The sequence below is a fragment of the Polypterus senegalus genome, chromosome 8, assembly GCF_016835505.1.
Source record: "Polypterus senegalus isolate Bchr_013 chromosome 8, ASM1683550v1, whole genome shotgun sequence".
In the NCBI taxonomy this organism is placed as follows: domain Eukaryota; kingdom Metazoa; phylum Chordata; class Cladistia; order Polypteriformes; family Polypteridae; genus Polypterus; species Polypterus senegalus.
This window is the reverse complement of record NC_053161.1, coordinates 8,008,928-8,250,191: the sequence shown is the minus strand read 5'-3', so window position 1 is coordinate 8,250,191 and position 241,264 is coordinate 8,008,928. Positions and strand designations below refer to the sequence as shown.

Sequence of the window (241,264 nt, the reverse complement as noted above, 5' to 3'; positions counted from 1 at the left end):
ATGAGCCTCTCTCTTGTGTGATCTTGCGATTTCCACGGCTTTATTTAATGTTAGCTAAGACCCGGGACTTAAAAGATTCGCACTTTCGCTGAGTTTGTGCCAAACACTAGTCTATCCCTGACCATCTGATCTTCGTTTGCATAAGCACAGTCCTTCACCTGTGAATATTTACCTTATATGGGCAGGCAATCAATTACGTGGGAGGCGTGATGATGCGGGACGTAACTCCGCCTCACATGGCGATCAAGCTAGAGGCTATGGCCGTATATATGGTCGAAAGTAGGTTCCATTTATGACCGTTACACATAGAATTTTGAAATGAAACCTGCCTAACTTTTGTAAGTAAGCTGTAAGGAATGAGCCTGCCAAATTTCAGCCTTCCACCTTCCATGGGAATTTGGAGAATTAGTGATGAGTCAGTTAGTCAGTCAATCAGTGAGGGCTTTGCGTTTTATTAGTATAGATGTATATATGTATATATATGTGGATGTATGTGTATATATATATATATGTATGTATATATGTATGTGTATATGTTGTGACAGATAGGGGGCACTATCGCTCCCTTGAACCCCTGTCCACGACTCCAGACACCAGGTAAAAGTCCAATACTTGACTTTATTTAATCGCCACAGTGCACAAAGCACCCTCTTCTCCACTATTCTCATATAAATCACAATAACAATCACAAATAAACAATCCTCAAACTCCCAGACCGTTGCCACCCTTCCACCCACCTCAGCTCGCCGTCTGGGAGCTCCCACAGTCTTTTTATATACCCTAACCCGGAAGTGTTCCCAATCCCCAGTCCATGTGATCCTGTATCACTTCCGGGTCTGGTAAAATGTTCTTTTCTTCACCCCGGAAACACATCAGTCCCCTTGTCTATGTGTGCTTCCGGGGCGTAGGGAAAACATCCGTTGTTCCTCCCTGCAGCATCTCCTAGTGGTCCCCACGGTATCCAGCAGGGCTGCGTACAAAAACTACAATGTCCATGATGCCTTGCTGGTCTTCGGGGGACCTCCATACTGCAAGGAGGGCTCCATTTGGCGGGTTGGGGGTATTGGCCGGGATAAAGGGCTGACCATTCACCGCAATGTATATGTGTATATGTATATATGTAGATATGTGTGTATATATATATATGTGTGTATGTATATACGTAGATATGTATGTATATGTATATATGTATATGTATATGTGTATATGTATATACAGTATATGTTTATATGTGTGTGTGTTTCTCTCTCTCTCTATATATATATATATACTGTATATATATATATATATATATATATATATGCCAGCAACACTCATGACAATGACAAAACAATTATATTGACAATCATGTTACGTTATTTTTAAAATGTTTCCTTTTCTTTTTCATTACTTCTTTAACACACTACTTCACCGCCGCGAAGCGCGGGTATTTTGCTAGTATAATATATATATTAGTATATATAGCGGGTTTGATAATGGATGGATGGATATATTATATACTATTATATATACTATCTATTTTTATATACTATCACTCTAATTTAATATTTCTTTTTATCAGTATGCTGCTGTTGGAGTATGTGAATTTCACCTTGGGATTAATAAAGTATCTATCTATCTATCTATCTATCTATCTATCTATCTATCTATCTATCTATCTATCTATCTATCTATCTATCTATCTATCTATCTATCTATCTATCTATCTATCTATCTATCTATCTATCTATTGTCCCAGATGACAGGGGACCTAACCCAGCCGGGATGCCTGGACGGTCCCCGAGATAGACGATACCTCCCCTGGGCCATGAGAGGGCAGCTGCCCGGGTCTGCTTGGGGGCAATGGGAACGGAGCTGGGACGCTCACCCCTATGGGAGGATGTGGCCACCGCCAGGGGGCGCCGAAACGGTTAGGGAATCCTGGATGGCAGCACTTCCGCCACACCAGGTTTTGCTGCCGGAAGCAATCCCAGGGGCACCCAGAGTGCTTCTAGGTGCTCTCCTGACACTTCCACCACACCAGGATGTGACGTCAGGTGGAGCATCTGGCACTCATCCGGGTCATGATAAAAGGGGCTGCCTCCCTCCAGTAGACGAGCCGGAGTTGGGAGGAAGAAGATGGAGCTTGAGAGGAGAGGAGTAGAGGTCGAAAGAGAAAGAAGAAAAGAAAGGAAGGAAGAGAGTTGTTGGAAGGCATTGTGATGTAAAAGGAAAATAAAGAACTGTATTTTGGACATTCTGCAGTCTGTCTGTCTGTCTGTGTCTGGGGTATGCTTTCCACACTATTAAACACGTAGAAAAAATATTATGAAAGCAAGATGGAGCCCCAAGCTTAAATTGAAGGACTTCTTTGCATTAAATGTTCCACAATTTTAAAGTACTGTATACAGCATTTTACTTCATGCATTATTTGTAATCAGTAATACTATAGGTAATGATTTGGATGAAGATGGAAAAAAGATATCTTTCTGCATATAATATTTTACAGTAAAATTTACTATCAAAAGAAATTGCATTAAAAAATTAAACTGAAACTCAGCTGACGATGAATATTATCAGAAATACTGGAAGTTATGAAACAGAATGTCAGATGTGGAGAGCAGGCGCTCTTTGGGAGATAGCTTTGTATTATAGCTCGGCAATCCCCCTCCCCCAAAACACCCCCCATAAACAGCCTTTCCCTCAGACACACACTTTCCTGTCTGGCTGGCCATACTGCTTGTGTATGTTATGCAATCAGGCTGCTCGAGAGCCACTGTCCAGAGTGCTGGCCTGCCGGAGCACTAAATCTCTCTAAGTGGGGGGCTGCAGGAAGTGTGTGTGTTTGTGTGTGTGTGTGGTGTGGGGGAGGTTCATGGGGGGCTGGCCAAAGTTTAGAATTACAAGGGCCCATGCCCTCCCTCTGCCTTCTCTTTAAATAGTCAAACTGGCAGTGTGTGAATTAATATTTTGGAAAAAATTTCATCAAGTAGACTGCTCTTCATTGTAAAGTGATAGCAATAGATGACAAGGTAATCTTAACTTTATAATGCTTTTCTTTTGTGAATCATTCTAAGAATGGGGAGTTTGCAGTGTTTAATGTTGTTGTCAGAAGTGTGCAGCTGGCTTTGGACGTCCTTCTGTGAGGATATGCAGGTGTGCATTGCCTGTTGTGGATTTAGACTTTGCGTAAAGAGGAATCATTTTGTGAGTCTTCTTGGTGCGTTGCTGCATGGAAATTGTGCTGTCCAGTTGATTGATGCAAAGGTTGCTTAATCTATTATAAATTTTATTGCACAATTATAGGTTTTATTGCATAAGCAACAGCAAAAAACAGTGGTGAAATAGGGGTCCTCATTTTGTTAGTCAAAGGTGACACTGGTAAAAACAGTTGCAAGTGACATTTTGCCAAAATGTGGACTTCTTATAGAATTTTGTTCAGGATCCAAAAGATTTGCCTTATTGTAGGTCTTATTTCATGCGAATGAATGAAAATGAGTGTGACCATCACTAGTCTCTGTGGGAAAAATACCCAAAAAAGGAAATCTGCAACATAAATAGGAAAGAAAGCACAATGAAATGGAAGAGCATAACAGAATGTACTTTCAGGCCCAATTAAAGTGTGCCAACATTATCTTATGAATGGGCCCGACAGGCATCATGCCATGCGGCTCTCAGCTCTAAATATACAGAGAAGAAGATTTCTCCACTGTGCGTTGCATGTCAATGTTTTGGTTTAGTTCTCTTTCCAGCCATACTTTTGATCGGATAGCCGACTTAGAGACTGTAAGCAATAGTCAGCGCCTGGTTTGAGGTTCAAGATTTTTTTTATTTAGTCATGTTTACACAAGAAAAACAAGAAATTTGCTTTCTCAGTTGCATCCAATAAAAAAATTTTAAATAAAACAAACAAGTAGAGATAAGAGAAGTTAAAAATTACTCAGAAATGACAAAAAAAATTTACTTTTGCTGACTCTTTAGGAATCTGATTGGGTGTATTTACCTAAATGGTTACGCGGTACAAAGGAAAACTCTACTCTTTTTATTATCTCTTATATTCCTTATTAAAAAGATGTACGGCACTGGCAGGAAAAGAATTTCTAGAGCTTTGTGTGTGTGTGTGTGTGTGTGTGTGTGTGTGTGTTTAAAGCAAATATCCTCCCTGATTTATTGAAGTTAAGCTCTGCATGTAATGGGTGTCTGTCATCAGTTGAGATAATTTCCAGTTTTTTCAGTATTCCCCTCTGACACACACTTACCAGATAATCTATGTCAGCCCCAATAATTTTAACTGAATGTTTGGTAATCCGCTGGAGCTTTTATAAAGTTTGGTTTGTCAGACCACTAAACCAGGCAATGAAGATAAACTGGATCACACTGCGATAAAATGACAGTCCACTTTATATAGTCTGAGTTTACAGGGGAAAAATAAGTGCCAATTGCATTAACAGTATAAGTTTTTTTTGTATTTATATTCTAATTAAGATTGTTAAATAGGATAGTTTCTAAGTATTCATATTCAGTAACTATTTCTACCTCCTCTCCAAGAACAATGAGGGATGAACATGCAGATTTCTGCATCTTAAAGTCAAAGAGTGGTGGTTGGGTTACAAAATATGATAGGAATAATTTTCAAAAAAGATAGGAAAGCATTAATTGAAATGTCCAGAGACTTTAGCCTTCTCAAAGTTCAATTCTTCTAGAATTCTGGATGACATTAATTTGACAAAACTCTAATGATGAAAAGTGAATTTTTGCTAAGGAGATGCACCATTACTAGTATATGTTGACACATACGTCTTAAAACAAATTGCACATAAATAATTGAATAAGGTAGCCTGAGGGATAATTATGGAAGAGGATATTATTATTATTATTATTATTATTATTATTATTATTATTATTATAGGTTCTTTGGCGATTCTAAATTGTCCCTAGTGTGAGCTTGGTGTGTGGGTGTATATGTGTGCCATGTGGCTGGCGCCCTGCCCGTGGTTTGTTTCCTGCCTTGTGCCCTGTGTTGGCTGGGATTGGCTCCAGCAGACTCCCGTGACCCTGTAGTTAGGATATAGCGGGTTGGATAATGGATGGATTATTATTATTATTTGAGCATCACCATGGCTCTCCAGCACACTGGCTTTGTTTCCTACACTAGTCACTGTCCTTATCGGGTTTGCATGTTCTCCCAATGTGCCAGTGTGATTTTCTTCCCATTTTCCAAAGAAATGACTGAATTTAACCTGGCTGAGGGAGGGCAGTTGTATGTGACAGAAGCCAAGGTTGGTTCCTGCCTTACACCTGATTTTGCCAAGATGGCCTCCCACGACTTTTGAAAATGTTGTACTGTATATGTTTTTATTAATGTTATATGTTTGCTCAACACCTTTACCAAAGGTGACTTATAAGATTCAGATCCATTATTATTTTAACAATTTAGAGAAAAGCCAAGCAAAATGACACCTTTTATTGGCTAACTAAAAAGATTACAATATGCAAGCTTTCGAGGTAACTCAGGCCCCGTTCTTCAGGCAAGATGTAATACAGAAACTGAAGTTCCCCGAGTTTATATCCAAACACTAGGACAAGAAACATTAGTAAATCTTTAAATGAAAAATCTTAAATGTAAAAAATTAATAGGTTCATTCAGGCTAAGATTAATTTAACAAGAGATAGAAGAACAATGTATGGTCAAGATCTTTGGATAAGATAAACTGTCCAGCAAAGTTTGTGATGAGTTTTTCAAAACAATATGGGTCTGTAGACAGGTTATCTGTGTCTGTCTAAGAGATGCAAACAGTCCTCATACCTGGCTATAAAACTCTTGTCTCTATTCAAGCCATGTTGTAATGTATTAAATTTTAACATGAGTTTAACTTCCCATTCTTTTCTCTCTTGATGTGTTCTGAAGTTGTCCATAAGCACTGTGACTTTAAAGTCCCTCTCACAGTGTCCATGGCTGTTGAAGTGAGCCGCTACAGGAACATCTGTGTTGCCATGTTTAATGTGGAATCTGTGTAAATTCATTCTCTGGCGGAGTGTTTGTCCAGTTTCTCCCACATAGAGTGCAGTGTCGGGACATTTCATGCAGAGAATTAGGTAGACAACATTAGATGATCTGCAGGAAACTGATCCCTTTATGTGATGTTCAAGTCGGCAGTGTGGTATAACTATACAGTCTGTATTGTAGATGTGGGCACACGTTTTACATCTTTTCTGTAGCGAGAGAGATGTGCCATTTTCTGTCGGTTCATTTAGGGAGCTTCGGGCAATTAGTTGCTGAAGGTTTGGTGGTTGTCTGTATGCCGGGAGGGGAGGTCCAGGAAATACATTTTTCAGTGTTTGGTCGTTGTTTAGCATTGGCTGAAGTTCTTTTATAATTTTTCGAAGTGTTTCAAGATGTGAGTTGTAGGTGATAACAAGGGGGGTGCGATTCTTGTTGTCTTTGCTTTTATATTCCAGAAGGTTGTCTCTGGGTATGGCAGTAGCTCTTCTTATTTGAGTGTCTGTTGTTTTGTGGGGTATAACCTTGTCTGATGAAATCTTGTCTGAACTCCTGCAGTTGTAGATATTTTAACAATTGGAATGCAAGTAGTTTGACCCAGAGAGTCAGATGTAGGGGTTGAACTGGCAACCTCATGCTTAAAGTGCAATGCCCTAATCACTAGGCTCATGTAAAGGAGGAAGCAAAATGACTCGGCGCTTCCTTTACTTGCTGGTCAGAGTATTTATTCATCCATGAACATCCAGAAGGCTAATGTGAGGTTTTGAAACCAGAATGATTCCATAGTCATTGTCCATTTTCATGAGTGAGTTTTTATAACCCGAGGGTGAGAATGTACAGTACATAAATGTGCTCTGGTGATGAGCTGGCATCGCCTCCAGGGTTGATTCCTGCCTTTTGCTTAATGTTATCTTCAAGGTTTCTAGAATGAATGAGTGAATAGAAGCTACTTATTCCATTACAGGCTACTCTGAAAAAGGCTATGTTTGCCAAATTTAGAGCCTCCATTTAATCTGCCTGGAAGGAACTCAAAGGTCCTGGAAAACAAAATGTGTAGACAAAAGAAGTAATTGATCCAGGATTTGAACCAAGGTCTTTACAGATAAGGCCATAATTAAAAACCACTTGTTGAAATATTTTAAGAAAATCCCCAAGGTGAAAAAAAAAATCAATACTTTTGTAGACGCTTGGCAAAAAGAACCCTTTTCTTTAGATGTTCAGTTCTGATCAAAGCCCCCTCAGGCTCACACCCCCTAACCTCTCAGGCTTTGTATTACTTAATAAGCTTTCCTCTGAAGTTTGCTTGTTGTCAGCAGTCTTTGCCTTGCTCTGTACAGGAGTGCACATCAAAACATTGTACAGGAGCCTGCTGTTTCTTTAGAAAACACTCTTACAAATTTACAGCTTGGTTCTCCTAGGATCTGAAAGCATTTGTATCGTCTAATATGATGCAGCCATGGATTATGACTGATGCAATGCCAACAATTCACTTACCCATGTCTAGAAAGTGCAAGAAGTGAACTGGACAACAAGACTCAGGCCTCCATATAAATAAAGAGAACAGCCCACATCTCCATTATTAGACAGGCTCCAGATTATGGGTGGCCACAGACAGGCAGCAACAGACACCAAGGGGTAACCCGACCTGGGCTGAGTGCCAGTCCATGCCCACTGGGCCATTTTAGAATCACCAATCAATGTAAGCTGCACATCTTTTGGATGTGGGGGAAAATTTACAAGGACAGAGAGAGAATGTGCAATGTCCACGCTGACAGCAACTGAAGGACTTTGAGACACCAGCCCACAGCATTTCTCTCTTATTTATATATCATATTTATATATAGATTTATCTCTATTATATAAAAAAATCCTGGTACGAGACGAGACTTTTTCAGAGAGATAATTTCAAGTCCTGGCTACATTGAATCGAAAGAGTTAAACGATCGGATGTATTAGAAATTCTACAGCCAATAATGGATACAATTCCATACGTCTAAAAGTATCGCACTTTTAATTTATCTGAAAAACAAGGACAAAAAAGTTTTCTTGGATTTCGGTATGAGATAATTTCAAGTCACGGGAGACGAGACTTTGTGGCAAGAGATTTAACCACGTCCATGGCATAAATGACAAAGAGTAGAAGACAAAATGGAACATCGTAAAGAGGATCAAAAACGTTGCCACAATACACATGCAGAGACGGTTAGAGATAATTAAACTACTAAAATTTGAAAGTCCCAAAAAACTGATAGTAAAGATTGCATTAGCGCAAACAAACGGAAATTATTACTCGTTGAAATAAAGGAACGTAGAAAAGAGGTTGAATATACAGACATAGGTCATATAACAGAAGTATGTAGATATTGTTCGGCTTTAAAGTTTAAGTTAGAGACTTGTAGATCGTCTTATTCGTGTTGCCATCAGGAAAAAGTAGTGTTTCTTCCCAATGAGGAGGCCTATCCGCAAGAATTAAAAGATTTGTTGTTTGATGAAAGTGAAATCCACATACACGAGTGGCAGAGCAGGAGGCGAAGCCCCCTAGTATACATATATATAAATCCTCTTGGCTTAACAGCGCCTTTACATGTGCCATTTGTTGACTAGGCTTTAGGATTTGCAGATGACTGCACTATAAACTGAACAGAATGTGAATGTAACACTACAGAGAACGTCGCCGACTTACACCACAGATAGGGTGCTTGGGAGTTGTGCGGACTCAGATCTGGTAGATTTTTCAGTTTCGGTCTTGCCAATGTACTGACCTGCAATGCAAATGTGCACAATCTCAGATGAAGTCAGATTATTTGCCATGAAGCAGGAGAACTGGGCAGTCCTCAGACAAGAAAAGATCAAAGAGCTCAGAACTGGGCCAGGTAAAACATTAGAGTGTGTTTTTGAAAGCCCCCTGGTTATGTAAGGTGAGTGAGAGAAGTAGGGTCAAATTCCCAAGCCACTCTGTTTGATTAAGCTAAATAATCAACTTTTCTTGGAACTGAGAGGTTCATCCTCTTCTGTTGTGCAGTGTCATCATTCGGGGGTGTTTAAGATTTGTCGCTTCTGAAATCTGATGTCCTCTCTTCATACACTTTAAGGAAACCCAAGTTAACAGCTGCAACAACTGCTTATTCTCCTACACTGCAATATATTTGGTTAGCGCTGTTGCTGCCTCCCAGCTACAGAGTCTTGGGTCAAATCCTGGCCTGTCAGTATTCATATTCTCCCATTTCTTATATGAGTGTTCTCCAATTTTCCTTCCACAAACTAAGGATGAGCATTAGGTTGAAGTGTTAGTCAGTATGCCTTGTGATGGCCAGGCATTCTATCCAGTGGTCCCTCCCAGTGCTGATTTACAATACGTTGACATTAATGGCAGCACCAAATTCCTCCAGAGAACTCTGACCTCACCATTCAATATTTGTACATCATACCTATTACTGCAGGTTCATGCCCATGAAGGCCACATTGTAAGGATGGTCAATAGCAAGTTGGACTTTCTGTACCATTACATGTATTGTCTCATAATTTGATTAAATGTTTTTGAATACTTAAAATGATTGTGCTGGTCAGTCTACTGCTCTCATGCTGCACAGGCCTCATTCCAATTCACATATGATATGTAATAAATGATACCAGCACAAAGTATGACAAAATTGAAAAAAAAATCCAACTCTATCCTGCCCAGTTTCTATCCTTTATTACTTTTAAAGCACAGTGCAGTATGGTGATGAAACAAGTAACCCTGCTGCCTCAGACTTTGTATGTTCTCTGTGTCTCTGGAGGTCCTCTGTTTATTCTCCCTCATTCCCGGGAGGTTAATTGGTGACTCAAAGTTTGGATATGTGCATAGGTGGCCATGCAATGGAATACTCAGAATACTCGATCAACTATTTTTTACGTCAACAGTGCCAAGGAAAATTTTTAAAAAGGGAGAATTCATACCTGAATACAAAAAGACAACTGCCACACAGGGGCCTTTCCTCCTGAGTAACTTGCCTTCTTTGACTGCACCTCCTATCACTTAGCGTTCATTCTTTTTCTGATCATGCACCATATTTCTGTTCCAAGGTTAATGTACGAATATGTCAATCATTATTTTAAAAAGTGTCATTAACAGCTCGAACCATTACAAGTTGCTTTTCATAGCAAGGAAGATTATACAAGTGTGTCAAACTAAACATTTGAGTGCAATAAAAATGTAAAAAACAGGGTGACAAGGTGGCACAGCAATTAGTGCTGTGGCCTCACTTTGGAAAACTGGGCTTGAATCACAGCCTGGTCACTGCCCCTGTGCAGTTTGAATGCTCTCCTATGTTCAGGTGGCTTTTTTCCATGTACTCCAGTTTTTTTCTCCCCACATCTTGAAGATATACTTGTTAGGATACTTGGAAACTGATTTTTCACCATGTGAGTGAGTGTGTTCTACAGAAGACTGGCACACTATTCAGTGCTGGTTGCTGTCTCAAACCCAGTGTGGACAGGATTGATTCTGTCTAGATCCCCCATGATCCTGAGCAGTTTGAAAAATAGATTGAAAAGTAGCACAAAAAGACTTAGTATCTATTGACCCTAAAGACACAGTAGCACAGTCTGATATGAAAGTCTAGTTAAGTACTGTATATGAGAGAGTTGGCAAGAAAAATGTTCTTTCTAACTTTAGGCATCCTGCATCTGAACACACCATGTGTGAAGCTCTTCTCATGTTTCAAATCCTGAGATTTGGGGTTCAAATCCCACCACTCACATTATGTGACCCTAAGCAAGTCACTTGACCTGCCTGTGCTCCAACTAGAAAAAGAAATGAAATGGAACCAATTGCATCACAAATGTTGTGAGTGGCTTTGAATAAAGGTGTAGGCCAAATAAATAAATGTAAATGAACCTTGATCTTCTCCTGGATTACAATTTTAGCATGATTTTTATGTCTGCCTTATTGTGTTTTGATCTGTGCATGTTCTTTGGACTATTAACATATCTTCATCATTTTAACTGTTTTTCATGGCTCCTTTTGCTCCTGCTCATTCTGTGCTGCACCTTGACTTCAATACACACTGCTTTACTGCTCTGCTATCTTGCTGTTCAAACGTCAAGCAGATAGGCCAGTGCTGAGGGGCTGTACTAAGTATATCCGTCCAGTGCATACGTGACACAATGACTTGGTGTGGAAAGTCATTCAGAGGACGTGACAGGTGGAGTCACATATGTTTAGAATGTCATAATGCTGGGTTCATTTCCATTTCACCTACTGTAGGTGTCGCTCACAAATGTTTACGTTCTGCATTGCAGAGATTTACTCCACTATGTGTATTCATTTTAGTCAGTAGGCCTCACTGTGAGTGAAACTAAGCCTACAATTACAATTATTTTCTGTTTTGTTTACTTTTGTTTGCATTATAAATGGCCTGTCAGTGTCTGGTTTTCTCAGAGGATTCGGTATACATTACGGGCATACATTCTATTGCTGAAAAGTAAATCATTTGGCACAATTTATCTTAATTAGTGCAAAATAGTTTCAAAAAATCAATAGTGTCTTGAGAAAAGAGACTAACTATATCTTTTTGCATATCTTAAACAGCTTCTTTATATGGAACTGCCTAATTTAAACAAATCATCGTAAACCTTTGCAAATCAGGCTGAGGTCAGAAATCCAAAAGATGAAAAAACAAATCACAAAGCCAGAATCAAAATTAGAAATGCCAAAGCAAAAAGGTCCTTACACTAATTTTGTTTTTATTCCTAACTCACAGTTCTTTTTGCTTTTTTTTTAATGTCCAGGGAGTGGTTCACATGAAAGTTTGCACAACCATCTTGTATAGACATATCATCCATCTATCCATTATCCAACCTGTTATATCTTAACTACGGGGTCTGCTGGAGCCAATCCCAGCCAACACAGGGCGCAAGGCAGGAAACAAACCCTGGGCAGAGCGCCAGCGCACCGCAGTATAGACATATCACAAAGACACATTGCTCTCATGAAACTGTACCACAAAATGGAGGGCCTTGGAAAAGGAAAGTACTGACAAAATGGCAGTGTGCCGCTGTCATCATCACAGCAATAATTTCATTAGATTAGATTAGAATAGATTAGATAAACTTTCTTATTCCCATGGGTAAATTCAAATGCATACAGCAGCAGAAATAAAAAAAAAACATGGATACAGACTCTTAGGACAGATAATACAGCTAATCAATCAATCAATCAATCAATAAGTAAATAAATACATATAAATAAATGTTAAATCCCCTGAGGGGTCATTGTTTAATTTTAATTTTAATTAAGATACTTTCAAGTGCACACCAGATAGTGGGCTCCATAACTAACAATAAGAAAGATATAAAAAAAAAATTCAGAAATTATAGTATTAATATGAAGGTGAGAACTTCATTTTAAGTCCCTTCCAGGAACTGCTTCTGGGAAAACCCAGGTACTATTATCAGGGTCAGGAGATGACAAGGGGTCTCCTGGAATCATCTTATAAGAAGTCCTGGCCAACAGCTCCAAGTATCTCTGCTATCTTCAACTCAGTTTCTGTTATGGAGGCAGACAATCCCTCTGACACTTAGCCATCATAATGGAGAGAAGCAAGAGGTATCCCTGCTGGTACCTAGTGGTACAGTGGATATAATCATAGTTTTTATCAACTCCCAATGTCCTAAAAGTAGTTATTGTTGAGGCTCTATACTCTCTATATAATATTTTAGTGGAAGATCCATGGTATTATACTTAATGAAAACTAAAATCAAAACTGAAACTATTAATAAAAAAAGATTTGTGTTAACTGAAATAAAATAATTAGCAAAACTGAAACTTAAACTAAATGAAACTATTAAAGTAAATGAATAGACTAACTGGGCTACAGGGGTCCCGAAATTAGTCAAAATATATAAAAAGAATTTCATATTTGGTTTTTGAATAAATGCTCCTGCCATTACTCTTTAAACCTTGTAATGCTTAACTCTAAAGCAGAAAAAAGTCATCCACCACAAGCTGCCCGCATATATTCATCCAGCAATCACCGGCTGGTGAAGGAGGGCAGGTGTTCACACAGTATTTGCACGGACAGAGCAAGCTGAATACAGGCATGTAAAGCATGTGAGGAAGAAAGCAATTTACTATGTGAGAATACTGACAGTTCTTCAGGTGGTGTTAGTGACAGTATGATAAATTCAGGTCCAAGTGTTAATGAAGCATACCAAAGTGATGATTTTGCCTTGAATGTGCTCTACAACTCAAAGATGCCATACACTGGATTTCTGGGGCTCAAGAGAGAAGTATTAGATACAGATAATCCGTTACAGAATTTCAGTCAGTTTATAAATGGCAGCATGTTAGCTGTAATTCTGACTGAGCCCAAGATACAGTATGTACAAATCAATTAACACAGCAGCACACAAACTAAATTCCAAGCTTCACAAGTCTGACATCTGTTAAGATGAGCTGCTACATTTCTTTGTGCTGGTCGTATATCAAGGTGCAATTCAAAAGCCTAGAGTTGGAATGTGATGGTCAACAAAACCTTTACTGTATGGATAGAAAAATCAAAAGTGCACAACATTTCAGTTCATTTCTTAGGTATCTGCGTTTTGCTAAGAACAGGAGAAATCCTGTTTGAAAAATAAAACATTGCTGATCTGAGACAACATACAAGATCAGCATATTGTTGCTGACCAATCACTTCTGCTTTAAAAAGGCCATTTAACGAAAATTCAAAATCAAATGTACACAGGAGTCACAAAAAATAAGAATCACAAAATTGCTATTTGAAATACTCTCAGATAAGATGGGAATACATGTGGTAACCTTTTTATGATCAGGTCAATGATGTCACTTGCTGCACACTCCTGGTGCATCATGGGAAAGACTCCCACAGCACAGGCCACTCAACTATCCCTAAAATTGCAGTGAAAACTGCAGTAAATAATATTAAACTTTTCAAAGAAACCTCTGATTGTAAAATAAGTTGCACCACTGAATTCATGGTGTCCAAAGACTTCTAACCAGAAGTCAAACTGAACTGTATCAAGGTAGGAGATGCAAAAAAAATATATAAATTGTGCCTTCATAACACACACGAAAACTACAAAAGTCACAATAAAATACAAAAGATACAAAAGGAAAAGAAAATACAAAACAAATAATACATTCCAAAACAAATAAAATTCCAAGTGGGGTAAAAAAATACAAGGAAATAAACTGGAAAAAGAATAGGAAAGGTATCAAGTAACTACAAAGGCAATACTAAATATCAAAAAAGGCCAAAAATTAAAAAAGGCAAAAAATTAATTGTGGACTATGGCCGGCCATTCATCCCGGCCAATACCCCTAGGCCGCCAGAGGGAGCCCTCCCTGTGACATGGAGATGCCCCGAATTCCAGCAGGACATCATGGACTATGTAGTTTTAATACCCAACCATGCTGGATAATGTCGGGGCTGCCAGGAGATGCTGCAGGGAGGCTCAGAGATGTTTATTTTCCCTATAACCCGGAAGTATATCTTAGGCACATCGGCAGAGAAAATGACGTACTTCCGGGATGAAAAAGAAGAGTTTAGATCTGACCCGAAAGTGCTAGGAAGTCACATGGACTTAGGGTTCAGAAGCACTTCCAGGTCAAGAACTATAAGAGACTGTGAGAGATCCCAGAGTTGGGAGGAAGGGTGGCAATGTGTCTGGGAGAGTGGAGGATTGTTTATTATTGGTTATTATTGGAGTACTGTATGAGTATTGTGGAGTGGAGGGTGCTTTGTGCGCATTATAGTTCAAATAAATATTATTATTCAACTTGTATATGGTGTCTGGCATCTGAACTGAGGGTTCAAGTGGAAGAAAGAGCCCCCTATCTGTCACATAATAAATACAGAAACAAATATTACATTTCAGAAAGGTTAAACATACAATAATGAAACACAAGAATCCAATAATAACTAAGCCAGTCCAAAATGCAACCTGAAAAAATAAACAAAGCAAAAAGCCTAAATCGAGAAATTTGATTGTAAAAGTATGCAATTGTAAGACCGCATCTGGAGTATTGCGTGCAGTTCTGGATCCCAACAGTATAAGAAAGACATAGTAGCACTATGAGCAGCCAAGTGCATCCCAGGAGTTAAGGACATGTCCTACACTGACAGACTCAGAGAATTAAATCTGTTTAGTCTTGAGCAGAGGAGGCTGTGTGGGGACCTAATCCAGGTCTTTAAAATCCTCAAAGGAATTAATGAAGTTGATCGAGCAACATTCTTTCAGCTTAAGGGTGAATCACATAGTCAAGGACATCGGTGGAAATTAAGGGGAAGTGCATTTAAAACTGAAGCCAGGAAATACTTCTTTATGCATAAAGTTGTGGGATTCTGGTACAAATGACTGAGCCATGTAGTTGAAGCAGACACCTTGACAACCTTTATGAGGAATCTGGATGAGATATTGGGGCAGCTTGGTTATTAACTAAATAGGCAGGCTTGATGGACTAAATGGTCTCCTCTTGTATGTCAAATTTCATATGTTCTTATGTTTTTAAATGTTAAGGGCAGGTACAGAGAGGACAGAAAGAAAAGATCTAGTGCTTACCATGACTTATAATGGAAGCAGTGGACATTTTGCCATTGTTTTCTTGTGTGCACATAAATGACGTTTTTAACTGATAATTGCTGGAAAGTTTTTTCCACCAAGGTCTCTACCAGTTGTGTTATGACTTTTTGTTCAATGAAGCAAACGGTGCCATACTGTGATATCTCAAGATGTCATTTGCCTGTAATTAATCAATCAGATGAAACTCAGAAATCTCATTCCAAGAACAGGCCTGGTGAGCAGAATCAAACCTTTAGACAATGACTGCATTAGAAGGATGAAGACCTTATTATTTTGTATGGTGTTTCCTTTGGTTAACATTGATTCCTCACATCTCAGGGATACTTGAATCCTGGCTTGGCTACTTGTATGTTAGCATGGGGTTTTCTCAGGAGTACTGATTTTCCTCCCACCTCACAAAGATGTGTGTTGTGTTGGATGGTAGCTAGAATGCAAATGAATGATGAACTGATTCCCTATCTAGGTTTGGTTCCTGACTTCAACCAATGCTATGCTCGAGCTTCCCATTAGCCTGAATTGGATTAAATAGATGGGTCTAGTAAATATTTCTTGGACAGAATGTTTCACCGATCAAGCAGTGTGTTACTTTGCTTAATTTGTCGGGTTTAGACAGAAAGGGTACATTCTGAAGTTATATAAAATCTAATATTATAAGTCAAATAGCACATTCTTCATTTGCTTTCATTTCAGTTTTGGAGGGGACATGTCATGCAGACCACCATCAGACACTGTCACTGGGACCAACTGGGCTCTGGAGGTGAAACCTCAGAAGGAACTGAAAATGAAAGAAAGAGGCCAGTGGAACAACAAGCTGGAGTTTGTGCTCTCAGTAGCGGGAGAGATTATTGGTTTAGGAAACGTGTGGCGCTTTCCCTACTTGTGTTATAAAAATGGAGGAGGTAAGTGTCTGAAATTATATATCAGGCCTAAGATGGCTTTCTGGTTACTTCAATTTTGATATAAAGAATTGATTGAGAATTATCTCTTTGTAAGACAAATAATCTGTAAAGATCTTGCCACTCTGTGATTTGTTGTTTTATATTACTTGCATGGTGAGCAGATTTTTCCTGCAAGCAAGGATGGGCAGTCAGTTGTGAGGAAACATAATGTTCTTATTTGAAACGCCAAGTGAGGCTTGTTTATAAGACATGAGTAGCATTAAGGTAAAGGCAATATCACTGCCATCTCAGAATGAGGCAACTCAGGTTCACCTTCTAAGCTGGGGGACCTTCTGGGTTTCCTTTTCATGTATTCTCTTTGTATTTGTTTAGATTTACCCCCAGGGGACTCTGGTTTCCAGTCACAGTCCCAAGTGAATTGCTCAGGTTCCTTGAATTTGGATATTGTAATAACAGATAGATTCCCAAAACCAGCTTCCATTGCCAGGGTCTACTTTGTCTAGGCCTTTCAATGCCTATGCTTGCCCTTAAACTGGTAATCTGTCGCTGGGGACAGGGAAGTGTGGACTGACCAGCTTGGCCTGCTAGCACTGCAACCCTGGTTTCAGATAATGAAAGATGAGAACAAAAGAGTGTGATGTACTTGTCAAATAGTTGAAGTGCTAATGTGATATACCATTTAATGGAAGACATTCTGTTTTTTTTTTTGGAAAATCGTCATAAGTATGGAAGGACTGTCGATACAGTGAACAGAGGTTCCTCTTTATGGGAGGATCCATCCTCGGAGAAGTCAGGATCTAAAATGAGTCCTGACTTCCAGTTGTCTTGATCTTTATGTAGCCAATGGACCAGAATGGTCAGTGCTTCTGGTTGCACAGTGGAAGCAACATCACCATTTGGCATCATTTTTTTCCTCCATTCTAAAGGAAAACAGGGAAGTGTCACCTCTTTGTCAGTCCTCGTCATTCTTATCTTAACAGAGATGGTGAGGTTCCCCCTAGACACGTACTGTATTATGTGTGGCAATATGAACAACTGAAGGATGAGTCAAAGGAGAAGGAGACTTACTCATATATGTGCTCATTTGCATGTACTGCTTCAGATGATTTTCAGATGCTCCAGTCCACAAAGAAAAAGACCAACTAAACAGGTTATTTAAAAAGATCAATCTTTCTTGTAGATCAAATAGATAGAAGGTAACTGTTCTCTTAAAGTGCAGCCAAACACTATGAACCTTACAGAGACTTTTAAAGCATCCTGCTTTGGAAGAATTTGATTACTAAAATCTGTAATCATTTATTTTCTGCACCATGTTCTGTTACAATTCGTGGGCAATCATGAATTGAATGGCTCCTTCATATCTACACTCATGGACATGCACACCTTGACAAGGTCAGTTTAGAGTAGCTAGTTGAACTCTGATTTGGGAGATGGATTATTTGGATAAATAAAAAAAGTTTCCCTATGGCCATCAAACTATTGTTAATCCCTTTTCTAAACAAGCCCATTGCCATTTCCAGCTCCATTTAGATTGGTGTGGAGCTCAAGCCTCCTAGACTGATGGGTTCTGATGTTAGGTTATCTTCAGCAGCAAGTCTTGCTTAGAGATGATGATCACTGGCTATGCACATTCAAACAACTTCAAGAATGGTGGATTTTGGTCAACATTTCCAGATATCACTTTACCACAGGAGCCATGGTGTCATGGTGTGGGACCTATGCTGCTGCAAGCTAGTGTCAGTTGTTTTTACAGTTGTAGGAGTGCTTTTCACTGTTTTTTGGTATATTTTTTCATTTGGTTTTCATTTTGCTTTTCTAGCTGTATATCTCACATTGTGTTAATGTTTGAGTCAAGTGCCAAAATGGATGGCTTTAAAGGTGAAAAAGGTAAAAAGGAAAAGTTAGAGTCATGATGAGAAGGATACCATAAGTTTGGTATACAGAGAAATAATGAGGAAGGCCAATCATCAAAGACAAAAACGCAAAACAGACTGGAACTGAAGTAAAAAGAAACAAAAACCAAAATTCTTTGATTTAATTTGCCTTAACACATATCACACATCTATTAGATTTGTTTCTTTTTTAGGACACTGATCCTTCTCCGACAGCATTGTTTATAGTCTACACCTGAAGGTGTCATCATGTAATATGTGACTGGTAACATTGTTTACAAAAAAACATAGCTCTGCCCATGACCCCATGACCCACATCACAAATGGCAGCATGCCCCATGCATAAAATAGAAAACAGGATGATATGCCCGTCATAATGTAATTTATTAATGCACAAAAAATAATAGTAAGACATATCAAAACTGAAAGATGAGATCCTGAAATCAAAAACCATGAAGGATTCATGACAAAATGCATCTGGGATGGCATAAATGACATTATTTGGAATGGATTCATGCATTGGAGTGTCATCAAAATGGCTAAGTCATCCCTTTCCTATTAAATCAGGCCTAGAAATACAGAAATATGTCAGCTTTTCTGTAAATATTGGCAAGCACTACATTCAATCTTTTTACATTTTTATTGCTACTTTTTTGCTTGTTTCTTGATTGTGCCTTTGCATGCAGGATTACATTTTTTCAGGCATGTCTATTTGTGTGCCTTATTTCTTGTTTTTATATTGATTTAGCCTGTGGTGGTGGCGCCCTTCCCGTGGTTTGTTTCCTGCTTTGCCCCCTGTGTTGGCTGGGATTGGCTCCAGTAGACCCCTGTGACCCTGTAGTTAGGATATAGTGGGTTGAATAATGGATGGATGGATACTGATTTAGCACTGTGCTGGTTTGTACCTATTAGAGGCTAATTTTAGTGTTTAAAATTATGAAGGGAATTAGTACAGTGGATCGAGACTTGTATTTTAAAATGAGTTCATCAAGAACACGGGGACACAGTTGGAAACGTGTTAAGGGTAAATTTCGCACAAACATTAGGAAGTTTTTCTTTACACAAAGAACGATAGACACTTTGGAATAAGCTACCAAGTAATGTGGTAGACAGTAAGACATTAGGGACTTTCAAAACTCGACTTGATGTTTTCTTGGAGGAAATAAGTGGATAGGACTGGCGAGCTTTGTTGGGCTGAATGGCCTGTTCTCGTCTAGACTGTTCTAATGTTCTAAAGCAGGCAGGCACTCACATTAACTTGTGAGTTCCACTGAAAGGTTTTTTGTTTTAATTTGATCTTTCAGGCCAGTGTTACTACTTTTTTTTATTGTTTTCTTGTGTTTCCCTGTCAGTGGTGCCATATTAATATTTTAAATTTAATGCCTCCACTGGTTGTAGCTAGAAAGTCCTCCTTATATATGCAACGATGCATTGATTCGATTGTACTCTTGGCAGGTCTGATTGATATAATTTTCTAATTGGACAATGTCTGACCACACACCAGGTCTGCTATGATCTGTATTTATTATACATTTTCCACTTTAACAAATTTATTCTAAAACAGAATTTGTTCATGGCAGTGTTTTTAGTTTAGAAATAATTTTCTAATGCTTAATTATTTTTTACATCTTCCTTCAATGGCATCTTGGTTTTCCTGTGGGCTTCCATTTTGAGCAGCTATTCAATGCCTCTCAGAGGTGTGGAGTGCTAATGTCATCACCAAGATGGAATAAAAGGTGATGACATCTCTTGGTCATCTGAGTTTGTAAATAAAAAGAAAGAAATCTGCACATATGTTTTTTAGGATTTATGTTTAGTATTCAGACCTTTGAATTTGATTTTTGGTTAGCATTTAAGATTGATGAAAGGTTTGGCTTTGTTTTCGATGTTTCTTCTCCTGGTCACGTGCATATCATAAAGTTTGTGTTTTTTCACAGCAGATATTGCAGTGTCATGCTGTAACATCAACATGCTTCTCTGACCAGCTCCATCCATTGATTTTTCTCCTGCAGATCATTTATGGTTTATTCTGGGACACCGCTGCCTATCTCACACTCTTCAAAGGCCATCATCTTCATGGAGCAGAAATGGCAAAATGCTTGATTCAGTACTCTACAGGTCCCCCTTTAACTACTGCTTGACCATGCACAGCATGCTATATCATCGGCCATGGGGGTTTTAATCAAATAATACTGACTCCCACGTGTAGCCTTATTCAAGATCACTAAGTTATTCCATTTCCCTGGTTTTGAGATCTTATTATCCCTTGGAGGTCCCTTCCATTTCCAGTGACTTCATTAGGACTTCTATAATCTCTTTCCTTGTCCTCTGCCATCATCATGCCCCTTTTCACTTGGCAATACATTTCCATCTGAGCAACCACCTGCACCATGTTCTGCAGCTTTGGTAATTTATGGTGACATGCTTTGAAGTACAGGCCTGTGGGCTTCCTCTTGAGCCTGGTTAGCAGACACACTGCCATCACAACAGGGTTAGTTCTGAGTTGGGCATCATCTGCTTGTTGAGGGTTTTTGCTGCTTCTTCTACAAACCGTTAAGATGAGGAGTGCAGTACTTGGGCTACCTTTCACAGGTTACACTTCTATATCTAAGTTTTATTCCCAGGTGGGAATCCATTTGCTATTGCGATCACTCTTGCTATTTTCCACATTTTGATCTGAGGGGAAAATTTAGTGCCATGCCTTCTTGTACAACCTGAAAGGACTAAAGTTTTGAGATTCATTTTGCTCATACCTCTTTCCCAGTTTACCAAGAGAGTAGTGCTCTGCAAAGACAGGAACTGCAGATTACAAAACAAAAAAAGACCAGGTAATGAGAGGAAAACAAAGTTTTAAATGGACAAAGGTGAGAACCAGAAAATCAAGCATCCCAAAAAAGGAAGTCCAAAGTGCAAAACAAATTAAAAAGTGCTTACAATTCAGGAACCCCTTTAAATAATGAATCTTTTAAAGAATGTACATCATGTAAGAGCATTTTAGCTACAGTCCAGAAACTTGGACATAGCCATGTTTTATATGCTAGAGGAGATGTTTCATACCGCACTTCTGGGAACCATGGCAGATTGTGGGCTAGAATAGAAAGAAGGCAGATACTGACGAGAGAACATGAGATGAACTGGGGGTTATTAAAAAAGCAAATGTAATTTTAAAATTTTGTTTAATGATTTCAAGATTTAATTAAATATTTTTGAAACCAAACTGTACATAAAACTGTTAGAATACACACTCTTTGAATAGAAAATACACACTTGGATTTTGTAACAAGTAAATAGTGGATTCACTAACTAAATAGTTGAAAGAATGAATAAATGTATTATGCACCAAAATCCTATTTCATATATATATACATATCTTGTGATGTTTGTGTCACCAGCTTGCACAAGAGAGAAGGAAGTGAGTCCGGGTTTCCAAAAAAAAAATCAGCCTTATTGCAGTGAAAATAGGAACAGGTTTGTATTCACATTGGAGCTGCAACTTCAATATACCCAAACACAGCAATCAGGCAGTGACGTTTTTGCTCAAGGCTGCATTAACTCCCTTCTTCAGTTTAAAAGAACGAATAGCCTCCATTGTCAGGGAGGTTCAGTGGCTTGAGCCAGCTTGTTCTGGAGGAGAAAAGACAGGACAAAGAGGGCAAGGCCAGGTCAGCAGCCATTTTGAAATGTTCCTCACATCACCCATCAGGCGACAGAGCCACGAACTTGCAGTTGCACTAGTGGCGGAGAAGCAATCCCTCACTGCGTTAACAGAGTTTCAGTGCACAGTGCAGTTGTGAAGTTGATGGGGTCTCAAAAACCCCATTATATATAATTTTCATTAAAAATGAAATGTTATTGTTTTCAACTATGCATGTTAATATAAATGTCTTATGTGCACCCCAGTAAATTACTGAACAAAACATTTCAATGTCCATGGAGTATGTACCGTATTCTAATGCAATGTGTGCCACTGTACCACTAGCAATTGAAGAGTTCAGGCACGTGATGGTGAACCCCTTATAACTGTTAGATGTTGGCCAAGAAATCCAAAGGCAAAACAAAGAAGAAATGGAGGTTTAGGCTGAAGAGTGTCGTCTTTTCAGAAGTGAATCATCTGACTTTTTACATTGGTCCAGGAGGAAGAAATGATGTCAGAGGTCCTGAGGCCATTGATCTTCTGCTCTGAAGAGAAGAAAAGGGAAAGGTGGTGAATGACAGTACCAACTCCTTACTTAGGGTGGAATTAGCAGTAGCGAATACGTCCTGAAGTTATTCCCTATTCATGCATGTGCGACACACTATGTAGCATAACATAAAATAATCCAATTCATAACATAACAAAAATATCCAGTTCAGAGTCATATGGAGTCACAGTCTTTTCTGGTAGTTTCAGACTCAAGGCATGAATCAGCTCCAGATAAGGCACAGGTCCATCACAGACCCAGTACAACCAATCAGTTTGCCAGTCTTGACAGTATCCCATGTAACTGTAACAAGGAAAAATATAAAAGACTTTCATGATATACTACAGAACGTATTATTATTTTCCACATTTTATCTTTGATAATCATTGCACCTTCTCATGAGATGTTGACAGAAATATGTTTCTTTTCACCTAGAATCTTTTAATAGCAGAATGATGCTCTGATGTACTCTGGCAGCCTTGTTTATAATAAGACCACTGCCCATATTTATTAAGCCTCTCAGAAAGTACAGCTTTGCAATAGCAATGATTTGGATATGTCACAACCAATCATTTTGCACCAAAATTTGAACAAACGCCCTTGCAGCACTTGAGGTAATAGGCAGATTTATACATTTCCCTGCCACTCCATATGAAGGAATGTTAAAGCGAGCTGCATTCATGCAAATCCTTGTTTTTCCTGGAGTGTGTCTCGTTTTTTCCATCTTTATACTTGTCACAGTATTATTCTTGATGTTTTTAAAAAGTGGAAACATCTACGTGCCACTAAGTACAATACCCTACCATATAACGTTTTTCTTCTTGCTCTTCTTCTTCTACTGCTGCTACTACTAATTATTATTATTATTATTTAGTGTTTGTTTCCCTCTCTAGGGTGGCTTAGTGGTAGCATTGCTGCCTCGCAGTTAGGAGACCTGGGTTCGCTGCGTGGAGTTTACATGTTCTCCCCGTGTCTGCATGGGTTTCCTCCCACAGTCCAAAGTCATGCAGGTTAGGTGCATTGGCGATCCTAAATTGTCCCTGGTGGGGGTGTGTGCCCTGCGGTGGGCAGGAGCCCTGCCTGGGATTTGTTCCTGTATTGGCTGGGATTGGCTCCAGCAAACCCCCATGATCCTGTGTTAGGATATAGCAGGTTGGAAAATGAGTGACTGACTGTTTCCTCTCTCATGATGTCTTTGCAGTTTTAGCTGGTAAATCCAGGCTACAACAAGAAGCCAAAGTGATTTACCCTAACACCTTTCAAAGGATCCATCCATGTACAGTTCCCATAATTGCGATCTTACAATAGCTGATGAATGGCCTGGGAGAATCTTCAAGTTTTCATCATGGTCCTTCTTTAATGTACCTAATGTTCCAACTATAACTGGCACAGTTCTAGTTTTACAGTTCCACATACTGCTAATCTCGATTTCCAAATCCTTGTATTGACTAATCTTCTCAGTTTCTTTTAACATGATGTTCAAGTCGTCAGGAACTGCTATATCAATCAACAGGCAGGTTCTCTCTTTCTTGTTATGCAGCACAATATCAGGATGATTTGCTAGGATTATTCTATCTTCTTCCTCTTCTAATTATTATTATTATTATTATTATTATTATTATCTTTGTGGTGAAGCTTTAGCATTAGTATCAGAAAAGTACAAAACATCGACATGAGTGCCATTTTGGTGCCATAAAATTGCGACATTCATTTTCAAATGTGGACACCTATTCCTTGTTGGGAGTGAGTGTAGGATGCTTGATAATTACTTCTCGTGTCCCACTCTAACAAATTTTTATCCTAGTCAAAATTTTAGTCAGTGGTTTGTAATGTAGGGTGCTGGGGTGCCATCCCGCCTCCAAATATTTAAAAAACTCTATATAGGCGTTAGGTTTTTGGATAAACGAACTTGCTCTGAACGTCCTAGACCAGGGCTATTCAATTACAAATTCAGTTGGGCCAGATTGTCAAACCAAGAAGGTTAGCTGGGCCAGTCATTTTAGCGGCAAAGCAGCTCGTAATGACACATTTTAAAACCAACACAAACAAATTTATTGAAAAACATAAGGTTTATTCGATTGTTTCTCTTTTAACTTTGGTCAGTTTGCAGAGCAAAAGGTGCATACAAAAAGAGCTGAATTAACAGAATCTGAGGTAGCTCCTATTTTTTCCACTTACAAAAGAAAAAAAACTGACCTAGGCTACATATCTGACCTATCTGATCACAAAGTGCATAAAACAAAATAGTGCACAGTAGTAGGCTATTAGAAATAACATTTTTTCCTTTTGAAACAAAACAAACAACTTGCACACATTTGACCCAGGAACATCTCAAAGTGCATAAAATAAAAAGTGCACAGTATTCACAACTATAACAACACTGAGGGAACATATTTTAAATCACCATGTGTGATTAGGCATGCCTCTGTTACGCATCCCACATTATATTGATGTATTGTAGGCTACAGTTACTCTGCTGACTTAGTGGGAGAAGTGACACTTTTTGTTTTGAACGAGAGCAGTGACTTTAGGCTCGTAAATTGTCAATGCAAATCGAAGGCATTGGTGGAGAGTATGGTCAGTCAGGGAGCAACAAGAGTTGCTTTTTATGGAGTTCATGTGTGAAAAACTTGACTCACATGTATATGTTGATCCAAACATACTGAGCATGACGATCGCTACTTTCTTAATGTTAGGGAACTGATGTGCGTTGACATCAGTCCAAAACATTGCAGTCCCGTTAGTGGAAGGCTCCTGTGCCATGGTTACAGATGACTGCATGTCAACAAGTTCGAGTGTGAATTTCCCCTCGTCAATGGAAGGGACCAGTTTCTTAGCTCTGGAGGATAAGTCCCCTTCTATTGCAACAGTGAACGGGTTTCTGACAAAAACGGCCAACTCTGTGGGCAGATCAAGTCCATCCAATCGACCAGCAAAGTTATTTTTCAACATCGCAATGAAATCTGTCATCACATCCATGATTTGAGAAGGTTGTGGTGCTCAGCAGACATTTCTGACAGCAGCATGCGGAATAAGCGGTGTTGGAGGCTTGATGTAGAGCGAATAAAATGAATTATAGCCATAACGCTGTCCATTGCTGTTTTGAGCACCCCGCTTAGTTTTGCGCACAACACCGCCTGATGCACAATGCAGTGGAAGGAGATCAACTGAGGTGCAACAGTTCAACCATTCACTTTCCCTGTCATGGACGGAGCCCCATCTGTCACAAGCATGCACACACGCTTCATATCCAGACCACTGTCTTTAAAAAAGGCGGAAATTTTCCCAAAGACTATATCGCCAGTTGTGTGTCCTTCTAATGGCAGTAGGCCAGCAGCTCCTCTCGGAAGCATTTGCCATCAAAAAAACGGACATATATGCACAACTGAGCAGTATCAGTTTTGTCTGTGGACTCATCTACTGCTATAGACATAGTATCAGCTTTCATCAGGTCTCCTAACAGCGTTTCATACACATCTGCAGCAAGAATTTTAACCCTACGAATGGTTGAAGTATCTGACAGGGGTACGTTTTTTATAGCAGATACCACGCTCATTTTAATTTTATCGTCATTTATCACCTCATCCACGACAGCCAGCATACAGTCCTTCACGGTTTCAGAGTATGTGAATGGCCTTTTCTTTTTTGCCAGTATCCAGGAAACACGAAGGGATGCTGCAGTTAGGGTTACCACTTTTAATACAAAAAAATAAGGGACGCATACTGCAGCGGGGGCCACATCCCTTGGGGGCCAAGCGCAATTTCATTCTCAAATACGGGATGATTCCATTATTTTAAAGGACGGGTGGCAACCCTAGCTGCAGTAGCTCTCTCTTGGGCTGTGAAGGACCACACAATGGTAGTTCTGCTCCGTTTGTAAGATGCAATCATACTCTGCACTTTTGCAGCCCTCTCTTGAGATCCTTCTGGAAAATTGGTGCGAAAAGTGTGGTGTTTCTCAACATGATGCATCCGCACATTGTAATCTTTAAATACTCCAACGCAATCATTACAAATTAAACACATCGGTTTGGCGTTTGGATGTGGCGGTAAAATAAACAAGTATTTGTCAGTCCAGGCAGGGTTAAACTTACGGTTTTCATTGGCAATTTTACATTTCAGTGTTGAGAAAGACATATTGATAGTAATCTAAGCTACTATCGGCACGCTCTGCATTGTTTGCGTGTTGCAGGCTACGTAATTTACGTAGGAATGCACGTTTTTGGCGGGACCATAGACATAATAAATACTTTATATTTATATTAATATACTATATATTTATATTAATATAATATATATATTAAATTATATTATAATATATATTATATTATAACAATTTATGAATAATATATATTAATTTATTATCTATGGGAACCACGGGCTGGGCCACTCGGAGGTTGATTCTGGGCCGCATGTGGCCCGCGGGCCAATTGAATAGCCCTGTCCTAGACGTTTATGTTGCATTTTGTGGTGGTGATCGATTGACTTCTACACCGGCGTTCGTTTGTCTCTGTCTAACGCCAGCCTGCAGCCCAAATTGTAGTTTGTGTGTTAACCTGTGGAGGCAGTGTCGGGAACTGGATATGAAAGCCCTTGTCGTTTTATTTGAGGTGCCTCCTTTCAATATGGACCATTTTGCTATATTAGATATTAATCTTCTTGTTTTAACAATACTCGTAATACGCAGCGTAGGGAGAGAAAAAATCGCCGCTACTGGGTTCATCCTCTGACTGCACAACGCCGGGTTAAAGGAAGTTTTTGTGCTTTATGAAGAAATGCAAAAATTTCCGCGCAAGTTTTTTAATTACTGTCGGATGTCGGTTTCCACTTTTGATTGTCTGCTGCAGCTGGTGCAATGCCACATTGCACGCCGATCAACCAATATGCGACTTGGTGTTAGCCCAAAGAGACTACTTGTCACTTTGAGGTAAGGAAACAGTAGTCGAGTGCGCTTACACGGTGTTATGCACTGAAATGCCCCCGCCATGGATTGCCCCCCTACATAATCGTTATCAAATATTATATTAGAACATAAATTAATAGGTTCATGGTTTACAAATTACATGAGACAATAAAATAAAATAAGCAATATGAAAATATATATGTTGTATATGAAAATATAAAAATATCCGGTCCTCCGAAACGTAAAATAAACACGCAGAAAACGAACTAGAAGCGGTTTCCTTGCTTCGTTGGGTTTTGAACGCCAAGAAAAGCTGCATGCAACGTTTTTGATGCGTATAAGCGCGCTGCGGACAAGCGCCGTCACCAAAGCCCGTGTGAACACTCTCATTAACTCCTACGTGTAGAAAACACTCGGCGCTTGATCCGCGCTCACCAGACACTACGAACGCAAAAAAACCGCTCGATTTTAACGCCCGTGTGAACAAGACCTATGCTATACTTGTCCTGTGGGTGAAGTACAAGACAGGTTGAGGGTGAGTTATGTTTTAAGGTGTGGGTTTCTGGGGATTCTACAATGTGAATCTGTGCCCATTTGAATTAAGCCTAGCAAACTTGCATAGAACTGACTGGGCAGACTGGCAGCAAGTGCAGAATAAAATTAGGGTGGGAATGATACTGTGGGTGTGGTAAATGATAAATTGGGATGAAAGACTTGAGAAAAATCAGATTGTATGATGTGGATCTATGGAATACAGTGGAAATGGCCAACAACTGGGCACTTCATTAGCAGAGGCAGAATAAGATTTGGATTGGACTTATGCTATGTATATTTTATAGGACAGACGGAAGTCCAAGTTATTGGACGATTATGGAGGGGGAACATTATGATTTGGGTTTTGGCAGAATTGGGAACTGGGCAAGTTGGCACAGAACTTTGAGAAAGGTGTAGTATAAAGTTTGTGTGGCAGGTGCAGCTGTTCCTTTCCACATCTATAGGGCAAGTTATGGAAAAAATAAGGGGACTGGGGATGTCATGGACTGAAGCTTTGGAGCACAGTAGAAATGGGAAAGCTGGCATCAGATTGGGCCCCATGGTGGAAAGGGTATAATACATATTAAACTGGATTTGTCCAATGGGTCTGGTACTGGACATTGGCACTATCATGAGGACCATGAGAACAAGTGGAATGACCAGATAGATAAATAGATATGACAGGTACAATATGATAGATAGATGTGAAAGGCACTATATAACATAGATATATGTGGGAGGCACTGTATAATAAATAGATGTGAAAAGTACCATATAATAGATAAGTGCTGCTTTAGTTTGACTCCTCAAAATACTACACCCCTGTCCTCATTTTTTTCACCAGCCGTCACTGCTTTTATTGCAATTCCTAGGAGTAATTCTGAGCCACTTGATAAATACAGGCACAGGTCTGGAATACTGTTGAATACGTAGTTCTGGTACTCAGTCTACATTAAAGACATAGCAGATCTAGAAGGCGTACAGAAAAGAGCAATCATGTGCATCCATAAACTAAAAGGTATAAAGAAATTAAAGGTTATTTCCCAACTCCTGCACACTGCCTGTGCGGAGTCAGCAATTTCCTCATGTGTGTGTGGATTTTCATTTTGTTTTCTCCACTTTTAATCCCAAAGACATGCATATTAGGTTAACAGACACATGTAAGCTGGCCTTGTAATATTAATTTGGGTGTGTGTTTATATGTGAGTGTATCCTGTGATCTCAGGAGCTCTGCAACATCTTTAGAAAGACCTAGACCTAGATCTCTTACAAAATCATTAATTTCATCCTAAATGAATGGCTTTGGCTCATTGCTTGAACATGTTGGTACAAATTCTTCATCATCACCTGAAGGGCTTCCTGCCTTATACTGAGTTTCTGCAGAATTCAGACTGTCAGATGGAGTAAGGAGGTATATCAGGTCTTATTACTGACTACCATAGCAGATACCCTGTGGGGGTAAACTAGCTCTGTTCCAGGGTTGTTTACAGTTGGTGCTCACAAGGCTTTAGAGATAAGCACAGGCCTTCCATCAAACAATGGATAGATCAAGGCATAGGCTCAAGGAAAGGCAGTTTTATGATTTAGATTCTCATCACGGAATCAAAAAGGTGATCTTTATTCATAAATGTTATAAAGTTTCTTAAAAACTGAACAACATACCCAAGAAAAGTGAAGATGAAGTTGTAGTAATAGTAATAGTAGGTGGAGCAGTAGTAATAATAATACAAGATGGAAAGCAGGAAGTACAAACTATAGAGTGATTAAGTTAAAACATTCTAGTACTAATGTCCTGTACTCAAATTTTTGTTTTGCAACCTATGTATTCCTTTCTTCAGTGTGAAAGCCATGTACTTTATTAGGGTTTCGTGGCCTTTTTGGTGTTGCAACCTACTTTTTCCTCATATAAGTGCCTTCATGACCCACCAGTCACAATCGTAGTAAATCGACTACAATGGTCAGAATGGGGGGAATCATTAGAGCGCGACCCACTCACTACTATTTTCGCAAACCACTTCAACAGACTCCCAATAAAAACGATAGCAACTCGAAACCCACCGGCAACAGCTGAGAAACACTCTATTATATTATCCACTAGAGTAACTTATTTAAATGGTTGCACATTTTTATTTCAGAAACATATAATTTAACTATATACTCTCTTTTTTTTAAATGATGTTGCCCATTCTGCAGCAAACTTAAATAAAAGGCTTTACAAGGCAATAACCTCTGATAACAAGTAAACTCCATGAAGTTATAAATTTGTTTTTCAGTTGAGGACCTAGCTGGAAACCTTTCCACCTGCTTGGCTACTTTGAAGCTGTTTTTTGTGGTGGTGGCTGTGTGTTTGTATGTCTTGGCCAAGAGAAGCCGGTCTTGCAGATCAATCCGCCACAGCGTGAAGTGAAGTATGCTGTTGGCGTATGCTGTTGCCGTTCAAAGCTAACTGGACTTTGACCCTTTTCATTTGCGGAAAACAGCTGTTTAAACTTGTTTAAAGCTGACTTTTAAGAATTTTAAAAATCACAGATTTTTTTAAGCTTAGATCTACAAAAGCATTCATGGAACCCCAATAAGTTAGAAACCACGTTGCAGTGGCATACTTTTAATAGAGGAATCGTACAATAATAAGGAGGGGATACTTTTTAAGTCAAATTAAATTCTTTCTTCAAGGAGTTACAAATGTTTAACTAACTTATTTAACTTTATAAGGTTTATAATAGGACATGCTTTCATTGTGAGCAGTGGACATGGTGATACACTGGCTAGGACTGCCGCCTCATTGCTCAAAACACTTTGGTTTTACAATACAGTTTACAATACAATACAGTTTATTTTTGTATAGCCCAAAATCACACAGGAAGTGCCGCAATGGGCTTTAACAGGCCCTGCCTTTGACAGCCCCCAGCCTTGACTCTCTGAGAAGACAAGGAAAAACTCCCAAAAAAACCTTGTAGGGAAAAATGGAAGAAACCTCGGGAAAGGCAGTTCAAAGAGAGACCCCTTTCCAGGTAGGTTGGGTGTGCAGTGGGTGTCAAAAGTAGGGGGTCAATACAATACAATACACAGAACAGAACAAATCCTTAATACAGCATAATAATAAAAATTTTAGAAGTACGGTTTAACAGTAGATGATATGACATAATTAGGTTTGGATATTTTTAGAGTCCTGGAGACCTCATCCATCTAGCTGCCTCCCCATTTGGCCATGCCACGGCTGAAACGTTGCTCCGATGAAAGGACCCTCTTTCCCATGATTCCTGTGATCCTCCATCAGGGATGACTTTACCATAGGCAGGCAAACAACTTGGCAGGTGGGCCGTGGCACCAATTGCCACATTTGGGTACCGAGAAAAGAAACAGAATAGGTGAGGGTTAGTATTCAAATATAATTATCATGTTACTTATGTTATAGTGCTAATGACTAACAACAGAGATGCAGTCTGTACAGTTAATCAGCAGCTCTAGTCAGGATATGCTAAACTGAAGTAGTGAGTCTTCAGCCGGGATTTAAAGGCTGAGACCGAAGGGCATCTCTTATGGAAGCAGGAAGACCATTCCACAGTTTAGGGGCCCTGTAACTAAAAGCTCGACCTCCCACTGTTATTTTATTAATCCTTGGAATCCTAAGCAGACCGGCATCTTGAGATCTTAATGTGCGCTCAGGTTTGTAAGTCATGATAAGTTCAGACAAGTAAGCTGGACCTTGGCCATTTAATGCTTTATATGTTAAAAGGAGGATTTTGAAATCTGCCCTAAACTTAACTGGGAGCCAGTGTAAAGATTTAAGAACTGGGGTTATGTGTTCATATTTTCTTGTTCTTGTAATAATTCTTGCAGCGCATTTTGGATTAACTGGAGGCTGTATAGAGAACAGTTTGAACAGCCAGTGAACACCGCATTGCAGTAGTCAATCCTACTAGAGATAAATGCATGAATTAATTTCTCACAATCCTGTTTATTTAGAAAGCACCTTAATTTCCTAACATTTTTAAGATGGAAAAACATGTTTTGGACGACTTTGTAATATGCTTTAAATGACATGCTAGAGTCAAAGATAACTCCTAGATTGCTGGCTGATTCAGTAAAATTAATTGGGATTCCAACTGAGTTAAATGACGACAAAATATTGCTGTGATCAGCGTCATTCCCTCCAACAATTAACATCTCTGTTTTATCTGTATTTAAAGACAAGTAGTTCTCATTCATCCATTCCTTTAATTCACTAACACAACTAATTAAAGACAACATCGGAGAAACTTCATTTGATTTAAATGAAAGGTATAACTGGGTGTCATCTGCATACGAGTGAAAATTAACATTATGTTTCCTAATGAGAGATCCCAGTGGAAGCATGTAAAGTGAAAACAGTAAAGGTCCCAGTACTGAGCCCTGCGGGACACCATATTGAACTTCTGTGTATAATGATGGAGTACTGTCTGCACATTTCTGTACATACTGGAATCGATTTGATAAATAAGAACTGAACCAAGCGAGCACGGGGCCTGTAAGCCCAACATCGTTTTCTAGCCTGTGCAGTAAAATAGAATGGTCAATGGTGTCAAATGCTGCACTTAAGTCCAACAACATAATTACAGTGGAATTTCCTTCATCGGAGGATATCAGAATGTCATTTACAACCCGTGTTAGTGCCGTTTCTGTACTATGACCAGTGCGAAAGCCAGACTGGAATTTCTCAAATAAATTGTAACGCGTAAGGTGTGACTGAAGCTGACTGGCGACTACTTTCTCTAGTATTTTAGAGAGAAATGGTAAATTTGAAATAGGCCTATAGTTATTTAGTATGTGTGGGTCTAGGTCTGACTTTTTAGCCACTCTCTTTGGGGTTTATTTCTGTGGAGTGTAAAATACCCCTGGTAATCAGCATGTCCTCTTAGGATTCCAGTGCTGAATGAATACTGAAATGTCGTCAGCCATTCCCTACAAGAGTGCTCTTTTCTAAATTAGGGCACTAAGAACTTCTTTTTCATTTGTTTGACCAATTTCCAAAGCATTTTTTTTGAACAATGCTACTTGTGTTTTTAAATATTTTTTCCTTGCTTCCCTGCATTTATACTTCTGATACATGCTATCGATTTGTCAATAACATGAACTGCCAAACTCTTTACTAAAGGCTTTTCAGTGCTTTGCAAACACAATCTTAACTTTCTTTCCTTTACATCCAGACAACAGTAGTGTACTTTCCATTTTGCCTTTTTACTGTCACACTGTCTGAATTACGACAAATCCAAACTGCTACCAAATGCCGTCTCCACTTCTCCACTAGCATCAACAGCAGCAATACCTCTGGTGCAAATTTCTTTCATTTAGACTAATTGTCTCTGTTGCCCTTTGTCTTTTGGTAAACAGCAGCAATTGCGATGTGGTTACTTTAATTTGCAGGTTTTACAGTGCAGTACACTACAGGAACTCTTGTTATGTGACTCTGCCATTGTAAATGTTTAGCTGGAATAAGCGCCTTGAGAATGGGAAATGTGCTATATAGATTAAATATATTATTAGTTTATTATTAATGTAATTCACCAGTTGTCACTTACCTCTGGAGAGGACAAAATGGAAAGGAAATGCTTCATTTTAACCTGTATCCTTATGTTGGCATAAGTTGTTGTTACACAGATTTATTATGCTGTAATAGATTAATTAATAAAAATAGCTAAAAAGTGACGTTTATCAGAACAATAGCTATGCAAAAACTGTTACAGAAATTATTTTTGCTTGTTTCAAAACAGGAGCTTTCTTCATTCCATACCTCATCTTCCTCTTCAGCTGTGGAATTCCAGTTTTTTTCCTGGAGACTTCCCTGGGGCAGTACACCAATGAAGGGGGAATTACATGCTGGAGAAAAATCAGCCCTCTTTTTGAAGGTAATCTTTTAGTGAATCATATCAATCTAATGAAACCAACTGACAGTATAGCCCACACAGTTAACTTAAATGCGTTACTAGCAAGTATGGATGCTCCAGCAGACCCCACTCAGGATTAAGAGGGCTACAAAATGACTGACTCATTTCTTAATAAGTCAATACTTTTTACGTCTGCTTCAAACATTACCTATAAAAGAAAATAAAGAAGCAGGAAATATGCAAGACATTAGCACTTATACTTTTATTCTACGATGTTAAAAAGAAATAAAGCATTTCAAAGCGTTTAAAAGATGAGAGAAAGTAAGAAATAAGATAAGTTATCTGGTATACTGAAACACACTCCATTCTGACCACACATCTGCTAAACATTCTGAAATATTTCTTCTACTCACTACTATATTATTGGAGTTTGATTCATTTAACCAGATTCATTTATTTAAACTGCTTTAAGAAAAATGCAAAAAGAAGTGAAGTGGAAATGACAAGACTGATCACCAAAAATCTGCGTCTGCTTCACACACAAATTTCTCCTTCTTTCTCAGGTATCAAAATTATCTACAACAGCTCCGCAATTACAAATCACTTTTGATTAACTTCATTGTTTACTGTTTTACTCCTTCTGGCGTTCTCTTTTTTGCTTTATAAAAATAAGTAAGGGTACCACTTTCTTTTTTACGCAGGCATTGGTTACGCTACCCAAGTGATTGTTGCCTTGCTAAATTTCTATTACATCATCGTCCTGGCTTGGGCTCTTTACTTTTTGTACAACTCTTTTACCTGGAACTTGCCTTGGGCCACCTGTAACAATGATTGGAACACCGGTAAGTTGGCATTGCATTTTATTTGTAAACCTAAATTTTGTAAGCAGGAGGAGGCTGCAATTCTGTGCAGTATGTTGGTTTCAATTAAGCCATCACTCTCCCTGCTACAAACACAGGAGTCTGAAGATCTTGTAAAGTCACAAGTGCAATGGCTGTATACAAGAATCAGTGGATGTGTTCTCTGTTTGACCTGCCTGATTCAATGCAGCCACATAATTGTAAACATTACTGTGAATAGTTATGTCTAACAATTCATTCATTTATTCATTACAAAGGTATACATTTTGATTATTTCATGTAATTTTATATTTTTCATGACTAATCCATTTTCACCATCTCATAATGTTTTTTCACAAAACACATTTATTAGCTGTCAGTTATCTTTTTTTTTTTAATTTTCTCACTGTAATGAATTAAATATCAATATTCTATTTTAATTATAATTTGCTTGAATTTAATATTGTCTAATATTTAAATCTATGGGCGGCACGGTGGCGCAGTGGTAGCGCTGCTGCCTACTTGAGTTAGGAGACCGGGTTCGCTTCCGGGTCCTCCCTGCGTGGAGTTTGCATGTTCTCCCCGTGTCTGCGTGGGTTTCCTCCGGGCGCTCCGGTTTCCTCCCACAGTCCAAAGACATGCTGGTTAGGTGGATTGGTGATTCTAAATTGGCCCTAGTGTGTGCTTGGTGTGTTTGTGTGTGTCCTGCGGTGGGTTGGCACCCTGCCCAGGATTGGTTCCTGCCCTGTGTTGGCTGGGATTGGCTCCAGCAGACCCCCGTGACCCTGTGTTCGGATTCAGCGGGTTAGAAAATGGATGGATGGATTTAAATCTATGCTTGAAACAAAGCAGTTATTAAATTAGATAATAATGAATGATATAGCTTCAATTGAACAAGATGATGAATCCTATCAGCAGGTAGCAGCACGTCTCGGCTGTCCGGTCATTTCATCTTCACTGGAATGTAACCAACACACCTCAGCGTGATGCAGGCAGTCTATCGGTGCACTTGTAAATGATCAGTGGGGAGTTCAAATAATTTATATGATGGCCTTTAGAGGTTGTACGAACAGTTCTGATGTTTTTTGCTATGTTTGTGGAAAGCTAAAAAAATAGAGACTGGACCTAACAGATATTGTAAAAGCTGATTATGCTTACTTTGGAATAAAACTTGGTGACCAGGAAAGTGCCTGTTCTGTCTGTCGCAAGGAACTAAAGCAATGGACAAAAGGTAAGAAGAAGGTGCTTGTTTTTGGTACTCTGGTGATATGGAGGGATCATCATATAGATGATTGCTATTTATGGTCCTTGAAAATTCAAATATCTAACAAAAGAAATCAGAAAGAAATTATTTATCCTCCACCTGTATATATACATTCACTGGCCACTTTATTAGGTATACCTTACTAGTACCGGGTTGGATGCCTTTTTGCTTTCAGATCTGCTGTAATTCTTCATAGCATAGATTCATTCAAAAGAGTGCTGAAACAGTCCTCAACGATTTTGGTCCATATTAACATGATAGCATCATGCAGGTGCTACAGATTTGTCTGCTGTACATCCATATTGTGAATCTCCTGTTCCACCATATTCCAAAGATGCTCTACTGCATTGAGATCTGATGACTGTGGAGGCCATTTGAGTACAGTGAGCTCATTGTCATGTTCAAGAAACCAGTTTGAGATGATATGAGCTTTGTGACATGGCGTGTTATCTTGCTGGAAGTAGCAATCAGAAGATGGGACACTGCTGTCATAAAATGATGGACATGGCCAACAACAATACTCAGGAAGGCTTTGGCATTGTGCCAAGATATCCCCCACTCCATTACACCACCACCTGCAGTCTCAACCATTCATACGAGGCAGGATGAATCCATGCTTTTGTGTTGTTGATGACAAATTCTGATCCTACCATCTGAATGTTGCAGCAGAAATTGAGACTCATCAGACCAGGCGATGATTTGGAATCTTCTATTGTCCAATTCTGGTGACCCCATGTGAATTATAGCCACAGTTTCCTGTTCTTAGCTGACAGGAGTGGCACCCGGTGTTACCTCCTGCTGCTGTAGCCCATCTGTTTCAAGGTTTGAAATAAGTTGCTCTTCTGTATGCTTCGGTAGTAATGTGTGGTTGATTAAGTTACTGTTGCCTTTCTATCATCTCAAACCATTCTGGTCATTCTCCTCTGACCTCTGGTATCAACAAGGCATTTTCACCCGGACAACTCCACTCACTGGATGTTTTACCTTTTTCTGACCATTATCTGTAAACCCTACAGATGGTTGTGCGTGAAAATCCCAGTAGATCATCAGTTTCGGAAATACTCAGACCAGCGTCTCTGGCACCAACAACCATGTCACATTTAAAGTCACTTAAATTACCTTTCTTCCCCATTCTGATGCTTGGCCTAAACTTCAGCAGGTCATCTTGACACTGTCTACATGTCTAAATGTATTGAGTTGCTGCCATGTGATTGGCTGTTTGGTAATCTCCATTAACAAGCAGTTGTAACTAATAAAGTAGCCAGTGAGTGTATATATAAAGTAATAAGACGTCCATCTGTCCAGTTTCTGTACCTTTGCTGAGCGTAATGTTGTCCAGCCTCCACAAGAGGACAGGAATATCTGATGAACAAAGGCAAGTAACTGGCATAGCATAGTAAACTGTCTGGCATACATTCACACATGCAGGTATCACAGTATCCACAACAGGGATGGAATGTCTGACGAAGAAAGGTAATAAGGAGCACAAAGACAGAGAGTTGTAAGGGTTGGCATATCCAGTGAACAGAAGTTTATTATAAATTGACTTTTCATTTCACCATCATCATTATCATTTCATAGCTTTTTGCTATGCTAGTCAGCAGTACCAATCCTTACTCCACCAGACAGTCTCAATTCTGTAGAAAGTAAAAAGTACTTCAGATGATAAAATTTTTTTCCCATGTTTAAGCAATGAACACGGCCATTCATTTTGGATGAACTTAATGAAACTTGACAAAGATCACAATGCAGATCAATGGAGACTGCTTATAGATTTATCTAAAAGAAGCCTAAAAGGAATACTTCTTCATAGCAATAATAAATATGCATCAACACCTATTGCTCATTCTGTGCATTTAAAAAAATCTATAAGAGCTTTAAATATTTTCTCGAGAAAATGAATTACAATGAGAACTGTTGGTTCATACATGAGGACCTTAAAGCTCAGTGTATCTTACTAGGCCAATAGTCAGGGCATACACAATTTTCTTTCTGAGTGGGACAGCCAAGCAAAAAATTTACAATTTCTAGACCATCTAAAAATAAAAAAGTTACAGCTTGGTGCCAAAACATCATCAGACCTAGCTTGGTGGGGCCAGATAAAGTGCTAAAATTGAGCCTGTTTGATATGGTTGTGCTGAAAGCTTCTACTTTTGTCGGAGGTGAAATTGAAAATATTACAAAAGTGGTTTTTGAAGAAGAATTTGATGATGTGACGAACAACCTGGAACAAGAACCTTGAGTATCATTCAAAGAAGAGATTTCTAAGTTTTTCGGTAACAATAAATACCGAAATTATACAGAAACTGTGAAAAATGTATTAGTTAAGTTTAAGGAATTGAGTTGCAACGTGAAATTGAAAGTTCAACTTTTGGATTTGCATTTCGAAATTTCCCCTGAAAATCCTGGAATAGTGAGCAAAGAGCAGGATAGAAGATTCCATCAACATAGCCATGATTGGAATGAAGGTATCAGGAACGTTGGGATGTCAGTATGATGGAGGAACAGGAATGCATCCTGAAACAGCACAGAAACAATGGGCCACAAAACGAAAAAACTAAGAAGTGACAAAAACTACAGATGTTTATATGGATGTTAATGAATATGAATTGTTTTTTTTCTTTGTGTATATGATTAAAATATTAGATTGACTAAATATTTTCATGTTAAATTGATTTAGAACAATATTATATAAATGAATAAATTGTATAATTTGTTACATTTTAATGTGGTAAGGTAGAAATGTTCTAATTGTATTTTTTCATTGTGTTCATGAATGCCAATAAAAATAACTATTCAAAATTAAATTATGAGCTTTTTTTTGCAGACCTGTGTTATCAGTACACTCTCTGTCCAGTTCAGGGTAGTGTTGGTAAGTTACTTTTAAATGATAGTATATTAAATAGTACATATTACTTAAAAAAATAATACAAAGTATTCAAAAATATTGCTTTTTATTTAGTAGTTGTAGTTATAAGTAGTTGTTAAATTTCAGCCAAGGGTTCATACTCTTTTCATGTCATTTTTGTTCATTTTTGTGCCATTTGTTTAAGTTAATGTTGCATTTGTTAATTATGTGCATTATTGTGTGTTTTTGATCTTGTCTACTGTATATGTTATACAGTATTACCCCGACACAAAAAAGTAATATTATTACATAACTTGTTATATTAGTAGCTCATAACATTCAAGTCTGGTTCAGGGTCATGGGGGCACCATTGGCACACTTTGCCAAGTACAGGGGGTCCTCGGGTAACAACACAGTTCCGTTCCTACAACAGTGATGTAACCCGAATCTTGGTGTAAGTTGAAACACACCCTAGCGTAAGTCACTTACCTATCCTAACACATTTGCAAAATCATAATCTAGAACATAAAAACACAACTAAGCCACAGAAAAAGGAAAAGGGCATAAATGTACTGTACTGTACACTGTACTGTAGTAACAGAAATAAATAACAAAAAATGAGTGTAAAAAAATTCCTTACTTTCATTCCTTCTGATCTCTTTATAATGTCTAATTTTACTTCCATCATGATGGCTTTCCTCTTCTGCAAAGCACTACCACCTGAACACTCTGACATTTGTTTAGGAGCCATGATAAGGGCCAAAAAGTCACCAAGCAAAGCAACACAAACAGAACACTTTCTCCGCGCAAAACCAAACTAGTTCACCAACTCCCTCACTCATACGCCGCATTACTGCGCATTCTTCCTCTGTGCGCAACCAAACTAGTTCGCCCACTTAGTCTGTAAGTATGATGCTAACGGCATCAATTTTTTAAGTTTTTATGGGAGTGAGCGTTGTAAACTCAAAACGTCGTATGTCGAGACGTTGTAACCCGAGGACCCCCTGTATATATCTCTGTAGCTCAAAGCCTCCACCCTGAAGCTCCAAGTAAGTGGCGTTGATTCCAATTGGCAGTCCAAGTAGGTGGAGCTGACCCCAGTGGACACCAATAGAATCTAGGGGAGTTGGTCTCGTCCGATGCGAGAGATGAACGTCTGAAGTGGAGCTCCGCTAGCATCGGTGTTATTTTTCATATTCTTTGCTTATTATCCTGAGATATCCTGCATTTATTCAACCCAAGGACACTGCTACAGTATATATGTAAGCATATATAAACATGGCCAGCAAGAAAGGGGGTCTGAAAGAAAAGAAAACTAAAGCTGCTTCCAAGCCAAGATCAGCAAGCCCTAGCTCAAGATACGGCCTTTCAGAGAGAGACCTGGAACAGCTGGCCGAAAGTACAGACTCTTCAGGACCAAGGTCCGTTACATCGTCACCGGCTGAGAGTGAAAAGGGGAGCGAATGTACGATCGGGAGTGCAGATCTCGATAGCTCGCTGATCGGAGAACACCTGAAACTGGAAAGGGCCTTACAGTCCGCAATCTCAATTACTCCACGCGAGCCGGGAATAGCGGGGGAACTGGCTACAGTAGAGCCTGACGCTTCAGCAACAGTACAAGAAAGCACAATTAAAATGTCTAAACTGGAGGTGATGCTCGCTGAGATCGTACAAGATATAAAGAAAACCGAGAAGGCAAATGAGAAAGCAAGGGCAAAGGCACATGAGAGGCTGAAACAAGAGTTGCTGGAATTGAAACAGGAATGGCAGCAAGCAAACGAAATGCAACGGCTGATGCTGCAACAGGCAAATGAAAGGCTACGACAAGAAATGCAAGTGGAAATGCGACAGGTGCTGGGTAAAATTGAAACGCTTACTGATCAATTGGAGGATCTCAAGGAGACATTCATGACTAGGATTGAATTAGCCGAAAATTTAGCTACCAGTGCTGAAGAAAAAGCAGAAAATGTCAGCTCCGAATGCAAAAAACTCGGAGACAGACTGGCTGTTTTGGAAGATGGAAGTAGAAGGTATAACGTCAGAATTGAAGGTCTGCCTGAGAATCGAGAAAGTTCAAACCCGGTGAAAATTCGCTGCTGAACTTTTTTCTAAAATAATCGGGGACGACTTTAAAGCAGAATCTGAGATAGCAGCAGCTTACGCGTACGCGGATCAAACACCGTTAGACCCAGACCAAGGTCTTTTATAGTTCGTTTTGAACGATTATCATTTAAGCTAGAGGTGATGGCACTCCTCAGAAACAAGGAAGATATTACATTTGAAAATAACCACATTCGTATTTTTCCTGACTTCTCTCCAGCAACAGCTACTAAACGCGCAGCCTTCTACAACATCAAACAGCGGTTACGGCAAGCCAGCGTCAAATACAGCCTCTTGTATCCGGCACAACTTAAAGTGGAATGGCAGGGTCAATTCTATGTCTTCGCTAGTAAGGAATAAGCAGAAAAGGAACTAACAAAGCTGATCCCGGGACTATTCTGATACATAATAGTGAGTCATGCCGGTAAATTATAAAGCTAGGATTAATAATCTACTGTCTGATCTATTCGTTTTAAAATACGGGTTTTTTATCAGCATATATTCTCATATATTCTCATATATTCTTATTATTACTTAGTATTACTAGGGCACTATCTGTTTATGTTTTATTGTGCTTAATTACTTTTTCTTTTTTTTTTCTTTTTTAAAGACTATATTGGTAACAGATATCTCTATCTTTTAACCCTAAAGCGCCGCTGCATGGGGGCTTGTTGTGCTTTGGACATGCTCTATCTCTGGGTATGTCAGAGGACTGGGACTGCGTGAAGTGGGTTTTAGCCTCACTTGGGGAGGCAAAAAGGAAGGGTGGGGGGTTAAGGGGGGGAGATAAAGAGAGCAGGCTTGATCTATACCTAATCTATCCTCTCAATCTTTATAATTATAACTATCAACGTAATAATAAGCTGCATGGCAACAACTCTTGGGGAAATAGGAAATTAAGACCTAAACTATCTCACTTCCAGTTAAGACTATAAAATGACATCAAAAACTCAGTGTCTCCATGATGGGACAGTTAACTTTGTAAGCTGGAATGTTAAAGGCCTGAATCACGAATTAAAGAGAAAGAAAGTACTTTCTCACCTAACAGGTCTAAATGCTAAAATAGTATTTTTACAGGAAACCCACTTACTAAGCAAGGATCAGTTCCAGCTGCAAAAAGACTGGACTGGTCAAATGTTCCATTCTAGTTTCTGAAGAAAACTAGAGGTGTGGGAATTCTCATACATAGAACAGTACCATTTGTAGCATCAGATGTAGTATTGGATCCTGAAGGGAGATATGTAATGGTCATGGGAAACTTATCTAACTGTAAAATGATTTTGATAAATGTTTATGCACCTAATGTTGACGATAAGGAATTTATACAAAATTTATTTGCATCCATTCCCAATCTGAACACTCATAAAGATATAATGGCTGGGGACTTTAATTGTGTTTTAAATCCACTTTTAGATAGGACTTCCTCCACAGGGGGAACGGCATCTAACACTGCAAAGATAATTACAAAGTTTATAACTGATCACAACTTATCAGATCCCTGGAGGTTTTTAAACCCAAATTCAAGAACATATTCTTTCTACTCACTAGTACATCATTGCTACTCAAGGATTGATTACTTCTTTATAGACAATAACTTCTTGCCTAAGATTAAATCTTGCAAATATGATGCTATTGTTATTTCGGACCATGCACCTATGATCTTGGAGCTGAAATTACTAAGCCCCATACACTCACCTCGCAGATTGCGCCTCAACCTGCTTCTATTAGCTGACGAGAATTGTAGAAGACAATATACAATCTAATGCAGTTCTGGATACATTACAGATACCACAAATAGACGTTTTTAGTGTGGAGGAACTTGATAAACCTCTTGCGTTATCATTATTACTAGATGCTATAAAGTCACTCCAAGGTGGAAAAGCAACAGGCCCTGATGGCTACCCTGCAGAGTTTTACAAGAAATTCTCCGCTCAGCTAGCTCCCCTCCTATTAGCAACATTTACAGGAGCCAGAGATAACCAATCTCTCCCGCAAACCTTTCGCCAAGCACTAATCACTGTCTTTCCAAAAAATAAGGACTTATTACAATGTGCATCATACAGACCAATTTCACTTCTGAATAACGATGTTAAAATACTCTCTAAAATCATAGCTAGAAGGATGGAGAAAGTGCTCCCTCGTAATATCACAAGACCAAACTGGATTTATTAGGGGCCGACACTTATCTTCAAATCTTCGACGCCTGTTTAATGTAATATACTCACCAACTAAATCAAACACCCCAGAAATATTATTATCATTGGATGCAGAAAAAGCATTCGACATGATTGAATGGAAATACCTTTTTACTACATTGGAGAAGTTTGGGTTTGGCCCGAACATTTGTGCATGGATTAAATTACTGTATACTAACCCAGAAGCTTCAGTTTGCATCAATAACATTTGCTCAGACTACTTTAAACTAGAACGTGGCACTAGACAAGGATGCTCCTTGTCACCACTGCTGTTTGATTGCCATTGAACCACTGGCAATACATTGTCAAAATACTGATCAGATAAAGGGGATTAGCAGAGAAGGACTGGAACAGAAAATCTCATTATATGCAGATGATATGGTACTGTATATATCGGACCCAGAAAATTCTGTGCCTGCAGTCTTAGCAGCACTCACAGAATTTCAAAAGATCTCTGGTCTCAGAATTAATCTGAATAAAAGTGTACTCTTTCCAGTGAATTCTCAAGCATATAATATTAGATTAGACACCCTACCTTTTATCATTGCAGAACAGTTTAAATACCTAGGGTAAACATCACAAGTAAACATAAAGCTCTATATCAACAAAATTTCACGTCTGCATGGAAAAAATTAAACAAGACTTGCATAGATGGTCAACCCTTCTCTCACACTAGCTGGAAGAATTAACACTGTTAAGATGAATATTCTTCCTAAGCTCCTTTTTTTATTTCAAAACATACCAATATACATTAATAAATCATTCTTTAAGCAATTAGATTCAACAATAACCTCATTTATTTGGAATTCAAAACATCCACGCATCAAAAGAGCGACCCTACAAAGACAAAAGGCAGAAGGCGGCATGGCTCTACCTAACTTCCAGTTTTATTACTGGGCAGCAAATATACAGTCGATAAGAACCTGGACACAAATAGAAGAACATACACAGGCTTGGACCGCAATAGAAGTAAAATCCTGCAGTACTTCTTTGTATTCCTTGCTCTGTGCTCCAATAAACACACGTTATCGGCAATACACTAATAACCCAATTGTGCTCCACTCACTTAGAATCTGGAACCAATGTAGAAAGCATTTTAAAGAGAGAAGCTTCTATCTGTGGCACCTCTGCAAGAGAACCACCTCTTTCAACCTTCGCAAACATATGCAGTTTTAATATCTGGAAAAATTTGGAATTAACTTGCTTAGAGATCTTTATATAGACAACGTCTTTGCATCCTATGAACAATTACATTCCAAATTTAACATTCCAGCTACACATTTCTTTCACTATCTTCAAATCAGGAACTTTGTTAAACAGAACCTTCCAGATTTTCCTCATCTTGCACCCTCATCCACGCTGGAAAAAATTGCTCAATCTCAAGGACTTAGACTCCATCTCTACAATATATAAAATCATTTTACAATCCCTTCCTTTCAAAGATCCAAGAGGACACTGGGAAAAGACTCTCAATTAATATATCAGAAAAGGAGTGGAAAGTAGCAATGCAGAGAATTCACTCGAGCTCCATATGCAAAGCATACAATTATACAACTCAAAATTATATATCAGCACATCTGTCTCGACTAAAACTCTCCAAAATGTTTCCAGGACATGATCCAACCTGCGAACGTTGCAACCAAGTCCCAGCCTCACTAGGTCACATGTTCTGGGCCTGCTCCAAATTAACATTATTCTGGACAAAAATTTTTAATTACCTCTCATACAGCCTTGGACTCACAATCCCTCCTAACCCATTAACAGCTGTGTTTGGGGTTCTTCCAGAGGGTCTTAAAGTGGAGAAAGACTAACAAATTGTGATTGCATTCACTACACTTTTGGCACGCAGACTTATTCTGATAAACTGGAAGAACCCAAACTCTCCTCTTTTAAGTCAGTGGGAAACCGATGTGTTATATTATTTGAAATTGGAAAAAATTAAATACTCAGTTAGAGGATCCGTACAGACTTTTTTTTATGCAAAATACCATGAAATTCTTTGTTATCATCTGGGTTTATTCCAATGGAGCAAGCACAGCAAAGGTTTTCCTGTAGAGTTCTATATTAAGTGGTCCGTGGCAAAATGTGATCTTTAAATAAGTAATTTTATCCTGGATCGTGCAGTTTCCAAATGGTGATTGGGCTGCTTGGCTGATCAAGCATTCACGTGCAAATGTGAGCGTGTCAGTCAGGTGCCTCATTTACACTTCAGAGTAGGTGGAGGACAACACCTGCACCCAGTGTGGCAGTAAATTGGAAGCCTGCATGTCAGAGAGGGGATCAGATCAGAAAAGTAGGACAAAGATAGATGAAATGAAAAGAAAAATCAGATCCAAGAGAGAATGGAGGTTACGAGTAAGGGAGGGTGCAGGATGGTGAGGAGCCCATGTCATCAGGAAAGGAGTCAGGAGTAAGTAGCAGGCCTGTGCTTGAGTGTGGAGCTGGAGAGGAGCACTCCGACTGAGCAACTACAGAGAGGAATAGTAGCGGCCCTGTTGTACCGCGTCTACCTCTTGATACCAACAGACTGGCTGAGGGAGACATTTGTGGGGTTTGGAGGAGAGTCCTATAGACGCCGACGGACTGGTGGCAGGACCCCTAATTAATGCATTAATTAATGGAAGACTGCAACTGTCAGCAGGCATCTCTTCATGCTGCAAGGTTCTGACGGAATAAGCTGAGGAGATGCCAGATTTTAGAAAGAGGCACTGGGGCTCAGGTCTGTTTTTAAAAGAAGAACCAGCCTTTTATTTTAACCAAATTTTTATTGGAGTATTTATTTGGATTTTAACTTCCACTGGACACTTGGATTTTATGAATCATTTATTTATTGACTGTTTTTTGAAGAACTTGCATTGCACTTTTTGAACATTAAAACACTGAACACTTCGCACCAACCACTTGCTGACTGCGTGTGTCCTCCTTTGCTTTGGCTCATCTTAGTTCATGACTATTGACGGTCATAAGGCTCCATATTGTTTTTATGAATGTTTTACTGTGATGCCTCCAACATACAACTTTTGAGATAAATGGAACACATAAGATTAGAATTGTGAGGGTTGTCTGACTCAAAATTTGCTAAGTACTGTCAAGTAAGCCCCAGGGCTGCAGAGATACCAGAGTTCCATTTGCTTCAAAGTGAGAATTCACCTTTGGTATGAGTTCCTCAGGGCTCAAGGGACATGCATGCATTCATCCTTGGAAATCTCATATGTCTTTGAAGTGTGGGAGTAAAAACAAAGTGGCTGGTGAAAACCAGTCCTTACATGGGGAGATTTTGCAAAGCCTGTGAGGCAGTTGTGCTAAACACTGTGCCATAAATTAAGGCATCAAAAAATATTATGCTTTTAATACAGTGCTTATTTGATTCCAAGATGCTATCAGTTCCCTAATGCCCTCTAGATACTGCATATGGATACTTCTTTATGACACAATAAAAACACCAATAACAGTGTGCATTTCTGGCAAACCCCCTGGCCCTGCCATTAAAGATGTACAGAGCCATTCTGCTAGTCCTTTCTATTAAACTTCATACAGAGTTGATGCCTAGAAATTCTTTTCTGTAAAGCAGATCAGAGTACCTAGAGAAGTGCTTTCCAGACGTTTTACATGGCTACCCCCCCATGCCCCAGGGTTTTTGAAATTTCTGCTTGACATCTCATCTTAATAGACCTGTGCATTTACATATAAGGCATGTTTTAAATGGGGAGTAGGAAAAAAGACGTGTTTACATTTACAAATACATTTTAATGAAAGGTTTTCTACAGTTAGTAACTCACATATGGGTCATGAGTTTTATAAATGTCTTTGATGTTGTAGGGACATCAGACATAATGCCTGTGGGCCAGATCTTTAAAGCAGCCCACTTCATCAGTATTCAAAACATTACATGCAGCCTTCAATAACTGTTAGATTTCTCCAAGATCCTCTTCAATTTGTGTTTCATATATAGATCATGTCTGTATATAATTTAGCTGAATGGCATTAAAATGCATCTCTAGTGCCTGCTTGCATTTCTGTGCACTGCACAGCACATTGCAACTACAAACCTGGACTGAGAATGGTAACTGGAAACTCGTAATGACCCAACAAGAAAAACTGAAAAGAATTTAATATTCCATACTGCCATAAAGAACTTAGCTTGAACTTGGCTTAAGAGTGTCATTTGGCAATCAGTATATCAACCATATTTGCTGAGCCAGACAAATTCTGCTCAATACACTGGATGCAGAAATGGTGAAGCAGCAATGTTCTGCACCAAATCTGTCTGATAGAATCCAGGAAATCTTATACTGCAGGAATCATGGCTGGCTAGTTGAACTAGAGGGAGGTTTTTCTAGTTAGTGCTTGTTGCTGCACCAGTGTAGTGATGGTAAGGGAAGCCATGGGAAGATATAAGGATGGCTAGAGGAGAAATAGAAAAAGAGAAGAGAAGAGAGTCTAGTGCAAGTCCTTTAGGAACTTCTGTAAAGAGATGAAACAGGAATTATAACAATGGCAGAGTTACTGTAGTTGCCATTGCAGGAAGCTGAGGTCTGTGCTAATTTATGGGAGATATATGTTGTTATGTGGCCACTTGTTTGTAATCTGTAATTCCCTGCATTTGTGTAGTTAGTGTTAAGTTCGCAAACAGGTTGAAATTGTTTTATATGAATTCACTTTGTATGCAGGGGCCAGTGTTTCAAATTATGCCACCTAAGGCAAGGTAGATATTTTTCCACCCCCTTTTTCCTTCCCATACAGAATACCCTTATTACACTGTATGAAATGATACACTTAATCCACATACAATGCATATTGCGATTCAGGCATCATTGTAACAACACACAAAATAATAAATAAAAGTATATCTTATTATTTGAAAATATTAAACAGATTGCTTTCAAACAATAAAACACACAAAACAGGCATAAAAAAACATTTAAAATATTTACATTTGCCATTGCTTCTGTTTCACCCTTCAAAAATATTTTTATTTAGTTTTGCAGTTGCTCACTTGACTGTGACATGAAGCTCATGAAGTGTTTCACTCATCCTGCACGGTCCTCTTTGTCAGCAATTCCAGACGTCAATCTGCATGTTAAAAAGGCACCTGCTCTTTGTAACTAAACTTGTGTATTTCAAACTAAAGAGGCTTTTAACAAACATTGTACACAATACTAACATGTTAATAATACTCCAGAAATTAACAAAATGTTACAAAAAGACATAATCAATTATAAAAGATAAGACACAGCAGAAATGAACAGTTGGGGCACCAGCCAACGATGCCTCTATATTATGAAAAATAATTTGGTGAAACACAAGCAAATAGAATTTGTCTTTCCAGATGGGAGTCCATGTATTAGATTACTTTTTTCAGTAGGTGGTGGCCTTTATATGTGCTCTGTCCCAGAAGGGGTGGTGCTTGGTTGGAAGTGGGTGTGTCCTCCCTCAGTTGTCCTTGACCTTTGGATCCTCTTGTCTGCACATAAAAGTGAAGAATGTGTACAAGTAAATGACAATGCGCTCTCACATCCCAGGGTGGTATCACATTCGATGTACAAGCTCTGAGACTCCCTACTACTCACACGTGTGTGACACAGTATGATATGTGACAATCAGGAACATGCCAATATGATGCATTGACATGACTGTAGGTTCAAAATGCACATGCACTGTTTTGATTATCCAAAGTTTGTGCTTGTGTTAGCTAAATTTGAAACTTAGAAATAAAAATAATATACCTCACAATTTTTAAAGGCAATATATAAATAAGGATCTGGATGTTTATGCTGTAGCATACACATGACACCCTTACCAAAGTGCCGCCTGAGATGATTGCCTTGTCACCTCAGCCCATGCTCCATCCTTGGTGTATCCAGTTCAGTAAAGTGAATGAACTGAACAGTCATCCTATCCAAGGTGTGTCCTGTCTTGAGTCCAGATCAACAGGGATAGGCTCCAACATCCTGCAAACTTAAGCTGGAGAAAAGTGTGGATGGATAAGTAGAACTAAATCTCAAGCTGCAGAAGGGTGGAAGTCATATTACAATACCAAACTCTGAAAAGCTCAAATGCTGTTTACCAACAATTTGCTAGGTTACATTAAGTTTGACAGCTTTGGGGCACAGTTACCATTCAAAACCTGTGACTAAGTGTGAAGATTTTCAAAACAAATAAAACAATATGATTTATTGTCTCATATAAGTGCAAACATGAAACCCTTATTTGTGGAATAATATGCTGTTCACACATCTTTTGTTGAGTTAAAAGAATCAATGTAAATAAAATGTAATACATGTTCCATAGGGATCTGATGGCAGAGTCTTCACAATTGCAATTAGCGCTCAGTTCTGCGGGGCACACAACTGTGCACACTGCTGTCACTTCATTTATAACCATTCTTGCATTTCTTACTTATTAAATTGATGGAATAGACTGAAATATTCATGCTTAGTGTCTCAGAACCTAATTATGAACAAAAGCAGAACTTTAAACAGGATATGTTGGAAAACAAGCCATTATCAAAGATGTACATAAAACAATGTCAGCAGGAGCTCAAGCCTTGTGCAAAGTCACTCAAGTAAATAATTTATATTGACAGGGTCTTATAATTTGGTCTCATTATTACTAAGGTATTAGATTATAAGCCATACAATTTTTTATTATTGCAGAGAAAACAGGGTGGACCATACTGCTGTAATATATACTGGAAGCTTACGAGAGGATAATATGAACTGATAGCAGGAAAGAACATAATTTCCAAAATAGTTTAAATAAGGTATCACAGGGGGAATAATCATTTGGTATTTAGGACATGGAGTGCAGGATTGTCCTAAAAACACAGAAAACAAAAGGTTATGCTACTGTGGCAGTGGAGCCCTATGGTGCTCAGTTTGCACCACTAGCGCTGAGAGTCACCATGTGTCTCGCTGGGTGTATTATGATGTACAGAAAAGATCACATGCAAATTTCTGTAACCACTAAGGGATGTTCTTGTAATGTCTGCAAATGCCACACCATACAAAAGGGAAGGTGTTTAATATAAGGAATAACTAAAAGAGTATCACAATAACTAGTGTTGCAGCTTCTCTAGGCTTTTCTGCTTTTATTCCAGCGCATAACTATCAATTGGGTTGCTTTGTCCACTTACACATTAATTTTCTACTCAAAATGTCCCTTCAACCTCCAGTCTTTCTCTCTCTGTCTCCCAAATTTATCCTTTCTTTCTTCTTCCTCTTGATGGCTTGCCAGATCCTCGCTCCAGACTCTCAAGTAAGAAGGTCCCTACACTTGATCCAGGGACACTAGGCTAGAGATCTTTTTACTAGCACTTGATATCCCTGCACCATGAACCTCCCGCTATCTTAACATTGTGTATTAGGCATAGCAAGGTCTAATAAATTCCTTTTGAGAGTGTGTGACTTCTAGTGTCCCAGGAAAGTATTTTGTACTTCCTTGTCACTATTGGTGCCCCTTTCTTCTATTTAGGCAGGGTAACATAGAATTAACATAGAAAGGGCCCAGTTTCCTCTGTAATGTGTCTCAGTTTTGTTCCTGACATGTAGTATCCTGCTATTATCCTGTGCATTACACCACTTTTTAAATTGTAGAACACATTTTTGGGACCACATCTTCACAGTACTGCGGTGGGCTGGCACCCTGCCCGGGCTTTGTTTCCTGCCTTGCGCCCTGTGTTGGCTCCAGCAGACCCCCGTGACCCTGTAGTTAGGATATAGCAGGTTGGATGATGCGTGGATGGATGGATCTTCACAGCAGTATAGTGCTTTTGGTTTTCATATTGAGAGAAGTAATGTCTGTCTTCAATCTTTAGGGTTATCTTTGAATCTCCATCAGTATTCAGGCATAAATCATGCTTAAAAACACACCCATTCTTTCTTGTTGCTGTTTATTCTCAATTCTGAATCTTCTGCAGTGTCAACTCTTACCGTATTCTCCCTAAATTTATGTTGACTAGTGCAAGTTCAAATGTTTCTTTCCTTGTAATCTATCAGTTATTGAATTGTCATGAATTTTGCTTTATTATGTCCAATATGGATGTGGGGGTAAGTATTCTATAAACAAAGAAAAACCGTAATTCACTGCTACAAATGAATCTTATAATTGACATATTTATTTCAACAAGCTTGATGAAACTGGCTTTACCAGTTTTCTTCAGCCAAGTAAAATGATAAAGCAGACATTGAAAATGCAGGAAGTTAGTTTACACATAATTTCAATATACAGTATACCAATCAGTACACAGATAAATGGTAAGTCCTAATGTCATACCTATATATTTGATACAATCTAAAGGACCCAAAATACTCAATATGTTAAAAGTCTTTGACATGCCCAATTTATCTCCAAAGAAAAGCTTCTTATCTGTAAAGTCTTAAAAAAATAAAATATATTCAATTACAATTGTCTCATCGTTCCTTTTATTAATTGTTTAGAACACGAGAAAGACACACCCAGAATATTTCACACAGAAATATTAAAACACACAAGGATACATTTTTGTCTTCTGCTATAATGGACTGGTGCCCTTTCCAAAGCTATTTCTTGCTATAACTTCTATACTGCAGAGAGCTCCATCATCCCAAGCCAACTTTAGAATGTTCTTTTATATCTAGTTTATTGTATTTCTTGAAATGGCACTCTAAATTACTTTGTGATGGTCAGCTGTTGGGAGCATCTACTGTAAACTAAGCAAGGATCGCTTGATTTATTGATTGATTTCAGAACAAGGAAAAATCATAGACAGTACTACTAGTAGATATCTACTAAGAAAACAGGGAACAGACTATGAGCAATAGATAGATAGATAGATAGATAGATAGATACTTTATTAATCCCAAGGCGAAATTCAGTACAGCAGAGCAAAATAGAAATAAATAGAAAGCAAATGTGTCCTAATGGTTGAATATAAAATAATGAAGAGATAATGCTGAACCCAGCTGTAGAAGACATCATAAAAACTAAAAAAATATTTTTACATATATGCAGGTGGAAATCTATCATTCCCTGTGTGTACTCAGGGACCCATTACAGTACAGGGACCTTTTTACCAAATCTCCTCTCCCGCTTGATGACAGGACGGAATAATAAAAGGCCAACGAAGAACACCCAACCTGCTTAATGAAACAATGGAGTATCCGTGCACTAAAATGATCAAGGGGGACTCCCCCACTGCTCGATGAAGTGATCAACTATCTGCTAGCCTAAATGACTGGTTGACAGGGTGATGAAGAATCAATTGTTGAAGCAAAATCAAAAGTGAGAAATATTGTACTTCATTAAAAGAACGGCCATCCACGTGCTGTGCTGTTAAATGTAAAATTAAATTTCTGTTAAAGAGCTAAGTCTTTGTTTTCAATTTTTTGTAAAAATGGATCTATCTGTATGGAATGATTATAATCAGTAAAATTTAAAATAAAAGGAAGGAATAAAAAGAGATAAGTCAATCTGGCCTTGTGTATATATAACACATTGTATATAAAATATATATATTGTACATAAAATATTACAACATTAATATTAAAGGTGATTTTGTTTTGCCAAGCCACATATATGCAAAAGAAAAGTTAGGAAGAGTGTGGCACTATACTGTAGTTAGGTTGCCTCTCATTTCCAGGTCTCTGGCTTTATTTCATAGCCTCATCACTGTCTACGTTCAAAACTGAATGTTCTGCCCATGTTCAAGGGGGTGTTCACACAAATTCCCATTTCTTCTTATTTTCGGAAGAGTTTAAGTTAATTTGTGAGTCTAAACTTACTAAATATGTGTGTTTGCACGGGGGGTGTGGCCCATGGTGGATTTTCATCATATTCTGGACCCTGTAGGCTGGGATAGGCCCTAGCCTCCTGTGCCCCTGTAATATGTTGGTTCAAAAGTGGGATGGAGTGACGTTTGAAAATTGTACCTCCATAGAAACAGTTACCTTTTTGTTGTTGAATGAGTTTTTGCAAGTTGGAGATCTGTTTTATCATTCTTCTGGATCAAGAAATTGTTCTGTGACAAAATCCATCAAGTTGTTTCCTGTAAAAATATTTTTTAATTAACAGAATAACAGCTTCTTATTTTATTCTTTATTTATTACAGAATATTTTTATTTCTTTTCTTTTTCCTCATTAAAAAGCACTTCTTGAAGTCCCAATGCTTTGCTCCATTGTATCTGGCACCTTAACATCCAAAACATTTTTTTGGTTTTAAATAAAAATTGTAAAACTGAACCATGCATATCAAACATTTCTTTCTGTTCACATTGACTAGGTGCTTGTGTGGAATTCAGCACAAAAAACAAAACCTCAAACTGGACAATTCCTGCCAATGCCACTTCACCTGAGATTGAATTCTGGGAGTAAGTACTGATCATCGGCTTTCATTTTTATTTTAGTCTTTCTGATACCAAAAATCAGCAATTAAACTAGCTGGACTGCTGCCCGCTGACAACTGTACAACCATGAAAATGTGCAAAATGATGTAAAGGAAGAAATTCTTTCTTACAAGTCTAAACTACATGCAGGACATCACCACTCTGTGGTGCCAAGATAAACAAGAATGTATTAAAATAGAGAACTTCATTTTATTTAATAGAAAACACAGATTAGTTTACCTGCTGCACCCCTTACCCATGTTTCCACTAACCTACACATTGCCCAGTTTTTGCTAACATTCAAGTGTGAGTTTCCTGGGCAGGGTGGGCAAAGCTGGGCAAAAAAACAACACATCTATTACAGTATGTTGTGTTCCATGAAATGAGGGAATGGAAGCAGGTTAACAATATGAATTCTGGTCAAGTCGGCAACTGGAGGAGTATTCTGCAGCATTTTAAAATCATGAGGCAGTAGTGTTCTTGACCTGTTTCTCTTAAAAATCAGTAAAAGGCAAACAAACTTCAAGCATTTGCATTATGTCTTCAAAATGAAACCTGGCAAACATATGCCCCATATAGTTAATGTTTGTTTGCTGACATGAAGGACTTATAATACTAGTTAACACTTGTCACATCAAACTCATGTGTCATCAAATATATGAATATGAATATGTGTAAATGTTTATATTATTCGGCCTATTTTACCAATGTGTCTGTGCTTGTCAGAGAATTAATAACACCTTCAATTTTCTTTGTCCTTTAGAAATCGTGTGCTGCGGATTTCTTCTGGCATTGAACACATTGGCAAGTTACAGTGGGACCTGACACTTTGCTTGTTTCTGGCCTGGGTTGTCTGCTATTTCTGTATCTGGAAAGGAGTCAAATCAACAGGGAAGGTGAGACTCGGTATCCAAACTATTGAACACACCAGGTGCTTTCTAGATCACAAGACTAGAGAATAAATCATTAACATGTTTTGTAATATTTAGAAGAAAACTCTAATCATTGTCTTCCGACACCAATACTGACCCATACTGCTATAGGCACTAGGCCACAGAATGGTTTAATCTATGGTCTCTGATTTATAGTATAGCACTGGGAGCAGTTCTCCTAAATTATATCTGAGAAAAGAAGGATGAGGAAGGCTTGTTGAAATCATGCTAAAGCTTTCATCTTTATGGAGGATTTCAGCTGGTGTTATAAAAAGAGGGACGGATGCTGAAGGGCAATTGAGCCAGCTACTAGAAAGGTGACTTGAAGTTCTCCTTGTAAAGAGAGAAATAGCAAAAAGAAACATTAAGGAGGGGACACTAAAGGTGTCATCACCTGCAGACCACTAGGGAACACATTTAAGTGAATGCACATGACACAACATAACTGGGGAGTATGCATGTCACAGCTTTAAAAAAGCCAGCATATGATTAATGCACAATAGGAAGAAAAAGTTATGTGAAGCCTTTTGGAATGACCTAGTATTCAACATTAACAGCTCACAACATGTGGTTTGACCTTCATCTGTATTGCAAGTGTAGACAAAAACAACATGCTTATACCAATAACACAAAGTATTACAATCTTTCATGTCTTTATTGGACACACCTATCAAACATTCACATTTTGCTGTGGAAAAGCAAGTGAACCCTTGGATTTGATAACTGGTTGAACCTCCTTTGGTAGCAATAGCCTATAACAAGTACTTCTTGTAGCTGTAGATGAGACCTGTGCAACGTTCTGGAGGAATTTACAGACCTGTTGTAGCTCAGTCATATTCTTAGGATGACTGGTGTGAATGGTTTTCTTGAGGTCATTCCACAATACCTCACTAGGTTAAGGTCTGGTTTTTGAAGACATTCTGTAGTAGATTTACTTCAGTGTTTATAGTCATTGTCTTGTTGCATCATCAGACTTCTACTGACTTTCAGCCAGCCTAACATTGTCCTGTTGGAACTCTTGATAAAATTTGAAATTCATTTTCGACTTGATAATGGCAAGTTGTCAAAGTCTTGGGTTATCAAAGTAGCTCCAAATGATGTTGTTGTCGCCACTGTACTTCACTGTTGGGATGATGTTTTTATGTTGGTATAATGTGTTCTTTTTATGCCATATGTGCTGATGTATATTCTTTCTTAGAAGCTTCTTCAGTCCATAAAACATTTCTTCAGTAGTATAGTGGAGTATCAAGATGGTCTTTGGTAAACTTCATCCTTGGATTGAGGTGTTTTTGGAGACCAGTGACTTCTTCCTCTGTGTTTCTTGGGTATGTTATACTTACAAACAGAGATGTTAATCTGTTTTAATGATTGTTCAAGACTTTTGTTGTTGCCCTTGGGTTCTTTTTTACGTCACTGAGGATTCTATGTTGTGCCTTTTGAGGTACCCACTTCTAGGAAAAGCAGCCACAGTACTAACTTGTCTCCATTTATACACAATTTGTCTAAATGTGGACTAATGAATATGTAACCTCTTTGAAATGGCTTTATAATACGTTGTAATCTTTAATTCTGTGCAAGCCCTGATCGTGAAATTTTACTGATTTTGAGATTTGATTGATATTTATGCCAAGTGGGATGGGGGACTGAATTGGAAACAACAGCTGCAGCAAACCGGCAAAAAAGCCATACTTTTAGGAAGTTTAATAAGTCATGGAGTAAACTATGTGTGTTCTTGTTTGGAGGTGGGGAAGGAAGTGCACCTCGTGATAGGATGGTTAACGTTGACTTCTCCATTGGTTAGAAGAACAAAGTCCCACCCTTGCCTTGCTGCTTTTACTCTCAAATAATTTTGGCGGTAATACCATGCAGAACATTGCCTAGAATCACATGACCACAAAACACTTGCCAAGTGCATCACTCATGCTCATATTGGAACTCACACTTGTAAAATGCTCTCCAAATGTAATTCACGTTTACAAAATGTGTGCTACTCGGATATGGACTTTTGGCAGTAACTAACTCTATATCACCGTGCAATGGGCTGTCACTGTGTCCAGTGATCCTTCCTGCCTACACATTGTGTTTACTAAGATAGACCCCAGCTGCCTCCTGCTCTGGATAAGCAGATGTAGAGGATGCCTTGAGCAATATTGTAATTTAACCAGCCCATAACTCTCACTTACATGTTATCAATCCTTAAAAGAGTTAGAGAATTACTCTGTTCAATTTCAGTAACAGGTTAGTTAACTGTTTCAGATTTAGCTTGAAAGAAATTATTTGAGCTTCTTTTACACGCCTGAAAGACACTCCTGTCGGCAAAACAGATTGTTAGGATAGTCAGTACAATAGTAATTGAAATAGTAGTGTGCATGGCTTCAGCTTATGCTCGCTTGTACAAACAACAGTATGTAAGTCTGAGCAAATATCCATCACACATGACATGCAGACCTGTTGCAAAAAAAAAAAAATGTGATCTGTCTCTTTGATGAAGCAAATCAATGACAGAATTCACTCAAACCTTCAAGTCAGTAAATTAAGCTACACTTGAAAATTATCCTATTCGTGCTTTTTCTAACTTCTCAAAATAAGTGTTTATTTTTGCCACAATTAAAATATGGAGTCAAACAAACTTCAAAACACAATGTTTTCTGTCATTTAAATGTCATTAATAGTACTTGTGTCCTTTTGCATAATGATTACTGGCTTATAAGTCACCTTAGATCTCCTAGAGCTGTCCTATTGGAGTTGTGGGCTGAATTGGAGCCAACAGTGCAGAGATCATAACACAGAAATCACGTGATCCTTGTTCTATTACGGGTTTAGAACATGGATGTATGGATGGATTTACAGCTGGATGTACATATGGATGGATAGTTGGATGCACCGACAGTAGAATGTGACTGACATGTCACTGAAATTCTGAATGAAACAAGATTTTTCTGTTTGCTTCATCGTGCTGCTGCCTGGAGTCACTAAAATGCTATAATAAAAGACAAAAAAAAGACTATAAATAGTTGGGGCACCAGCCAGTGATTCCAGTGTAATTGTTGACAAAATAACAAAAGCAATTTGAATGTGAGACCAAGGCCAGACTAAAGAAAGATGGTGGTGGAGGTGGCTATAAAGCAGGAGGGGAGGAAGAGGTGGGCCAGTGTGACCAAAAACGAAGTGATATCACAGGTCTTTGGGCTGTCAGTCTTCTGGTCTGTTGGTAGAGGAAGAGGAGGCATTAAAAGACAGCACTGACTATTTCGATGACCTCAGAAGGTTTCTCCCACAACACCAAAAATGTATGAATAAAACCTGAAAAGTCATAACTTTATGCCAATTTCCACAGCAAGTTTATGCTTTATAAATGCCAACTTTTGCATAAGAAATGGCTTATGTATGTTTCCGAGTGTATGCAAGTTTGTACGTGAGGCCTCAGATTTGCCATTTGTCTTGCTCTTGGCCTAGGGATTCACATACCTTTTTCAACCTGCAATGTGAATGTTTGAATGATATATTCATTATGTACAAGAACAATACAATAATCTGTTCATCAATAACTAAATCAGACTGTATTTGTACATTACTGATTCTTAGATGAAGTTCAGACCAAATTTCAAGACAAATGTATATATAAATATGTTTTTTTTCCAAAGGCTGGCTCCATTTGTCAAGATAGACCACTGGAATCCTCCAAACCTCACTAAGACTAGCAGCTCTTCTCTACTGCATTTCAATACTGACTTTCCCTGAAATTCTCTGTGCACTGTATTCGTCTCACCCACTCTCTAAAGTTTATTCATATTATATACTCCTACATTTGTATTGTGTAACTTTATCATGTATTGAAAGTTCTTTCATGTTATGTTTTTATGTTGTAATATTCTCTTTATTGTAAAACAACTTATGATGAAGTCCATGAAGAGTGCTGAAGAGGTTAAGATGTTTATTGGAATCATAGTGACTTGATAAGGTTTCATATTAGCCAGCAGCCATACAATATGCACTTCAGGAGTGGTCATCCACCTGCAGCTAAGCATGTTTGGGCCCAGCCAGTACTCGGATAGGATACCAACCAGGAAGAACCTTGGGTTGCTGCTGAAAGAGGTGTTGGTGAGGCCAGCAGGGAGTGCTTACCCTATTTTCTGTGTGTGGATCCCAGTGTAGTTCCAGGGACCCTGTTCTGTGAAAATGGTGCCATCCTTTGGATGAGACATGAAACTGGTGTACTGAATCTCTGTGGTCACTGAAGTTCCCTTCCCTAGGTATCTTTTGAAAAGAGTAGGGTATATCCTGAAGTCCTTCCTAAATTGCCCATCATGGCCTGCTCTTTCTGACCCCTAATAATCCCCTGTCTCTAATTGTCTGACTGTTTCTCACCCCTTCACCACCAAATAGCTAATGGTGGTGAGTGAATTGGTGCAAAATGGCTGCCGTCTCATCTCGCAGGTGAATGTTGTACATTAGCGTGTGGTTGAACTAGTTCCCCACTCACTATGTAAAGCACTTTGAGTAGTGAAAAAAGCACATTATAAATGTAAACAATTATTATTATTTTTTTTACTATACATAAATCAAAGAATCAGAATGTATTGAAAACTCCTTCATACCTTTCTCATTCTATAGGTAGTTTATTTCACTGCTACATTTCCTTACATTATGCTTCTGGTGCTGTTGATCCGAGGCGTGACTCTACCCGGTGCAGCAGAAGGAATCAAGTTTTACCTTTATCCAGACATAAGTCGACTCGCAGATCCCCAGGTAAGAAGATACCACATCACTTTAACAAGATAAGAGATAAAACAGTACACTACTGTGCAGCTAAATCATTTGTTTTCTGTGCATAGACGCATTAAACCAATCCTGAAATATTTATCTAGCTAAATATTCTGGGCCAAATCGTCAGACGCATTGTTTTGCAGTTGTTCACTATGCTGATTTAGTATTAAATCACAGGCATACAGCAATAAAATGCACATCCCTGGTTTTTACTTCGTGTACCATCATTTGAGGCTGAATCCATTCACTGCTCCATTGCAGCAATGGGACAAGAAGCTAGCTGGTAATGTTGATGTTAATAATGTTTATTCACGTGGGACTGATAAACACTTTGTACTCAAAAATGGGAACTGATCTTTTTGATAACGGCATCCATCGGAGCTACAGCTTGCAAATAGGATCTATCAATGCTGTGTGTGGGTTCAAAAGAGTCAAATTAAATGTGAAATTGTGTAAATGAATACAGGGTTATCGATTCATGGCTAGAATCGCCTATAGAAATGGCAAACCCCATGGGTAAATTAACCTTCCTCATTAAAATTTTTTTTTTTTCCTATCTGAGCTATACCCTGATTTAAACCAGAAAAGACATTTCATGGGCAAAGATTACCTAAAACTGATTTTCATCACCTTTTCACATAATAACAGTAAAAAGATGACATAGATTCATATGCATCACCAGTGAGGTGCACAGTAGCTCAGTAAGTAGAAATAATCACATCTACACAAATGCAAACCAAATGTGTTTTCATTAGCTAGCATTCAAGATGTTAGATTCATATTCACATATCAACATATAATTAATGGTTAGGTGGACTTCATTTTAATTAAACTGTCAGTGTCAAATTGTGTGTCTTAAATAACAACAAAGTTCAAATCATCTTTGTATCTTTCATATCAACTGTGACAGATAGGGGGCGCTATCGCTCCCTTGAACCCCTGTCCACGACTCCAGACACCAGGTAAAAGTCCAATAAGTGACTTTATTAATCTTCCACAGCACCCTCTCCTCCACAATACTCATAAACAATACAATAATAAACAATAATCACAATAATCCAATCCTCCACTCCCAGACGAGTTGCCCTCCTACCACCCAGCTCAGCTCACTGTCTGGGAGCTCCCATAGTCCTTTTATAGTACCCGACCCGGAAATGTTTCCCAATCCCCAGTCCACGTGACTCTTCCACTTCCGGGTCAGGTACAAGTAATTTTCTTTTCACCCCGGAAGCTCGTCGCTCTTCCTCTGACGCACTTCCGGGTTATAGGGCATAAATACATTTTCGGTCCTCCTTGCAGCTTCCTCTTGCGGCCCCTGTGGTATCCAGCAGGGTCTTGTATAAAAACTACATAGTCTATGACTCCCAGCTGGTCTTCGGGGCACCTCCATACTGTAGGGAGGGCTCCATCTGGCGGCCTGTGGGTATTGGCCGGGATGACAAGCCAGCCAAAGATCACACAACAAACATGGATTACACAGGGTGGTGCACAGAAAAATAGCCTTGTACATTGAGAGACCCGGCCTGGTTTTAGAAGTAGCAAACATAGTCAGATGAAGCTACCATTTGGTAGGCACTATTACAGTATTTATGTATGTGCTGGAGGGAAGACATGTCATATTCTTTGGAACAGCATAATTCAGTTGTGGGCCTCTATGTTTGTATGGACTCTTTCAGGTTGATACATGAGGGATCCATGGAAAAATATCCCATTGCAAGAGCTCCTGTGAAATGCACAACTCAGCAATAAGTGAAAAGGTGGCATACTACTGATTCTGTGAACAATGTACTATAAACAAGTGACTCTTCCATCTGTACTTCAGAAGTTGTTGCCAACATTGTGGATGATATGGAAAGAAGCTTTCATAGGTTGATATGGCAATTATCACAACAGATAGCTTTGTTGTGAAGGCAATGTCAGTGATTATTCCATGATTTGTGGGCTACTATTTCATACACTAGCTATTTGATAGACAGATAGTGTGACAGATGTAATGGATGGACTGGCATACAGACTGCTCCGGATGAGTTCTCTTAGTTGGCCGGGTAGCCATCTTGGACATACAACATAGGTGGATGGTGCATCCCAGCCACTATCCTATTCCCTTTCCTGGTCAGGAGGAAGATATAATATAAGTACAGCAGGACAGTTCTGACAACTGCTGTTCCCATCCCCAGTATGATTGGTGGCAGTGCTAATCTGGCATGTCACCAATTTGGACACTTGTAAAGCTACATGGGAATTGTATGTCTGATGGACATCCCTTTTGTGTTCTTCGGGTGCTGCTCGGGGGCACTTCTGTGAAATGACTCCCTTGTTTTATGGCAGTTATGCCTGAACCAGAAAGTGCTTTCTGGGTGCAATTTAGCACCAGAAGTACTTTCAGGTCCAGCATTAAAAAATAGCCACTCTACCTTACTCAGGGCATTTGGGGTTGGAAGAGAAAGAGAGGAGAAAAGAAAAGAAAGAGGATTGTTTATTGTTAAATCAGGAGGAAATCTGAAGGTATTTTGTTAAATAATAGTATTCAAACTGGGAACTCATGTCTGTGCAGTTATGTCTGGGTTTGGGACCCTGAGATGCCCCCTACAGGCCACAAAAGATAGACAAGACAGAATAGACAGATAAAAAGCTAGAGAGATATATGGTGGCCACGCACACAGCAAGAGGCATCGTCTTAGTTTTAACAGCAACAGCAGAAAATGTAGTCAGGTGAAGCTTTTCAAGTTTAGTTTAGTTTTGTTAGTTCTGGTATCTGTGTGCATGCTTGACAGAAGACATGCTGAGTTCACTAGAAGAACACATTTCAATTCTGGAGCAGAATACAGTATTTGAACAGGTTCCGTCAAGCTGGCACTGAGAAATTCTTGGAACAATATCTCATTGTGAGCGCTTCTGTGAAATGCACAATTCAGCAAGTGGTGTATTGCTGGGTTTGTGAATAATACAATGAAACCAAAAAGTCCCTCTATGGGTACCACAGAAACAGAGCATGGAACAAGTCCTAACAAGTGGACAAGGTGGCTATTACAGGTGTGTCACATAGGTCATTTTAGCTTGTACTCTATGATTGGCAGGCTACATTTTCTGGCACCACCCAGTATTGAAAGCAATGGAGCAGATGTAATGTTTTATTTACAGGTAAGAAATGTATCAAGGTTTACATTACTAACGCAATATCATAATATGGCTTCAAGTCTCTTTATTAGCTTGACTCGCAAATAACTTCCTAGGAGCCAGACAGTAGTTGAGAACTGTGAATATATAGGCCTCGGATTCTCAAGCAGCTGTTTAACTTTATTTTCTGCTGAAATTCTGGTGATTGGTAAACTTGCTGCAAAATTAATGCTGAGTTTTTTGACACCTAATTCCGTATGTTGTCAGACAAACGTTGACTTACAACAGCCTACTTACAAATTTAAATAAAACAAAAAGAAAGCTACCTAAACAAATTTAAGAATCTATTTTTAGTTAAAAAAAGTTAAAAAAATCACAGAACAGTGTTCAAATGCCCATCACTCACACCAACATAGGGAAGAATTGTAACAAGAAGGAACAAATTAGCTGTCAAAAACTTACTTTAAAATGCTTGAAAATGAAATGTACTCAGAAAGAATGGTTGATTGCTGAAATTCAGGAGATGGCTGTGCATACTGGGATTGTACTGAGAGGGTGCAGTTCAATTAGCTACTGACAAACTCCTTCAAAACATCCCTGAGCTGTGTTTATTGCAAAAGAAAATTGTATTCTGAAAAGCAGATTTATATTCAGTATCCATAGGTATTAAAACAGGCACAGCCCCGGTGAGCAGGCTTTGTGCTTTGCCTGAAAGTTCCAGTTTGGGTCCCTCCTCAGCAGAGTTCCTTTATGTATTACAACCAGACATAAATTTATCTGGGCTGCATTATAAAAAATTCATTATGATGAGTACTGCATCATATCGAATTAACAAGCTGAAAAAGAAGGCAGGCTCAGCAATTGAATGCACTCTCAAACTGCTGGAAGTAGTAGCAAAGGAAAGAATGAAGACACAACTGATGGCCATTATAAACAATGCTGCACAGCCCCTCTTTGACATGCTAAGTACCTCCAGTGTATTATTTGACAGAAGTGTTTCAAGAGAAGCTGCTAGGGCTCCTTCATACCTACAGCATTACACCTGCATAATGCCTCACTGTGATGGGGACTGCCCTTTTTATCTTAGAAGTTTTTTTAAAATTTAATTTTTATTTTTTTTCTTCAAGTCATTCCAGAGTGTATTTGAGAGGAGTGTGATGCTTATTATGATAATATTAATTATATATTGATATTCTGTAAAAAGCAAAATTTCACTCATGATCAAATAAAGTACTATCTATCTATCTATCTATCTATCTATCTATCTATCTATCTATCTATCTATCTATCTATCTATCTATCTATCTATCTATAATTAGGTCCATAAATATTTGGACAGAGGCAACTTTTTTTTAATTTTGGTTCTGTACATTACCACAATGAATTTTAAATGAAACAACTCAGATGCAAACATTCAGCTTCAATTCAGTTGGTTGAACAAAAAGATTGCATAAAAATGTGAGGCAACTAAAGCATTTTTTTAACACAATCCCTTCATTTCAGGGGCTCAAAAGTAATTGGACAATTGACCCAAAGGCTATTTCATGGGCAGGTGTAGGCAAGTCTGTCATTATGTCATTATCAATTAAGCAGATAAAAGGCCTGGAGTTGATTTGAGGTGTGGTGCTTGCATGTCAAAGATTTTGCTGTGAACAGACAACATGCGGTCAAAGGAGCTCTCCATGCAGGTGAAAGAAGCCATCCTTAAGCTGCGAAAACAGAAAATACAATATGCTACATTGCTACAATATTATAAGTGGCAAAATCTACAGTTTGGTACATCCAGAGAAAGAAAGCAAGCACTGGTGAACTTAGCAACGCAAAAAGACCTGAACGTCCATAGAAGACAACAGTGGTGGATGATCGCAGAATCATTTCAATGGTGAAGAGAAACCCCTTTACAACAGCCAACCAAGTGAACACCACTCTCCAGGGGGTAGGCGTATCGATATCCAAGTCTACCATAAAGAGAAGACTGCATGAAAGTAAACACAGAGGGTGCACTGCAAGGTGCAAGCCACTTATAAGCCTCAAGAACAGAAAGGCTAGATTGGACTTTGCTAAAGAACATCTAAAAAAGCCAGCACAGTTCTGGAAAAACATTCTTTGGACAGATGAAACCAAGATCAACCTCTACCAGAATGATGGCAAGAAAAAAGTATGGAGAAGGCGTGGAACAGCTCATTATCCAAAACATACCACATCATCTGTAAAACATGCTGGAGGCAGTGTGATGGCTTGGGCATGCATGGCTACCAGTGGCACTGGGACACTAGTGTTTATTGATGATGTGACACAGGACAGAAGCAGCTGCATGAATTCTGAGGTGTTCAGAGACATACTGTCTGCTCAAATCCAGCTAAATGCAATCAAATTGATTGGGCAGCATTTCATGATATAGATGAGCAATGACACAAAACATACAGCCAAAGCAACCCAGGAGTTTATTAAAGCAAAGAAGTGGAAAATTCTTAAATGGCCAAGTCCGTCACCTGATCTTAACCCAATTGAGCATGCATTTCACTTGTTGAAGACTAAACTTCAGACAGAAAGGCCCACAAACAAACAGCAACTGAAAGCCGCTGCAGTAAAGGCCTGGCAGAGCATTAAAAAGGAGGAAACCCAGCATCTGGTGATGTCCATGAGTTCAAGACTTCAGGCTGTCATTGGCAGCAAAGGGTTTTCAACCAAGTATTAGAAATTAACATTTTATTTCCAGTTATTTAATTTGTCCAATTACTTTTGAGCCCCTGAAATAAAGGGATTGTGTTAAAAAATACTTTAGTTGCCTCACATTTGTATGCTTTTTGTTCAACCCACTGAATTAAAGCTGAAAGTTTGCACTTCAACTGCACCTGAGTTGTTTCCTTTAAAATTCATTGTGGTAATGTACAGAACCAAAATTAGAAAAAAGTTGTCTCTGTCCAAATATTTATGGACCTAACTGTATCTGTTATACAGAGCCTGATCTATATATCTATACCCTCTAATTTTTGCTTTTTTTTGCTAAGTTCTAAATCAAAGCTGAAGCGTTCTCTAGCACATGGTGCAGTAGTGCTTCTCTTCCATCTGGGCTGGTGGGGAGATGGGGAACAGGTGGGGGGTTACAGCCATCTGCTTGTTTGAAAGGACTGGACTCTGGCCAAGTGGACAGCTCCAATTGCACCAGATTAGAAAATCATGAAACTTGCTAGCACCCCCACTAGTAGAACAGATTAGTTTTATATATAGTTTATTCCTTTAAAGAACTTGCTACAAATGTCCCCAGAAGAGACTGAATTGGCTTGCTACATCATACTCCTTTCAGCTAATAATAATATTTCAATAGATGATGTGAGAATATATGAGAGATAGTGAACTGTAGGCAGGTAGTGTGAGGTATAAAAGTAAAAGTGTAAGTCATATTATAGGAGCGAATGCCAATTTTAAAATTTCAGATTTCATCATTAATGCATTGGCCAATGAATGGCAGAGCTACATAGAAAAAGCTTGAGTAAGTAACCATCCAGTTTATGAAGCCATTCCAAGTTTGGAGATTCTATCAGTGTTAGGTTCAAAGACAGAAATCGCAATGGCCGTGGCACCAGTATGTTGAAGCACACAGCCACATTTTCCCATTAGAGTCTCTGATTAACTTAATGCGTCTTAAGTCTTTGGGATGTAAGAGGAAATCAAAGTTTCCAAAGAAAGCAACTCAGACATGCGGAAAATGTGCAAACATTACAAAAGCTGTGTAGAAACTGGCCTGCTAATTTAGTACAGGTCCATGGAATCTGAAACAGTAATGCCAACCTCTATGCCTTGGTGTGGCCCTGGTAACAAATATTAATAACAGAATCTTGTGTTTTTTGTCTGATGTCTTTAGATGGAAGTGAATAAGAAAATTATGACCTAATCTAAAAAGCAGGTAGCCTGAATCTTCAAGCAGAATAATTCCCGTGGCATTCAATACTGTTTTCATAAACTGCTCAAAAAAGATGAAAGGAACACAGGAAAACACATCAGATCTCAACAGGAAAAAAAATCCTGCTTGATATCTATAGTGATATGGACTGGGTAATGTGTTAGAAACAAAAGGATGCCACATTGTTTGATGGAAATGAAAATGATCAACCTACAGAGGGCTGAATTCAAAGACACCCCGAAAATCAAAGTGAAAAAATGATGCGGCAGGCTAGTCCATTTTGCTGAAATTTCATTGCAGCAACTCCAAATCATACTCGGTAGTTTGTATGGCCCCTACGTGCTTGTATGTATAAATCAATCAACAGAATTAACAGAAGAATTTGTAACCATCATATACTAATAGTCCTGCTGTGGGCTGGCGCCCTGCCTGGGATTGGCTCCAGCAGACCCCCGTGACCCTGTAGTTAGGATATAGCGGGATGGAAAATGACTGACTGACTGAATATACTAATAAGAATAATCACTACATTTTTTAAAGACAATTTTTGTTGAATACAGTTTTCAGGCAATCAGGGGAATACACATGCTGACCTTTATACAGTCCCATTGATGACGTATTGTGTCACCCACTTCCCTTCCTACTTAGTCAAAATGGTGGCACCCATAAGAAAATAATATTGTGCCAGAGGAGAATGTAATTAAATTTCAGCATTTTTAAAAACACTTAAAAAAAGATATAACCAATGGATTCCTTGATCTTCAAAACCTTGAGGAAAGAAGAAGGAACAGAAAGCATAAATTAAAATTGGCAGAAAAATTATGACAGATATGTCCAGCTTATGGCCATGTCAGATTTGACAATTCTGAAATAACAATCCAGAAAACAGAATCTTTAAGACAGAGCAAGGAAGTCAGCAGAACAAGAAAAATCCAAAGAAAAACATCAATACTGCAAAACTCATTACAAACGGAATGATCTCCTGAGCTGAACTTTCTCTTCCCCTGATCTAAATAGCCAGAGGGAGGGCCCAGGAGTGGTGATGTCAGAGTGGCTCCACCTTCTGGGATCTTCACCCACAAAGTGCAATGAGCTGAAGTGCAAGTAAAGTAACAGGACATCATTTCCAGTTCTAGGCCATTCATTAATTGTATACACCGCTATGGTATCCTCTCTACTAATAGTTTGCTTAAGATCTCTATAATCTGTATCACAGAGTAAGCTCAGCACTAATTTTACATTTTCTCTACCTCTATTAAGTCATTTTATGTAATACTAGTTGAAACACCCGCTGTTGCCAAGGAGGAAAATACAGGTTTTTTTTTAATTGAGAAAAACATAATTTAATAAAACACAAGTTGACATATTAATTTTTGTTTTGTGGTGTAGTAATAAGTTTTTACATGCAGAATTTCCATCCATCCATCCATTATCCAACCCGCTATATCCTAACTACAGGGTCACGGGGGTCTGCTGGAGCCAATCCCAGCCAACACAGGGCGCAAAGCAGAAACAAATCCCGGACAGGGCGCCAGGCAACCGCAGGGCACACACACCAAGCACTAGGGACAATTTAGGATCCCAATTCACCTAACCTGCACCTCTTTGACTGTGGGAGGAAACCGGAGGACCCGGAGGAAGCCCACGCAGAAATGGGGAGAACATGCAAGCTCCACACAAGGAGGACCTGGGAAGCAAACACGGGTCTCCTAACTGCGAGGCAGCAGCGCTACCCACTGTGCCACCATGACGCCCTGCAGAATTTTTAATGACAAAAAAAAAAAAAGTCAATTAAATTAATATTATTCGGTTGATTTAATTTTATTACCACTACAACATTGTTACAATAAGAATAATGCAAGATGAAAATACTGTTAACAAAAACAAATATTAAATGACAGTCAGATAATACTACGGATTTTTCATGATAAAACTGTTGGTTGCTTTTACGGAGCACACCAGAAACGTTCCGAGTGTCAACTGGATGATGAAAAATATATTTAAAAAAAACACAACTTGACAGATTAATTTCTGTTTTGTGATGTAGTAATAAATTTTTACATGCACAATTTTTGACGACGAAAAAAGTCAATTAAATTAATATTATTATTAGGTTGATTTAATATATTACCACTACAACATTGTTACAATAAGAATAGTGCAAGATGAAAATATAGTTAACAAAAACAAATATTAAATGACAAACAAATAATACTATGGATTTTTCATAATTAAACTGTTGGTTGCTTTTACAGAGTACACCAGAAACATTCCAAGCACCAACTGGATGATAACATACATGCAAGACAGCAAGATTGTTACAGTCTGTGTAGCTGCGTTTTTCCAAAGTTACCAAAGTTCAGCAGCTCTAACTCAAAAAATGGGATTCAATAAAAGCCTGACACGCAAAAATGATTCCACAGACAAAATATCTTCGTTTTTAAAAGTTTAGTTAAGTTTTAAAGTAAAACAGTTCACACAAAAAAAGGAAATTAAGGTAGCAAAAAAGAGAAAAAAATTAATGTTAAGAAAAGTTCAGTTCTAAGCTTAATCTTGTTACATCTCAAATCGTTAATATTTACTTCTCATTCTGAACCATTTCAAAACAGTCAGAAAACTGTATGCTTATCCCATCTCTGAGTAGAAGATGGGTCTTTCAAGACCCTCTTTACTGGGACTTGTTTGAAACACAACAGAATCTATTATCACACTGTTTCTCAGTTATAGCAAGAAGGTTCTGTATCTTACTAACTTATAGGGAGAAAAGATCATACCATAAGCTATGACTATGAAAGAAATTTATATTCTATTCAAATTAAGCAAACATTAATATGAGTTTAACTCAAAACTTTAACCTTCTAAAATTGGGTCTTACAGTCTGCTTTATATATAAGATTGTGGCTAATTGTTGGAGAGGTATTCATTGGAAGGTGCTTTGTGGAATAAAAACTCTTTATTGTATTTATATTCTTATATGTCTGGGGCTCTCTGGCACTCCCTTGTGGTTACTAAGCATCAACTGGATGATAACATGCATACCTGTACAAGACTGTGATTGTTACAATCTGTTTTATATATAAGATGAAGGTCAAACTCCAAAAGTATCCTCACAAATGCACTGCTCAGCTCAAGTGTAACCACTCCTGACTTGTATTATACATGACATGCTTCAGAACACAACATTCTGGTAAAAGCTCATTGTGAACAACAAAAAATCAGGTGTATAACTTGTATACTTCATTTATTTATTTATTCCTCTCAAAAAAAAAATAAAATGTTAAAAGCGTTACATTTTTGGCTTGAAAAATTACATTTTTATTAAATCTAATCCTTCTACTTTAAAAATGTAAAAAACACTATAAGTACAAAGTCAGAAGTGTAAAAACTATAATAATGACACAAATAATAATAATTAGAAATAATAATTAATATGAAATGAAAAATAACACTGGTCAACAAGGATTATGCTACTGGGATTCTTTCACCAAATTTCACTTGCTGACTCCAAATCTGAAAACCATTTTCGTCCAGCACGTCCCATTTTTTAGTTATGATGTTCCAGCTCTTGGAAAACTCGGGTGACTGGACAGTAAAGGCGATGTGCTTCAGCATTTAAGAAATAAGAATAAGAAAAGTGAAACCAAAATTAAGGAAGGTGTTTTTGTTGTCCCTGAAATTCGTGAACTGATGCTTGAAGATCAAACGGAAACTGAAGCCAACTGAATCAGCACCCTCATTCATGCAGGTTGTCCAGAATTTTCTTGACAAGTCATAGGGCAGAGAATTATGCTGAGCTTGTGGAGTATATGCTGAAAGTTTATTAGCTTATGGGAGCCAGAATTTCATTGAAGATGCATTTTTGACATTCTCATCTCGACTTTTTTCCACCAAATCTAAGCAGCGTCAGAGATGAGCATGAGGAAAGATTTCACCAAGATACAAACGTGATGGAAAACCAATATCAGGGAAAAATTTTCCCCGAGCATGATGAATGACTACTGTTGGTTCATGCAAAGAGAGACAGATGTGCAGTATAAGTGCAAAAGCGAATGCCTCAGACAATTTTGAGCACACTGACCTCGCTTTTATATTGAGGTAAATTGACATAAATATGTTTTAAAGTGTCTCTGATATCGTCTTCTGATTTGTTTTCAGAATAAACACTCAAACAATTTTGATGGGACATAGTTCAAACTCTAGATATTGTGTTGATATATTATATTGATATTCAAAAGTGTCAAAACGGCAATGATGTGTATCTCAAAAATCTGACGTGCCAGCTAGCTTAATTTGATTTCATATATGAAATCAGTGTAAAAAACATAATAGAAAGCTGGTCTGAAGTTCCCAGTAGCAAACAAAAAATATTTTTTTGTAGACCAGTATAATAATTGTAATAATGCTAATACTGTATATACTGTCAAAATATGCCTTTTGTGTGGTATATCTTTGAACAGGAAAACTGCTTAGGTGTATGGTCATTTACTCAACACTGTTCAGCATAGTGGTTCATCTCAACAATAATTCTTTTGATCACGTCATCATCAAGAAATAACTTCACATACAGTGCATCCGGAAAGTATTCACAGCGCATCACTTTTTCCACATTTTGTTATGTTACAGCCTTATTCCAAAATGGATTAAATTATTTTTTTTCCTCAGAATTCTACACACAACACCCCATAATGACAACGTGAAAAAAGTTTACTTGAGGTTTTTGCAAATTTATTAAAAATAAAAAACTGAGAAATCACATGTACATAAGTATTCACAGCCTTTGCCATGAAGCTCCAAATTGAGCTCAGGTGCATCCTGTTCCCCCCGATCATCCTTGAGATGTTTCTGCAGCTTAATTGGAGTCCACCTGTGGTAAATTCAGTTGATTGGACATAATTTGGAATGGCACACACCTGTCTATATAAGGTCCAATAGTTGCCAATTCATGTCAGAGCACAAACCAAGCATGAAGTCTAAGGAATTGTCTGTAGACCTCCGAGACAGGATTGTTTCGAGGCACAAATGTGGTGGAAGGTTAAAGGTCCCAATGAGCACAGTGGCTTCCATCATCCGTAAGTGGAAGAAGTTCAAAACCACCAGGACTCTTCCTAGAGCTGGCTGGCCATCCAAACTGAGCGATCGGGGGAGAAGGGTCTTAGTCATGGAGGTGACCAAGAACCCCATGGTCACTCTTGCAGAGCCCCAGAGGTCCTCTGTGGAGAGAGGAGAACATTCCAGAAGGACAACCATTTCTGCAGCAATCCACCAATCAGGCCTGTTTGGTAGAGTGGCCAGACGGAAGCCACCTCTTAGTAAAAGGCACATGGCAGCCCACCTGGTGTTTGCCAAAAGGCACCTGAAGGACTCTCAGACCATGAGAAACAAAATTCTCTGGTCTGATGAGGCAAAGATTGAACTCTTTGGTGTGAATGCCAGGCATCACGTTTGGAGGAAACCAGGCACCGCTCATCACCAGGCCAATACCATCCCTACAGTGAAGCATGGTGGTGGCAGCATCATACTGTGGGGATGTTTTTCAGCGACAGGAACTGGGAGACTAGTCAGGATAAAGGGAAAGACGACTGCAGCAATGTACAGAGACATCCTGGATGAAAACCTGCTCCAGAGCGCTCTTGACCTCAGACCGGGGCGACGATTCATTTCAGCAGGACAACGACCCTAAGGACACAGCCAAGATATCAAAGGAGTGGCTTCTGGACAACTCTGTGAATGTCCTTGAGTGGCCCAGCCACAGCCCAGACTTGAATCCGATTGAACATCTCTGGAGAGATCTTAAAATGGCTGTGCACCGACGCTTCCCATTCAACCTGATGGAGCTTGAGAGGTGCTGCAAAGAGGAATGGGTGAAACTGGCCAAGGATAGATGTGCCAAGCTTGTGGCATCGTATTCAAAAAGACTTGAGGCTGTAATTGCTGCCAAAGGTGCATCGACAAAGTATTGAGCAAAGGCTGTGAATACTTATGTACATGTGATTTCTCAGTTTTTATTTTAATAAATTTGCAAAACCTCAAGTAAACTTTTTTCATGTTGTCATTATGGGGTGTTGTGTGTAGAATTCTGAGGAAAAAAATGAATTGAATCCATTTTGGAATAAGGCTGTAACATAACAAAATGTGGAAAAAGTGATGCGCTGTGAATACTTTCCAGATGCACTGTAAGTAAGTGGATCTTGGTTGTCAACATTCTCTTTTATTCCTGACTACCACATAAAATCAAAATGAGGTGGTTCTGGTTTATATAAAGCAGGATCAACTGAAATCCAAACGCGAGCATCCCATTAGGATTCATTAGAATCACTTTCGGGTTACTGTCCATTTCAATTTCACTGACTGAAGACAGATTCACTTTGTCATCCCTGTTGATGAGCGGCTCCTCAACATCACTGTTCATATCACTGTCAAGAGTGTGCAACACCTGGGCTGCTGAAAAACGTTTCATATAAAACGCCATTATGAGGGTAGGAGAAGATGCGTCTACACTGTAGCATGCCGGCCTGACTGTTACATAAGACATGCCTTTACTTTAGCCCATGTAACGCTCACGGTTAACGCTGCTACCACTTTTACAGCCTGAATAATCCTCTGGTCCAACACTTTGTGCGTCTATACAGTTGCTCGAGTGACACTCAAAAGTAACGCTTTTAGCATTGTTTTCCCAGCCCAAGTGATGCTCCGGTCTAATGCTAGGGAAGTTCATTTAATTTCACTAATCCTGCATAAACAAAACGATACAACAGTGATATTTGGAATCCTTTCTACATTATTTAATAAGCCATTTTCAACTCAGGATCATGCAGAACAAGACATTGTGAAATGGCAAAGGTCACAAAAGCAGAAACCAGTCAAAGTAGAAAAAGATAAATACAAAGCATCACACTATAATGAACATAAACACACCCATGCAACTTGAACTGGGATAGAAAGATTATTGGTTCTTTTCATAAAAGCATTTATCTTGATTAGAACAAAACTACCCAGGCTAGATCAAAACTGAATGGAAAACATGTATGTTGCACTGTGGGTGAAAATCAAAGTATTTAAAGTATATATGAACCCAAGTGTAATTAGGTGGCAATCTTATCTCTTGCTTTACCATCCTGAAAGGGAGGCAACATTCCTAGTACAATATCAGATTTATGGCAGCTTCTCATTACATGCCAGTATTTATAGTATAATATTTACAGTTCCCAACATTCCAGACAGTCAATTGCATCTCCCTTATCAACTTTCCCTTACAAAGTGATTACATACCATGACCTAAATAGCTGAGCATTAAATCAAACCATTTCAGTTACAACACGACTCCTATTACAGCATAGTGACTTATTACATGCAAGTAGATTTAAACCTATGAAATGCTTTTTTTCAAACATTAGATTGTTTTTAATAATTGCTAAATGTTTTGATAAGAAAAATATTTTTTCAGTTATTGTTTTAACAAAGACAAATAGGATGAGAAGCAGATAAGATTACCCTAGTGATATGTGTCAAGTAGTCAGTCCTTTTCTCTAAAATTTTATAAAAAGCATCGCTTTAAAGACAAAGCTCAAAGAAATGTATGAAAACAACATAATCAGTGAACATGACTAATGTGATGTGCTCCTGACAAGCCAGTGAATCTACAAAGAAGTGCCAGTCACTTATATGAATGGCTAGGTTATATCATTTTTTATTTGTTGTTTTTAAATGTGGGAGAAAATTTAGGAGCAACATAGTTATTGTGCGTGAAGAGTTTTGTTTGTAGCGCACATAAAAAATATGCAGCATTTATCTACAAAGTAGCTTGAAGAGAAGGAAGAAATGGCTAGATGAAGAATGTTCTATATGGTGGTTTAAGAAATTGACTGATGCCATGTACACAGTAAGACTTGACAATTGTCACATACACTGAGATTCCATGAAAGAGTAAGAGCTGACCTTAAGAAGTATTGAGAAGAACGAAAATATAGTGGAATGAGACTTTTATTTGGGTATGTAAGCTGGCTATGCCCTTTGCTGCAGACATTTCATATATTTTGAACCAATCAGAGTAAATATCTGGTGGTAGATGTGATAAGAATGAGTCTCCAGACATCTTAAAGGTTTGGGGCAACCACCCGTATATTATTTCCCAGCTGCAAAAAGTTTTTAGATATTGAACAGAGATGTTCACAAGACTGATTCCAAAACAGAAATAATCATTTGGAGGTAAGATGGCGGTTTTAAGGGCTTGGGAAGGAAATGATGTCATCTAGTCCGTAACTGGAAGTAACATCATCAGAGGTGCCGGAGCTGGAAGTGATGTCATCAGAGGCGCCGGAATCTGGTGAAATTTCCCAGGAATGGTCTGCAAGAAACTTAGAGAGACAGTCAGCACACCCTGCCACCCCCTGGTCTGGTGTAGTATTACAGATCCCCAGGCCCTTTAGCTGTCTCCTAAACGCACATGTGTGACATAGGTAAGCATTAATTTAACACTGTTATGTAAACACATTTCTTTATAAATATGGATCTTTGTCTTTGCTCTGGAACCATTCTCTTATCATGTCTGCTTAGGGTATTATGCTTTAACAGACTGCTGCAAAGGGGTGATCCCTCTCCATGAAGAGAAATTAAAGACATATGAACAAGCTTCCTCTTGTCTGATTTCTGACTGAAAGAGGTCCTAGGGGAACAAATGTCTTCTACATAGATCTTATAGTTTAATTTCAAAACTCATACCTCTAAGTGTTATTATTTATGGAGGTAAAATATTTTATGGTCACAGTTTGAAGTGACATTTGAAATTTATTCCAGACCAAAACTAAACAGTTCCTTTCCAAATCTCACCTATGCTGTGGGTAGTGACAGAAAGAATGTATGTATTTTTAAAATTTGTTGTGTCTGTAATTTTGTGCTCATATGGTTTCATTATAATTATTTATGACAAGGAAGACATAGGTTAAAAGGTAAGAAAGATAATTTGTACAGTAAGGTTGTTATACTCACTAGTTACATCAACATGTTGCATTTTGATTAACACATGGAAGGAAGAATTTGACTGTACTCTGCACTGGTCAGGCTGGGGAGCATGCACTGGTACAGTGCGTTGCTGTACTCACCCCTTGTTGAAACAGCTCGGGATCCCGGTTGGCAACCCCCCAGGGAGACACCTACCCTGCAGAAATGACCCTCCATCTGCTGCAGCCAGGTGTTAATGTGGGCGCCCCCTTGGCCTGATGCAGCCACCAGGGTCCTCAACAATGACGATCCTGCACGGGGAATTGCACCACATGGCTGTAGTGCTGTATCTGACGCTCCCTCACAATGCTGGTAATGTGCCTCATTCAGGACTCCATGAACAACCGCTCATTCGACACAAAGTCAAACCAATGGAACCCAAGGTTTCTCCGAACAGACACAGTACCAAAGGAGTCCAGTACTGTACAATAATGATGACCCCATAAACCTATATTTGGCGCTATTTGTCTTATACAGCAGGTGGCATAAAAATATAATATCCAGTGTCACATTATACAACTCTCCCTATTATTTCCCACACTCTGGGATGGAGAATTTTGCTGCCAAAATTGTACTCCATTATTTATCCAGATATTTTGAAAAGAGAAGCTAAATAAAGATAGCACTGCACATGGTTTAGCTAGCTGGATAGCTGGCTTACTCGTATAAGCCACATATTAAATGTATTTTAGTTTTCTTAGTAGCTTGATATTTAACATATGGAACTGAACTAAATTTGCCTATTCAATATTGAGACACATCTGTTAGTGTTGTTTGATCACAGCTCCAAAGAATGGATTGTGCATTGTATAGTTGTATTCAGCCATGCTTAGGTTTTCTCTGGATTTTTCGGATTCCTCCAACATCCTAAAGACATGTAAGCTAGGTCAAAGCGCAATTCTAAATTTTGCCATTGAGTGTGTTGCTAAACTAGTGTTCTGTCCATAGCTGAAATTCATTTATGCCCAGGGTTGCAGGGATAGAGTCTGGCTCCCTGTAGTCCTAAAATGGAGCAAGCTAGTTTGTAGCGGGGCAACATAATAGTAGGTATTTTTTGTGTTTGTGCTGAGTCGAGTTTTGTTCACATTGTCCTGTTTACTATCGAGTGTGTGTAAGTAAATGTTGTCCCTGGAAAACGAATGGGGAAGGATGATGCTGGGAGACCGTGACCCCGAAACTGGAATTTCCTGTTTCCACAACACTACATCTAGAACATTTGTTACTTAAACAAGAGGAGTGAAAAAGAAAGGGAGGTAGGAGAGAGAAGGAGCAAGGAGTTCGAGAGGAGAAAGGAGCCACTTTACGCATCCATTTTACAAATCATCACTTACGTTAATTGTGCAATTTCACTGTTTGCTTTTTCATTATCCGGAACATCATCATGACAGCCAGTGTGGAGTAACTCTAGGGTTTGGATTTCAATCAGCCATTGCAGAGGACTTGCACAGTAAGATCAGGAAGGAGCAAAATATCATTTCAGCCAGTATTCAATTATTGTAGGACTTTGGACTCCTATATCACATACATTTCATACTACCATTTGTTATATTTTTTTTCATTTTTATTACTATTTAATTTAATATTGTTTCTTTGTATCAGAATACTGCTGCTGTGAATTTCCTCTTGGGATTAATAAAGTATCTATCTATCTATCTATCTATCTATCTATCTATCTATCTATCTATCTATCTATCTATCTATCTATCTATCTATCTATCTATCTGTCTATCTATCTATCTATCTATCTATCTATCTATCTATCTATCTATCTATCTATCTATCTATTAATCTGTGTTTGTGTTTCATGTTCTATGTGTATTCATTAATTTTATATATATTGTTTGAGATGGCTGGGGTGGCGACCCAGCCGAGATGCCTAGGAAGACTGGAGGAGGGATTACGCCTTCCCCAGACCATGTGGGGGCAACTGGCCTGGTTCCTTTGGGGGCCACGGGTATAGAGCTTAGAAGCTCAACCCTGTAGGGGCCCATGGTCACCGCCAGGGGGCGACCCTATGCCTTTGGAGCCCTGGACCTCGGCACTTCCGCCACACCCGGAAGGGCCAGGGAGAAAGAGGAAGAAGAACAACAACAACATTTATTTTTATAGCACATTTTCATACAAAAAGTACCTCAAAGTGCTTTACATAATGAAGAATAGAAAAATAAAAGACACAGTAAGAAAATAAAATAAGTCAACATTAATTAACATAGAATAAGAGTAAGGTCCAATGGCCAGGGTGGACAGAAAAAAAAAAAAACTCCAGACGGCTGGAGAAAAAAATAAAATCTGTAGGGATTCCAGACCATTAGACTGCTCAGTCCCCTCTGGGCATTCTACCTAACATAAATGAAACAGTCCTCTTTGGATTTAGGGTTCTCACGGAAGGACTTGATGATGATGGTCACGTAGACTTCTGCCTTTTAATCCATCTATCATTGTTGGAGCATCATGATGCTTTGAGTAGGTGGTGGTGGCGGCGCAGGCCACCACCAAAAAGAAACCGGAAAAAGAAACAGACGAGAGAGTAGGGGTCAGTACGGAAGAAGTCTGGGGACAACCGGAGTGCTTCCGGGTATGCAGCCGGCACTTCTGCCACACGGGGGTGTGTTGGTGGGAGATTGCCGGGAAGCACCTGGAGCACATCCAGGTGTGTATAAAATGGGCTGTCTCCCTTCATACGATGGCGAGAATCGTGAGTGGAGTCAGACAGAGCTTGGTGGAGGAGGCAAGGAGGCGGTCTGAAGAGAGTGAGGCATTGGGAAGAGGCCAGGACTTTGGGAACTTGTGGGGTTTGTGAGCACTTGAACTGTGTATATAATGTATAATAAATGTGTGTTGGGTGACATTGGCATGTCTGCCTGTATATGCTTCCACAATATATATATATATATACTGTATATATATAATTATATACTGTATATATATACTGTATATATTCATTCAGTTTCACTATATCTGCACTTGATTTTACATCTCTGATCTGCATTGCTTGTTATTTCATCGCTTGGGAAAAAAAGGATTGTTTGTAAGGATTATGGCTTGTTATTATCTGGAGAATCCTCAGGTTAGCCAAGTCAATAGTCTTGGTTGTGTACTTGCCGGTCTGGATAAAGGGGTCAGCCGTTACAAGTTCAGAACAGTAAAAAATGATTGGATGTTCAGTATTATAGGAAACTAATAGAAAGAAGTGCCACCCATGACATAGTGGTTAGAACTGCTCCTCAAGGTATCAGTTTTGGAAAGTTTATACACACCCATTCAACCATTGTGTTTGTTTGAATTTTTCAGGATCTTCCAGTTTCCACAAACATCCAATAGATACGTGTTCATGAACTGGTGATTGTGAACTTGTCCTGTATGAGTGAAGGCCAGGGCTCCAGACTAACAAAAATGCTTGGGAGCAGATGGCTCCATAAATTAAAATGTTCTGTGAACTGGCAGCTAAACGTTTTGAACAAAAAACCAGGAGATGGAAGTAAAAGTTAAAACAAAACAAAAAGGGTGGAAAGAGAAATGAAACCAAAGCCCAATATGAGAGACAATACTCGTGGTTGAAGAACAAGTGGGTCAAAACAGAAAATACGCATGAAAAAAGAGCACAATGATAAACTTTTGAATTCGTTAGAGATTTAGCATCCATAGATCGGATAAGGATTTAAACTCATCACTTGGTTCAGTCACCTCTACACCCTGAATTCTATCCTGATTTTTACAAAACACTAAATCCAGGTAGGCTACACCACGTGTTGGTGCATTAACATACTGTTTTAAAAAACAGTCACTGATTACTTCTCTAAACTGTAAAACTCTTGTGCTCCATTATTTGCAAGGTTATTTAATATTCAGGTAGCTGAAGTCCCCCAAGACTATAATATCCCCCTGTAAACGTGTCTTTATAATATTACTAAAAAGATGTGCATTGAAATTATTGTCTGCATTGAGGGGTCTTTAACACACTGCTAAAATAAGACCTCTTTACCTCTTTTAAATACAGGACAAAAAGGAAACTCTTCACTCACTGTCATCTGCCATATATATGTCAAAGAGTTTAAACTGCAAATGGAATGAGGCCTTTAATGGACTTCATCAAAGATTTCCTAAAAGAAATACAGTAGATTAGGAGAGACAAGAAATGCTAATGAGAGAGCAAGAACTATTCAAAAACATCTGTTAATTCCTATAACAAACCAAACATTTGAAAAATGCACTTTAAAGTGCTACAGGAAAGTAAAATAAACTTTAAACATAAAACAAGATGGGATGACCTTCAGTTGGTAACGCTGATGCTCCTTGTATAGGTAATACACAAAAGGTGAATAAAATGTTATGTTATTATGAGAGTCAGCCTTTTCACATCAGTGATATTATGCTCAGACTCATTAATGTGTAAATGAGACTATAACAGGATATATATGTGGTTTTGGTCAACAAACTTCAAAAAAGCAGAGCACATGAAGTGCATAGCTGGACTTAAGGGCATGTCCTAATCTGAAAGACAAAATGAATTAAACCTCTTTAGTCCTGAGGCTACATGAACACCTAATTCAGATTTTTTTATTGTGGAATTGCGTCCTGTCCACGGCTGTTCTCCACTAGTACCTAGTCTTGCTGGCACTGATCCTGGTTTATTATGATTCAAAAGTTGCCTTAAACCATTAAAGTATATATTGTAAGACCTCGTTAATATCTTTTCTCTCTTTTTATTACCATGTCTGTGATAGAAGTTTTATTTGGAGTGAAAGAGATGCTAATAGGTAATGCTGGTCATGTAATTGGCGGCATCATTATATGGGGCATTATCTTCTGCTGACTATTTAAGTGGGCACCACGATGCAATCAACATTCAACATCTGGATAAAACTCAATTAAAAAAAAGTCAGAAGATACTTGATAATTTAGGGTAAATAATATAGGGTAGACAGTATTTTTGTCTGTGATTTTTGCTTAGCTTTTCAGTTTTAATGAAAGATTCTTGCTTTTGACTTCAGCCTGCCTCTGATTATTTGGGGCTTTTCCTTGCTTCATTAGCTGGTAAATTAAAAATCTAATGTTTTCATTGCTTATTGATAGAGGGTTTCTGATGCTGTTAAAATGAAATAAGCAAGGATCGTTAATAACAATCATAAAAACCATAAAACAACAAAGGCAAAACAAAATTCCAAAATACAAAACAAATAACAAAGCCGTGACAGGTCATTTTTTCCCTGGCTGGTGTTCAACTTTGTTTCTCTTATTTGTGTCTCTTGACTGGCCTTTGTTATGTCCCAAGTGTGTTCAATGAATTGTGAGAAACCCTGGATGGTTCTCTTATAAATAGGGTGGAGGGCCATTCCCTGTGGTGATTGGCAGGTGGCCCTACCCCTTGGGGAACCACTCACAAAGCACAATGGAACATAATAAAGGCCATTCCCCTTTACCAACACACACATAGGAAAACATATATAATAAATAAACATTAATATGAAAAATGTATAAAATTAGAGAAAACTAGCAAGAAATACAGCTTTGAACACCAGCCAGGGGGAAAATGCTGGCCAAACCCTGACAGTCACAGTACTGTCAATGTCTGACATATTGGTGAGGTTATATGTTCACTTACGTACTTAGTAAGAGAAGGGTTGGTGCAAGTTGTGCCACATTAGGCATCCCAAATGCTGGGGTGTTTGAGCCGGGAGATGTTGGTACTAATGGAAAGTCTTTCATACTGGCGGGGGGATCTTGTGCTGTTAATGGAGAAGGCTCCCAAATGAGCTACGGATGGTTGTGCAATCACCTAGAAGCAGTATTTAATATCTGTGAGTGACACCACAGAGAAGTCATAAAAGCACTAAAGAGTCAAACTGATGGCAGAGTTGTCTGAAGTATAATCAGTGTCTGCTGGAGTGTTTGGTGTCTACACTGTTCTTGGGTTTTAAAGATTGGAGTCTGACCTGCTCAGGGAAGAAAGATTTGTGAGTTGAGTTACGATTATAACACAAAGTGGAATCAGTGTTGTGCAAATGATTTGCGGATTGAGTGGACAGGAAAGTACTTTAACACTGGGCCTTCACATCAGCAGAGAAAATTAAGGTGTGGAACTAGTCACAGGCAAAGCACTTGTACAGCAAAAAGTGTTGCAAAATAAAAAAAATAACAAACACCATTAAGTGTGGGGGGCGGCCTCTGCATGTCCTTATGAAGTGGGACGTGGAATTAATCACTGGAGTCGGGATGAAATACTGGGTTATTTGGACTTAAAATTCAGTAGCTGTACTGGAGTGAGTGTGAGAAGATTGGTTTCATGTTCATCTTACATGGGGTTGTCCTTCAGACTTTTAAAAGTATTTCAGTTTTTTGCTCTCTTTACTTTGGGTGCAAGCTGATACTATTGTGGACTGAATTGATAATTGTTGGACATTTTAAAGCACCTACTGCAATAAAGATCTATTTTCTTTGCACTATTATAAACAGTGTTTGGGGTGTCTGTGTCTCTCTGTCTCTCACTTGGACCTCATTTATGAACTACAAGATGCCCATGGTAAGAAATGTGCTGGGTCCAAGAGTCAAGGATTCACAAACGCAAGTTAAAATGCAAATCCAACATAATGCATTTCCTTTTAGCTTCCATTACTCTACCTCTTTCTTTTCTGGGATAGTCAAAATTTAGACTAAGAGCTGCTATTGCTATAAAAAAAATATGGCTGCATTCCTCAAAAACAAAATATCAAAGTGATAAGATCCTGAAAAAAAACTCCTAAAGAATGGGTTGTGATTTCAAATGTTGTTAGGAGCTTTGGTTTTGCATGAGATCAGATAGAAACTACAGCTTTTATCATTGTGGCCACAGAATATAAAGTCAGAAAACTGGTTAGAGAGAAGGTTTTAAATTCTTGGAAAGTCCGAGGTTATTACATTTTTTCAAAATACTCGCTTCAGTTTATAATAGCAACTGCCAACAAAGCCCTGAGCAAAATTTCCTCTTTGCAGCAATTCATTCCATCATCCAGTAGGAGTTCTAATTGGACTAATTGACAAGACGACGTTGCAATATAATGAACTCACCAGGACACAAGTGGAGCAGAGGGTAGATTATTCTGGGAACTGACACCTCTCAGACTGCATTAAAGTTTGTTTTTTCATTTTAAGCAAATTGATGTAATTGTGAATATCAGAAATGAAAATGCCTTTGTAAGTAAGAACTAATTTGGTGGATTCTTTTCCTGGTAGCATGGAAACTTTTTCAAAATGAGTTTTTGTTTTTGTTTTTAGACTTATATAGTCTAATATATTTTGACTGTGTAATTTATTTTTTCCAATTCATTTCTCGGGTAATTTAGAAATTAAGATTTGGTTCACTTAAAAGCTTAACATTAGCACTTTCTTGAAGCCAGTGATGTTTATAAATAGACTTTTATACTCTAAGGGTTGTACAGCATTTTTCCTTTAACCTTTTAGGTGTATAAAGTGCTTTGCAATTGACAGTAAATGATGAATAAAAAGTAGAGTAGACAGACTACCATTCTAATCTGCTCGATGTTTTGAGGTCAGGGGAAAGCATATGCTGGTGGATCTCTCTAGAATGCCATCTTCCCAATTTATACATGGTCTTAACATGATGATCCATTTTATAAAGCGAGTCCTGGGAAGGACACCAGTTTGTTTCAGGGCATGTTCACTCTCAACATAACTGCTCTAAAACACTCAGCACAGAAATTCAAAATTTTGCTGGAGTAAAGATTAAAAATGTATTTTTGAATCTCTAATTATAAGCTACTGTCTCTTACCTTACTGAGAAATTAGAAGCTAAGAGAAATAGTACCATGTGATGGTTCTCATGTTCAGCACAGCACTACCCACAACGTTTTTTCCTCACTTCATATACATAGAGTGTCTTTGGAAAATATTCTAACCCTTTCATTTTTTTCACATTTTGTTATGTTGCAACCTTGTGCTAGAATCATTTAAATTCATTTTAGGGAGAATACAAAGTAAAAAAGAAGAAGGAAAACAAAGCAAAGCGTGCTTCCCCATTGATTTGCTTTACAGGGTTATTTTATGACCTGACGGAAATTTTAAGGATTTTTGGGTTATTTATTTCATTTCTGGAATTGTTCTTTTCACTTTTTTTTCATACTGAGTGGGATTATTACTTAAATGTGGTTTGAGGTTTTATCACTTGTGATGATTGTCCAGGTATCTTGCCTGGTCAGGACACCCTTTTGAGGAGAAGACCTGGGAGTGGACATATCACCAGCAGTTCCTCCCCCAGGACACGAGAGGGTAGCTCCCCTTGATTTGCATCGGGGCCACGGAACTGGAGCTTAGAAGCTCAACCCAGTTGGGGTCCGTGGCCACCACCAGGGGGTGCCTGAACAACTCTGGAGCCTTGGCATGCAGCACCCGGAGGTGCTGCCAGAAGAGCAACTGAGTTCACATGCAGCACTTCCGCCACATTCCGGGTGCAGTATAAAGGAGGCTGCCTCACTCTACTCGAGGAGCCAGAGTCGGGTAGAAGAGGACAGAGCTTGCGAGTGAGGAGTGGAGGAGGCCGAAGAAAAGGAACTGAGAGCTTTATTGGTGGTGATTTGTGCACTGTGTTGTGTCTGTAGGAAGAAGAGTAAAATAAAACGTGTGTTTTGGGACATTTGGCGTCTGTATCTGTCTGTGTTCGGGTTCAAGTTCACAACCCCCCACATCAAGCAACACTGAATACCCTATGATGACAAAAAAAACTGAATTTTTGAAATCTTGACAAATTTATTAAAAATAAGAAAAACTATAAAATCACATTGACACAAGTATTCAGACCCTTTGCTATAACACTTGAAATGTTTTGCTCACGCGCATCCTGTTCTACTGATCATAGTAGAGGTATTTCTATACCTTGTTTGGAGCCACTGGTGGTCCATTCAATTGATTGGACATGGCTGGGAAAGGCACACACCTCTCACTAGAAGGTGCCTCAGCTGACAATGTGAGAGAGAAAACCAAGAAATGAGGTTGAAGGAGTTTAGAGACTGGATTTTGTTGAGCCACAGGTCTGGAGAAGCCTAGAATACAACCTTCAGCCTTGAAAGCTCCCAAGAGTACTGTGACCTTCTTAATTCTTAATTTGAAGATGTTTGAAACAACCACATTTCTTCTTAGAGATGGCCACCCAGCTAAACCAAGCAATCATGGGAGAAGGGCCAGGGTAAGTGTAGCTGTATTTGTGAAGGGTTTCCAAAGAGTTTAAAATAGTTCAAATGCAACTACCAGAAAAGAATTCCAGCAGTAGTATGACTCTCCATAACAGAGGTGAACAAGAACCTGATGATTACTCTGAAAGAGCTCCAGAAAACCTGTGTAGATATGGAAGAAACTTGCAGAGAGCCATCCACCATTGCAACACTCCATCAATCTTGGCTTTACGACAGAATGACCAGACAGGAGCCTCTTGCAAATCCACTTGGAGTTTTCAAAAAGGCACTTAAAGGACTCTCAGGTTGTGGGGAAACAAGATTCTCTGGTCTGATAAAAAAAGACTAGCATTGGGTCTGCAGGAAACCACTACTTATAACCTGCTTATTTCAGTACTAAATACTATGTGGGCAAAGTGGTGGCTCTGAGCCTAGAGATTTGCACTAGCAATCAGAAGGTTGCTAGTTCAAATCCCGTAAACACCAAAAGTGACTCTACTTCATTGGGCCCTTGCGCAAGGTCCTTAACCTGCAACTGCTATGTCCTGGGTATGACATTAATCTTAATCCAGCCCTGCGTGTAGGCCCTCCAACTTGCAGGGAAAAACCTGGGGGTTGGTGTCAGAATTGGCACTCCAGCCACCATAAAAAACCTCACACTGTTCCACTCCATCTGAACTAGTGTGGTGCTGAGGTGTCGTCTGCCACATGGCTGCACTTGGGTCCTAATCTGGGATCATGAGTTGGTTTGTTATGTGGAGGGTGCAGCAATGCGCTGTAGCAGCGCATGATTCTAACCCCTCTCTTTCAGTTTATTCTATGTTCAGTGCCATTATCGACTAGCTATTAAACTTACCTTTTCTTCTATTAATGTACAACCCACTGACTCTGGAATATCAAATTCTCTGAGAAAATTCCATAAATTCATTCTTGCAACTTCTCCGGCATTTGAAACTCGCTTCAGGACTCCTCAGGGGTCTTCCAACTAGATCCTCTTCTGGTTCACTGGTTTTAACACACACCTCACAGTTCACTTACTGTTCACTGAAATGTATGCCAGGAAAACCGTATGGGGCTCTGTAATAAGAACAATAATCTGATCAAACAAATTAATATGGAATGGGTCTCTGTACTACTGAAATAAGAGTCAGGAAAAAAATGAAAATAATCCATTCAAACAAGTTATATAATTCATTTGAACGAGTTAATAATTTGCTCAAATGGATTTTTTTTTTGGCTTGACACCTACAGAGCTCTGTACTAAAGTCCTGTTTTCACTCTGTCATTCTGGTGGGAAAATATGAATTTCAATGATTTTTAAAAAAAGACAGCAACATTACAAAGTGTGTAAAAAGTGAGTGGCATCAGAATACTTTCTGAATCTACGGTAGATTTGCTCTTAAACAGTGTCATGTTTCAGCCAGCATTTCACCCTGGCTGATGTTCACAGTGGTGTTTTTTGTTTGTATTGTCTAATTTTATGCTATTTATTAGTATTTATGTTTCTTTTATTTATTATGTATATTTTTCTTTGCGTTCAATTGTAAATAGTAATGACCCAGGTTATGTCCCTTTTGTTTTTTTGAGTGGTTCCCCAAGGGGCAGGGCCACCTTCCAGTCACCCTTGGAATGGCCCTCCATCCTGTTTATGGGAGGGCCTCCCGTTGTTCTTGGCAGTTCATTTCAAACGCACTAGGGAGTGTAGAGTTTCATGTATTACTGTGCCTTTGCTATTGTCTTTGTGTTTTCTGAATTTTTTTAACCTGTACTCCATTTTCAACTACGATTTTGGATTCTGTATTGAAACTGTGTTTACTGTAGATTGCCTTGACTATTCAGGCAATTCCTTTGTGCTCATAGGAGCTTTGGCCATTGCAAAACCTTTTGTGGAAATAAACCTTTGACTTTTATAAAGATTTTTCTTTGCCCTTTAAGTTTCTACAGTAGTTCAGGTTAATGATGGTGTTTTCCCCCCTCTAGTGGGCAATGAAAGTGTTTTGGAACTTGTGTGGTCACGACACACTGGTGCTTAGTGTGTAGCACCATTTGAATATACTACCTGTTAACTTTTGTTTTTTCTATTATCCAAAGTGCTTTACATGTTCAGTAAGCTAAATAGACATTAATTTTTTTATAGATGACTGACTTGTATGGGTTCACTCTGTGTGTAAAAGTTAAACCTTCAAAGTGTGGCATTGTGTCTTCAGTTCCACTAGACTACAACCCAGCAGGCGCATATAAAGGGGTCTTTTTACCTTATCAACATATGAGTAATTCCATGTAGAAAAAACTATGAAATTTGCTGCCCACTTGGTTTATTTTCTAAATAGGCTAAGCCAATTAATCACAAATCTGTAAAATTAGCATATTCAAAACACTTAAGTGTGCCAAGCAGTGAAAATTCATTCCTTGTTCCCTATGACAGTAAATTAAGCCACCTAGTACTAGAAAAAGTGCATTCAGAAAATGGTTGGATAGTGGACGGATTTGTATTTATGTTATGAGCAGAATACATAAATATATGTTAAAGAATACCTGCTATATTTTCCAATACTTATTATGTTTTATATTAACAAATTTATGTCTTTTCTTGTCGTGGATCAGCATATGATCCTAAATAGTAGCTAAAGCGAATTTTGCATGCTCAGTGTGAAATTCTCTCTGAAGTGGGACTGTACAATACACTTGTTTCATGTTTGATAGTTGCCAGTGAACCAAAAATGTCAAAGTCAAATTCACAAAACCAGTTCAGGATTGAAAGAATTCCTTTATTTGACACGTGTGCAGAGTTACTCAGTAGGACGGAGATGTCTGAATTACAACTTTTGATCACACTTCTTAATTATACAGTTAATTACAGACATAGGTGATCAGTAGGTATTTCTCATGTTCTTGCAAGTTAATGATAAAAGGACCCTCGGAGTCAGAACATCTGCTGCTCTGGCTTGTACTGGTTTTCTGATTGATACTGTGACAGATAGGGGGTGCTATTGCTCCCTTGAACCCTCAAACTTGACTCCAGACAGCAGGTAAAAGTCCAAATATATGACTTTTTATTATTAAACAGTGCACAAAGCACCCTCCTCTCCACAATACTCATTATATTAAACAATGCACTAATCAATAAACTCTCCACCACTCCCAGACACATTGCCACCCTTCCACCCAGCTCAGCTCAATGTCTGGGGCTTTCCCACAATCCTTTATAGTCCCTGACCTGGAAGTGTTTCCAATCCCCCAGTCCATGTGATCTCCTATCACTTCTGGGTCAGATAAAAAGTTTTCTTATTCATCCCGGAAGTACATCATTCCTCTTGTCCATGTGACTCGGACATACTTCCGGGGTGTAGGGCAAATACGACTCTCTGGGCCTCCCTGCAGCGTCCTCTGTTGGCCCCTCTGGTATCCAGCAGGGCTGTTAGGGAAAACTCCATCATCCATGATTCCCTGCTGGTATCCGGGGCACCTCCATACTGCAGGGAGAGCTCCATCTGGCGGCCTGGGGGTATTGGCTGGGATGACAAGCCGGCCATAGACCACAATACTTAATCTTGTACAGGAGTAACAGTGAGACTGGGTCACAGATCAAGAGGCTTTACTTAAAATGCATTTTAATACTGCTAAAGGTAAAAGCTAACAGTTAACAAGAATAGACGTCATTTAATATAATCAATATATAATTGAATACTGAAAATCATATGTAATAATAAAAATCAGCTCTGACACTATCTCACACTGTGGGTAACACCGGAAAAATGCTTCAACCTTAGAAAATGGGGGATGAGCTTCAACGCTTTGGAACAATAACAGTGATGCTTTGGCCTGATAAAGCTATGCATATAGCCTATTCTATTAAATTGTTTTTAACTTCCAGGTATGGATGGATGCAGGCACTCAGATATTTTTTTCTTATGCCATTTGCTTGGGATGTCTGACAGCTCTGGGCAGCTACAACAAGTACAACAACAACTGTTACAGGTGGGTTTCTGTTTCTTAACCCTGCACAGGATTGTCTGCTGTCTGTTCATTGATTTGAGTTACATACAATTTAGAGTTACATTTGGAGTATTGCTTTTGGTACTGAATTGGCTTAATGTTTTATCTTATTTTCTATAATTTTTCTGTCATTATAAATAGTTAAATAATAGTAGAGTGAAAAAAGTTGTTTTGTTAAAAAAAAATCTGATATCTAATTTCATAGTCACAATGTGATAAACCAAAAATGTCACCGATATGTTATATATGACAGTATCTGTGTCTTTAGTTATAAATATTTGACAATTGTTTTGCTGCATTAAATCATTATCAAGTTCAAAGCCTTATGAACATAGAAATGTTTCTTTGCTCTGTCTTACTATGAATTTCTATTTTTTAAATGTATTCTTACTTTTTATATCGTATGCAAGGCTATTTTTTAACAAAAGAATAATAATTGAATATAATTTGCATAACAAAGTCTAAAATACTTGGAATTGTTGATGCATAATAGCAACCAAGTACTGTAAGATTAAAAGCATTTATTATAAAGTGAGTACGTAGGTAAGTAAAGCTTGTTAATTTTAATTTGAAATATTCTGCACCATTCATTTTAAGGTGTTTTTTAGAATGCAGTAATAAAAAGGTAACTGACAAAAATAGCAATGTTACTTACTGTATGACCCTGCCCGGGGTTTGTTTCCTTCCTTGTGCCCTGTGTTGGCTGGGATTGGCTCCAGCAGACCCCCGCGACCCTATATTTAGGATATAGCAGGTTGGATAATGGATAATGGATGGATGGCTTACTGTATGTGTTCAATAAGAACATACCATACCATTTTCTAAGCCTGCTTAGTCCTGAGCAGGGTCACGGGGGCCCTGGAGCCTATCCCAGCTAGCATAGGGTGCAAGGCAGGATCAATCCTTGGTCAGGGCACCAGTCCGTCCCATGATGATCACACACCCATACACACGCACAGATTCTAGGGCCCAGTTTAACATCACCAATTCACCTAACCAATATGTCTTTGCACTGTGAGAGGAAACCCAAACAGACACAGGGAGAACACGCAGAGTCCACACAATTAGGACCCGGGACGAAAACTCTAGTTTCCTCACTGCAAGGCAGTGGCACCTCCACTGCACCACCAAGCTGCCCTCTATGAGAACAATCATAATTTGTTAACAAAAAAAAACCCCAAATGCACGCTACAATGTGATCTTCCTGTTATTCTGCTTCTCCTGGTCAGTTTTGCCCACTGCTTCCCAACTCTGACTCTCCAAAGTTGAGCTCCTCTTTAAGACACACCTGGGAATACTTCTGGTGTCAGCATAATGGATGTTGGGAGCACTGGAAACCAGTGGTGTTCTTCAACCATAGTGTGCTCTGGCTGCACCTAAGAATCCCAACAGGGTTGCACTCCCACATTCCTATTTCAATTTATGTGTCCTAACTGAGATCAAGCAAGAGGAACACAAACCTTTTCTGTGTGGGGGAATGAGCTGCTCCCAGTATTCTCCTTTGCCCTGTCCATCCATTATTCCTTGTTCCCAGCTGAGATAAACATTGCAAATCCTTCTGGCTGGGTTGTGTCTCTATTCCTGCAGTCCCTTCATTATGGCATCTGGGTTGGCAAGGTAAGATCCTCCTTTCTGGCTAGGAACCCCATCCATCCTCCATGGCACCTACAGGAGATTTTATTAATTTCCATTTTATATTACCCTAACATATATACATATATGCGTGCTGAGGGTGGGTAGTAGCTTCTTGCTATGTTAAGTGTGTTTTGATTTTGTTAAATCTTTTGGTTATTTCTATCAGTTATTTCGTAAATGCAGTAATCCCTCGCTATATCGCGCTTCGACTTTCGCGGCTTCACTCTATTGTGGATTTTATATGTAAGCACATCTAAATATATAACACGGATTTTCACTGCTTCGCAGGTTTCTGTGGACAATGGGTCTTTTTACTTCTGGTACACGCTTCCCCTAGTTGATTTCATACAAAGGACGCTATTGGCAGATGGCTGAGAAGCTACCCAGTCAGAGCATGCAGTTAAGTTCCTGTGTGCTGATTGGCTCAGCGACGGAGCGCCGAATTCGATTGCGCTGCCTTAACCAGGAAGTGTTGTCCCGCTCATTCAGCATCAACGTGTTTCGCTGTGTAAAGAGTTCATTTTTGTGCTCTTTTGTGTTTGCCTTTGTGCATAGTCAAGCCCTTTGTTATGGCTCCAAAACGATCTGTCTATCGTAATGGCTGTAACATATGTGATATCGGAGACGCTCGATATCTTTAAAATAATATTTAGGATTTACTGTATATAAACAGTGTGTTTACATACATAATTTCAACAAATCTTACCTAATATCTAAGAGAATACAAAGGGTTTATGCCGTATAACTGTGTGGGAAATGTTTTTAAGAGTGTGGGAAAGTTTATAACGGCTTAAAATATATAAAAATAACCATATGAACATATGGGTTTTACTTCGTGGATTTTCACCTTTCACGGGGGGTTCTGGAACGCAACCCCGGTGATAAAGGAGGGATTACTGTATTTCATTTATTGAATGTTTTTTTGTTTTCTTTCTTATGTTGTATGTAGAGTTGTCAAATGAATTAAACGTTTAAGCGCGAATAATTGCAATATGGCATTCATTTAATTGCATATTCAGTCAAGGTAGTTGAGCGATGTCCTGTTGTTCCCTGTGAAGGTGACTGCTGTACAACTTCCTAGCTGCTCAAACTGAACAGAATTGTGCCTTTCAGATAAATCCTTGATACGTAACACAATAGTCCTATATGAAGGTAATGTGTATCAGCTACTATATATATAGAGGTCTTTAGTCTGATGCAGTCTATTTTGCAAAAAACAATTAGTGATTGCTTTAGATTTTGTTTCATTTATGAACATACAGTAAGTTGAGTTGTACATTCATGGATTGTAGTCTGCTACAGATTTTGCAGCCTAACATTGGAGTTTTTAGCTGTGGCATCATGTATGCTTGCTCCGAAGTAAAAAAACAAGGACATTGTACTTCTATGATATTTAAATTTGCAGGCACTTAGTTTAGAGGTATCTACAACTTTGGCCTTTGGATCCTCTGAGAGCATTTTAAATCAAAAGCAACCATCATAAATTTGGTCTTTCTCAGCCATCGTTAATGGAATGGCTTAAATCAAGGATTCCTAAGTTTTAAGTCAATGCCCCCCAAAATTTTGTACCACCTGGACAGAGCCACCAACTATTTTAAACCCATCTTGATGAAATGGAGCATGAATTTGGATCTCGATTACTGCTATGGTAGTCATACTACTTGATTTTGTATACAGTAATAGTAGACCTGCTAATCAAAGTAAATAATTAACTACAGCAGTTTTCAATCTCTTTTCAGTCTTAAATTACTAAGTGATGAACTATTACTAGGCACAACTGCAAGTGAGATTTCTTAATACCCACTGCTCCCCGTAATGTTTCATTTTGAGATTTTAAGAAGTAATTACAGAGTTGTTTGTGTGGTTTTGTATCTCTTTTTCTTATGCACATCAAATGGTTTTTAAATCAATTATTATTTAATGTAAGATTAGTAGCATGGTTTAATAAGGAATAACAATTAGAAAGCATTAAAGTGACATATTTTTCATTTATAAAAAGTATACAGTTACATATGAATCAAAAAATAAAATTAAATATAATTCCAGGACACAAAATGAGGAAAACAACTTAAAGTTATTGTTATTGTCGAAGTCAGGTTCCAACTTTGATAACGTCAAGCCCAGTTCTGCTTCTAACTTCATCCTCTCCCTGTATTTATTTTTAAAGAATAGATGAAGGTGACCAAACAAGGACAACTTGCTGATGACTAATATTAATAATGATAAAATGAAATGTTAGATATGTATATTATTAATAATTGTTAAAAGTTTGTCTTTGTCCTTCATTACATCTTATTCTGTCTGCCAATTTCTAAAACTGTTCTAAAAATGAGGTTACAATAACAAGTTCACTAAAACTAAAGTAGTACTGGTGGACCAGACCTCAGAGAGAGAAAGAGAGACACGCTGTGTAGTCCGCTCGTGCATGTGCAAGAGGTGAAAAAGAGAGAGGGGCATCTCACCTGAGACCCCCCGTCCCAAAAATCCATTGGTCTTACAGTGGGGGTCTTCTTTGGAGATCTGAGAGTGCTAATATACAGAAACTATTTTGGAGACCTGAGGGAACTGGAGCCACCTGGGTGATCTGCGTACACTGAAGTAACTAAGCTTGTTGAAAGTGTAATGTCCAGTGTGCACAGAGTGTGCACACCAGCTCCCTTCTAGCAATAATTAATTTAATATCCAAGCAATTTAAAGACAATTTTTAAAACTGGAATTGACTTTTTTTAATAATGTCAATGTCACCTGGGCCATGGCACCTAGTTTGGATTGCTGTTTAAGAAAAAATAACACATTATACCCTTTAAAATTAATCGCATGTGTTAATGTGTTGACTTTGATAGCACTGGTTATTTGATTGCCTTGATTAATATTTTGCTTATGAATTGTTATGTGGTTATACATGAGGTTAATGTTGTGTCTTACCCTTTATGTTATGTTCTGTAGTGTTGAGCCTACAGGGGGTCCACTTGATGCTGTAGTTGAAGCACCACCCCAAGTGCTATTTAAGAATGAACAGCTTGTGCTTTCACTTTTGCATTGGTGCTTGGATTGTCTGGTTATTGACTTCTGGGTTTTGTTTCAAGGCACTGTTTTTGTTGCTATGTTGGATTTATTCACCCTTTTGGTCCCTGTTTATTAATTCCTTATCATGATCTCTTTTATATAATTTTTGCATGAGTGATAATGCAAGAAAAAGACAAGTGAGGGAACCCACCAAACAATCTGTGAGAACTATGAAGGAGTTACAAGTTACAGCTATTCAGACTGAAGAGATTGGGCAGACAACTGTTGCCCAGTTGCCTCATCATTTGCTAATTTATGGGAGAGTAATTCAGAAAAAGTCACTGCTAAAAAACACACATGACATCTTGCTTAGAATTTGGCAGACGGCACATGGAAGACTGAAATCGGGTGAACGAAGATTTTATGGACTGATGAAACTGAAATTGAGCTTTTTGACTATTGGAATAAACCCAAGCCAAACGCTGCGTATTATTAAACACATCATCCCTGCTGTGAAGCATGGTGGTGGAAGCATTATGCTGTGGGGCTACTTCTCTGCATCGGTCCCTGGAAGGCTAGAGAGGATAAAATGAATGTGGTAAATTGAAAGGAAAACCAGATGGAGTATGCAAGAAACATGAGCCTTAGGAGATGATTTGTTTTCCAGAAGGACAATGGCACCAAGCATCACACCAAAGCTACACGGGAATGGCATAAAACCAAAAATGTTACTGTCATAGAGTGGCCGAGTCAGACTCAGGATCTCAGTTCAAAGTTCATGGCAGGACTTGAGAAAGGCTTTTCACTCACGATCCTCATGCAGTCTGACAGCTTGAGCAGAAACAAAATATTACAATGGCAAACAACAACAACATTATCTGTACAGCAGATTTTAATCCAAAGAATGTAGCTCACAGTGCTTTTCAAGATGTCAAAGAAGTAGCTACATATTTAACAATAACAAAAAAGAAGAAAAAAAAAAACAAACCTTAGAAAGCTCACAAATAAATTAAAACCAACATGAAGGCAATATTGGGAAAGTCAAAAAAGAAGAAGAAAAGCTTGCAGATATCTTCAACAATTTTAATTCTTCTTCAAAAATCAATATATCTTATAGACAGTTTTTACTGTAAAAGACATCAAAGTTTTTGCTTCAGGATGTGATGTGCATTTCGTAAGTAATTCAAGTAATTATAGAAATTTAAATGGGACAAACAAATATAATAGTAGTCTAAATACTATGTGGGTGGAGTGGTGGCTCTGAGGCTAGCGATCTGCACTGGCAACAGAACAGCAGAAGTGACTCTACTTCGTTGGGCCCTAGAGCAAGACCCTTAACCTGTAACTGCTCCGTCCTGGGTATAACGTTAATCTGCATCCAGCCCTGCATGTAGGCCCTCCAACCTGCAGGGGGTTGGTGGCAGAATTGGCACTCCAGCCTCCATAAAAAAACCTCACACTGTTCCACTCCATCTGAAATAGTGTGGTGCTGAGGTGTCACCTGTCACATGGCTGCACTCGGGTCCTAATCTGGGGTCATGAGTTGGTTTGTCATATGGTGGGTGGGCAATGCACTGTACCAGTATGTGCTCCTATCCCCTCTCTCTCTAAATACTATGGTTGTTCTGTTCACGTGAAAGTTCTCTTTGTACCCAGGTTTATAAAATTAATATACACGTAAATATATGCAAATCCAATGTGTTTTTATCTGAGGCCAGTATGTGATTTCAGACAACAAGGTTGATATAAGGATGAGGAAATTGCCTTTGCGAGTACAAATGTCTAAACAACCCATTTCTGCTGCTTTTGGGAATACTGGCTTAGATAGCTGATTAAGGGAAAGTAACACGTTCTATCTTTGGAAATTAATTGCATTCTATTTACTAACATAGAAGTGTAATATGGCTGTTGTCTCTGCCGCTAAAGAATAGAGAGGTGTTTTTGTCCATCAATAGCACTGTGAGAAAACAGGAATAAGTTAGACTAACACTAAAGCATAGTGGCCTCTAGAGGGCATCTTAGATCCTCAAACATAACTGCACCACAACACTGCCAGATTCAAATTAAAATGTTTTTATTAAACAAAAATAGCTTCACCAATAATCATTATAAATATGGCACAATAATCATTATAAATATATAAATATTGGCTCCTCTCTCCTCCTTCACCTCCACTCAAGTTGCATGTTGTGCGACTCAGGTCCCAACTCCGATTTGCCTGTGTGAAGTGGAGCGGCCTTTGCTATTGTAATGATAATGTTTTGGTAATCACATGTTTCTGCTACACGTAATAACATTTTTTCTTGTGGAGGAACATTCAGTGTTTTCGCCTTGTTTTTCCTGGAGTAAACATAACACTAAGGAGGCTACTGCATTAACTTGTGTACTGATCTTTTGGTTCTAATATATGACCACTCTTAACATTTCCCCTAAAACTTAATGTTCATCAATCTCTTCCACTCACACTATAATCTAAAAAAAGCAAGGGTTATGATCCTAATTCATGTCAACCGGAGTGCCAACAGAAATACACACTAACAGCTAAAAATGGCATTTTTGGATCATTACAGCTAATTCCTATGAGTAAGCATGATCACTTTTTAAATGTAATTGCCCACCCAGTTTAAGTGGTCTGAAAGCAATCACTCACAAGATGTTAATAGAGCAAGCAGGAGAAACATTTAAAAAGAACATTTTGGTACCAGTAGGGTCCATGTGCAGGGAGCACGGCCAATAATAATAAGAACTGCAAGCTCCACAGTGAAATGCTGATTTAAAAGACAGGGTGCAAATTCAGCTCTGGATCATTCAGTCCTGTTCACAATGTTCTGCCGCTCTCGCATTTTATCCAATTCATGTAATAATAATTTCAAGTCTGATCCCGTAGTACTTTTTAATTAGTGTTCTTAAGAAAAAATATTTTTAGAATAAATACTCAAGGAAACTACTAGTGTATTCATGCGGAGATCATATGAATTTATCTTATTTTGACCTGTGAATACTACTTCATTGCTTTACGATTAATGTGAGCTCATGCTTCTAAAAGTCTTAAAGCTTTGTGCCAATAAAGTGACCGTTTAAAGACTCTTCTGAATACATAGAAATGTCTGGTAAGAGAAAAGCAAGTTTGTTCTTGTAAGCTGTCAAAATAACACACTTGCAGAATGTATGTATGTATATGTGTTATTTAAAGCTTTACCAATTTAGTCTGTTTAGGGTTTTAGACTTTGAAAAATAAATTTAATTCTTCCCTCAGTCCACTGTGAAACATCAAAGGACATCTCCCATTGTGAAACCTCCAGCATTCCTGAGTTCACAGATGGCCAATTTGCAGTCCCCTCCTGTGGTAAAGAAGTTGGATTTGCTGTGCTGATTTTTCTGTATTTGTATATTTAACCAACAGAGGGAACCATTTACCATCATCAGAACAATTAAAAGTTCAGTTCCATCTCCTTGAATTAGTTTCATACAGCAGATAATAATAACGATAAAGTTGTAGTCCAAATGTTTTCCACTTCCTTTAAAAAGATTTGCAGGTTGCTGACTTCCTTAACTTTGTATTTGATGGACCCTTCTAATGCTGCCAGAACAGGAAAGGAGAAATTAGAGTTGTGAATGTAAATCTCATTTTAGGGGTAGTCTTCAAACTTTCCTTTTGTTTGTGATTTGTGTGAAACAAATTTTGAGGCATCATGAAATAAGCTAACCTAAAGCCTGTCCTGATCTGATGGGAATTAATCAATGTGTGGGGTACCTTATTTAATCAATTGACAAAAATTGTGTATTGTCTCACTGCCATCATATTTTCCCCATAGTGGATTAACTGCCTCTACCTATTGCATACCTTATTTATGACTATTATGAAGTAGTTTTTTTATTATCTACAAGGAACAATTTTAATAGGCAACATAAAAAAATGCATGGTACACTATACAAAAAAAGGGCAGCACGGTGGTGCAGTAATGGGGTTGCTGCCATGCAGTAAAGAGACCTGGCTTTGCATTCCAGATCCTCCTTGTGTAGAGTTTTGTATGTTCTTCCTGTGTCTGTGTTGGTTTCTTCCAGATGGTCTGGTTTTCTCCCACAGTCCAGAGACATGCAGGTTAGTTGAATTGGTGCTATTTAAATTATCCCTAATGTGTTTGGTGTGAGAGTGTGTGTGTGTATGTGCATGCACTGAAATGGACTGGCACCCTGTCCAGGGTTTGTTTCTGCCTTCTGCCTATGCTAGTGGGATAGACTCCAGCACCACCCGCAAACCTGTTCAGGACTAAGTAGATTAGAAAATGACAGACTAACTTTACTCAAAAAAAAATTTCAGTCTCTGAGAAACAAAACTGACAATTTGTTAAACAGCCTACGATAACTTACATCCAAACCGGTGAAAGTGAAAACTGCACCAGCAGGAAGATGTTGTCCAGTTTACGCAAATGATAAATGATGAAGCAAATACATTAAATGCCTTAATTTGCAGGACAGGTTTTCAAAGTTTTGCTCCTAATAAACACAGTAAATTGGATGGTCACCATTAGGCTAGAAGCACATCTGAATACAACGTGGCATTGAGGAATTTAAGGTTTGGGCAATTTGTAAAATCTTGTAAATTTTTTTCAGTAAATCATATGAATTGATTGACAAGCACAAACAAACTGATTCAGTGGAGCTCAACAGGAGTGCCAAAGTGCATATGTGTCTTGCGTGATGTTTTGAGTGCCCTTCGTTTTGTTGACTCTGGTAGATGTTTACTGGTCTTGGGTAAAAACCGCCTGAATCATGAACTTGTTCACATCATTTATGATAGGTTTGAATTCAAACTATATCAAATTTAAACAATTCATACAAATACAATGCAGTAACAACATATTTATGTTAGAATGTATTCATTATTTTGTTTTGTACAATTTTAATTGTTTTAAGCTGAATATATAAGAAATATAAAACAAATATATTTTATGACCCTTTTTACATTCTACAAATTAGTCACAAGAAACTGAGCATTATGAAAATATTAAACTAATTTCTTACAATTATTTACTTTCAACTGCATTTTAGTGCACAGTTTTTTTTTACAGCTCATTGATTTCAATGTATTTACTGATTCTGTGGAATTCAAACAAAATCATTACCCAAGAAAGGGCACATAATTCTTGTTCATTTGATTTGCAAATGAATCATCACCTAAGAATGATTTGAATAATTCTCATTCACTTGTGATTCTATAATGTATCATCTTATTTTATTTTTGCTTTTTAACTGTGTTGTCATGCTCTGTGTATTGACATAGGACAATGTCATGTAGTTTTTTTAAGTATTGTCCTACTCCACTCCTAACTCTGACTCCCTGAGCAAAATGGAGGACTCCCTTTTAAACTCAAGCCAGGAGTGATGCCCTTCCAGGTCCGGTGGAACAATCCTAGAATCTGATTATTCATCTCCAAACACGCTTCCCTTGGTGGCCCCCATGGAACCCAACAGGGCAGTCCTGTGGAAGCACAACTCCCATGCTGCCCTATGTGCCCCCCAATAAGGGATGCTGCCATCCAGTGTAAGGGGAGCAACCTGAGCTTGGCAGTGAGCCTCCAACTGTCACTCATTTCGCCTGGCCCCCCAACTGGGAAAGGAACTGTTGACCATCTAGGTCAGGTTGCCTCTCCATTCCAGTCATTCATTCATTATTCTGGCCTCATGGGAACGTAACAGCTCCCTTCATGGCCATCTGTTATACTGGCCTCCTGGCTAGGTAAGGGAATGGAGTCCATCCTGGCTGGGATGCCAGTCTGACCATTACAATACACCTACAAAGTAAAGCATAAATTCATAAATTATATATTTGTGATACAATCACAGGAGACAACCCCCTCCCACCCTCAACCTTCCCATGTGAGCTGACCTTGAATCTTTTTAACAATTCAAATGAATCAGACGAATCAAATCACTTAATCAAGTAGTTTGAAACAACTGAACTAGCATAGTGAGAAGAAATGCCAATCACTAATTTACTTACCTGCCTCTGCTCAATGCTTCTGGTCATCTGAGCTGTGGTTGTGGCTGGGTGATGGAAAAAATGCAGGATTATTATAAAAATGTTCTATCTATACCTGATTGGATTTAGGTTGAGGGAACATTAGAACATTAGAACAATCTCGACAAGAACAGGGCATTCAGCTCAACAAAGCTTGCTAGTCCTATCCACTTAGTCCTTCTAAAAAAACAACAAGTCGAGGTTTGAAAGTCCCTAAACTCTTTCTGTCCACCACATTACTTGGTAGCTTATTTGAAGTGTCTATCGTTCTTTGTGTAAAGAAAAACTTCATAATGTTTGTGTGAAATACATACTTAACAAGTTTCCAACTATGTCCCCGTGTTCTTGATGAACTCATTTTAAAATAACAGTCTCGATCCACTGTACTAATTCCCTTCATAATTTTAAACACTTCAATCATGTCACCTCTTAATCTTCTTTTGCTCAAACTAAAAAGGCTCAGCTCTTTTAATCTTTCTTCATAATTCATCCCCTGTAGCCCTTGAATCAGCCTAGTCGCTCTTCTCTGGACCTTCTTTGTAGCCTGAAGACCAAAACTGCACACAGTACTCCAGATAAGGCCACACCATTATAAAGGTTGAGCAGAACCTCCTTGGACTTGTACTCCACACATTGTGCTTTATAACGTAACATTCTGTTTGCCTTCTTAATGGCTTGTGAATACTGTCTGGCAGTCAATAGCGTGGAGTCCACTATGACTCCTAAATCCTTCTTATAAGGTATACTCTCAATTTTCACACCATCCATTGTATATTCAAGCCTAACATTTTTATTTCCTATGTGTAATATTTCACATTTACTGACATTAAACGTTGTCAGCCATAAATCTGCACAAGCCTGTATGCTGTCCAAGTCCTTCTGTAATGATTTAATGGATTCCAAATTATCTGCTAATCCACCTGTATTGGTATCATCTGAAAACTTAACCAGCTTGTTACTTATATTAATATCCAAATCATTTATATATATTAAAAATAACAGCGGCCCTAGCACTGAGCCTTGTGGAACACCACTCTTAACACTGGCCAGTTCTGATGAAGTTCCTCGCACCATCACCCTCTGCTTCCTGTGTCTGAGCCAATTCTGTAACCATCTAAAAACCCTGAAATCCAAGTTCTTTTAGTTTGATGCCCAACCTCTCTTGCAGCACCTTATCAAATGCTTTCTGAAAGTCTACATAAATATAATATGCTCCACTTTGAACATATCCTTTTTTTTTCCACACAGAATTCCAGCATGATAATACTTGCCATTTTCCAGTACTTCGGAATTTCCCCAGTGTGGGGTGACTTCCTATACTTCCTAAAATATGTGTCAAAGGTTTATATATTGTGAAAGAGTCTTCGTGAATAAAAAATATCACACAGTCAATCATAAAGTTTTGGGAACTGTCCCTGTATATTGTCGTCCAGACAATAAAGAAATAAATCGATTCAATGTAGTTGAATTACAGTGAACAGTTTTACTGAATGAAAATGGTGTTTAAATACACAAAGAATCATGGGGACAGGAAATGGTTGGAGGAAATGACTGGAGTGAGGTGATCTGAGAAACCAGAAGTGACATCATCGGTTCCACCGGAAGTGATGTTGTTTCAGCCATTTTGGAAGCCGTAAGTTGAGGCTTTATTTGTCTTCCATTTTTTTTTTGATAAAAGAGATTTGGGTAAGTACCACGTGATGACCCTTTGTCTCATGATATTTCACTCACCTCTGGGCTCTTTGACTGCCTCCTAATCGCACGTGTGTGACATGACCTCCCCTCAGCCCAGACCTATTTGATCGGGTGACCTGCACCGAGAGGTCGTGAACACGGGAGAGAGCATCTGCGTTGGCCTGCAAGGAACCTTTACGATAAATGACACTAAAACGATAAGGCTGAAGATCTAAAAACCACTTAGTGATGCGATGATTAGACTCCTGATGAAGGGACATCCACTGTAAAGTGGCATGATCCGTCACCAGAGTAAGTTCACGCCCCAATAGGTAGTACCTTAATGACGTGATAGCCAACTTAATCGCTAATGCTTCTCGCTCCACCGCAGCATACTTGGTCTCCCGGTCCAGCAGTTTCCAGCTAAGGTACATAAAGGGGTGTTCAGCACCATCGACGTATTGTCTCAGCACGGCACCCAATCCTGTGGCCGATGCGTTGGTCTGGAGGATAAAAGGAATAGAAAAATCAGGAGTTTTTAAAACAGGTGCTGACGTAAGGGCCAATTTCAAGTCACTGAAAGCATTATCTACCGCACTATCCCATACCACTTTTAAAGGTGATCGTTTCCTTGTTAACTTAGATAAGGGTATAGCAATTTCGGAGAAATGCGGTACAAAACATTGATAGTAACCAACCAATCCCAAAAATGCTTGTACCTGCCGCTTATTCATCGGACGGGGCCAATTCATGATGGCAACAATTTTAGTACATTGTGGTTTAACAACACCCCCGCCCACTAGGTAATCTAAATATTTGACTTCTCTTAATCCAAAAAAAAAATTCTTCAGATTAATATGAAGCTCTGCTGACGCTAGCGTGGAGAGTGCTGTTTTAACCTGCCATACATGGTCATTTTATGTAGTGTTATACTGTTATGTAGTGTGGCTTCTGAATTTCTGTGTATCACCGACTCTTTTAATTTTGTACAACATGTTGTTGGCCCTACTCATAGTGGGGGACATACATTGGATTTGTTTTTTTCTTATGGAGTTGACTTGAATGATGTTACAATTTGAAATGTAACCTTTAGTGATCATAAGTATGTTTTGTTTGACTTGTCTTCAAATTTAGAGCTGTCACCCTTTGTTAACTCTAGGCGTACTCGTTTTATTAATGAGTCAGTGATCAATCAGTTTGTTGATTTATTTGTGGCATCTGATGCCGGCAGTCATATTAATAATGTTGAGTTAGCAGTTCAATGTTTTAATGACCATTGTACTGATATTTTGAATAAGATTGCTCCTCTTAAGATCAGGCAGCATTCTGTTGCCCACTCAGTTCCTTGGATGAATGACTCCATTCGTAATCTTAGGCGTTCCTGCTGAAAAGCGGAGCGCCTATGGAAGTCTACTAATCTGGGACATCATCATTCATACTTAAAGGATTTACTTGCTTCTTTTAATTCTTTGGTTAGGGATGCTAGAACATCTTATTTTTCTAATCTTATTCAGACTCACAAGCGTAATCCCAAAGTGCTATTTGATACTATTCACAATATTATTTCTCCATCTCAATCTGTTACTCAGGTTTTTTCTGATAGTGACTGTAATAATTTTCTTAGACTTTTTATTGGCAAGGTTAATATTGTTCGGGCTAGTTTTGTTCCAGCTGTCTTACCTAGTGCTCTCATTCACTCATGTTCTGAGACTTTTGTGTTGTCAGAAGTTTCACTTTCGGATCTTTCTGACTTGCTCAGGAAGATGAAATCTTCATCATGTCCTACTGACCTGTTGCCAACATCATTAATGTTAAAATCTTTGAGTTTTATAGGTCCACGCCTTTTGAATATCATAAACTGCTCCTTGAGATCTGGTGTGGTCCCATCATATTTTAAACATGCTGTAATTCAACCGTTGTTGAAAAAATCTAATTCTGATCCCTCTATTTTGAGTAATTACAGGCCAATTTCAAAACTGCCTTTTATTGCCAAAGTTTTGAAAAAGGTGGTTGAACAGCAACTTTGTGCCTTCTTAGAAAAGCAGGGGTTCTTTGATTTTTTTCAGTCTGGTTTTCGGAGGTGATATTCTACAGAAACAGCTCTTCTAAAAGTTTTTAATGATCTTTTAATTGCTGCTGATGCAGGCAGGTGCTCTGTGCTTGTACTGTTAGAACTTAACGCAGCTTTTGATACGGTGGACCATCGGATCTTAATTAATAGATTAGGGCTGTTAGGTGTCTCTGGCTCTGCTTTGGACTGGTTCTCCTCTTATTTGTCAAATAGGAGTTTCTCAGTCGGTGTGGCTGGCTTTTCATCTGACTCTGCTCCTTTGACATATGGAGTGCCACAGGGATCGGTTCTTGGACCTGTACTCTTCTCTTTATATATTCTTCCCCTATTACAGATTCTTAACTCTTTCAAGGACATCTTGTATCATCTGTATGCAGATGATATACAGCTTTATTTTCCATTTAAGCCTAACTAAATTAATATTTTGGTCACTTTAGTTGATTGTCTGTCTCAGGTTAACGACTGGCTCAGTAGAAATTACCTGCAGTTGAATTTAGGAAAAACTGATGTACTAATTGTTGCTCCTCCTTTTCTTCATTCTGAGATCAGTTTAAAATTATCTTCTGTCTCTCCTGCTCCTGAGTCTACGTAACCTTGGGGTTATTTTTGACCAGTCCCTGACACTTGATGAATATGTAAGGTCAGTCAGCCGCTCATGTTTATTTCATTTAAGAAATCTTTCAAAACTAAGAAATGTTGTTTCAAAATTTAGAATTGGAGATGCTTGTTCATTCTGTTATTTCCTCACGGCTTGATTACTGTAAAGCTGTCTTTACAGGTTTGAGCAAGTCCTCTCTCTCACGCCTTCAGTTAGTTCAAAATGCAGCTGCCAGGCTCCTAACTAGCTAGCTGGAATGATCATATCACTCCCATTTTGTACATACTGCACTGGCTCCCAGTGTTTTATAGAATTCAGTTTAAAGTTTTGGTACTTACTTTCAGAGCTTTGTATGGACAAGCTCCTGAGTACCTAACTAGCCTGCTCCAATGCCATACAGCTTGCCGGACTCTAAGATCTGGGCAACAGGGTCTTCTCGTTGTCCCACGCACTCGGCTAAAAACCCGTGGGGATCGTGCCTTTCAGTCTGTGGCACCAAAACTATGGAATAGCCTGCCTTGTGGTCTGCTTGGAGTCAAGTCTGTTGATTCTTTTAAAAAACAACTAAAAACATTTCTTTTTAAGCAAGCTTTTAATCAGTGCTGAATAGTTCCTGTTTGTTTATTTATTGTTTCAACTGTTTGTATTTGTTCTGTATTTGCTGTTCAGTGCCCTGTGACCTTTTGTCTGTGAAGGGCGCTATATAAATAAACTACTACTACTACTACTACTAATACTACTTCCATGTGCCGGAATAAATGACAACGTCATCCAGGTAGGCAGCACTGTATGAATTGTGGGACCGTAGCAGTGTGTCTACCAGACTTTGGAAGGTAGCTGGTGCCCCGTGCAAGCCAAAAGTAAGGACTCTGTATTGCCAATGTCCACTAGGTGTACAAAAGCAGTCTGCTCTTTAGTGGATTAAAACGTTCTACCAACCCATCAGTTTGGGGAGTAATTTAGCTACTTCCCTGAACGTCTCCGAAGTGAAGGGAATCCCTTGGTCTGTTGAAACCTCTTTGGGGATCCCAACACGAGCAAATATCCCTACTGATTCCCATGTGATGTTTTTTTGTATTAGCTGAGCGCAACGGAACAGCTTCATAAGCGAGTGGCATAATCAACCAGGACTGAAATATATTTAAAGCCTTTTAACGAGGGTTAGAGGGGTCCAACGAGATCAATACCAACTCGTTCAAAAGGGATATCAATAAGGGGAAGGGGAACGAGAGGAGCTCGGGTCCGTCTTGGAATCTGGTGAAGTTGACACTCTGGATAAGACGTGCAAAATCGCCAGACCTCCTCATTAACTCAGGGCCAATAAAATCGGAATTTTATTCTCTCCAATGTTTTATCGGAGCCTAAATGGGCTCCTAGAAGGTGAGCATGCAGCAACTCACACACCTGTCGCTGAAAGGTGTGTGGAATTAACAGCAATGCTTGCACTTCACCCCTGTGTTCTGCCACTCTATATAATAATTTGTTTTTAATTACAAAGAACGGCATCGGTGGCATGGGATTCAGGGTTGTATAACCCTTGGTAGATACTACTGCATTCCGTGCAAATTTTAAGGAATCATCGTTCCATTGTTCTCTTTTAAAAGATGAAAGTGTTAACAGGAATTGAGTAGATAAGTCTTGTATAGGGTGTCGTTCGACCTCAATGGGAGGAGTTTCAGCCCCCACATCCTCTACGTTAACTGTACTAGCTCACGCAGAAGATGATGTGACATCAATTTCTTCGCATTGGGTACCCGTACAAAGCCCAAATATTTCATAGGTACAGTTACGTTATTACAACTGGTAATTTTATTCCAATCTCTTCCAAATATGACTGGAAAAGGGGGATCCAGCAACAGCCATGGCCATACCTGTTAGGTTATAATTAACAGATGCCACACATCTAGTGGTCTTATAAAACCGGATATCCCCATGAATACATTTTAGACTAGTTTTGATTTTAGTCCGTTGTTGCGGTACAACGTATCGGGCAGCAACAATATAAATGTTACTCCCGGAATTAAACATTTCCCTTACCTTCCTGCCATTTATTACAACTGCACCTGTGTATGGAAGAGACAAAGGGTTAGTCACTGTGGCACAATACCTTTCTCCCCTTACCAACGAGCAATCCATGGGCTCAAATGTACAGTTTGGGGACAGATGTCCAATCTCCCCACACTTGAAACAGCGGGGAAGACTGACTGGTCTGTCCCTCTTTCGGGCAGCAGGCTCGGGAGCTAGTCGGGTGGGCTCAGGAGCTGCCCCACGTACCTGTTGGGTACGTTGAGAGAACTGTTCGGACCGCCCTGATTTACATGCCGCCCAGTGATGCTCAGCTATTTGGATAAGGGTATCCATGTTGTCGAAATTATGCTTCTGGACTTGCTGGGCGATATGGTCAGGGAGGGCATGAACGAATGTCTCACACACTAATAGCTCGGCCATCTTTTGAGAGGCTGTAGCCAATGACAAACTTTTCCCAAAGCTTCAAAGCCTTGGGTTCTTAATGGCCTCTCAGGATCAAATTGCCACTCCCTCCATTCTCTCACCTGCTGTTCTGGGGATATGCCATAGCGCTTGAACAACTCCCGTTTCAGAGCGTCATAATCAGCAGCCTGCTCCTCAGTTAAGTCGTAATAAGCCCTCTCCGCTGTCCCCTTCAGATTGGGAGCCAGTTGGTACGCCCATTCTGACCTCGGCCATGCGTTCTGCTTAGCGGTATGCTCAAAAATCCAAAAATATGTTTCAATGTCATCTGTCTCTGTGAGTGTAATCAATTGAATAGGTTGTGACCGAGCTGCCTCCATCTGAACTCCGGCGGCGGCATGAGCCTCGGCTTCCGCTAGTTGGGTCCTCGTTTCGCCCATCTGTATCTTTAATGTGCGTAGATCGCCCATGATGGTACCAAGCACTGTATTGAGGTCCTGTTCTTCCGACATCTTGAAAAACAATCCTGCCGACTACGCCAATTGTGAAAGCGTCTTCGTGAATAAAAAATATCGCACTGTCAATCATAAAGTTTTGGGAACCGTCCCCGTATATTGTCGTGCAGACAATAAAGAAATAAATCGATTCAATGTAGTTGAATTACAGTGAACAATTTTACTGATTGAAAATGGCGTTTATATACACAAAGGATTGTGGGGACAAGAAATGGTTTGCAGGAAATGACTGGAGTGAGGTGACCTGGGAAACCGGAAGTGACATCATCAGGTCCATAGGAAGTTACGTCGTTGCGGGCATTTTGGAAGCCGGAAGTTGAGGTTTTATTTGTCTTCCATTTTTCTGTTGATAAAAGAGATTTTGATAAGTACCACGTGATGACCCTCTGTCTCCTAATCGCACGTGTGTGACAATATGTACTTGCTAACCTCCTTAAGAACCTGAGGGTAAACTTTATCTGGTCCTGGAGTACTGTCTGATTTTAGCCTATTTAATCTGAGCAGTACATCTAAATCTACAATTTCACTCAGTACCTCCTTAACAGACCCGTTTACTCCTGTAAGGTTATCCATTTCCTCATTTGTGACCTCAGAAAAATGCTTATTTAGAGCATCAGCTATATCACTGTCTGTGTTTTTTAATTCTCTTTTTAGTATTCTTGATGCATTTCACGTCCTCCTTGACTGTTCTTTTACTTCTAAATTACTCAAAGAATCTCTTTGTGTCATTTTTTGCCTTGCCTGCTATATTCCTCTCCAACTGTCTTTTAGCCTCCCTAATATCCTTCTTAATGGTTGCCCTCATGTTCTCATATTCTCATATGCCCTACAATACACTTTGAAGTTATTAGTCTTATACACCTTACAAAAAAGCTGTTTTTCCTTCGCATCTACTTTTTTTTAACTCTTTATTAATCCACTGGAGTGTTTTTTTTTAATAGCCAAATTCCAAATTAAGGTATGTGCCTGTCCTACATTATATGTAAAAGATTTTTAAACCTCTTCCACTACTCTTCAACTGTTTTCCACACTCCTTTGGAAATGCCAAAAGCAGCACTCGCTCTCAGGGTACTGCACATACCATCCTCAAGTTCAAACTAGGGTCCAGCACAATGCAAAACCTGCTGGCCAACCCTTAAAAAGTAAAAGTCCAAATCCTCCCATTTGGTCCCAATTTGGCACACATGACACAGGCTATATTAGATTGTCCAAAGTGATGGTGATGAACGTCATTCCAGAGAGAATACAAAACCCACACAAAAAAAAAAACCCACCCAAATACTGGTGATAAAACCTCAAACCACATTTAAGTAATAATCCCACTCAGCATGAAAAAAAGTGAAAAGATTCCAGAAACGAAATAAATAACCCAAAAATCCCTAAAATTTCCGCCAGGTCACAAAATAACTCTATAAAGCAAATCAATTGGGAAGCATGCTTTGCTTTGTTTTTCTTCTTCTTTCTTACTTTGTATTCTCCCTCTACAATACCTTCCTTTGTGCATTTTGCTTAATAATAATTGTTTGCTGATTGATCCATGCTCTATACTATGCCACTATTTCTGCATTTATATATAAACCAGATTGTTGCTATAATTTAGGCAGATGTAGTCAGTTTAGCAGAAAAGCTGAAAGTACCTGCAAGCTTAACATAGGATTTGTTCCATGCCTCAAGAAACATCCTTTGCTCTACCCTTTTTATTTAGTCTATTCTGACCTGTAGACTGGGTTGCTGATGAGAAGCTTGAGAAAGAACAATTCAAGTACAAATAACTTTAGCATCTAAAATTCTCAGACCCCCTGCATCATAAAGGACAGAACATCTGTCTGCAGTACAAACCCTGAGGCATAAATGGTTATTGTTTGGTTTGGAATTTCAGCCACATTTCAAATGACTTCTTGTAATAAACATGTGGTATAAGACTTTGCTGCAAAATAATAGAAGGTTAAATTAAGTTTGTTATTGTCATGTGCATATAGCACCATTAGAGTCTTACTTGTGACGCTGATATAATACAAACAAAAGACAATATTACAACAGCTGTACATTAAGTATAACATATGAGACAAGGTATATACAGTACATAATCATATATACAGTATATATACTGTATTAGATTAGATTACGTTGGAATAAATACAGTTTATTAATCCCATGGGGAAATTCAGATGCATAGAATAGCAGAGGATAACAAAAGGATACAGACTCACAGGACAAATAATACAGCCAATCAGTCTATCGGTATATAAATAAACGTATATTGTGCAGATATTTCAAAATGAACTTAACAAGTACATCAAGTGGAAGTATTGAATTAGCAGTATAGCAGTGGGCAGAAAAGACCTCCAGAGGTGCTTCTTAGCACACCATGGAGGGATGAACCTGTGGCTAAAAGTGCTCCAAGAGTGTGCCTCCTCGTGGGATAAAGGGGATTTTTCAAATGGCATTCAATTTTGCCACCATCCTCTTTTCCACAACAGCTTTCAGTGTTTCCAGAGTTTGCCCTGTGATGGAGCAGGCATTCCTTATATGTTTGTTCAGGAATTGTACTTCTTTTGAGCTCAGGTTGCTTCCCCTGGTGACTGTAGCATACAATATCACACTGTTTACCTTGAACCGATAAAACATTTCTTAGCAGCTTGCTGCACACACCAAAAGACCGGAGTCTCCTTAGTAAGTTCAGTCTGCTCTGACCCTTCTTGTACAGTCCCAATATGTTGTCAGACCAGTCCAGTTTGTTATTTATGTGAATCTCCAGATACTTGTAGGTCTGCATCACTTCCATGTCCTCCCCCTGGATGGTGACTGGTCTCAGTGTCTTCTTGGCATGTCAGAAGTCCACCACCAGCTCTTCTGTCTTGTTGATGTTGAGTTGCAAGTTGTTGTTGCTGCACTACAAGATCAAGTCCTCCAGAAACTTCCTGTACTCTGGCTCATCTCCATTAGAAATGCAGCCTATGATAGAGTCATCTGAAAATTTCTGTTGATGTCAAGCTCTGATATTGTGCTGGAAGTCTGTTGTATACAGGGTAAACAGGAGGGAGACAGGACAGTTCCCTGAGGTGTTTCAGTATTACACACTACCCTTTATGACACACAGTCCCTCAGACTTACAAACTGCAGTCTTTTGGTCAGGTAGTCCATGATCCAGGAGGTTGTCGGAGCTTTAAGATTCAAAGTCTTGAGCTTTTTCCCCAGGTAGAACAGTGGTAAAAGCACTGGAAAAGTCAAAGAACATTATCCTGCCTGTGGCCCCAGTTTTGTCAAAGTGGGAGTGGGCTCTATGGAGCATGTACTGTAGATGAAAGCATCCTACACACCTATACTGGAGAGGATCCAGATGTTCTGAACCCAAGGTTCATAGTAGTTTTAGGATGCCCCTTTCAAAAGTCTTCTAGTCCTTGGGATTATTGGAAAGCCCTTTCTTAGGTACTGGGACCACACATGATGTTTTTCACAGCTGGAAACCTTCTGCAAATTCAGGGAAAGGGAGAACAAGTTCTGAAAAACCCTGCAGAGCTAACTGGCACATTTTTTCAGCACCGTGGGGATGATTCCATCGTGCTCTGAAGCCTTGTCTATGCTGAGTTTTCCCAGCTCTCTCCTCATTTGATCAGCAGAGACAAACAGTACATGGTGTGGAGGGGAGGCTGGAGACAACAAGTGTGATGTCATTTTAGTGTAAGTTCGTGCAGGGTGCAGATGGCAGTTGGGATTCTGGAACCTCCTCAGCTTGCATACAGAGGCTAGCAGTGTTGGGGGAGTGCTGGACTGACAAGAATGAGTCAAACCTCTTGAAGAACTTCATTAGCTCTCTTTCTGTTCCCTTCCTCTGCATATTTAACAGCTTGCTTGTAGCCCATGATGGTCCTCATCCTGTTCCACAGTTCTTGTTCTTTTGTTGTAACTTGTGCTGAAGTTTGTCTCCATAGTGGACTTTACACTGATTCTTCAGTTCTGACTGCAACTGCTTGATTTCATAGTTATCTCCAGACCTGCTTCATATTCAGTAGGGCTTTCAGTTCCTTTGTGACCCATGGCTTGTTGTTGGGAAAACAGTGCACTGTCTTTGTGAAGACTTTGTGGTCCACACAAAACTTGAAGTAGTCTGTGATACATTGGCTTATTCTGTCAATGTCCTGGACGTGTGACTCACAAAGCATATCCCAGTCAGTGTTTTTAAAGGCATCCTTCAGAGCCTACTCAGCCTCCATTGTCCATTCCTGCATGGTCTTGATGGTGGCTGGCAGCCGCTGGGCAATGGATTTATATGCTGTTTGACGAAATTATGGTCCGATTGGCCTAAAGGTTTGTGCCTCTCTAACATTTACATGCAACAACTCCAGGGTCCTGTTTTCTTTACTGGTGAAATCACAAACTGGAAAAAAATGGTAAGGTTTGTGGAAAGTAAAACATGGTTAAAGTCCTCAGAAATTATGATGAAAGCACTGGAATAGTCAGTGATGAGTTTGCTTATTACAAAATATAATGTGTATGTTGTAATTGTTGTGTTTGCTGTGTAGGGGATGTAAACTAACAGCACGTGTGAAAACTCTCACAGAATATAATAATGTTGTAATCCCACTGTGAGTAGCTTGCATAATTGTGCTTTAATAGTAATGCGTCTGGGGTTGCACCATTTTTTATTCATAAAAACAGCAAGTGCACCACCTTTTTTCTTGCTGAGCTTGCATCTGCTTCTAAACACCCGCACAATGTTAAATCCATCCAACACAACTGCACAGTCTGGTGTTTCAACTCTAACCCATGTCTCAGTGAAGCACTGAGTCTGTATTCCCTTTGGCTCCTGATCAGCGTTAAGAGCTCATCCATTTTATTCACCAATCATCTTCCATTTCCTATGATAATCAAAGGAAGATAAGATCTGTACCTTATTCTCTTATTGCAAGTTCGGGCACCTACTCTTTTTACCTGTTGTATCTGTGCTGCTAACCATCTCCATAGTGTGCCTACCAATGTGCTAGCTGTGACCAGCTTTTTGGTTTCGCTGATTTAAAGATTGTCCACTGTGTCAGAAGGCAAACTTCTCCTCTGTGAGTCATCATAATATTTTAGTAGCCAGGCCAACAGTGGTGATGTGATCAGCAAATCTGGAACTGTCATAAGTAAACAAGAAGTATAACAGTAGTGGAGCACACTACCCTGTGAGGCCCAGTGTTGACGATTAGTGTGTATGAAATGATGCTGCCAATGCACAAGGTTAAGTCAGCTTGTTAGAAGTTAAAATCCTTTTGTAGAGGGTGGCAGTAAATCCCATAAATAGGAAATTGGTGATTAGTTTTGATGGATCACCAGCGTTAAATGCTCACTGTACCCTAGAATTCCTGTTTCCATTATCCAGATGTGTCAAAATGGTATGAAGAGCAAGGGATAAACATCTTTGTGTATTGGTTGTGGAGACAAGCAGACTGGAGATGGTCCAAAGTATTTGGAATATTTCATGTAAGGTGTCATAGCACCAGTTTCCCAGAGTATTTCACCTCAATGAGAGTGAGAGCCACCAGTCAGTAATGAATCTTTAGCACAAAGATATCTTGTTCTTGTCCGGAAGGAGGAAATCATAGATTCTATGAATGAGGTATTAAAAATGTCTATAGAAACATCAGCTTATTAGCTGGTACATTTTAAAATATGTCCTGACAACTCATCATTCACAGTAACGGAGAATACTGAATCATGTGGTGTTGCAGAAGTTCATACAATTAAAGCCAGCATAGAAAAAACCTAAAACTCATCTGTTACAGAAAACTTGGATGTAAATTGATAAGACTTAACTTTGTATGCCAAGGCATCTTTAAGTTCTTCAACATTGTATTTGCACACTGAATCTTGACACAACTGCAATTGCTTTCCTGAGCTTATTCCTGCATTTCTAGTATTATTCAATTTCAAAGATCTGAAATGTGTTTGTGCAAGTCTCTATTAGGTTATGGATAACCCAGCTTCTGATCAGCAAATGAATGGCTTATTTTTTAGGCACAAAGTCATCTACTCTGTTTTTTTTTTAATCTTGGGATACTGCATACTCTTCTAGATTGGATAAATGGTTTAACATGTTACTGTACATCTACAGATTCAAAACAATCCTGCAATTTTTCCCCCACCTCCAGCATTATATCTACTTATCATGCTCCATTGCTTTTAAGCAGAATTGCTATGAAATGATCTCACTGTCCAAGGTAAGGGTTAGGGTAGCAGCTGATAAGCATTTTTTATTGGAGTGTAACGATGATATCAATTGTTAGGACCTATGCTAGCACAGGTGACATTCAAATGATATTTGGGGTATGCAATATATTTCCTAATATAATGTATGTTTCATTTTTGTTTAGCAGACAACCTAATGCTTGATAAGACCTTTTTAATTTCATTTATTTCCACTGAGTTAAAAGAGCCATTTTGATTATTAATATCTGTGATATCTGTGTGCATATCAGAAAATGAATGCTAGAAAGTCTGTTACCAACTTGGCACATTTATTGCTGTGTTTCCCCAGGGACTGCCTTGCCCTTTGTTTCCTGAACAGTGGGACAAGTTTTGTGGCAGGGTTTGCCATCTTTTCCATCTTGGGTTTCATGGCCAATGAACAGAATGTGCCCATTTCAGATGTGGCAGAATCAGGTAAGTTGTAGCAATTTGCAAGAATATTTACAGAGACTCAAACCTTAATGGAACTAAAATATGTTGAAGACTACCATTTAAATGGCAACAATACCTTTTAAATAACACTTCATGATGAGGCCAAAAACACTACAACCAAGGGGGATTTACCTTGTTTGCTTTCACTATTATTGGTAGCTTATAAAATGGGAATTCATATCAGCATGGACATTTAAGAATTTCCCTTTCAACCTCTTAACCAAAGTTGGTTTAAAGTTAGGAATCAAAGTTATTATTATTTTTTAACGGCATTACTTCCAGGCACATGTGCAAGCAGCAGCCTTTTTACAGAAGCTCAGTATTTCTCACTGTTTTTCTTTTTTTACAAAATGTATTTCCTAGTTACTAGTCTTATTTAACTGTGGTGGGCTGGCGCCCTGCCAGGGGTTTGTTTCCTGCCTTGCACCCTGTGTTGGCTGGGATTGGCTCCAGCAGACCCCCGTGACCCTGTAGTTAGGATATAGTAGGTTGGATAATGGATGGATGGATAGTCTTATTTAAAATTAGAATTGATCTTGAAGCTTCTGGCTTGTCAATGATAGTAGCCACTAGAAATTGGATAAACGGACTTTAAATGGATTTTAAATTTAAGGTTGTGCTGAAGTGCACACAATCCCAGGTGCCAGCTTGCCTTAACAGCTCTTCAGACAGATTGAGTTGGATGGAGTCACAAAGAGGACACAAACATTGTCTTACGTCTGCAACACCTGAAACAGTATACGACACTGATAAAATAAAATTGGGGTGTATTAAATACTCCCGTAATTAGCTACACTTTACTGCAGGAGCTGTTTGTCCTCAGATAGAGAGGGTGACATTCTGGTGCAAGAGTAAAAGAAAGGAGAAAGGTTTTAGAACTCGTCTACCATCTATCTGTAATGCAAAATGTTCAATTGCAATCAAATGAGATGTATGAACTGTCTGCACTTATAGGAGGCCATGGAGCATACAAGTACAGTGGCATTTTGTGCTTTATGGAGAGCTGGCTTAAACCTGATAATCTTGTTTTAATGCCGGATGGATTTCATCTTATTGGAGTAGACAGAGACCTAGTGCAGTGTGAAAAAAAGACAGGAGGGGGACTAATCATCTATGTGAGCATTTTACAGATAAAACTACAGTGTATAATTCAGACATTGAAATTCTGGCTGTCAGAATTCATCCATGTTATTTGCTCAGGGAGATAAGTTACATCATCTTTAATGCTGTTTATATTCTTCCATCTACAAATGGGGACTCAGCAGTGGAAATGATTCAACCTGTCACCAACACTTTAATAATGACTCACCCTGACCCTGCAGTTATAACATGTGGTGACTTCAACCATGTGACTTTGGAACAAACAATTTTCTATCAGTTTGTTCTGGTTCCAAGCTGGACCAGCTTTATTCAATATTAAAATGCCTTTAAGTGTACTCTACTTGCTCGTTTAGGCAAATATGACCACAACCTGATTCATCTGATTCCCAGCTATGAGGCTGTTATTATGTAGACAGGAACCTGTTACCACCAGAATAGTGAGGAAGTGGAGCCTGGAGGTTCAAATGTCTCTGAATGACTGCTTTCAAATGACAGACTGGGAAACGATGTGCAAGTCAAATGGGCACAATATTGAGGGACCCTGTCACTTATATTATACTTCTGTATATTATAAGTATATTAACTTCTGTGTCGCCACAGTGATACCCACAAAGACAGTGTGTTGCATTCTAAACAACAAGCCCTGGATTACTAATGGGCTAAGATCTCTCCTGAATGAGAAAAACAGCAATGAAATCTGGGTGACAAAGAGGCTCTGAAGGATGTACAGCATATGCTAAAGAAAAAACTTAGTGACGGAAAGGATGCATACAAAACTAAAATAGAAAACAAACTCACTTAGAATATGAAGGATGTCTGAAATGGACTGGGTATAATTACTGAACTCAAGCAATCCAGGGCTCAGGTGCTAGAAGAGCATGTGGACAAAGCTAACGCCATGAACCAATATTTTAATGGATTTTCTCTTCCACTGCCACCTACCTCCAATCACCAGTCTCCCCAATCTCCCCTATGACTATTTCTACTACATCAACAACTCCTACCAACTGGAATCAATTGGAATGAGCATTTACATGTCCACCGTTTATCATCTGTGTGGACTGTCCATACCTGAAGACTAAATACGGAGACAACTAAGAATGTTACACACAGGGAAAACTGCTGGACCAGATATTAATAATAATAATAATAATAATAATAAGAAGAAGACATTGATGGAGTCAGTCCTTGAGTTCTTAAGGCCTGTGTTGACCAACTTTGTGGTGACCTCTGTCACCTGTTCAGTTTGTACCTATGGCTTCAGAAAGTGTGACTATTTTGGAAAACATCCTGCATTGTTCCTGTTCCAAAGAAGGCAGGTACCTCTTCCATAATGACTACAGATCTGCGGCACTTACATCTCATATCATGAAGACCATTGAGAGACTAGTCCTGAACTACAGTGGGTATAGAAAGGAATCACCCCCTTCGAAATATTTCCTTTTTTTTTTGCTTTACAGCCTTAAATGAAAACACACACAAAAATATTTCTACCCAGCTTTACTTACTCAATGCAATCTATAACATCCAAGTGAAAGATATCACAGCTACAGTTCAGAAGAATTATAAAAAATCTGTATATAAGTCCTATTGCGGTAGACCACCTGAACTCACTGCAGTTGCAAAGATTGGAGTGGAGGATACAATTATCTATCTGCTCCACAAGACTTATTCTCACCTGGACAAAGCAGGCAGCACTATAAGGATTATGTTTTATGATTTCTCCAGCGCCTTCAATACCATCCAGCCATCTCTGTGCAGGTGGATGAGTCTATGGTGTCCTGGATAATGAACAGACCATAGTTTATGAGACTCAAGGACCGTGTTTCTGATATGGAAATGTGAGCAACACTGGAGCACCACAAGGAACAGTCCAGTGTCCTTTTCTCTACACTTGTACACCTCCGACAATAAATATAAAACCAGGTCATGTCACTTGCAGAAATTCTGTGATGATTCTACATTTATGGGGTGTATTGATAAAAGGGATGAGACAGAGGAGAGGAGGCAGATGGAGAAGTTTGTTTCTTCATGCAAAGAGAAATGTCTGCATCTTTAAAAAGCAAGGAAGTAATTATTGGATTTTGCCATATCAAAGAGTCCTCTTATGTCTGGTCACTATTTAGGCAGTGGATGTAGAGGTGGTCCACTCCTATAAGTACCTGGAGGTCCACCTCAATGACCGGTTAGACTGGTCTTGTAACACTGAGGAACTAAATAAGAAAGGGTAGAGCAGGCTGTTTTTCTTAGGAGACTGCGTTCCTTTAAAATGCGAAGTGTGACATCCTTCATGTCTTCTATAATTCTGTGATGGTCTGTGTGATTTTCTATCCTGCGGTGAGCTGGGCTGGTAACATCATTTCAAGAGAGGCCCACTGAATCAACCAACTAATTAAAAGGGCAAACTCAATTATTGGACACACTCTGGATCCCCTGGAGGACGTAGAGAAGGAGAGAATTAAAACAGAACTGAATACCATTATGAACCAAGCTGCACATCATCTCTCTGACACACAAACACTGAAGACTTTCACTCAACAAATTATTCAGCAGAAGTGTATCAAGAAACGCTAATAGGTTTTTTTATACCAACAGCACTATGTCTGCCTAATTCCTCACTATGACTGTGACCATTTTTATTTTTGAATTTTCTTGCTTTACATTCATTCTAGTGTGTGTTCAAACCAAAGTGTGTGTGTATATTTATTTATTTACTTACTTAGCTTTATATTTATGTATTTATTTATTTAAAGAGCTTCTGTGAAAAGCCAAATTTCTCTTCAAATAAAGTTCTATCTATCTATCTATCTATCTATCTATCTATCTATCTATCTATCTATCTATCTATCTATCTATCTATCTATCATTATACCACTTAAGCTGAACAACATTTTAATTATAGTGAAACAGAAAATGGTATATTTTCACTTTGGAAATATATATTGTTGCAGCATAAGAATTTACATTAAAAATACAGAATCAATAAATATGTGTACAAATCTTTTGTCATGCAGAAAATTATAATGACTTTCATGGGAATTGAATACTTTTTGTGCCACTGTAGACATCCCAATTTGCCAGCCTTCAGAGGCATTGCTTTCTGAATGCCCACTCATTCTCCAATAATCAATGATATATTCGGTTTATGTGTTTCAAGGTCACCCAGTTTGAACGAGTATGGCATGCTGCAGAATGCCTCCATTCCCTTTTTTCTTCCAGGCCAGCCAGTTTGTTTCTGTATGAAGTATGCCCAGGTTTATGATGGATTAATAATTTAATAAAGTAACTTTAATAAAGTAAAAGTAAAGTCACTTTAATAAAGTAACATTGAAGAAAGAATGGTGATACAAACTGTTTAAACTCAAAAACCCATATTGTCACAGCTTTTCATTTTTTCTTTGCTTGTGTAATTTCAGCAGTTTAGCTGCATCTGTTCTTTGGATTTGGGAAGAGAAGGAAGACTGATGATGTTAATTAGACAACTCAACAAAGTTCAGGATTTCTTTCACCAATTCACAATCTTGAAAGCCAAGATCCTTACAATAATAAATATTAACTTGGCTTTGATGGTTGTATGAAAGAAGCCAGTGAATTAAGTCAGAAAGCAGCTCTTATTGTATGTAGAAGATAAACCAATGGTTAAAATGTGAGGTGATAAACTGTGTGGTTAAAAGAACTGTAAAAACTGTTGTCAGAAGCCTTGCTCAAATCCATTAACGTCTCCTTTTTGCCTTCGTTCAAGGTCCTGGTCTGGCCTTTATTGCATACCCAAGAGCTGTCACCATGATGCCTTTCTCACCACTTTGGGCCTGCTTCTTTTTTATCATGATTACCCTTCTGGGTCTAGATAGTCAGGTAGGAGTTTCTTTTTCTTCCTCTAAGATTAGGAGTAGTGAAAGTGACAACTAACGGTGGAGAACCACACGTTGCTCACTTAGCACTTATATAATATGCTCACTATGCATGATTTGAACGTTTGTATTGCATCCACAGAGTCTGCCCTAGAGGTTTTCATTACCAGCATGTTTTTGATCAAAGTGAAATGCTAGGATGTAATCCAAACTCCTTGTTAGTTTTGAAGTGTCTGTTCTTTCAACTTGTACTCACTTTGTGTATAATCATCTTGTGCAACATGAAACATTCAGTTATTGTTGAGACCTTTGATCCACATGACAGCATTCAGTGCTTAGTTAGTTTGGGGATGTTTTGATTTTGCTTTTTTATTTTCTTTTAAATTGCTTCAGCAGCAGGCTCAAGTGTAAAAATAAATAACACATTGGCTATTCCTCTCAAAAAACCATAACTGTACAGAAAAACACAAGTACACATTGAAGTGGACATAAAGGCAATCAGTGAAGTAATCTCATAAACTTTACTTGGCTTTAGTAAACATTTTAAAGTATTATAATTATGTGCTGTAAATTTCATAAAGGAGAAATAGTTGAAACCAAAGAATGCACATCATATTGAGACACAAATTAAATTAATTGTTTTATCTTTCGTTTGATATCACATATCGTGTTTGTTAATGAGAGTCCAACCTCAAGTCTTGGTTGTTTCTTCCACCTAGTTTGTCTGTGTGGAGAGCCTGGTAACAGCCATTGTTGACATGTTTCCATCAGTATTCCGCCGCAGTATGAGGAGAGAGATGCTCATCTTGATGGTTTCTATAATCTCCTTCCTTGTTGGACTAATTATGCTTACAGAGGTAAGTTATTCTGCTTTACACAAATTTAGTTTTTTTTGTAAATCCAAAAAATTGGGAATACTTGTTGTTTGCAGGGCTGAAACAGTCGCATTCTTATTCTTTTAGACCTTAAAGTTCTCCAAGCTTATGAACCTTGTTGTCCTCACCTGAATACAATTGATCAAAGGAAGACTTCATTCCAGCTCAGATCTTGACTCTTTTTTACTTTTAGCTTTCTCTGTCATACTTATTGTTCCATTCTGAAAGCCGAACCTTGTTGGTAGAGCATACTTTATCTGCATCTGCACAAAGCTTGAAATAAGAATTCTGACATCAACACCTGATGCCTTAAGAAGATATATCACTTAGTGTAGTCACACCAAACATGTTGGAAATGTATAGGCTGCTTTGACCAGATTTTGATTAGTTATGTGATTTTTATATCTTAATGACAAAGGAATGAAATATAAACAGCTATGAGCTGGTGAACCTAGCCAGATTAAGACTGGGACAGGAGACGTATCATGACATGTCCAGTTTATCAGTAAAAAAATTATGCAGAACATTTGAAATCTAACACAATAGTCTAATCTGACATAGACAAACACAGACACAAATTCCAGTACAACACACTTTTATTCTGTTGTGGGAACCTCTTCCCAATCGTTTCTCACTTGCAAGCACAGTACAAAGCACCAAGCAAAATAAAACCACAGTACATTGTCTCTGTCTTTGTGACTTTCAGTCTTCTGCCTCCACTCCTACTCCAGCAAGCGTTATGTTCTCCATCCTGGCTCTGGCTCCCGGAGCAGTGGCAACTGGCTCCTTTTATGTAATCTCTAAAAGTACTTACTCTATCCTGCAGCACTTCTGGGTAAGGGAAAAGTTCCTTGTCAGTCTACCTGTAACAAAACTAAGCCTACAAACTCCTATTCCCAACGTGCCTTGCGGGAATCTGTGGAGCTGTAGCAACGCAGGGGGGCTATCGCCTTGCGATCTGGGGCAGATAATATCTTGAACATACACTCCACTCTCCCCCGGTCCTTCCACTACATTGTGACGATTGAAAATGTTTTTGCAAAACAAAACAATTTTCCAGATGGGAGTCCCTGATCAGATTGGAGAAATACAGCACAGTTGCTGGTTATGAGGTTGGTGAGACGGAAGGGGCAGGATCACGTGTCCAAAAACTGGAAGTTACATCATGTGTCATTGGCCCACCATTTACCGGATCTGCAGAGAGTCAGAGAAGAGAGGCATTAGGAGGTAGTGACAACCCCTGACTCGGGTTAGAATTGCAAGTTGACAAGCCTTGAAGTTGTCTCCCAAGTCTACGTGTGTGACATTATATTCATATTAAAATGGCTACCCACCTATAAAAACAAGTGTAGAAATTACAATACATTCAAGATCTATCAGTAATAAAAGTATTAAATGAAAAAAGCGAAATGAAGTTGTACTTACCTTAACTTTCCCCATCAGATGTGGATAAGCATAATATATTAAGAATAATCATTACCAGAAAAGAAAAATTGGAGTGATCGTCATTAATGTAGTGCTCAAATCTACTATATAATAAAATACTAAAGTCTGTGTGTTCAGCCGCTGAGAGCAACCTGATTGGTCAGTTTGTTTGTTTTTATGATGCGACAAAAGAGGAAGTGCGAATGTGAGACACATGAGGAGGAGTAAAGGTATAGGAGACATGAAGAGAGTCACCTTTAAAAACGGGAAGTATAAAACTGGACAGAAAGCGAGAAAAACCTGAGAAACAAGTTTAAGAGCACATGCTCAAGAAAAGAAGCACCAGTGAATACGCTTTCAGACACACACAAATACAGAGGAACTTTTGGATTAAATTATCATTGTTTTTATGATGTTCCCACAATACATTTTTTTCCTGTTTTTTCATACAAACGGTATAGCTCAAAGTGCTTCACAAGATGAAGAATGAAAAGTTTTTTAAAAATAACAATAGAAAAATAATAAAATAATAAAAAAAAATAAAATAGGCAATGCTAAATAACAAAGAATAAAGTAAGGTCTGATGGCCAGGAGGACAGATAAAACAAACAGAGGGCTGGAGAAAAAAAAACAACAAACCTGCAGGAACTCCAAGACCACAAGGCCACCCAACTCCCAATACCTAATATCAATGATCTCAATCAGTCCTCATGGTTTTCAGGTTTCACATGGAAGAACTTGATGATGATGGTCATGTGAACATCTGGCTTTCACTCCATCAATGTAGGGACAACATGGAGCATAGATCAGGTTGTGATGGCGCAGATCGCTACCACTGAAGAAAAAGAATAGCAGAGAAAGCTGGAAAAGTAGGGGTTAGTACGGAGTGAGTAGCTAGGTAAGAAGAACTTTTGGCTTCAGCAATTTTGTTATTTTAAGACATTTTACTTTCTCATTTCCTGGTTACTTGTACCCATTTGACAGTGCAACAAACTTTTATGAACATAACCGAATTCAAAGTAGAAACAAAAAAAATGTAAACAACATCCTCTTTTATGTTGCATGTTAGTTTTGCTTGAGAATTAATCTCTCACAAGGACTTTACTCTTCTACTTAACATTCAAACTCACCTTAATGAGAACAGACATCTTTTATAGCATGGCTGCCATGATGTTATTTGTCACACGGCACAGACATCATATACTTTGCAACCAAATACTGTAGATTCATACTGACCAGTGACAAAATTGCTCTACCACTGAAAACAAATACTGTACACAAAATTCTGGTACCCTAAAAAATTAATATACAAAATGATGACACCGGAATAACAATAAAAATATAAACATCTGTTAAGAAAAATGACCAGGAATGATGCCATGTCCTGAATGATGAAGTGTTATTGTTAAGTTAACAACTGGGGAAAATGCATGTATAAATATTATGAGTCTCAGCAACCATGCAACTTCAGTCTATATTCACATGTTAAAAGCCAAAATATTAAACTAAAACACGCATGTGTCACAGTATAGGCAAATAGCTGAAATGGGCATTTGTGATGCCCCTGGTACAGATCTTGGCATCTTCTGTCTCACGGGACATCAACAACAACAACAAAAAAAATGCATTTATTTATACTGCACATTTTCATACAAATGGTATAGCTCAAAGTGCTTTTCAAGTTGAAGAAAGAAAAGTTTATATCAAACAAAAATAAGATTTGGCAATGCTAAATAACACAGAATAAAGTAAGGTCCGATGGCCAGGATGACAGAAAAAAAAACAAAAAACTCCAGGGGTTCCAATGCCCACTGGGCATTTCTACCCAACATTAATGATCTCAATCAGTCCTTATGGCTTTTAGGCTTCACGTGGAAGAATTAGATGATGATGGTCATGTGGACATCTGGTCTTCAATCCATCAGTGCACGGTGCTTTGATCAGGTGGTGGTGGTGCAGAGCAGAGCACCACCACAGCAAATTGGAATAAGAGCCGCAGGGAATAGTAGGGATTAGTACGGATTGCGGAGCCATGATAAAAATGATAATTAAATGCATATGCAGAATATCATGGTTACTCTAAAATGAAGCTATAAGAAAGCCATATTAAAATAATGAGTTTTTAGCAGTTTTTTTAAAATGCTCCACCATATTAGCCTGGCAAATTCTTATTGGCAGGCTATTCCAGATTTTAGGTGCATAACAGCAGAAGGCTGTCTCACCACTTCTTTTAAGTTTAGCTCTTGGAATTATAAGCAGACACTCATTTGAAGATCTAAGGTTACGATTTGGAATATAAGATGTCAGACATTCCGATATATAAGATGGAGTGAGATTATTTAAGGCTTTGTAAACCATAAGCAGTATTTTAAAGTCAATTCCGAATGGCACAAGGTAACCAATGTAATGACATCAAAACTGGAGAGATGTGCTCAGGTTTTATTTTGCTTTTCTAGCAGCTGCATTCTGCACTCGTTGCAAATGATTTGTCTTTTTTGGATAGTCCTGAGAGGAGTGCGTTACAGTAATCTAGTCGACTAAAAACAAAAGTGTAAACTAACTTTATATAAGGGATAAGTTATAAAGGATCTAACTTTTGCTATATTTCTTAAGTGAAAAAAGCTATCCTAGTAATCTGATTAATATGTGATTTAAAATTCAGGTCAGACTCAATACAGTAATTACCCCTAAATTCTTCATCTCCGTCTTGACTTTAAACCTAATGGATCAAGTTTATTTCTAATACCTTCACTATATCCATTTTTTTACAATAACTAAGATTTCTGATTTCTTCTTATTTAGTTTGAGAAAATGACTTCTTGAGCAGGGGTTTGACAACTGCAGTCTTAAGGCTGTTTGGGAAGACCCTCATATCTAATAATTAGTTTAATATGTCAAGCACTCTACCAGTTAGCACATCGGATCTTCTTCCTTAAAAAAAGCTTGTGGGTATTGGGTACAGGATACAGGCGGAGGGTTTCAGTTGAGAAAATATTCTACACAGATCAGGTAAATCTATCCTGATGAAAGAATTTCCATCCATCCATCCATTATCCTAACGCAGGATCACGGGGGTCAGCTGGAGCCAATCCCAGCTAACACAGAGAGCAAGGTAGGAACAAATCCCAGGCAGGGTGCCAGCCCACTGCAGGATGAAAGAATTTAATTTGCTTTAAATAGAATACCAGGATCTAATAGGATCAGCTTTGGGGGGATGTACTATATTATTTCTAATACTGTTAATTTTGTGTTTAAAAAATATAACAAAAATATAGCAAGTCATGAACAGAAATGGACTAGGATAATGAGGGCACAAACAAATCATGTTCCATAAGTGCATGGCGCATTTTATTTACAGCAATCCTAAAACAGTGTGCAAAATGTGTGGCGCATATAAAAGAAGCTATATAGGTGCCTGACCCGACACAGACTTACACCGGAGGCACTTGTAAAAACAAAGAACTTTTATTTTTCTTCACCTGTGGGGCATGTCTTCCTCATGATCCCCACAGACACAACACAGTCCCAAAACATACAAAATAAAGCACACCACACTCCTCTTTTGCACCACTACTCTTCCTCCTCCCGACTCTGGCCCTTGAGTGGTGGCTGCTGGCCCCTTTTATAGTTCACCCAGAAGTGCTCCAGGTGTGGCAAATACACTGCCCATACGGGCTCAGGTGTTCCAGCTGTAGCACCTATGGGACCCAACAGGGCTGCACCCAACTCCAATTCCCATGGAGCTCTGCGGGAAACCGAGGCACCGCTCAAACCCAGGTGGTCGGCCATCTAGCATCCGGGGTTGGGGGGATGTATATTCCAGTCCATGGCTACTCCCCCTGAACATATAGCGAAGGAGTGTCCTGGCTGGGCACAGACCCCAGCTGTCCGCCACACGCAGTTCTTTATCAATCAACACAGACATAAAAATCAGTGCATGTGAGGTTTAAAATTGACTCATAAATAAATTCCAATAAATAAGTTAAAAATTCAAGAACAGTAAAAATTGGTTTCCCTTTCTTCTTTACTCTCGATCTCCAGTTTGTCTCTCTCACTTTCGCCTCCACTGCTTACCTTCTGGGTTTCCTCAGCAAGGTTAAGATGCTAGTGAATGTGTTCAACTCTTTTTGGCCCTTATTCAAGCCACCTCAGCCAGTACCCCCAGGGGTATTCAGAGCCTGAATCCATTGTCCCACCACCATCCATTGACATCCATAGGACAACCCTTGGAGCCATGTACTGCTTTTGCTACTAGGGCTCAACAGGAACAGCCTTCTTCTGGAGCAGCATTCCTCTAGCTCCTGCACAGGGTAACCCAACTGCTTCATCTCCTCTCCCATGCACTGAATCAATCACCCAAATCTCTGTCTATTCCTCTTTTTTCACTCTGCTCTTGATCGCTATCCTTCCTTTTCTCTCTCTCCTACTCAGACCATTTTTGTCCTTGTGAGTGTTGATACTTTCATTAGTGACCCATGGAGTGTCAACAGTAGTCCTGACAGCAGTCAAGCCCTGAGACTTTTTTTTTCAGAGATATTCCTCCCGTTGTATATACTATCAAGACTGAAACGTTTAAAAAGGCTAAAACCCTAGAAAGCTCAGTAGATCCTGTAAATGTGGAATTCGTTTACTATCCTTCTTTGATGACTGTGGTTGAACAGTAGATGTTTCAAACTCTCCGCTGTGCACTATTCATTGTTATGAACATTTCCCGATGCGACCAGCTTCCAGACTGACCATTCCTGGGGTGGTTGTTCTCCGTAATTTACAGACCTCATCTCAGCTGCTTGGAGTTGGTTCAATGTGGCCATAACATAATAATAACAAACAATAAAGAGAAACAAACAGAAAAGCATTCCCACATTGACACAATTTCAAAAATGGTATCTTTATTAAATGAAGGGAAGAATAATTACAAGCATGACAGAAATACGAAAAATAATACAACCATTGCTTCTTTTGGCCTATTAGTCTGCTTAGGTGGGTGGCATGCTAACTTGTCCAACTTTAAGTATCACATGAAGTGTTCCTTTCATCTCCAGTCTGCCTTTACATTCTATTACCAAATAAGCACTCATGTTCTCTCCTCTCATAATTCCATACTCAAAAAGCTGCAGGTTGAAACTCCTGAAATTATTTTTTAGGTTCAGAGGTAGATCCATAAACTTTCAGGGCACAAATCCACAGTGCCCTCTGGTGTCGCAAGAGACCACTGCAACCCTTTACTTACATAGCCTTTAAATATCTTGGTCTCTTTGGCAGAATCCATGTTGCTGGTCATAAAAGGGTGATAGGATGCCCCTTTCCTACTCTGAGATTATTTGCTGTCACCAAACAAACTAAAGGAAATAGGATTCAGGAGCCTTGTGTTGTTTGCTGTTGGCCAGGTGTTTCGTCTTTTTCTTAACCCTCTCAACATTCTATTTCATTTGCAGAAGACTGAACATTTCTGCAGTAATAATGTTGTTTCTGCCTGGTTGCACCTTTCTCTTTCTATATGGGCATTACTGTGTAATCCTTAATTGTGCCACCAGTTTCTCATTTGCAACCTTTTGCCAGCTAGGCAACCTTTGACAACATTTTAGGATAAATGACTTGCTTTTTGAACCAAAATTATTAATTATTCTCTATTTTGATGCTGTCCTTCACAGGGTGGGATGTATGTGTTCCAGTTGTTTGATTACTACGCAGCCAGTGGGATGTGTCTGCTGTTTGTAGCGATCTTTGAAACAGTATGTATCGCTTGGGTTTATGGTAAGTATGGATGTTCATTTTCAGATATCTCTATCTATTCGCTTAGCTTGACATTTCAAATATATAATGACTGAGTTGATGTATTAAAGTAACATCTTGTTGTTCTTTTTGTTGGTGAATAACACAATGCTCTAGCAATTAAAATCAATGAGATTTGATAAGTTTTAAAATTGCTCATCTGAATGTTTAATATGGCAGGCACCAATAATTTATGTTTTCATTTTATACAATGCACTATTACTTGGAACTTTCACTATTTCCTTCAGTAAAGAATTGTTTACTAGAAGTTCATACTTAATAAAATAAACAGCCTTTATATAAAACTATCTGTTTTTCCCAGCTTTGATTGATAACAATGTACCATACACATGTGAAATAAATAAAAAGCAGATATGACACTAATATCCACCACATTCTGGCCTAAAGATATGTATTACTTTTAGTTTTATTTAACTTCTAGTGCTTCTGGGCTTATTAACACCTGGTGAAATTTTACTGTAAAATTAACTCTTTGAGGGCTGAATAGTTTTCCAAAACACTCACACAAAGCAATGGTTCCCCACATAAATCGACATAAATGTCTATTGCTGCCAACACCTCTCTGGCATCTCTTGCTGCAGCAGCTGCACGTGGGCGGCTCGATGGCCAGTAGGAATGCACAGCAGACCGGCTGTCTGGCTGTCCTAGTGTGGTGGTGGCAGTCGTAATGCACCTCAATCTGGGTTATACCTCTTGTCATCGTAAGTGGCAGTCCTCCCAGGTGAGCGATGCTGCAGTCACGTCAGAAACATGAATGTGTTCAACACCACCATCAGGTGATGTTGCTGCCTCACTTTTATTTTTGATCTCCACCTCCAGACCACTTGCACGAAAATCAGAGTCCAACAAGTCAGAGTCCGATTCAGCGATAATATGCCAAATGCTGTCCGTTGAGTATTTTGCTTTGCGCTTTCACTTTAGTCTTTCGCCAGATACAATTTGTTGAACAGTAATAATAATTATCTCAATAGCTCATTAATAATATTGAAGTGATGTAGATCATGTAAAAGAGTATTAAAGTTACAATGTACAACTTGATCAAAGAGAGACAAATGAGATTTGAGCGGTACACATAACCTCCTCCTCCTGGGGCAGCATTCCTGGTGGGTGTCTAGACAGTGTCCCTCACTTCTCACTCCCGCTCAAAAGACTTTTCCTACTGAAGCTTAAGTATGGATCTTATCAAAAACAGTTCATTTGCTCACTTATTATTTGCCTCATACAAAAATTGAATATTGTTGTGTTAGACATGCCAACAAAATAGAGAGAATGCGATAAGGAGAAAAGGCATAGACAAATTTAAAAGCAATTGGTTGAAAACGGGAAATCAAGCCATACTAGTGTCAAAACCGATACATGAGAAAATTGCTCATTTTTAAAAACTACAGGCAGAGGTCTGTACTAAAAAGACCAAATACAAGCTTTTAATAAAGAGTGTAAGACAAAAAGGGTTTAGGAAGTGAACTTGAATCAAGATGTTAATAACAGATTTGAATTTTAGGGCTAGAAAAACTGAAAAATCAAGTCGTAAATCAACAGAAATTGATAACAAAAAGACCACAAAAAACCTTTTCCAAACAAATGTATTTTTTATGATCAGTAAATCAGCATTTATAAAAGAGGGAATGGATTTTTGATAGGCTCAACCATTAAAGAGTTATTGAGCAGTAAACGTAAAAATCTTGTTTGTCTGCAACACTCTTAGATTTTTAAAAATTCACAATTATTGTGGTTAATATAAATACTTTAAATTGATGTTGTTTTGTTATGCAATCATTTTTAATATCTTTGGAAGTAAAAATCTTGTTAATTTCATGTTGAGCCCTGAAGATATTGAGGTTAAATAGCAAAAAGATAAATTAAATCTTATAGTACTTCTTCTTTATATGCTCGGCCCTGTACCCTAGTAAATACTAATTGTCATCAATATACTAATAATCCAGCCTTCCAACAATCACTCAGAATGTGGAGCCAATGCAGGAAGCACTTCAAGGCAGAGAAGCTTTAATCTGTGAATCCCCACCCACCTTTCATAACCCACTTAATAAAAAAAAAATTAGAATAAGCAGAGAGAAATTTATTTTTTCTGCCTTTGACTTTCCCCTCTTTCTTTTTCTTTCAGTTAGGAGTGGAATTCTTGCTTTGTTACAATGTATTTTTTCTCTGTTTCCCTTTTTAACTCTGTGGTGTTTTCTTCAATATTGATTTTGAAGTAATTTGTTGTATAGGTTCTGCAGATTTTATCTGCTTCTTTGCTGTACTAAGTATACTACGTTACTTTCTTTCTTAAATTCATAAATAAAAAAAAGGAAAGGCTAAAAAGGTTATTCAGAAATGTCAACTTTTCACAAGGTTGTATCAGTTTATATTTTAATTATTCATTGAAAATCTAAAATTTCATTAGCCTATATTCAAAGATAGACTATTCCAGAAATAACTGCAAAGTTTTGAAAACATAAGTGCAGTGGTTTTCATATAATGCTCAAACAGACAGACATAATTACAGTTCTATCTATCTATCTATCTATCTATCTATCTATCTATCTATCTATCTATCTATCTATCTATCTATCTATCTATCAACAGCAAAGCTGACTCATTCACTCACTCTCCCACTCATCAACAAAAACACTATTTCTCATTTAGCTAACAAGCTGAAATTTGGCAGGATGGTCCATTTAAGGCAGTAGGTATCCACTAAGAAAAGACACTATATTAATATTTGGAGGTAAACCTTCCACCAAGAGTAAAAAGATGAAATAACCCATAACTTCAAAAATGCTTTGACAGGTTTGATTGAAATTTGGTAACATTATCGAAAAACGAAAATTAACCATCATGTGTTTTTTTATTTGTTGATAAATATTTTACTTTTCAATATTTATTAATATAATGTTAATAGAAATTCTTTGTGCGGTGTTGACAGAGGGCTTTATGCAGACAAAGGACACAGCAGAAGAGATTGACAGAAGCACTAGCCAATAGGGTGGACAGATGACTGAAGAAGTGGTGGAGTCCTGGACAGGAAAAACCAGACGTAATCAAGTTTGCTGTGTACAGTGAGATTTGAAATGAAAAATAGAAAGTTTGGCAAAGCTCGGTAGTTAGCAAGTCCTATAAACCTAGAATGTCAGAGCCGGAAACTGGGATTGTGAGCTTTGGTGCTATATCGCCAGAAACAAAAAGCAGGGAGAAAGAAGTAGAAACAAGGTGGACAAACGTTTATAGCTACTCCATTGTATTATACATTCACATCTATGGACTTTGAAAGCAACATATCCAAAAATCGTTTACATTTACATGCATGTCTGTAACTTTGAATGGAGATGCATCACTCCCCTCTCTCCACTGCTCCCCAAAATTCTTTACTTATACATTTGTATCTGCAAACTTTAAACATGAACCCTTGATCGCTTAAGAAGCCTCCAAAACATAGCACCAACAGTTATTTTCTTCAACTAAAAGCTCTAGAGAAAACAACCCCAAAAGTAAAAACATTCAGTTCATTACATGAGTTGTCTAAATGTGCAGCCTGTAAATATCATTGCTGTTTGTAATAAGTTAAAATGAAAATGTGATGTGTTAGAACTTTATTGTCTGCCTTTGGCTGTGGCAAAAGAATAAAAATTCATTCAAGGTTGAACATAGAACTGATGAAAAACACAAAAAAAATACTTGAGTGAATACCATAAACAAGTGAAAATTGTAAACATCCAATAATAATAATTTATACTCAAATAAAACCATAAACATCCACTAATAATGATAATAATATATACTCAAATTTACCATTATTGTTACTGATTACCCATTTCAATTTAAAAGAATACACTTTCCTGTAAAACTGTGTCACTAGCAGGATTTGAAGTCCTCAGTCTAGAGCCTGAACCACCACTCCACACTGCCTGCCAATAACATTAGCCTTTGGTACTTCTGGTTCATCTGATTAACTGATAGCTCTATAACTGAGGCCCATTGTCTTATGAAATTTCCTGGGCAAAGCTGGGCAACATAGCTAGAAGACATTTTCAAGGCACACTACTGACCTCTTGCTGTCATCCCAGTAGATATGTAGTGTTATTAATTTAATAATATTTCAGTTGATAATAGCAACTTTTAGTGAGGTTTTTTGTTTTTTCTAAATATATTTATACATACACAATCTAAAATTGTATTTGTCTATATTGTATGTTAGACTATACCCGAAATAACTCTAAACTTTTGTAGAAATAGGTGCGGTGGTTTTTGTGTGCTATCCTAACAGACAGATGAAATGTAACTTAATATAAATATATGTATGTGTAATATGTGCACATATATGAATAATACACATATATAAATATGTGTAACTTTATATAAGTATATATATATATATAAATGTATATGAATGTGGAATTGCATGAGATTGCATGTTGTGCTTATTGTATTAAAAAAAAAATAAACAGTAGATTTAATGGATAAAGCTTCAGCAAAAAATATGAAAAATCAGTCTTTTATAAGGTTTTATGCACCATAGTTTTCATATAAACTTTAAAACAAAGATTGAAATTATTCTGTTTCAGTGTTACATAATTTTTGTGTTTTCATAAACAGTCTTGCAAAAAATTCACCAAACGCTACTTTTGTATCTGTATTGTCATTTATTTCAGGGGCTGATCGGTTTTATGACAACATTGAGGATATGATCGGCTACAGACCGGGTCCAATTATTAAGTATTGCTGGCTGTTCTTCACTCCAGCTGTCTGTATTGTAAGTGACACCTTGAGTTCCCTGTGTACGTCTGATGTGACAAAGGTGATCTTATCTGAAAGGTCCATTTCCATAAGACCATCCATCCATCCATCCATTATCCAACCCACTATATCCTAACTACATGGTCACGGGGGTCTGCTGAAGCCAATCCCAGCCAACACAGGGCACAAGGCAGGAAACAAACCCTGGGCAGGGCAGCAGCCCACCACAGTTTCCATAAGATAGTATGGGTAATTCTTCTCAAAGAAATTAATCTTTAGTTTGATTTGCTGACATCATGTCCAGAGTGTGTTTCTGTCTTGGACTTGCTTCTACTATCTATCAGGTTAAGATTTTGCTTCTGGCTTCAAAATGGATATGTGGGAGACAGTGTTGCTTAAATTCAGAAGCCATCTGTTCATTGTATTTCTGACATTTTTACAGGGGATTCCCTTTAGCCACATGTTGAAGCAGCCCATTAAAGCCATATTGTTGGAAAACTCAAAGCAAAGGTTGCTGACATCATCAGGATGGAAAACTACAAAACAAAGAAAGAAATTCAAAGTAGTATTGTTTTTGAAGATGTCTATTACAGTGCATACATGTACAGTAACTTTAAAAATATTTGAATGCTACAAGTTTTTTCTGAAGAAAATGTAAAAATTAAGCAGAGACTGTGGTCAGAAAATTGGTGGGATTGCAGACCTCAAGGTTGTGTCTTCCCATAGTAAAACAAACACACCCACTTCAAACTCAATTCTCTTGTTTTAATGACAATACCCGCTGCCCTCTTTAGTCCACATCCCTATTTAAATCCTCTCTATGTGGCATGTTGGGATTTCTAATCTAGTGTTTTTATGGTTGCACCAGTGGCACAAGAGAGAGACTGGCAAGTGTAACTTTTTATTTTGTATCTTCTCTCCTTGTCAGCTGTTTCAGCCTAGCAACATGCTGTCATTCATGATTTATGGTAATGGACCCACAAAATTTGATACAGCTCATCATTTTTTTCATAACTTTATTTATTTACTGGGACAGCAACCTGCACTTACTGCAGTCCTCACAAGCCACAGATGTAGGAATGAATGTTCAAATTGTTGGTAAGCCTCTCACTAGTACTGATTCAGAAACAGGGGTAGATTACGGCAAGTAAGGACAATACAGATGTGGACTTTATATATTTATCGACAGCAGTCATCTAGGCAGGCAGAGAGAAAAAACATACAAATTCCTAATGCTTGCTTTTCTGGTCAAACCCTAAGAATGCAAAAAAGGAAGATGAATTAAAACATGTTAAAAAAAATCAAAGTCAGGGGTCTCACTGTCCACTTAAATAGATAACCAATCAACTTAATAGTATACACAACTCCAGGTCTAACAAATCCATAGTGAATAATTACACAAATATTAACAGAACTAAAACTTAAACAGAAAAGCATAGACAAAATGGAGAAAAACAAAAATACAAAAGTAGCAAAAAAAAAAGCCACAGCAAGGTCACAACACTGCAATAAAACATGATGGAGTCCTCAAGGACACATTCAAATATTAAAGCAATCAAAACAGAAGACACTTCCAATAGTTTTCTCAGCATATTAATACAAATAAAAGTCATTATTTAGGATTTACTGAATACTGTTTTTGGGTAACAACTTTCAGATGTTGTTTTTGTTTTGTGTGGTAGCATTGTATTTAGATATTTGCCTATTACTAGACTTAGTACTATATACTTATACTTTGCCAGATTATTCTGCCCACTGTTTAAAGAGAAAAGCTCATTTGAACTTCCTTTCTTCCTGTCTAAAACTAATGAAAAAAAAACTCTGGCGCTTCTGAAATGATCAAAAGAACTGACAGTCCTACCCTTGTGAAGACTTTCTCTTTTACAGGGGGTAAAAATGGGTGCAAAGACCACATTACAACTTTCTAGCGATGTCATCCATTTTATCTTGAATCAGTGGAGCAATGTAAGATCACCAGCAAGGTGTTGACTAGTTTTATTTCTGTTAAGGCATCTGGTTATTTGATTAATCTACTCCATATTAAAGAATGCCTTTCTTTATCAGCTTCATTATATAATTCAGCTCTTGGCAGACTCCTTTCCCAGAACTCTCTTGCCATACTCCTTCTGCATTAGGAGCTTAGTGTTATATAAGACATAGCCTTTCTTTAGATGGAGGCTATATAAAATGCAATGATGTAACTTTGTGGCCTCTACTTGACGTTAAGACTGACATCATACTAAATGGTCAAGTTTATATACCATAAAATGACATCTCTTCATTCCTTAGTATTCTAGGAAGACTAAACACCTCTTTTTATTGCTGTGTTTGATACTAATTAACAATTTTCTTTCAGGGTACATTTGCATTCTCTCTGATCAAATACACACCACTGAAGTACAACAAGAAGTATGTGTATCCTTGGTGGGGATACGGCTTGGGCTGGTTGCTTGCACTCTCCTCCATGTTGTGTATCCCTTTCTGGATCATCTACAAGCTTTCTACCACAGAAGGACTCTTCAGTGAGGTATAAAGCAGTCTCTAAATTTTTGTATCCTTTACAGAGCCTATAAAAAGTATTCACCTCCTTGGTTGTTTTCACATTTAATTAATACTTTTTATTGGCTCTTTATAATGCAAGTATTATCTGTTACAGACTGAAGAATGCTTTATAGTAAGATAAATGCTTTAATACCTTTCGGGGCATGGTCCAATTTTCATTTTTCCTCTGAATATGGAATTTATGAGGCATAAATCTGAAAGTTGTTATGTGTGGGCTTCTCTTTTATCTAGCAAATGATAAGGATTGTGAATAATAATTAGACTACATTAGTTGTAAGCTTCCTGGGAGGCTACAAATATTTTTAGGACATTTTATTATATGTAGACGTTTTAATCCTTTGAACGTAATATGGAGTCAGAGAATTGAAAGTCATATTCAGAATGTAAATGTCACTTTTTACACCCAGCAGACACTGTATAAAATAAACTTAAGTTGCTGTATTTTATATACATGATAAACAAAAACAATTCAGCATGTCATGTTTTGACAGACATTCTGGGAACATTAATGTAGATATTATAATATTAAGGTTAATTTATTTGAATATACATCTGTATATATAATTTACTAAGGGCACGCAAGACGCACGCGAGACAGAGAGCGCACGTAAGACAGACAGCCACGCCCGCCAACTCTAACAGAGCCTTGCCCGCCAACTGTAAAACCATAGGATACTATGGGATACGCACGACAGGGCCAGGCCCACCAACTCACAGAGCCCCACCTGCCAACTCTAAGACCATGGGATACGCTCGACACAGCCCCGCCTGCCAACTCTAACCCTCCTCCCGCATCTACCATTGACTTTTCATTGTTCATTTCGGTTCCGGGTGCTTTTCTATATAGATAATCGACCAAGTCGCCTGACCATGGGGTACGCACGACAGAGCCCCGACTGCCTACTCTAACCTTCCTCCCGTGCCATGTGGAATGCACGACAGAGCCCCGCCTGCCTTTCACTAAGGGCATGCAAGACGCATGCAAGACAGAGAGCCACGCCCGCCAACTCACCTCATATGACTTGAGTCAATAGAAATCTCGTTACTACGAAGTACATTCAGCAGATACTTTCATTATAACGAAGTGCACAAAAGACCTTGAAATGCCTGAATGAATCATCCGCAGAGCAGCTAGTTCTGTGGCCGCAGCTCAGTTGTGCACAATGATCCCTAAACAGAAACATTGTAATTTTTTTTTCTTTCTTCGAACTTTCCTCGTACTGTTTTTTTTTTTTTTTGCCCTTTTTGTTTCCTGCAGTTTTCAGTAATACCTTTTGCATATTGCTTGTCAACATTTAAAAAACATCCATTGGAATTCATTGTCTCATTGTCACCCTCCTATAGAAACGGCAGACACAAGAAAACAATAACTTGAACTATTAGAAAAAAAACTTTACATTTTTGCAGCTCTCGATTGCGGCAAAAAAAAAAAAGACGTTGCCAGTGACTTCGGAATTTCGCCATCGACGCTGTCAAGTTTCTTAAAAGACTGAGCACTTTGTCACTTCACTGCAGCACTATGGGCCTGTTTTTTCCCTGCCCCGGCAATAGACAAACAATCTTCCATAGACGCTGCAATCACACTTCGGGAAAGTGTATTATCTCAAGGAAATGCTGAGAAAAAATCTTGTCAGCATAACTTGTAGGCAGAAGGAGATTAAAATTAACACAAAAGAATCAATTGAAATGATTGCAAACGCCTGGGCACAAGTTAAAGAAAGCACTATAGTAACAAATACAGAATCTCATTACAATGAAATTTTCGTTATAACGAAATATTTTTTAGGTCCATGGGAGTTTGTTTTAATGGATTTTTGCCTGTATATGAAACAACTGGCTTGCTATTGTGGTCACAGTTAGTCGTTATTGAATTTGAAATTGAATAATTATGCTAGACAGATTTAAAATAGAATATTTTATGAATTGTCATTGATATCATTCAGGGCATATGTAAATTGTTTAAAACACCGGAAGCAAAGGCTTATGGTGTGAGAAACCTGATCAGAATTGAGTGATGGTGATGGTAAGATTGGTGTCCCTGAAGGGTCAGTGCTGACAATACATATGGATGGCTTTGATAGGAATATAAATGACAAGCTGGTTATATTTGCAGATGATATCAAACTAGGTGAAATGACAAATAATTTAAAATAAGCTAAACTGTTATAGAGGGACTTGGATAGCATACAGACTTGGTCAGATTTGTGTCAGATGAAATTTAATTTATGTAAATGTAAAGTATTACACATAGGATGCACAGATGTTGGGTTTGAATACACAATGGGAGATTTTAAACTTGAAAGTACTCTATATGAAAAAGACCTGGGAGTCATAATAGACTTATCACTATCTCATCCAGCTTGTACAGGAATTTTGAGAAGGCTAGCAGAATGATCAGTCCTACAGTACAATTTGTAAAGTTGAAGTCCAAGGAGGTTCTGCTCAAGCTTTATAACACACTGGTGACGCCTCATCTGGAGTACCGTGTGCAGTTCTGGTCTCCAGACTACAAAAAGGACATAGCAGCAATGGAAGAGAAGAGCGACTAGGTTGATTCCAGGGCTACAGGGGATGAATTATGAAGAAAGATTAAAAGAGCTGAGCCTTTTCAGTTTAAGCAATGGAAGATTAAGAGGTGACATAAATGACGTTTAAATTTATAAATGGAATTAGTATAGTGGATACCAGATGTTATTTTAAAATTACTTCAACTACAACAAGGGGATAAAGTTGGAAATTTGTTAGGGGTAAATGTTGCACATACGATACAAGTTTTTTCTTCACATACAGAACCCTAGACATTTAGAATAAATAAACAATAGGACTTTAGAGACCTTCAGATCTTGCCTTGATGATATTTTGCAAAATTTAGGTTGATTTGCTCAGAAAGCTTTGCTGGATTGAATGGCCTGTTCTTCTCAAAATGTTTCTAATGTTCTAAAATAATAGTAGTAACTGGGAATAATGACAATGGTTATTCTGTATATCTTAACAGCGATTAAAACAGCTGACAAAGCCATCAGAAGAGCTGCCCAAGACAAGAAAAGAACAGGAGAAGCTATTAGCCATCTTTGTTCCAGATACTAGTTTCCATCAACAAGGGGATCCCATCAGGGAGGGATATCTCCTTGTGGCTGACATGGAGACCAATTGCTAGAGCTGGAAGAGCCTCAAGGAAGAAGTGAAAGTAACTCAGTGGTTTCATAATGCTGGGCCCAGATTTTTCCACTTTGCAATATACTCTAGAAGGATATACATAAATATATTCTTCTATATCAGTGACAAAGGACATTTGAATGCATATACTGTATATACATATACGTAGCTAAAATAGGCAAGGCACTATATTTTATATAGACAGATCATAACTTAATCTATACATTTCTACAATCAATTACAACTATCAGAACCAATGTTAAGTGCTTTTCTTTGTTGCATTATTTTATCATTTTTGTATTAGGAACAGGTACAACAGTGTAAAAAAATGGCTGTTCGCCAAGGATTTTAAAAAAAAAGTACCCTGATGTCATTTTAAATGGAATTCTGTTTCTATGGATATACAGTATATCAAAATGCAAGAATTTTACAAGTAGATGATTTACATCATTTGCAAGTATAATCTTCCACAACATTTAAAGAGTGTGAGGAAAGAATTTGTTTGAATTTAAATAAGTGCAATTAATGATTTTTGTATTACTATTACAAAACAAATGCATGATGGTCCTTCACAACCACATTTTATTTTAAATTATATGCTTGTAAAGTGGAGGTTGACATTTTGATGACTTTGATGACTGTTATTCAGAGTGGCAGGTTGTGTCATCTGAAACTTACGGTATGACATCTGATGACATTAATAGCTTATCTCAATACTAAAGATTTTACATGTTATTGAGTGAGCTATGTTTTCACTATATTATGTAAACTTTATGCAACTCTACTTATAAGGAAAGATTGATCGAGGACCTAGGCAGATATTACAAAAATAATATTTGGTATTTTATTAAAATGAAAAGTATGCTCAAAGAAATGAAAGGCCTTTTTAAAAAGTAAGAAAATGTTTAAGAAACTGAATTGGAATATTTATAAGCATAACTGCCACGCCTGAACCTGATAAACTTTCATGGTCATTTAATGGACTCCTGTAGAAATAGTGACTTGGTCGAATATTTTACTGAACTGTTGCATGGTACCAGCCTTGTGCCTGACGCTGCCAGGAAAGGTGACTGCTCTCTGCAAACCAGAAGGTTTAATGATGGGTGGATGGATTGTTTGAAAGTTTCATCTCTGTTCCCACTGTTTACAACAATTCTTTTTAATGCTAAAAACATTATTATATATTTTTTAATATAAAATGTTAGGTTTTGTATAATATATATGGTTATACAGTATATATATTTATGAAAACTGTATATACAGTATGCAATATTTGCTTTATTATAGCTAATTCTAATGTTCAATTAAATGTTGTCTTATTTTGTTCCAAATAATACTTTCCACAGGGCAGTATGGTGGCATAGTACTTAACACATACTGTCCCCTCTTGGGTTCAGGAGAAAAAGAAAATTTAATTAGCAGACTTGCTGTCAGTCTGTGGTGTCTGTTCTTCTGATACTGTATGGTTCTCCCTGAGTACTCTGCTGTCCTCCCACATTTTAGGTCTGGTATGATTCATTATGGATGTGCATATGACTCTGCCTTGATAACCTCTCTATGGTTGGTCCCTGCCTGGTGCAATACAATACAATACAGTTTATTTTTGTATAGCCCAAAATCACACAGGAAGTGCCGCAATGGGCTTTAACAGGCCCTGCCTTTTGACAGCCCCCCAGCCTTGACTCTCTGAGAAGACAAGGAAAAACTCCCAATGAAAACCTTGTAGGGTAAAATGGAAGAAACCTCGGGAAAGGCAGTTCAAAGAGAGACCCCTTTCCAGGTAGGTTGGGCATGCAGTGGGTGTCAAAAGTAGGGGGTCAATACAATACAATACACAGAACAGAACAAATCCTTAATACAGCATAAAAATAAAAATTTTAGAAGTACGGTTTAACAGTAGATGATATGACATAATTAGGTTTGGATATTTTTTTTTTTTAGTCTTCTGCTGGTAGGAAAGACTTTACCTCCTGGGAACTCTAGAATGGTGAAAGCAGGATCAGAAAATAAACATACGAATGAGGCTCTCGATGCTCCTAAAACACACCAAAGTTGCATTCTGACTCTATGCACTAACAGGTGTTATGGACTTGTGGAATTGTCTAATATTCAGAGTGCTTGCCTTGCACTTTTTATTATCACGTTATAACTAGATGGTTTCATTTTTAAGATAAGGAATAAGATAAACAGCAGGACAACCCGTAATGTCCATTTGTCTGAGAATCCTATTCTTGTTCCACCGGTTACACTCAGAGTGTCACCTGAAGCAACTATATTATATGAAATACATCTTTGAAAATTCATTGTTTTTAAACTAATATCAAGTTCCATTAAGATAGAATAATCATTGGTGTGTACTGTTTTTGTACAAACTTAAATTTAAGTACTGTTTTCCGTGCTCTTCCAACGCATTCTTTGTTAAGTAAAAAATTTTATCACATATTCCAATAAGTTTAGCAAGAATGCAGTTTTGAAATATGTGCATTCATGTTACAACATAGCAATCCCTACTCTTAGAAGCCTAACTGTGCTGACTATACAATTCAATTTACTTTTTCCAGTTATTGATTTCCAATATGTGAATTAAATATACTTCATCACCAAAAATGCTTTTATTTATATTTATGATAAAGTGCAGGCATATAAAACATTGCATAACATATGTATAGTGTACAACAAAATACTGTTTTTATGTGATACGGTTTTGTGAAAAAATGAAAATAGAAGAATGACTGTCACAAAACAATACTTATATTGCAATGCCTTACTTAGTTATAAGATTTCCTTGAGTCACAATTACATTTGACAAGACTAAAATATACTTTTTAGAATCAGAATTTGAAAGTAAGATATCTACAATATTTGTACAACTAGATAAAATGAACAATAAAGATGAAGATAAAATGTAAAATGGTGTTAGAAGAAATGACATTTTACAACTAAATAATGATATACTGTAAATAACTATAGGTTTTATTAGTCAAAATGTATTTACTGATTTGCTTAATATGAATTTAGAGTAAATGCAAAAAGCAGCTTAATTTGCATGAATCAAGATATAATTCTAAATATCTTAAAAAAGAATTAGCATGAGACATTTAAAATATGAAATGGCCTGCCATTAATTATTATAAATAGAAATCTGACATTTCATATGTAACTTCTTGTTGGAAGATAAATTTTGTTTTTATTTGTTTTTGCTTAATATTTTTCCCTTACCTTCATTAAATCCGAGTATACAGTGCATTGACTAAATGTTAAATATCTGTTATGAACTTAAAATACCTATTGTATGCAGTTAAAAATATAGGTTGTACTGTAATAATTTAGAAACACCTGCACTGTAAATTTAAAGTATTGTTTTGCATTTTAACAACATAAGTCATTTTATACAGAATTACTCTTCCTGATTGAGGAATGTTTTTGGAAAATGTTCCTTTTATCTTTTTCCAGGAATAGTTCTTTATTTATGGCTGGACAGAAATAAATTGCGTCCAAGGAAAAAAGGCTGGTATGAGCTGTGTGTTTGTTTGGATTTCAGACAAGCAAATCTTCTTCTGTTGAATTTGAAAGTGCTGACGAAGTTACAGTACAATTACAACAGAGAACAAGCAAAAAAGACAGATGACTTTTATGGAGAAAAAACACTGTCTTTCTCGTTTTTAGATAGATAGATAGATACAGTAGATTATGCAGATGTATTACTGTTGGCATAAAGGAGCCCCAGTAGTGTTTCTTGACTCACTTCTGCTGAATGATTCATTGACTGAAAGTTCACAATGTTAGCGTGTCAGAGAGAGTCAGTGTCAGTTTTGCTTTCATTTTTTCCTTCAGTATCACCTCCAGGGGGTCTGGACTGTGTGCCATAACTAAGCCTGTCTTTTTTTAGTTTGATGATTCAGTGGTCTTCTCTTGAAGTGATGTTACCAGCCCAGCACACCACAGCTCTTAAGAAAAAAAAAGAGTCTGCTCTGTCCTTTCTTATATAGTTCCTCTGTGTTATGAGACCAGTCATTGATGTAGACTCCCGAGTACTTGTAGCAGTGCACCACCTCCACATCCACCCCCTGAATACTGACCTGCTGTAGATGTTCTTTTGTAAGTCAGTAACCAGTTCCTTATTTTTGTTGATGAAGATTTGCAGGAAAGTCTCTTTGCACAACGTTCTCAAAATATAACTCTATTATACAAAGAATCCCGAGTAACCTCAGGTATCTAGCTGTCAATGCTTATTTGATACAACACAACTGTGTAAATACCTTAGCTGACTTCTACACTCCTTGGCCTGAGGCCTAAAATAAGCTTGAACTAGGCCAAGACAACCCTGTACTCTGCTTACAACAAGTTTCCCACTAATTTCCCAAAGTAGGCTGTGTTAAGACAGTAAATCACAAAACATAAAACTGAAAGGTGAATATACTGCAAAGGAAGGTAAATATATAAATAATAATAATAATATTGCAGCATCCTGACTAGGGTGAAGCCTGGAGGAAAAGGGACCATTGAGTCTAGCTTATAGGCTGGAGAGTGATGCGGAGGACTGCCGTCTGGGGTATAATTGACAATAAAAGGAAGAGAAGGGGTGGTATCATGGATGGAAAGACTGGGAATAGAGGCAGGGATTTCTGGATGGTTTGGGAGACAATGGGAAGGTGTGGGATATAAGGGCAGAAGATGAGCATGGTGGAGTTGGATTCTGAGTAAGGAACCAGAGTTTTCTGTTATGGAGTTTCAGTGCCATAACAATGAAAGTTTTATGGATAACTGTAAATAGTTCTAGTTTAATCTTGCTCATTTTTGTTTTACATTTGTGTATTCTTCTAAGACTGTTACAAGTAAATTGTTCTTCAATCACTTCTTTGTCTTATGTGTCTTCCTTTTTAAACCTGTTACAGGAAGGTTGCTGCTATATAAAATAGATAATAGGAAGGTAAATATATTGTAAAGGAAGGTGAATGTATATAAATAATAATAGTATTGCAGTATCCTGGGTGGGCTGAACAGAACAGAAGACTTTATGAGCACTGCAGAATGACAACAGCATTGTTATTACACCACCTGCAAAAAGGAGGCACAACAGCCTTAGTGGGCAAAGAGCAACATGACACTGCAGTAGAGGAAATGCTCTCTGAGTCCACTAATGAGCAATAAAGCAGGGACTCCAAAAAAAACCACCTCAAATAGAATGAACAGAACTCTTGAGTAAACTCCATAATAATAACCATTTAAACTTACAAGATTATTATACAATGAAACTGAATGATGCGATCTGCCCAGAATTCCACAGCCTCCCAATATCCACAAAAGACCCTTTTGAAATTCAGACCTGTGGTCTGACTAACTTGTGCGAGCATATAACATAACTAAAAGACTTTTTCAAATGCTCAAACATTTAACATAAGATTTGGATTATTCTGTTAAAAGCACCGAAATGGCCTTGCAGCGCCTGAAGAACGTATCCATCGCTGATGATGAAATCGTGGTCTTGTCTGATGATCATGTTGCAGTGATTTATGCTGGTTATGCAGCAATTTGAAAGCATGGTTCTAACTCAGTTCACACCTAAACTTTGAATCCGGCATGTCAATGACACATCCGTCATGTTAAAAAGTGGCCAGCTGAGTGAAATCCTCAGCCACATCAACTCAGTATTTGTTGCAATTCATGAACCAAAGCATTCATTTCCTGGACATATCCATTGAAAGAGGTAATGACTCGTGTTATGAGTGTTTATTGCAAGGAATGTTATACGGAAAAAATATTGCACTTTTCTAGCAATCACTCATAATCACATAAACCCCAGCAAATATGAAGTATTTTCCAGATAGATGCCAGAGAAAATGTCTTTCGGTAGATCTGCTGTGAAGTAGAATCTGGAAGTCCCTTGGCACTGGTAGCAAGTGAAATCAAGAGTTTAGGGTTTGTAGAATGAGATCAAGATGGAGCAAGTAAAAGGAGGTCCGAAGCCCTCTATATAGAGTAATAATGTGTACAGCTTTTTCACCAAAGATAGGATGTCCCACCTGAAAGGATCATACTAAACACATGACATAAATAAAATCATGTAGCAGTGCTACAACTGTCTGCCCCGTGCCTATTGGTCATAATACAATGGGGTATGTAGTAGGCTAAGGTCCATTAAATATAAACTGGTCTATCATAGGTAATATATCCAGTTCACTCTGGCTTCATTTCAAAAGTCAAGGAAGAATATTTGGATCAAAGTCCCAATTACACTTGCACCCACCACAGGAAATAGAAAAAAGAGAAAAGAATTAGTTACAGTTATCACAATGATTGCAACAAGTTTAAAAAAATATGAACAGCTTCAACAAGTGCTCTAACTAGACTACTCAATGCTAAAATAATAAAAGATAATATATCTCTAATAATGGTAGGCATCTGATCAATCCATATTTCTCCAATTCTCATATTAAAGACCCTGTCTACCTTTGAAATTTTAACAAGGCCCACATATTTTGATTGCCATTGTATTAAAAATCTTAACCTGGCTGATTGTTGAGGACAGTTTGTTTGTTTAGCACATAACCACAAAGTTAGCCTCATTATTTTGGAAGCTGAGCCTGAAATGTTTATAGATCATCACACAAATCATCACACCAGACAAGCTACCAAAGACAAGATGAACACGAGGAGTTTCGAAACTGCTGATGAGTGACCCATGCTGAAAAGGTTAGAATAAACAGTAGGTTTATTAATATCCTTGACCTAAAACTTAAAAAGCAAAAACTCAAAAGAAACAAAATGTAGCTATATGTCTAATGTGGAGAAAACGGTTATTGTGCCAAAACTGAGAATTGGCAAACTCAGATGACCTGAAAGATGATCACAAGAGCAGAAAATGAAGAGCCTTTGAGAAAATGCAAGGGTGGACATTAATAAGTGTCAGTTACCAAAAGCAGAATAAGAAAAAGAGATTAATACCAGAACAAAACTTAAAAATCTAAGTCAAAAGAAGTGGTCCTAGCATCAACTAATAATTGTTTCTCTAACTACAACAGACATAGTTTATTTCTTTTAAAGTTTTATCTAGATCTTGGACAGCATTAATGCAATGATATCACACATCATGTCATTGGCCGATCATGTGCCCAACGGTTGTGGCGAGCACCCTCTTCTATGTGGTGGTGTGCTGGGGAGGCAGCATAAAAGAAGGACACCTCACGCCTGGACAAACTGGTGAGGAAGGAAGGCTCTATTGTAGGCACAGAGCTGGACAGTTTGACATCAGTGGCAGAGCGGCGGGTGCTGAGCAGGCTCCTGTCAATCATGAAGAATCCACTGCATCCACTGAACAGGATCATCTCCAGACAGAGGAGCAGCTTCAGCGACAGACTTGTTACTGTCCTGCTCCACTGACAGACTGTGGAGATCGTTCCTCCCCTACACTATGTGACTCTTCAATTCCACCCGGAGGGGTAAACGTTAATATTATACAAAATTATTGTCTGTCTGTTATGCCTTCATTGTTATCACTCTTTAATTTAATATTGTTCTTTATCAGTATGCTGCTGCTGGAATTTCCCCTTGGGATTAATAAAGTATAAAAGAATTGACTTTATCAATCAGTAAAGCTTTGAGATCCAATAGAAAGTACACGGCATATTCATTTCAATTGAAATGGCTTAGTCATATGTTTGTTTTGACTTTTAAATGCTGTTTTATGTTACGGTTTTATGGAGGATGAAACTCATTATGTTTTCTGCTGTGTGTGATATAAAAGCAGGATATATCTTGCAGACAAAATTGATCTATGATGCAGACAGGAGGCCCGGGGGCCACAGTTGACTTTTAGACCTGTTCATCTAGAAATGTAAACTAGTCTTTTAAACATGTGGCAGCTTTTTCAGTGAAGCTAATAAGAGTGTATATGTCTGTCCACAATATATAACAGATTTTTTGGGTTTTATCTAGACTGAAAGAGATTTGCACTGCTGACAATAAGGCAACATGTACAGGCGGTGGAATGTGTGTCTTTCTTCAAGGTCTCTCTCTCTCTCAAAATGTCACCACTCCAGTTTAGGAACTTCTAATTTAGAAAATAAACAAACATATGCCTACTTAAACACAAGATTGAATTGTTTCCTGCTGTCAATGTGTTACACATGTGCCTTTAATTGACTTTATATAAATACTACAAAATGTTGCCTTAGTCTCAAAATAGAGTCTGATTTTAAGTCAGCAGGGGAAATACATTTAACATTCCCAGACCACCCAGTGAGAGGCCTTTCTCACAGCTTTGGTTATTCATGTTATCCAGAAAAAAAGTAGCAAATTATAGCAAATAACAATGAATACAAACAATCATTGGAGCTGCTGTTGCAGGAGGCTGCTCATGGCAGTGCCGAAGAGGCTCTGTTTGGAGAGGCTGCAAGGCCACAATTACATGCAGGGCCCTACCACTTGCACCCTGCCAGTTTAGAGTGACCAGTTTACATGACATAGAAGTCTCTGTGATATGAGTTTGTCTTGTGAAGCACGATTGTTGCATTTGAAAAAAAGAGGATTCTAAGAATGGATTGAAAATACTGATGCATTTGACAAGGTTTCAGCAAATTTACTATATAAGGTAAAGATGTGAATGTCTTTACTTGTATTGATTAAAGTGATCTTAAAATTACAACACCACCTAGCTTTTGAAGTTTACGTCAAGGTGAAGTTGAGGCCGTTTTAAAGGGAAGAATCAGTTCAGTCATTGCAACTTTTACATACTGTACTTTTGATCTACAGAGATTTAGGCGATAGAGCTGGGATGTTTATAAAGTGAAAAATTACACTCACATTGAATTATTGGCTGACTGGGACATGTTACTTATTACCTAATGAGAAAAGCAGATTGTCGCCTCAGATTTGTAAACCTTTTCATGATTGTTGTATTCTTAATAAATGTTTTTGTACACAGTTGTGTTTCTCTGATTTTCGTAGGTCCGGGTGTGTGCCTGTGTTACTCAAAACACAAAGCAGGTGTTCTGTCTCAGTAATAGACAGTGAAAATTATTATAATTAAGGATCAGGGGATGAAACAAAATTAAAAAAAAAAAAAATGAGCAAAAAGACAAACTGATCTTTCGCCAAACCAGAAACGCACTGCAAGAATCAGATACACTCCTTTCAGTTTCCAAACCTGCTTTGTTCAGGGCAAGGTTGTGGGAAAGCTGGAGCCTTTACCAGCAGTCATAGGGCACAAGGCAAGAACAATCCTATTGAACAAATAGAAAGTCAGAATATCAGGACAAGAAAGATGTAGAGAATTGCACATGAAGCCATTTCATCCAAACATGGATAAATGAGAATGGCAAGAGCCAGAACTTATAGGCTGCACTCCTGTTGGACTCTGTGAACATTGCCGTGGCTGCTGCTCCTACCACAAAATAGTGGAACACGTAAAGTGCTATTACAGGAAAACAATAAACATTAATAATTTTAAAGAAGTCAGAGAGAGAAAAACTATCAAAACTTGATTCCCTGCGTATAAAAACCCCAGTTTGGCCACATAGACTACTAAAAAAATACCAAGTAAAGGCACAAAAAAATGAATACAATGTACCAGCTGCACTTTTTGTTTTCTCATTTGTATCCATTAAAAAGGACAACTGGGTTGGTGCCCCAACATTTCACCTTGTAAGCCTGCAGTTCCTTCCATTGACCACAATATAGTGTACTTTGGGCTTTTGTATTTGTTGCCATTTTCAGATCTAATTGGGAATCCACTGAAGTTCTGTGAAATGTGGAAACTAGCCTAGAGCTTTTATGTATAGCAATGTCTCGGCAAAACTTTCATAATATCCATCCATCCATTATTCAACCCGCTATATCATAACTACAGGGTCACGAGGGTCTGCTGGAGCCAATCCTAGCCAACACAGGCAGCAAGGCAGGAAACAAACCCCGGCCAGCGTGCCAGCCCACCACAGACTTTCATAATATTTCCAGGAGTATCTGCTTTGATAACCGAGATGCCAGACCAGCTTGATGACAGAGAGATAAGCTAGTGGCAATCCGGTAAATGTGGAACAAGTGGGCTGATAATTTCAGGCAGTACAAGCCTGACACAACAGTAATTTCAGGAAAAGCAACGGTAACTTCTATTACACCAGACAATGATACAAAACATTAAAAAGATAAATGAACATAAACAAAATCTAACAGTATCAGGAAGAAAATTAATTTTTTAGAAAGGAAAGCATACAGTCCACACTCTAAAAGTCTATTAAAAACAAGAATTGGAGGATATAACCTTTAGTGGTTCAGAGTCCAGTTTGTTCTCTGTGTTACCCAACACTTAATTGTTCAACAGTTCACGGATGCACTCTGTTCACCGGACACTCGTTTCCAAACATAAGTTTTGTCAAAAACGTGGAATCCCTGTCAGCGTCTCTTTGTCGTTCCTTTTTTCCGCTCTGGGCTCCTTGTGTTGCTGTGACCTTATTTCTCGTCTGCCAGCTTTGCTCGGTCCTTTCATGCGGCTTCCCTCTCTTGCTGGACCCACAACTGGCGTCTCCTTGTGGAGCTGTCTCTTCCTCCCTGGAAGTAAGTGTTGCTGTCCTTGTGCCTCACGTCATGCCAGCCAGATAACCTCATCTGCCTATGAGCCCCTGTGCTCTGTCCGACTGTTTTGGCAGCGTTCTCAGTGGACCGTCCCTCCCTTTGCCTTCTCCTGGCCAGAGCTTAAATCTCCTTCAGTCCCTACAATTATCAGATTAAACAATGGCACATCTAAATTTCCTGGGTTTAACAAATAATAAAAACACAAGTTAACAAAATGTATTGTTACCAACCATTAATGAGTACAGATCTGCTGTTTAGAAACCAATATTGTCAAACATGTTAATTGCCAAGTCAGGTAAATACAGACATCCTCCAAGGAAGGAGCAATTCTGTTATCACAACTTTGTATTCTTTGTAATATCAACCAGCCAAAAACTTCAACGTGGTGACTCTTTTGCAAGACAGTAAATACTGATATCCTGTAGACAGCCATCACAATAATCAGTTACAGGATAACCCAGGAAATTTGCCTTTAACTTGTCACCTCAGTCCAAACAATGGGTGCCTATTGCCTGTTCATCTGTTGGGCTTTAAATGTAATATTTGCATGTTTCTTTTCTTAAGAGAGAAATGGAATGACCCAGTGTACAAAAATGTCCCCCTCTGACAATTGTTCCATCAATGAAGACAAGCCGTCCTGGCCCAGATGCAGCAAAACAGGCCCAAACCATGATACTACCACCACCATGTTTCACAGATGGGATAAGGTTCTTATGCTGGAATGCAGTGTTTTCCTTTCTCCAAACATAACGCTTTTTTCATTTAAACCAAAAAGTTCTATTTTGGTCTCATCCGTCCACAAAACATTCTTCCAATAGCCTTTTGTTTTGTTCACGTGATCTTTAGCAAACTGCAGACGAGCAGCAATGGTTTTTTTTGGAGAACAGTGGCTTTCTCCTTGCAACCCTGCCATCCAGGCAACAACTATACAATACATGCAAAAAATAACAGGAAAATACTGTATATTATCAGCCTCAACGGGATAGCACATCTGTCTCATTGTCAAAACACACTGCACAAAATATCGAGGCCAAACCCCTTCAGCAAGGAAGTGTACATTGCAGTTCATTGAACTCTGGTTTGGTTTTTGACTCTGAAATGTTTTGAGTGTGTGTGTGTGTGTGTGAATGGGCTCCTCAGTGGACTTGTGCCCTGTCTTGTGCCCAGTGCTGCCAAGATGGGCTCTGAGTAGCAAAACCTGAACAGGATTTATTAGGTTTGAGAAGGTTATGTTATCTAGCAAACTTGCTGATTATTATAAAATAACCTTAGTGTGAAAACAATAAAGGGAGGAAGAACCAAGAGAGACATTAATTTTACTGAGGTGTTGTGTGACATAGCATGAAATGTTCAGATTAGAATCAGTGTGTTATCTATCTTTTACTTATTATTGTAATTATTCTGTGTACAGTTGGATATTAAAAAAAACTAAAACAACTTGACTTTCATTTGGTTATGTTGTATTGGCAGCGTTGAAATAAGATGTCAATATCATATTCAACATTTGCAATGAGTTACTTCAGTTGATGTCATTCTACTAGGAGTGCATTATGGTTTACTTTCTTGTTTTGGCTCTGAGTATCTTCCATTATTTTATTTTATTAATAAAAATAAGACCCTTATACTAGGCCAGCTTGTAAGGTATGTTGCATGGCTGAGTAGCATTTATTGTGTATCTAACCAAGGTACCACTTTTCAGATTCCATTTATAATATGTTACGGTTGTGACATGATTTGTATAATATACTAAGCAGGTTTAGGAAATGAGTCACAAACTGCACTGTTGTGCTAAAAAAATGATTCTTACTGCATTATGCCATACCTAGGAGATCAAACATAAACAGGACATATCAATAAAATGTTTTCAAAAATTGTAAGTTCAATATATTTTTTAATTCTCTATACTTATGTCCTGTCATTTGCTAATGTTGAATCCAAAGATTTAATGAATTCTGGGACACTTGGCAGAAATATGGAGCTCCCTGCAGCTGTCTGATAATTGCTTAGTTGGGCACAGAGTTGTGTAATAGAGTCTCAATAGTTAGCATTTTTCTAACATTCTTTACAAGGGACTAAGTTCATTTGTAATGGTTTTTTTATTTCCAATAAGGAAGCGGCCAATTCAATGTGTGGTAGAGTACCTTGTCTGGAATTTGTCCTTATGTATTGTTGCAGCTATTTATGGGGAAGTCGAAAGCTAATGCACTTTTCCTGTCATTAATTAACATAATATACCATTCTCAATCCCATATAATCCAATTTAAGGTAGCAGGGAAGCAGAGCCTATCTCAGCAGCAATGAGGACAAGGCAGGAAACACCCTTGTCCATTTTACATTGACTTTCAGAAAGCATTTGATGGAAACTGGCATGCCACAACAATTTACTCAGATAAGGCGGCAGTATTGGCAATGGTACAACCGTGCAGCCTGCTTCATTACCTTTCATCTATGCACTGGGGGAAACAAAGATGAAAATCAACCAGTGAAACATGGAAAGAATTTTAGAAGCGCAATGTTTTGTCTAATGAGCCTTCGTCAAATGTATATTTCTTAGTACTTTTAGGCTCAGTTTGAAGTATGGAGGCTCACTTTGTGAAAAGATACAGAACCTTGAGAAGTTTTTCTTCTTCTTGGGCAGTTTTCCGTTACTGAGTTAAAAAACTTTAAACAAAAGAGACTCACATAAGATACCAATCCCTTTTTTCACATGACTCTGCTTGTGTTTGAATAAGTCTTAAAGCCATGTAACAAAAATCCCAAAAAACAGGGCAAATAAATGAACAGAAACGTAAAACAACAACTTAGATATTAAATGAAAAATATTCCCCAGGGCCTTTAGTGCACTTGCGTGGACTTGTCTTTTTTATTGAAAACCTGTAATATAATAATGATTTACCACATGGGAAGAATTTAAAACCAACCATGGAAAAATTCTCTATCTCTCCTTCCTGACTCAAAGGCATGGAAGGTACAGCAAAGTCGCAGGTCGTGTAATTGAGATTCATCATTCTGTTATTTGAAAATCCATCTCTAGATCCAGGAGGCGCTCTGTTGCAACACTTTTAGCCACAGACTCAAGATGTGTTTCTGCCCGCTGGTACCAAGCCGTTCAATTCCACCTCTCAACTTCCCAAATTAAATAATTATACTCTTTAAGTTCATTTTGCAATTTCTCTATAATATATGTTGATTGATTGATTGTATTATTTGCCCTATAAGTCCATATCTTTGTTTTTTATGTTTCTGCTGCTGTATGCATCTACATTTCTCCTTGGAATTAAAAAAAGGTTTATCTTATTTAATCTAACTTATTATCCAATGTCAAATGTGCTTTCTCCTCATTAGAGACAATAGGAACTGAACGTCTGTCTCAGTGTAAAGAAAAGGTAATAGGGTCAGTGGAAAGGGACTGTAAATATTAAATTAGATGGCGAAGGTGGGTGGTTAGAAACAGTATTGTTTTGCATTTGTATGTAATGTCTTTGTCTTTGTTGGTAAAATATAAATAACAACACATGTTAGACTTCATAAGCAGAATATCAACAGAAAGACATTATAATTCTTTTAAAATATTCTATTAATTTCATCTTTTCTTTGCAGGCATGTTTGGGTAGAGCATTAGAGTGGTGGTCTCAAAATGATAAAACCCTGGATGGAACACCAGCTGTTACTCTCGCAGTTTGTGTGTTTTTCGGCTATGGGAGCAAACTGGAATGCAATACTTGTATTATATTAGTTTATTTTCTAATTAATATTTAGACTCATGGATGAATAATTCTAATAGCAGTAAGCTCAAATCTAAGATGTGTACTCTTCTATATACTAAAATGCTAAGAGGTGTAATTTTTAACACTGAGTTTGTTTAATTGCCCTCAATCAGAGATCAATCTGCTATGTTATTTGAACATGTTACTAAACGAAACTGCGCAAAACTGCTTTAAAATTATTAAGTTAATTCATGAAATTTAAACATGCTGCAAACAGGACTTGTGACATCCCCACTCTATCTACCGGTGGTTCTGAAACTTAAAATATGTAAATAATTCGACTGTGAAGCAAAGTTGACAACAGGGCAGATTTAGCAGGGGGCAGTGGATTTTTTGGGGGGTTTGGGCTGATGTGCTATCACAATACAGAAAAAGCTCATATTATTTTCGATTTAGAACCAGTATGTCTGACAGTACAGAGCCATGCTTTGAGCAGCTAGAAAACTGGTACATAAATGTAATCAATATATTACTATTATTATCTATCCATCCATCCATTATGCAACCCGCAATATCCTAACTACAGGGTCACGGGGGTCTGCTGGAGCCAATCCCAGCCAACACAGGGCACAAGGCAGGAAACAAACCCCAGGCAGGGCGCCAGACCACCGCGGGACACTATTATTATTATTATTATTATTATTATTATTATTATTATTATTATTACACTGATCAGAACTTCATCCTGCACAAAACACAATGCCACAAGCCACAGGTTGTATCGATCAAATACACGACAAATAGTTTTTTATTAATTCATAATTTCATTTCTTTTTTCAATATTTGTTGCAAATTGTTGCAAATTCATTTGTATTTCCACTTCCTCTGTTAAATGAATCCTTAACTGGCAAAACCAGTTTCCAAGCATCACACTTTGAGTTGCCTTCTCTGCCTGTATTTTTGACATTGTTGAGTGAAACTCACAGGATTTTTATAAAAATGCAGAGATTGTTCACATTAGATATTTCATAAGAAAAAGTGTTCTAGAGTGTCAGCAGGCAAACTCCACTGCACGGTAATGGCTGGCATCAGTATTTGATTTGTGTGTAATCACCTTACAATGACCCAGATAACATCCTTACTCCTACAGCACAGTACCTTTCTTCTAAGTTCATGTGTGACTTTAACTTTGATCTGTGTAAATATATTCTATGATAAACTGATCTCCTGATCAATATGAGGTTGTAACTATAGGTGTTACTCCACAATAAAATAAGATAAGCAGGTCAATTTATGTTAATGTGTTTGTAATGAAAAAAACTTCAAAATGGATGATATTTTTAAAGGAGTTCTGCTTTTTTCCCAATTTACCTTATTACAGGTATGTTGTACTTGGCTTTGATAAATGAAACAAAAGCAGCATGACTTGTGCAAAAAAATCATTAGAGGTCTTAGTCTTCATTATTTATCAGTTTCCTGTAAAAATCGATACACACCATCAGCCCTGCTATCCAGATAATAAAGTAGGGTTCTTCTTTTATTGTACTGAGTGTGGTTGGACTTTTATGTACTTATTCTCCCTTCTGTTGATGCGGATGAAATGTTCTGTTACCTCTCACTTTCTTCTCACTTCCTTACAGTAATAATAATAATACATTTTATTTATATAGCACTTTACCCATGCTTAAAGTACTTCACAAATATTCAAACAAATACAATAGGAGTAAAAGCAAATATGACATTTATAACACATAATGCAAACTAATATTCAACATTAAACACCAAATAAATGATAAATACATGACAGTTAAAGTTCAGAATAGAAACTATAAAAGGAAAAAAAGAAGAAAGTCATGAACGCATAACACAATCTGTGTACTCTTACATGCATTGAATAGAAATGTTGAAGTTACAATCACCCACAACGGACAAGTGAGTAATGCAACAATAATAAGGGAAATAGCAAATTTTATTATCAGTTTTAGAGCCAGATGCTACACGTTCATCAGCAATTCAATGGCTATTCATTTGATTTTCAATTTAGACGTAACAATTCCAGCAAACCGCCACCCTGACCTGAAGTGGACAGACCAGACACAATCACCTCATTTAGGGATTAAACTTCTCAAGTTTTCAGAGTTCTACGATTTATCCCTGACTTGCAAAATACCCACGCTTCGCAGTGGCAAAGTACTGCCTTAAAATTTTTATTAAGAAGAAAAGTAAACCTTTTTAAACTGAGGGAAAATATACCAATAATTTTTTTAAGGATCTCTTTGTATACCACGTTGTCAGTTCGGCCCTCCAAGCTTGTTGCACACAGGGCCATTGCCAGAGTCTATTTCAATAAAGAGCAGATTTGGTACATTACTGTTGAGATCATAAACCCTTAACAGGATGGCATAATTCAGAAAAAAATGAAGCACCCAAGCACACCCTATTGAAGTCACAACCCCCTATTAAAAACTTTGACATATTAAAGGCATTCAAAGTATATTAAGATTATTACAGTCTGACCACTTGCTATACTCTTCATTCCTCTAAGGGAATGCAGAGCTCTCAGTATTCCCATTTTATAAGTCTGTCCTGTCACTCATCTTTGACAGATGTGTTTCCACGATTGGTAAATGAAGATGTCCTTCTCCCAATGCCATCCATTAAAGAACCTTCTTTTTCTGACTCCCTATAGTCCTTTAACAGCAGCTAAAATATCACAATACCTATGGACTAATAGATGAGACCTGCAGAAAATCATACATTAAATCCTATAATTGAATAACACTTCTATGGAAACGTATGGTGTAAACCATTCTGATTTAACATTGCATGGACTCTGAACATCAGTAATTTGTTAAATTGCTGTTTAATTAAACAAATTTGAATACATTTGCAATGTAATTAAAGGGGATGGAAAAATGTAATCAAGACAAGGAAAAGGAGTGAGCCTTTTTATACTTCAGCGGCCCAGTTCTGTTATAACACAGGAAGGAGCCATGTGGCTCTCTTTGTGGCCTCTCATTCGGCTTCAGGACACTCTGACAGAAGTGCATGCTGCAAAGTTCTTTCAGGCTGGCCCTGTGCCTATAATGCCAGGAGCAGTTCAGGATTTTGAAATCATTCATGAAAAGTTAAATGCTGGCATTCTCCAGGGAAGATATTGCATTCTCTTGCATTCCACACATTTGCTGTAAGATTGGAAAAGCAAAGGGATTGGATGTTCACAGTTAGGGAGTTCCTCCCCCCTGATAAACACTGCCTATCCATTCCCTTCTAACACTCAACAGCATAAGGAACAAAAGCAAGGGTCAAAGCAAGAGCTGAATGAGGGCCATCTGTTTTCTCTATGCAGTGTATGGTAAGATTCAGACAAGTTTTAATTGCAAGGCTTAGTTAACATGCTAATATTTCCTTTCATAATGCCATCTTCTCTTTTCTTACATAGTTTTTAATAAATGTGAAAAAAATACTTCTTTTGCGATTTGTGCATGAAGATATTATTTTAATATTAATGCTGGTTGATTTATTCCTTGAAATGTCTCTTTCTGCAACAATCATTAACTAGAAAGATCTGAGCAATGTTATAATGTTCAAACAGATTTGCTTTTAATGTTAATAAGTGAATATTTATATTAACAACTAATGTTAAGATCAGTAAGACATCCTGAAACAGCTGGCAGTGCTGCATTAATTATATTGTCACAAGAACCGATTAGGCAAACGAAGACACATTGTGAGATTTTATTTATTTTATTTATCGTTGTCCCTAGTGTGCGCTTGGTGTGTGTGTGTGGGTGTGTGCCCTGTGGTGGGCTGGAGCCCTGCCCGGGATTTGTTCCTGCCTTGCGCCCTGTGCTGGCTGGGATTGGCTCCAGCTGACCCCCGTGACCTAGTGTTAGGATATAGTGGGTTTGTAAAATGACTGACTGACTGATGACTATACATATTGCTTACATGCACAGTTACCCAGCTTTGCCCAGTCAGTGGGCCTCAGTTACAGTGTGTGGTTAATTGGTTTTATCAGAAGCATTCTGTAACTAATATTGTACTTTCTCTGTACAATATATTTGTATCTTTTTTTCTACTGGAGCTACAATTGCTAGTTCACCTGAGCTGTTTACTGTTAAACATGCTGCCTACAGCCCTTTCTAGTGTTCATGTGAAAAAAATTGCAGTAGAACTCTGTATTAAAGCAGTATTGGGCAATGTTACAAATGTGATTTAAAGTTGATTAATTCATAAGTAAAACTGCTAAAAATCTCAACTCTCTATTAGCATCAAAACCTATGGTTAGTACTGCCTCAGTCTGAGTAAATTACTACCTAGAAAATACTTTCTAATTACTTTTACTCTCTCAAAAGCACCATCCTGTTCTCTTCGTTTCACATTCTGAAAAACAAAATCTCCATCAGTTGTAGAATAAACCGTGCTTCATTCAGTTCAGTTGTGGTTTGGCTCCATCAGTTTTTTTTTCTTTCACTTTTTTTTTTGCATGATAGTTTTCCATGTTTTTGTTCTCAATTCACAAACTGGGAAATCCCTCTCCCATAGCATCCCCTCTCTGCTCTTCAGATGTTGTCAGTGGATAATCAAGAATCTTGTAAACTGCGTCCCAGGGCCACAAAGATTGAGAAACACTACTTTAAGACGAATGCATCACCCAGCAAGAAAATGAAATTGTTATTCCAAAATGGTTGTGGAAAAGAAAAAAAAACGCAGCAGTTGCAACCTTTGATGACATGCCAATTGTCAAAGCTCTTCTGATGAAATCTTCTAGAGCAGAGCACTGGTTGGTGGAATTGTAGTCCACATTTCGGCATTTGCACAAGGTTTCAGATAAGATAAAGATGAAGATGATAAGGTAATAGGTATTGAATGCTTGCATACTGGTTCAGTTGTGCAACACTGACTATGCTCATTGACACAGTGCCAGGCAAGCACTTGCCAAACGCATCTTCTTTGAGCTTTGCCATACTTTGCTCCTTTCAGTTCACTACTACAGATGCCTTTTACCTTCATAAGCTGACATGACCCATTATTCCATGCAGCCACTGTCAGTACTTGTGTAAAATGGGGGACACAGTGTGTAAGAATGTTCCACTTGCTAGGGAATTATTAATGAGAAATATCTAAAAAATGTTCTTTATACAACATCACCAAATTTCATTTAAATCTGTCAAGGCATTTTTGAGACTTTGGGGTAATTAGTATTCTATTGTAGTTTTTTTTACTCCTACATATTGATATATTGAAATGTCCTTTTGTAGCAGTTACCTACTGCCCTAGATCCTAACATCCTGACATATTTCAGCTTTTTAGCTAAACAGGAAATAGTGCTTTTGTTGATGAGTGAAAGAATGATTGAATGAGTCAACTTTGCATGATAGATAGATAGATAGATAGATAGATAGATAGATAGATAGATAGATAGATAGATAGTGTTGTGGCAAAAAATTGCCACCAGAAGGTTTTTCACCTGAAAATGAAGGCTATTAGGACTCACGATAGGCAAACAGAGTTTTAAAGCTTTATTGCAATAAAACAACACAAATAATAACACAGACTCAACCCAATATGGCCAAATTGAGCTGAGCCCTGAACAGCAATCGAGATTTATATAACAATTTCTTATCACTCTGACCTCGCTCAATTAGCTCATTTGCTGTGTTCTTCTGACTCCCTTCTGCACCTGTCCGGCCAATTTCTCGTGTTCTCATGGGAACCATCATTATCTCCTGACTTTCCCTGCAGCTGGCTTCTGTTATTTCACTGTCTATTGTCCATTTTTTAGTTTCTGTTTTTGCTTATTTCTTTCACTGGCCAGGGCCAGTACATGCATTCTTTTTCCATTTATGGGCTTCCCTCTTGTCACTTCCTCTTTCTCGGACTTGAGCCGGTTTGTCTGATGCCCAAAACTAAGCTTTAATTAAAAAAGAAATACGGCGTGTGCCATTATTTTATCATTTGTTTGGCATGCTTGATTTGGCTTAGTTTCTGTGCTAAAGTTAATTTCTAATATATTATTCTATATTTATTTATGCTCATGCTTGAATATGCTAATTTTGTTATTTTCCATACATTACATCATCTCTGACCTTGGCAGCAAAGCCTTTTGCTGTTTCTGCTGATTTACTATTCTATCTGGCTTCTCACGTGCCTTCCAGGACCATTTTTCCTGCATTTGGTTACTGGCATTGACTCCTTGTTTTTCTGGCCTCCATGAGAACAGGTGTTCTCATTCCTCCTTAAACTGTCCTCGGTTAGTTTCTGTACGTAATTCTTGTCCTGTTCTGTTCTACCTTTCCCACACTAGCAATTCTGCTTCAAGCTTAAAAAATAATGTGATATGACTGATTTTTTTAGTTAACTATTTGCTTGACCTATCTTATTTGCTTATCATTCTAATTTATGCTTAATCTAATGTTTCAGAAGCTTTTAATTACTTTTTATGGCTAATTATGCTAATATGCTATTTATGCTAATATATAAATTTTTCTCTTCTATAATAGATAGATAGATAGACACATACATACATACATACATAGACAGTGTGACAGTGACGCTATACCAGTGCTTGACCTGACGCACACAGACTCGGGAGGCACACTGATAAACAAAAAAATGTGTTTATTTTCTTTCTTCACCTGTGGGTAACATCTTCCCTGTTCCCACAAGCCACAACACAATCCAAAGCACAACACTGCACATTGCCTCCTCAGCAAGCTTTGTCTTCCTCCTCCGGACTCTGGATCACCGAGCAGTTACTGCTGGCTCCTTTTATTATGCCCCTGGAAGTGCTCCAGGTGCTTGTTGACCTACTACCGGCAGCACTTCCAGGTGTGGCAGAAAGCCCGCCCAAGAGGGCTCAGCAGCTGTTGCAGCACCCCCTGGCGGCACCCCTGGATCCCAACAGGGCTGTAGATAACTCCAACTCCCATGAAGCCCATCAGGAATCCGAGGCACCACTGCAGCCCATGGGGGCTGTCATCTAACGTCCCAGGGGAGGTACTGTTCTGCCCATGCTTGCTCAGTGAAGATGCGTTCTGGCTGGACAAGGACCCTGGCTGTCTGTGACAATAGATAGATAGATAGATAGATAGATAGATAGATAGATAGATAGATAGATAGATAGATAGATAGATAGATAGATAGATAGATAGATAGAAGCAATATTGTTTATCCATGTATTTTCTAACTGACTTTTTTATGATCAAGTGCAAGGTGGGCAGCAAACCTTGACATAATGCAAAGCATTGCACACTGGAGCCATTTTAGAGTTTGTCCTTCATTCCATTCATCTATTGATCCATCCAGCCATTAATCCATTCATTTCCTAACCCAAACCAAATAATTTAATATGCACATCTTTGGAATGTGGTGGGAAAAGCTATGGAGACACAAGAAGAACAGGCAAAGTCCACACAAATGGTGACTGCGCTGGGGGTACAAAGCCAGAATTCTAGAGCTGTGAGGCAGCAGCAATAACCAGGGCATGACCATTCAGCCAATTTTATTTTTCTTTCTTAAAATGTAATACAGTGTATTTTCTGACCATTCAAGGGCAATTTAAGGTAATAACAATATACTAAAGAAATGGTTTAAAAATGTGACACAAAGCAAAGATGAAAAGAATCTGAATTTATGCAATTACTTTTTGGAAAAAAGCTGAACACTTTTGGCTTTGGGTGAGAGTGCAACTGTGATGGTTCTGTTTAAATAAGCATTGACATTTGTTTGCCTATGATGAGGTCTGAGCTCTTAGCTAGCAGATGAGCCAGTATTAAGATATATTTTCCTTCTTTTATTGTTCCACATCCTTATCAGGGACTAGCTGTTTTTTGGATTAAATATTTTTCAAATTGCCTCAAAAAAGCTCTGAATTTAACTAAAGCATGTACGTAGTTATATTCTACCAAAGGTGACTTTGTGCACTCTGTGCAGTAATGCTATGCTTCTCCTTGACAAGCGTTTTAACTTTGGCTTTTACTTAAGCTCTCCATCAGAATTTTTAGACCCTTATATTCATTCATCTCCTGATTTTAAATTAATGCAACATGGGACAAGTAGCAGTTGATTATTATGATTTTCTGTCTTTGTATAATAAAATATTAATACTACTGTCTCATTATGTAAATTGGTATATTAAGAGCGAGCAGATACCTAGACTGAACAGCTTCATTTGCACAGACATGGGTTCACAAATGGGGAACCCTCTTTATATTATGAGGTTTTAACCAATTCAGTGGCTGGTTGTAGCTGTTTACTGGCATTCTCTTTCAATCAACAATTAAACACCCTATTCACACTTGAGTGTTGCAGATTTCTAGTGTTTTTAGTAGGAGTCTGCCAAGGGCAATTTGAGCATGATCGTCAGGATGGTGATTCGCCATGACCCACTTCCATTATAAACAAGATTAGCAACTCGCAACCCAAAATTGGCAGCCCATGACCCAATGGTTGAGAAGCACAGCACTAGATGACCGGAACAACGAGCAGCTTCACTCCTATAGGAAGAGGCAGTGACTTCTTGTAAAAACGCTTCTAAAATACTCTTTGTTTTCTTTACCAAGTGTTTTATGAGCATTACCATTGATTTCAATGAAACAAACATTTGGCTGAAATTGCTTGAAAACTGCTGCATCAATATTTCTGGAGTGAGCTGGATGAAGTGATGGACAGTGTACCCAAGGAAGAGAGAGTGGTGATTGGAGTGGATTTCAATGGACATGCTGGTGAAGGAAACAGAGGGGATGAGGAGGTAAAGGATAGGTATGGTGTCAAGGAGAGGAATGAAGAAGGTCAGATGGTAGTGCATTTTGAAAAAAGGATGGACATGCCTGTGATGAGTACGTATTTTAAGAAGAGGGAGGAACACAGGGTGATGTGGAGAGTGGAGAAAGATGTACGCAGATGGATTATATTCTATGCAGGACAGTCAGTTTGAAGGAAATTGGAGATTGACAAGTGGTGGCAGAGGAAAGTGTAGTTAGTGGAGATATGCTCTAGAGAGGAAAAGGAATGAAGGTCAGTAGGACCAAGAGGGAATACATGTGTGTGAACGAGAGGGAGGTCAGAGGAGTGGTGAGGATGCAGGGTGTAGAGTTGGCGAAGTAATGGGGATTGTGGAAGAGAGGTGAAGAAGAGAGTGCAGGCAGGGTGGAATGGGAAGAGAAGAGTGTCAGGAGTAATTTGTGACAGATGGGTATCAACAAGAGTGAAAGGGAAGGTCTACAGGACAGTAGTGAGACCAGCTATGTTATATGGGTTAGAGATGGTGGCACTGACCAGAAAGCAGGAGACAGAGCTGGAGGTAGCAGAGTTAAAGATGCTAAGATTTGCACTGGGTGTGACGAGGATGGATAAGATTAGAAATGAGTACATTAGAGGGTCAGCTCAAGTTGGGCGGTTGGGAGACAAAGTCAGAGAGGCGAGATTGCGTTGGTTTGGACATGTGCAGAGGAGAGATGCTGGGTATATTGGGAAAAGGATGCTAAGGATAGAGCTGCCAGGGAAGAGGAAAAGAGGAAGGCCTAAGAGAAGGTTTATGGATGTGGTGAGAGAGGACATGCAGGTGATGGGTGTAACAGAGAAACAGGGACAGGAATATATGGAAAAAGATGAGCCGCCAAGAGAAGAAGAAAGCCACAGTCTAATGTGGTCAGCATTCTAACTTCTATTTTGCCCATCCATTTGACTTCTCCACCCTCATTTAATTTTTCATTCTTTGGAAGCATGAAATGACTTTTTTTTTCACTGTGCCACTGAGTTGGTTTTACACTGATGTAAATCAGAAAAAGTTCAGGGCTTATATACCAGTTATTAGCAAATAATGAATGTCCTTTATCCAAATTGGGCTCCAACATTTTAAGCACTATATTACTAGATTTTCCAGTATTTTCAGCTTAATCCTTTATCTCTGTACTGTCTCCAGTATAAATAAAAAAATAACTATGTACAATATTTCTCTTGCAGTGAAATAATACAAAAAGCCTTAAACTGAAACTACAGAAGATTAATTTTCCTTTATTTTTTTAGCATCAAACCATCATCAATACACATATATAAATAAACATTCTGAAGTGACACATAACACGCTGGTAGGAAGGCATTATGTGTTTAACACAAATCACATTGCAGAAAGTTTGTTCTCCTTATCAACATTATTGTCTGCAAAATGTAATATCTGTAATAAAATAAGATATTGATTGCATGACATAAATGTGGGAAATATTGGAGTGAACAAATAGACATCTGTGCTCCAGTAATCATTTATTTTTTGTTTCTTCGCCAGTGGCATTAATAGCTAGGAAGTAGCAGAATTCTTCATGTGTTGTATTTTTTCATTTTCTCCGTTCTGATTTTTCTTGAACATCTCCATTTTCGCAAACACACAGTATATGTAGAAATTATTAGTTTCATCTGCATTCTTTTTCATTAAATCAACCAAAAAATGGCTTTGCAACTCCCCAGAATGTCACTGCTTTGTTTTAATCTTTTAATAACATAATCTTAATTTTCATTAAGTTGAAAATTTTTGGCTCATACATATCTATATTTTTCATCTCAAACCAAAATTTTTTTCTTTTGTGGCTGGGGTTCCTCTTCATCTTCACTGTTAGAATCATTGGTCGAAAACATGACCGATGATCCAACTTATATGTCACCTTCTTCATCACTATGTCCCACAATTTCTTCTAAAAATATTACAATAACCAATTGACTAATGCCAAAGTGAAATAAGAAAAAAAAATCAAAGTCCAAGCAATGATAGAAAGAGGTCCTAACAATAACTAGCAATCCTTTTCCTTTCTAAAATAAATGCAATTGTTTTCAATTTTTATTCAAAGCTTGGACAAAGAATAGAGTGTGCGGCTATAAAATAGTGTTGACATGATGATCCCACATATCTCATTGCTGGAAGATCAGGTATCTAGCAGCAGACATCATTTTCAGCTATTACCATTAAAATGAAAGCAGAAAATGGTGGCATGCATAGCAAAATGAAGCACAAAACAGAGCCACAATAAAGTCAACCATAAAATAAAGAACAATAATATTAAACAAGTAAGAATGCAGCAATGTACAGTAGAACACTTTTACAAGTAAACACTGCATCTGTGAAGGGTACCACAGTGTCTGGTGGAGGCAGCTCAGAACACAGGCCTGCTCATGAAAGTTGCCAGCGCTCTTTATGCCGAGGCCACCTATGGTCAGACTCCTGCTTTGAAAAATGCTAAATTGGCTGCATCCTTGGTCCAGATGGGATCTTCCTTTACTTTATACTGCATATAAAAAGTGTTTACAGTCTGAAGGGTTTTAGCATTTCCTGTAATCAAGGAGGCACAATTCTGCAGACCATTAAAACACAAAATAAGATACTTGCATGGCATCTGATAACAATAATCATTTAAAGGAGTTTTTTACATCCTTTTTTCTTGCTACATGATTTAATTAGCTGGGAGTTTTGAAAGAGTGAATAAACAGTTATACCAGATAACAGATATAAAGACCAGAGGTAAGAATTATCAGATTGAAGGTTACTGGGTTATAAGTCATATGTTCTACAATCTAATCGGATGTCTCAGTCACTAGCAATTCTGTCTAAAAATGCACATAACTCAGAGACTGTTTGACATCCGCCTCTCATCAAAAAATAAAGTATTTTAATAGGTCATACACGGATGAGCCACATATTTGAATCATCTCTTAATATTACTGTTTGTTAGGACACAAGAACATAAAAAGTTTCATAAACAAAAGGAGACCTTTCAGCTTATGTAGTTCATTTGATTAGCTAGTAAAGAACTTGTCCATTCAGCTACCGTAATTCTAAGATGATTCCAAGTAATTGCAGGTATTCTTGGTTTTAAAATTTAAAACAGCTCACCCGCAACCCAATGTTTCTGGAAAGCAATAGGCAATTACAAAATTGATATCTGGAGTTATGATCATGTTAATTGTGTTGTGACGAATTTATTTCATAAAGTGTAATCAATCTTGTCAAGGGACAGTGTATAATAATTCAAAATATTATGCAGATTGACCAGCAAAATATGTACAATATCTTTAATTCTGTATTTCAAAATACAGGTGACAGAAAGGCACAATAAATATAATCAGAGGATCGCATATCTGCAGTAATAACATCCACTTTGGCTGCAGTGACAGCTTTATTTCACTGTAGTATAAAAGGGTGACACACTGTAAGTGATACCACTGCTGCCTTATGGGTTTGAATGCAAACACCTAGACGCCATCTGTGTGAAGTTTACACTTATCTTTCTATCTTCATGAGGTTTTCTCTGGATACTCCTGTTTCCAGCAACATCTCAAAGATGTCAGTTTTAAGTTAATACCCAACTTAACCAGTGACAAACTGGTACTTTAACCTGGACTGTCTTGTATACAATTTTGCCAGGGTAGACTCTACCAGCCTGAAATGGATGAAGTATGTTTTAAAAAATGGATAAATGGATGTTACCTGCAGATCCTAAGATTCATTTAAGACAGTGTTATGCCCTGCAAGCTTAAACCTTCAAAAGGCGACTGGAAGGCAAGGTCGTAGTCAAAAACCCCATAGTCAGAGTCAGAACTAGGAGAACAACTTTCAATAACCTATCACAAGACAAAATAAGTCAAAATAAGTGAGACAGTTCAAAGACCAGAGAAACTAAACACTTTTAAAAAAAAAAACATTTGAAGTGTTTTGGAATTTATAGGAAAGCATACCCCTGGGTGACCTTCAATCCTGTTGTATTTTGAGTGACAGGACAAAACCTCTAATGACACATCCACTCCAGGAAACGGTAGTCAACAAGAGCAGAGCACCACCAGAATAGCAGTGATATAACAGCACAAATCACAAATCAGAGTTAAAACTACCTGTATAACTATGCACTGTTTTGAAAACAAATACACCAGACAGATACCTCAAGGTATAAAATCCCCCAACAGAAACAAACAATGTTCAAAACAAGAGTCCTTGACAGGCAGAAGTAGTAAAGACGTTACAGGGATTTAGTGATATGTTGTTACGTATTACACTAAACAGAAACATGGCAGGGTACGTCACTGTCACCTGAAAGTGACCGAGAAGATAATCAGGTAACAATTCAAATACATTTGGGTAAAGAAATGTAAGGCAAACATTCAGAGATAGAGGAAAATTCTGCAACACTTAAGCAGCAGACAGTGAAACTAAAGAGTAGGTAATTTTGCCAATTCTTTTGGACAGTATATATGAAGCCATTAATCAGAAACCAGGATAACTGAATGGGATAAAACAATTTGGAGATACACGTGGTCAACAGACAGACAAGAGGAAAAAATCCAGAAACAAAACTTGAGATTTTGAACTCTAAAACAAAGTTAAAGCTGAAACCAGCAACACAATATGCAAAGGTTTAGTGCTGAAATCAAAGAGTACAAAAGACTCAATGATAGATACACTGTAATGTTAAATTATGTGTATTATTTTTCTGGATGATGCAAATTTTTCTCTAACACTTAATAATTTTAATTATGGCAGAAAGTTCTGAGAATTTGAACAACCTTTCATTTTATATATATACTAAGGGGTTCCCCCCTGCTTGCTTTGCTCGCTAGCCACTTCGCATCTCGCTTTATGAAGAGGGGGGCTGAATGCACCCCAAGGAGACACGATCGCTCCTTTGAAACCCCCTTTAAATGGTGATACAATGGGAAACAAATAGGCTCTTCATCATGTAAAGCACTTTGAGCTACATTATTTGTATGAAAATGTGCTATATAAATAAATGTTGTTGGTTTTTTTTACCTCCTCTTTGCTCGATCAGCTGCTGGCTTTCTGCTGCTGCCGTGCCGTGTGATCTGCATTTTGTGTGCTTCAAACATTTAAAAGCCTGTACAGCAGCTCTCCTATTCTTTGTGTTTCATTTCAGGCCCCGAGCGTGGTTAAATTTTTGGCACAAAGTCCCGTCTCACGAGACATGAGTTCTTGATATTTTTTAGTTTATAATTTAAAAGTGAAATAAGAATCTGAAAATCTATCAACATCAAATTAAAGTTTGATAAATTCTGAAAAGAATGATACCAAACATATATATGTAGGTTTTAAAATAAGCCCGATTTAAAGTGTGACAAAATGATGTGCCATAAAAACGTCACCATCGCACCTTCAGGCTTAGGATTTTATACTGTATATATAGAGTAGATATTGGCTCCAACAACTGGTCTACAGTTATATGAAAGAGACGCAGTCCATATAATTCATCAGTATCTTATCGAAAAATCGTCAGTAAACTGCAGCCCTTATTGCATGCTCTTAGTTGTATTCCATTTTAATCAAGTGAGTGCCAACATGGGTTTTCGCAAATGAATCTAATTTTTGCTCCAATGAAAGCCTCGCTACTGAGAAACACGATCTTCTCTTCATACAATTGGTTAGCCCTCGATTCACACGCTTCGATCCTGCAGATTCATGGATGTTACAAGGACAACGATTAGCCATTGACACTCAAAGCAAAGAACAAATTAGAAAGACTGCATCTGATGAAAACATGCAAAAAGACTGGAATTTTCTTTAAAACTCAATCAAATTAAGCACTGATTACTTTGAAGTAGTACATATTAACTTTTCTGTAGAATGCATAGCTCATTATTAACTTGTGGTTAATATTCTTTGATTTCAGAAATTCTGTTTTTGTAATTTTAAACTATCAAGTACAATATTATTCAGTATGGTACATGTGATGGTTTGTCAATTTCTAATTTTATGAAATGTTATATGTCACCATAAAAAAAATAACTTATAGCTTTAGGACTTTTGGCCTCTATATAATAATAATAAAAATAATAACAATTCTTTGCTTTTATGTAGCACTTTTCTCACTATTCAATGTACTTTGTAAGCTCCATGCACAAAGGACCTGAGACACAAAGCCATGTTTCCGTAACTGCAACATAATGTATGTGTGCTGCCACCTTTTAGTTTACAAAAAAAAGCACTATATATAAGCTTACAGCTTAAGGGCTGAGGTGATGGCAATAACCCAAATCAGGGGTTGCCGCTGTGGTTTAATGCCTTCTGTCCTCCCTCTGCAGAAGAGAAGCCTAACCACCACTTCAGTGCTGATATCACTTTCTTTGGCACCCTTCTGGATCCTCCCCTTTCTGACAAAGACCTATTTGACCAAGAGGGCCACTGCCCTACTGCAGTTCTGTCTAGGACTATTGTCTGAGAAAATATTGTCCACACATTGTTTTTGTGCTGGCATTGAATATATGTGGTTCATCCAGGGTGGTGCTCCACACACCTTTAGCATTGTTCAGCCTCTTCTTTACAGTATATATTTGTGTGTTTAAGGCTTTTTACTTTTATCACTATGTTTTGAAAACATAGTGCCTTCTTGGTTTTTAATGGGTTCCATCATTTTGAGTACTGTTTGTTATGACATGACACACCATTGCTGGAGGGCATTTTCCTGGTATTTACTCACCAACACAAAATAAAAAACAGCTTGTCATTAGTGATTTATTTGATTTTCCAGTCATGAACTCTAAGATCTGAAGTTTTCCCTTTGACTTTCAAATCTCATTTTGGCAAATTATCTTTTTGGCATTGATTCCCGCAGTGTTTAAAGATCATGGTTTACCTTCTGGTCTACTCTGTCCTTTTTGACTGCCCATTCTCACCCTGTGGCAAATTAGTCATGAAGCATTGCTAAAATCTCAATGAAAATTCTTTCTTCCCCCTGTAACCACATGGCTGTCACACTTCCAACAGTAACTGGGAGAGATGTGGTCAATGGCCAACTACTGTAATGGAAGGAACACAAGGCAATGTGTGCTATTCGTTTATAGTTGGCTCAGTGAGCACTCAAAGCTACATTTTTTTTTTTAAATTCGGACTGTTTCAGTTTTTACCCCATCTTTGATACAGGTGAAAGAGAATTTAATGGAGGTTTATTTGTATATAAGCCGTAAGCTGGCAGAGTGGGTAGTGTGTCTACCTTGCATCTCCTGGAACCTGGATTTTAATCTTGGCCCAGTCTATGTCTCTGTGGAGCTTATGTGGCCTTGCTGTGTCTGCTGGAGTTGTTATCAAAATATTGTGATGCATGCCCCACCATCCACCAAACACATATACTGTGATGGACTGACTTCTCACCTGTGGTTATTAACTGACCCACGCTTGATTCTGCCAGGACAGGTTTAGGTACCTGTATCCAGCAGGGGCCAAATTCAAAACAATTCAGAAACAAGGAGAATGTGAAAACTTTGCAGAAGAAACCAACAGGCTGCTATTCAAACCAAGGATTCTGGAACTGTGAGAAAGCAGCACTATCCACTGTGTCATTGTATGAACCAAATATGTTTCTATCTTTTGCTTATACTTGTTATAAATTATGCACACCTTTTATCCACAAAATACATTTTAATATTGTGATTATTTTTCATATTACCTTTCACAGAACATGGAAAATAAGCTATCCAGCACTACATCAGAGGCAATATTGGGGACAGAGATAAGAAAAGGAGAAGATCAAGAGTTGAAGGACAGAGGGAAATGGAGCAACAAAATGGAATTTGTTCTCTCAATGGCAGGGGAAATTATTGGGCTTGGAAATGTTTGGCGTTTTCCTTATCTCTGTTATAAAAATGGAGGGGGTAAGTGGAATATGGAAAGCTTTTATTATTTAATATCTGGGTTTCATTCTGCCTTAGACCACTCATCTCTAAATTCAGTTTGTATCATCCTCTTAAATTCCAGACTTGCTCTGCTTTGATGAAATATGTCTACTTTCTGTGGCTAATATAACCCACTCCTAAGTCCTTCGTTGCAGTTTGAACCCTTATCCTAGGTGAACCTGTAAGTGTAATACCCTACTTTTCTTATACTTCATAAAAGCTTCCTGTGAATTTTGTACTGAGCGTACAAATACTATGCTTTTAAGCTTGACTGTACCGAGCAAGTGGTCATGGACATGGTGGCTGTGGGAATTTGGGCGTGACTCAGTCACCTCTCTTCAAATGTACACCTCGACTATTTCCAATGTGCCACCAACATTGACTGTGTACAAATGCTCTGCTGTATCATTCACTTAGGACTTTTGCGTTTATACATTTCAGAAAGTCATGGTGAACTACCTGTGGGGACTGCAAACCCTTCAGATTCAAGTGCTTTGCGGCATGAAATAAATGGAGACCTCCCTCTGTCAGCCATGGAGAGCCCATCACTGACCACTGTGTCATCGCTGATCTCTGTCTGTGTCAGCCATCATTTTCTCTGCTTAGTGTTGCCACTACAGTGGCCATCCATTTTATCCAAGATTTTAGCTATCTGAGGTAGCATCAGCCCCCATTACCTAGATAATCAGTGATCTACGGTAAAAACTAAAAATATACAAATGCATAAGTGGATTAAGAAAGTATTCAGACCCCTTCATTTTCTGAACACTTAATTGTATCGCAGATTTAATGTTAAATGGATTATCCAAAAACATTCAAAGTTGTAATTACTACCAAAGGGGCTTCTGCAAAGTACCAAATTAAGTATCTGAATACTTAAAAATGAAAAAGAGATGTCACTTTTTGACATGTAATAAATTTAAAAGTGGAGGGACCTGAATACTTTCTGAATCCCCTATATATACAGTATGTGATATATAGTACCTGTCAAATAATACAAAGAGTACATGGCACGTGTTTCTCCCTCGTTGGGGCTCATCAGGTGTAGGCACTTTTGCTTCCCTTTGTGGGGATCAAACTTCGGATGTCAGCGCCAGAGGTGAAGCCTCAGACGTTGCACCATGGTAGCTGGTTTGCTTACTTGACAGGGTGTAGATTGGAGTATTACATACATAGGTCTGGCCACAATCTGATTTTTGGGTGGTTACCTGACAGGTAACACTCGTGGTTGGTCAGCCAGTCGGCCAACAATCACCACTCCCTCTCAGTTGCGAGAAGCAGATCATAGACATGATATATAGTATCTGCCAAACAACACAAAGAGTACATGACATGTGTATATACATACTGCATATACAGTATGTATATGCAGCATGTATCACCAAAGGATGTTGGTTTGTGTAGATCAGTAAGCTGTTTGGGTACCCAATTTATACACACTCTACAGCACCTCAAGTCATCATACACTATGGTAAGTTCAGATCCATAGCTGATATCCAAATGTGCAGCAACAGTGAACAACGTAATTCGTCAGTCTTCTCTGATGGAGGCATTTGTCATATTGATGTGATATTATGTGCGCTGGTGCTCAAACAGATCAAGCTTCAATGGTTATACTTCTTCTTCCTGCTTTAAACCTTTCCACTCATTCATAAACTTCTTTTAGTTGGGTCATGTTGCTTTCACTTCCGTTATGAGTCAACATCCTTTGGTGAATTTCAACAGATTTTACTCCTTCATAAGCAGATCTCACTATGATGCAATGTTCGACAATGGTGCAATCTCGCAGTAGTCCGCCCATGTTCATTTGACCTTTGCTTCAATTAGACAAATGGTAGAGTGCTACGCTGCATGTGTTCGAACTAATCTTAAGGCATCATTAACTTGTATTGGGTAAGCTTCTATCTGTTGCAGTTACCGTATAATTTTCAAATTGCCTTTACTTTTTGATTTACCCATCTGTACATACTGTATATATATATATATATATGGTGAATCCAACAAAAAATAAATGTGGTGTTGTCTGACACCCTACCTCTGCTTTTATTTCCTAGTTAAGGTGGAGAAGAAAATTGTAATTACTTAAGAGGATAAACAGCATGTTCTATGCAAGATGGCTGCTGCAGCCATACTATAGCTTCTGGGAGAATAGATCCATCGTCTTCTGAAGCTAGATTATCCCTGATCAGCTGCTTCCTGTTAGATGGGTGTTTAAGTAGCAGATGAAGTGGAAGGGTGAGACTTAATGACTTTTGAATTGAATGTGACAGAGATTTTCTGGATTGTTCACCTCCATTATAAAGGGAATTTAAATTGTGTTGGTTCCACAACAAAACCCCTCTCCATAATAGCATCCGAACCACACACATGAAACACTCCTGTTGCTCGTGTTTGAGACTCTATAAATATCATCAAGATTATCATAATTCAATGCTTGGAAGGCTGCATGTAATCACAATAAACACAAGACTAAAGTATAAGGTTTCAAAATTAAGAAGGCTAAACTCAAACTGGTTACTTTCAAAATAAAATATTGTTGCATTTTCTTTTGTTAAAAAAAAACACAACTGATATTAGTGCTTTTATTAGAATGATTTCTTTGAGCAAACAGAATGATCTTGATAAAGGATAGTACTGTTTCTTGGTCTTTTTAAACTAGACATTTTTTACAGTGGGCATGTGATGACATCATCTCATGCGTAGTATCACAGCTTTACAGTGCATCTGAAATCTCAGAACGGTGCTGGCCATTAAAAAAATAATTGAAACCACAAAAATCATGATAGTTACAGGTATATCCTGATAAATAAAACAAAAAATGGAACATAACATAAAAAGTATAAAAGGCAGCTAGGCAGTTTGGGAACACTCTAGTAGATAAAAATAAACGAGAATATTGACTGATAATTATTCATACCTACCGTCATGACCTGTTTACTTATTTACATTTTTTTCCTTGTACTTTGTGAAGTTTATTTGGGTTTATTTAATATTCCTTGGGGGAGTTTTAGCCATAGAGAATGCAGTTCTTTAGTGGTATTAAGGTGGCTAAAAAATGAATATGTCTTATTAGCCACCATTATAGAAGTTGCTATCTTGCCCCCTGTTTCAATGATGTCAGCTCCTGTTGTTAGAGATGTGTCCTTAGAGGTTGTGCTGGATTGTGTCATCAGTACAATGGTATTTAAAGCCGTGTTGCTGGATCTTCCCAGTTTGCGAGTATTCGAAACCCTTTGCAAGTGATTCTCTGAAAATGTGCTGTTATTTTGATTCCACTCTTAGTCTTTTATTTTCTAGACAACGATTTATCTTTTTAATTTTGACTTTGGTTACAGATAGGACATATTTCTGGGTCCTAACTTTAGCTTAGTTTTAGACTTTACCTCTTCTTTCAATTCAATGCAATTCAGTTTATTTTTGTATAGCCTCTTCACTAAGAGCAGGCAGAGAGCACTATGACAAGTCCTTGAGGTAAAATGCAAATGCAAACTTTTCCAATTGCATACTGAGTTCATAAAGCCATAAAGTGGTTTTAAACTGATTACAGTATATACTCGTATATAAGTTCTCCTGCGGATAAGTTGGGGCTTGATTTTACCATATCATTTCCGGTATTTTATAATGTCGGTCATATAAGTCGAATGCGGAAAACTCACGCTATTGGTCCAAGAGATTATGATATGTTAACGCTCACCTGAGAGAGTAACCACGGAGCACACTGCCTTTTTCTTTCTATGTATTGTGTCTATGTGACCACACGGTAATACCCAAACTATTCTGAAGCAACATTTGCACTGATTTGTGTTTTTTATGCCTCACATCCTCATACACCTTTACCGTAAGATCTTCCCTAATCTACAATGGAGCGTTCAATCAGAAGAAAACATGAAGCTGGTTTTAAATTAATAGTCGTTGAAGTGGCGAAAGAAATTGGTAACTGTACTGCTACAACAAAATTCGATGTGTCTGAGAAACTGGTATGAGATTGGAGGAGGCAAGAAGATGTAAAAAAAGAAAAAAAATGAAGTGTCTTATTTTTGAATGGATGTGTGAATCGGGGCCTGATTTTATGATCGATTTTTTGATTTCAAAACCCAACTTATATGCAAGTATATACGATAAAATAAATATTTATCCATTAACAGTAGAACTGTGGTCAGTTGAAATTGGGGGAGAGGAAAACAAAAACTCCAGTCAGCAGCATCCTGGAGATTCAGTTCAGTTCAGTTTATTCTTGCAAAGCACTCTTCACTGAGTGCAGCCACAGAGTGCTGTGACAGATTCTCAGATAAATGTAAATACAAACTTTACAAATTACTAATTACATAATGAGTAGACATAAAGACAAAGATTTATTGAAATAGGAAAACAAAGTAGTTTGACTCTAATTAACATAAAAGGGGCCCAGCACTCTCTGCTCACTGTTGAATTATGGTCAGGTGAGAACAGAGGAGAAAAAAAAACAAAGACTCCAGTCAGTTCTTCGCTAATCTAAAATCGGTATTTTTTTCTTGCTGCATAACACCTACACTAGAAGAAGAAGCAAAATAAAGATGAGGAAGAAAACTGCATCAGTTTTCATTTTCATTTGTAAATCTCTTCAAACACAAGCACAAACATTATCTCTGGCTGGTTTGCTAGTGGGTGGCACAATAATTATGCTGCTATGTGGTGTCTTTCTTGATTTGAATTCTATACTGTGTGAAATACTTCCTGCATTTTCTGAGATTTTCTCTGTCTATTCCCCTTTACCTTCTACATCCCACAGATTTAGAAGTTCAGTTGACTCTAAATTTGACTAAAGAGAGTGAATGTATGTGACTGTGTGTCATTACATCCAGCCTTGGTTCTGAATAGACTCAAATTCAATCAAAAAACCTTAGGAAATGGTATGCATACATGTCCTATTAATATCTTTTACAACCTTAAATACCAAGATATTCCAGAGGGATGTTGTGCCCTGTTCACTAAAGAATAGTAAAGGATCAGCTGAAGCAAGTCTCTGTGGTGGAGTTAAACCTATTTATTAAAAAGAAACATCACAAACCGACAGAAATGCCCACATGCACGCAAACTTAGTGGAATCATTTACCAGTGCAGGACCGATGAGCAGAACAAACTATTCATGTTCTACTGCTGCATGAATAAGTGTCGTTCATCAAACAAATGTTTTCCGTTTGCAGCCACAGGGCATCTGAACGCCTGCAAAATGTCAGCTTTTCTTTTCAGTAAAAAAGTCAGTGGGCTGGCCTTTGGCCAAGATATCTTCATTCCTATTAGATGATGACATGGCCCTCATGATGCTCTGACACTCATGGCACACAATGAATTCACTTTGAATTCAGATCTGAGTATGTCTCAAATTACATTTTGTACTGATTATTTCTATTTTTATTCTGCCAAAACTAATTAAAAGTTTTGAAAAGAAATACACATTTAGACACAAACACAGTGGCATTATGATAGATTACTTGTTTTTTTTTTCCTTTCTATATTGCATTCTGCTATAAATGCTTCTTGTGTGTTACACTTCCTTCCAGGGCACTTCCATCTGCAGCAATAGGTCCTATCAGTCTGCATCTTTTTGATGCCATGAAATATTTTGGAAACAGAGAAAAGTCAAAGTTAATTCAAAAAAGCAATAGGTTAAGCTTTTGTACTTAGTACATTATATTAAGGTACCAATCTGTGTAGTCATTTTGTGATATAATGAAAGGCTGGAAGTCTACAAAATCTTTGTGAGAGCTATCAAGAAGTAGATAGATAGATAGATAGATAGATAGATAGATAGATAGATAGATAGATAGATAGATAGATAGATAGATAGATAGATAGATAGATAGATAGATACTTTATTAATCCCAAGGGGAAATTCACATAATCCAGCAGCAGTATACTGATACAAAGAAACAATATTAAATTAAAAAGATAAAGTCTCGGATGCGGCGCCGGAAGTACAATACCTTTGTAAACATTCAAAGAATATTTTAAGTAAGAACAGTGCCATTTTTTGGCATGGAAATTCTGGAAGTCCTTGCCTCAATTTTCCTATATGTATGCAAACGTCTCTGACATAAACATTAACTTCCCTAGATAATAATATCTGTCACTAGGTTGTCTAATGACTAGCAAAACATATAAGTTCAAGCACCTTTCACATTACAAAAATTCAATCAAACAGTGGCATGATGGTGCCTGGTCTGTCTTTACTGGCATCAGATCAGTGTGACATCCTCTAACACCGGCATCATCCAAAACAGAAATTTAAAACCTAAGTAAAGTGAGAGCCTTTCAATCACCCACTGCTCAAAAAAATCTATTAGTTATGAACTGACTAAACTAATATGGCAACGGAGGTGAAAGAGCACAGGCCATAATAACATGGAAAGAATATTCAGACTACACAGTGTACAAGTTGAACTGCACACAGCACATCTGGTTGCAGAGATAACTATGATATAGGCAGGTCATCAACTGGCCAGCAAACAGCCAGCAAACAATTAAAAATAAGTATTCTCTACATCCATACCTGTTCTTCCTGCACCAGGATTCTGTACATCCTTGAAACAGGAACATCATACTGCTTGGCTCCTTTTCCACAAAGTGAAAGGAACAAAATGGTGGCATTTTCAAAATTGATACCCTCTCAGCATTGGGTGAAACTAAAGATGCAGCATAATGTTTTGTGTATGATGCATTCCTGAATTTTTTTTTCAAATTACTGTACCTGTCTTTAAGGGCGCAAATGATACTAGACTTTTGCTTGCTAGTGTGTCCTACATGGCCTCAGTTGGGAAAATCTCAAACTAGAAAAAAAAAATCCTTAAAAAATTAAATAAATAAATTACAGGTGGTTCCAATTCTAATAGGGACAATGCCCTTCAAGCCAAAAAAATTAAACTGTAAATTTGAGATGGAGGACAAGGGTATAGGGGACACTGCAGGGCCAATTGGCCCTGCTCCTCTCCTAGAAACAGGCTTGCAGAAATTTGTACACATACTACAAGAAGCAAGATTTTTGTAAATTAAAAAAAAATGCTTAAGAAAATAAAGTTGAGGCTTGTCATAAATATTTTAATAATGAAAGTTAAACTACTGAAGGAAAATCAGTATTAGTTGATATTCTTACTACAACACATTAGAACTTGCCAAGAGATAAAATTATGGAATACACCAATGTGTTTTATACTGTAAGAAGGTGATTTACTATTTTATGTGAAGAGGCTTCAAATCCGTGCACATCATTAAAAAAAAGGTTTAAATCAGATGCATTGAGTCAAGGAATTTTCATATTAGATACAGTATATTAGACTGATGCACTTTTGCTTATAGAGCTATGATTTCTACTTTTACTTTATTCAAACTAGGGGGCTTTGTCCTCTACTTGCTTGCTATGCGCATGCCACTTTGTGGTTCTTCTGCACGGATATGCGGATGCGGATGTACAATTTAAACAGATTGTTATTTTCATGGGAATTGCTACATATGCATAATAGAACAATTTTACTGAAAACTTCAGTAAAAACTATTTTTTTATTACATTTTCGTCAATATCACATTGAATTTTGATTCTGTGTTTGGACTTACATTGTGACAATGCAACATATAACTTGCCTGTGAGAAAATTTAGTTGCTTTCTCTCTAATAAATAAACCAACTTTTTCGAATGTTTGGCTCTGAGATTTGTTAATTGTCATAGGAAAAGCTATTCTAACGGGAAACTGTAAACATTTTAATACAAATGGCATATCAAGATCTCCTTGTGATGTCTAATGTTATCTGGGGAAGATGTACTACATTACCTTTCTTGGAAACATCCTTCTTTCAACAGTAATTCAGGCGGTTGAAGACTGGACGGTGTTGATGATTGTAGTTATTCTTCGGAATATTGTAAGTTGATGTTTTCATCTTCCGCACGATCACCACCAACTGTTTCAACAAAGTCTATTGATACGCATTTAACCAATTTGCTGTGTAACCGACTGACAATCTTCGCATTTCATTTGACTTCATCGTTTCTCGGTGCTAGGATTGCATGTGTACTCATTTCTTCTGTTGATAACCTTCGGGATGAAATTCTTCAATAAGATTTAGACATTATACATCTTCTTTAATTGGAAACTTAAAGCGAAGAAAACATAAACATTTATAAGAGCTGAGTTTGAAAATTAATGGATTGATGTAATACAAACTCTTTTGAGAGGTGTAATGCCAAGGGGTGGACTGGCCCACATTCCAGAATGGAAGGTCATACCTTGCCTGGCCAGAAGAACACCAGGATGAGTGCTATTCTCTACCTCAGGTGTAAAATAATGAATGTATAATGACATACTACTCTCAGTGGATTAGGTGCCCCCAGTTTGGGCTCCAACAGAGGTTCATGGGAGCTGAAATCTGTGATAATAACCTTACTGATTACTCCAGGTCCACCAGGGGCTACTGCTGGGTAAGGTATCCCTTACTTTATGGCTGTTACACCTGAAGTGCTTCCGGGGTGAAATGCTACGACACTAGAAGTACTCCCAGGTCTGGCATAAAATTGGTCAGTTTGCCTCACTCAACCACTTGGACTTAGGAGGAGATGGACAAGACTTGCCAAGGAAGAGTGAAAGGAGAGAAAAAGAAAGGACTGAAACATGTCATTTTGCATTACATAGTATTGCAGGAAACCTGTGAAGATACTATGTAGAATAAAATAACTTTATTTGAACCAGGGACTAGATCTTTGGTAGTCGTTTGTGGTGTTTTGGGCTTTCCTACATTCATTACTGGTAGCAGAGAATATTCAACATGAATTTTGCTTTCTATCCATTGACATAGGTTTTCAGTTTAAAGGAAGATTGCACACAAAAATAGCAAAAACACACAAAAAATGTTTTTTATCTGTTTTTTAATCTGTGTTGTTTTTTGTAGTGATGAGAATGATAGTAGGGCATAAATTAAACTGCATTCAAGCAGCATCAAGCTCTTTAAATATAGACTCAGCATCAATTCACAATTCCAATATTGTTTCTTCATGATTCACATTCCATGCATTAACCTAATTTTCAGAAAGTATTTATTTAACAATATTTTAGCAAAAAATGCATTTTTGGCTTTGAGAGCATACAATTGAATAATTGAAAAATTTATTATGCAACACAAATAATTTGAGATTTTATTTTTTCAATGATATTTTAATAGTGCTTACTCTTGTTCAGCTATTAAATCCATGGGAGGAACCCTGGCTGGGGGTTCAAAGTCTTGTTTTATGCCCTTTTTGTTCTTTGTTGAGCCATTTATTTATGTTAATATTACCTTTTTAATAATACAGTGTATTTTCTTTGCCTGTGTTATGTTCCATGTGTTTTGTGGGTGAGGCCACCTGCCAATCACACTCTGGTGGCTCATTCTGAATGCACTGGGGAGTTGGGGAGCTTACTTGTGTTTATTGTTATTCTGTAATATGTTGTATTTCTGGATTTTGACAATTTGATCTGTTTTTGACTTGTAACTTAGATTCTGTATTGGGACTGTGTTTGCTTTGGATTGCCTTATTGTTTCAGGCTATACTCCTTTGTGCCTTTTGTACTCTGTCAGCTTCACAGTATTACAGAGCATTTTTTGTGAGATTCTTTGTTTGCCCTGAGGATTTGATGGGAACCCCCACCCTTATGGTGGGAATTATTGAAAGTGTTTTTGGAACTGTTGGGACTCGTTAGTGCTTTGGGACTCCTATTTCATAACATAAGTGTTTGCCCCTGCTGGCCTCCATTGCATTAGAAACTTTGTTATCTCCATCCTCCATGAAAACATGAGATTATTATTTTTCTTGGCCATCAATACAAGCAACACAGGGTAAGCAACAGATACAAATTATCAGTTTTGGGTGGAGTATTCCTTCAACATATTTTGTATGTAAGTTAAAGTTTAGTATTCCGGAAACATGAATATGTTTCAGAATGACAGTGCAGTAGATAGGATTAATAATATCCAATTTCAGAAACCCAAGTTCAGATTTTGCCCTCATCTTTGTTTGCAGTTTGCCAAAGCAGCTCAATAAGCATTTCACAAGAGTTGCACAACAGAGTTTTGAAAGAACATTTAGAGCAACGTGGACAAATATTCTGCAATACTGAACCAGTCAACCAAACAGCATTTATGAGAGACTGTGTCCCTAAAGGTTAAACTGACAAAACCGATTCTTGTTTTACCTAAACGTTCAGACTTGGTGTGTTATTAGGTTTTCCCTTTTTGTCTGGTGCATGGCTTTTCCTACAAAAAACTCTATGAATGCTACCTGGTCACATTTAATCCTAAAGTTGATGAGATTGCCTTTAATGTGAAACCAGATGATTTGGAATATTATGTGCTGTGACATTTAGATTATTTTTAAAAGCACATACTTATTTATTACTGATCTTTTTTATTTTTTTGCAGGCGCCTTCCTTATCCCTTATCTCATCTTCCTATTCTTTGCTGGCATTCCGGTGTTTTTTCTGGAGACAGCTTTGGGCCAGTATACTAGTGAAGGTGGGGTTACAGCCTGGAGAAAAATCTGTCCTATTTTTGAAGGTAATCATCATTTCATGCATTCCTAAAAAAACACATCAATCTTGACTGAAACTGTTTGCTCTGTTTCAGGTCAGCACCCATACACATTTGCTTAAACCTTGATGGAGTGGTGGCTCTGAGGCAAAGGATCTGTGCTGGTATCTGGAAAGTTTCTGGTTCAAATCCTGTTACTGCCAGAAGGAATTCTGCTTCATTGAGCCCTTATGCAAGATCCTTAACCTAAAAATTCCTCCATTGTTTGTGTGCTCTGACGCCAAATGGTCATGTGAAAAGACAATTTCCCCTCAGGGATTAATGTTTTATATCAAATCAAAACAGAAAGAATGCAATGATGCACCACAGTCTTTGTCTTCCTTCCTCATCTGTTGTTGCTTTGGCTGCAAGTTTAGGGTTGCAGTCCTGTTGGAAGAGAAAGGTTCTCCCAAGTCTAAGCTGAAATGAAGTGGATTATCCTTTAGAAATTCTGTTTATTTTGCTCCTTTCACTGACCTCTCACATGACCAGTGCCCCACCGCTCTAGCATCACTGTTGTTGCCAACACTTTAAAAAATTTGGGTTAAGGATGATGTATTTGGCTTGTGTCAGGACTAACGTTTTGCACTCACACTAAGCTGCTCAATTTATGGTTCATTAGACCAGAACATATATTTCCAGCATTTTTCAGAATGGGACATGTGTCATCTTGCAGTCTACAGACATGTGTTGGGTTACAGTGTCCTTCATTTAGCCACTCTTCCAAAGAAGCCAGATCTGTGGTGTGCTGCTGAGGTTGCTGTCCTCCTACACTAACAATGAAACTCTGTAATTATCTCAGCAAGCTCACTGGTCATTTTTTTGGACATCTTGGTTCACTTTATACAGATATTCTAAACTAGGAAAATCCTTGACTGCATTCTTGAGAAATTTTGACAGCCTCACAAAAAATAACATCTACTAAAATCTGCTGAGGCCTTGTATGGGTAATAATTTATTTTGTGGTCAGACATATGTTGTTAATTTTAAGACAGGAAAACAGATGGACAAACAGGACTTTATTTGTCCCAATGGGAAATTAAGACTTCACAAAAACTCAAGAAAAATTGAACAAACAACAACAACAAACACCAATCCATAAAGCAGACACAAGAACTTCAAGCTTGGCTCAAAATAAGAGAGCTGTTGCTGTCTAATAAAATGTAGGTGGGAGAATGGCGGATCAGACTGTGGTCAGATCTGGGTTTTGGTGCAATATGTTTGCAATTAAAGGCATCTTTAACATTTAAATAAAGTAGGCCTGGCTTGTTGGGACTATGAGTGGTACATGACACAAATTGATGAAAGTTTGTCACTATTCCTTCTGAAGTCACAAGATTGGAGCCACCATATATTATAACTGCAAGTCATAATTATTCATCATTAGAACATTGGTGACAGAGTGGACAGAGGGAGAAATTTACACATTAATAAAGAAGATGTTATCTGTCTAGAGAGATACGTTACAAGGCCGGATTCCTACAGTCAATATTTCAGTGCCTGTATTACAAACTTTAGTTAATTGTAATATGGTCTCTTTTATAGCACTTCTCGTTCACATGAATGATGAGTGCCCCTCATGCAATTTTTGCTCTCTGTCTGAATCAGATGAATTCTATCCACCCACCATTAGAAGAATGTCAGGAATATCAGGCAAAGCCAGCATTGCGTAATAAACAAAATGCACCATGACTTGCAATGAGAGCTAACAGTTCATCCATGTTATTTAAAAGATATTGAATGTTCCCCACTATGGGAGAGGAAGGCCAGCTTTGAATTCTTCATTGGACAAACAGCTTCTTTGATAAAGTGAAACAGCGCTGCTTAGGAACTCATTATTGCATTGCTAGCAGATGAATGCAGAAATATTCAATATACCCTATTTTATTTATGTTTCTCAGTGTCTCTTACATTTTCAGGTGTTGTAGGCGTAAGATAGCCTTCTGATCCTCTTCATTCTCCATGTGACTTCTTCAAAGTTTGCAGCTTGTGCAAAAGGCAGATAAGACAAGCCCGCACTCAATTTGCAATGAAAATCAGCAAATAATTAGAAAAATTTCAAATCCATTCCATACAACATATAGTGGCTACTTTCAGTAACAAGTTAGCTCGTACCTAATCTTTTCATAAAAAATGATCATCAAAAAATTATCACTGTAAACAAAAAACAGAGAGAGAACAGATAACAGCCTTCTGTAAAAGGCTGCCACCTGCACTTGCACCCAGATGGGACTAAAACATCCAAATTTCTGCATTCTCCAACCATTTGATGCTTTAACATAACTTTACAAGAAGGCTGGGAAGAACTAAACTCAGCAAATTATACAATAGCTGTTGTAATTAAATCGTGACCCTTATGTTTGTTCTACTGTATATTACATATTAGAATTATACTTTGGCAGTGTAGATTAATTTTATGGACGGAGCACAGCAGTACTGCAGCATTGTGGTTTGTGCTGCTGTTTTAAGGTTTGTGAACATGAGGTAAGGTCTCAGCTTAGTCACTGTATATGTGGAGATGACACATTCCTTGTCTCTGCAGATTTCCTCCAAGTTCCCAAAGTTATGGAGGTTAGAGTGACTGGCAACCCCACATTGGTGCTGTATCTTGACAGTGTACAGAAGTGACTATAAAGGCTAATAGGATGTTAGGTTTTATAGCCCAATATGCGGAGTACAAGCCTAGGGAAGTCATTCTGAGGCTTTAAGACACTGGACCTCGAATACTGGGCACAATTCTAGTCCCCATATTACAAAAGACAAATAGGAGCACTAGAGCAAATCCAGAGATGAGCAGCTAGGCTAATTTCCGGACTACAGGGTATGAATTATGAGTAAAACCTGAAAAAGCTGAACCTTTTCAATTTAACCCAATGGGTGGTTAAGGGAAAGGGATTAGTTAATGGATTCCAGCTGCTATTTAAAATAATTTAATCAAAAATATCATAAGATTACAGTCTGATTAAAGGGTTAACTTTGCACAGATGTTAGAAATATTCTCCTGACCCAGTGAACCATAGATATGTGGAACAAATTACCAAGAAGAGTGGAAGTGAGTATTACTTTGAGGATCTTCAAATCTTGACTGAATGATTTTATAAAACATAGGTGAGTAGGATTGACAAGCTTTACTGACGCTGGATGGCCTACTCTCCTCAGAATTGTTCTTATATTCTTCTGAGTGAGTGTAGAGTGCACACGACTCATGCCTTACACTTTTGTTAGGACAGACTCCAATTCCCATAATGAATAAAGTGGGTCTTTAAAACAGGTGAACAGACATTTGCAACATGCAGTATTTTATTTATTTCTGAAAATGTTAACAGAACAGACTTTAATGAAGTTAGTTTGTTTTGGGTTAGTGCTACCTGTGTTGTAATGTTAGAACAATATTACTTTAACTGGCTTCTTTCAACAAGCTTTCATTTACTTTTCACCACGGCTGCAGTATTGCATTTTTCATACCACATTCAGAGGTATGGAAGAAGGAGGTACTGTATGTGTAAAATTTCAAGGCTTTGTTAATAATTTTCTTAAATAAATGCCCTCTGTTTTGTCATAGGCATTGGTTATGCTGCACAAGTTATTGTGACCTTCCTGAACATCTACTACATTGTCATTCTGGCCTGGGCTTTATTCTATCTGTTCAATTCATTCAAAACAACTCTGCCATGGTCGACTTGTGATAACTACTGGAACACAGGTTAGTGAGTTTGAAATGTCCCTTCTGATGTTCTGTGACCTTCTAAATGAGTTTTAGACCCACTTAATAACAAACAAAGGTAAACCGATAAGAAGCAATATAATCCTTTATACAGGTATGATTACTTTTTTCTATCTAATAAATGACATGGAACAGGGAATTTTTGAAGCCTAACAAAAAGGAATTTTTGCTGATATTCTTTAAATTAAACACTTCTGATAAACTTTAAACACTAGCAAGCTTTAAAATTCTCATAATAAAAGCAAGTTGCTGAAGTCTGTCATAATGTAATGTGGATGTCTGCTGCAAAGACAACACAAACATATATACACTTATTGTCCATTATCTTGTCAGTAGCATGGAGCACTAGCAAGTCATCTCTTTCCCTACATATAACAAGTTTTATCTTCTTCCCAGGGCCATTAGACTCCACTTCACTTATATGGTCACCCAACAAATGATGTGGCAAAAGGAGGCTTTAGGAAACTGTCGTTTAATGTGTAGTGAGTCACTCCTCACAGGGGAGGAGTTTTGTTACCCCTTTTTAGTGTCTATTGGACCAATGACAGAGATTTAATATGCATTGTTGGAATGATAGATGTGACAGCATGTCAGTTATGCCCAGGATACCCTAAATAAGGGGAGTTTAGAGAGTGGATGCCATTTTCAGAGCCAAAATTTACAACATAAATGTCACCATCATAATGACATTTTAAATATTTAATACTAGATTTAATGAAAAAGGAAAAGATTTAAAAACACAGTGAAAATACAAAGGAAAACAAAAGACAGACATACTGTATTTAGTGGGTTAGCTTGGCACGATTTCCACCCTTGATCAGGAGTGCTATAATTGGCATTTTTGTTTAGGTTTATATGGGCTTTTGTAAGTATTGTATTTAAATGTATTTTCTGCAGTTTTGCAACCCAAATAATTCGATAAGATTGATATTTGTTTTTGCTAATCTTTCTTCAAAAGTTATTAATTTTATACCGTTATTTCTTGACAACATTTTGTTTGTTTTCAGGCTCTGCCATTTTGGGGCTTTTTGCATGGTCTATTGACATAGAAATGTATCCCAAGATTCTTTAGAAATGCGTAACATGTGATGTTATTGGCGCAGCTGTATTAAGTCACAGAATGCATTCCTGGATCATTTGAGATTTGGATACTTAGAACTGATTACGTATTCTGTGACTCCTGGTACTAGAAACTGATTTTTGGCTTAGCGTTTTCTGGTTATGACCTTGGCTTGTTATAGGCTACATCTTATCAATAAAATTTTCATGGACTTATTTTTTTTTCAGTCATTAAAAGGAGCAAGTTGCTTCACATGCTTGTTCTCCAAATGTAGAAAATCCATTATTTTAACCTGCTTAATCCAGCTCATGTTTTCAAGGAGATAGGCCCAGTCTAGAATGGACAGCAGATCATCACAGGGAACACTAATGCACACACTGACATGGAGCATATTTATGAGTTGCCAATAAGCCTAACTGGTATATTTTTTCTGAAGAATGGAGTACATGGAGAAAACTGCTTGCAGACATGGGAAGAAAGTGCAAAGTGTACAGACAAAGTGATCAGATTCAAACCCAGTGTCTGGCGCTGTGAGGCAGTACCATAATCCAGCATCTCTCAAGTATGAAAACATTTATTGAAATTCCACTGTAGTTCACTACCTGTAAAAGAGCTTGGTATTATGTTCACTGGAGAAAGGTATTATATCATTTGTTTTTGTCCAATGGCTTGTTCTGCATCTTCATAGTTCTAGGGATCTGGACTTGAACCCCAGTTTGGTCACTAAAGTTTTCATATTCTTTCCATATCCATAGACATTTTCATCAAATTAGCTTGCACGAGTTGAGTGTGTGGTTGAGTATGCCTTGTGTTGGACTGGCACTCCATTTTCAGCAAATGTGCACAATGCTGTTAAGGACTGGCTCTGAATCTCCACAACTCAAATATGCAGCTTCACAAAATGAATGGCTGGATGTTTATAATGGTGAAGGAAAAGATTTGAGCTAACAAAATTTCATTCACATACAGTATAAAATAATCCTAATGACCGGAAATCAAATGTTTGTTATATGACTATATGATTCCCCATACATATGCTTGTGGGCTAACAGTGGGATTTGACTGTAAACCCTCAAGTCTGAAGTTTTGCTGCCATTTTTTCATCTTAAGCATATCATTTAACTTGTGTGTACCCTGAAGGGATACATCAACATCTCACTGAAAACTATTCCTGTAATTTGTTTTGCTGTTGCATTCACCATGACTGGTAGTACCATATGTAATACAAATAGAGTCTGTTTCTCCACATGCTGTAAGTTTACTCACAATCTACACACAGTTTATTGAGGCTCATTTTGATGTAGCTAATGTCTATCCCTCTCTTTTTAAAGAAACTTGTGTAGAATTTCAGAAATGGAATAATACAAATGCAACTCTCAACGCCACGGCACCTGAAGTTGAATTCTGGGAGTAAGTCTTTAACTTTAATGGCATGGTTTATTATGTTAGGCATTGTATGATTGCCATGTGCATATTACTATGGAGCCACCAAGTTGTTGATGCACGTTGGAGTGCACTGAGATTAAGTAGTAGCCATTTAAATCAACCCTGAGTCTCTGTATACAGTGGAGTGTGTGTCTTCAAGAAACTGTTCCATCACTGTGCTATTTTATGTTAAAGGACATATATTATTATAATCTTATATTAATATTGTATAAATGTGTAGTTCTATATAATTACTGTATATTCAATATTAGGTGAAATAATAGTTATATGTGACTATAATATTAAAAATAGCTCCAACCTCTCATGAACCTGAATTGGATTAAGCAGGATTGAGAATGTTAAGTTATATTTCATTACCAACAAAATGTTAAAAGTGCTGTAATAGTGCATTTATATCATATCAGATAACAGAATATACACTTTTTCTTCTTTAAAATGTAACAATACACAGAATATAATGATTACATTTATTAAATTCTCATGACTTAAGATGTTTGGTTTTAATTTTAGGCATAGTAAAATGTTTCTTCTTTACAGAAGTAATGTATATATTTCAGGATCCGTGTTTTGGGCCAGTCACCAGGCATTCAGCATATTGGACATCTCCGGTGGGAGCTTGCACTCTGCCTTCTTTTGGCCTGGATTGTGTGCTACTTCTGTATCTGGAAAGGTGTCAAATCTACTGGCAAGGTGAGATGGTGACATCTGCCTGTACATAGCTACAGTCAAAGCTGTGTAAGGCGCTGATTGTTGTCTTTTTGCCCTCAGGTAAGCCAAGTGCTGCACTGAATTAGTGTGTACGGTTCTTCTAGCTAGCTAGAATATACATTAAACCACTGCTGAAAGAATACAAATATATGACTGCTTTTAAAAACTGATGCAATTACATAAAAAGGCATGAAATGGAGGATATAACAAGCTTTCAATTATTATGAAACAAATGACTTGGTAGAATTTAATATTTCCATCATAAAAATGTGACCAGAAGTACATTAGATTAGACTGGATTAGAACAATTGTACTGAAAATACTCCTAATAATACAATTAATCTATTTAATACTACATTAAAATATATCTCCCTATTATAAAAAAAATCTTGCGACGAGACGTGATCTTTGAAAGAGAGACAAGAGTCAGAGAGAAACTTCAGAGAGACACTTTCACATCCCGGGACGCTGGCAAGTCACGTCATACAAGGAAAGTAATAATCAGGCTGGAACAAACAAGACACAAAAGCATTAGAGAGAAAAGAATGCAAAAAAGAAGACAAACAAAAAAATATTTACTCTATGTGCAAATTCTGAACATATGGAATAGTAATAATCAGCCTGGAACAAGTGGAATAGAACACCTCGCAGATCCAATCGTTCACAGAAATAAAACACAAAGACGAAAAGACAAAGTACAACTTCATAAAGACGTTCAAACACGTTGGTGCAATACACATGCAGAGCAGGTTAGAGATTACGAAAGCACTGGACTTTGAAAGGATCATAAAAACGTTGGCGCGATATATATGCAGAGCAAGTTCAAAAATATGAAAGTAGTAAAATTCACAAGTATCAAAACCAAGAGAGTACAGATCACATTAACGCTAACAAACGGAAATTATTACTGTATGAAATAACTGAACAGCAAAAACAGATCGAATATATAGACATAAGTTATATGTCAGAAGTATGTAGATATTGTAAGGATTTAACGTTTAAGTCGGAGACTTATAGATCATCAAATTCGTGTCCCCATCAAGGAAAAGAAGAGGCGTAACCGCGAGAATTAAAAAATTTGGTGTTTGCTGAAAGTGAAATCCACAATCACTACAGGCAAAATATACGAGTCTAAAATAACCTTTTTGCATTTGCATCATTCAATGCACTAAATGTAGATTTACACAATAATGGACCATATGCTATGAGAATCTGTGGTCCCGCAACAATTACAGCTATGACAAGTTTAATTTTGAAGAAACCACAATTTGAACAGATGTATATTTATGATCACGGAGAAATGATGCAACATTGAATCAAAAGAGTTAAACGATCAGATGTAATAGAAATTATGCAGCCAATACCTATCCTGAATTATCTACCAGTAGTCAAGAAAGGAGGCCAACCCAGCCACAGGGGATGTACAAACCAGTGTGTTTCTTTGTGTCGGTCCCAAACCCGGATAAATGGGGAGGGTTACATCAGGAAGGGCATCCGGTGTAAAATTTTGCCAAACCAGTATGCGAACAACAATACAAATTTCCATACCGGATCGGTCAAGCCCCGGGTTAACAACGACCGCCACCAGTACTGTTAGCCAACAGGGTGCTGGCAGAAATTGGGCTACTGTTGGCCGAAGAAGAAGGAGAAGAAGAGGGGGGAGATGTGTCCGGAGTCAGGAGGTGAGGAAGAAAATAAAGAGAGTGGAACTGAGTGTAGGAACTTTGAATGTTGGCAGTATGACTGGTAAGGGCAGAGAGTTAGCAGATATGATGGAGAGAAGGAAGGTTGATATATTGTGCGTGCAAGAGACTAAATGGAAGGGGAGTAAGGTCAGGTGAATTGGAGGTGGATTCAAATTGTTCTATCATGGTGTGGATGGGAGGAGAAATGAGGTTGGAGTTATTCTGAAGGAACAGTATGTCAAGAGTGTTTTGGAGGTGAAAAGAGTGTCAGGCAGAGTAATGATTATGAAGCTGGAAATTGGAGGTGTGATGATGAATGTTGTTCAATCAATCAGTCAATCAACATTTATTTATATAGCACATATTCATACAAAAAAATGTAGCTCAAAGTGCTTTACAAAATGAATAGAGAAATAGAAGACACAATAAAAGATAAACATAAGTCAACATTAATTAACAATAATAATAACAAGAATAAGTAAGGTCCGATGGCCAGGGTGGACAGAAAAAACAGGCCGCCACCACAAAGAAACCGGAAAAAGAAACAGAAGAGAGAGTAGGGGTCAGTATGGATTTTGGAGCCACTGTGAATAGTTATTATGAAGAATTGAACATACAAAGTATCAGTATTAAGATAAAGTGAAGTTATAAAAAGGCCATGTTAAAGTAATGTGTTTTCAGCAGTGTTTTAAAGTGCTCTACTGTATTTGCCTGGCGAATTCCTATTGGCAGGCTATTCCAGATTTTGGGTGCATAACAGCAGAAGGCCGCCTCACCACTTCTTTTAAGTTTAGCTTTTGGAATTATAAGGAGACACTCATTTGAAGATCTAAGGTTACGATTTGGAATATAACGCGTCAGGCATTCCGATATATAAGATGGAGCGATTATTTAAGGCTTTATAAACCATAAGCAGTATTTTAAAGTCAATCCTGAATGACACAGGCAACCAGTGTAGTGACATCAAAACTGGAGAAATGTGTTCGGATTTTCTTTTCCCAGTTAGGATTCTAGCAGCTGCATTCTGCACTCGTTGCAAATGATTTATGTCTTTTTTGGGTAGTCCCGAGAGGAGTGCGTTACAGTAATCTAGTTGACTGAAAACAAAAGCGTGAATTAATTTCTCCGCATCTTTCAATGATATAAGAGGTCTAACTTTAGCTATGTTTCGTAAGTGAAAAAATGCTGTCCTAGTGGTCTGATGAATATGCGATTTAAAATTCAGATTACAGTCAACAGTTACCCCTAAATCTTTTACTTCCGTCTTAACTTTTAATCCTAGTGCAAGTTTATTTCTGATAACCTCACTGAATCCATTATTGCCAATTACTAAAATTTCAGTTTTCTCTTTATTTAGTTTGAGAAAATTACTATTCATCCATTCAGAAATACCAGTAAGACATCGGGTTAGTGTATCAAAAGAGTCGGAGTCATCAGGTGCTATTGATAAGTACAGCTGTGTGTCATCATCATAGCTGTGGTAGCTCACGTTGTAACCTGAGATAATCTGACCTAACGGAAGCATGTAGATTGAGAATAACAGCGGACCCAGGATAGAGCCTTGTGGAACACCATATCGGATATCATGTGTCTTTGAGATTTGATTACCACAACTCACAAAGAATTTTCTCCCTGCCAGGTAGGATTCAAACCAATTTAAGACACTGCCAGAGAGGCCCACCCATTGACTAAGGCGATTTCTAAGAATATTATGATCAATGGTGTCAAATGCAGCACTCAGATCTAAGAGGATGAGAACAGATAAATGGCCTCTGTCTGCATTTACCCGCAAGTCATTTACTACTTTAACGAGTGCAGTTTCTGTACTGTGATTTGTTCTAAAGCCTGACTGAAATGTATCAAGAATAGCATGTTTATTGAGGTGGTCATTTAACTGCAAAATAACTGCCTTCTCTAGAATTTTACTTAAGAAGGGCAAGTTAGAAATGGGTCTAAAATTTTCAAAGGCAGAGGGGTCAAGATTATTTTTCTTGAGCAGGGGTTTAACTACAGTTGTTAGTGCATATGCACCACAAATTGGGTGGGCAATGGGCGAGAACGAAGATTTTTGGAGTGAGTTGGATGAAGTGATGAACAGTGTACCCAAGGGACAGGAAGTGGTGATTGGAGCGGATTTAAATGGGCATGTTGGTGAAGGGAACAGTGGAGATGAGGAGGTGATGGGTAGGTATGGTGTCAAGAAGAGGAATGAAGAAGGTCAGAGGATAGTGGATTTTGCCAAAAGGATGGACATGGCTTTCGTGAATATGTATTTTAAGAAGAGGGAGGAACATAGGGTTATGTACAAGAGTGGAGGACGATTCACACAGGTAGATTACATCCTTTGCAGAAGAGTTGATCTGAAGGTGATTGGGGATTGCCATGTGGTGGCAGAGTTAGTGTAGTTAGTGGAGATATGCTCTAGAGAGGAAAAGGAATGATGGTCAGTAGGACCAAGAGGGAATACATATATGTGAACGAGAGGGAGGTCAGAGGAGTGGTGAGGATGCAGGGTGTAGTGTTGGCAAAGGTGGAGGAGTTTAAATAGATGTAGTAAGGGTGACAGCAAGAAGGGTGCGTGGTGTGACATCTGGAAAGAGGAAGGAGGAAAAGGAAACCTGGTGGTGGAATGAGGAAATTCAGGAGAGTATGCAGAGGAAGAGGTAGGCAAAGAAGAAGTGGGAAAGTCAGAGACATGCAGAAAGTAGACAAGAGTACAAGGAGATAAGGCGCAAGGTGAAGAGAGAGGTGGCAAAGGCTAAAGAAAAGGCATATGATGAGTTGTATGAGAGGTTGGACACTAAGGAGGGAGAAAAGGACCTGTACCGATTGGCTAGACAGAGGGGCCGAGCTGGGAAAGATGTGCAGCAGAGCTGGGAAAGATGTGCAGCAGGTTAGGGTGATAAAGGATAAAGATAGAAATGTACTCACAAGAAAGGAGAGTGTGTTGAGCAGATGGAAAGAGTACTTTGAGAGGTTGATGAATGAAGAGGACTAGAGAGAGAAGAGGTTGAATGATGTGGAGATAGTGAATCAGGAAGTACAACGGATTAGCAAGGAGGAAGAAAGGACAGCTATGAAGATGAAAAATGGAAAGGGCGTTGGTCCAGATGACATTCCTATGGAAGCATGGAGGTGTTTTTAGGAGAGATGGCCGTGGAGTTTTTAACCAGATTGTTTAATGGAATCTTGGAAAGTGAGAGGATGCCTGAGGATTGGAGAAGAAGTGTATTGGTGCTGATATTTAAGAATAAGGGGGATGTGCAGGACTGAAGTAACTACAGGGGAATAAAATTGATGAGCCACAGTATGAAGTTATAGGAAAGAGTAGTGGAAGCTAAGAAGTGAGGTGATGATTAATGAGCAGCAGTATGGTTTCATATCAAGATAGAGCACCACACATGCAATGTTTGCTCTGAGGATGTTGATGGAGAAGTTTAGAGAAGGCCAGAAGGAGTTGCATTGCATCTTTGTGGACCTGGAGAAAGCATATAACATGGTGTCTCGAGAGGAGCTGTGGTATTGTATGAGGAAGTCGGGAGTGGCAGAGAAGTACATAAGAGTTGTACAGGATATATACGAGGGAAGTGTGACAGTGGTGAGGTCTGTGGTAGGAGTTACAGATGCATTCAACGTGGAGGCGGGATTACATCAGGGATCAGCTCTGAGCCCTTTCTTATTTGCAATGGTGATTGACAGGTTGACAGATAAGATTAGACAGGAGTCCCCATGGACTATGATGTTTGCTGATGACATTGTGATCTGTAGTGATATTAGGAAGCAGGCTGAGGAGACCCTGGAGAGGTGGAGATATGCTCTAGAGAGGAGAGGAATGTAGGTCAGTAGGAACAAGACAGAATACATGTGTGTAAATGAGAGGGAGGTCAGTGGAATGGTGAGAATGCACAGAGTATAGTTGGAGAAGGTGGATGAGTTTAAATACTTGGGATCAAGAGTACAGAGTAATGGGAATTGTGGAAGAGAGGTGAAGAAAAGAGTGCAGGCAGGGTGGAATGGGAGGAGAAGAGTATCAGGAGTGATTTGTGACAGACGGATATCAGCAAGAGTGAAAGGGAAGGTCTACAGGACAGTAGTGAGACCAGCTATGTTATATGGGTTGGAGATGGTGGCACTGACCAGAAAGCAGGAGACAGAGCTGGAGTGGCAGAGTTAAATATGCTAAGATATGCACTGGGTGTGACGAGGATGGATAGGATTAGAAATGAGTACATTAGAGGGTCAGCTCAAGCTGGACAGTTGGGAGACAAAGTCAGAGAGGCGAGATAGCGTTGGTTTGGACATGTGCAGAAGAGAGATGCTGAATATATTGGGAGAAGGATGCTAATGATAGAGCTGCCAGGAAAGAGGAAAATAGGAAGGCCTAAGAGAAGGTTTATAGATATGGTGTGAGAGGACATGCAGGTGATGGGTGTAACAGAACAAATGTAGATGACAGAAAGATATGTAAGAAGATGAGCCGCTGTGGCAACCCCTAACAGGAGCAGCCAAAAGAAGAAGAAAAAGTCAAGAAAGGAGGCCAACAGCAGATTAACGATGCATGTCTAAAGAGTGGCCGTTTATTGTCCTTGTTCCAGCAATTCAAATTAGAAAAATATATGCGAGCAAATCAAAATTCGGATGATTTCGCTAACTGGCTACTAGACATTAGAAACTTTCAAATTCAAAATCTACCAATAAGAGAAGACTTATTAGAGAAAGAAACAATATTCACTCACTGCCAGTTACATGTTGCGTTATGTCCATATAAGACCAAACAAGGAATCAAAATTCAAGGCGATCGTGAAGAAAACTTAATTCCAAATACTTTTTTTACTGAAGTTTTAGAGTAAAAGTGAAATAATGCATATGTATCAATTGCAAGGCAAAAAAAAAAATATATATTTCTAGAAACACAAACATGAGGTTGGCGAGCAAAGCGAGCCCCCTAGTAACAGTAAAAAATAAAAACCAAAATGTAAAACAAAACAAACAAATAAAATAAAATAAATATTAGGATTTGCAGTATAGCTGTGACAAAAAATAAATGCAATAAACATTCCTTTAACATGTACTATTGAAATAAATGTTGTTTAGTCGTTTATCAGCTGCTGTTAGTCGTTACATAAGCGCAACAATAAACAATTATATTTTATTGTTAGTACAAGTTCATTATTGATTAGTTTTTGAATTACTTACACATCTAAAATTAAAAGTGATATTAATTGTGCCTATGAAATTAATCATGTTCATTTAGTCAAGTATCTTCTCACGGACTTGTAGAGTGTACTTGTTGCTGGACTCAGGTAACTACTTTATTACAGTTGTCACCTACCATTTTTAACCAAACATTTCTTCGTCTGTAGGTAATTTAAAAACATGTCTACATTTACTTAGAACTGTGCAATATTGCTGGGAGTATTTTAAGGCTGCTTTTGCTATTGATTTCTGGATGACTTGATCATTCATACTCATCCATATGTCTTTGCTACGTGCAGGTTGTTTACTTCACTGCTACATTCCCTTATGTCATGTTGATCATACTGCTAGTGCGAGGCTTGACTCTCCCTGGAGCAAAGGATGGAATTATGTTTTATCTTTATCCAGATATTTCAAAGCTCAGTGATCCACAGGTAAGATAATTTTAGTTTATATGCTGTACACATGTATATGCATAGTTGTAAATGAAAGTTTATGAACCATTTGTAATTAGCCGGATTTCTGAAATGTTTCATAAAAACATGGTCTGATCTTTAAGTAAGTCATAACAGTAGACATACACAATCTGCCTAAATGAAAAACACATAAGTATTTGTTCCTTTTTAATTAATTTGTTTAGCCTTTTATAGTAGTTCATGCCCTTTAATTCTCAGATGCACTTGGTTGCTCATACAATATGTCTGTTTGTGGTGCGGTGACCAGAACTGTACACAATACTCCAGATGCTGTCTTACTATGGCATTATAAAGGTGAATCATAACGTCCCTTAGTTTATATTCAAGAGCTTTTACAACATGATTTAACATTTTAACTGTCTTTTTAATCTCTTCTCTATATTGTCTCTGCAATACGGTCATTGTATCAACAAAACCTTTTCAGTGTTTGCTTCCTATCAGTCTGTATCATCGATCTTCTGTTTTGAAATGAATGTTCCTTTTCTCTGCATTTGCCACTAATGCTCTCACTCCATGTGAATCATCCCCTTCTTATCTGCATTCTTCATCTCTGTCCTACTAACCAACTTGAAGTGCAGTCTTTAGGTTATCATCTAAAGCTCTGTTAATGTGACAGCTGAGTTCTTGGCCAAATCCCTAACCAAGCCCCTTCTTGCCTCATTACTTATTTGGTTAGATAACCAGCTAAAGGAAGAGTCCTAGTGGGTCCAAATTTCTTTCATTTCACAATTATGGAGACCACTGTGCAACTGGGAGCACTCAATGCTTTAGAAATCATTTTATACCCTTGCCCTAATTTATGCCTCACTACATTCTGACTGTGGAGGTCTACAGAGAGTTCCTTGGACTTAATGTCTCGGTTTTTCTCCTGACATGTAGAGTGAATTGTGTGACCTTATATACACAGCTGGGTGACTTTCTAAGCAATGTTCAATCAGTTCAATTTCCCACAGGTGGACTCCTGTCAAGTTCTACACATATTCAAGGATAACTGAAGCAAACAGGATGCACCTGAGCACAAAATGGAATGGCACAGCATACGTTATATGAATAACAGATTTCATTTCTTGAATTTTAATAAATTTGCAAACCTTCCTGAACACGTTTTCACTTTGTCATCATGGGCTATTCAGTGTACACTGACTGGCAAAAATGGCAAATTTATCCATTTAACATTATATCTACAACACAATAAAGTCTGCAGAAAGTAAAGGAGTATGTATGTACACTGTATGTACAGCATATGTATACACACAAATTAAACATATATTGGTATAAAGCAATAAGGCTCACGCCAAAGCAACATATCATTCTTTAACTCTGCATGTACAATTCATAACTGCATCCAATTTATGATGAGTAGAACCTTTAACCCTTTGAAAACCCTTTGAAATCAGACCGGGACACTTGTGAGCAGATACCCACACCAAGAATAACCACTAGATGAAACTATTTTCCAAATAAAATAGGTTTATTACAGAAAAATAACAGATATAAGGGAGGATATCAAAAGAATGAGCAACATTGAGTAATACAAACGAAACGCAATTCCCAATAAAGACTGTGCTGCTTGGGTCTCACTATACCTAATCTTTTCTTGTCTCACCTTTTGGCGTTATTCTCTAATGCTGGCTTTCTCTTCCTCTTCTCCATTCTGGCAGATGAACCCATAGTCATTTCTCCACTACTAACTGTGGATTCCTCTGGGAGAGGCTGTGGGGACCGTTTTACTGCTAGACACAGGAGTAATCCCATTGTCATGAGTACATTCTAGCGCTTCTATGTCAGCTGGAAGCCCATAAAAGACTTTAGGGCACCTCTGTTATGAATCCTACCCATCACTCTACTCAGACTGAGGCTGTGAAAGATTTATGGATATGCTCTTTGAGAACTAAAATAAACAAAGGTATTAGATAAGTAGTGGTCCTCTTTGAAATACATTTAGCTGCAGTATGGGAGACACAATTACATAAGATGCAGAGAGTGTCTGCTTGCAGGAAACACCAAAGGTGAGCTGCCACACTAAGTTGCAGTACACAAACTGCAAGAGACCATCACGATGACGTGCAATTAATTAATGGAAATTCCAATTTGATACAAGCTATGCCGATTTCAGATTTGGTCTCTTCTTTCAATTTCCTGTTTACAATTTGCAATGCAGGGTCTATTTATACATCATTCATAGCACACTGAACTTAAGGTTGCACTCAAAAGCTATTGACATTTTCGTTTGGGATATCAATCTATACTAATAAAAGGCAAAGCCTTCACTGACTGACTCACTGATAACTAATTCTCCAACTTCCCGTGTAGGTAGAAGGCTGAACTTTGGCAGGCTCATTCCTTACAGCTTACTTAAAAAAGTTAAGCAGGTTTCATTTCGAAATTCTATGCGTAACGGTCATAACGGTCGACAACGTCCGCCACGTTAAACTTTCTTATTTATGGCCCCACCTTCATGAAATTCGGTAGGCGGCTTCCCTGCGCTAACTGAAACCGATGTACGTACTTATTTCGGTGGTATGACGCCACTGTCAGCTGCCATATTGAACTTTCCAATGGTCTTTGTTACTTATGGGCCCATCTTCAGGAAATTTGGTACGCAGGTTCCCAACGCTAACTGAATCCTACTTACGTACATTTATACGTCCATAGCCTGCAGCTCGGTCACCGTGTGAGGAGGGCGTTGTGTCCCCCATCCCCATGCATCCCACGTTGTTGGCTGCCTGCCTATATAAGGCCATCCGTTGCTCCGGTGTCTTCATTCTCTTCCCTTCTTCGCCACGGGATTCACGTCTCCCTGTTGATAACTGCAGCCTTTTTATTTAATACACAGCTTCTCCACTGTTTTATTGTTTGTTTATTATGATTATACTGTAGTTAATTTGTAGATGTTTTAGACTTACTTTACATTATTTAGATATCCATTTCCTTTATCGTTCCAACTGTACCCCCCTTAACATGTCTATCGATCACCATCGATCAAAGATCTGTCACTTACCGAGTGGTTTCCATGCCCGGAGATGGCACCTGCCTTTTCCATTCTCTTTGTTACATATTGCATGGCCATATCAGGCTCACTCTTGATATCCAGAGGAACATTATGTCTTATGTACTGGATGACTGGGACAGGTTCAAGGTGTGAACTGATGATGGTACAGGAGATAGACTACACAGGAGCACTAGAAGAGTGAAATGCTTAAGCCCTTCACCTATGGTTCTGCATGTGAATTGATGGCTGCCGCTGAATTGTTTGGTTGTCGCTTTCAAGTGTACCGAAATGGCCAAATATTTTACACCTTTAGACAACTGCCAATGCCTCTTAAACATCTTAGATTCACAGGTGACGATTTCAGTAGTGGACACTTTGATGTTTATGAATGTTTAAACTCTCAAAAGCTGGATGTGAAGTTATCGATGAAACCGGTTGTATGCTTACAACACTTGATAGATGCCGAATGTCACTTCAACACAAGTCCTGCAAATACTGTCGTAACTGAAACAAACCATGAAACTCAAACCGATTATGACAGCAGCAATCCGAAGCTGTGAGATTTGAAACAAGATTACTGTTCACATGGCCAACTATACGTTGCATGCTCAAGAGTAAGCTCAGCGCACAGCTTGGTCATATTACAACCGGAGGGCCGAACTGACAATGTGGTATACAAAGAGATCCTTAACAAATAATTATTGGTATATTTTCTCTCAGTTTAAAAAGGTTTACTCTTCTTCTTAATAAAAATTTTAAGGCAGTACTTCACCGCTGCGAAGATCGGGTATTTTGCTAATTACTATATAACAGACAAAACCACCATTTGCCTAGATTCATCTATCCATCCAGTTTAGAGAAAATAAATATTTACTAATTCAGCAACATTTCCAGAGTTTTCTTAAGCATTGCATAGACTTTTTTGTGAACTAATGTTCATACATTAATAAGAAATATCGGCAAGAAGGTTGCAAGCTAGTGACTGCCATGGGAAAATGCTTTGTTTTGCTTATCGACTGCTTTCTATCGTTTTAAAATATACCTACCTGGCTATTTATTGTTTACTATTTACTATGCTCTTTGCTTACAAAAGAAATGCACAATGACAATGCTGTGATCTCTCTTATTTTTTATGTTTAGGTGTGGCTGGATGCAGGAACTCAGATCTTTTTTTCTTATGCTGTGTGCCAAGGCTGTCTAACTGCTCTGGGGAGCTACAACAAGTATAACAACAACTGCTATAGGTAAATGTGACCCTTTTCAATAACTCATGGATTGAGGGACACATTTTATGGGGTCATTTACAGTCAGGCCCATTGGACAGTGACACAATTTTCATAATTTTGGCTCTGTATACCACAGTAATGAATTTGGAATAAAGCATCGATTATGCGATTGAAGTGTAGACTTTCAGGTTTAGTTTAATAAAAATATTGTATGAGCTGTTTAGGAATGACAACCATTTTTCTGCATAGTCCCCCCATTTTCAGTAGCTCAAAAGTATATGGACATTTCACTGACAAGGTGTTCCATAGCCAGGTGGGAGCAGTTAAATCCGTAATTTCATTAACTATTAAGCTGGTAGAAGGTCTGGAGTTGATTCCAAGTGTGGAATTTGCATCTTGGAGCTATCACTGTGAACTCTTAATATGATGTCCAAAGAGCTGTCCATACAATGTAAAAACAGGTCATCATTAGGCTGAGAAAGCAACACAAACCCAACTGAGACAGAGCAGAAACACCAGGGGCCTCATATATAAATGGTGCATACGCACAAAAATGTTGCATACAAATGTTTTTACACTCAAATCACGATGTATAAAACCTAAACTTGGTGAACCCACGCACATTTTCACGGTAGCTCAAACCCTTTCGTACGCAAGTTCTCTGCTCGGTTTTGCAAACTGGCGGCACCCAGCGTCAAAGCAGTGCTTTTGTTCCAGTGTGGTTACCCTTTCTTTTTTAGATCCACATCCCTGGCATGGCTTTATCATATACACTGAAATTAACCGCATATTGTTTTTTAGTTTAAGGCATCTGATTGTAATTAACCTGTAACAATATAATTGCCCACGAAATGGCCAAACTATTCCAAATACCATAGCTGCTTTAGCGTTGTTACTCTCACTGCACCTTCTTCTTTTAGCTGCTCCCATTAGGGGTTGCCACAGCGGATCATCTTTTTCCATATTACTCTCACTGCACCACTCGGAGTATTTATGTCACCGTATCTGAGTGGGAAATCACAGCTCTACAGCAGCTGATTGGAAAGAGAATTATCGCTATACAGCATCAAGCACACACTGCCTCAGCCATGCTGTCTATTGAACTGCTCTCATACGGCAAACGCTTCAGAGCCTTTTCTGTAAGGCCCTCACGGTTCAGAAACAGTTTCATCCCAAGAACTATAAATGCACTCAATCAGTCCATCAAGTGCTCCTTGTAGAACTGTTTGTACTTATTAGTACAATCACCTCACTGTAAACTTGCGATACAGTTATAATATTGCACAACCTTAGCCACTTTATAAAGCACGTATTTACATATGATGACGATATCATTTTTAAGATGAAATGCAGCAAAATATTTTTATTTCATTATACAGATAAAATATTAACATCATTTAAATAATCTGTATTGTTAATAATTAAACGTGTGGACACGGTGGTGCAGCGATAGCTAGTTTGGGGATCGTTCATGCCTCGTGCTGTATTCTTGCTGGGGCTGGCACAACATTACGAAGATATTTCAATGTTCCTTAAAAGTTTTGAAGAATCGGCGTTCTAAGCTTACAGATGGCTTAACATCTATTATAGAGCTGAATGTGTGGTGATTGGTTACTTGGAGAAAGAAAAGGAAAGACAGGAATTGGAGGTTAGTACATGCAGTACTGCTGCAATAAATTATTTCATCGAAGGTCTCGCACAGCACAGCAAGCATCTTGCAGTAGGCATGAACAATCTATGGACAGTGCACCAGCTCGTCACTATCACTGTACCACTGTGTTCCCCATGTTTAATAACATGCTTTAATCATCATCAAAATGATATCAAGTATACATCCCAGTATTTTAATTATTCAGAGAGCTGTAATACAGTATCACAAATGTAATGGATTCTGTGTCCTGTCGGAGGAAGAGAAAGCCCGTTTAATAAGCATTTAATGTGCTACTTTAGTTACGATGGTATTTGAGAAACTAGTAAATTAAATGATTTAAAGATGAAGTTTATGATGTTCTACTTTAATGACAAAATAAACTACTTGATTAAAGTGGAAATTTTGAGATTAAAGTTGACATTTCAAGCTTTTTTCTCACTGTGTCACTATTTTTTTTTCTCTGTACCTTAATAAGCTTTCATATAACACTCAGACGGTGGGCTACAACTCACCTTTTCACGGCAACTCTGATATCTGACAACTTCTTTTTTATTTCGAGCACTGTGCGACTTTGTGAACTTGAACTTTTGAGTTTCTCCGACTCTCTATGTTACTCGATCAACTTCCTTTTGTTGCTTATACCACTGTTTAAACCAACAAATAGTACATTTTTCTTTGCCTCCACTTGGTATTCGCTGAAATTCTTCTATTTTTCCCCATGCTTCTGCCATTGCCTTTTCACAGAACACTGAGCTTAAGGGCTATTTATATTGATTTGCATATTCAAAGAGGCGTAATTCTGGAAGGAGCTTGGGTGGGGCAGCAGGTGAGTGCACATGCGTTACTTTTCACGCCGACCGGGATTTGTGGAGTAGAAGAATGTGGAAGTTGGCGAATGCACTGATTTATGCATCTGGATTTTTTTGTGCATATGCACATTTCCGCTTTTGTCCTTACGCCATGTTTTAGTGTGAATTAAACACAGCGTTATGCATGAGGCCCCAGGAGTGGTCACATCAACCATTTGGTACATTTTTAAAAAGAAGGAATGCACTGGTAAGCTCAGCAACTCCAGAAGGACAGACAACTGTGCTGGATGATTGCAGAATTATGTCCTTGGTGAAGAATAACCCCTTCACAAAATTTTGCCACACAAAAAATACTCCCTGGTGGTAGACCTATCATTGCCAAAGTCTACAATCAAGAGGAGACTTCATGAAAGTAAAGACAAGGGTTTACCACAAGGTGCAAACCACTGGTAAACCTCAAGCATAGAAAGGACAGCTTAGATTTTGCCAGAAAACATTTTTAAAAACATGTCCAATTCTGGAACAATTTTCTTTGGACAAAGGACAGTAAGATCAATATATACCAGCATGATGGAAAGAGAAGAGTATGGAGAAGAGAAGAAACAGGTCATGATTTGATGAATACCATCTGTGAAACATGGTGGAGGCAATTGTATGGCATGATCATGCATGGCTGTGAATGGACGTCAGCCACTAATGTTTATTGATGCTATGACTGCTGACAGAAGTTGCAGGATAATTTCAGAAGTGTGTACAGGGCTATACTGTCTGCTCAGATTCAGTCAAATGCTGCAAAACTGATAGGACAACACTTCAATACAAGGACAGTATGGATAATGAGTCACAACATACTGCAAAAGCAAACCAAGTGTTTTTCAATGCAAAGTAGTGGAATATTTTCCAATGTCCAAGTCAATCAACTGAGCTCAACCCAATTGAACATGCATCTCACTTCATGAAGACAACACTGATGGCAGAAAGTCCAACAAACAAGCAGCAAGTGAAGGCAGCTGCAGTAAAGGCCTGGCAAAGCATTAGTAGGGTGACCTCAGACAGTTATTGACTGTAAAGGTTTTTCAACCACATATTGAAAATGATCATTGCATTTATGATTATTTTAGTTTGTCCAATTATTTTTGAGCTCCTGAAAATAGGGGATCATGTATAAAAATGATTGTCATTCCTAAACAGTTCTTATGATATTTTTGGTAAAACCCTAAAATTAAAGCTGAAAGTCTATACTTTCATCACATAATGATTGCTTTATTTCAAATCCATTATGGTGGTATACAGAGCCAAAATTATGAAAATTGTGCCACTGTCCAAATACTTACAGACTTGACTGAATGTTATGCATTTGTTAAAACGTCATGCACTAATTTGTTATTGCCAGCTATTTTTAAACATTAACAACTGTAAAATATTCGAGCAACATCTTTATGACATAGAATTCTTTGTGGTTTGTGTTTTTTGCTTGTTGATTACGTCCTTATTTGGCATTAGCTTAACTAGACCCAAAAGTTGTAAAAAATTAAATTATACATTCTTATTCTTTTTGGTAATCATTTGTCATGTGATTGGGGGGCATCAAGAACTAAAATTAAGTTTATGAAAAAATTATTTTGCTTACAATTGGCAAGACACATCACCAGTGAAAATTTTAAAAATATCAATTGGCTCCAAACATTTGCATAAATTTTCCCTAAACATCAAACTGCTGTTGACACAAGAAAGCTGTCAGGCACTCATATTTGCAGAAGGAGGTGTTTGAGATTCCTGTGCTAAATTAGTTTAACAGGAGTGTGCTGTAGCTGAGAGAAAGCAGCCTGATCAGTGTGTCACCACAAAATTTTAATGGGAAAAAAGCAGGTATGTGCTGCTGCAGTTCTCACTGACTTCCGAGTGCCCACGATTTCTCACTCTTTACCACACTGTTTTTGGTAGCTCAATGTCCTTCAAATGACCACTTACTGTGGCTTCACAAGTTGGAATTCTTTTGAGATTTTGGTAGGCTCAATCAATAAATGATTTTACAAACCAGGTACTATCTACTGTAGTGGGCTGGTGCCCTGCCTGGGGTTTGTTTCCTGCCTTGCACCCTGTGCTGGCTGGGATTGGCTCCAGCAGACCCCTGTGACCCTGCAGTTAGGATATAATGGGTTGGATAATGGATGGATGGATGGATGATACTATCTATCTGTTCTTAATCCTCTTTGCAAATAGCTAACATATCAGTATTACATTTTCAAGATCACAAATATTGGTGCATTCTGGGAGTATAAACCATGATAAAATTTACAATAGCAGCACATTTTAAAAAAAAACTATTCAATATATAAAATGTGCTAATAGTATTCAGAGGGGAGAATCAGAAAAAAAGTTTTTAGCCTGAAAAATTGGTTTAACACCAGTAAAATACATCTATTCATCATAGTACATGTAAACTGTTCAATATTTACTCCTAAATAATCCTTAAAGGCTTTCACATCAGACAGTTATAAAAACTTAAGATCCATATATGATCAACGAGCATCCAATTACAATTCTGTATCTGTGCAAGAGGTGCCACTCATTAGTGATGAGCAAATGCCGTGGACTTCACTGTGAGTTTGGAAGAACCACTGAAATGTTTTGGAACTTTGCTAAACTCCATGAAATGGATTTAATTCAATGGGTAAGAGAAATTGAACTAGATTTGAGTGAATTACAATGGTGCAGTAACTGTTCGTTAGGGTTAGGGAAGCATCTTCCAACTATGTTGGACCAATTACTGTGGCCAATAATGTAATCTCTGTTGTGAGAGAGCAGTGCTAACCACTGCACTACCACTCCTCATACAACAAATGATGCAGATAGAATAAATACCACAAATAAAATACAAGAAAAGGCCACAAACTAGCAATGAGTAAATAAAATATAGATCATTGTGCTCACAAAGGTCCAGTCTTGGGGCACACATTAGCCGTGCCATGAAGTGGCAGCATTGAACTGGCTCCTTCCATTGTTTGAAACTGTGGCTCCTGGCACAAATGAAATGTCGTTTTTATGTCTCCTATATCTGTGCTGATGCTTTGCACTGTTTTATTCCTTTGTGAACAAACCATGGCCTTGCAAATAGTAATAATTTTGTTGTTGTTATTATTATTATTATTTTACAGGATCACATGACACGGGGAGGGGAGGGCTCTATTAATGCTTGCTTTGACTTATAGTTGCAGCACTTGACTAATTATGCAAATTAGCCATGCTGTTCTGCTACTTCCAGCGCAATGGCATCGGTTTTATATATCCGCTGCCAGTACTCATTATATTCTCCTTATTGTCAGCTAACATACCCCTGAAATGAAAATGCAGAAAGTTTTAGTTTTTATTTTAAATACCTCTAGGGTGGAAGGCTGGAGTAGTTATTGTGTTGTAACATTACACATGTGCAAAGCAGATCAGCAATGAGTTTATAGTACCCATGTGTGAAAGTTCAGCAAATGGCTGCTACAGCTCTATGATGTCACACTGGCCTCACAAAGCATCATGGGGTGCTGAGAAAAATATCTGGAATGCAGGCAAATTTTCAGGAAAACACTCAGCGAACAAGGTCACCCAAGAACACAGTACTGTATATGAATAAAATCACTCATTAACTTGGACAAGCTTTCAGTGGCCTTGGAGGATATATTTACTATGAAGGGAAGTTTACTTTTTAAGATTTTTAAAATAGAATTCTCCTTATTTGTCTACAGCTACCACTTTCCATATTCCCAATCAAATTAAGAATACTTTGCAGGTTTGTCTGATATTCTGTCTAGAACCTCCATAGGTATATTGCAAAGACAAAGTCTCTGATAATAAAGAGTATTATTGAATAAACTAGAGATTAATCTAAGGTTAGCAAAATTTTTCAGATCAAAGCTGTGGAGAATTTCATCCAAAACTTTTTGTGATGCTATAGAGGAGTACTTCTGAAGTTTGACAGCAAAATTTACAGCTGGTCCAAATTCAGAAACATGTATTTAGTATTGTATACTACCAGTCTAAACAGCCTCAGCAATCTTGTATCATGCATCTACTTTAACATAAGCACAAACTCTGTTTATCTGGGGACATTGTAGAATTGTAGGATCCTTTAAATCTTTGCCTGCTCTATTTTCTTTCACAGTGTCCTCATTGTGCCAGAGTAAAGCTGACTTTTCCAAAGCACCACTCTGTGTCAAAAATGTGATGAAATCTATCGATTATATCGATTATGGCCGGGTGCAGGAACGACAGAACATTTGATCAAAATTTGGGGCACCAAACATTTAATAGAAAGGAAAGATAAATGAAGGTAACGCCCATCTTGGTGTGGTTGCCCAGGCTTATAGGCCAAAGCAAAAGGGAAAGAAAGTATTTTAAACAAAAAGCATTTGGTAGTTAATGCTTTCCATAGCTCCATCTCATGGGTTGTTTGTCAGCCAAGTGACATCGACTAACAGGAGTCAAGTGTCCTTATAGAGGGCAGACTGGAAGGGGCGGAGTCGGGTGCCCTCATTATACAATACAATACAGTTTATTTTTGTATAGCCCAAAATCACACAGGAAGTGCCGCAATGGGCTTTAACAGGCCCTGCCTCTTGACAGCCCCCCAGCCTTGACTCTCTAAGAAGACAAGGAAGAACTCCCAAAAAAAACCTTGTAGGGAAAAATGAAAGAAACCTTGGGAAAGGCAGTTCAAAGAGAGACCCCTTTCCAGGTAGGTTGGGCGTGCAGTGGGTGTCAAAAGAAGGGGGTCAATACAATACAATACAATACACAGAACAGAACAAATCCTCAATACAGCATAAAAATAAAAATTTTAGAAGTACGGAGTAGAATTTAACAGTAGATGATATCACATATTAAGATTTGGATATTTTTATAGTCCTGGAGACCTCATCCATCCTCATTGGACCCCATCACTGTCCTCATTGGACAGTCTCATGTTGCTGCAGGGGAAAAAGGGAGAGAAGACCATTAGTGATAGCACACCCTCTCATCTCAGTGGATTATCAGGTACCTTGACCGAGCTCAGGAGGAGATCCTTGGACACACATGGGTGACATCATGTACTATTGTATGTGTGTCAAAATGCAGAAAAATACCTCAACATTTTGAAATTTAAAGATATGCTAAATTCCCCCAGTAGATTTATTGTTTTTATGAAAATCAGCATTGCCTATCTTTCTGCCAGATTACAATCTTCTAAAAGATGTTTTGGACACAATTAAGTTTTGAAAAGTAATTAATATTATTTTTGCAGGGACTGTCTGGCTTTGAGTCTTTTGAACAGTGGAACAAGCATTGTGGCTGGATTTGCTGTTTTCTCGATCCTTGGTTTCATGGCTCATGAGCAGGAGAGGTCGATCTCGGACATAGCAGTTGCAGGTGAGACACATTTTTCCTTTGAGTTTTATGAGAAAATAGTGACAACTTTATTAAATTATTTATATTTGCTAACAAAAAACTTCTAAGCCCAAATTTCCCAGTAGTCTATAAAACAAGTATGTGTCCCAAGGAGCAGCACTCGTTCATGTTAATGGTCGAGTTCATTGAGCTTGTTATACTCTCCTTATTTCTTGTTACCCCTAACTCTTGTCACAGCTCATGTGAATTAATATCCACTGCTCTTACTGTTCACAAATAACATTCAACAAACTCCATTCATTTCAGTTAAACTGAGAAGACAGGAAGTGGAGAAATTAACACGCTTCCCTAAACATGCACTGTCAGTAAGGACAAGGCAGAAAAGGGAAAAAAGAGTAAAGGCCCATAAGTTGGCAAGGCGAAAGGAAATCTTTTAATGAGCAAAAGTTTCAGAAACATAATGTCAAGACAAAGGGAATCTTAGTCTAAAACTGCCCAAGGTCAAAATCTGGAAAATCATAAGAAAACAATCACCAAAGCCCAAAAAGGATAACAAGAAGCTGAAGTCAAAACACATACAAAGATTGTAAGCCCTAAATTCACTTTAAATATTCCTCCTAAAACTGCAAAAGGTCTGGTTTAGGAGATCCAGAATGATGTTCACCTTAGCATGCCTTTTTGTGACATCACAACATGTCACTTCCTGGCCTCACGTCACTTGACTATGACTCAGTGTTGCTATCTGCAATATGGCTGTCAATTTACAAAATGGTGATGGATTGCATAAACCTAAATGGTGGACAAAAACATAAAATAGTAAAGAAACACAAAGTAAGTAATACTTATTCCAAAACAGACAATGAGCAAAAACATTTATCTTATCATAACAAAAAGCCAATATGAATAAGAAAAAGTCAAACATTTTGCAAAAGAATTTGTTCATGTGACATGTGTTATTTCTTCTGATTTTCACCCAGGTCCTGGACTGGCCTTCATTGCCTACCCAAAAGCTGTGACAATGCTGCCTCTTTCTCAGCTCTGGGCATGTCTCTTCTTTCTCATGATAATATTTTTGGGTCTTGATAGCCAGGTGAGCAAAATTTGTAAGAGAAAAGCAACGTATGTTAACTAATACAAGAATGGAACGGTTCTTACAAAGGACACTCAGCATTTCTAAAAGATACTAATATGTAGAGTTGGATAAGCTAATCCAAACAGTCATATGTCTACTGGAAGATTTACATAAGTCAATATATTCCATGAAAAAGCAAAACAAAACAAAACCAAACCTCAGACCTGACCAATTAGAATATTAAAAGTAATCATGTCTGTTTTGCTTCTAAACCTGTCATTTTCACTTACTGTCTCTTAATCTTTTTAAGTGTTTTGAACTCAGTCAATGTGTTTACATGCACTTTAATAACTTGGTGACTCACAGAAACCCGATTTCAATAATGTCATGTATACCCTAATTCCCGTCTAAGAGACCAGGTTAAGAGACACAGATGTCTCCACATATTTCTAAGTTATGTGGCTATGTAAATCTTTTTTTTGTGATTTCTAATCTGCACATGGCCATTACATTAGTCCTTCTCCAGGCTGAAATAACCTCTCTCAGCATTTCAGAAATCATTATATTTATGTTAAAAGCTGAATGTATAGTGCTAAGTTCAGCAGAGAAACCTTGCAAGACACAAGTTTAGGCTTATTATTAGATTAATGATAAGTATTGATAACATTTAGCCATTTTTAGCACTTTTTTATAAGATTGGAGCATTTACCAATGGAGAATTCAATGATTTGGACTTGTGAATGTAAAAAGGGTTTGTAAAGAAACCATGTTAATGCTTTAACCAGGTAACTCAACTTATATTCTGGTTTTGTATTTTCAAGTAAATGAGCCAATTTACTGTATTACCCATAGTGTTGAACAAACTTAGTTTTTACCCGCTACACCCTGATGAAAGGGAATCACTCAACAGAATATTTTGCAATACAATGCAATCCATTGTACATTAATTCCCCTTGGGATTGATAAAGTTTATCTGTTCTATTTAATTTATATAATATTTATTATGTACATAAATAAATGTACAGTAAAGTAAACTGGAAACTGAATCAAATTATCTTCAGTAATATTTAATTTGAAATTAAACATATCAAGTCAAATGAAGTAAACAAGCAGCACAGACAGATAGATTGGTACCTTGATGGCTTAATGTCACTGTCCACATCAATTTTAATTGATCTGTGTGTGTGGATATGTGTTTGTGTGTGTGTTTGCGTTCATTTCTTTCTCTTCATTATCAAGCAAATGATCAGGGAGGGCAAGCAAGCTGTCAGTTATCTTCATGTATAAATTTCATTGTGTGTCTGTGTGTGAATGCTTGCGTGTGCCTACGTGTGTGTATACTGTATATATATATATTTAAATAAATTATTATCTCAAAAACTACAGGTATTTTACAAATCAATAGGCCTAGTCCCATGACTAAAAGAAACAGACTGCAAAAGTCCAGGTTAGATGAAAAACTGTTATGACAGTTATCGTTAGATAAACCATCTTTAAAGGCTACAAGGATAGGTACTGGACCAAAAACAATAGACCTGGAGCCTGTAACAGGACAAACATGCTTGAAGAAGATAGGTCAGTTTTTTCGGAAACTATCACTATACATAACTCTTTGCTGGGATGTAGTTATCCAGGATCTTTGCATAAAAATGCATAATTTTCTGAAGACAATTGTAATTTTAAGATGTGAAAATCAAATTCAATTTTCTACTGATACACACATGTACACACAAACACACAAACAGACCATGCTAAAATCAGTTTTTCTTGATTTTTAGAATCAGAATCTGAACTTAACATAATTAGTAAATTTTTGACCCTATCACCAAACTTCCATTTACATGGAGGTAAAACAATGAAAAGACTACAAAACAAAACAAAAGGTTTGTTTTTTCTCACTTAACTGTAGGCCCTGGAAAATAATTGTCATTGTTCACCAGGGGCCCCATGTATCACGCAATGCTTAGAATTCTCACTAAATCATTGCATACAGACAAAGCTAGAAATGTGCATACACACAAATAATTCAAATGTATAAAACTGCATGTAAGCAAAGCTCCACATACTTTCCCTTTATAAATCCCAATGACTGTGAATTTTAATGCACATTCATGTGAGTACAGCCCCATCCCGTCCCCCCCCCTCCCAAATTTTGCAAGTTTCAATATGCAAATCAATGTAAATGGCCTCTTTCGTTCAGTATTTTGCTAAAAGACAACGGCAAAAGAACATGTAAAAAAGAAGAATTTCAGCAAATACAAAATTGAGGTCCTGCTTAGTGAAATGGAGGCAAAGAACCAAGGCAGCAGTATAAGCAACAAAAGGAAATTGATGGAATGGGACAGTGTGGTGGAGACACTCAAAAGTTCAAGTCATAAAGTTGCATAGTGACAAAAATAAAAGAGAAGTGATCAGACATCAAAGTTGATGTGAAAAAGCAAGTGTCTGAGTGTCATATGAAAGCATATTAGGACCATAGAAAAGAAAAAATATAGAGACACAGTGAAAAAAAAAAGGTCTATGTTGTGATTAAAGTCAAATCTTGAAATTTCCACTTTAAATTCATAGTTTACTTTGTCATTAAAGTAGAACGTCATAAACCTCATTTTAAAATTGAAGTTTAATTTACCAGAGTTTCTCAAATTCCTTCGTAACTAAAGCAGCGTGTTCAATTCTTCATATTCTAAGTATTCCCGGACCCAGTCATTAAACTCTATATGCTTCTTAAATGTGCTTTCTTTTATGCCGACATGAGCACACAGGCAGTGATCGCCACACATAATAATCACGTTCATGATTTTTCAGTTCTCTGAACATTTTAGAATACTAAGATTTATCCTTGATATCATTTTCATGATGAAATGCATTAAAGCATGTAGTAAACATGTGGGGGGACAGTGACGCAGCAATAGCAATGAGCTGACACCCTGTCCATGGACTGTTCCTGCCTCCTGCAAAATTCTTGTTGTGACACACTCGACCGTGGATGGAATCATTTTTGGCAGCAGTACTGTGCTTGTCAAATGTACCAGCACCCAATTCCTGTTCTTCTCTTTTCTGTCTTCACGTTGTAGTGGTCTAGTGCCTGTCAGATTCATACCATCAATAGGACGGTGATTTATTTACTTTTTCAGTGGGGATTCCAGGTGCATTTTTTTGGCCTGTCCTGCCCACAGTCACACATAGAGACACGAATAAAACAAATGTGTGAAATGTATTAAATGTAAAATCAAATATAAACAACAAAAATCAGACAACCCTCCCCTTCCCCTTTGGCAATACAAATATTAACACAACAATCAACCATGACATTAAACACTCACAACAATGTCCTTATACAGTTCCAATGCAGCAGAAATGGATGAAATGGCATGGAGTAAAGATGACAATGACAATCCCATGAACAGCTTCTGTAACAAATGAATTAAACAGTCCTACAAGTGGTCCTGAGTGGAGCAGGGTAAGATTTGTGGGATTGCTCCCTCTGAAGACACATGTTAACTAAACCACCATTATATACACAAAAGGCAGGCAGGCACAAGACAGTCCATTCATCCTAGCAAGAAACGATCCAGGGTACAAGTGACTTCACAGTGGTGACGTTGAACGGGACACACAGGTTACACAGAAACACAACTCTTGCTGCTTTGCCGGCCCCTTTTCAAGTTTCCCGCTAAACCTTCTTGTTGCTAGCAGCCCCTGTGTTTGTTTCAGACATCCAATGTGGGCAATCCCCTTCAGAGCTGCTGGGAAATGGAGTCCTTCCAGCGGTAGCACTGCTACAACATAAGCAATCTCCATACAATAAGCATCTGTAATAAATGTAAAACCAGCTGTAGGATTAGTACAGGATTCTTCAAAACTTTGAAAAATCCTTGTTATATATATCAAATTATTCAATCCATCCATCCATTCATCCATTTGTCCATCCATCCAGGGTCACTCCAGTCCCAATAGGCATAGAGCGCAAGGCAGGAACAATCCTGGGACTGGGCACCAGCTCATCACTACCACTGCGCCAATGTGCCCCCACGTTTAATTATTAACAGTATACATTATTTAAACTAAGTTAACAATTTACCTGTAAAATATAATATACTTTCTTTAATGCCACTCATAATAAAAATGATATCAAATATAAATCCTAGTATTGTAAGAGCACACAGCTCCAAGAGGATAGCTCTTGGAAATCTAAATTGACTTAGAAGCCAGTCCTGGGCTTCCAGGGTATTATGTTTGGACAGCCCAAGAGCCTCACTAGCAGCCTGATGGTTCTTCATATCATTTGATCTTGTTTAGTTAAACTATGCTTACCAGTTCATACATTAAGTTGTGACTGAAAATTATTGGTACAGCAAATATGCTTGTGAAACTTACAGACTCATGTTTTCTCTAACATTTAAATTTATCATTCTTCTTTAACCACTGTATTAATCCTGAATTAACTGTTCTGTCATCTGAGGCTGTACATCTGCTACAATTTTCTATTCTGATGCCCTTTACTTACATACAATTTAGCCTATAATTTTAACATATATTTACTTGAAAACATTTCTATTTACTATTTGTTGTAAAGTGCTCTCTTGTAAAGCAATTTGTTATGGTGTTCTCTATTAAATAAACATTGATTGTCTGATTTTAAAAAGTGTGTGCAAAAAATGCTCAAACGAAATGAAGAGTAACAATCACATTTAGATCCTGCTTGTTTTTTTTTCAGTTTGTTTGTGTCGAGAGTATGGTGACTGCTATCACAGACATGTTCCCTAAGAAGTTTCGTAAGGGTAAATCTCGGGAGCTCCTCATCCTAGGGATAGCTGCTGCGTGTTTTCTACTTGGCTTGCTCTTAGTAACTGAGGTAGGATGTTTATTCTTATTTGTATACCTTCAACTTTGTGTATACCCTTATATTAGGTCAAATGCACATTAAGATTAAGGTGTTGATTAGGAAGTTAACAAAGAAAAAAAGCAGTTCTAATTTCAGTTAATGTGATCATACCTTGAAAAAGTGAAATAAAATATTATTGTTACTGAAAGATTTACAGAAAAAATGTGTAGTTTCTTGTTTGAAACTGTTATGAGTATATGCAGAAGATTTTAGTTTCTTACATTAGAAAAACTGTATTGGTCAACAATTTGATATTTCATTCTTTTTTCTGAAACTGGAAATTGTGAGCTGCTAAGGGTGATGTTGAAAATTTGGCAGAAAATAAAAAGACACTAGAAAACAGTAAATAAATTCAAGTAGGTCAATGGAGGGTGTGATGGTGCTGGCTGAAATGCCCAGAGTGGAAGGATGGGGGAAGGCAGCTACTTTAGGACACTGCCTCCCCAGAACACTAGATGGCGATTTCCCTGCAGCATAGCTGTGCCCCAGATTCCCGCAGGGCACCATGAGGTCTGGAGTTTGGTTTCACAGCCCTTCTGGGTACTGTGGGTGCAGCCAGGAGGCGCTGCAGGAAGACCTGAGGATTTTTATTTTCCGTATAGCTTGGAAGTACTCCCAAGTCATGGGGACAGAAGCCCCAAAGTACTTCCGGGCTGAAGAAAACTCCAGCCCTCCATCTCACCCAGAAGTGCTGGAAAGTCACATGGGAGGAAGAATGGAAGCACTATAGCAACTATAGTCAAGGACTATATAAAGGACTGTTAAGAAATCAGTAAGCGAGCTGCAGTTGGGAGGTAGATAACAGAGCTTGCTGGGAGGTGTGGAGGAGAGAACTGATAATAATTATTGTACCTATTACTATTATTACTTGCCTGTGTATGGTGGTTGGGGTGCTTAGAGGCAATATTGCAGAAAAAGGAAAAATTAAAGCACCTTTTTGTTCTTTTACCTGGTGTCCTGGATGTTTTTCTGTCGGGTTAAAGGAGCGACAGTACCCTCTAGTGTCACAAGGGCTGCAAGTAGAAGCAATGAAGGTGGAACAAGACAACAAGAAACTAACTCTGCTGATTTCCCCTCAGGAACAGGTTATAAAAATCTACAGTGCCTTCAGAAGGTATTCAGACTGCTTTTTCACATTTTGCTATGTTGCAGCCTTATGCCAAAATTCATTTTTTCTTTCATGAAACAGGACCCCAGAATGACAAAGTGAAAAAGTGAGTTTAGAAAAGACAAAGTGAATTTAGAAGATTTAATTATTTTTTAAATTAATGTACATGTATGTCAGAACATAAAGTGGAAATTACTGGTCATATACTTTTAAATTAACAAAAAAGAGTGATGACTATTGAACAGCATAATAACTGCCTGACAAAGATGGTGTCAGTGTTTCACTTAGGCTTTATTCCTGGCTTTAATTTTGTTAAGAATTTTATATTTTGCCTTTTTTTCGGTTGAAACCTATGATGGGTCAGTCAGTCATTATCCAACCTGCTATATCCGAACACAGGGTCACGGGGCCCTGCTGGAGCCAATCCTAGGGCACAAGGCTGGAACAAATCCCAGGCAGGGCACCAGCCCACCACAGGACACGCACACACACACCAAGCACAATTTAGGATCGCCAATGCACCTAACCAGCATGTCTTTGGACTGTGGGAGGAAACAGGAGCACCCGGAGGAAACCCACACAGACACGGAGAGAACATGCAAACTCCACGCAGAGAGGACCTGGGAAGATCTCCTTACTACGAGGCAGCAGTGCTACCACTGCGCCACCGTGCTGCCCCCTATGATGGGTACCTTTCATTAATCATGCCGTACTCAGTCGCAAACCGGCACATGCACGTAACATGACAATTTAGCATTACCAAAAAACCTAACACATATGGCTTTCAGATACAAAAAAAGAAAACCGCTTACTTTTGCAAAATAGCCTGAACAAACTTTAATTAGCATGATGGATTTAAGGACACAATAAGCTGGACTTGCTCTAGTCAAATGTGGATTTATTTAAATGTAAACCTGCAGTACCACTGAGCAGATCTGATGATGTTTTACTCTCATATTATATATATATATATATATATATATATATATATATATATATATATATATATATTAGTCACAGGATGCTGTGGGACAGACTCCTGGAAGGACCGGGAGGTGGTGTATATGTCCCCCGGACCACGTGGGGTCAAACTCCCTGAATGTTGAGGGGACTACAGGAAAGGAGCAAGGAGGCTCAAGCCCATTGGGGCCCATGGCCACTGCCAGGGGGCGCCCCAAGCCTCATGGAGCCCGGGAAACATTCACTACAGCCACACCTGGGAAGATGGAGGAAGATCCTTCCATGGACGCCCGGAGTGCTTCCAGGTGCAAGGGCAGCACTTCTGGCACATCAGGAAGTGCTGCCGGAAGAGTGTCATCAGGCACCAGGAGCACATCTGGGTGGGAATAAAAGGGGCCGCATCCCTACAATCAGGGAGCTAGAGTCAGGAGTGGGAGTAGGACGAAGCTCCTGTGAAGACGGGAAATGTGGCCCACGGATAGGGAGAGAAAGGCCCGTGTTGGGAGTGATTGGTGCTGGGAGCACTGTGTGCTGTGCGGGACTATGTTTCAGCAATAAAGGTGTGTATTTTATAAAGAAGCGGTGTCTGTCTGGTGGTGTTCGGACCCGGGTCTCACATTATATATATATATATATATACCGAGCTGTGTGATCTGCATGTCGTGCTGTGAGTCAATCATTTAAAAGCCTGTACAGCAGCTGTCCTTTTGTCTCGTAGGACATGTTTGTAAGTAGGGTGTGACATGCAAGTAGTCTCGCGGGACTTTAAAGTGTCTCTCCAACCCCAATTCTTTTTTATATATTAGATAGATATATATATATAAAAAACAGTGGCATGCAAAACTTTTGGCATCCTTATTTAAAATGTCTGTTACTGCGAATAGTTAAGTGAGCAGAAGATGAACTGATCACCAAATTGCAAGTTAAAGGTGACACATTTCTTTAATACTTGCAAGATTACATTTTTTTCCATCATTCACAGGTAGAAAATACCAAAAAAATGAAAAGGTCCTGAAGTAAAATTTGGGCACCCAACATAGTCACCACTTACACCCCCTTTGGCTAGTATCACAGCTTGTAAACACTTTTTGTAGCCAGTTAAGAGTCTTTCATTTCTTACTTGTATTTTTGCCTATTTGTCCTTGCAAAAGGCATCTAATTCTGAAAGATTCTTGGGCCGTCTTGCATGCACTGCTCTTTTGAGATCTATCCACAAATTTTCAATGATGTTTAGGTCCGTGGACTGTGAGGGCCATGGCAAAATAATCAGCTTGCACCTCTTAAGGTACTCAATTGAAGATTTTGAGGTGTGATAGGAGCCATCCTCTTTGTAATTTCAACTTTTTTACAGATGGTGTGATATTTGCTTCTAGAATTTCCTGGCATTTATTTTAATCCATTCTTCCCACCACCAATGACAAGTTACCTATGCCACCAGCTGCAACACAAGCTCAAAGCATGATCAATCCATCCCTGTGCTTAATAGTTAGAGGGGTGTTCTTTTCCTGGAAATCAGCACCCTTTTTTTCTCCAAACATATCTTTGCACATTGTGGCCAAAAAGTTCAATTCTGACTTCATCACTTCACAGGACTTGTTTCTAAAGTGCATCAGGCTTGTTTAGATGTTCATTTTGCAAACTTTGGGCATTAAATTTTGTGGCTTAAGCACAGGAAAGGTTTTCTTCTGCTGTCTCTACCATGAGAGTCACATTTGTTGAAGTGTAGCTGCACAGAATATTGCACCACCACTTCAAAGTCTGCTAAATCTTACTGAAGGTCTTTTGCAGTGAAACGGGGGTTTTTATTTGCCTTTCTAGCAGTCCAACGAGCAGTTCTTTCAGAAAGTTTTCTTGGTCTTTCAGACCTCAGCTTGACCTTTATCATTCCTGTTAACTGCCATTTGTTAATAACATTAGGAACTGAGGAAACAGCTACCTGACAATTAAATAACTACCTGAAGCCTATAGTATCTTCTTGTAGCTTTCTCCTACTTTGTGACCACCAAGCATTTTATTTTTCAGAGAGGTAGGCAACTACCTCTGCAATTCTCACGGAACTTTGTCACTTCCAGTTAAGAGTACGCTGTATGCGTTTGGCTGCCTCTTCTCACCGGTGTCGTTGTATTTGTTTTGTCCTGTCTGACTTTTCCACCTTTATCGTCTGATTTGACAGCTCTTTTTGAATTTTACTTATGAATGCCACTGGCGATTGCCTAGATCACACTTGCTTCTCTTCTTCTTCTTCTCTTCCTTCTCTCTTGTTACTGCCTTCGCGGTGAGTATGAATCTACTCTTGCTTCGTTTGCAGTCGCCAGTCTGAATTGTGAATGTGCAGCCTGCCCGCTGTGCTAACTGGTTATGCAGTAAGATTTGGGTTGGCTAACGTGTGTAGCTGGAGTTAGCATTTGTTGTGTGGCATTCAGAACCCTGAGTACAATGAGGACTGATCATTTATGTTAGGTTAGAATGTCTAGAGGGGGCTGGGCGATCTCCTGGCCTGGAACCCCTGCAGATTCTATTTATTCTCCAGCCATCTGGAGTTTTTTTTGTTTTTTCTGTCCTCCATGGCCATCGGACCTTACTTTTATTCTATGTTAATTAGTGTACTCTGATTTTAATTCTTACTTTGTCTTTTTTCATCATGTAAAGCACTTTGAGCTACATTATTTGTATGAAAATGTGCTATATAAATAAATGTTGTTGTTGTTGTTCTGTTCGCTCTTGGCGGTGTCCGGCGGTGTCCACCAGTGTCTGGATATTCTTAGCCTGTTCTGTCTCTGGTTTGGAGTTGTGCTGTGTGTTGTCATTTCTACTTTTTCGGCAATGCAGATCATATATTCTCCAAATGAACTTAAAAGTCTTGACTGTCATCCACGATTGGTCTCCTTGACTTATAGTTTTTGTTGCTTGGAATTACTCGCCGTCCTCGCTATATTCTCCGGTCTAAAAGAGGCCCCTCGCAGGTCTATGGCTCGGACGTGTCGATACCAAGTATATTGATATCTCACCGTTTTCACTAGTGTAACGCTAAGGCAGTCCGAGGAATAAACACGGGCCATCTTCGCCCTCTTCAGGAAGTAGCTGCGTCTTACTCTCCCAGCTGTTCCAAATTTAGGCTCGCCCTTTTGAACACTCGCTCCATCACTAACAAGACCTCGCTGATTAATGACCTCATCTCCCAGAAGCAAGTGGACATATTTCTTTTTACAGAAACTTGGCAACAACCTGGTAACTATTTACATTTAAACTTGCTGTCTCTCCCAGGCTATAGACACATGTCTAAACCCAGGTTAACAGGAAAAGGGGGTGGCCTGGTTGTGGTTTATAGATCTGCCTTGACAATGAAGGAGCTATCCTTTTTTGAAGTCACATCTTTTGAATATATTGTTGTTAAAATGGTTAACCCATACTGCTGTTGTTAGTTTATCGCCCTCCCAAATCTATGGTGAACTTTCTGTCTGAATTTAATGAACTTCTCACTGTAATCTAATGTCTTTGCCCTGCTGCAATTTTACTTGGTGATTTTAATATTCATGTTGATATCAACTGCTCTCTTACAGCTGAATTTATCTCAACTTTGGATTGTTTCGACTTGACACAGCACATGGATTTTCCCACTCATACTCAGGGTCATATTCTTGACTTGCTTTGTTCAAATGGCTTTAATAATGTCTCTGTCTCAGGTTCACTCTCTGGTATTTCTGATCATAAGCTTATTGGATGTAACTTTAGCATTATTACCACTACATCTGTCAAGAAAAAGTCTGTCTCCTATCGCAACATTAGGTCTGTTAATTCTGATGTGTTTGCTGTTTCCCTTCTGTCTTCGTCTCTTTCTGAATTGCATAGTCTGCCCCCTCCTGAAAACATGGTTTCCCTTTATAACAGCTGTGTTTCCCAACTGTTAGATAACTTTGCTCCCTTAAGGACTAGGCATGTTCCAGCCTCCCACTACTCTCCCTGGTACACTGATGAGCTCAGAGCTATGAAAGCCATTAGCCAGCGTCTTGAATGGCTTTATAAGAAAACAGGCCTCATAGTTCATTCACAGGTTTACACTGAGCACATACTTAAATATAGGGATGCTCTTAACGCTGCTCGCTCCAACTATTATTCCTCTCTCATAAATGGTGCTAAGACTAGGCCTTTTTAGAGCTCTAGAACTCTTTTTAGAACTGTTAATAAACTCCTCCAACCCTCTCCTCTAGAATGCCCCAATACAGCTGAACAGTGTCAGGCTTTCTTACATTTCTTTAATACCAAAATTGATCAAATCTATCATAGTTTCCCCTCCACACCTCAATCACTCACTCATTCTGATCTGCCATCTCCATCATCAAGACTCACTTGCTTCTCGCCTGTTGACTCTCTTGCCATCTCTGAACTTATTAATCAGTCTAATTCCTTCTCCTGTCTGCTTGATCCTGCCCCCACTTCTCTGCTTAAGACATGCTCATCCATAATTAGTATTCCTGTTGCCTCATTGGTAAATGCATGTTTCATTTCAGGTTCTGTCCCTACTGCCCTCATAACTGCTGCAGTCACCCCAATCCTTAAAAACCTGACCTGGATCCTTCCTTTCTCTCCAGTTACTGGCCTATCTCTAATCTCCCTTTTTTGGCTAAGGGGATAGAACGCGTGGTACACAACTCCATGCTTTTCTTCTAGATAATACACCCTATGAGCCTTTTCAGTCTGGTTTTTGTAAACAGCACAGCACTGAGACAGCTCTTCTCAGAGTAGTCAATAATCTTCTCCGGTCTGCATATTGTGGTTTCCTTAATATTCACCTCCTTTTTGACTTAAGTGCAGCATTTGACACTGTTAATCATGAAATACTCCTATCACATTTCTCTGCTGTAGGCATCTTCATGGCTCACATCATATCTCTCTATTAGGCAACAGTTTGTCACACTCGGCCGGTATAAATCCTCCACCTTACCTGTGTCGCATGGTGTCCCTCAGGGTTCAATTCTTGGGCCATTACTTTTTCTACTTTATATCCTTCCTTTGGGTCAGATTATTCGCAGAAATGGCCTTAACTTCCACTGTTATGCAGACGATATATAGTTATACCTTAGTACAGACTCCCCTACAGATTCACCTCCCAGCACACTCACTGACTGCATCACTGATCTTAAGCTATGGATGGAAAATAACTTTCTCAAACTTAATGCCAATAAAACTGAATGAAGTGTTACTGGTAGGTCCAAAATCCCAACTTTCTAAGGCATCCAATTTCTCTATTTCTGTTGATGGTACACTTATCAAACCTGCTCCTGTTGTCAGAAATCTTGGTGAATTGTTTGATTCATCACTTAACTTTCAGCTACACATTAGATCTCTTTCCAAAATTTCATTATATCATCTCCGTAACATTGCCCGCCTCCATCCATTTCTGTCCTTTAATGATGCTCAAACTCTGGTTCATTGTGTCATAATGTCTCGTATTGATAACTGTAATTCCCTCTTCATTGGCCTCCCTGCAAAATCTATACAGAAGCTACAGTATATTCAGAACTCCGCAGCTAGAGTCCTCACCCACACAAATCGTTTTGCTCACATCGCCCCTGTTCTCTCCCAGCTTCACTGGTTACCGGTTCCATCAAGGATTAAATTCAAAATTCTGCTTCTTACCTTCAAAGCCCTACAAAACCTTGCCCCCCTCTACCTGACTCAGCTATTATCTCCTTACACTCCTTGTCGCTCTCTCAGGTCCTCGAGCAGTAATCTCCTTATTGTCCCATGCACCAGACTCTCCACCCAGGAAGGCAGCTCCTTCAGTGCTATAACCTCTCAACTCTGGAACTCTCTTCCTCAGTCTCTCTGAGATTGCTCCGCTTTCTGCACCTTTAAATCTCAACTGAAAAGTTTCCTCTTCTATGAATTTTTGTCATCTGTGTAATTTTTTTTTTTACTCTGTATGTAAAGCGACCTTGGGTTTGTGAAAGGCACTCAATAAATGTAAAATTATTATTATTATAATTATTATTATTAATATTATTATTATTAGAGGAGACCATGGCTGCTGATTATTGAGACAAGGTTTGAGGAGTCAGACAATTTATATAGCTTTGCAATTTGCATCACTTGGAGTTTTCTAACGATGACTGTGAACAAGCTAATTAAGGCCTGAGACCTTAGTAAAAGTTAATCTAGCTAATTTGGCAAAAAAAAAATGCTCAAAAGAAATGTGTCATCTAGAACTTTAGACCTTTTGGTGATCAGCTCATCTTATGCTCACTTAACTATTCACAGTAACAGAATTTTACATATATTTATATATATACAGTGACCATGAGGGAGTGCTTGAGAGACCACAGACACAGCAATACAACATACATATTGATGTAATAAAATAAGACATATTTATTTACAAAAAGCGCCTTTTCAAATTCCTCTCTCCAGTTGTCAACAACAATAAGTCAAAATACTAAACAATTCTTCCTACTTTCTCCTCCAGTTGAGTGTTGACTTTCTTCCTCCCAGCTCTGACTCAACTGAAGTGAGGCAGCGGACTTCTTTTTTCTCGGCCCCAGGAATGCTTCTGGTGCCATGTGATGTCTTCCAGGAAGCACTTCCTAGCCATAGAGAAAGTAGTGAGGTCCTTCTATACATATATATTATCGGGTGCCAAACAGGCAATTACAATGATTTTTGGAATATATAAAGTCTACGTTGGAATATATCAACTCAACACTTGAATATATAAAGCCAGCATCGTAATATATAAAGTAATTCCTGAATATATAAAGTCAGCGTTGAATATATAAAATCATTCCTGAGTATATAAAGTCAGTGTCGGAATATAAAGTCATAACTTGACTATATAAAGTCAGCGTCAGAATATATAAAGTCATTCCTGAATATATAAAGTCAGCGTCGGAATATATAACCTCATTCCTGAATACTGTATATACATTTAAAGTCAGATTATATTAATATTGATTGAAACGACTCAGGCACATTTTTAGTAAACTCAATGAGTTTCTAATACAACGTAATGAACTAAGTTAACAAAAACATATTTATTATATTTAAAAAAAAAAACTGTTCAGTTAATTCATTCAAAATTATGTATTTGCCCGGCATTTTGAACACTATATTTATTCATTCTTTTTGTATGGACGCATTTTTGGACGAACCTCACAAGCCCGATCGACTCTGAGTGGCTTCTGTTGAAGCTTACCTTTCACTAGTACGAGTGAAATGACAAGCGTGAAAATTTTATATATTCAGGAATGATTTTATATATTCAAACGCTGACTTTATAAATTCAAAAATGAGTTTATATATTTTGACACTGACTTTATATAATCAGGCTTTGACGCTATATATAATCGGGAATGATTTTATATATTCTGACGCTGACTTTATATATTCAAGTTTTGACTTTATACAGTATATTCAAGTTTTGACTCTATATATTCCGACGCTGACTTTATATATTCAGGAATGACTTTATATATTCTGACGCTGACTTTTTATAATCAGGCTTTGACTTTATATATTCCGCCGCTGACTTTATATATTCCGAAAATCATTATATTTGCCTGTTTGCATATGTATATGCAGTATTTGTTTCTTGAGCTTCTGTAAACTTTTGTTTATTTTGGGGACAATCTATCTATCTGTCTAAAGCCTACTTTGTTTTTATTTCGGACAGGGTGGCATTTATATCCTTCGTCTGATGGATTCGTATGGAGCGAGTGGCCTGTGTTTGTTGTTCATTGCTTTCTTTGAAAATGTCTGTGTTGGATGGTTTTATGGTAAGTATAAACGATTAATCAAGAATAACAGATTTACATTGCATAGATCCTAAACAAACCAAATACTGGACATCTTTACAAACAACAAAACTTAAAAGAGAAAAAAAAAGTGATTTAAAAAGACCATGAGTTCTTAGTCTTTTTCTTAACAAATTTTCTTATTTATATAGCATCCATCAAGCTGAATACCAGCTTTAAGTGTTTTATTAAAACGCAGTGATAAAGTGTAGAAAATATTGGTTAATCTATGTCACAACATGAATGAATTTCAAAACTGCATCTGAAATATTATGTTTTCCTATCCAAATATTTATCCAGTCTGCTTATACTCAATAAACTAATGGGACTGTTACATTCATAGAGATATAGACCTACTAAACATCAGAACCATAATTTTCCATTACAGGAGCAGGAGCCATTCTTGCTAGCATCATGAGCAAAATAAGCGCCAACCCTAAATGGGTTGCCAGGCTCTCCCAGGCCACAGACAAACTCAGAGCACATTCACTTATTCTGAGCCAATTAGACAAGTACTATAGAAAGTAACATTTAGAAATCCATCTTCATAAAATAATTTTGAGGTATATAAAAAGAAGTCATTAAAACCATCTAAACATATTAAAATATACTATTAAATTGTGAACCTTACTTGAAGAAAACTGTCTATTATCTATATCTTTTCATAACATATTCTAAAATTGTACAGGATCAGGAGATGCTGGAGACTATGAGAAACTGCAAAATCCATTGCAGAAGACACTGACACACACACACACACACACTAATACTGGGCCAGTTTGGAGACAGCAATTAACACAAAACATCCTTGGGAAGAAACTCGAGTAATTCTGCTCAGACATGAGAAGAGCGTGGAAACTCCAAGGGGATGGTGGCCATGCCAGGGACTGAACATGCATCCTTAGAACTTTGAGGCAGCAGAACTAAACTTTACAAAACTGTGCCCTTAAACATATGGACTAATGTATTCAAAGAGCATTTGCATATTTTAAGATATTCCAAATACAATTTAAGGTATCTTAAAAGTATTTAGTTGGAAAATTCAATATATTTTTCCATCAAAAATTTCTTTAGTCATTTTTAAGCAACATTAAATATTTCAACAATATCTCAAAACAGAGAAATTTATAGGAAGATAGAGAGAAAGAGAGAGGTTAGGAGTACACGCTGATACCGCGTATTGCCAGATTAGGACCCGAGTGCAGCCATGTAATGGGTGACACCTCAGCACCACACTAGTTCAGATGCAGTATTGGAAAATTAATTTCATATAATTTAAAAACAATATTTCACATATGTCAAGAGTAAAAAGACTTTGAATTTAAGTTGATAGCAAATTTACTTCTATTGACTTTTCAGAAGCCCCACCAGTTTTCTCTCACATTATTATTAGTCATGTTAACAATTCTCTAGAAATTTTAAAAAATAAAGTGTGCTTTTTAATTTGCTACAGTATCCCTTAGTGTGCCAGATGACTGTTTTGTACTGATAACCAATTAATGTCAATATGAAGTTCTTCTTTCTGATTTTTATGACTACGAGCTGTCTTTGTGTTAAACACCTTACTGTTTACATTGTCATTTTTATTTTTTAATCTGGCCTACATACTTTAGAATGGACTCATTCTGTTGTTATTCACTTTTCCAGGAGCTGATCGTTTCTATGACAACATCAAGGATATGATTGGTTACCAAATTGGACCCCTGATGAAATATTGCTGGCTGTTTATTACACCTGCTATCTGTGCTGTGAGTACACAAATAATATTGCATGAATGAGTGCAGAGGCCTGAGAAATGGTCATTGGGTTCATCTAAGAGGTGGTGAATAACAGCTTCAAAAGCAGAAGAGCAAGTCAAAAGAATATTTTGCATCTATATATATCTATATCTATATATCTATATATCTATATATATCTATATATCTATATATATATATATATATATATATATATTGTAATAAGTTGAGACTTGAGGCGTGAAAAGGTTTGGGGCAGCCACCCGTTTAATTCGGTTTCCTGGCTGCAAACGTATTTGAGACATCATAGTCAAGTTTACACAACAGAGTCCAAAACAGAACTGCCTGCCAGAGCAAAGGCAGTGGGCTTTATAGTACAGAGGGCGGAAGTGATGTCGTCCTCTGGGCCGGAGCTGGAAGTGACATCATCCTTGGGGCCGGAACAGGAAGTGACCTTATCCTTGGGGCCGGAACGGAAGTGATGTGTCCTTCCTGGAAATGGCGGCTCCTGGTGGGATTTCCCGGTAAGACCTGCAGAGAACTCAGAAAGAGCGCCAGCGCACCCGCCCCCTGGGCAGATGTATAATCAGTATTTCTAAGCCCTTCAGCTGCCCCCATGCACACGCAGGTGACAAGACTCCCCTCAGCCCAGACCCGTCGGGTCGGGCGACCTGCACCGAGAGGTCGTGGGCCCGGGAGAGGGCATCGGCGTTGGCATGAAGAGACCCCTGACGATGAACAAGCGTATACTTGTACTGCTGCAGGTCAAGAAACCACCTCGTGACTCGTGGATTCGACTCCCTGTGAAGGGCCATCCACTTCAGAGGTGCATGATCCGTCACCAGAGTGAACACGCGACCCAAGAGGTAGTAGCGCAGCTGAGTCACCGCCCATTTGATCGCCAGAGCCTCTTTCTCCACCGCCGCGTACCTGGTCTCCCTGTCCAACAGTTTCCGCTCAGGTACATAACGGGTGTTCAACACCGCCGACGCTTTGGCTCAACACGGCTCCCAAGCCTGTGTCCGGCGTCCGCCTGGAGGCCAAAGGGAGAGAGAAGTTAGGGGAGATTAAGATAGGTGCTGAAGTCAGAGCCCTTTTAAGTCACTGAATGCAGCCCCCGCTTTATCAGACCATACCACCGTATTGGGAGCTCTTTTCTTTGTCAAATCGGTCAAGGGCGCCGCTCTCGAGAGAAGTACCCGCTAAACCGAGAAAGGATTGGACTTGCCGCTTGGTTTGCGGACGGGCCAGGCCATTATGGCTTGCAACTTGGAACACTGTGGCCTCACAGTACCCGCCCACTAGGTAGCCCAAATATTTGGCTTCTCAACCCAAGAAACATTTCTTGGGGTTGATCCGAGCCCGCCTCCCAATGTCCGTAATGCTGCTGTGACCTGCTGTATGTGTTCCTTCCAGGTGCTGGAATAGATGACGACGTCATCCAGATAGGCAGCATAGAACGAAGTTATGGGGCCGGAGCACTTTGTCCACCAGACGCTGAAAAGTCGCAGGCCCGTGTAACCCAATGGAAGGACACGATACTGCCAGTGTCCGCTAGGAGTGCTAAACGCGTTTTTCCTTCGGACTCCGCTAAAGGAACCTGCCAGTACCCTTTGTCATGTCAAGTGTAGTCAAGAATTTGGCTGGTCCCAGTCTCGAGGAGGTCATCCACGCGAGGCATGGGATAAGCATCAAATCGGAAACTTGGTTGAGCCGACGGAAGTCATTGCAAAACCTCCAACTGCCGCCAGGCTTAGCAATCAAGACGATGGGACTGGACCAGGGACTACTACTTTCCTCGATTACTCCTAGTGCCAGCATTCGCTTGATTTCCAGTTCCACTTCTACTTTCTTTGCCTCCGGAGTCTGTAGGGTCGCCACGGACGATCACCCCGGTCAGTCAATATGTCGCGCAATCAGAGAGGTCCGACCTGGCTGCTCACTTACCACCTCTGGGACGGAGCGGATAGCTGCCTCGAGCTCCTTTTTCTGTCTGGGAGATAGCTGCTCACGAAATTAAGGGAACTTACTTCAGCGAGAGAGAGCAGGGTTGTCCGGAGGAGGGATCGATCCCTCTCCTTCCACGGTTTCAGCAGGTTTACATGATATATTCGCCAGCTGGTCGACATTGGGCTGTTTCACCAAATAGTCACCAATCCCTTCCTCTCCTTAATTTCAGAGGGGCCTAGCCAATGTGCGAGCAGTTTAGAGTGAGAAGTAGGTACCAATACCATGACGCGATCCCCGTTGGAACTCCCGGAGAGTCGTGCCACGGTCATAAAGGCGGGCCTGTGCTGATTGTGCCTCCTCTATATGACTTTTTAGAATCGGTCTAATTACATCAAATCTATCGCGCAATTGGGCGATATATTCCAAAATATTAGTGGAGGGCTGTGCCTCCCTTCCCAACCCTCTTTAAAATATCTAATAATCCCCGGGTTGTCTTCCGTATAGTAATTCAAAGGAGAGAACCCGTAGAGGCTTGAGGAACTTCCCGTAGGCAAAGAGGACAAGGGGGAGGAGTTGGTCCCAATTCCTCCCATCCTTGCTGACTACCTTACGTAGCATTTGCTTGAGAGTTTGGTTAAATCTCTCCACTAGCCCATCGGTTTGAGGATGATACACCGAGGTCATTAAATGCTTTATTTTCAGTAACTTGGCAGTCTCCTTGAACGCTTCCGAGGTAAAGGCGTTCTTGGTCCGTCAGGACTTCTAGGAATGCCCACCGCAAAAGACTCCTACTAGTTCCCGTGCAATATTTTTGTGGTAGCCGAGCGCAATGGAACGGCTTCAGGGAATCGGGTTGCATAATCCACGAGGACGAGTATATATTTATATCCTCGGCTGAGGGTTCTAGGGTCCTACTATGTCACCCCAATCCTGTCAAAGGGAACGTCAATGAGGGGAAGGGGGACCAGAGGAGCACGGTCCCTCCTAGGAATTTGCCGCAGTTGACACTCCGGACAGGAGACGCAAAAGCGGCGAACCTCCTCGTTAATCCCCGGCCAAAAAAAACAGAGCCCTTCACACTGTCACAGAAGGTGGGAGTGTGCTAACTCGCAGACCTGCCGCCGGTAGGTTCGCGGGACTAGCAACAACTTCCGGACCTTCCCCTCATGTTCAGCGACCCGATACAACAAATCATTATCAGTGACAAAGTGAGGTCCCTGTGGCATGGGCTGATGAGTGCATGGCCGCTAACGAGAACCACTGCATTCTTTGTGTGTTTCAGAGAGTCGCCATTCCACTGTTCTCTTGAAAGAAGCCGGAGTTGCTTTAAACTGAAAGTGCAATTCAGAGAGTGGGTCCGGTCTGACCTCAAGGGGCGGAGATTCCTCCCTCGCTGCCGGGGCGCTGGTGGATGACGTAGCAGCCCGCGACGGTCCGGGAGTGCCTTCGTCATTCTCTTGGCCTTCCGCCCACTCCCTGTCGGCTGATTACACGGTGTGAAAGCAGCTTGAGATGAGTCTTTGTCATCTATAACGAGGCCATAAGTTTTCCGGGGAATGCTTTTTGGCTACCGCTGTTGCTATTAGACCAGTCCCCCGAGGATTACGGAAACGGAGGATCCGGTGCACCGCCACGGTAAGTAGTCAAGGGTTCCTCCGAGACATACGTAAATCGGGCGGTTTTGTACGTGGCGGATATCTCCGTGTATACATGTGATACTGGTCTTTGTTTTAATCCATTGTTGCGGTAGCACAAAACGGCGAGCAACGACAGACACGTTACTGCCGGAATCAAATAGGGCTGTTACTTTATGTCCGTTCACTAGAAGCTCCCCGTATGTTTGTCTGCCAGGGGATTGCTAAGGGCACACAAACAACCCCGCCCTTGTCCCCTACGGTCCGCCTTATTCCCCGACAGGTCGCAGGCCAGATGGTCCGGCGACTTTGGAACAAGCTCTGGATTGCGTGGAGGGGACTGCTTCAGTGGGACATAACTCCCGGGTAGTCCACAAAGCAGCTGTTCTGCCCTCCCAGGTTTCACAGCCGGCCTTGGTGTTTTTAGGAGCTGTAGTAGCTCGTCCATTGAATGAAATTCGCCCCAGGCCGGCTGGGCAAAGTCCTGGGGTAGGTGTTTTAACAGCAAAAAACAGGCCACTTGCTGTACTATTTGTAAGGGGTTTAAGTCAAATGGCCGTAGCCACTGCCCCACCTGTTGCCAGAGAGCCATAGCCTGCTCTAACAACCCTTTACTTGGGTTAAACTCCCAGTTTAATATTTCTTTTACCTGCTGGCCTGGGGATAACCCATCATTAACAGGGACCTTGGTCCTGATGGGCGGCTCGGCTTTCCTGCCCAGGAGAGCATACTGAGCTACTCGTGTGTGTTCCCCAGAGGCCAGCCCACGCCTGTGGGTCCCCTCTACCTTCTCCACAAGATGGGTTGTTAGCCCCGGGTTATGCTCGTGGAGCAGAGCCTGCACCGCCCTTCCTGACCCCCGCGCACTCCCTGCCCCAAACTCGGCCCGTACTCACCCACCTGGTTCCTTGTAAGGTCGTGTCCCGGGTTCTTCAGGGACACCATCCTGCCGACTACGCCACTGTAATAAGTTGAGACTTGAGGCGTGAAAAGGTTTGGGGCAGCCACCCGTTTAATCCGGTTTCCTGGCTGCAAACGTACTTGAGACATCATAGTCAAGTTTACACAACAGAGTCCAAAACAGAACTACCTGCCAGAGCAAAGGCAGTGGGCTTTATAGTACAGAGGGCGGAAGTGATGTCGTCCTCTGGGCCGGAGCTGGAAGTGACATCATCCTTGGGGCCGGAACAGGAAGTGACCTTATCCTTGGGGCCGGAACCGGAAGTGATGTGTCCTTCCTGGAAATGGCGGCTCCTGGTGGGATTTCCTGGGTAAGAACCTGCAGAGAACTCAGAAAGAGCGTCAGCGTACCCCGCTCCCCCCTGGGCAGATGTATAATCAGTATTTTCTAAGCCCTTCAGCTGCCCCCCATGCACACGTGTGTGACAATATATATATATATATTGTAAAAGAGACAAGAGGAGACAGCAAAAAGGTTTGGGGTTTCCGGCCCCGTATACTGCAGAAATATCCACAATAACAAAAATAAACAAGGTCAAGGTCATTCCGCGGTCTCCTATTCGCGCGTGCGTGACACGACACCCCTCAGCCCAAGACCGTCAGGTCGGGCGGACCTAACCTAGAGGTCATGGATACGAGATGACAACGTCATCCAGGTAGGCGGCACTATAGGACTGGTGGGGCTTCAGCACTCTATCCACCAGACGTTGAAATGTCGCTGGGGCCCTGTGCAGCCAAAATGGGAGGACCTTGTATTGCCAATGTCCGCTAGGGGTGCTAAAGGCCGTTTCTCTCAAGAGATGCCGTTAAGGGAATTTGCCAATACCCTTTCATTATGTCAAGAGTAGTCAAGTATCGAGCCGTACCCAGCCGTTCAAGTAGGTCATCAATGTGGGGCATCGGGTAGGCGTCGAACTTGGAGACCTGATTCAGACGTCTAAAGTCATTACAGAACCTCCAGGAGCCGTCCGGCTTGGAAACGAGGACGATAGGACTGAACCAAGGACTATGGCTCTCCTCAACAATGTCCATATCCAACATACGTTGTACCTCCAGTTCCACTTCAGCGCGTTTTACCTCCGGGAGTCTATAGGGTCTCTCCCGGACAATTACCCTGGGGTCCGTGACTATGTCGTGCGCAATCAGCGAGGTCCAGCACGGTGACACGCTCACTACTTCAGGAACGGCCCGGATTGCCTGGGTTATCTCCTGCCGTTGTAGGGGTGTCAGCTTGTCACCGAGGTTAAGGGCAGACGTGCTAGTGAATAGGGAGAGGGATCTACGGGTGTCGGGAGACTCCTCCCTGTCCTTCCAAGGTTTTAATAAATTAACATGGTAGATCCTCTCACTCGGCCAATGATTAGGTTGTTTAACTAAATAGTCGACGAGTCCCTTTCTTTCCTTAACCTTGTATGGCCCCTGCCAGTGAGCTAATAACTTAGAATGGGAGGTAGGAATGAGCACCATCACTCGATCCCCCGGGCGGAACTCCCGGAGGACGTAGTTGCGGTTGTAACACCGGCCTGCGCTGCCTGCGCATGAGTCATGTGGTCCTTTAGGAGTGGCCTGATTTTAGTGAGCCTGTCACGCAGTCGCGCCACATACTCCAATATATTGGAGGAGGGAAGGGCCTCAGCCTCCCTGCCCTCTTTAGTATGTCCAAAAGTCCACGGGGTTGTCGCCCGTATAATAACTCAAAAGGGGAGAAGCCCGTGGAGGCCTGGGGCACCTCCCGGTAAGCAAAAAGCACGAGCGGTAGGAGCTGGTCCCAGTTCCTGCCATCGGCGTTGACTACCTTGCGGAGAATCTGCTTAAGCATCTGATTAAAATGCTCTACCAGCCCGTCTGTTTGAGGGTGATAGACAGACGTGTTCAGGTGCTTCATTCGCAGTAACCTGGCAACCTCCCTGAACGTATTTGAGGTGAAGGGTGTACCCTGGTCCGTGAGGACTTCTTTGGGTATACCCACTCTAGAAAATAAGTTGACTAATTCCCGTGCAATATTTTTTGTGTTAGCGGAGCGCAGGGGAACCGCCTCTGGGTATCGAGTAGAGTAATATATATTTATGGCCACGGTTTGAGGGTTCCAGGGGTCCTACTAAGTCCACCCCTATTCTGTCAAAGGGAATATCTATCAGGGATATAGGGACGAGAGGAGCACAGTCCCTCCTAGGAATCTGGCGAATCTGACATTCCGGACAGGATTGGCAGAAACGCCGGACCTCCTCGTTGATCCCGGGCCAGTAAAAGCAGAGTTTTATCCTTTCTAAAGTTTTTTCGGCCCCGAGGTGGGCGCATAGGAGGTGAGCGTGAACCGGAAGGTACGCAGAACTAGCAACAACTTCTGCACCTCGCCCTTGTGGGTCGCCACCCGATACAACAGATCATTCTCAAGAACAAAGAAGGGCTTGCGTGGCATGGATTCGTCAGCTTGTGAGCCGCCTGGAAGAACAATCGCATTCCGGGCAAACCGCAGGGAATCATCATTCCACTGCTCCCTTTTAAATGAGGCAGGCGTGGACCGAAATTGATGGTCCAAGTTGCTCAGGGGGTCTTGTGAGCTGGTCAGCGAAGCGCCTCCTGGCTCTCCCCTTCTCTGGCGGATACTTCCGGGTCAGGGTCCGTCGCCGGGGAAGCGTCCCCCAATGTGCCTGCGCCATTAGGGCCTTCCCCAGAGCATGGCGTGGAGACCGTGGGAAGGGTGCCTCGCCCCCTCATAACCAGACCCAGTGAGGCTCCGGGAGCGGTGTTTGTCTTACCGCACTTTCTGTGTGACCAGTCTTGTCCCAAAAATTACTGGATAGGGGGGTTCGGGCAACACCGCGACCATCAAGTTAGATAACTGCCCCTTCCAGGTGATGTAACACTGAGCGGAACGATATGACTTGGTCTCCCCATGCACGCAAGTGACTTGCAAATATTGCTTAAGCCACTGTCGCGGTAATACATAACGGCGAGCGACAATGGTTATGTTGCTGCCTGAGTCAAACCGAGCCACCACCGAATGCCCATTCAACAACACTACTCCCGTGTTCGGACTCGCCAAGGGGTGCGACGGAGTACAGTACCTCTCTGCGGTGGCCCAGGTGCAGTCCATCGGCTCCGAGGTTGTGTTCAGGGGACAGGTCGGCAGTAGGTGGCCGGTCTCACCACACTTGTAACAGCGTGGGGAGGCCGGATTTTCTCTGGGTTTCTGCGGCGCTTCCACAGCGCGTCGAGAGGGCTCGGGGGTGGCCGCCCATCCCTGTCGGTTCCCACGAGCTTGCCTTTCCGACCCCCCGGCTTGGTAGACCGCAAGCTGACGCTCCAGGACTTCCAGGAGTCCTGGCATGTCCTTATAAGGGTGGCGCCAGTCCTGCTGGGCGAGGGAGCTAGGCATGGCGTTTACCAGGCCCTCACAGGCCACCTGCTCCACGACCTTCCGGATCTGGGGACCCTCGGGCCGTAGCCAACGTCCCATCTTTCCCCAGAAGTTGAAGGCCTGTGCTCGGGCCGGCTTCTCAGGGTCGAACTGCCAGCTCCGCCATTCACTCGCCTGCTGGCCCGGCGTGATGCCGTAACGTGCCAGGATCTCCTGTTTTAGGAGGTCGTAACTCGCGGCCTCCTCCTCGGGGAGATCGTAGTAAGCCTGCTGCGCGGGTCCCTTCAGGTAGGGCGCCAGAATGGACGCCACGGACCGCTGCCACTCGTTCCGGGTGGCCGTCCTTTCGAATATGCCCAAGTACGACTCTATGTCGTCCGCTTCCGTCATAGGCACAAGAGACGGAGGCGTTGGTCGAGGCGGGTCAGGCCTTACCCTCTGGGCTTCTGCCAACCTGGCCTTCGTTTCCTCCAACTCCCTGGTGGTAGCGGCTTGCACTTGTTGCAGCGACAGGATCTGGGCATTCATCCCCTGCAGCACTGTTGTTGAGGTCCTGTCTTTCAGTCATTTTCTTCAGATCAATATCCTGCCGACTACACCACTGTAAAAGAGACAAGAGGAGACAGCAATAAGGTTTGGGGTTTCCGGCCCCGTATACTGCAGAAATATTTGGATCTGAAAGGTCACTTCAGATAAAAAAAAATACTGTTTTGGTATAATGAGAAATTATGCTTAAAGGAATAAAAAGATAATGTATATTTAAATTATTAAGTACAAAGGATTAGCTTTTAATTAAGTATTTCTGCTCATATATGACTATGGTATGCCCCTATTTTTTCCATTCACAAGGTGGATTAGACATCGATACAAGTAAAATAAAGCTTGTCTTCCATAGTAATCGCACTAACAGCCATCATCTATCAGTCAGCAATCACACACCTATCAAGATGTTAAATGGTATAATGTGAGAATGTTAACGTTTCACCAGTTGTGTACCTTCCATTAGATTCTCCCAGTTTCTAGAATCATGTTAACAATCTAACCATGTGCTCACTATAATATTTTCAGTTATTTGTCTATTGTTGTTTAATGGTTTTCTTTTCATGATGCTAACAATATATTTTTCCAGTTATCTACTACACTCACCAAGATCACAAATATCTTGTAAAACAAGGTCCAACTCATTTTCCTCCTCCATCCTAGAGCTGTGAAAAACAATGTCCAGCTGTCCAACCTAAGTCTAGCCAGATGCACCAATTTCTCTGCCACTGCTTTTGATGTTGCATTTGTATTTGGATTCCCTAACCTCTGGATTTTGTTTCATGGTACTGTTTGTGGTTTCTTGATTGGATTTGTCCACATCATCTTTTCTTTCTTTTTTCTTCCTGCCAGTGTTCTCCTTTGTATTAATACTTTTTACAATTTTGAAATAATCTTTATTGATCTTATTATCTTTTTGATTTTAAACCCATTTGTCGGCTTGTGGCAGGCGGTATGAGTTAGAGTTAGGGGCTAGGCTTGTTTGGAGTGGTGAGGTCTACACTTTGGATATAATTTGTGACTGCAGGCCTGGCTTTAGTTTTTGAGGTCTTCATCTTTTTGACTTTTGTGAATAAGCAGAAATCATATAAGGTTGGGCCCAGGTTCTCTTAGGTCCAACTGGGTTCACACATTGCTTTGCCAATGCTAAGAACTTTTTACATGATATCATAAAGGTAAACCCATCAACTAATATAGAATAGAAATGATTTTTAATGTAGAAATAAGAAAAGTATATAACATTGTAAAAAGAAACAAATTAAATGGAATTAAATGGCACCCTGCACCTTCTTTCTCATTAAATGGTTATTTGCGGATTAATTTCGTGGTATTTCTTACATTATTGTTGTTGTTTTTCTTATTCATTTTGCGATTATTTTAATAATGCCACCATTTTGTGTTTTGTTCCCATTTTGTGCTCCAGTTTGGCCTTTTTTTCATGGTTGCTGTTATGGTTGATGACAATATCCATTACCAGTCATCCAGCCATATTCGCTGGTGTCATTGTGTGTGATATCATCACATTTACATTATATAAGATGGTGATGCGCATTACTCAATGTCCAAAGTTTGAATACTCTTTAATGTAATTAAGGGCGGCACGGTGGCGCAGTGTGTAGCGCTGCTGCCTCGAAGTTAGGTGACTTGGGTTTGCTTCCCGGGTCCTTCCTGTATGGAGTTTGCATGTTCTTCCCGTGTCTGCGTGGGTTTCCTCCGGGTGCTCCGGTTTCCTCCCACAGTCCAAAGACATGCAGGTTGGGTCTATTAGTGATCCTAAATTGTCACTAGTATGTGCTTGGAGTGTGGGTGTGTGTGTGTGTGTGTGTGTGCCCTGTGTTGGCTGGGATTGGTTTCAGCGGACCCCCGTGACCCTGTACTTAGGATATAGCCGGTTGGATAATGGATGGATGGATAATGTAATTAAGGAAAGGATATATGTGTCATTGGATCTTTGTCTATCCTTTTTTGCTTACATTTTTGATATTTATTTCAGATTTTATTTTAGGCTAATCATAATTTCTTTTGCTACAGACCATGACTAATTTACTGGTTATTATTCTCTTTTTCCACTTTACATAGTTTTTGATTTTTGGTTGTTTATTACAGATTCACTGTCCTTTTGGACAATTTCCACCATTACAACAATATTTATAGATTAAAATTTCTGCAGCCCTGGGATAGCTGCCCATAGACCAGCCACTCCCCCAAATCTTGCCAGCCATTAAGCAAGGCGTATGTACTGTATCATTGGCTTTAAATGGTTAAATGCCTTTAATGTGTGAAAAAGATAACCAAGAGTAGGGTCCAACAAGTACCTGACACCTAGTAGCTCAACCTTATATATTCTAATAGTGCATACTTAAAAATGTGCTAAGATAGCAATGGCTGTGTGTGACATTATGGGAGTAAATTTTAAAAGTTGGTAATGGTACTCAAGAGACCAGAAAAATAATCAGAGCTGTAGATTTTATACGGATTGTGTTATGACATTATGACAAAACAGGCACAGAAAAGATCTATCAGAATAATGTGTAGGATTTTCTATAACATTAGGACTTCAAACTGGCTTAAATGTTGCAAGTAATAAAGCAATTGTTTATATTATTTAACAGGTCATCTCAAAATTTAGGGTGCCAGAAAATTATGTGCTTTATATAAGTTCAAAAACAAATGAGCTATTTTACCTGTCAACAACAGAAATTAGAATACAGTACATTTTAAAATATTTGAATTCACTTGCCTTATGTTTACTGCTAGTATTTGCCATAGACCTTTCTTCTGTATTCTTGTGCGTCTCTGCCTCTCTGCTGCTGATTTTTCTTTCGATTGAGTTCTTGTTAAACCCACTTCTCAGACCATCATTTCAAGGTACCTTGCTCATCTCTAGTCAGTTTTCTGATTACCACCAATGGGCCCACATTACTTGCTGTAAAAGCATCACTCAGTTTTTTGCAAAAACTTCCCATCTTTGAAAGTGACTTGGAATGCACCTCGTTGGTATTCACTTTGTTGAAATTATCCATTTTGAAAAAAAAAAAATGGTCACAATCAGTTACTGAACATGTGCCTTTAAAGTATCATATCATCTTCCCTACCACTGAGCCACAAATGTCAAACTGATTGATCAGACCAAAGCCAAACTGACAAATCACATTTCTCAGAGGAATCAGACACACACACAGGGTAACATTTCATTACATAGTAGAAGATATTGTGTAGGTATGCAAACATCCATATCCAAATAATAAAAACTGTACACCTATTTTAGGTGTCCTGTAACAGTTCCTGATTGAAGATGTCTGGCCTCCAACAAGTACTGAATGAGGACCTAGGAAAATTTTTGCAAGAGTGAAAGAGGAGAGGAGAGAGGTTGGGAGCATAAGGATGAAAGACTAAAGATAATGCAGCAAAGCCGTGATTAATGTGTGCAGCATGAATGAGAAATATACATAATTTTCAAGCACTATAACCAGTAGAGAGAAAATAGCAAATATTCAGGTATCTGAGTACAAACATTTAACAATGACAAAAGTAAAGACACAGTAGCTGACAGAGATCCCACTTAGAGGTAGACAGTGCAGGTAATTTTGATTGCAGTTTAGGCAAATCTAAATATTGTCTTATGGCATTTCTGCTCTCAAGGTTACGAGTCACAACATGTAAAATATAAGCAGAGTCATAAAGAAGGGTGTATTAAGAGGAACTGGACTTGAACTACCACAATATTCTGCAGTATAGTGAGAAAGGAAAGATTCTAAAGTCTGCCAGCATGTTAACAAAAAAATATTTTATTGGCCACTAGATTATTTTTTATTTTTTGTGGCAGAGATTTTGTAACCCACAGGCTGGACAAAACAGATACTCCAAAACAGGGGCTTCAAACAGTGCATCAAAAGAAAAGTTTTACAACAAAAGGATATCGAGATTCAGAATCAGAAATAATGCAATGTTAATGCCAACTACACAAATTTCAAACTCTAAAAAAAATATATATATATTTTTTTAACCAAAGGAGCTTCACTTATCTATATCGTAATACAAAGGAGTCCTACCCATAAAACATTCTCTTCTGGAAAGACAGGTTTTCTTCATTGCCAGCAGCTCCTGCAGTTTTTTCTTTATAAGCTTCCTATCTTACAGTGAAGGTTTACACTGTATCTGTTTATATACAAATTGACCTGAGATGCCTGAACATAGCAACATTCTGTACAGCAAGATATATATGAAAAATAAAAAATACAACCAACAGGATATGTAAATTGTTCCTTACAATACTAAATGATCTAACATTTTCTTTAAATGGTATATCTGGGGAATTGCAGCAAACTACAGTAAACTATTGACAGGAAGTACTTCCAGATAACCACTGGTCTTTAGATGTGAGAAAATACTTCAGATAAAGATGTCAGGCTTCTGATGAAATTACATTTTGTGGGATCATAAATTCCACACCTGGAGAAGCAGTGAATGAAAGAGTGGAGTAAAGGAGTTCTATAAATTCTATAGTAAAGAAAGTAAACTAACTGTTTTCCCTAAACCTTTCATATACACAAACTTCACCCTACCTTGTTGTCTGGAGACATTTTGGATGTTAATGGCAAGTACAGTGGTAGGACTATCATAGTAACATAAACAAATGTGAGTTCAGTTTATGTTCACTCTTTGATTGTATTTTCTATCTTGTTATTTCCTAGGTTACATTCTTATTCTACTTGTTCCAAAGTTTTGGTGCAGTCTCTTCTACAGTTCCAGTGTGGTCCATTGCTCTTGGATGGATTTTTACCCTCTCCTCTGTGATCTGTATTCCTGCGTTTGTTGCATATGCTTTGGTGGTAACAAAGGTACAGATTCTTACATATTTTCATTACATGTTCTGTATTATTTGTTTCTGTGATTGTATGTAGAATGTGCTTGTACTTTGATTTAGTTCTTTCCTTTATGCTGGATTATTTCAGAGTGAAAAATTATAGTATGGTGGGTCATGCAATACTAAGTACCTGTTGCTTCCATATTCACATAAAATTGTTTGAAAATGTTATTTTTTTCAACATTAGTGCATTTGCAAATATAGAAATAGCATGTTCCATAGTATAGTAGGTTTGAAATCTGTTTACTTTCTATAAAATATAAAATGCAATGTGTTTCATTATTTGGGTCTTGAAATATACTGTACAATTGATTCAAAAACTCTTCAGACATCTTCACATTCTGCACTCTTTATTGTGTTGCATGTTTAATTTTAAATGGATAAGTTTGTAATTTTTTCCTTATTAATCTACACGAATCTGTTCCTCAGAGAATCACAGTCAGGGCAGCTGATGGAACGGTCCTTACGGATGACACTGCAGTTGTGACCCGCTGGTCTGGCTACTTTGAGCATTTGTTCAAAGTTGATCCACCGGCTAGGACATTGGATATCTCTGGGTCCACAGCTCTTGAGGCCGATCCTCCGATTAGCTGTGAACCACCCAATCTCACTGAGATTGCACAGGTGGTGAACCAGCTGAGGGGGGAAAGGCTGCAGGGATCTGTGGTATCCAGGGTGAACTTCTCCGGGCTGGTGGTAAGGCTGTCCTCCTGGAATTGCAAGCAATCTTTGCTTTCATTTGGGAGACTGGCATCATTCCAACTGACTAGAAAACGGGACTTGTCGTCCCTATCTGGAAAGGAAAGGGTGATCGCCTGGATTGCAGCAACTACAGGGAGATAACACTGCTCTTGTTGTCGGATAAGGTCCTTGCTAGGGTCGTCCTCAATAGGATCCATGATCAGTTGCTCACTAACCAGAGAAAGGAACAGTCTGGTTTTACGCCTAAGAAGTCTACGATCAACCGCATCCTGGCACTGAGGGTTCTCATGGAGCACAAATGCGAATATCGGCAGAGTTTCTTTGCAGCCTTTATCAATTTTCGCAAAGTGTTCAACTGAGTTGATCGAGCTGCCCTGTGGGACATCCTGAGGGTTTGCGGGATCACCTCGAGGTTGCTGGATATCATGGCTGGCCTGTACACTGGTACTGTGAGTGCTGTGCAGAGTGCAGGCAGGACCTCTGTGATTTTCCCAGTTGATTCTGGGGTTTGTCAGGGGTGTGTTCTTGCACCTACTCTGTTCAATGCTTGTATGGACTGGGTGTTGGGCAAGGTCATGGGGTCCAGCAGCTGTGGGGCATCTGTTGGTGAAGAAAGATTCACTGATCTTGACTTTGCTGACGATGCTGTGATCTTTGTTCATTCAATGGAGGCTCTGATCGGGGCACTCAAGAGACTGAGGAGTCTGAGTGTCTGGGCTTATGAGTGTCCTGGATAAAAACCAAGATCCATGTGTTTAATGACCTCTTGGGCACAGCCATCAGCAGTTTGTCTGTTTGCAGATAGTGTGTTGACCTTATTGAGAGGTTTACTTACCTTGGCAGTGACATTCATGTCTCTGTTGACTCTTCCTGTGAAGTCAGTAGACGGATTGGGAGAGCATGGGGGGGTCATGAGGTCTCTGGAAAGGGGTGTATGGCACTCCTGATATCTATGCAAAAAGATGAAGGTCCAAGCCTTTAGAGTCCTGGTGTTTCCTGTCTTGCTATATGGTTGCGAGACATGAATGCTATCCAGTGACCTGAGATGAAGATTTGACTCCTTTGGTACTGCGATTCTTTGGAGAATCTTTGGGTACTGTTGGTTTGACTTTGAGTTGAATGAGTGGTTGCTCATGGAGTCCCGAATCAGGCACATTACCTGCATTGTGAGGGAGTGTCAGTTATGGCACTACGGCCATGTGGCGCATTTCCCCGAGGGTGATCAAGCTCGTAAGATACTCATTGTTGGGGACCCGAGTGGCTGGACCAGGTCAAGGGGTCGCCCAAGTAACAAATGGCTGCGGCAGACAGAGGGTCATTTCCGGAGGGTAGGACTGGACCGTGCATCTGCCTGGGGGGTTGCAAACTGGGATCCCAAGTTGTTTCGTCGTGTGGTGGGTGCAGCAATGCACTGTACCAGTGCATGCTCCCCAACTTGACTTGACTTCACTGGTTTAAAGTAAAAGTGCTATGCTTACTTCTAAAAATGGCATCAAAACTATGAACACTTATTATTCTTAAGAAATATAAAATAATAATGGCAAAAGCAATTTAAAATGGAGTTTTCTTAAACTTAGCCTAGTAAATTCACATTATATCAGTTTATATTGGACAATTAAGAAATTATTATAAATGGCACCCAAAAATGTAACTTCAGTAATCTGAATTGCAGCTACATTACAGTGTGTGATTTACTCTGATTCCAAACCGACCATATCATTCAAATTAATGTTGTTTATAGGTTGGGTGAAGGTTCTGACATCTCCTGCATTTTGGATACATTTTTGTAATTATTCATAATGCTTAACATCCCCACTTGCTGACAGATTTATGTCAAGGATCTCACAGAGTATTCAAGGTTTATCAACATAAAAAACAAGAGATCCAAATAATTAACATTATTGTAGAGGACTTTTATAATTACATATTGAACAGCTGAAGTACTACAACTTTAATACAGCTGTTGTATGAATTATACTTAGAACAGCACTGATTTTAATTATTTTTAAATGAATACAGTACAAGTTAATTTTCATTTCCCCAAAACACTAAAAAATTTGGTTGTGAGCGTCAATAGGCTGTGCACCCTGTAGCAACCGCAAGATACAGGCACGCGATTCCTACACTTCACAACCCAAGGGGAAGTGGACGATAATAGAAGGTTAAAGTAGCATTACCATATTCGGTCCTCAGCCCCTCTTGTCCCCTATGCACACCCTTATATAACTGGCAAAAAATCTCACGCAAAAGAAAGTGGGACTGAAAAATATAGTGACATTTACTGTTTACATTTACTTGCCCGGTGCCTGAGTGCTCATTAGTGAACCCCTTTCCCAGACGCCCTCCCCATTGCCCAAATCCCAATCCCCAGTTTGAAGTAGACAATAAAATAAAATAATAAAAAAAACTGTTCTCCGAAAACGGCAAAAAAGAAAAATTTACTTAGTCCACATATAAGAAAACAATAAATCCTGCAGTTCAGTTCCTTCCGTAGGGCAGGAGGAAAACACAACAGTCCTCCTGGTGGAACGGCTTCTCCGCGGACTATCACGAAGAAATGCAAATTCAGGAAACTGACTCACCAGACGGGAGCACCCGGAGAACACCAGTACCTGGCCTCTTCTTGGGGATTCGTCACCAGATTATTTCTTCGGGGTGGCCAACCACAAATAGCAGACGTCCCTAGGTGAAGAAAGATCCTGAATGATCCTTTGAGCGTGGATAGTCTCCACCTTGCCTTCAGCCTTTTTATTCCTTTTTTTCTTTCCACCCTGCCTTGATCCGCCATTCCCCTTAAATAGAAAAAGTTTCCCGCCGAAACAACCTTGCCCCTCTTGGTTGTTATGGAAACCTTACGCCAGCAACAGGCAGCTGGAATATTTACCGGGCGGGGTCCTCCCAGCACTGGGACGTCACCAAAGAAGCCTGAAGGGCTATTTACAAACACCCTTCCAGCCAACCTAATAAAGTGACAGACAGTCCAGGAGGCCAACCCGACTGTCAAGTTATGTAGCCTTGCTACTACCCTAAGAACCAAGTTACCAGAACTATTTTATAACATTTCAGTAATTATTTACTGCTTTGATGCTGATTATTCTGAACATAGAATAGTTCACTATGATTGTAATTGATAAGAATAATTCATAATTAATTGCAGAATTATGGGATCTGAGGATTCCTCTAGAGTGTGTCTTTCAGTTGCACGATTTGGCTCAGAAACTAATCACGTCGTCCTCTCATAACAGGGTTAAGTTTTGAATTTGGTATTTTTCCATCTAGCTGTTTTAGTTCTAGACTTTCTTCAAGAAACTGTGATACACAGACAGACACACACCCATCATCGAGATATTGATGTTTTTGGTATCAGGGAACCCTAAAACATTGAGATCCATCGAAAACCGGAAATTGACATTTTTGATGAATCTTAAACTTTCACTTCTCTCCCATAGATGAGAGGTTATGGTTGGGGGGTGGGGGAGAGGGAGGATTGCAAAGAAATAAAAAGTAAAATATATGTGATAACATTTACCCATTGACCTGTCTGGAACAATTTGTTTTATGTTATAGGATGTTGGGGTATTGACATGAGGAGATTTTGTAACCTACACAATGACTAGTCAAGTAGTATAACCCATGTTCTTGGATGTTGCTGTCTGTTAAGATTTTGCTGTGACTATGCAAAATAAAGCCACACTCATTTAAATCCTATTCTATTATCACTTTATACAAATTAAACTGATGATTTCAGAAAAGCCATAACATCTAAAATTACATTGGCATTATTGTCTTCTTGCAGGACTGGAACAAGCTGATCATTCCATCAAGTGATCTTCGTCAGGTGTATCCCCAGAGGCCACGGTTAACAGTCTGTGATGTTGCTGTCGCTCAGGGAAACAGTCCAGTAGAAGCAGTGGAAGAGAAGGAAATGATGACGACGGAAAAAGAAACTCTTAGGCTCTAAATACAGGGATATTTACATTTTATATTCATGACATCCTAAGCAGGCAGCAACAACACACTTCAGAAGAGTGCTTTGCCTTTGTGTTGTGTTACCTCATAAAAGAAAAGAAGATGGACAGAAAAAAGAAAAGTTAAAAGTAAGAAGACCACCTTTAGGGAAAAGAGAAATTATTTTTCAGCAGAAGCATTGAAGAAAGCCATTGATTTTGTACTCTCACAAACCAACAAACCTAGTTTATTTTTATACATTGATTTTTTTTTTTAACTCTGGATGTATACCTTTGATATATAATGCATTTATACTGTGCCTGTCAAAAAAAGAAGGTGCTGGGTTTAGTAGCATTATTTTTTATTACATATCAGCACTTGTTTAGAATATCTTTATGAATTATTTTGATATATTCTGTATTAACCAAATGTCGAAGAATACATGTTTTTTCTTTTTTTTTGTTAAATCATTGCAATGTGGAACATATTTATAATGATTAACTTCATTTCCAAAAGGCTAAAGGACATTCTGTATGGCTCAGGTACATGTTAAATTCAAATCTATTTTGACGGACAATATTTTTTAAGCATTTCCACATTCTGAATTTTATTTTCTTGCTTTTATAAAGCTGCCACACAGCTTCAGAGCTCTGGGTTGGTATCCCAGCTCTAGAAGACTGTCTATGTAGAGTCCAGATGTTCTTGCCATGTTTGCTTGAGTTTCCCTCAAATTACTGTGGTTTTATCTTAAAGATGGCCAGGTAACATACCCAATACTGGTTTATTAAAATTATACTCAGTGAAAATATAAGTATATTGTATATGGCATACCATATGGGACTGTAGGGTAAATGGCTTCTGGCCCTCTGCAGACTTGAAGCTGACAATCACAATTGGTGGAAGGAAGACACCATGAACATTATTACAAATATCAGCTTATAGCATATCATAAATGGGAATACCTGAAAGATAAATAAAGAGCTTTTCTAATTTAGTTCAGTGTGTTTTTACTCGCTGGGTATCCTAAATCACACAAAAAAAATTGTTAATCTTATGCTAATTTGCCTTTGTATGTAGATTGATTAATGTAAACCTTAATGTTTTGTTGAGTACTTGTTTGAGATGAGTCCAGCTGCAGACATCTACAGCTCTGTGATTCAGTAGCTCTGCTGGAGAGCCAATTGGATTACAGAATTTTGTCACTTGGCTTACTTGACTTGAGCCAGATAACCCTTCCCTAAACATAATCTTAACTATTGTGTAACTAGTCGTTATTATGTATGATGTATAATATAAAGCAACAACCTCCTTAATGGTGTGGAGCTCTGGAGGTCCACAGCTAGAGTCTATTAACTTGTCTCACTGAAATTTTGTTTTTTAAAGCTCAGAATATAGTTAATTACTTGTGAATGGGGTTGTTGTGGTAAGTACAAATCTGTTTATTGGTTGGGGCTACGTCTGGTTTGGCTTT

At 38.7% G+C, this 241,264-nt stretch overlaps 2 protein-coding genes across 3 annotated transcripts; both read left to right on the top strand.

Annotated features, from left to right (window-relative positions):
* Positions 1–2,922: 2,922 nt before the first annotated feature.
* LOC120533739 (sodium- and chloride-dependent GABA transporter 2-like) lies at positions 2,923–137,569 on the top strand. The gene is made up of 15 exons (XM_039760664.1): positions 2,923–3,011; positions 16,256–16,464; positions 33,725–33,859; positions 34,540–34,680; positions 53,343–53,430; positions 54,209–54,341; positions 58,992–59,126; positions 88,198–88,301; positions 112,788–112,912; positions 117,774–117,886; positions 118,602–118,739; positions 125,834–125,936; positions 130,625–130,725; positions 133,066–133,236; positions 136,267–137,569. Exons 1-15 carry the CDS (start codon positions 3,004–3,006, stop codon positions 136,426–136,428), a joined length of 1,866 nt encoding a protein of 621 aa, XP_039616598.1. The 5' UTR covers positions 2,923–3,003; the 3' UTR covers positions 136,429–137,569.
* A 16,321-nt stretch (positions 137,570–153,890) lies between these two features.
* Positions 153,891–240,787, top strand: LOC120533738 (sodium- and chloride-dependent GABA transporter 2-like). 2 transcript variants are annotated; one of them, XM_039760663.1, is made up of 15 exons: positions 153,912–154,058; positions 167,152–167,347; positions 177,788–177,922; positions 181,497–181,637; positions 184,050–184,128; positions 184,722–184,854; positions 192,053–192,187; positions 196,362–196,465; positions 204,180–204,304; positions 205,261–205,373; positions 210,073–210,210; positions 219,975–220,077; positions 221,743–221,843; positions 234,971–235,117; positions 239,642–240,787. In XM_039760663.1, exons 1-15 carry the CDS (start codon positions 154,047–154,049, stop codon positions 239,804–239,806), a joined length of 1,827 nt encoding a protein of 608 aa, XP_039616597.1. In that variant the 5' UTR covers positions 153,912–154,046; the 3' UTR covers positions 239,807–240,787. The 2 variants fall into 2 exon arrangements, 1 of the variants encoding a protein (XP_039616597.1); XR_005634614.1 differs by lacking the exons at positions 234,971–235,117; positions 239,642–240,787 and adding an exon at positions 211,224–211,354 and having other exon boundaries at positions 153,891–154,058; positions 221,743–221,842.
* Positions 240,788–241,264: the final 477 nt, after the last annotated feature.

What these genes read in the sequence shown, in the direction of transcription:
- LOC120533738 (XM_039760663.1), top strand. An exon ending in TATAACAACAACTGCTATAG is followed by an intron (nt 196,466 to 204,179) that starts GTAAATGTGACC and finishes TTATTTTTGCAG; the next exon opens with GGACTGTCTGGCTTTGAGTC. An exon ending in CTGTGTTGGATGGTTTTATG is followed by an intron (nt 220,078 to 221,742) that starts GTAAGTATAAAC and finishes TCACTTTTCCAG; the next exon opens with GAGCTGATCGTTTCTATGAC.
- LOC120533739 (XM_039760664.1), top strand. An exon ending in TTCTGGGTCTAGATAGTCAG is followed by an intron (nt 117,887 to 118,601) that starts GTAGGAGTTTCT and finishes TCTTCCACCTAG; the next exon opens with TTTGTCTGTGTGGAGAGCCT. An exon ending in CAGAAGGACTCTTCAGTGAG is followed by an intron (nt 133,237 to 136,266) that starts GTATAAAGCAGT and finishes ATATCTTAACAG; the next exon opens with CGATTAAAACAGCTGACAAA.